General features: G+C 40.5%; 4 protein-coding genes across 8 annotated transcripts; all 4 read left to right on the forward strand.

Annotated features, from left to right (window-relative positions):
• The first annotated feature begins 14,558 nt into the window (after positions 1–14,558).
• LOC122562682 (uncharacterized) lies at positions 14,559–25,140 on the forward strand. The gene is made up of 6 exons (XM_043715754.2): positions 14,559–14,761; positions 16,443–16,494; positions 19,060–19,247; positions 20,258–20,398; positions 23,788–23,898; positions 24,670–25,140. The coding sequence occupies exons 1-6, from the start codon at positions 14,615–14,617 to the stop codon at positions 24,781–24,783; spliced, it is 753 nt and encodes a 250-aa protein (XP_043571689.2). The 5' UTR covers positions 14,559–14,614; the 3' UTR covers positions 24,784–25,140.
• Positions 25,141–29,276: 4,136 nt separating this feature from the next.
• Positions 29,277–45,684, forward strand: psmd9 (proteasome 26S subunit, non-ATPase 9). Its single transcript, XM_043715755.2, has 6 exons — positions 29,277–29,424; positions 34,926–35,028; positions 35,686–35,879; positions 38,310–38,411; positions 39,946–40,034; positions 44,465–45,684. The coding sequence occupies exons 1-6, from the start codon at positions 29,302–29,304 to the stop codon at positions 44,490–44,492; spliced, it is 639 nt and encodes a 212-aa protein (XP_043571690.2). The 5' UTR covers positions 29,277–29,301; the 3' UTR covers positions 44,493–45,684.
• A 6,742-nt stretch (positions 45,685–52,426) lies between these two features.
• cfap251 (cilia and flagella associated protein 251) lies at positions 52,427–132,412 on the forward strand. 3 transcript variants are annotated; one of them, XM_043715307.2, is made up of 22 exons: positions 52,427–52,453; positions 64,643–65,200; positions 70,824–71,048; positions 71,642–71,782; positions 75,682–75,791; positions 77,502–77,610; positions 81,515–81,595; positions 85,087–85,164; positions 88,811–88,855; positions 89,726–89,940; positions 93,531–93,725; positions 97,952–98,202; positions 98,774–98,925; positions 106,364–106,525; positions 107,038–107,222; positions 111,560–111,674; positions 112,471–112,634; positions 118,636–118,726; positions 124,716–124,859; positions 125,631–125,859; positions 129,136–129,237; positions 132,164–132,412. In XM_043715307.2, exons 2-22 carry the CDS (start codon positions 64,652–64,654, stop codon positions 132,295–132,297), a joined length of 3,477 nt encoding a protein of 1,158 aa, XP_043571242.2. In that variant the 5' UTR covers positions 52,427–52,453; positions 64,643–64,651; the 3' UTR covers positions 132,298–132,412. The 3 variants fall into 3 exon arrangements, 2 of the variants coding, with proteins under 2 accessions (XP_043571242.2, XP_087856435.1); XR_015761301.1 differs by lacking the exon at positions 125,631–125,859 and having other exon boundaries at positions 132,164–132,297; XM_088000309.1 differs by lacking the exon at positions 71,642–71,782.
• Positions 132,413–139,211: 6,799 nt separating this feature from the next.
• Positions 139,212–190,334, forward strand: bcl7a (BAF chromatin remodeling complex subunit BCL7A). Of its 3 annotated transcripts, XR_006315388.2 has the most exons (7): positions 139,212–139,366; positions 169,202–169,283; positions 170,826–170,922; positions 180,988–181,155; positions 183,728–183,815; positions 187,771–187,895; positions 188,654–190,334. XR_006315388.2 is itself a non-coding variant. In XM_043715756.2 (6 exons), the coding sequence occupies exons 1-6, from the start codon at positions 139,275–139,277 to the stop codon at positions 188,726–188,728; spliced, it is 639 nt and encodes a 212-aa protein (XP_043571691.1). In that variant the 5' UTR covers positions 139,212–139,274; the 3' UTR covers positions 188,729–190,334. The 3 variants fall into 3 exon arrangements, 2 of the variants coding, with proteins under 2 accessions (XP_043571691.1, XP_043571692.1); XM_043715756.2 differs by lacking the exon at positions 183,728–183,815; XM_043715757.2 differs by lacking the exon at positions 183,728–183,815 and having other exon boundaries at positions 139,224–139,355.
• The last annotated feature ends 15,836 nt before the right edge of the window (positions 190,335–206,170 follow it).

A 206,170-nucleotide genomic window follows, 5' to 3' on the forward strand; every position in this document is an offset into this window, starting at 1 on the left:
TGGCAGACCAAGTGTGTGTCATAGTTGCAGCATCTGGAAAACTCCCTGGATGCCAGTGAGTTTTGAGAAGATTTGTAGCTCAGGTTGAGGTTCTGAATGTAGGTTTGCTCACTGAGCTGGAAGATGATCTTCCAGCTCAGCAAGCAAACCTACATCCAGTTTGGTAGTTTGGTCCACAGCAAACACGCCTGTGGCAAATATTTGAAATTCGAGCAGTTCCGCCTTTTTGACCTGGAGGATGAATTACAAGAAATGGTGACTTATAAGGAAGAGGAACAGTTATCTGGATTCTCTGTTCAAGTGGGCAGTAACATCTCCTTGGGTTGAGTTGCCTGATTTGGTCAGTGTTCAAAGTTCAATGGAGTGTCAGTGTGTGTCTCATTCACAGTGACACAAAATGCTAGAGCCTTAGCCTTTGCAATTGTGTGACAGGATTGAGGTTCTTGCAGTTAACCTGGATGAGAGCGAGGGCTGCAGAATAAATGATCACAGCACTATGATACAGGATGCCATTCAAGACTTGGGAGTAACCTCGTGATCGTAGGAGGCAGTGTGGCGAGGGAAATTGCAAAGAATGTTGTCAGCAAAGTGTGAGAGTTAAGGTGGCTGTGTTACATGTCTGGTGATGGAGGCATCTGCTCAGGGCTGGAAAGGAACTTGCCTTGGGTGTGGGGATATCTAGAAGAAAGTGAAGACTGCAGATGCTGGAAAGTCAGAGTTGAAAAGAGTGGCACTGGAAAATAACAGCAGGTCAGGCATAAGCCCTTCGTCAGGAATGCGGAAGGGGAAGGGGGGATGAAAGATAAGTAGGAGGGTGGGGCTGGGGAGATGAACTGTGAGCACAAAGGAATAAGTAATAACCAGTAGCTTTTTGGTTAGCAAGTTTTGAGAAGATTTTTACCTCTGGTTGAACTACATCCACAATCCAATAGCTATTCCAGGGACATTACCGCAGAAGACATGAATTGGAACTTGGATCTTGAAGGGTACAGGACATTTTGGGAATGACAGGAAAGCGGGAGAAGGTTGAGGGGTATGGTATTATCTCAATATAGTGTGATAACCTAATTTCAGGAAGCCAAATGTGGAAACAGTTCAGGTAAAATGGATGAATGCAAAAATTCTTGCAGCTGTACAGACCTTTACAGAGGAACTGTGATTATCTGAACAACATGGGTGAGGAGTATTTTGTTCAGATGATCGAATATTCGGATAATTGAATATTTAGATAATACAGTTTAGCCAAGCATCTGGACCTTACGATCTTATTCGGATAATCAAAAATTTGGATAATCTATGTTCGGATAGTCGAGGTTCCTCTGTGGTTAGGCAACATTTGGAATACTGGGTACCGTTCTGGTTGTAAAAATGTTTAGCAGGATGGTGCCTGGTTTGAAAGCTATTAGCTATGAGGTGAAATTGGACAAACTCAGTTTGTTTTTCACTTGAATACCAGAGTCTGATGTTGTGATATAAGTTTACAAAATTATGAGGCATGGATAGAATGGATGGTAGGAGTCTTTTTCCCAGGATAGAAAAGTGTCATTAAGTAGGGGTCATAGGCTTTAGATAAAGGGTAGGAGGGAGAGTTTAATGGAAATGTGAGAGGCAAGTTTTATTTTCACATAGAAATGTACAGCACGGAAACAGACCCTTTGGTCCAACTTGTCCATGCCAATCAGATATCCCAACCCAATCTAGCCCCACCTGCCAGCACCCGGCCCATATCCCTCCAAACCCTTCCTATTCATACACCCATCCAAATGCCTCTTAAATGTTGCCCTCCACACTCTACTCCCACACACATATTCGTACTCTTACACAGACCCTCTCTCACGTACAAACTGTCACATGCACACTCACATATACACTCACACTCTCTCAAACACTCACTCTCTCACCCACCCCTCCACACACACACACTAGGACAAATTATTTAATTCAAGACTCTTTTCTGTCAAAAATAAAATCGGACCTCAGCTTTAAACATAGATTCAAAGTGGGACCTCAAGTATCATCTCTTGTATATTTGTCCCTGGATGATTAAAGGTTTTATCAAAGATTTGAAAGGAATCTGGATTTTGCATTTTAATCAGCAGTCTACCTCCTAACCGATTAAAGGATTCAATAAGGGCTACTGGTTTTAAAGTTGTTAACTTTTTGCTTATAAATACTGTGTCTTATACCTCTCTCTCATACCACACCCGAGGAAGGAGCTCAGCTCTGAAGCCTTGCAACTTCAAATAAACCTATTCGATTATAATCTGATGTCATTTGACTTCGAGTCATATAGATGTACAGCACGGAAACAAACTCTGCAGTCCAACTTGTCCATGCCGATCAGACATCCTAACCTAATCTAGTTCCATTTGCCAGCATTTGGCCCATATCCCACCAACCAACCCCACTGCCCCATGGCCCAACATTTCAACTCCCCCACCCATTCTGCCAAGGACATGCAGGTCCTAGGCCTCCTCCACCGCCACTTCCTCACCATCTGACGCCTGGAGGAAGAACGCCTCATAGAACATAGAAGAATACAGCGCAGTACAGGCCCTTCGGCCCTCGATATTGCGTCGATCCAAGCCCACCTAACCTACACTAGCCCACTATCCTCCATATGCCTATCCAATGCCCGCTTAAATGCCCATAATGAGGGAGAGTCCACCACTGCTACTGGCAGGGCATTCCATGAACTCACGACTCGCTGAGTAAAGAACCTACCCCTAACATCTGTCCTATACCTACGCCCCCTTAATTTCGCTTCAGAACACTTCAACCCCAGGGCATCAATATGGACTTTGCCAGTTTCCTCTTCCCCTCCCCCACCTTACCCTAGTTCCAAATTTCTAGCTCAGCACCATCCCCATGACCTGTCCTCCCTGACAATCTCCCTTCCCACCTATCCGCTCCACCCTCCCCTCTGACCTATCACCTCCATCCCCACCCCCATTCACCTATTGTACTCTTTGCTACCTTCTCCCCAGCCCCACCACCCCCCCATTTATCTCTCCACCCTGGAGGCTCCCTGCCTCCATTCCTAATGAAGGGCTTTGCCCGAAATGTCTATATTCCGGCTCCTCAGATGCAACCTGACCTCCTGTGCTTTTCCAGCACTACCCTAATCTAGACTCTGGTTTCCAGCATCTGCAGTCCTTATTTTTGCCACATCCCTCTAAACCTTTCTTACTCATATGCTGTAATTGTACCAGCCTCCTCCACTTCCTCTGGCAGCTCATTCCATACACAGACCACCCTCTATGGAAAAAATTGCTCCTTAGGTTCCTTTTATATCTTTCCTCTCTCATCCTCAACCTAAGCCCTCTAGTTCTGGACTCCCCCACTCCAGGGAAAAGACTTTGTCTATTTATCCTATCCATGCCCCTCATGATTTTATAAACCTCTATAACATCATATCTCAGCCTCCAGTGCTCCAGAGAAAACAGGCCCAGCCTATTCAGCCTCTCCGTATAGCTCAAATCCTCCAACTCTGACAACATCCCTGCAAATCTTTTCTGAACTCTTTCAACTTTCACGACATCCTTTTGATAAGAAGGAGACCAGAATTGCATGCAGTATTCCAAAAATGGCCTAACCAATGTCCTGTACAGCTGCAACATGACCTCCCAAATCCTATACCCAATGTTCTGACCAATGAAAGAAAGCATACCAAACGCCACCTTCACTATCCTATAGAACATAGAACAATACAGCACAGAACAGGCCCTTCGGCCCACGATGTTGTGCCGAACATTTGTCCTAGCTTAAGCACCCATCCATGTACCTATCCAATTGCCACTTAAAGTTCACCAATGATTCTGACTCTGCCACTCCCACAGGCAGTCCATTCCATGCCCCCACCACTCTCTGGGTAAAGAACCTACCCCTGACATCTCCCCTATATCTTCCACCCTTCACCTTAAATTTATGTCCTCTTGTAACACTCTGTTGTACCCGGGGAAAAAGTTTCTGATTGTCTACTCTATCTATTCCCCTGATCATCTTATACACCTCTATCAAGTCACCCCTCATCCTTCTCCGTTCCAATGAGAAAAGGCCTAGCACGCTCAACCTATCCTCGTACGACCTATTCTCCATTCCAGGCAACATCCTGGTAAATCTTCTCTGCACCCTCTCCAAAGCTTCCACATCTTTCCTAAAGTGAGGCGACCAGAACTGCACACAGTACTCCAAATGTGGCCCAACCAAAGTCCTGTACAGCTGTAACATCACTTCATGACTCTTGAATTCAATCCCTCTGCTAATGAACGCTAATACACCATAGGCCTTCTTACAAGCTCTATCCACCTGAGTGGCAACTTTCAAAGATCTATGAACATAGACTCCAAGATCCCTCTGCTCCTCCACCTTACTAAGAACCCTACCGTTAACCCTGTATTCCACATTCCTATTTGTCCTTCCAAAATGGACAACCTCACACTTGGCAGGGTTGAACTCCATCTGCCACTCCTCAGCCCAGCTCTGCAGCCAACAACAGCCTTCCTCACTATCCACAACTCCACCAATCTTCGTATCATCTGCAAATTTACTGACCCACCCTTCGACTCCCTCTTCCAAGTCATTAATAAAAATTACAAACAGCAGAGGACCCAGAACTGATCCCTGCGGAACTCCACTTGTAACTGGACTCGAGGCTGAATATTTACCATCTACCACCACTCTCTGACTTCGACCGGTTAGCCAGTTTTCTATCCAACTGGCCAAATTTCCCTCTATCCCATGCCTCCTGACTTTCCGCATAAGCCTACCATGCGGAACCTTATCAAATGCCTTACTAAAATCCATGTATACTACATCACTGCTCTACCCTCATACACATGCTTGGTCACCTCCTCAAATAATTCAATAAGACTTGTAAGGCAAGACCTACCCTTCACAAATCCGTGTTGGCTGTCCCTAATCAAGCAGTGTCTTTCCAGATACTCATAAATCCTATCCCTCAGTACCCTTTCCATTACTTTGCTTACCACCGAAGTAAGACTAACTGGCCTGTAATTCCCGGGGTTATCCCTATTCCCTTTTTTGAACAGGGGCACAACATTCGCCACTCTCCAGTCCCCTGGTACCACCCCTGTTGACAGTGAAGACGAAAAGATCATTGCCAACGGCTCTGCAATTTCCTCTCTTGCTTCCCACATAATCCTAGGATATATCCCGTCAGGCCCAGGGGACTTGTCTATCCTCAAGTTATTCAAAATGTCCAATACATCTTCCTTCCTTACAAGTATCTCCTCTAGCTTACCAGTCCATTTCACACTCTCCTCTTCAACAATACGGTCCCTCTCGTTTGTAAATACTGAAGAAAAGTACTCATTCAAGACCTCACTTATCTCTTCCGACTCAATACACAGTCTCCCAATACTGTCCATGATCGGACCTACCCTCGTTCTCGTCATTCTCATGTTTCTCACATACGCATAAAAGGCCTTGGGGTTATCCTTGATCCTATCTGCCAAAGATTTTTCATGCCCTCTCTTAGCTCTCCTAATCCTTTTCTTCAGCTCCCTTCTGGCAATCCTGTATTCCTCCAATGCTCTGTCTGAACCTTATTTCTTCAACCTTATGTAAGCCCCCTTCTTCCTCTTTACAAGATATTCAACCTCCCTCGTCAACCAAGGTTCCCTCACACGACCATCTCTTTCCTGCCTGACAGGTACATACATATCAAGGACACGTCATATCTGTTCCTTGAAAAAGTTCCACATTTCCACGATATCCTTCCCTGACAGCCTATGCTCCCAACTTATGCTCCTCAGATCCTGTCTTACAGCATCGTATTTACCTTTCCCCCAATTGTAAAACCTACTCTGTTGCACGCACCTATCTCTCTCCATAACCAAGGTGAAAGTCACAGAATTGTGGTCACCATCACCAAAATGTTCACCCACTAACAAGCCCATCACTTGTCCCGGTTCGTTACCAAGTACCAAATCCAATATGGCCTCCCCTCTGGTTGGGCAATCTACATACTGAGTTAGAAAAGCTTCCTGTACACACTGCACAAACACCGCCCATCCAATCTACTTGATCTAAAGAGCTTCCAATCAATGTTTGGGAAGTTGAAATCACCCATGACTACTACCCTGTGGCTTCTGCACCTTTCCAAAATCTGTTTCCCAATCTGTTTCTCCACATCTCTGCTGCTATTGGGGGGCCTATAGTAAACACCCAACAAGGTGACCGCACCTTTCCTATTTCTGACTTCAGCCCATACTACCTCCAAAGGCAGATTCCCCCTCAAACTGCCTTTCTGCAGCCGTTATACCATTTCTAATTAGCAACGCCACCCCCCTCCTTTTTTACCACCCTCCCTAATCTTACTGAAACATCTGTAACCAGGAACCTCCAACAACCATCCCTGTCCCTCTTCTATCCACGTTTCCGTGATGGCCACAACATCGTAGTCCCAAGTACCGATCCACGCCTTAAGTTCACCCACCTTATTTCTGATACTCCTTGCATTGAAGTATACACACTTGAGCCCATCTCTGTGTCCGCGAGAACTCCCTGTCAGTGCTACCTTCTCCACAGCCTCCCTACATTCTTGGACATCCTGACAAACAGCTAGCCTACTTGCTGGACTACAAGTCTGGATCCCATCCCCCTGCCAAATTAGTTTAAACCCCCCCGAAGAGTGCAAGCAAACCTACCTCCCAGGATATTGGTGGCCTTCTGGTTCAGGTGCAACCCGTCCTGCTTGTACAGGTCCCACCTTCCCCAGAATGCAGTCCAATTGTCCAAATACCTGAAGCCCTCCCTCCTACACCATCCTTGCAGCCACATGTTCAACTGCACTCTCTCCCTATTCCTTGCCTCACTGTCACGTGGCACCGGCAACAACCCAGAGATGCTGACTCTGTCCGTCCTAGCTTTTAGCTTCCAGCCTAACTCCCTGAGCTCCTGAATGACCTCCCCACCTCTCTTCCTACCTATGTCATTGGTGCCAACGTGCAACACGACTTCTAGCTGCACACTCTCCCCCTTAAGGATTCTGAAGACATGGTCCGAGACATCTCGGACCCTGGCACCCGGGAGGCAACAAACCATCCGAGAGTCTCGCCCATGTCCACAGAACCGCCTGTCCGTCCCTCTAACTAAAGAGTCTCCTATAACTAGCGCTCTCCTCCTCTCCCCCTTTCCCTTCTGAGCCTCAGAGCCGGACCTCGTGCCAGAGACGCGGTCACTGCAGCTTACCCCTGCTAGGCCGTCCCCCCAACAGTATCCAAAGTGGGATACTTATTGTTGAGGGGAACGACCACAGGGGATCCCTGCACTGCCTGCTTCCTCCCCTTCCCACCTCTAACTGTTACCCAGCTACCTGTGTTCTCTGGCGTAACTATGTCCCTGTAGCTTCTATCTATCACCCTCTCAGCCTCTCGAATAATCCTCAGTTCATCCAACTCCAGTTCCATTTCCCTAACTCGTTCTGTGAGGAGCAGGATCTGACTGCATTTCCTGCAGATGAAGTCGGCAGGAGTATCGGTGGTCACCCCTACCTCAAACATCCGGCAGGAGGAACATTCCACTGCCTGCGCTGCCATTACTCTACACTTCGTCTCCAAAACAAGAACACTGAGTAGCTTACCTGTGCACTTTAAAGTTAGGTTAGAGGAGGAGGATGGGAGGGAGGCCCTACTATGTAGGGCCTGGGGTCTAGAACACACCCACTCAAATATCAATCACTTACCTTCCCGACTAGCTCTGCGCTCCAACTTCACTTCCGCCCAGCTCACGCCGCTGTCTACCTGTGACTCTACTTTCAAGGTACTATGAACCTGCCCTCCAAGGTCTCTTTGTTCAGTAAAACTCCCCAGGGTCTTACCATTAAGTGGATAAGTCCTGCTCTGATTTGCTTTCCCAAAATTCAGCATCTCGCATTTATCTAAATTAAATTCCATTGGCCACTCCTCAGCCCATTGGCCCATCTGATCAAGATCCCGAGGTAACCCTCTTTGTTGTCCACTACAACTCCAATTTTGGTGACATGTGCAAATTTGCTAACTATATACTCCTATGTTCACATCCAAATTATTTCTATAAATCATGAAAAGCAGTGGGCCCAACACAGAGTTCTAGGGTACACTGGATCAGGTCAAGATATCCAGCACCACATCCTCTGTAATCTGGACATTTTTCAAGATGTCACCATCTATTTCCCCACATTCTATAGCTTCCATGTCCTTCTCTACAGTAAACACTGATGCAAAATACTCATTTAGTATCTCCCCCATCTCCTGCAGATCCACATAGAATGCCTTGCTGATCTTTGAGGGGACCTATTCTCTCCCGAGTTACCCTTTTGACCTTAATGTATTTGTAAAATCCCTTTGGATTCTCCTTAATCATGTTTGCCAAAGCTATCTCATGTCACTTTTTTGCCCCCCTGATTTCCCTCTTAAGTATACTCATACTACCTTTATACTCTAAGGATTCACTCGATCTATCCTGTCTATCTATACCTGACATATGCTTCCTTCTTTTTCTTAACCAAAACCCCAATTTCTTTAGTCATCCAGCATTCCCTATACCTACCAGCCTTTCCTTTCACCCTAACAGGAATATACTTTCTCTGGACTCTCATTATCTCATTTCTGAAGGCTTCCCATTTTCCAGCCATCCCTTTACCTGCAAACATCTGCCCATAATCAGTTGAAAGTTCTTGCCTAATACTGTCAAAATTAGCCTTCCTCCAATTTAGAACTTCAACTTTTAGATCCGGTCTATCCTTTTCAATCACTATTTTAAAACTAATAGAATTATTGTCGCTGGCCCTAAAGTGCTCTCCTACTGACACCTCAGTTGCCTGCCCTGCCTTATTTATAGAGTCATAGAGATGTACAGCATGGAAACAGACCCTTCAGTCGAACCTGTCCCCCCAACCAGATATTCCAACCCAATCTAGTCCCACCTGCCAGCATCCGGCCCATATCCCTCCAAACTCTTCCTATTCATATACCCATCCAAATGCCTCTTAAATGTTGCAATTGTCCCAGCCTCCACTACTTCCTCTGGCAGCTCATTCCACACACGTACCACCCTCTGCGTGAAAAGGTTGCCCCTTAGGTCTCTTTTATATCTTTTCCCTCACCCTAAACCTATGCCCTCTAGTTCTGGACTCCCCCACCCCAGGGAAAAGATTTATCCTAGCCATACCCCTCATAATTTTGTAAACCTCTATAAGTTCACCCCTCAGCCTCCGACGCTCCAAGGAAAACAGCCCCAACCTGTTCAACCTCTCCCTATAGCTCAGATCCTCCAACCCTGGCAACATCCTTGTAAATCATTTCTGAACCCTTTCAAGTTTCACAACATCTTTCCGATAGGAAGGAGACCAGAATTGCACGCAATATTCCAACAGTGGCCTAACCAATGTCCTGTACAGCTGCAACATGACCTCCCAACTCCTGTACTCCATACTCTGACCAGTAAAGGAAAGCATACCAAATGCTACCTTCACTATCCTATCTACCTGCGACTCTACTTTCAAGGAGCTATGAACCTGCACTCCAAGGTCTCTTTGTTCAGCAACACTCCCTTGGACCTTACCATTAAGTGTATAAGTCCTGCTTAGATTTGCTTTCCCAAAATGCAGCACCTCGCATTTATCTGAATTAAACTCCTTCTGCCACTTCTCAGCCCATTGGCCCATCTGGTCCAGATCCTGTTGTAATCTGAGGTAACCCTCTTCGCTGTCCACTACACCTCCAATTTTGGTGTAATCTGCAAACTTACTAACTGTACCTCTTATGCTCGCATCCAAATCATTTATGTAAATGACAAAAAGTAGAGGGTGGCACTCCACTGGTCACAGGCCTCCAGTCTGAAAAACAACACTCCACCACCACCCTCTGTCTTCTACCTTTGAGCCAGTTCAGTATCCAAGTGGCTAGTTCTCCCTGTATTCAGAGACATCTCACCTTGCTAAGCTGTCTCCCATGGGGAACCTTGTCGAACATCTACAACTCTGCCCTCAAATCTTCTTTATTACTTCTTCAAATAACTCAATCAAGTTTGTGAGACATGATTTCCCACGCACAAAGTCATGTTGACTATCCCTAATCAGTCCTTGCATTTCTAAATACATGTACATCCTTTCCCTCAGGATTCCCTCCAACAACTTGCCCACAACCAAGGTCAGGCTATATAAACTAATGTAGTGTACAAAATCCCATGCAAGGACTGCACAAAACACTATATAGGACAAACAGGAAGACAGCTAACGATCCGCATCCATGAATACCAACTAGCCACGAAACGACATGACCACACACGCAGACGACAAGCAACATGAATTCGACTGGGACAACACTACCATTATAGGGCAAGCCAAACAAAGAACAGCCAGGGAATTCCTAGAAGCATAGCACTCATCCACAAACTCCATCAACAAACACATCAACCTGGACCCAATATACCGGCCACTACAGTGGACAGCTGAAACTGACAACTGGAAGCGGCAGGGACAAGCCACTATAAATGCCAGAGGAAACACCACAGAAGCGCTTCACAGGAGGCTCCCAAGCACTGAGGATGTCACCTAGACAGGGGACGAAACGTTTGCAACAAAAACTTCCAGCTCGACGAACAGAACCACAGCAACTAATACAAAATATTCATTTAGTATCTCCCCCATTTTCTGGGGCTCCATACAAAGGCCGCCTTGCTGATCTTTGAGGGGACCTATTCTCCCCCTAGTTACCCTTCTGTCTTTAATATATTTGTAAAAACCCTGTGGATTCTCCTTAATTCTATTTGCCAAAGCTATCTCATGTCCCCGTTTTGCCCTCCTGATTTCCCTCTTAAGTATACTCCTACTTCCTTTATACTCTAAGGATTCACTCAATCTATCCAGTCAATACCTGACATATGCTTCCTTCTTTTTCTTAACCAAACCCTCAATTTCTTTAGTCATCCAGCATTCCCTATACCTACCAGCCTTCCCTTTCACCCTGACAGGAATATACTTTCTTTGGATTCTTGTTATCTCTTTTCTAAAGGCTATCCCTTTACCTGCGAACATCTGCCTTCAATCAGCTTTCGAAAGTTCTTGCCTAACACCGTCAAAATTGGCTTTTCTCCAAGTTAGAACTTCAACTTTTAGATCTGGGCTATCCTTTTCCATCACTATTTTAAAACGAATAGAATTATGGTCGCTGGCCCCAAAGTGCTCCCCCACTGACACCTCAATCACCTGCCCTGCCTTATTTCCCAAGAGTAGGTCAAGTTTTACACCTTCTCTAGTAGGTACATCCACATACTGAATCAGAAAATTGTCTTGTATGCACTTAAGAAATTCCTCTCCATCTAAACCTTTAACACTATGACAGTCCCAGTAAATGTTTGGAAAGTTAAAATCCCCTCCCATAACTACCCTATTATTCTTACAGATAGCTGAGATCTCCTTACATGTTTGTTTCTCAATTTCCCTCTGACTATTAGGGGGTCTATAATACAATCCCAATAAGGTGATCATCCCTTTCTTATTTCTCAGTTCCACCCAAATAACTTTCCTGGATGTATTTCCAGGAATATTTCCCAAGAGTAGGTCAGGTTTTGCACCTTATCTAATAGGTACATCCATATACTGAATCAGAAAATTTTCATACACACTTAACAAATTCCTCTCCATCTAAACCCTGAACATTATGGCAGTTCCAGTCTGTGTTTGGAAAGATAAAATCCCCTATCATAACCACACAATTATTCTTACAGATAACCAAAATCTCCTTACAAATTTGTTTCTCCATTTCCGGCTGACCATTAGAGGATCTATAATACAATCCCAATAAGGTGATCATCCCTTTCTTATTTCTCAGTTCAACCCAAATAACTTCCCTGAATGTATTTCCAGGAATATCCTCCCTCAGCACAGCTGTAACGCTATGCTATCCCTAATCAAAAACGCCACTACCCCTCCTCTCTTGCACCCCCCTTTCTATCCTTCCTCTTGCATTTGTATCCTGGAACATTAAGCTGCCAGTCCTGTCCATCCCTGAGCCACATCTCTGTAATTGCTATGATATCCTAGTCCCATGTCCTGAGTTCATCTGCCTTCCCTGTTAGGCCTCTTGCATTGAAGTAAATGCAGTTTAATTTTTCAATCCTAACTTGTTCTCTGCTTTGTTCCTGCCTGCCCTGTCTGTTTGACTTGCTCCTTTCCCAACTGTACCAGTCTCAGATTGATCTCTTTCCTCACTATTTCCTTGGGTCCCACCACCTTACTAGTTTAAATCCTCCCGAGCAGCTCTAGCAAATCTCCCTGCCAGTATATCAATCCCTTTCCAATTCAGGTGCAATCCATCCTTCTTGTACAGGCAACTTCTAGTCCAGAAGAGATTCCAATGACCCAAAAATGTGTGAACCCTTGTCCCCTCATGCATTCATCTGGTCTATCCTGCTATTCCTACCCTCACTAGCTTGTAGCACTTAGTAATCCAGATGCGACTACCCTCGAGGACCTCCTTTTTAAATTCCTGCCTAACTTTCTATATTCTCTCTTCAGAATCTCATTCTTTTGCCATCCTATGTCATTAGTTCCAATGTGTACAATGTCCTGCTGATCACTCTGCCCTTTGAGAACATTCTGCACCCTCTCTGAGATATCCTTGACCTGGCACCAGGGAGGCAACACACAATTCTGATGTTTTGCTGCTGGCCTCTGTGCCTCTGATTAGACAGTGCCCTATCACAATAGATTGCTTGAAACCTGACATAACCCTCATTACATTAGAGCCAGTCTCAATACCAGAAACTTGGCTGTTCATGCTACATTCCCCAAGAGTCCATCACCCCCTACATTTTCTAAAACAGCATATTGTTTGAAATGCAGATAGCCACAACGACTCCTGCACTACCTGCCTACCCCTCCTACTTTTCCTGGAGTTAACACATCCACCTGACTGTACCTCCGGCTTTTCTCCCTTCCTATAACTGCTGTCCATCACATCCTAACTCCTGTAAATTACTCATTGCCTCTAACTACTGCTCCAACCGATCCATGCGATTTGATAGGATTTGGAACCAAATACACTTCCTGCAGACATTATCATCAGGAACATGGAAACTCTGCCTAATCTCCCACATCCGACAGGAAGAGCACATCACTCTACCAAAGGCCAACTTTGCTCCTTCACAATCTACAAACCCAGAAAGTACCACCATCTTTTTGGTCTAAACATTTTAAACTTATAAATATAATAATTGTACCAGTTTCCACCATTTCCTCTGGCAGCTCATTTCGTACACCTTGGCTATTCACCCTATCCATCCCCCTCATGATTTCATACAAATTCAGTCGTCATACTCCAACAGTCCAAGAAAAATAGCCCCAGCCGATTCAGTCTCTCCCTATAACTCAAACCCTTCTTCACCATCTCGTCTACATGCAACTCCATTTTCAAGGAACTATGAACCTGCACCCCAAGATCTCCTTGTTCGGAAACACTCCGCATTCTTATTAGGTGTATAAGTCATGCCCTACCAAAATGCAGCACCTCACTTTTGTCTAAATTAAATCTGCCACTCTCGGCCTATTTGCCCATCTGATCAAGGTCTTGTACTTTGAGGTAAATTTCCTTGCTATCCACTACGCCACCAATTTTGGTGTTATCTGCAAACTTACATACCATAGCTCCTACATTCACATCCCAATTGTTTATGTAAATAACAAAAAGTAGAACATCCGATCCTTGTGGCATACTGCAGGTCACAGGCTTCCAGTCCAAAAAGCAACCCTCTACCACAATCCACTCTCTCCTACCTTTGAGCCAATTGCTTGTCACTGAGGTAGTCCATAATCATACACACTCACGACCCCTTGGATGTACCACTGTATTGGATACAGAATGGGGGGTAGGGGTCCGTGCTGAGAGCTATCCCATGATCTTGCTACACTTCCCCATGATCTCCAACCTAAGGTGGGTATCATGGGGGGACCCCTGCCACCTTTTAAACCCCCTGCGATTCCGATCCATCTCAGAATATCCCGGCAATGGCTATTTGTTCCAGGAATGGGGAGTGGTAGGAGAGGGCTAGTCTCAAATAGGAAGGGTGCCTTACAGCCAGGATGGGTAGTTAATGATTTTCCTGCTCCTCGGATGCTGCCTGACCTGCTGTGCTTTTCCAGCACCACTCTAATCTAAGCTCTGGATAGTCAATGAGGTGAGTTTGGTAAGATGCAGCAAGAAAGTCTGTTAGAGGCCTAGAAACCTTCAACAAAACTGACAGCAAAACCAAAACTAAACTGTGAGGTTCACCTCAGTGCTGCTACCCTTCAGGGGACAGTGGGGAGAAGTTAATGAATAGCCTTATTCATTAACAAATTGCTTTGGAATAAAAAAATACACTTTTTGGGAGGGGAGGGGGATTCTAAAGGATACTGGACCATGACTTGAGGTGGAGGAAGATGCAAATACAGAGAGAAGAAAAAACGCTGAGGTGTATTCCGAACTGAAGCTCTGCGTGTTTGTAGTTACTGGTGAAGTTCCTCCCCCTTGCTGCTGCTATTATCGTGCGGGCAGTGAGTCACTTGGCTTTGACTGTGTGTGTCTCGCAGCGCTGCCGGGCGGAGAGCGGAGGACCGCGGGCCACAGCAATGCAGAGCTGGGCGCTGAGCTCGGTCCTGGTGACTGGCGCGAACCGTGGCCTCGGCCTGGAGCTAGTCCACCAGCTGGCGAGGGCTGAACGGCCTCCCCGCTACCTGCTGGCCGGCTGCAGGGACCCCCAGAGCACACGAGCACAGGTCAGTACTGGGTCTCGGCTTCCTTCTGACCTTTCCACATTGTCAATCTTTTCTTTTAACCTGTCCGAGAACTGTGATACAAATAATTTTTTTAAAGTTTTGTTTACTCGCTGGAAAGAAAATTACAAATCGACGGAAATGGTCGGGAATCACTGCCGTGTTCAGAGTTGTAATAAATATCCCAACAGATTTTTAAGCGGTATTTCCGGTTATTGTGTTGCCACAAAATACTTCATTCTGTTGGACTTTGCTGTCAGTTTAAGTAATCAGTCAGCCATCGGGCCCCACAACATCCTCCTCGCCCTTTGGGAAAACTGGACGGTGGATCTTGTTGGACGGTTCACAAAATCCCTGCAGTCTGGAAGTGGGCCATTCAAAGAGCATCCCACCCAGACATACCCTGTCCCTGCGTTTCCCGCGTAGCCTGCACACTATGGGCAATTTATAGCATGGACAACCTACCTAATCCGTCCACATGTGAACAATGGGAGAAAACCAGCATAGTTATCAGAAACTCTCGCAGACACAGGGAGAATGTGCAAATACAGGCAGTCACCCAAGGGTGAAATCGAACCCAGGTCCCTGGTGCTGTGAGGCCACCATGACACCCTCTGAACATGATGTCAGTCGGCAAATTGTTTCCTCACCAGAACTTTCGAATGAGTACTAACATCTAGCTCCATGCTGATAAGAGCGTTCCCAGCCAAATCCTTCCTACACACCTGCTAAGGAAGAAACTGAAAGAAATTTCATTTTTTTTTTAAAGATTCATTCCAAGTAGCTGTATGACATAGGAATCATGTGATATGATTTAATCCTAGGAATGCACGCCAATATTAATATCCACTCCAGTTGGAAGACTGCCAATTGGGTGAAATATAGTTTTAGGTATGCTGAAATATATTCGTCTTCCACTGTTAATGATTTGAGTGTCACAGACTGGCACATCTTAAGGTCTGAGATTATATTTAAAGGGATGTACTAAAGCTGGGGCAACTTCTGTCTCAAGTTTTTCGACAATAGGAAACAGAGCGGCTGGAAACTGGTTAAAAACCCTCAGGATATATGGTTAACATGCAATAACACATAACTGATTTATAAAATCATCTGATCAAAAATTTAGTGAGTAACATATTGTCTTGGAACAATTGATTTGGTGTGAACCTTATATTGTGTCAAGTTTGAACAGTCATGCTGTATACTTTTATAAACTTTATGGATAAAGTGTATTTTGGAAAAAAATTGGACAAAATAATTTTTTACATCAAGGTTAGTGCAATATGAAACTTTTTTCCTCAAAACCCATGATGTTGCATTAATTGAAGCTTTTTACCATAAATGTTGATGGATCCTTGTAAGGTAAGGATGCTAAGACACAAGAGCAAGAGTGGATAAACGGAGCTTCGTGTATAAATAAGCCCTGATTTAGTTGATCATTGGATCAGGCTCAAGGACCTGATTGACCTATTAACGCTTGCACACACGTTAACTTGAATTCACCAACAGACTTTGTCTCTTGGCCACAGACTCCATGGGATGGGGGTGGGGTGGTGGTTATTTTACCAAATGCTGGAGCAGGCTCACAAGGCCCAGTAACCACTTCCTGTACCTATTTCTTATATTCATATGTATTTCTTAAGAGGATTTTTGACTTGAATGTCTAAGTCTCTGTTCTCAATAGGATCTCATGAACCTAGCAAAGAGCTTCCCAAACATAAAAGTGCTTAAGTTGGGTGAGTATTATTGATGCTTTAGTGATTTTAATACAAAACGTATTGTAAATTTTCCTACACACTGAATTTTTTAACTGAGGGCTCCATCTTAAACTTAAACATTCATACATGTAAAAATGTTTATTTATATATACATAAATGAATATCATCTTTGTCAGGAAGCAAATTTATACATTGAACTTACTAGTTTAATGTAAGTACATAATGAAATTCATGTCAGAGTCATAGAGTTTTTACAGTACAGAAAGAACCTCCGAAGAGTAACCCACCCATACCTATTTCCTTCTGACTAATGCACCTAACACTATGAGCAATTTAGCACGGCCAATTCACCTGACCTGCACATCTTTGGATTGAGGGAGGAAACTGGAGCACCCGAAGGAAACCCATGCAGACTCAGGGAGAATGTGCAAACTCCACACAGACAGTTGCCCAAGGCTGGAATTGTACCTGGGTCCCTGGCACTGTGACAGCAGTACTGAGCCACCACAAGAGTCAGGTAGCACTCGCTCCATAGCCTTGATGCAATGCCATTTCAAATGTTCATCTAAATATACCTTAACTGTGTTGAAGGTTCACATCTTTTATGCAGTGAGTTCCAGAATTGCACAACCCTCTGGGCGAAAAAAATGTCTCATCTTTTATTCAATAAATACACATACTCATATTAGTGATACTAATGGTATTAATGATTAGCTGAATTTATGACATTGGCTTTTTGGAGACAGGTAAGTTAAATTAATACTTAGCCCTATGATGTTGGGATGAGTATAGAGAATCTTTTTAAAAGAGCACGGGTGAACAATTGCATACTATTGACAAGTACCTTAAAACCTTATCGAACATTGTTCTTTAGTTCATTTCCTATCTCCCTTCAGTCCCTCTCTCATTTCACTTTGTCTTTGAGACCCATCATTGACCTCTTGACACTATTCTCACTAAGCAGTTGACCACAAAACTTAGTTTCCTGGTCCCTGTGCTGGCTAATGTTGTTAGTAGTTCTTTCTCTTTACGTTATTCCTTGTAATTGCATGTTGATTATGGATATTAAGTGGTGATTCGTTTGAACCCATTTTAAATAATGAGACTAAAACTGTGGTTGTTAGGTTAATGGGTGTGTGCTTGCAGTTTTCAACTCTGCAAATAAATGTAAAAGCAGATAAAGATTGGTTCTTATTTTTATGACTAACTTTCGAAAACAGAACATGGTAACAGAATAGTCTGAAATTAAATGTTGGAAGCTAAGGAAAAAAAGACAAAACTATAAACATAATAACCACCGTGGGAATAGTAGAAAGTAAGTGTAAATTGATAGGATATGATTATGCTCAGTTGTCATAAAACTCATTAGCCACGATGTGGAGGTGCTGGTATTGGACTGGATTGGACGAAGTCAGAAGTCACATGACAACAAGTTATAGTCCAACATGTTTATTTCGCCTAAAGAAGGAGCAGCACTCCAAAAGTTGTTGGACTATAACCTAGTGTCATATGACTTCTGATTTTGTCATAAAACTTGGCAAATTGCTAAGACTAATGAAACAGGTTTACATTTGTTTATTTTCCTGCTCACACAAGGATAGCTAGTCTTATCACAGTGAGGTGTAAACCCAACTATGCAGAGTTACAGCCATCTCCAAGCATTATTCAAGATATTACAGTATTCCCAACACACACAAGTTGTACAGTCACAGAAGGAGCCCCATCAGTCCAACTTGTTTGCACTGACCAGGTATCCTAAACTGGTCTAGCCCCACTTGCCAATCATTGGCCCATATCCCTCTAAAACTTTACTATTCATGTACCTATCCAGATGCCTTTTTAAATGCTGTAGTTTGTACCAGTCTCCACCAATTCCTCTGGTAGCTTGTTCCATACACGCACATATTGTTCTCTCACAGTGTACACAGTTATGGTGTGTATTTCACCGAAGGCTGTGTTATCCTGCTGAAAGTGTGGCTCCTAGACTCTTAATCTCCAATTGTACATCACAGACTCTAAAATCCTTACAATGTGGAAGCAGGCCATTTGGCCCATCAAGTTCAAATTACGTTATTTGTTACCATCACTAACTTCATTTAATTAAAATATAAAGCTACTGAACCATACAGAACAGTAAGGCCCCAACATTTGCCAACATGTATCTGTATAAATCTGCATGGATATTCTTAGGGCATAATTAACTGGTCCTATGCTTAGAGATCTCATCTAGATATGCATTCATAAAGACATCAGGGAGTAGGATCAGCTTGGCAATGTCACCTGGAACACTTGTTTAGAGGTGTGTGTGCATCAATAGTGGCTATTTGTTGGGAAACTGTAGTTAACAAGTTCTTCTGCAGTCATAAATAAGCAAGGCAGTAATCCCTTTTAGCATAATTCAACTAAAAATTTACATTTACATGTAAATGCTTACATTCCAAGAATTCAACTTGCAAAGTAACAGGAGTGTTGGAAGTGCCAAGTATCTGTGTCACTTGTACTGCATTGTGATGAGTTGCATTAGAAATGAGAAAATGCAGTATAAACATACAAGTTAACCCTTTATTTTGTGATGTTTCAAAGATGTTGATGATTTTGGCAGCATTCAAGAGTGTGCTTCTCAGGCTGAGAAGATATTGGAAAACAATGGCCTAAATCTGCTCATAAATAATGCTGGCGCCAGCTATAGTGGAGCCCTTAATGAAATTACTCCTGAATCAATGATGAACAGTTACAGAACCAATGTTGTTGGACCAATGATGCTAACCAAGGTAATGCCATGTTTTTTTGTATTTGTTCAAGTTATAAACATATGGTTATTCTTCCTTACAGAAAGTATTTTATAGCTAACCACAACTATGCATAATACAATTGAAATCCTCACCTACTTAATCAAGTCATAATTAGTAATCATTGAAATAGGTTGTTCAGATGGGATGGAAGGGAATATACTCTCAACTAGAGGGGTTGGCTGTGAAGGATAAACAGCATCTTCCAAAGTATGCTGCCTTCTCTCCTGCCCACTCTTTCCCCAAACTATGTTGCTTACTAAGAAGATCAGTTGTCCTTTGTTTATATATGATATGTCATATGATAGGTGTGGACTCAAGTGGGTATAAGGTGATGGGTTGTCCTATCTGATGGCCGTCATTCCTCCCTCCTCTACCACCACCACCCCACGGAAATACATCTCGCACAGACATGTAATACCCAGGCCACTGGCTCTATCCCTTTCTCTCCGTGGATGCTGCCAGAAAAACTGAACTTCCTCAGCATTTTCTATTTTAATTTTAGATTTTCAGCATTCACATTTCTTTGCCTTTTGTCTCCCCCAGATATCAGTAAAGATTGGTTTGGCAAATGCAAGGTATCAATGTCTTTGCACTTAAAGGGTCAAGCTTGGTTGAGAAAAGAAGTGCTGTGTAAAATGTGCAAAGCTTCTATAAATACGCTGCAGAATATTTCAGATGTATTTTTGTCTTGTCTGGTCATATCTCTTTTAAAGTTATTTTTGACTCATGGTAATTGAACGTACTGATGAGAAGAATATAGCAGTGACAGATGAAGTTATCCTTTGTTATCCTCATTCATTGTCATTATTGTTTAGCACTCCACATCTCATTAACATGCTTTATAAAGTTTTTGAGCTTAACCTGAAAGAGGTTCACCTGTGGTAATGCCCCATTATAACTTTTTAAAATTTTCAAATGAAATCATTTTTCAGTAAAGCAACTCCAACTTCTATTTTTCACTAATGCTGTCACTCCTCTTTATTCTGCAGGTTTTGCTCCCATCTTTGCAAAAAGCAGCATGCCTGAATGATGAATTTAAAGCAGCAGTTATCAACATGTCCTCGATAATGGCCTCCTTAGAGCTGTTTAATGACAAAAGTGGGACTGCATACGCCTATCGGGCCAGTAAGGTCAGTATACTCCAACACACAATAAAAATGATGAGTCAGAAATAAAAAGGACTGCCTGTATAAAGGAACTTACAATTTATCAGTTGTACTGGTTATTGTCTATACCTCTTTCAAGACATGAAAAGAACTTCTCTTTTTTGTCTGCATGAGGTGCTAGGTAATAATTGTTCTGCTTGATTGTGCTACTGATGATAAAACTGTTTGTATTTCTTTCATGATATGGAAATACTGGTTTGACGGGGGTGGACAAAGTTAAAAATTACACAACACCAGGTTATAGTCCTTATTTGGAAGTCCAAATAAACCTGTTGGACTATAAACTGGTGGTGTGTATTTCTTTCAGACAACCTCAGCATCCACTGATGCAACGTAGTTAGATATAATGGAATTCATTTACTTTTCTTAACATGTCTGAACCTTGCCCTCAGGCATGGTAGCTTTTTTGGTTTCCAAATTCAATGTTTCCTTTAGTGAAATTGCTACTTAAGAATTGTTATGATTGGATCTCCTGTACCTAGCACCCCAAACACACTTTAGAGACTTCATCTCATTGGTCTGGCATTCAGTTCAGCCCTGGATTCAATCAGTCAGTATCAAAGTGAACCACTTGTCCTTGAAGCTGTTTTCTGAAAATGTTATCACATTACTGTAACAACTGAAAGTGTATGCCGGTAGACAAAATATGTTAAATGTTAAATGCCACAGGCTAAGTCGGATCATGGAGAACAGAAGCAGCAAGTAATGATAAACGTGAACGTTTAAATCAAAGTTTAAGTGCTGTTGATTCTTTTGTAAAGATATCAAAACCTACAAATCGCACACCATCAATTCACCATAATAATACCAGATATTAGAAATTATATAGACTTGACACTAGGACAGGAACTATTGGCAGAAACAGTTGAAAGATTTAAGTCTAGATTAGAGTAGTGCTGGACCTGAAAGATTTAAGTGCAAAGGCAAATAAACAGTTGAAGTGTAGGAGGAATAAGGGTTACGGGAAGATTAAAGGACAGTAGGATTAATCTTGGAATGTTACTGCTATAGGTACAGTGACCAAAATTTTACAGTCAACAGTGAGGCAAGGTTGGTCACTGCTGACTGTGAAGAAAACTGTCCACAAAGATGTAACAACCTTCATGTTGGAAATTTCCATTTCAGTTTGAGTCTTCTGCCAAATCAAGACAATGTCTTTACATTTCTCACCAGTGATGCCAACAAACTGGTATACAACTAATCAAGTTGAAATACTGTGTTCACAGACCGTAAAACAGGAAGTTTAAAAGCCTTCACTTTTTATTAAAGTTTCAGGTAGTTAACTAACTATGATTTGTGTTAAAATGGAAGCTAAAATGAAGAGGAACAAGGTAATTATTGCATTAATATGGTTGATTCTTATATGCTCTCAGAAATGGTCTAGCAAGCCTCTCAATTTATAGGCAGTTAGCGATGGGCAACCCTACCAGTGATTTCTGAGTGCCACTTTTAAATAGAAAAATTACATCTCATTCAACAGGATGCAACTTTGTTGAGGATTGTTACAGTCAGACAAAGCGTTAGAGTGTAAGTTCTTCTTATTTCACGATTGTGTTAGAAATTGCACAGTATGGGAACCAGGTCAGTGCACTAATGGTGAAGTGTAAACACAGTGATATACAGATAGTGCAGAAATCTAGACAGTTATGTCCAGGCCTCTGAAGTTGCTATCAATTCCAGTAAATAAAAATGACAAATACTAACTTTTTTTTTGTTATTATAGCAAAACTGGGCAATTGAGCGACAGGGCCCAAAACCCTGCCGAATCTGGCAGCACTATGTCACAGGAGTTATAGAACATAGAACATTATAATGCAGTACAGGCCCTTTGGCCCTCGATGTTGCGCTGGCCTGTGAAACCAATCTGAAGCCCATCTAAGCTACGCTATTCCATTATCCTCAATATATTTATGCAATGACCATTTTAAATGCCCGTAAAATTGGTGAGTCTACTACTGGTGCAGGCAGGGCATTCCACAGTCCTACTACTCTCCTGAGTAAAGAACCTACCTCTGACATCTATATCTATCACCCCTCAATGTAAAGCTATGTCCCTCGTGCTAGCCATCACCATCCAAGGAAAAAGGCTCTCACTGTCCACCCTATCTAATCCTCTGATCATCTTATATGTCTCTATTAAATAACCTCTTAACCTTCTTCTCTGTAGCGAAAACAGCCTCAAGTCCATCAGCCTTTCCTCATAAGATCTTCCCTCCATATCAGGCAACATTCTGGTAAACCTCCTCTGCACCCTTTCCAATGCTGCCATATCCTTCCTATAATGCAGCGACCAGAACTGAATGCAATACTCCAACTGCGTTTGCACCAGAGTTTTGTATAGCTGCAACACGACCTCATGGCTCTGAAACTCGATCCCTTTGCCAATAAAAGCTAACACACCGTATGCTGCCTTAACAACCCTATCAACCTGGGTGGCAACTTTCAGGAACTAATGCAAATGGACACAGATCTCTCAGCTCATCCACACACCCAAGAATCTTACCATTAGCCCAGTACTCTGTATTCCTCTTACTCCTTTCAAAGTGAATCACGTCACACTTTTTTCTGCATTAAACTCCATTTGCCACCTCTCAGCTCAGCTCTGCAGCTTATCTATGTCCCTCCATAACCTGTAACGTCCTTCTGCACTGTCCACAACTCCACTGACTTTAATATCATCCGCAAATGTACTAATCCATCATTCTATGCTCTCATCTAAGTTATTTATAAAAATGACAAACAGATTTTTGCGGTATACCACTAGTAACTGAACTCCAAGATGAACACTTCCCGTCAACCACCATCTTCTGTCTTTCAGCTAGCAAATTTCTGACCCAAACTGCTAAATCACCCTCAATCCTATCCTGTTTCCAAAGTCAGAATCTACAAAATGTTATATGGATTCTGCTGACTCTCAGTGCCAGGAATCCACATTAAATTCCAGTATTGGGTGACTGTGTAGAGTTTGTACATTCTTCCCGTGTCTGCGTGAGTTTCTGCTAGGTGCTCATGTTTTCTTCCACAGTACAAAGATGTAGAGGTTTGTTGGATTGACCATGCTAAATTACCCTGTAGTGTTCAGGGATATGTAGGCTAGGTGGATTAGCAACAGTAAATGCTGGCTTATGGGGATCGGATGGGGGTTTGGGTCTGAGTGGGATCTCTTTAGAGGGTCAGTGCAGACCTGATAGGCCAAATGGCTTTTATCTGCATTGTAGGGGTTCTGTGATTCTATACTCCTAGTTATCTTCTGTGATGTCTTTGAGGAAATCCATGGCTTAAGATTCACCTGAGATGGCTGTTGTTGATACTGTTATTAATGTTGTTGATTTTTATGATTTTTTTTTAACCAGACTGCATTGAATATGGTTACCAAGTGCTTGGCGAACGAATTAAAACCTCATGGAATCATCAGTGTTTCAATGCACCCTGGCTGGGTCCAAACAGATATGGGTGGTGAAAAGGTAAGGGAAATAAATAACTAAGATCAAGTCTCAAATTATAATCATTATAATGATGATCATATCTAGTGGACTGGGACATTGGGTGTTGCATCCTTTCTGAATATTAGATCCTTTTTTTTTTAAATTGCTATATCTAATTCTTGGATAGTTAATTTGCAGTGTTATTTTTCGGTTAATTTTGTCACACTTTCCTCCTCCTCTCCCTTACCTCAAACTTTATTCTAATACCTGATGCCAAGAATAAACTCTCCAATTTCTTTGTTTCTTTTTAAAAATGCTGCTTTTGTCTCCCCTGATTATGGATTGTATGGTATAGGTTGTGGAATAATCCTGATTCAGGAAAATCCAAAGGCCTATGTTCTGTCCATATGTTCCTTGAAGGTTTTGGGGAAAATATCACCTTGTTACTACATCTTGTGTCATCGTCCTCAGGCTGTTCTAGTGATGCCACGTATCAGAGGAGGGGTAGAAGAGTTACTTAGTTCAGTTTTATCCAAGCTTTCTAGGTTTTGGCAACTTCAAACTGGTTTGAGAGTTGATCCAGCATTACCCACTCTTGGCAAAATAGATTCCACTCCCGAGCTGTGATGTTTTCCTCATTGACAAATATTAACATCCTATCTGGCAGCCAGTCACTTTAAATTTCTCCTTCTTATTTTCACATTCCTCCATCTCTCACCACTCACTATCACTGTAAAAGACTAAGAAATTTATACTTTGTGTTTACTGTAATCCCTAAATTAACCTTTTTTTTAAATGTAATTTCATCAGGCACCACTAACGAAAGAGGAAAGTGTTCGTGGAATTCTCCAAGCAGTGTCGAAGCTTTCAGCCAAAGATAGTGGATCGTTTCTAGACTGGAAAGGCCAGCATTTACCTTGGTGAAGAATAGCTTGCTGTGCAGTGAGATATTAGCTTTGCTGTTAAAATGAATAAAGGCTACAGAAGATGACATTAGTAGTTACTGATGTTCAACAGTACTGAAATGCTTATGAAAATTACACTGTTTTTGATCTATACACAATTTTTAATGATTCACAAAATGATGACTTTATAAATCATGGAATCATACAGCACAAAAGAGGTCCATCAATGTACCACCAAAGCTATACTAAATCTACTCTAATTCCATTTTTCAGCGCTCTGCTTGAATGTTTGACATTTAATGACATGAATTATTTGTGCATATTTGCTTTATAACCCTTCAATTCAATTCAATTAAATCCTGTAGTATTGATCACATCAACGGTGTATATTCCTTGAGTTAACAGGGAGTTGGGTAGTTTGCAAGCACTGCTAGTGACAAGGCCATAACATATGATTCATAACAAGCCCAGCACTTAGGGAATTGGGAGTCCAATGGAAAGAGACAGTATGTAGATTATTGCAACAGAATGTTCCATTTGACATAGGGACATCAACTGAAGTGAGACTTATTAATTTCATGGACTATATTATTTTTGAATAACAATTAAAGAGTAATACATCTCTTCATCTTTAATAGTGAGTCCCAAACAACAACTCTTCTTTCTTTGGAAATAATTGATCATTACTAAACAGTATAGAAATTATATTATACATGCCCATTTGGTTGTGACTTGGTATTATAACAGGCAAGATGTTGGTCAGGATAGACATAGTGAAGATAGGTTTTGTTTTACATGTAGTTGAGTGGAGGGGCAGTTGGGGCAGCTGACTCCTGGAGAAATCACTGAGGGACTATGCTGTTGCGTTTATTGCACTTTGTTATACCATCAGTGAGCCACCAATGTGAAAGACTTTCCCAAATAGTTTGCTCATACTTCAGATAGAAATTTGGGCCATGAGATGCACTGCTCGGTTGGGCCTCAGGTTGACTCTTTGATTTAACAATGATTGCATTGCTTTGTAGTCACACAGAAACATTTTGTTCTGTACTGCAAAAGGGTAGGAGAATGAGGCATTGCCACAAAATAACAGCATTGCGATTGTCACCAGGTGAGGAATCAAACCTGTATAATGCACAGCTAGTAACTGCAGATCAATAGAGTGAAAATTCTTGCTGTCTGAAATTATTGAGACTTTAGAATTGGGGGAAACAGTGAAAATGTGTATGAAACCCAGAACTCTGTCCTCCTTCTGAATATTACTGGGGAAAGCAATTAAACTGCTTCAGCAAACAAAGTCAGTCACCTACTTGTCAGTCAGCACAGATTGATTGCATGAATCAGGTCAGTCTATCAAAGACTTCAGAACTGCATGGACCTTGATTGCAACATGCAGTGAACTCCCTCTTATGGTTGGGTTTAAATCTTGTAGAATGTGACATAACTCTGCAACCTGTCTGGAGAAGCAGAGACTTCTTGTGGGTGGTTCTTTAGAAATGTATGTATGTTTCCCACACACTGAAGGGCAAGAATTTGATGAGCATGTCTCCCGATTTAGTCACCTTCTAGATTTACTTGTGTTTTCTCCTTCGTCATCTAGATGCTCCTCTTACAAGTTTGGAATTGCAGAACAATTGTGTCAATGAAGATTATGATGTAATATACACATTAAGAGCTTTTGAAGGCAGCAGTAACTAGAATCACTTCAAAATCATCCAAGGAGAATACCACAAATTAAAGCAATGAAAGCTTTCTGCAGCTTTATTGAAGAGCATCAGATGATCTCTAAAATGTCAGTGCACATGCTGTCTTCTTAAAGTAAATAGTGACTATCAAATAAATAATTAGGATATGTTTTGTGCACAATAGTAACTAACCAGAAGTTACAGTTTATGTAAGAACAAAGAATACACAAGTCCTATTTCAAGAGTTCAGTCAGAGATTAAGAAATAGGACTGCAACTGATAATCTGTCCAATAAACTATTCAATGCAGAAACAGGTAAATGTGATGAGAAAGTGAAGGAAGGGTTCAGATTCCTGCTGCATTATTATCACTTTTGGAGTAAGTGTTGCAACTGTAGGAAAGGCAATATCTAAACACCTGTGCCCAACAGAGTTTCATAAAAGACCTATTGACCTACCTCTGTTTCCTGTTAGCTAGCCAATCTTCTGTTCATGCTGATATGTTACATACCCTACACTATGAGCTCTTATTTTCCACAAAAACCTTTGATGAAACACCTTATCAAATCTTTTGGCCCCAGTTCTCTTGGAAATCTCAAACAACACATTCATCAGTTCCTTTATCCACAGCATCTCTTATTTATTCAAAGAATGGTAGTAAATTATTTTAACATGATTTCCCTATCACAAAGCCATGTTGACTGCCTGAAAACCTTGAATTTTTCTATGTGGCCTGTCATAATGATTTAATAATTGCTTCTGTCATTTTTCTATGTTCAGTGTTAAGCTGATTGGCCTGTAGTTTCCTACATTCTGGTTCCCTTGTTTTTTTGAATAAACATAGGACCTCAATACCTCCTCACACTGGTATCGTAGGTATCATTGTGTATCACAACTTCTAGCCCATACTCTTTCCCCCTACAGAGACCTAGCTGTGACTAGGTAAAAACAAGGACTGCAGATGCTGGCAACCAGATTCTAGATTAGAGTGGTGCTGGAAAAACACAGCAGTTCAGGCAGCATCCAAGGAGCAGGGAAATCGATGTTTCGGGCAAAAGCCCTTCATCAAGAATAGAGGCAGAGTGCCTGCAGGGTGGAGAGATAAATGAGAGGAGGGTGGGGGTGGGGAGAAAGTAGCATAGAGTACAATAGGTGAATGGGGGTGGGAATGGAGGTGATGGGTCAGAGAGGAGGGTGGAGTGGATATGTGGAAAGATAGGCAGGCAGGACAAGTCATGGGAACAGTGCTGAGCTGGAATTTTGGAACTGGGGTGAGGGGGAAGGGGAAATGAGGAAACTGGTGAAGTCCACATTGATGCCCTGGGGTTGAAGTGTTCTGAGGCGTTCTTCCTCCAGGCGTCGGGTGGTGAGGGAGCGGCTGTGAAGGAGGCCCAGGACCTCCTTTCCTCGGCTGAGTGGGAGGGGGAGTTGAAATGTTGGGCCACAGGGTGGTGTGGTTGTTTGGTGCAGGTGTCCCAGAGATGTTCCCTAAAGCATTCTGCTAGGAGGCATCCAGTCTCCCCAATGTAGAGGAGACCGCATCGGGAGCAACAGATACAATAAATGATATTGGTGTATGTGCAGGTAAAACTTTGATGGATGTGGAAGGCTCCTTTGGGGCCTTGGATGGAGGTGAGGGAGGAGGTGTGGGCGCAAGTTTTGTAATTCCTGCATTGGCAGGGGAAGGTGCCAGGACGGGAGGGTGGGTTGTTGGTTGTTAGAAATACATGACGAATTTTGGAATGGCAGGTTGTAACTGGTAGGATGTCATGGGGTTTCAGTGCTTGAGCCCCATCTGTTCCCAAGTTGTCAATAATTTGGATGTTACTAGACTTGTAGATCTAGATCCGGAGACAGAGTCTCGGAATAAGGGACAGGATTGTTAGGGCTGAGATGATGAGAGTCCTTCACTCTGAGGGTAGTGAATCTTTGAATTCTGTGCTCCTGAGAATCATGTAGACTCAGTCATTAAATATGCTCAAAATAAAGATCAATATATTTCTATGAATTAAAAACATCAAAATGTATGGGTTTGTGGCAGAAAATTATGTCGAAATGGAAGATCAGCCAATATCTATTTGAATGGCTATACCACTCCTATTTCTTATATTCTCTCTGTAATATTTTTACCCTTGTCCCAGGTAGGTAAAACACTAAGCAGAATTCACAATTACAGTTACAGTTCAAATATCCTGTCTGACTCTCTAACTATGGAATCTATCTTCAACAATTTGTATTTATATAGTGTTTTAATAAGATGTCCCAAGGTGCTTCACAGAAGCATTATAAAGAAACGTTAAATAACGAAGCATATGAATGAGATAGATGAACAAAAACGGAGAAGTTTTCAGGAATAGTCTGAAAGCAGGAACGAGAGCCACAAACATTTGGGAAAATTAGGGCCTAGGCAGTTGAAGGCAAGGTGATTAAATGAGGTTGGTTGAGAGTCCAGAATTTGAGAAACATGGATACCTCCCAATGTTATGAGGTTGAAAATATTACACGGAGATGGAGGTCACATGATTGTGGAGGGATTTTAAACCCAGGCTTAATTTTATTAAAATCAAAGACGATGTCAAATCTGAGATCAAATCTCCATTTTCATAGTCCTGGTTGTTCCGGATTACTTATTTCCGGTTTGTTACGTTTAATTCACCTCGTGGAAAATGACCACAATGATAACATCTAAATGCTGTCACTACTTCTCGGGTTTTGCTGAAATAATCACAACCAATGAGGCTGCCAAGATTAAAAGTCCACTCACTGGATGTGTATTTTGAATTATGCGGTTGCGTTTTGAGGAGGGACGGTCTGAGTGCTGCCGAGACCCGTAGTCAGACAGTCAGTGGAACAATGTCGGAGGAGGGCTCGGAAAGTTCTTCACAGGCAGTGACCATGGCTGATGTACAGCAGCTGGTGAAAAAGAAAGATGCCATTGAGGCTCAGATCAAAGCTTACTATGATATTTTGGAGGGGGTGAGTACTAGAAGGCTGTCTTGGGTGTACAATACCATCAGGAATAGAGCAGTTCTCACAGCTGGGGCTGGATGGCTGTTGTCAGGCTGTGGCAGCAGTTGTTGATAATGTCCTTCACACAAACATAGACCCCCTTTAAACCAACCAAACTCGGGGAAAAGAAAACTGTCTTCAAATAGAAACAACTACCTCCAACTGAATAACAACCCTGGCTTAGACAATTGCTTCAATACACTGAAATGAACCAAATATCTTCCTGATCACATTCAGGTTTCAGAATTTTATTAGTTAGTACCATTCTTCTGCACTTTGGGAAGGTACGAGCTTTTCCCATTCATGTCACTGGTGAAGTTTGGAAAACAGGTGATTGAGGGACTACACTTCCTCAGTGACACACTCCCTTTATGTTCTTTGTTATTGCTGCTAGATGGGGATTATCATCCATTTCTGCATCATACTTTTGTGCGAGGGGTCACGATAGAGTCACACACTTCCTGTGGTGGGAGCCGTGTGTTCTGAACGTTCACGTGTGGCTGGGGAGGGGGGATTTTCTCTCATCATCTCATGATAATGCAGCCTTTTTATAGCTGCTTCGCTTAACTTGAACATGTCAAAGAAGGCCTTTCCCAGGCGTAGGGATCATCCAGCACACTAAGTATTATGGGAATTAAGGGGCATGCCTGAATATGAGTTGCTGTGACTGCGGAAGTCTGAGGCACTCATTTTCCCTTGCATTAAATCTGGCCGGCAGCAAAACAAATTATAAATCTGCAAACGTTAGTGATGGGGAGCACGGTGACTAGCACTGTGCCTCACAGCGCCAGAGACTCGGGTTCAATTCCCGCCTCAAACGACACTCTGTTAAGTTTGTACATTCTCCCCGTGTCTGCATAGGTTTCCTCCGGGTGCTCCCGTTTCCTCCCACAGTCCAAAAATGTGCAGGTTAGGTGGATTGGCCATGCTAAATTTCCCATAGTGTTAGGTGAAGGGGTAAATGTAAGGGAATGCGTCTGGGTAGGTTGCGCTTCGGTGGGTCGGTGTGGACTTGTTGGGCCAAAGGGCCTGTTTCCACACTGTAAGTAATCTAATCTAATTACGAGGTGTGTAAATGATTCCAGAATCATTTACTTTCAACATAATAGCACGAGTAGAAGCTGGAAATATGATTGCCAACTCCATATCGAACAGTTAACATAGTATCAATGACATATTTTGACAGTTTTGGGATTTTAAGGTCTTTATTGATCTAATTTTCCACTCTGAAGTAAAGACTAGGTAAGATGTTTCTAGCCCATTACATATCAGCCATGACCAGATAAACTAATGGACATTTAAATTCTAGACACAGGCCAAGAAATGGCACTGGAGAATTTAATGAATCTAATCTCTGTATCTAATGGATTTGAGAAGTGGGTCTGGGTGGATTACTCTTTGGAGAGTCGGTGTGGACTTGTTGGGCCAAATGGCCTGTTTCCACACTGTTGGGAATCTAATCTATTTTAAGAGAGCTGCCAAGATAGTGGATGCATTGATTTTTGATAATCTAGAATTGTTTAGTTTCTAGACAGTTCCCAAATAATTGACATTTGGAAATATAATCAGCTTTGTAAGATAAGAGAGAGTTCCCAGTTTGCTCTCTATCGACCAGTTAGCCTAACAAGTAGAAGACAAAATACCGTATTGTCAAAGATATGGTAACAGGGCTGTTAGGAAATCCTATTGTGATTAAGATGAATTAATCTAGGAAAGGGTTTGACAGATATGTTAAATGTATTTTTGTAACCAGGAAGGTGGATAAGAGAGAACCAGTAAATGTGGTGAATTTGAATCTTTAGAAGCATTTGAAAATGTGTTACACAGGGGTTATTGTGAAAAAATAGAAGTTGTAATTTGGTGTAATATACTAGCATGGACTAAAGATTTATTAATAGATAAAAACAGAATAAAATAGAGTACAGCATGGAAACAGACCCTTCGGTCCAACTCATCCATGCCGACCAGATATCCAAATCCAATCTAGTCCCACCTGCCAAACCCAGCCCATATCCCTCCAAATCCTTCCTATTCAGATACCTATCCAAATGCCTCTTAAATGTTGGAATTGTACCAGGCTCCACCACTTCCTCTGGCAGCTCATTCCACACCTGTACCACCCTCCGTGTGGAAAAGGTTGCCCCTTAGGTCTCTTTTATATCTTTCCAGTCTCACCTTAAACCTATGCCCTCTAGTTCTGGACTCCCTGACCCCAGGGAAAAGGCTTTGCCTATTTACCCTATCCATGCCCCTCATAATTTTGTAAGCCTCTATAAGGTCACTCCTCAGCCTCTGACACTGCAGGGAAAACAGCCCCAGCCTGTTCAGCTTCTCCCTATAGCTCAAATCCTCCAACCCTGGCAACATCCTTTGTAAATCTTTTCTGAACCCTTTCAAGTTTCACAACATCTTTCCGATAGGAAGGAGACCAGAATTGCACGCAATATTCCAACAGTGGCCTAACCAATGCCCTGTACAGCCGCAACATGACCTCCCAACTCCTGTACTCAATACTCTGACCAATAAAGGAAAGCATACCAAATGCCTTCTTCACTATCCTATCTACCTGCGACTCCACTTTCAAGGAGCTATGAACCTGCACTCCAAGGTCTCTTTGTTCAGCAACACTCCCTAGGACCTTACCATTAAGTGTATAAGTCCTGCTAAGATGGCATTGTGTTGGAGTGTTATGACTAATAGGACATGACAAAAAAAATCAGTACTTGGGCCTCAACTATTTGCACACTAGATTTATAATTTAGATGAGGGGAGAGGGTGTAATGTAAGTTTGTGGACTATACGCAACTATAATTTGGGAAGAAAGTGGTGAGAAAGTTACAAGAAGGCTACCGAGGAAGAAAATCACCGGGTGAGTAGAAAGGAGCTTGACAGCCTGAACACAAAGTGGCAAAGTGTAGAGTATTACTTAGGTCAAACAATTTTGAATGGAGCTTAAAAATGTGTTGCTGGAAAAGCGCAGCAGGTCAGGCAGCATCAAAGGAACAGGAGAATCGACATTTCGGGCATAAGCTTCTCCTGTTCCTCTGATGCTGCCTGACCTGCTGCGCTTTTCCAGCAACACATTTTTAAGCTCTGATCTCCAGCATCTACAGTCCTCACTTTCTCCCAGTTTTGAATGGAGAAAAGCTGGGAAATGTTTACATTCAGAGAGACCTAGTGTTGTACATTTAATCACAGAACATTAACATGAAATATACAGCAAGTATTTAGGAAGGGGGTGGTATCTTAACAGGCACAAAATATTTTTCAAGGGCTCTGAGATTAGAGAAACACCTTTTTGGTTTTTGAGGGCTATGTTTTAGATTTCAAAAACATTTTTTTTCATTCTCACTAACTCATTTGCTAGATCATGTAGTCACATTAGTAACAAAATCTGCTGCATTGGTATTGATTGCATGAGATATTTGGATTGTCTCCGAAGCAGAATTAGAAAAATTCATTGATATCCACAAATTATCAACCCTCCAGTGAACATTAAGATGCAACACACGAGGAAATTATTAATTTCCAACACACCACAGCATTTAAATTACAATATAATAGGCAGTAGCAAACAAATTGTTTTCCAAAATAACTGACAATTTTACACATAAAACATCATCACCCGAGTCAGAGCTTCCGTCAATTGATGAGGTCACAGCTTATGCTTATCCATCCGTAAACAAAGCTGGAAGATTTTAACCAGGCATTTAATAGTTTTATAAAACCTTTCACATTAACTACACTTTTACCCAGTATGGTAACTTCTGAGTTTATGTAGCAGAAAACTAAATTCCAAGTTCATTTGCAGGGAATTCATTATCTCAGTAATATCATGCTTTCCTGACTCAGTCAGCTGAGCGTTTCTTTGTTCACAAGTCAAAAACAGTACTTTCTCCTTTGTAGCCTCCCTGCCCCTATCTCTTTACTGCAATCTCACCCTGACCCCTCTTGAAATCTGAACTACTGCCTCACAATTGCCACCTGTTTTCCTAACGGCTCACTTCTCCTTGAACCACAGACTTCTTCTCTCCCATGTTTCTTTTGATAGGTTCATTAATTAATTCAGAATGGTTTTCCCTCTGGTTGCCTATGTGGTTGAATTTTCATGGGTGTTTTGGGATTTTTACTGTTATATCAGGTCTTAAAAGAGGGATGTTAGCTTTTATCACATAGGGATTAGTGTTTAAGAGTTAATAAGCCTTACCATGATTGTACAGGGCATTAGTGAGCCATATTTGGTGGACTGCGCGTAGTTTGGTTACCTTTATCTAAGGAGGGACATCCTTGCCCTAGTGGGAGAGCAATAAGCATTTATTCAATTGGACTACACAAAAATGAGGAGAGATTGAATGATCAAGGTTTGTATATATCCTAATGTTTACAAGAATGGGAGGTGATCTATTAAAATTGAAACTTTTGAAACTATTGAGAGGTTTGATAGGGTATGTAAAGAAAATGTTTCTGCTGTCTGGTGAACCTGGCACACAGGCTCACTGTCTCAGAATAAGGGGCTGCTAATTTGGGACTGAGGTGAGGATAAATATCTTCACTAAAAATCATGGGAATCTTTTGGAATTTTCTATTCCAGAGAGCTGTAGATATTTAGTTTCTCCGTATGTTCAAAATCAGTAGAGTTTGCATGTTAGGAAAAGGTAGAGTTGAAGTAAAAGATCAGCGATGATCTTGCTGAATGGTGGACCAGGCTTAAAAAAACTAAATGATCTACTTCTGTGCAAAACAAAATAAATTAATAAAATAAAAACACAAGATGTATGAAACTTGTCAAACTCGGCACATTGGAGTTCTGTACTGTCATTTGAGTAACGTGATGGTGTAATCAAACACTAGAAAACATAATGCATCCAGTTTCTGACATACCAAACCCAGTAGTTTACTTTGATTATATCAATTCTTGATTCAGACACCTGTTTAAATGCATCAGTTTTCATTGTATTGTGCAGCAGTACATTTTATAGCTCACATCATTGAATAATTTGTTTGTTCAGCAAAATGAAGTGTTTGAGTAAATTTTTAAGCCATGAAAATTTGTTTATGCCTTACATTGGTATGAATTAGAATTAAATCATAAAATCATAGAATGATGCAGCACATAAAGAGACAGTTCAACTAGTTGTACAACAAAAGCCCTTTAAAGCTTTCTCATTAAACCTGCTCCCCTCCTCTTGCTCCAAAGCCCTGTAAATAAAATATTCTATTACTTAACCAATTGATTTTTGAATGGTACTATTTGAATTTGTTTCCATCACACTTTCAGACTGTTACAAAAGTCCCTTTGTCTCTTTGGCTTATTTGCCAATCAGCTTTACGTTTGGTAGTGCATGTTATTTTTGGTCATTAAGGTTGAACACCACAGAAAAGGAATAAAACAAACCTGAAAAAAAAGTTTTCAAGTATTTCCTTTGCATTTTTACACTAATTGAAGCATTTGAACCTGTGACTTTCAGCAAAATAAAGCTGGAATGGATGAGCCTTTAGTTGATGTTGAAGGATATCCTCGAAATGATATTGATGTTTATGAAGTTCGAACAGCTCGACATAATATAATTTGTAAGTAATATTGATACATTTAGAAAATGTTGTAATGTATTAATATGGAAATAATGCTTCAAGCAGCAATGTTCATGTTTCAGTGCAATTCAAAAATGATACTCTAAAGTTGACAATTCTTTTAATAGACTAATTCAAATTAGAATGATAGTGCATTTAGATTTGTCAACCTCATAAGTGACCTTTTCTGGATTTCATTGAGGGAGGGAAGGAATAAATGAGGCAGTGAAAAGAAACAAATTTTGTTATAATTATATTTTGGCACATTTTTGCTTTTGTCAAGTTGAGACATAAGTGTGTAAAAATTGAACAGTTTTGAAACTTTGCCTCAGCAATAAAAGCCCAGATGCACAATCCTTCATTTTATGTGAAAGTTTTCAGTCTGTATTTTTCTTCATCTCCCATTGATGGCTCACCTGAAGTAAGGAAATCCAAGCAAGCCTAAAACTATGGATTAGGGGCTCTTGTGGCCCAGTGGTTATATCCTGAATTATATGCCAGGAGACTCTGGTTCAAGTCCCACCTGCTCCAGAGGTGAGAATTAACATCTCTCAACAGGGATTACAAATCCTCTCCAAATTCTGAAGGTATTACGGTGCCCAGTTACGTCTCTAGCTATATCTAAATATGCTGCAAATTTTTCTTGTTTTTTGTAAGGCCTACAAAATGACCATAAAGCCTTAATGAAACAAATTGAGGAAGCACTCCATCACCTACATGCACGTGACCGGGAGAAGCATAGACTGGATGAGGCAGAGGTGCATCCTGAAGTAATGGAACAGGAGAATAGTTTACCAGCTGCTTTTGCCAAAGTAGACACTGTTAGTCCAGGTTCACCTGCCCATATTTCGGTAAGTACAAATCTAAGTAAGTAAATTTTTGTACCTAAGTTATTGCTAATATGTTGTGGTTCTGTTTGCCGAGCTGGAAGTTTTTGTTGCAAACGTTTCGTCCCCTGGCTAGGCGACATCATCAGTGCTTGGGAGCCTCCTGCGAAGCGCTTCTTTGATGTTTCCTCCGGTGTTTATAGTGGTCTGTCCCTGCCGCTTCCGGTTGTCAGTTTCAGCTGTCCGCTGTAGTGGTTGGTATACTGGGTCCAGGTCGATGTGTTTGTTGATTGATTGAGTTTATGGATGAATGCCATGTCTCTAGGAATTCCCTGGCTGTTCTCCGTCTGGCTTGCCCTATGATAGTAGTGTTGTCCCAGTCGAATTCATGTTGCTTGTTGTCTGCGTGTGCCTGGTCAGCTATATAAAGCAGATAAATTCATTTAATAACTAAGTGCAGCCTTTAAATGATATCCTAACTTTTCAGTTGAGGACAATATGTATTTTGCATGAAAATTATAATGTTTTCTTATTACGATGTTCATAATTTTTCCCAAAACAGAAAAATAGAATATTTATTACCAAGTTGACTTTGGATCCATAAGGAGTTTTGAGGTCATAAGGTCTTTTTTTTTTAAAAAAATCAGATCTTGAAAAACTGGGAGCCAGTATACAGAGACTCCTTCAGGATAGAATATAGACACCTGGAAATAGCACAAATGTGAAGTTCTTTGAGATTAGCCAGGAGAGTATTAGAGCTGAGAAAGCCATTGATGATAAGAATTTCAGCAGTTGATTGGCTGAGGCAGGAATGTGTGGGAAGCACTGCTCGTGGACAGATTTTAGGGATTCAGGAATAACTTGAAACAGAATTTCCGGCTTTTGTAAACTATTTGTTTATAATTGAACTGCTGTTTAATTTCTGATTATTGGTAATTCTAGGATATTAATTGCAGAAGGGGGAATAGGGAGATGCTATCAAAGGGCAGTAGCTTGAATTTCCCTTTGATATGCAATGATAGTGTCGCAGATGGTTGTTGCCTGCCAGTAATCAGCCCAAAGCTGTTAGAAGTGGTACTGATCATTGTGCGATCATCAGTAAACTCAGACCTTTATGTGGATAGGTCATTGATGCAATAGCTGACAATTGTTGTGCGAGGACACTATATTTGAGGAACTCCTGCACTGATATTTTGGGCCTGAGATGATTGAATTCTGTAACCATCTTCCTCCTTTGATGGGTATGACTCCAACCAGTGGAAAGTTTCTCCCCGATTCCCAGTTTTACTAGGATTCCTTGATGTGACATTCAGTCAAATGCTGCCTCAGTGTCAAGGGCAGTCACTCTCTCACCTCACCTCGCCTCACCTCACGAGTTTTGCTCTTTTGCCCATGTTTGGACCGAGGCTACAATGACAGGTCATCAGGGGCTGGATAGTTCTCATGAAACCAAAACTGAACATCATTGAGCAGGTAATTACAAAGTAAATACTGATTGATAATGTCCCCTTGACATCCCTGGATTTCAGCAGCATGTTAGTGGAAACTGACTCCTTGGGCTGAATTTTCCTTTTTATTTTGGCTAAATGTCATTTTTGTGGACATTATTGGGGTGTTTCAGCCGTGGCCTATGGTGACTCTTCTCATGCAGCCTCCTATTACTCACCTCATCAGTTATGCCTTCAGGCTTTATAGCTCCCTTCTAATTCAATCATGTGACAGCAGAGGTGAAGGGGCTTGCCCCAACTAGTTTATCACCTGGACCTGGGAGAGTTATAAGTGACGTGAAATTAGCCAATGATTCCAAGTACTTGGAATTAAGTGGTTGCTGCTTTCTAGTGAGAATTTCATCAAGCTATTGAAGCTTTTTAAGAGGAGAAGAGTACCTTATTTTTCTTAATGTTGAGAATTAGATTTTCTTCGTTCTCCCTGTATTTTCCAAATTTCTCATTATTGTCTGTGCTGTTTTTGAATGATGTTGACAAGGCAGAATATGAAAGGTGTGAAACAGCAGGAATTGAGGAAAAAAAAAATCAGAACCGGAATCTATCCATCTTTCCTTAACATTCAGCATGAGATTCAGTGAAAGTAATGTCCTCCGAACATGCTGGTGGTCCAATTGACCAGAAACTGAACTAAGTCCGCTATCTAAATAGCCAAAAGAGCAGATTAGAGGTTGGGAATGCTGCAATGAGTAACTCACTTCCCAGTTCCCAAATTCTGTTCACTATTGAGAAGGCACAACTCACGAGTGTGTTGAAATACTCTCCCCTTGTCTGAATGAGTGCATCTCCAGAAACTCAACACCAATGGTAACGAATGAGGGTGATAGGCGCCAACAGTTGAACTCCATTTTAAAATATTTTGAGGATACAAATTTTTGCAAAATAAATTACAATATGTTTTGAAAAAGAAGGCAATTTTATTTTGCACACTGTTTCTCTTTTCTTCTAGGGTTTGCAAGTTGGTGATGAAATTATAGAATTTGGTTCAGTAAATACTGAAAACTTTCAAAACTTGCAAAATATTGCCACAGTGGTGCAGCACAGTGAAGGGGTGAGTGACATGCTTGTGGAAAACACTGTTTTTGTTTATTTTTGACCGTATGCTGAAGAAATTTAGTGTTTCAATTTAGTTTTTCTTGAACTTATTGCTGTTTCCTAACCATATTTCAGATTTAATAAGAACCTTTTTAGATTCCAGCATAGTTTTTATAGTGTTGGTATCATCTGCACCTTAGAGTTTTCAAAGATGTATCCTGAAATTTTGTTCCCGTTTTCAACTTTTGTCTGAACCTGCATCATTATCTGGATAAAGGGAAGGGTCAAGCTTGTCTGTGACTAGTTCTCTCTATTCAGCTAGCATTTTGCGTAACCAGTGATTTCAGAATATATCTGGAAATTTTATCTGGAAATCTCTCACCACCTGCTTTACTGCAAATTGCTCACTTTGTCAATTCCTCTTCCCCTTCAGCCTTCAATGCACATACCCGCCAAAAAAATAGGCTGTCAATATTCAAAACTTGTTGAAGAGAGATGTGGCCACAGCTCAAGGTGTTTAAAATTATGAAAACATAAGACAAAGCAAATAGCAACTACCTGTACGTGTGGACATTGAGAAGCCTAGATTCAGGACATGTCGCTATGGTTAAGCACAAGATTTTTGATAGCAAGCAGAATCTTTTTTTTTTGTACAGACCAATGAGACTGTAATTCACTACTGGAGTTCACAACTGAAGCAAACACGGTATCAACGTTTAACAAATGTTGGTGCTGGACGTTAAGATGCAAGAGATGGTCTTTTCCTTCCTAAAGTATTATTGTGACACCTCTGCCGATTAAAGCCTTGGGTTCAAAAATCATCTACAGAGAAAGCAATGCTGATAGACTATCACTCCCTTAGTACTGTACAATTTGCTAGAGTGGAACTTGAACCTATCCTTTCCGATTCAGGAGCAAGAGTGTCAGTTTTAAATGCAAACAGAATAACATGGTTTTCACGGACTAGATGCTAGTGATATAAATGGGACTCTGTTGAATACTATTGACTTTTCAGCAAACCTTAAAAATGTACTTCATTGATGGGATTGCTGATGTTAGGATAAGATAAAGTGCAGTCCTATTTACTGACTCAAGTGTAAGATGTGGCATCCTCATCAACATTCCGCTGTCAACCAATACCAGATGATCTTATGGAGTTTTGCTGGTTTCAAAATGACTGCTGTGTATGCCAATGTAACAGTTAGTACATATTAAAATAATGCATTATATTTAAAGTACTTTGAAATATCCTTGGATAACATAATAAAGGTGAAGTCCTAGAGGACCACACGACTGCTGTCTTACTAGAGAGACAACTGTGGGGAGTCTAACCTGAGGGTCAACACATGTCGGGTGAGGTTGAGAAGACAGGATCTTTCTGGAGACCTCAGTTGGAACAGGAGTTGAACCTGTGCTTGTGGTGATCACTCTCCATTGCTAATTAGACAGCTAGTAACTGAGCTAACCAACCCCCATCAAGTCATCACAGTAAGTGTGGATTTAAACTGGTTTTTTGTTTTGGCTTACTGAAGTAATGTATTTCCTTGCAGAATCCTTTAAACATAACAGTTATTCGAAATGGACAAACTGTACATATGAGTCTCACACCTCAGCGATGGAGTGGAAGAGGATTATTAGGGTAGGTTTCACTGTATTGGAATGACTGAGAAACTTTCAAGAAAACCTCAGTTTCTGCAGAACACCTTGCCATCTTTGATTTTAAAAATAAAATTCCTGTTCTGTATCTGTGGGCAGTATTGGAAAACAACAACTGTTTATAATTTCTATTTTTTTTAAACAAGTGTGTTTTCAGTCTATTTTATTTCTTTGCTATCTGATATTATTGTGAAGCTTTTTGTTGAACTTGATAGCACAGTTTAATAACATTGCTTCGTTCTAAGACATAAATTTGCTTGGGGGGGGTCAAAGTAAAATAATATTCTGAAATTATCTTTCAGTTGATTTGTTTTACAAGATATAATGACTTAAAACTTCAATCTCGACTGGAATCCCCTTCCCCAACAAAGATCAGACAACAATTTGCCCACTTATCTTTTAAAAAGGCTTTCTGGCTCACCACCTGGGCCAGGAACTTTCCTATCTAAAGCAGTTCGGTCTAGTCCAGCAATCTTCACAGCAGGAAAGTGGTTTGGTGCTGAAGCCACCACCTCTGTTTGCAGCAATAGCTGCCATATCCTAAAGCTACTTTTTCAATTGTTGAGAGAAGATGAATTTATATGCAAAATGAAGGGGTAGGGTGACAACTGGTTGGGATGATAGGATCAAGTTTAGGGTGGTGCTGGAAAAGCAAAGCAGGTCAAGCAGCATCCGAGGAGCAGGAAAATCGATGTTTCAGGCAAAAGTCCTTCATCAGGAATGAGATTGGGAGCCTCTGGATGGAGAGATAAATGGGAGGGAATTGGGGCGGGGGAAGGTAGCTGAGAGTGCAATAGGTGGTTGGAGGTGTGGGTAAAGGTGATAGGTCAGAGAGGAAGGTGGAGCGGATACGTGGGAGGGAAGATGGACAGGTGATGAGGACTGTGCTGAGCTGGGAGGTTGTAAGTGGGGTAAGGTGGGGGGAGGGGAGGGGAAATGAGGAAACATTGATGCCCTGGGGTTGAAGGGTATGAGGTGGAAGATGAGGCGTTCTTCCTCCAGGTGTCAGGTGGTGAGGGAGTGGCGATGGAGGAGGCCCAGGACTTGCAGGTCCTTGGCAGAATGGGAGGGGGAGTTGAAATGTTCGGCCACTGAGTGGTGCGGTTGATTAGTGTGGGTGTCCCGGGATGTTCTCTGAAGCGCTGTGCGAGAAGTCGTCCGTAGAGGAGACCGCATCAGGAGCAACAGATACAATAATTGACATTGTGGAAGTGCAGATGAAACTTTGGATGTGGAAGGCTCCTTTTGAGGCCTTGGATTAGGTGATGGGGGAGGTGTGGGTGCAGGTTTTGCGATTCCTGCAGTGGCAGGGGAGGGTGGGTTGTAGGGGGCGCGTGGATCTGACTAGGTAGTTGCAGAGGGAACAGTCTTTGCGGAAAGCGGATAGGGGTGGGGAGGGAAATTATATCCCTGTTGGTGGGGTGCATTTGAAGGTAGTGGAAATGTCAACAGATGATCCTATTTACGTGAAGGTTGGTAGGGTGGAAGGTGTGGACTGGGGGGGGGTTTGAGGGTGGAGGTGCGGGACGTGGATGAGATGCATTGGAGGGCATCTTCAACCACATAGGAGGGGAAATGTCGGTCTTGAAAGAAGGAGCTCATCAGGTGTGTGTTCTATGGTGGAACTGGTCCTGCTGGGAGCAGATGCAGCAGGGTAAGAGGAATTGGGAATACGGCATAGCATTCTTTGCAGTAGGTAGGGTGGGAGGAGATGTAATCCAGGTAGCTTTGGGAGTCGGTAGGTTTGTTTTTAAAAAAAAAAAGTCAGTGTTGAATCTGCCATCATTGATGGAAATGGAAAGGTCCAGGAAGGAGATGGAGGTGTCAGAGATGGTCTAGGTGAAGTTAAGCTCAGGGTGGAATGTGTTGACCAAGTCAGTTTACTGTTCAACCTCCTCATGGGAACACGAGGTGGCCCTGATGCAGTCATCAATGTAGAGGAGGAAGAGGTGGGGAGTGGTGCCGGTGTAACTCCGGAACATAGACTGTTCCACGTAGCCGACAAAGAGACAGGCATAGCTGGGGCCCAAGCGGGTATCCAGGGCTACCCCTTTTGTCTGGAGGAAGTGGGAGTATTGGAAGGAGAAATTGTTGAGGCTGAAGACCAGTTCAGCCAAACGAATGAGAGTATCAGTGGAAGGGTACTGGTGGGGATGTCGGGAGAGGAAGAAACTGAGGGCTTGGAGGCCCTGGTCATGATGGATGGAGGTGTAGAGGGACTGGATGACTGTCGTGAAGATGAGGCATTTGGGGGCCAGGGAAACGGAAGTGTTGGAGGAGGTGGAGAGCATGGGTGGTGTCCCGAATGTATGTGGGGAGTTAAGGGACTGGGGGGACAGGACAGTATCGAGGTAGGTAGAGATGAATTTGGTGGGGCAGGAGCAGGCTGAGACAATGGGTCGGCTGGGGTGGTCAGGCTTGTGGATCTTGGGTAGGAGGTAGAATCAGGCGGTACGGGGTTCTTTTAACTATGAAGTTGGTAGCTGGGGGTGGGAGGTCCCCTGAAGTGATGAGGTTGTGTATGGTCTGGGAGATGCTGGTTTGGTGATGGGGTGAGGGGTCATGGTCGGCAGGGGGTAGGAGGAGGTGTCTTCGAGTTGGCGTCTGGCTTCAGCAGTGTAGGGGTCAGTGCGCCAAACTACCACTGCACCCCCTTTATCCACTGATTTGATGGGGAGGTTGGGGTTGGAGCAGAGGGAGTGGAGGACTGCACGTTGTGAGGGTGAGAGGTGGTAGAATGTCAGGCAGGTGAGGGGAGACTCCACTCAGATGGGGACCTTTCTCGGATGATTCAGGATGTTGTATAATTGCCTGTCAGAAATTTTAACTGCATCAGAAATTCCTCATGGTCCCAGAGTACAACTCCAGTCTCCGCTTCAGCAACAACTATCTTCCTTTTGGAAGTGTTAGGCCAGTATTTTCAAATAAGTATCTGAAATCAATAGCAGTAGAATTTGACCATTCTGAAGTGTATTTTTGATTTACAGATTCATTGACCAAGTTAAAGAAAATTACTTGTCAATTGAAAGAAAAGTTTCAATTTTACAAACTAGAATTGTTTCTTAAATATACTGATGCTAGTAAGTCCTGCCTGAGTATCTTGTGCATAGGGATATGCCTGTACTGTCCAGTACCTAAGTAACTATAGGTATATGGAAATGTGCCTATAATATTTCCTTGTGATCTGAACTAAAAATGTCTCTAGTATGTGTGCTCGTTAAGTCTTGTCAGTAAACCTAAAGAAACCTTTAGTAAGAAAAGGCCTCACGCTAATAGTCAATTGATTTATTTCACATCAAACGAACAAATAGACCAACCATTAGATTCAGTTTGTTTATTATGACACAAATAATACTACTTGAATTAGGTACACTTCTCCACATCAGTGAGTTGTATTTCAGCACTTAAACAAGAGTTGTGCTGCTTTGCTAATTTTGAGCCTAGTGAATGCTTGCCCTAGCAACCTTCTGTTTGAACACAACTGAGAGTCTCTCTTTGCCTACATTTCTTTCATCTGACCTTGTTCATAACCAAACAAGAAGAAAAGCATTTTCAGAGTTTGTGTTTGTTGATTAGCTGAGAAATACTTTATTTCCCCACAGAATGTAAATAATGTCAAAGCTAACCTAGTAGTATTTAAATTGCCTCTTGCCAAAGTACCTTTCTCAACTAATGTGAACACACTAGAATTGCAAAGCCAAAACTTAAAAATAGCTTATTCACCTGAAATTAACCACTGCATGATATTGAGAGTCATTTGTGGATAGGGAGCTGGTTAAAGAATTGGAGAACACATCCCCAACACATCCTTTCTTAATGACTGTGAATATCAGGGCAAACAATAGCAAGATACTCCATTTAATATGAATTAATATTAAATAGGGCACCTTTTATTCCAATTAGAAACCTGATTTCAAACTTATTATTGCTGTGTGCATTTCCCAGATGTCAGGAAATATGGCAAGTAAGGAGAAGTAGGATGTGCTGATTCTGCAAGATATGAGTTCATTTCACTGCTTGGAGGCCAGAAAGAACAGATATGCTCACTAGGACCTTTGCAGAAAGCCTTCAGCCTATCCTCTCACAGTCACTTTCTGTCCATTTGTCTTCCTGCTTTGATTGTGGTTCCTTCTCCGACTCTTTCTCTGCCTGTGTTTCTGTGTGAAGGAAGCAGCATGCCCAGGTGAAGGAAGCAGCAATGACGGTCTCCGGCTACAGCTTCCCTCCTGCCTCCTCGGATAGGTATCATAGTCCATGCTGATACTGTGCCTTTGGCCCTTCAATATGACTCAACATTTGCAAGTTACATATCACCAGGTGGATTGTCATGTATTTTGATGCATTTTCCCTCTGTTATTGAGGGCATTTAATATTTCAATGGAATATAATTTAAATCTATTTCTCTTTCCCCAGGTGTAATATTATTCCTTTGCAGCACTAAAGGTTGTTGATTCAGCATGAGAAAACCTTCACATACTGCAAAATGCTCACACCACAGCAACGTGAAATTGGAGCAAATCTGGACATTGGAACATTACAGCTCCCTATTTCAAGCAAAGTTATTTAAAGCAAAGTATTTATTTAGTTTGATTAGTTTCTATGGAAAGATTTTTTTTCTCCATTTCGTTTTCAGATTAAATTTAAATCCTTTCATAATTTACCATCATGTCATTCATCAACTGAGACTGTCACAGCCTTTGTTGCTATGATATGCAACCGATATATCAATGGGTGAAAGGTTGAATTGATTTTGCTTGCTCTTTATTTCTAAGCTCAGTTGTATTGATTTCAAATTAAAGATATTATGGAAAACATTTGCTGATTTGTAGGGATTGTTGGTATAATACCTGCTTTGGGAATAGGTCAAATGCATAGTTGAGTATACAAGGGTCTTCAATATGCATAACAAATTGCAGATGCTGTGTCTAAGAAAAATAGAAATATGTAGTTAGTGAGCTTTCTTGTGTTAACATCACGAATGTCTGAAGTGACTTTTTTTATACAGGTTCAATTATTTTTCTGAATCTTTACAATTTCAAAATACTGAATATTGATTTGTATTTTATTGAAATATACAAGCAGTTCATGAATAAAATAAATTTATTTTGTGACAAGTATGCTGGTATTTACTATAAAAGTTTTGTTTGAAGTAATATGAGATTCATATGTTTGATAGAATTAAAGATAATGTCACTGTGGTTACATGTTGGTTTTTTTGTTTTTTCCTAGGAAAAAATATTGTTTGCATGTTTATGTAAAAACTGTACTGGGAATGGGATGGACTTTTGTATTGTGCTATTTGGACCAGATTCTAATCCAGGAAAAACCTATACAGGTCGTTCTGCATGTTTTGTAAATGCAAATTCACTATAACACAATCCACAAATTGTGGGCACTGTTTCTAAAGAGCAAACTTTTAAAGCATGTGTTGGTTATAACGTGATTCCAGCCCCCTTAATTTAAATAGTGCTGCTATTATGCGATTTTCTTATAACACAGGGTTGCACGAGAATGGAACTACCATGTTATAGCAAAACCGACTACTTAATTCACCACCCCATCATGATGAACAATGAATATATAATCTGCATGTAACAGAATAAAGCTCTCAAACATATATTGACAAACCAAAACTCTAATTGAGTATCTCTTTGTTACTTGCAAATGGTGTTTGTTATTCAATCCATGGAATCTGTGTTGGCTATCTTTTAGGAGTGATCCAGCTAGTCCTGTTTTCTTCCTCTTTTTTGTTTCTTTTTCCCTGCAATTTTTTTCTCCTTCAAATATTTATCCAGTTTCCCTTTTGCAAGCTACTATTGAATCTCTATCTGCGAATCGGAGATTTTGTGCAAATCTAATTACTCATTGTGTGGATGTTTTCTTCATGTCATCTTAATGTCACAAAATAACTGCAATTTCTGATCACATCTTTCCTCAAATTTCTCCTCATACCTTCTGCCTGTTACTAGATTGTCTTAGAGGTACCAGGAGTTTTGTGGTGCCACCAATCTCAATAAATCCATTTTAAAATATATATTCTATATTTTGCAGTGATTAAATAATGAATTGCTTTATTTGAGTTCATGGGAATATTTACTATTTCAGAAATAAAAAAAAAATCACAAGTGTTTCTATAACTGAATGCGATTAATAATTGCTGTGGTTCTGTTCGCCGAGCTGGAAGTTTTTGTTGCAAACGTTTCGTCCCCTGTCTAGGTGACATCCTCAGTGCTTGGGAGCCTCCTGTGAAGCGCTTCTGTGGTGTTTCCTCCGGCATTTATAGTGGCCTGTCCCTGCCGCTTCCGGTTGTCAGTTTCAGCTGTCCGCTGTAGTGGCCGGTATATTGGGTCCAGGTCGATGTGTTTGTTGATGGAGTTTGTGGATGAGTGCCAAGCTTCTAGGAATTCCCTGGTTGTTCTTTGTTTCGCTTGCCCTATAATGGTAGTGTTGTCCCAGTCAAATTCATGTTGCTTGTCGTCTGCGTGTGTGGCTACTAGGGATAGCTGGTCGTGTCGTTTCGTGACTAGTTGATGTTCGTGGATGCGGATCGTTAGCTGTCTTCCTGTTTGTCCTATATAGTGTTTTGTGCAGTCCTTGCATGGGATTTTGTACACTACATTAGTTTTGCTCATGCTGGGTATCGGGTCCTTCGTTTTGGTGAGTTGCTGTCTGAGAGTGGCTGTTGGTTTGTGTGCTGTTAAATGTCCTAGTGGTCGCAGTAGTCTGACTGTCATTTCAGAGATGTTCTTGATGTATGGTAGTGTGGCTAGTCCTTTGGGTTGCGGCATGTCCTCGTTCTGTTGACAGAGGATGTCACCTAGACAGGGGATGAAATGTTTGCAACAAAAACTTCCAGCTCGGCGAACAGAACCACAGCAACAAACACCCGAGCTACAAATCTTCTCACAAACTTTGCGATTTAATAATATTGAAAAATAAATCTGAAGTGCTTCTAACTAATCGTAGTTCAATTGCTTAATAAATTGCCTGACTAAATCATTAGACTCTTGTAACGGGGACGGTGACTATTTGTATTTGAGCTGATACCAAATCTTGGTGGGGAGAAGCATTGTTCAACTTAGTCCCATGCCTCAGCTCTTTCCAATACCCCTGCAAATGAGTCCTCTTTGAATCTGTTGCCTTTTGAAAGTTTTCATGATGTTTGCTTCCATCCTTTCAAGTAGTGTATTCCGGATCTAAATGTTCCTTGAGGGGGGAGAAAAAGTAATTCTGTTTCCTCTTTTCATTTGCTCCAAGGAGAACAACCCTGTAATGCCTTGCAGTGTACTTGAGAAAATATCTCAGTCATTTTAACTTGACATTTCATCTATGAAATTTCACATTTAACAAAGACAGCATACCAGGGCCAATGGATGTTTCTGTGGAGTCCACAACTGACAGTTGTAAAAATGACCAGTTAGTTTGTTTTGATGGAGTTACTTTATTCATTCCGGCGATATGGACTTCACTGGCTGTGGTCAGCATTTACTGTCCACCTATAATTGCCATGGAGAAGGAGGTGGTGAGCAATCTTGGAAACTTGTGCATCTAATTGATCAGGTAGACAGTCTCAGCTTAACTTTAAAAATGTGTTGCTGGAAAAGCGCAGCAGGTCAGGCAGCATCAAAGGAACAGGAGAATCGATGTTTCGGGCATAAGCCCTTCTTCAGGAATGAGGAGGGTGTGCCAAGCAGGCTAAGATAAAAGGTAGGGAGGAGGGACTTGGGGGAGGGGCATTGCAAATACGATAGGTGGAAGGAGGTTAAGGTGAGGGTGATAGGCCGGAGAGGGGGTGGGGGCGGAGAGCTCAGGAAGAAGATTGCAGGTCAAGAAGGCGGTGCTCAGTCTGAGGGTTGGGACTGAGAAAAGGTGGGGTAGGGTAAATGAGAAAGCTGGAGAAATCTGCATTCATCCCTTTTGGTTGGAGGGTTCCTAGGCAGAAGATGAGGCGCTCTTCCTCCAGGCCATGTCTGACGATGGAGGAGACCAACGACCTGCATGTCCTTGGTGGAGAGGGAGGGGGAGTTAAAGTGTTCAGCCACGGGGCGGTTGGGTTGGTTGGTGCGGGTGTCCCAGAGGTGTTCTCTGAAACATTCCGCAAGTAGGCGGTCTGTCTCCCCAATGTATAGGAGGCCACATCAGGTGCAGCGGATGCAGTAAATGATGTGTGTGGAGGTGCAGGTGAATTTCTGACGGATATGGAAGGATCCCTTGGGGGGAGGTGTGGGCGCACGTTTTGCATTTCTTGCGGTTGCAGGGGAAGGTGCTAGGACTGGAGGTTGGGTTGGTGGGGGATGTGGATCTGACGAGGGAATTGCGGAGGGAGTGGTCTTTCCAGAACGCTGATAGGGGTGGGAAGGGAAATATATCCTTGGGGGTGGGGTCTGCTTGGAGGTGGTGGAAATGATGAAGGATGATACAATGTATCTGGAGGTTGGTGGAATGGTAGGTGAGGACTAGTGGGGTTCTGTCCTGGTGGCGATTGGAGGGGCGGGGTTCAAGGGCGGAGGAGCGGGAAGTGGAGGAGATGCAGTGGAGAGCATCGTCAACCACTTCCGAGGGGAAATTGCGGTCTTTGAAGAAGGAGGCCATCTGGGTTGTTCAGTATTGGAATTGGTCCTCCTGGGAGCAGATGCGGCGGAGGCGAAGGAATTGGGAATATGGGATGGCGTTTTTACAGGGGGCAGAGTGGGAGGAGGTGTAATCTAGGTAGCTGTGGGAGTCAGTCGGTTTACAGTAAACATCCGTGTTGAGTCGGTCGTCCGAGATAGAAATGGAGAGGTCTAGGAAGGGGAGGGAGGAGTCTGAGACGGTCCAGGTAAATTTGAGGTCGGGGTGGAAGGTGTTAGTAAAGTGGATGAACTGTTCAACCTCCTCGTGGGATCACGAGGTAGCGCCAATACAGTCATCGATGAAACGGAGGAAAAGGTGGGGGGTGGTGCTAGTGTAGCTGCGGAAGATGGACTGTTCCACATATCCAACAAAGAGGCAGGCATAGCTGGGGCCCATACGGGTGCCCATGGCTACTCCTTTGGTTTGGAGGAAGTGAGAGGATTGGAAAGAGAAGTTGTTCAGAGTGAGGACCAGTTCAGTCAGTTGAAGGAGGGTGTCAGTGGAAGGGTACTGGTCGGTTTGGCGGGAAAGGAAGAAGTGGAGAGCTTTGAGGCTTTCATGATGGGGAATGGAGGTGTATAGGGACTGGATGTCCATGGTGAAGATAAGGCGTTGGGGACCGGGGAAGTGAAAATCATGGAGGAGGTGGAGGGCGTGGGTGGTGTCCCGATGTGGCCTCCTATAAATTGGGGAGACAGGCCGCCTCCTTGTGGAACTTTTCAGAGAACACCTCTGGGACACCCGCATCAACCAACCCACGCCCCGTGGCTGAACACTTTAACTCCCCCTCCCACTCCGCCAAGGACATGCAGGTCTTTGGCCACCTCCATCGCCAGACCATGGCAACACAACGCCTGGAGGAAGAGCGCCTCATCTTCCGCCTAGGAACCCTCCAACCACAAGGGATGAATGCAGATTTCTCCAGCTTTCTCATTTCCCCTCCCCCCACCTTTTCTCAGTCCCAACCCTCAGACTCAGCACTGCCTTCTTGACCTTCAATCTTCTTCCTGACCTCTCTGCCCCCACCCCCTCTCCGGCCTATCACCCTCACCTTAACCTCCTTCCACCTATCGTATTCCCAACGCCCCTCCCCCAAATGCCTCCGCCCTACCTTTTATCTTAGCCTGCTTGGCACACCCTCCTCATTCCTGAAGAAGGGCTTATGCCCGAAACGTAGATTCTCCTGTTCCTTTGATGCTGCCTGACCTGCTGCGCTTTTCCAGCAACACATTTTTAAGCTCTGATCTCCAGCATCTGCAGTCCTCACTTTCTCCTAGGTCTCAGTTTAACTCCTGTTCTAAAAGATGCATATCAGAAAATGCATTACTCAGAGTGTGACATTGATGCGTTAGTCAAGATAATGCCCTATATCCCCCTGGGGCAGCATGATGGCTCAGTGGTTAGCACTGCTGCCTCATAGCACCAGGTTCAATTCCACTCTCCAGCCCTTCTCCAAATGGAGTTTGCACTTTCCCCCCATATCTGTGTGGATTTTCACCATGTGCAAGCTAGGTTGATTGGCCATGTTAACTTACCCATTGTATTCAGGGATGTTAGCCATGGGGATGAGTGGATGTGGGTGGGATGCCCTTTGGCAAGTCAGTGTGGACTTCTGGGGCCGAATGGCCTATTTCTACACTGTATGGATTCTAAATTTTGCTATCGGCAGTGAAGTGATGACAACTGCTGAGAAAAGCTGAACTGGAAACAGGACCCAAAACCATTCATAGCAGTTACAGTGTACAGTCAAAAATAATCGTTGTGTGAAGATCTGAGTATTAAACACTATGATAAGGTGACATATAAAGTTTATTAATTTGACCTAAGTCAAGTATTCTCATTTTAGTTTTATCTAAACTTGGTTACTTCTCATGAGTGTTTTCTTTAACTTACTATGTGAAAACGTTAAGATGCAAAATTCGCATCTTATCTTTCAAAAATGTCAGTACTTAACTCAAAACCTTTATAGCTAAAAATAAGTAAGCAATATTGAAACAGAGCCCCACAAAATATATTTGTATCTGCTGCATCCTATATCTGATTAACTTCAGCATGATCTATGCTTCCATTCTTTGTATTTGACAATTAATATTGGAAATTGGTTTATTATGCTACTTGGTTATATTTCTGAACTAATTTTATAATGTCTTTTCTGTGCCAATGTAGTGCATTCAATGGGCATCCTTTGCATCTAGTGTCAAAATAGTCAGTTTCCTAGCTTGTACTTGTTTGAAAGCCAACCTCCTGTAAATTTAAAGACAAGCAATTAAAATTATATGCCAAAGTCAAAACATATTTTGACAATTAGCTTGACCATAAACCATTGAAGCATCTTTGAATCTAATGTCGAAATGACAAAATAATTTTAGCATCTTTTGATTCTCCTTGATCTCCAAACAAGAAGCACATTCTAATTAAATCAGTATTTTAACACCGTGGACTCTAATGTCTTATTGAAGTTTGCTCCAGTTTGGATAAGTGGGATGTACTGATGTTGCCAGGGTTGGAGGGTTTAAGCTATGGGGAGAGACTGATTGGACGGTTTTCACTGGACTGAGGGGTAACCTTAGAGGAGAAAGTGAGGTCTGCAGATGCTGGAGATCAGAGCTGAAAATGTGTTGCTGGAAAAGCGCAGCAGGTCAGGCAGCATCCAGGGAACAGGAGAATCGACGTTTCGGGCATAAGCCCTTCTTCAGGAATGAGGAAAGTTTGTCCAGCAGGCTAAGATAAAAGGTAGGGAGGAGGGACTTGGGGGAGGGGCGTCGGAAATGTGATAGGTGGAAAGAGGTCAAGGTGAGGGTGATAGGTCAGACTGGGGTGGGGGCGGAGAGGTCGGGAAGAAGATTGCAGATTAGGAAGGCGGTGAATTCGATGGATTAGACTGAGACAAGGTGGGGGGAGGGGAAATGAGGAAACTGGTGAAATCCGAGTTCATCCCTTGTGGTTGGAGGGGTAACCTTACAAAGGCTTATAAAATCATGAGCGGTGTGGATAGGATAAATGGATAAGGTCTTTTCCCTGGGTTGGGGGAGTTCACAACTAGAGGGCATAGGTTTAGAATCAACGAGGTATAAACAATGACTGCAGATGCTGGAAACCAGATTCTGGATTAGTCGTGCTGGAAGGGCACAGCAGTTCAGGCAGAATCCAAGGAGCATAGGTTTAGGATGAGAGGGGAAAGTGTTAAAAGGGACCGAAGAGGCAACTTTTTCATGCGTGTATGGAATGAGCTGCCAGAGGAAGTGCTGGAGGCTGGTACAGTTACAACGTTTAAAAGGCATCTGGATGGGTACATGAAGATGAAAGGTTTAGAGGAATACGGGCCAAATGCTGGAAAATTGGACTTAATTTAGGATATCTGTTCGGCATAGACAAGTCAGACCAAAGAGTCTGTTTCCGTGCTGTATATTTCTGTGACTCTAAATACAGAACATCTTACTATAATCAATCATTCTTTTACTTGTTTGATAATACGTCAATATCCAACGAAAGTTTTTAAAAAAGGCTGAAGGGAATTGAATATGTATAAAGTAGATATGGTTGGTCAAATAACGTAAACAGCACGAGGTGACAGATTGCCATGAATCTTGATCTTGGGATGAAATCCGATCAATTGATCTCTATATATAAATGAACCAATCAGCAACGAAGAAATCATGAGATTGCCATCTGACCTGCAGCCATGGCAACTAGTTTATTGTTACCTGTATCCTAGCAACAGCAGTGAAGAGTCAAGCTGCCAGGCCTTGTCAAGACAGACTGGTGATTTTTAAATCCAAAGCTCAACGGGTAAGTGATAAATATTTGAAAGCAAGAGAGTATGGCACTTTTATTCTGTAATGGAATCATTTCCCATATTGCTCACTGAACTTGGTAGGCTTCAGTAGAGTGGCCCTTTCAATGCCTCACATTGGGGAATTAAAAATAACAGATATGTGTGCTGTTTCCTGTTTGGGTAATATTTTATTTTTCTTATCTTTTCTAAATTAAACCCATAAGGTGCCCCTTTTGAGAGAGAGTATAACTAATAAGAAATTGAGCCATAAAACAAAATAGGTATAACTGTAAATAATATTAATCTCCTAAAATGTCAATTATTGGCAGTTTGAAGTCTGGATCACAGGTATGGTTTTTGCTTAGTTTCATTCCAAGCTGGGGAATATGTGACTTTTAATGTGGGGAGATTGTTGTGCTGTAGTTCCCACGTGGTTCTGGTTGGTCAGGAAACTCACTTGCTACCTTCCATAGGCCTATTGGAAGATTTTCTGATTGAAATGAAGCCTGTTTACCCACATTACAGTGTACCTTCCATGACTAGCAAGTCCTGAGGTGGGACTTGAATCTGAAGCTTCTAACACATTGCTAGTAAACCTCCTAAACTAGGAAATAACCACTAATGAAATTCAGGAAGTGACATTTTATACACTTGAGTAAAATGTATCACAATGAAACAAGCCATATCTCAATTTATGCTCCACATGAGCCTTCTCCAGAATTCAATTAGTTCCTATCAGCATAATCCTCTATATCTTTCACTCAAACACATTTTTTCTAGCTTCCCCTCAAATGTGGATCTACTGATAAGACCCAAAAAATGTAAAACAATGCAACATTTCCCCACTTGGGTTTGATGTGAATGAAAATACTCCACTGGAACTGGGTGCAGCAAATGCTGCCTCTGTTTATCATTAAGCAGAGTGCACGTCTCTAGAGATCCATTTTTATCTTTGCCTTTATTATCTCTAAACCTAATTAGTCCAATGCTCTCCTAATCTGCCTCTCAATTTACACCCTCTGTTAACTTGAACTTACCCAAAGCTCCACAGTCTCGTCAGCTACCAAGACTCTAGAATGCTCTCCACGATTTCTCTGCCATTTGTTATCTTCTTCCTCCTTAAAACTTATCTCTTTGACCAAACTTTTATTTGCAATTGCCCTAATATCTCCTTATGTGGTTTGGTATCGAAGTTTGTTTGATAACTCTCATATGAAATACATTAGAATGTTTTGCTATGAAATGGTGCTACATAAATGCACATTATCATTCTTTGCTGCATGCATCCTAACTTACAGCACGCCCTGTGCTTGCTCAGCTAAATTGCCTCATCTTCCAACAATTCCTCGACCTTAAAGTTCACCACCACATGTTGAAATCCCTTGATCCCTCACCCCTTCCTATACTAACTTGCAAGTATGAGCACTGCATGTTCTTTAAAGACAGTTGTATGAGGACAGCATGTTCTTTGAACTCAGCAATGAGAGCCCCTGTGTCAGGACTATGGGCTTTAAGCCTGTTTGACAAAATCTAGATCAAATTACTCATTACAAAAGTGTTAGGTATGTATCAAGTCCCCTGTCCAAAACGTTGATTTTCCTGCTCCTCGGATTCTGCCTGATCTGCTGTGCATTTCCAGCACCACTCTAATCTAGACTCTAATCTCCAGCATCTGCAGTCCTCACTTTCGCTTATGTATCTAGTCCAGCCTATTTGAGGCATAAACAAAGTCTGTTGATGGTTAGTGATGTAACAGTCTATGGCAGAACTTCTGAGGGGAATTTTAATGTTGAAGAATGTGGGGATTTAGGTGTGAGTAAAGGTTACATTCAGAAAAAAAATTACAGGGTGTGTGAAAGCCAGCCCTAACGCACCAACCTCTGCATTTAACTAGGGCCTGTTTGGCTGGATATGTATGTGATATTGAGGTATTAACTTTCATTGCCTGTGAAGACTTCCTACTTTGGGTCTGTGGTTTATAGGAAATGCAGCATCAGTGTTGTCACTGAATTTGCCCAAAGGAAATCATACTATCAAATATCGAAGCAGAAAACCTTCAGCAGCAGATGAGTATTGCTTTATATGAGCCGTTGACATCTCTTCTAGTGGCAAAGTTACTAACTCAACTGGAAATGGGGAGTGTATGAAACTGTGAATATGGCAAAGGATATAATAAGATGAGGTGGGACCGGGGTAAGTAGGGTGGTCAACAGGACTTTAAACTAGAGAATGGGGAGGGAAGGGTAAAACTCCAAGTATAATGGACAATGAGAAACAAAGCAGCAGGTTAACATCTGTGGGGGTGGATTCAGCAGCATGGCAAAGTATGAAAAAAATGAGAAGAAAGGAGAACTGAGGAGAGATTATTAAAGTCTCAGGCACATAAAATAGGGCAGAGTGTTTGGAAAAGGTTAGGAGTCTAACATCAAGCGCATTAGATAAAGGGATGACCATGAGAAGAGGGATGGTAAATACAGGACTGAAGATGTTGTATCTGAATGCAGGCAATATATAAAATAATGTAAATGAGCTTTGGGTGCAGATTGAAATTGCCCGGTATGATGTAGTGGGCATCATGGAGACATGGCTGCAAAGGGATCAGGACTGGGAGCTAAATATCTGAGGATTTGCAACTTGTCAAAACGTCAGGCAGATGGGCAGAGGTTGCCTTATGAGGAGGAAATTAAATTAAATTGATAGCAACAAACAATGTAGAGTCAGATGATATTGAATCTGTGTGGGTAGAATTGAGGAACTGCAAGGGTTTTTAAAAAAAACACGACAATGGGAGTTATGTACAGGCCTCCAAATAGTAGTCAGTATGTGGGGGCATAAGATATATCAGGAGATAGAAAAGGTGTGTAAGAAAGGCAAAGTTACAGTGATTATGGGGATTTCAATATGCAGGCAGACTGGGCAGGTTGGTAGTTAATCGCAAGAAGAAGCATTTGTGGAATGTCTAAAAATGGCTTTTTGGAGCAGCTTGGGGGATCCCACTAGTGAACAGGCAATTCTGGATTAGTGATGTGCAATGAGACAGGCTTCATGAGGGAGCTTAAGGTGAATGAATCCTTAGGTGGCAGTGACCATGATATAGAATTTCCTCTGTAATTTGAGAGGGAGAAGCTGGAATCAGATGTAACTTAATTATGGTTGAGTAAAGGCAATTATAGAGGCATGAAAGAGGAGCTGACCAGAATTGACTGAGACAGGAACCTAGTGGAACAGCAATGGCAGGAGTTTCTGAGAGTAATTTGGGAGACACAGCAAAAATTCATCCTGAGGAAAAAGAAGCATACTAAAGGGAGGATGAGGCAATCATGACTGACGAGGGAAGTTGGGGACAGCATAAAAGCAAAAGAGAAAGCATGTACAGAGGAACCTTGATTATCCGAACACCAAATATCCAAAAATTGGATTATCCGAAGGAGATCTGGAGGTCCTGATAGAAACATTACATCAAAGATGTGTTTCCAACAGTGATCGCGTCTTTTGTTTACAATGATTAAACAGGCACCCTCTCCAAATGACTGACCTCCCGCCCTCTCTCTCTTTCCCCACACTTTTCCTGGGCTTCTACAGGGGGTGTATCCTAAATCCCCCCTTCCCCAGATAATCTCTCCAACATTGTCCTGTACAGGGCAAATGTGGAACCTGTGAAAAAGTTGCAGTAAAAAGGTGTGTGTGTGTGCGTGTGTATACAGTCCGCCTGCCCCGGAGACAGGTGGGGGTTGGGGGGGCAGGGGCGGGGGCGGGGTTGGACGGGGTTCTGGGGGTGGGCGGTGGGCAGTGTTGGGGTTGGGGTCACACGTGCGGTGTGCTGTTGCTCCTAGTCTCCTGAACAGGGAGCAGACTTTAAAAACTCCAAGCCCCAGAGGAAAGGCATCTAATCGATTAACGAATAATCAATTATCCAAACGAAATAGTGCCAGCCCATGCATTAGTCAGGGGAAATGGGTCTGGGTGGGTTATTCTAAGAAGGTTCGGTGTGACTAATTGGGCCGATGGGCCTGTTTCCACACTATAGGGAATCTAAACTAATCTAATCTCGTTCGGATAATTGTGGTTCCCCTGTAATGCGGTGAAGGACAGTGGGAAGCCAGGAGGTTGGAAAGCCTACAAAGATCGACAGAGGACAATTTAAAAAGAAATAAGGGAGAAGATTTAAGTATGAGGGTAAGCTAGCCAGTAATATAAAAGAAGATTGCAAGAATTTCTTGCAATATATATGCAGATATATAAATGTCAAAAGTGGATATTGGACAGCTGAAAAATGATGCTGGGGAAATAGTAATGGGGAACAGAGAAATGGTGGAGGAATTGAACAGGTACTTTGAGTCAGTCTTCACAGTGAAAGATACAAGTAACAACCCAAAAATTCAAAAGCATTGGGATGGGACAGAGGTGAGTATGGTGGACATCACCTAATGAGAAGGTGCTGGAAAAATGGAAAGGTCTGAAGATTAATAAATTACCTGCATCGGATGGACTACACCCCAAAGTGCTGAAGGAGATGGCTGAAGGAGATGGCGGAGGTAGTAGTGATGATCTTTCAGGAATCACTGGAGTCAGGGGGGGTCTCAGAGGACTGGAAAATCGCTAATGTAACTCCCCTGTTTAAGAAAGGAGTAAGGCAAAAGATGGGAAATTGCAGGCCGATTAACCTGACCTCGGCTGTTGGTAAGTTTTTGGAATCCATTGTGAAAGATGAGATTTCTGAATATATGCAAGTGCACAGGAAAATAGAGCATGGTTTCATCAAGGGGAGTCATGCCTGACAAATCTGTTCAAATTCTTTTAAGAGGTAACTAGCAGGTCAGCCCAAGGAGAGCCAATGGATGTTATCTACCTGGACTTTAGAAGGTGCCGCATAGGAGGCTGCTGAATAAGATGAGGGCCCATGGTGTTCGAGGCAAGGTGCGAGCATGGATAGAAGATTGGCTCTCTGGCAGAAAGCAGTGAATGGGGATAAAAAGAAGGGTCTTTCTCAGGGTGGCAGTCAGTGACTAGTAGTGTTCCACACGGGTCATTGTTGGGACCACAACTTTTCACTTTTTATGCATTAATGATCTGGATGAAAGAACTGAGGACTTCTGGCAAAGTTTGCAGGTGATACAAAGATAGGTGGAGGGACAGCTAGTATTGAGGCAACGGGAGGCTGCAAAAAAGATTTGGTCAGGTAAAAGAGTAGGCAAAGAAGTGACAGATTGGGAAAGTGTGAAGTTCATGCACTTCGGTAAGAAGAATACAGACATGGAATATTTTCTAAATGGGAAGAAAATTCAGAAATCTGGAGTACTAAGGGACTTGGGAGTCCTAGTCCAGGTTTCTCTGCAGGTTAAATTCCAGGTTGAATTGGTGGTTAGGAAGGCAAATACGATGTTCTCATTCATCTCGAGAGGACTAGAATGTAAAAGCAGGGATGTACTTCTGAGACTTTAATCTCTGGAGAGGCAGACTGCAAATTGAAAATAAAAATAAGTATATTCCAATGATATTTTAATTGATATTCAAATTTAACAGCTAGTTTCTTATCTTCTATGGTTAGGATTTGTTGAGTGCAATTGTGGGAGAAGTTGTTGTGAATATGGAAAATGTTAGAAACACTTAATCCAAGCAGCTGGAAACTCAACCTGTGGTTGTAAATATTTTCTCATCAACCTGTTCAGAGATGTTATTACACACCGCTGGAGTGGGGTGGGGGTTGGGGGGGGGAGCTTAAACCTGGTCCTCCAGTGCCAGAAGTAGGGACACTACCATTGCCCCACAAAAGGACCCTGTGACTGCCGTTAATGAGGATGAGGGCATTAAGTGGGCCTTAATAGGCTCACTTAAGGCCTCAATTGGTAACAGGGTGAGATGGCTGTCCTCTAGAAGACAATATAGATGGGGTGAAGAGTGACAAATGGAATTTAATCCTGAAAATAATGAGATGATGCGTTTCAGGATTAACAAGGAACTGAGAAGTAAATTGGTTCACAGGGACCCATGTGTGCTTGTGCATGTTCAAGGCAGCAGGGTAGGTAGATAAGGTGCTTAAGAAGCATGTGTCTTTATTTGTCAAAGCATTTAATACAAGAGCAAGGAGGTTGTGTTGAAATTATACCGAACGTTAGATCACTGCTGGAGTACAGTATGCAGTTCTGGTTGCCAAACTATAGGAAGGAATGTGATTGCAGGAGAGAAGGAAGAGATTCACCAGGATAGAACATATAACATAGAACAATACAGCACAGAACAGGCCCTTCAGCCCACGATGTTGTGCCGAACATTTGTCCTAGCTTGAGCACCTATCCATGTACCTATCCAATTGCTGCTTAAAGGTCACCAATGATTCTGACTTTGCCACTCCCACAGGCAGCGCATTCCATGCCCCCACCACTCTCTGGGTAAAGAACCTACCCCTGACATCCCCCCATACCTTCCACCCTTCTCCTTAAATGTATGTCCCCTTGTAACACTCTGTTGTACCCGGGGAAAAAGTCTCTGACTGTCTACTGTATCTATTCCCCTGATCATCTTATAAACCTCTATCAAGTCACCCCTCATCCTTCGCCGTTCCAATGAGAAAAGGCCTAGCACTCTTAACCTATCCTCATACGACTTATTCTCCATTCCAGGCAACATCCTGGTAAATCTCCTCTGCACCCTCTCCAAAGCTTCCACATCTTTCCTAAAATGAGGCGACCTGAACTGCACACAGTACTCCAAATGTGGCCTTACCAAGGTCCTGTTCAGCTGCAACATCACCTCACGACTCTTGAATTCAATCCCTCTGCTAATGAACGCTAATACACCATAGGCCTTCTTACAAGCTCTATCCACCTGAGTGGCAACTTTCAAAGATCTATGAACATAGACCCCAAGATCCCTCTGCTCCTCCACCTTACTAAGAACCCTACCGTTAACCCTGTATTCCGCATTCTTATATGTCCTTCCAAAATGGACAACCTCACACTTGACAGGGTTGAACTCCATTTGCCACTCTTCAGCCCAGCTCTGCATCATATCGAAGTCCTTTTGCAGCTGACAACAGCCCTCCTCACTATCCACAACTCCACCAATCTTCGTATCGTCTGCAAATTTACTGACCCACCCATCGACTCCCTCTTCCAAGTTATTAATAAACATTATAAACAGCAGAGGACCCAGAACTGATCCCTGCGGAACTCCACTTGTAACTGGGCTCCAGGTTGAATATCTACCATCTACCGCCACTCTCTGACTTCGACCGGTTAGCCAGTTCTCTATCCAACTGGCCAAACTTCCCACTATCCCATGCCTACTGACTTTCCGCATAAGCCGACCATGGGGAACCTTATCAAATGCCTTACTAAAATCCATGTATACTACATCCACTGCTCTATCCTTATCCACATGCTTGGTCACCTCCTCAAAGAATTCAATAAGACTTGTAAGGCAAGACCTACCCCTCACAAATCCGTGCTGGCTGTCCCTAATCAAGCAGCGTCTTTCCAGATACTCATAAATCCTATGTTGTCTGGGCTGGAGCAATTCAGCTATGCAGAGAGAATTGATAGCGGTTATTTTCCTTAGAACAGAGAAGACTGAGGGGGAACTAATTAAGGAAGGCCGTAGGCAGAGGAGATAGGGATAAACCTTTACCCTTAGTAGAGGGGTCACTAACAGGGGGCACAGTTTTAGTGTAAGGCACAGAAGTTTTTGAGGGAATTCAAGAAACATCATTTTCACCCAGAAGGTTGTGCGTGTCTGAAAATCACTGCCTAAAAGAGACAGGAGGTCTCAGGACATTTAAGATGTGTTTAAACTAGCACTTGAAACACCAGAGCATACAGATCAAGTGCTAGAAATGGCATTATCATAGATCCTGGACGACCAGGGTTTTAAAGTATCCTTGCCATTATTCAGAGTGGATGGATGACAAACTGAAGACAAAAAAAACCAAAAGAACTGCGGATGCTGGAAATCTGAAACAAAAACAAAACCAAAAATTGCTGAAAAATCTCAGCATGTCTGGCAGCACCTTGGGAGAGAGATCAGAGTTAACATTTCAGCTCCAGTGACCCTTCTTTAGAACTAACTCGTGGGCGGCACGGTGGCACAGTGGTTAGCACTGCTGCCTCACAGCGCCTGAGACCCGGGTTCAATTCCCGCCTCAGGCGACTGACTGTGTGGAGTTTGCACGTTCTCCCCGTGTCTGCGTGGGTTTCCTCCAGGTGCTCCGGTTTCCTCCCACAGTCCAAAAAAGATGTACAGGTCAGGTGAATTGGCCATACTAAATTGCCCGTAGTGTTAGGTAAGGGGCAAATGTAGGGGTATGGGTGGGTTTCGCTTCGGCGGGTCGGTGTGGACTTGTTGGGCCGAAGGGCCTGTTTCGACACTGTAATGTAATCTAATCTAATCTAATTCTTCTTCTTGAACATTACGTTAAACCATTAGTTTGTAAAAGCATAGAAAGTAGGAGCCGAAGTGTGTTATTCGGCCCATTGCGTCAGTTCTACTATTCAATGAGATCATAGCAGATCTGATAATCCTCAAATGCACTTTCCTGCCTTGACCTTTGATTAAAATTAAAATTAATTAAAAATCTGTCCATCTCAGTCTCTACTATACATAACAACCCAGCTTCTATAGCCCTTTGTGGTAAAGACTTCCAGAGATTCACTGCCTTTTGAGAGAAGAAATTCCTCCCCATCTTTGTTTTAACTGAGTCACCCCATATTTTGAGATTATGCTCTGTGGTTCTGTACCCTCCCACAAGGGGAAACAACCTCTCAGGCTCAATGCTGTCAAACCTCTTAAGAATCATATTGGTGAAATCTTACCAGGCTCCGAATGAACTGGATTGTGCTGAGATGAATGGTGGAATTGGGCAAGATTTTTGATGAGTCTCATCTTGATGTTGAGATCACTTCACTGCATCTTGAATGCTTTTCTCAAGTGGTTTTGGATGTTTCTTGCCAGGCAGCAGTGAGTTCCAACTGACATTCATTATTGTTAGTCAAATGCCTTGTTAACAGTCCAACTTACCCCAGGTTGCGATATTACCAAAGTTGCTATAAAAACTAGCCATAGGGAAAATTCAACACAGAATCCAGAGCAAGTTCTTGGCATATTCATCTCACCACTTGCTTCAAAGAACCTTCATTTTGGATACTGGACACCAACATCAGGCATTCTCACAGGCAGGAGTTACATGTACCTCACACCCACCCCAGACCTAGGCATTCGACATGTGCTAGCCTTTAAACCCACATGGCACATGTCTGATCCGTTTACAGGATAATTCTGCATTACCATGATACACCTCAGGTTGCACTAGTAACTATCGCTGGAATGCTGCAGTAAGACACTGTCTGCTCAGGGACATGGACTCAGCTCATGAACGGGATTAGGGTGTCAAGGCTTTCCATTTGCTGTCATTGTGCTCACACTCTCTGAACCTCCCTGAACATTATCAACCCCAGGTAAAAATAATGACTGCAGATGCTGGAAACCAGATTCTGGATTAGTGGTGCTGGAAGAGCACAGCAGTTCAGGCAGCATCCGAGGAGCAGTAAAATCGACGTTTCGGGCAAAAGCCCTTCATCAGGAATATCAACCCCAGCCTTGCCTTGCCCTTTTGCGCATTGCCCCCTTATTCAGAGATACCAGGCACATATTACAACTCTGTTGTATAATTTAGTGCAGACACAAAGCCAAGAAGCTGTCTGAGGTTGTCAGCGGGCCTCAGTCCAGGCAAGGGAGAATAGCCCTCATTTTTCCACTTTAGTTTGCCAAGTTCTTGACCACTCATTTAACCTGCCTATATCCCTCTGTAAACTCTTTTAAATATCCTCTTGCCTTCCCACCTTTTTTTGTGTTATCCACAAACTTGGCTACAGTACATTCACTTCCATCATCCAAGTTATTAATAAATATTATAACTAATTGTGGCCCCTGCTCTGATTCCTCTACTTACAAGTTGCCATCCCATTTGTTAGCCAGTATTCTATCCATGCTAATATACTGCACACAACATCCTGGGCTCTTACCTTATTAAGTTGCCAAAAGTGCAGTACATTATCGAACACCTAGAAATTCAAATATATTCCAATGACTGGTTCCCCTTTCTCTATCCTACCTGGTGCCTCCTCAAAGAATTTTAATAGATTTGTCAGACATTATGTCCCTTTCATGAAACCATGCTGAATCTACTTGAGTATTTTATCTATTTCTAAATGCTCTGCTATGACATCCTTTCTAGTCAACTCTTAAGATTTTCCCAGGTGGCTGTGCAGCCAATTGGTGTTCAGTAATGTCTCTTTCCCTTCTTGACATTGACAATTTTATAATCTTCTGGAACTTTTCCAGCATCTAATGATCCTCGGGAAACTACTACCAGTGCACCCACTATCTCTATAGCAACTTCCTTTATTATCTTCACATGCAACCCATCAGACCCCAAAACTTAATTATACCATTATGAATGATTAGCTGAAACCCTAACTGACTTAGTGTCGCCATTTCTGGACACCATACTTTCAGAAGGCTGTCAAAATCTTAGAGAGGGTTCAGAGGAGATGCACAAATAGTAGCACAGATGGAAAGCCTTAACTATGGATCAAAACTGAAGAAACTAGTGTTTTAGAGCAATGAAGCTGAAGAGGAGATTTGGCAGAGTTGATCTGTAATAACTCAGGAAGCCTGACTGAAAAGGAATGTTATTTATTGTTGAACACCAAAGTAGAGCCTTTACTTGTGGCCTACTAGTGCACTAGTCGTAGTGCAGGACAAGCGGTCCTGTAGACTTATCCCTGAGTCTGCTTTATTTTTAAATTTGACCTATTTTTCTTAATCAACCTGTTCAGAGATTTTATTGCACACCTTTGGAGCAGGTGGGGCTTGAACCCAGCTCTTGCAGTCTAGGGGTAGGGACTCTACTACTTCACCACAAGGCAGCCTGTGGGTCTACTTTATTTTTTAAAAAGTTTTTTTATTTCATCAATTTTTCTCATCAAGCTGTTCATAGAGTCAGAAATTGAAAACAAAAGTTGAGACAACATCAGAACAAAATAATTTATGGAGCAACACATTATGATCTGGACTGTACTCTTTACAAAAGATACAATGAACATCTTTAAAAGGGAATTGGATAAATAGTTAAAGAGGAGAAATTTGTAGGGCAGTGAGGAAAAGATAGCGAAATGATACAAATTCTAAAAGTCCTCATCTCTGCTACGTCATTTCAGAATTCATAAAACCTGTTCAGGTTCATTGGTTCCTTGAAAGTGGAGTTGCAGGTAGACAGGGTGGTGAAGAAGGCATTTGGTATGCTTGCCTTTATTGGTCAGTGCATTGAGTATAGGAGTTGGGAGGTCATGCTGCGGTTGTACACAACATTGGTTAGGCTACTTTTGGAATAAGGCGTGCAATTCTGGTCTCCCTTCTATTGGAAGAATGTTGTGGAACTTGAAAGGGAGAAAAGATTTCCAAGGATGTTGCCAGAGTTGGAGGGTTTTAGCTATTGGGAGAAGTTGAATAGGCTGGGGCTATTTTCCCCGGAAGTCAAAGGCTAAGGAATGATGTTATAGAGGTCTATAAGATTATGAGGTGCATGGATAGGGTGAATAGTTAATGTCTTTTCCCTGGGGGGGGGGGGGGTCGGTGTCCAAAACTAGAGGGCAAAGGTTTAAGACGAGAGGGGAAAAATTTAAAAGGGACCTAAGAAGCAACATTTTCACTCAGAGGGTGATGAGTGCATGGAATGAGCTGCCAGAGGAAGTGGTGGAGACTGGTACAATTACAACATTTAAAAGGCATGTGGATGGATATATGAATAGGAAGGGTTTGGAGGGATATGGGCTGGGTGCTAGCAAATGGGACCAGATTAATTTAGGATATCTGGTCGGCCTGGACAAGTCAGACTGAAGTGTCTGTTTCCATGCTGTACAGTTCTATGACTTTATGACTCTATGTTCTTAGATGCCTTGACCTCCTAATGGTGCCGGCCTGTAGCACCCCCTTCCCAATAACTCTATGTCTCTCTCCCTCTATAATTCTTCTTAATTGTCTATTTCTCATTGATGATATTTTCATTGATGCATCTCCACACCTGGGCTGCAGTTTTCGTCTTTTTCTCACCCTCTTGAGTTTCATTGTCTTTGATGACAGAGTTAAGATAGAGGGCTTATTATTTAGGAATTGTGGACTATTTAATGAAGCTTTTTTTGCAAATTTAGTGCTTGAACATGACTGAAAGTGAACAAGATCTGACTGAAGATGTATCAGGTGGAGATGCAGAGAAACATTCTGAAGCTCCACAAGGATTACTGGAGAATGTTGGAGAACAGTTTGATCAGAATGAAGGAAATAGATCATTGAGTTCAAGTTCACGTAAAATTATTTTTTTTTCTGAAACTGAAAATGCTGAAGAGAAAGACAGTACTTCAACTCCTGAAGACACAGGACAAGCAGCTACAAATGAGGTGACCATAGGTGAAAGTCCGGTAAACCAAGCCAGTCAGAGTACTGACCTGCAGGATGAAGTGGTTTCTGAAGGTCGAGAAACAGTCAGTGCAGCAGGTCAGTCATTATTTCCATCAGCCGACAGTGAAACCCATCCAGCTGAAGAGAAGAAACATGACAGTGATATCGAAGAACAAATGAAAGTTGAAAAACAAATGGATCAGGTGGATGTAAGACCTTCAGTTGCAAGCTCAACCAGTGCTCAGAGACCATCTACTCCTGGAAGCCATTCAAAAATGGACAGTACCTCAACTTCTCAAGATATTGAACAGGTAGATACTCTTAATTTATTTCAAGTTTGCATAGTTTTCTTTAAGTTTTAAAACTGTTTAGAGCTTCTACCCCACAAACAGAAAGATATGCATGTCAATAATTCATGGTTTGTTCTCCTGTGCATTTCTGGAGTTGTGATTTTGCCAATTTGTGTAACTTCAAAGTGTGCAATCATTTAGATAGTTTTCTGAAATTTGGAATTAATACTTTTAGCCTGTTTTATTGGAGGTTTCAGATTCAAAGTCATGCTAAATTATTCATATTTACAGCATTGAAGTACTTTGATCCTTTGCATCAATGCCATCTCTTTGCCCTATACTCTCCCTATACTGTTATTTGCTGATTTGTTTGAAATCATAATTAAGCATTTTTCAGCAGAAAGAAGTTGCATTAGTATGCATGAATTTGTGACAATCAGGAAAATGTTGCAGTATAGTTACAGTAACTAGACAAAGCACTGCTATACTCTATGTACTTCTGTTCCCATGGATGCACATAAATGTATTGCCATAACCACTCGTTTATGTTCAGATCTATTGTTGTATTAATGCAAAAACAAAGATAGCTATTTAAGTTGCAATGAAAACACAAGATGTTTTTCTGCAATATAGCTGTTGGATGGTTCTGTTTTATATTTTCCATTAGATGCACGAAATGTGGAAAATCAAGCAAGCATCTCATTCTGTATCAGTATAGTATTTAACCTAACTTGTGATAACCTATTTGTACAATAGAATAGAAATTTCCAGGTTAATCGTAAATTAAATGTGTTTAATTTAATTGACTGAGTAAATTTATATTGAAATCACTAGAAGCATTATATATTTCTCATTTTCAATTAGTTTAACAATTCACCATAGCATGCTGATTTCTCAGCATAGGACTGGGGCTAGTATAAGGTAACAGGTTCTGCAGATTAGAGCTTGAACAACAGGGCAAATGTATTTTCCAGATGGATTTCTGGACAGGATGGAAGATGTAGTTTGCACATGGTAGTGACACATACACACTCCAATACAAACCAAGCATGCATATAATTAACATCAATGTGATGGTACAATTTCAAAGTGATTCATGCATCATTTATAAATAACACTATTCAGCAATGTCGGTTTTTACCGACTGTCACATGAGGATACTCTCCATGAATGAAGAGTGCAGGAGAGCATGTGAAATGCAGCACCACACAGCTCTTAAAAAGAGATGTCAGCTTAGTGAAGTTGTCATTCAGACTGTTCGCACACTAAAGATTGTAAGCAGCATGCAATAGACAGAACTAAGCAATTCCACAGCCACTGGATCAGGTCCTGCTACATCCAGTTGTGAGGTGATGGACAATTGGTTATCTCACTGGAGGGGGAGGCTTCCTTTTTAGTAGTAGGGGATCCCAGGACACCAGTGCTTAACATGAAGCAGAGGCAGTTGTTCAGCCAGAGTGTTGAGTGGATGATTTATCTCGGCCTCCTCCAGAGGTCCATGCCGTCACTGATGCCAGTCTTCAGCCATTTCGATACACTCCACAAGATGTCGAGAAGTGGCTGAAGGCACAGGATACTGCAAAGGCTCTGGGCCCTGACAACATTCTGGCAAAGCAACAGAAAATTTGTTCTGCAGACTGGACATGCTCCTAGCCAAGCTGTTCCAGAGCACTTACAACAATTAGATCTATCTGGCAATATGAAAATTACGCAGGTTTGTCCTGTCCACAAAAAGCGGGATACATCCAACCAACAAATCTAACTGAGTTGGGCTGACTTCCTGAATTCCTGATGAAGGGCTTTTGCCCAAATAGTCAATTTTCCTGCTCCTCGGATGCTGCCTGACGTGCTATACTTTTCTAGCACCACTCTAATCTAGACCCTGACTTATAGATTCTGTGGCTTTAACATTATCTCCTCCATCCCCATTTGTAATAGTGCGTACCATTGACTATTCAGGTTGCACTACAGCAACACACCACAGTTCCTTAGATAGCACCTTCCAAATCTGTGACCTCTACCACCAGAAGGACAAAGCATCAGATGCATGGGAATGCCACAATCTGCAGGTTCCCCTCCACACACCTGACTTGGAATTATTCTGCCATACTTTCACTGTTAGAACATAGAACAATACAGCACAGAACAGACCCTTCAGCCCTCAATGTTGTGCCGACCTGTGAACTATTCTCAGCTCATCCCCCTACACTATCCCATTATCATCCATGTACTTATCCAACGATTGTTTGAATCTCCCTAATGTGGCTGAGTTGACTACATTGGCAGGTAGGACATTCCACGCTCTTACCACTCTCTGAGTAAAAAACCTGCCTCTGACATCTGTATAAATCTATCACCCCTCAATTTGTAGTTATGCCCCCTCGTACAAGCTAACGTCATCATTCTAGAAAAAAGACTTCCACTGTCTATCCTATCTAATCCTCTGATCATCTTGTATGTCTTTGTCAAATCCCCTCTTAGCCTTCTTCTTTCCAATGAGAACAGACCTAAGATCTCAGTCTTTCCTCTTAAGATCTTCCCTCCAGATCAGGCAACGACCTGGTAAATCTCCTCTGCACCTTTTCCGATGCTTCCACATCCTTCCTGAAATATGGCGACCAGAACTGTACACAAAATTTCCAAGTGTGGCTGCACTAGCATTTTGTATAATTGCAGCATGATATTGTGGCTCTGGAACTCAATCCCTCTACCAATGAAACCTAAGACACCGTATGCCTTCTTAAAAGCACTATCAATGTGGGTGGCAACTTTCAGGGATCTATGTACATGGACCCCAAGATCCCTCTGTACATCCACACTACCAGAAATCTTTCCATTGACCCAGTGCTGCCTTCCTGTTATTCTTCCCAAAGTGCATCACCTCACATTTAGCTGCATTAAACTCCATTTGACATCTCTCAGCCCAATTCTACAGTTTATCCAAGTCCCCCTGTAACATTCTTCCAAACTGTTCACTACTCCACTGACTTTAATGTCATCTCCAAATTTACTAATCCATCCACCTATGCCTTCGTCTAAGTCATTTATAAAAATGGCAAACAGCAGTGTTCCCAAAACAAATCCTTGTGGCACACCATTAGTAAGTGGACTCCAGGCTGAATATTTTCCATCAACCACCACTTCTTTCCGAAAGCCAGTTTCTAATCCAAACTGCTAAATCACCCTCAATCCCATGCCTCTGCATTTTCCCCAACAGCCTACCATGTGGAACCTTATCAAAAGCTTTACTGAAGTCCATGTATACCCTATCAACTGTCCTACCTTCATCCACATGCTTGGTCACCTTCTCAAAAAACTCAGTGAGGTTTGTGAGACACGACCTGCCCTTGACGAAACCATGTTGACTATCTGAAATCAAATTGTTGCTTGCTAGATGATTATAAATCTTATCTCTTATAATCCTTTCCAAAACCTTTCCTACAACAGAAGTAAGGCTCACTGGTGTATAATTACCTGGGTCATCTCTACTGCCCTTCTTGAACAAGGGCACAACATTTGCAATCCTGGTACTAAACCTGTAAACAATGACAACTCAAATATCAAAGCCAAAGGCTCTGCTATCTCCTCCCTAGCTTCCCAGAGAATCCTCAGATAAATCCCATCCAGCCCAGGGGACTTGTCTACTTTCACTCCTCCTAGAATTGATAACACCTGTTCGTAACTAACCTCAATCCTTTCTAGTCTAATTTCTCGTACCTCATTCTTCTCCTCTACAATATTCTCCTTTTCCTGAGTGAAAACCAATGAGAAATGTTCGTTTAGCACCTTTCTGATCTCTTCAAGGTCTACACTCAACTTCCCACTTCTGTCTTTGACTGCCCCTATTCCTTCCGTAGTTATCCTTTTATTCCTTACATACCTATAAGGTTTAGGGTTCTCCTTTATTCTATTTGCTAAAGACTGCTCGTGTCCTCTCTTTGCTCTTCTTAACTCTCTCTTTAAATCCTTCCTAGCTGATCTGTAACTCTCCATCGCCTCATTTGAACCATCTTGCCTCATCAACACATAAGCATTATTTTTCTGCTTAATAAGAGATGCAATTTCTGTAGTAAACCACAGTTCCCTTACCTTATCATTTCCTCCCTGCCTGACAGGGACATACCTATCAAGGATATGCAATAGCTGTTCCTTAAACCAGCTCCACATTTCCATTGTCTGCATCCCCTGCATTTTGCTACCCCATTCTATGCATCCTAATGCTTGCCTAATCGCATTATAATTGCCCTTGCCCCATCGATAACTCTTGACCTGTGGCATGTACCTATCCCTTTCCATTGCTAAACTAAACATAACTGAATTATGGTCACTCTCTCCAAAGTGCTCCCCTACAACTAAATCAAACACTTGGCCTGGTTCATTACTAAGCACCAGATTCAATGTGGCCTCCCCTCTTGTTGGCCCTTTGACATACTGTGTCAGGAAGCCCTCTTGTACACATTGGGCAAAAACTGATCCAACGGTTGCTGGATCAAAATCCTTATACAGTCTTTTGAACAGCATCTGCACACACTATCACTTTTTCAAAAGTAACTATGGATGGGCAATGAATGAAGGCTTAGCCAACAATGCCTATGCCCCTCAATCATTTTAAGCAAGAAGCAGACTTGATCCAAGAGTGGGTCTGAATATTAAATTTCATCTGTAAAAACTAGAGGGAGAGTGGCTAAAACTGAAACCATAAGTGGAAGTGGCAGCAAGTTCAAATTAGGAGAAAAGGTGAGTTGCATGTAAAAAGGGATAAAATAAGTGTGTATAAGGTCAGGGAGATTGGTGTTTGTAAAAGAAAGGGTTGAATCAGATTAGTATAAGCAGAGGCAGATTGGGATGTATGAGAGAAGATTTACTCCAAGGCCAGTCAGAGGAGCAGTGCAACGTGACAGGTGACACTGGGAGAGAATGGAAACTGTGTGAAGAAAGGAGACAATTTGGAATGTGTGAAATTAGAAGTATAATGTGACTTATTAGAGGAGAGGTGGATTAATACCTGTGAGGTTTGGACAGTGGAACGAACCAGCAAGTGGAGAACAATCTTTCCTCTAAGGGCCATGCAGCCACCTGGAAAATAGTATGAAAGTAAAATATTAAAATGAACAGAACTTGCAGAACTTTGTGTCGCTTCAGTGACATTAAAATATAAGCTACCTGTGGTAAATTGTAATGTTCAGAGGAGTTTTTAACAGGCCCAGAACAATGAAAATTCAGAGGAAACATTGTTCAGGGATGGATTTTGTGTAGTTGCATTGTTCTGGGAACAGTATCTCATCCAGATACTAGGCAAGTTTGATCACTATTTTGAACAGGCATTTGGATTAATTCAGAGCAACAATTAATGTTGTCAGTAGGCAACATTGAATATTTAATCTAATCATAATATGGAATGTTTTATTCGATGGTTTGTTTACAATGATAAATTAATTTGAGTTATGATTTAATATTGTGATCTGGTCAATAATAATCTCCGATTTTGTTTTGACTAATATTGATGATATCAGGAGGTAGAGTCTGGCTTGTAATTATTTTCAAACATTTATTACCAGCTATATAAAGGTGTTTAACAGATGGTCACCTGTTTAGAATACCAGGACTTGGATGTTTAATTTTGTCTTGTCCTGTCCTAATGAAGGATGGCCAAGGAACTGTTCGTCATGAAGCAGCAGAGGAAACCCGAACTTTCTCAGCTCCGTCGAGGTTACGCCCTGACCTGGCATTTTGTGTACCTAATGTAGTGACAAGTGATTTATGCAGCTGTGTAGCGGATGATTCCAGAGAAACAGATGCATCGTTGGTTGAGACTGCTGTCTGTGACACTGTGTTTGAAGAAAAATCCTACATTAAACAAAATTCTTTGGTAAGAAATGATTTTGTTATTGTCATGCTCTGAAATTAATACATTCTAATAGCAAGAAATATTGCCTATTTTCTCTTTGACAAATTGAATGCCTTTCTCTTTTACATTTTCCCTTCATGCCATGCACTAAGACAACTGACAATTCTTTCCAAAACGTTGTCAGTACTGTTCTTTAAGAAGCTATTGGGAGGCATGTGAACTTGTTTTTGGATATTGCCCATCAGAGTTGATGACCTTATCTGATGAGAGATGCTGGCTGTAATCTCATGCTAGCATTCCAATGCACTGTGCCAACCACAATCTCAGTTTCCTAACATCTGTACCTCATTACTTTGGCATTGATAAACAAATTAATTAGATTGAAAAATAGTTCAAATTCACTTACTTTGGTATGCATTTTTACTTGAGGTAATTTTGAAATGGTGCAACTGAGAATAAATGTTTGCGTTGAATATTTAGATATCTGAATTTCTAATAGATATTTACATATTGTGATTTCAACATTATATTTACTGCCGTGACTACACAATTGTTTAATTCTTAACAGCATACATCATTCACACACATAGAAGAGATTTGTATTCTTTTCCCAGAACTTAGTGTGGTCTTTTGGAATAAATCGAGACACTCCAGTGCATGCTCTACATATTGATAACCGGAGGTTGATCCTTTATGCTTCTTCACACACTGCAGTCATAAATAACTTTTCAATTACTCGTCAGCACCTCTTACAGGTATGTAATATTTGATGTAGGTTTTTTTTTTGGTCAAGTGTTTTGATGGGGTTAGACGAAGGTGGGAAGAGGCTCATGGAGAATATAAAACCAGTATAGCTCTCTCAGGTCTACTGGATTATTATTGAGCTGTAAATGTGTGTTTCAATGTAATTCTCCAAAAGCTTTTAAAATTTGGCAAAAGTGATTCAGCTGTAACAAATTCTGCTAACTGGCCTTGTTTAATGTTACAATACTATGGCTTTAAGAGGTGTATTTTTTTAATGAATAAAGGTTAAGACAGAATAGCAGTAAACAGCTTGTGAGGCATTGGGTGTTTTTTAAAAAGTTGGGACAATAGAAGCATCCTGAATGGGTGGCGACAAGTTCCCATAGAACTTGTTTTAGCTTTCTGCAGTAGCGGGGGTTTTGAAGTTGGATGAGGAAGCTCTTATTCCTCCCTCCGTTCCAGCTAAATGCTGTGGGTTTCTTCCTGCTGCTAGAATTGTATGTGAGACAATCTATTTTACTGTCTTTGCCTTTGCCAAGGGTGTGTTTATGGAATGTTTCTATATTTGACCAGTTACTTAGTAGTAGTTACCATATATATTAGTTTGTTAAGCATTTTGATTGAGTTACAGTTAAGCCAATTCTTTTATTTTTATTTTCTCTATATTTTAACTGTAGTGTAAAAAATAAAGTGTGTTTTGCTTGAAGTTAACTAGCTTGATCAGTCGAATTGCATCTGGAATGCAACACTTTACACTTACCTTTAAAATGTGAAAGAGTTAGGGTCTAGGTTATCTGCTTAATATATTTTGAAGGGGTTTGCTCTGGTCCATAACACTAAGCTATACTTGTCCAAATGTTCATTCTTCATTCTAACATTTTGTTTCCAACTGCTTCTGGATTTAGTACGACCATTGTGGTGCTCACTGGGATGGGCCCAGGGTGGCAAGCTAATAAAGGTGCATGAATGAATGGAAAAAAAGATCATTGGAAGCAGTGCAGTGAAGGTTCCATAGGCTGATCCTGGGTGTGGAGGGACTGTCTTATGAGGAGAGGTTGAGTAGCTTGAGGCTGTAATCACCTGAGTTTAGAAGAATGAGAGACAACCTTATTGAAATATGGCATTTAACAGGGTTGATGTGGAAAGGTCATTTCTCCTGGTGGGAAAGTCCAGGACCAGAGGGCATTATTTCAGAATCAGGATTGTCCTTTTAAAATAGAAATGAGGAGGAATTTCTTCTCTTGGAGCTGCAAAGGCTGGGCTGTTAAATATATTCAAGGCTGAGATAGACAGGTTTTATTCAGTAAAGGAATCAAGGGTAGGGGGATAAGGCAGGAAATTGGAGTTGAGGGTTATCAGATAAGCCATGATGTCATTGAATGACAGAACGGGCATAATGGGTTGAATGAGTCGAGAATGTGGCGCTGGAAAAGCACAGCAGGTCAGGCAGCATCCGAGGAACAGGAGAATCAACGTTTCTGGCCTCAGCCCTTCATCAGAAACGTCGATTCTCTTGCTTCTCGGATGCTGCCTGATCTGCTGTGATTTTCCAGCTCCACACTCTCGACTCTAATCTCCAGCATCTGCAGTCCTCACTTTCTCCTCCCTGATGGGGTGAATGGCCTAATTCTGTTCCTCTGTCTTATGGTTTTATGGCCTCATGTAAAAGAATAGCATCCCTGTGTTACAGTTGGCAATTATGTTGGATACTTTTTAAAAAAGCTCTGCAATTTAAAATACTATTATCCGAATAAACATTGCTGCAGTACAAATAGATATTCCAAAGTCCAGAGAGAAGACTCCTCTGCCATTGCATAAGTTCATTTGGTGGCATCAATGGGTTCAGTTGAGGTTTGAGATGTTGCAGTCCAGTCATCATATCCCCGTCAATGCTCGAGAATGAAGAAAGGTGAATGTTTGCCATGCTGCCACTACCTCCCCATTTCCTTTTCAGGCAGCTTCTTAAATGTCATTACCTGAAGGACTTTAGTCTACTGAAGTCGTTCTAAGTGCGGCCTCTCTGGACCTCAGTTTTCCAGAGAAAATATCCTCTCTGGATGCATCACAGTTCACTATGGCAACTGCTCTGCCCAAGAAATTGCAAGAAAGTTGTGATCACATCACAGTCCATCACAGAAACCAGCCTCCCTTCCATTGACTCCATATACATTTTCCACTGCCTCAGGAAAGCAGCCACCATTATCAAAGACCCCTCCCACCCCAGTTATGCTCTTTTCCGTCAAGCACAAGATAAAGAAGTTTTACAACATGTATCAACAGATTTACAAACAGCTTCTTCCCCACTGTTACCAGACTTATGAATGGACCTCTCATATCTTAGAATTGATCTTTCTCTGCACCTTCTCTTTAGCTGTAACACTATATTCTACATTCTGTTCTGTTACCCTGATGTGCTTATTTAAGGTATAACTTATCTGGTCAACATCCAAAACAATACTTTTCACTATCTCTTGGTACCTGTGACAATAATAAATCAAATCAAATCAAGTCAAATCATTGGAAGTTTGAACTTTGAACCCACTACTGCTGGGTTCTGAATTTCCTGCTGGAGGCTTCATCCCATTAGAGGATCAGCTGAACAAGATATTACGCTGAGAAATTTCCAAAATCAATCAAGGGCCCTGCGAAATCATCTTGTTTAAATCCAAAGTAAGCACACAGTAAGCCACATATAAGACACCAGCTTTCACTGGACAGGTTACAAAGGCATGGAACAAACTGGGGAAGTCAAGCTAAATTGTTTTGAATTAAATGTAAAATGATGTGCAAGTGGGCAATAAAGCATACCAATTATCTCCTTGCAGTTTACAGTCAAGTTTTCCATTTTGTTACCTTCTTGTCACTGACAGAATTGCTTACAGTCTTCAGGAGTCTAACCCACGGGCTCTGTACAAATTTTTGTGTCCCCCCTCCCCCGTGCGAGCTCCGTAATATCTGGCATTGTTTAGACATGTTGGTCTGTAGTAACCCAGTTTGACCTTCTTTTCCTTCTTCTACAAATTTATAATTTAGAATATTTGCCAACATTGCAGGATTATTTACCATGTTTAAAGGATTTAAATAAAATGCAGCCTGAAGCTCTGCTGTGACTTCCTTACCTTCTTTCAATAGTCTGGGCTAATTTCTAATTTCATACACTGATTTAACCAACATCAATTTTGCGAAAATGTTCAAAAGGTCCTCTGCTGTAGCTAGATGTTTCTTCTCCAGTGCACTCAATTTTCATTAAGCTGTAATGTTTTTAAAAATCCACAGTAATATTTGTTTATTATCTCTCCCTTGACTTTGTGTCTCACAACTAAACATTTTTAATTTACCCTCTCAACTTCATATCATAAAAATATCTTTAAAATAATTGATGTGGCAATAGTTTAGATAAATAGTTTAATGCTTAGATACATATTGATAATGGGGCCACATTTTGATATGTATTACTAGACATTAATAATAATTGATACAATAGTTATGTTAATGGGCTATGAATTCAGATACCTGGATTAATGATCTGGAGACAAGTTCAAAACGCACTATGACAGCCAAGGGATTTCAATTTCAATTATTAAGTAATTCTGGAATGAAAATGATTGTCATAAAACCCCTTTGTTTGCTAATGGCCTGTAATGGGTAGAAAATCTACCATCTTTACTCACTGTATGCAATTCCCGGCCGATGGAAATGTGATTGACTCCTAACTGCCCACTGAAATTGGTGAGCAAGCCTCTCAGATGGTTAGGGATGGATTATCGAATCTGGCCCTGCTGGAGACACCCGCATCTCATAAAGGAACGAAAAAGATCAGATGTCCGAGTAGCTTAGAAACTAAAGCTTTTTTTTATATATGCATGTTCTTTTTTATTTCTTGTATAACAAAATGAAATTTGCTCTTTAGGGTCATTGTAGTCCACTTTCATGTATAGCTGTGAGTGGGAATAGGAGATGGGTGGCAACAGCAGACCAAGGTCCAGAGAGTCTAGTTATTGTTTGGGACACTTTCTCAGGGTAAGTTTGAATGAATGATGATCAGTATTCTTGAATTGATTCTATCTGTCCCTGTGATATGGAAACTTCTTTGTTGTTTAAAATGACTCATTTAAAATATTTTATTTGTTCCCTTTTCATTACTTTAAGTGTACAGGAAACATATGTTCAAGCCTCTGATAATTCTGTACTTAATCAGATTGTTAAAAGATGTCTGAGAATATTTCAGGATGATTCTCTTTCCACATTTCCTTCCTGCTTTTGGGAAGTTGATGATCCTCAACAGGTAGTGCAATGGGATTACTGGCATTACATTAAAGTGTATTTAACCACTTTGTAGTACCATGGATGACTCTGGGAATACAGAAGTTTGTTTCAAGGCAATATTTAAAAAAAATATTGTGCTGCAAACATTAGGTTTTTGTTAGTTACAGAAATGATCATGAGTAGAAAAGTGAACTGCTAATAATAGATAGCAGTACCACGCAACTTCTGTCAATATGTATCATTTTGTGATCCATTGTAACTTCCAAAAGCTGCTTGTCAGTTTAGCAGAAAATTTATCACTGTCATTGATAGCACGATGAATGACTTGATTGTTTTGTACTACACATATCCAAAGCCTGGCTCTCCTCAATCCACATAAAAATATGGTAGTTTATCAGTCAAAATGCTTAATTAGTGTTGAAAATAAATTTTGTGTTGGGGCAGGCATTACAAAGTCGTGATCAGAATTAAAGTCTGGCACAGACAACTATTCTCTTTCTCCTGGGTTACCATAAGGACCTATGAGAAATTAATTTAGATAATGGCAGTTTAGTTTCTTGTCAGCACGTTTCTATAGCCCAGGACTAATTAGATTGAAAATAGTACTCCTCAGACCTTCGCAGTTTCAGTCAGGCCACAAATAGCTGATGTAACAAGTGGAAAAATATCTCATGGAGGCATGTCTCTTTTGCGTTTGGAAGAATGTTGTGAAACTTGAAAGGGTTCAGAAAAGATTTACAAGGATGTTGCCAGGGTTGGGGGGGGGGGGGGTTTGAAATATAGGGAGAAGCTGAATAGGCTGGGGCTGTCTTCCCTGGAGCATTGGAGACTGAAGGGTCACCTTATAAAAGCTTATAAAATCTTGAGGGGCACGGATAAGGTAAATAAACAAGATATTTCTTTTCCCTAGGATTGGGGAATCCAGAACTAGATGACATAGGTTTAGGGTGAGAAGGGAAAGATTTAAAAGGGGCATAAGGGGCAATTTTTTCACCCAGAGGGTGGTGTGTTAATGGAATGAGCTGCCAAAGAAAGTGGTGGAGGCTGATACAATTACGACATTTAAAAGTCAGGTGGATGGGTATATGAATAGGAAGGGTTGAGAGGGATGTGGAGCAAGAGCTGGCAAATGGGACTAGATTAGGTTAGGATATCTAGTCAGCATGGACGAGTCAGACCGAAGGGTCTGTTTCCATGCTGTACGTCTCTATGATTCGAAGTGCCTTTGAAAGCTACAAAGCGAAAGCCTTGTATCTAATTATGGGACGGAGGGCTGCCTGATAATAATGCTGAGTACACCAAAGGTATTAATGTACTTCATGTTACTGAGCTAATATTTGTTTCTAAAAATATGTTTTTTGCATAATCATAAAGGGAGACGATGTGTTGCATACAATTATGTAAATTGTAATGTTGAACATACCTATTTTGTAATCACTATCTATTTGCTGTTTTGCATTCCAGTATACCTGTGCAAACACTGTTTGATTGTCACCCGGAGGGTGGAGTTGGTGCCATGGCTATGACTCAGGATGCGAAGTACCTAGCAACAGTTGGCAGGGGAACAGTACAGGTGCACAAAGGATTATGGTTTTCCATTTACCTCTTTGAATATCTTTTTATAATTAGCTCTATGATAACGTATGCATAAGTATTTTATCCCAGAAAATAAGAATATTGTTTATTGGCAAATAATTATGCATTACATGAGAACACAAGCCATTGGCCCATCAAGTTCACATTGACCCTGTAAAGAATATCCCACCCAATCTATAGATTTCCAATGGTTAATCCATCTAACCTGCACATCTTTTGACTGTGGGAGAAAACCCACGCAGACGCAAGTAAAATGTACAAACTCCACACCACATAGATAAACATCCATTGGTGGAATTGAACCCAGGTCCCTGGTGCTGTGAGGCAGCAGTGCTATCCACTGAGCTACCATCTGAAAACAGATGAATAGTTGATATTGCAGTTTTGAGGCAGCTGATGGAGAATGGAGAGATCTGCAAATTGAAATGAGTGGATAGCAGCAGTCTCCTATTGTTTTACAAAGAAAGCGGCAAGTTCTAAGAAACTGATGGATATTCTGGTAAAAGAAAGCTCTGAGCTGTAATCTGCAAAGAAAGATTTGGGAACATAATCTGTCATTGTTTTATTTGCTTTTTTTTAACTATAGATTGATTTATCTGAAAAGTAAAAGGGGAATCTGTTATCATCTAATATGACCTGAAGGAATGCTGAGACCTAAAGAAATATGAAAATTATGGATATATTAATTAAGAGTAAATTAGATTTAAATTGATTTTATAAGTATATGGGGAGTCAGTGAACAGTGGAATTTAATAGATTAAAAATATTAAGTTATATGTAAGATCAGTTCTGAGAAAAAAAAGGTGAATAGTGGGGTATGGGTTTTATGGAGTTTGACTAAATGAAATAAAACTCTCCCACAAAATTGTGGACTCCAACTGAATGTTTCTTAATGAGGAACTTTACCGATTATCTCTGGAAAGCCATACAAATAACAATAATTGACATTCTTTTTGTTGCCTCTTCAAAACAATTGATCAAGTTTTTAGGCATGGCTTCCCCGAGCTTTCCCTGATCAGCTGACTGTTTTCAAGATATTCAATCATTCTGTCCTTTGTTATATATTTACAACAGCCATTAGTCTAACTGATCTATAATCCCTTGGCTTCCCTATTTCACTTTCTTTAAACTGCAAAACAATGTATGCAATTAATTTGAAAGATTGGTTCCTGAAACAAGAGAAATTTACAAGGACATAGTTTGGCCATCTGCAGTGATCTCACCACCTTTCTTCCTGAAGTTTGTCACTCTTCACTGCCTGTAGGTGAATCCTGCTCTTGTGAATATGGAGGTGGGAAGAACATTTAATTAGGTGGGCTAGTATTATACCTGAACCCTGCCGCTCACCCACCTCCAACACAATTAAGTCACAGGGAAGATGGGAGCAGTCCATTGTCCAATGCAACCCATTGTTCCTCCAGGCCACCATAGTAGAGACAACAGGTCTCCTGAAGATGAGATTCTGATGCTTGAGTTGGTCTGGAAGTGCCTTGGGTTATAGTCCAGACAAAGTGTGCGGTAAATTCTAGCAGGCTGAGCTTTGCACAATTGGAGCAGACAGAAAGGGGATGTAATGGACTCTGGAGAGCTGGGAGAGTGGCAGCAGTCTTTGAGGAGGCAGGGGAGGATATTGAGCAGGAGGCTCATTACCTTCAGCATGGTCAAGCAGTGCAGCATCAAACACAACAAGCCAGACAGGACTCAATTGACTCCCAATGCCTGTAGATGTGAGCTGGGCGTAATCATTCATTGTCTTTTTGCAAAACAAATGCAGCTTTTTCTTTGTATGTTTCCTCTTTGCTTTTGCTGTTGAATGAAAGTGAACATTTTCAACCATTTCCACTTGGTGATGCTTTCACATTGAACAATGTTATGCTGGGTATTAGGAAAATTGTAGTACTCCCTTAAGTACAATTCTAAGAGAGCATTGCTAAGGATGAGTAATCTGTGTAGCTTTGACTCCTGGAAATGACATTCAATTAGACAGGTGATAATGAAAATATGAGGCTGCATTTGTAATGGAGTATTACCTGTGCTACACATGTGCCCTCAGAAACTTCTCTTTATTTCGTAGCCCTTCAACTCCGGGTGCTCCGGTTTCCTCCCACAGTCCAAAAATGTGCAGGTTAGGTGAATTGGCTGTGCTAAATTGCCCATAGTGTTAGGTAAAGGGGTAAATGTAGGGGAATGGGTCTGGGTGGGTTGCGCTTTGGCAGGTCAGTGTGGACTTGTTGAGCCAAAGGGCCTGTTTCCACGCTGTAAGTAATCTAAAACTGCGAAGGGCAGCTCCAGGTTGGTAGCTCATAACCTGGTGTACAGCTGGGTTTTAAATATGGTACTGGCGCTGGGAGTCCATGCAGAGGCAGATACTTCTGCCATTGCTAAATACACCATAGCACAAGTGGGGCATCATAGAGCTGTGCTACATAAATAATGAGGAAAGGCATGAAGAATTGCATGAGAGGACCCACTGGAACAAATAGAGTGAAACCCTCGATGATAATCCTAAAATTGACACTTGTCCAATTTTTGGTAAAATGTTTAGTAGAATAGCAGGAGAGGTTTCTGTGATGACAATTTGATGGAAAATGAAATATTAGGGGTTTAGCAGAAATGCATCGGAATCATTGCATCCACCAGTGTCTGAGGCATGGATTAAATTTTCAGTGGCAAGTGGGCTGACGTAAGCATGGAGGTGGGTGATGTTACATGGGGCAAAGTAACCAATATTTGTGATGGATGAGTAATGAGTTGGAAAGTCAGCTCAAGGTTAAGAAGGATGTCAGAACCTGAATCACTGGTTGGTGAAGAGAATGGGAGCTGTTCCTGGGATATTGAATTAATAACAGTGGGTTTGGTCTCTCAATGATTCATTGAAGGAAATTATAACTCATCTAAGGTGCTGGTGAGCATTCTCATAATCCAGATATTGAGGGAAGAGAAGTAATGGCTTATTTTGGAAATTAACTCCAGCGGCTTGATTTTTAACTTGGGCAACCAGTTAAATTCTGTGTCCCAACCATTCAATTCTTCTGAATTCCTCAGGTAATTTCCTCTTCAAAGCCTAAATTGGGCTGGAGGCATGTTCAGCAACCAATTAGAGCACAAAGGACAACAGCAGATGGCAGCCATGATGGGCCTGCTGCTGCCTTGTGGAAGAAGTGTCCAAGATGACCAAATGGTCAATGAAACAACTGGAACTTGATTTCCCAGTTTTCAAAGTTCTCTGTGTAGAAACATTTTTTTTCCGAAGTAAACCCAACAGCTGTCCACCAATGTGCACCACACAGTCAGGTTTGATTGTTTAGAAATTGAAAATTACCTCCTTTCCCCCCTGAGTTTGTTAGCAAGATCCTCAAGGTAGGATGTTAATTTAGGTGAGAAGGTTCTTGACTCTCCCTCTTCACTCTCAATTTGAATATTCTAGCATGTTCTGGACGGGTTGGGGGATTCATAATCTTTCTGGGTGAATTTGTTTAAAAGTACCTCTGCTCCTGTTCCAGTCCCAATCCCAGCCCATGGTTCAAAATGAAGTTGAAAGAGCATGAGTATAATAAAGAGGAGGAGGCAGAAATAAATTCTTGTGAGACAATAGAGTGCAGGGTGGGAATAGTGACTATGATAGGATTGTTATGAACGCAAACAAGGGAGGACTATCCCTCTGAGCTGGATAATGAGGGTGAGGTGAAATGATCCATCACGAACACATTGAATTCAATCTGGGATCTTGGTTAGATTCATTTCAATGCTTTGGGAGAATGCATGTTTGATTGGAGAGATTCAAGCAAAGATATAAAATTTTATTGCTGCAAAGGAAATTGAATTTTGTCCTTCATTAATTATTCACTGCCTGAAATTGTACATTTTGAACTTTTTTTTAGTGCGTGTCCATCTGGGACTGGACTTCAGAAACAAAAGGACCACTTTGTTCTGTGGACCTCAGTCCAGCCTTTAGCTTTCAGGTACGTTTTGAAAACGTCATCATAAATTACAATTTTTGTGTCAGTTAAGGTACATTAAAATTAAGTCAAAGACCATACTCATTGTAGATGAAATTCTCATGTTGTGTACGGCTGTCATTTCAAAGTCTTACATTGTTTCTCAAATGGTGGAGCAGAATAAAGGGGCCATATGGCTCAACTCTGTTCCTTATCTTACAATAGTATGGAACATTTCTTGGAGGCTTGTTTTCCTACACAGAGAATCTCTGGCTCTGAGGTAACAGAGCAGAAGTTCAGCCATATGCTGTCAATATTCTTGCCTCCATTTACATACAGTGAAACAGGGAGCATATATTAGTTGTTGTTTTGTGTGATGTTGGCCAAATCTGGTGGGAACTCCCTGTAGTTCCTCAAAATACTGCCATAGATCTTTCACATCCTACAAGGCAGAATGAATCTTGGTTTAACATCTGATCGGAAAGATTGCACCTCTGACATAACATACAGCTCAACTGAAGTATTGCATGGAGGTGTCAGTCTGGACTTTTTTAAGTAGAAGAATCTGAAGTGGTGCCTTGAAATTTTCTGACAAGGTGAGCGTGTTACGAACTCAACCACAGCCGATAACTTAAACATGTTTGCTTTAAGTTTAAGTCACTGAACTATTTCAAAGCAATTCATATTGCAATGAGTAGCTTTGAGGTGCAGTGACCTTTTTCTGATGTTGATAAACATGGCTGCCATTCTGCATACAGTGAGACCTAACAACAATGAAAATGAATGATCACTTAATGTTTAGCAGTATTGTTTAGAGGGAGAAATGTTAACTATGGCAGCAGGAGAACTTCCTATCTTTCTTCAGTTTGTGACATGAAATTGTTACTTTGCACTTAAGCAGGTGGAAGATGGTTTGAGTATTCATCTGAAAGGCACCAAAGCTGATAATACACCATTTCCTCAGTAGTGTACTGTCATCTTAGATTACATGCTTACAAACCTATAACCTTCAGACACAACAATGAAGAAACAACTGATTCCGGTCTGGAATTTAGTGCAACTGTAGGTGACTTCAGGGGTAATTAGCTCCCCCACCCCCAGCCAGGCAAACATTTACTGGATCAAACACCAATGTGTGCTTCAACAACTGACCCAGTCAGCTTCTCATCCAGTCAGAAGCCTCACTACCGAAACTCCCTCTTCCCACTGCTAGAAGCTGTTCTCTAATCAGAAGCCAGCAGCTTCATGGTCCTATACATCATCAGTATTGAGCGATAAGTGGTTGAAATGGTGCAAATGTCAATCTTCTTCTCAAACAGAGGGGCTCAGGGAGGTTGGAGGCAAGGGTAGTAGATGGTTTTCAATGGCTATCCCCTTTACCCCAAACTTTGCTCCTTATTTTCCTTACACTCAGGTAAATGGAGGCCTCTTCACCAAACTCAGATGGCAGCTCGACCTGGTTCCCTATTAAGACACCAGTTACTTTTCTCACATGCCAGGAAGGCAGGTAATCATACCAGTGGTGAGTTGGGCCTCTTAACTTGACCACTTAAGGGCCTTAATTGGTGCAAGTTGAGCAGGTTACTCATGGATCTTCCTGCTTAGCACTTCATGGGTGCGAAAGGAGCAAGTATCTCTCCAGGTAGTGCAGAGGAAACCTGGAACTGAATTTGGCGTCCCACAGTTGGGCATATTTTCAGCAGCAGGGGTATTTTGAATGCAAGGCCACAATCCTTTCAGCCAGCCCCCGAATTGTCATTCATAACACACAAGATGAGTTGGCACTGAAATCATCAGGGCTCCCACTACATTTAAATAAATAATTGAAGGTCAGCTTCTGAGGCCAATTTGAAAAAGGAATGAGGTGGAGGGAAACACAAGTTTCCTTGTGTGCATCAGAGCCACCTGTCACCAAGATGCCATCTTCTCTTGATTCCTCATTGCCTGTCTTTCAAAATACAATCTCCCCTACATTTCTCTTCCCTCTCCATGGGTTCCCACATTCCTCCCCATCCTAAAGCTCTATCACATTCCAGTGGCCATTGATCTTCTTCCTGCTCCTGCTTGCAATCCCGGCAGCACTCACTACTGAGGCCCACCCCTGCTGCTGAGCTGCAATGTTGCTGGGCTGCACCCCCCCACTGCTGCGCTGCACTGCTGCTGGTCTACATTGCTGATGGGCTATACTACATTTGAATGCACCACTGCTGGGCTGCACCCCCTGCTGTTGGGATGCACCAGTAATGGGTTGCACCCCCTGATGCTGAGCTGCACTGATGCTGAGTTGCACCACAGCTGGGCTGCACTGCTGCTGAGCTGCACCACTGCTGGGTTGCACCGCTTTCCTTCCAAAATTCAGCCCTGAATGTCTGGGTTTTCCACATATTCTGTGACATCGACAGCATCCATAATTGTTTTTGCTTGGAAATCAGCCTTATTAACAGACATGCCTTCTCGTCGGGCCAGAGCAAGCCTGAAGGTCAGCTAGGGTGAAAGATACAATGTATTGTCCTCCATCCTGAGAAGAGGCTTTTCTTTATGAGGGTGATCTGATGAAAGATCAATTTAAAACAGGCTTAGGAGAATTGACTGGTTAAACCTGTGAAATGGATTGTAGTTGAGATTTGTAACTGTTTTATTAATGCAACCAAAATATCTCCACAACCACACCCAATTGCACCCATGTACTCATGTTAAAACTCTTGTATTTGGTGAACAGCAAATGTTGCTGGCACACAAAGTGAATTAAGGTGGCTTGGAATAATTGGAACAGTTGTGCAAATATGGCTCAGTTCTGACTTTGCTCCATATATTCTACATTGTCTTTATAATGTTCTGTGCCCACATTTATAGCAGAACAGTGTACTGAAGATATATTTGTCACGATTTAATTAGGTTTCCCCTGCTGTGCTTTATTTAGGAGCAGTTGTAATTACTGTATTGCATGTTTAGATAAGCTGTTTCCATTATAAATGTGGAATTTATAATGGAAAAGTGCTAACAGGAAGCTAATGCAGAAATAATATTTTTAACATATGATAAATATGTGTTGATCATAATTTTATATCTGGCTTCATTTGACTCTTACAAAGGCAAATTAATAGGTTTCTCTACATAAGCATATTTGTCTTATAATCAAATATTTGAAAGGTTTAGTTCAATTCAGTTGTTTTCATATTTATCTTACATCAAAACTCATTTTAATATGTTGCTATTATGCACTTAATTTGTTTTGAGAATGTGACCAGTTCATCATAAATTTACCAAATTTACCTTCTAATGTCAATACTTTATGGTTTCTAAAACTAATTATTGTGCTGCAGTATTAGCATTGGATCTGCCATTTGTGTAATTTAGTTTGGCTTCACTATAATTTGCAGTAATCAGAAATTAATCTAATTGATTGGATTGGAAATGATTTTTGATTTTTATTTATTTTGATCTAAGGTAATTTTTCACATAATTATTTGGAGTTGACTTATAAGCATAAGTTTCCCTGTTGCATTTTTTTCCAGACATTTGTACTTTTTAATCCTGAAGATAATACTGAACTGCTCAGCAACAGTAAAACTGAAGTCGTGTTCTATACTTGGGTGAGTTTAATTGCATATTAACAGAATGTGACCCAGTTATTTACTTCAAGCAACCTGTTTTTATTTTGTTTGGCATATATTAGAAGATGGGTACAAATAAGAGCTGACATTTACAGAAAGGCTTCTGATCAAGGCTTGTAGTTTACAGTTCTGTCTAAAAGTCAAAACTTGGATAACTGTATAATTTACTATAAATATTTAACATACATCACTGTCACTTAATTTTTATTTTTAAAAGGGACTTTCATTTATAAAGGATTTATCAAGGTTTTGAAATATGTATAACTAACTTGGTGATCATCCCTGGGCTATTTCCTTATTATTTTATACATCCAAATTGATCTTATGCGGTTTGCAGGAAATCTGATGTATCAAGCAACTGGGATGTTTAGCTGCAAGTATTGCCAGTCTCTTCAAGACCATTCTCAAGCGCCTCTTGTGGATGGCACTAGCTAGGAAATTCAAATAATTGTAGCTACTTATTAATTCCTAAGATCAGTTAAGGATATTCATAACATTTTGTCTGTTCCAGCTCAACTGCAGAAAATGTTGAATAAAATTAATGAATTTTTTTGTTTTAGTGCATTATTTGATGTCCATTACATATGAAGAGTTAACATCAATTGTGATCTTCAGTTGAAGCACAATGAGACAACAGCAAATAATTGGGACAGACCCTGAGGGTGCTTTAGCACTCTTTGAATGTCATGTATTCTTTCCTGAATATTAAGGTTCCAGTATATAAATTCCTCTGCAATCATTTAAAATGGAAGCTACCTATGCCAGCTTGTCATATTATAGTAATAACTCATCATTAGGAATGGAAAGTATATAAGGAGAAGTTGTTACTGAATAATCTGTCTTGCTTGTTGACCAATGTTTCTGACTACAGTTCTCCACTGATATTCCTTATAACTAGCAATCAGAAACATTAATTGGCATTTAATTTTAAGAAACATTTTGAGAGATTGCATATAAAAGGAACATAAAAACAGGAATATGCCATTCAGCCCACCAGCCATGAGATTGTGGCTGATTTATAGCCTAACTCCACTGGCTGATCAGACCATGTTGGAGAAATTAGCCCAATAAAGCAGAGATCACAAAACACAGATTGAAGTGAAATTAACAAACAGTTTATTAACACAGCGATATCGTGGAAGAGAAATTGACCAAGCTGAAACAGCACAGACAGCCTGTCCAGGTAGCCGGAACTCTCTTCCCTGACCTGAAAGTCAAGCCAGGTTTTATAGGAATCTTGTACAAAGATGCTCATTAAAAATAGGGAAAATACAATGTATTTGATAATTAAGTAAAAGTAATCCAGTTACAATGGTGATAATCGCAAAGCAGTTGTCAGAAGAATGTCCTGATTGTAGATATAATGTTGCATCATGGCAGCATCAATCAGTTTTTAATGGGATCAGGAGATTTCAGCTCTTTTCGAGGGTAGGTGAGAATGTCCCTTTTAAAGCAATAAGGTGTTTCCATTGTTGCTGTCCTGTGAGCGAGGTATTCTGGTGTCTCTCCGTCTGATCTGTCCTTTGTGCGTCTTTGGTATCACTGGGGTACGAGATTGCCCTAACGGTTTTGGGACAGCTGTGTTGATCGGGTCCAGGAAGCTTATTGTTAGTTTATCTTGGGAAGTGTATTCCCTGGTCTGCGAGTGACTATGGTCATGTCTGGTTTCCCTTGTCAGCTTGTTTGGTCAATGCTGAGGCATTCTGGGTGTTTCTTGTATGGTTTGGACAGGCTTGATTTTCTGTGGCCTTGCTGTGGGTAGGCAAGATGGCAGATCTTTTCCCACAAGGCAAGTTCAAACAGTCCGCAGGTACCTTGGATGAGTATACCAGCACCATTTATCAGCAAGTGTGTGGAGGACTACATACCGAGGAAGTCATCTGGTGTTCCCCAACAGGAAACCCTGGATGAATCATGACATACACAACCTGCTAAAACAGGCGTGAGGCCTTCAGATCAGGAGACACACTCAAATATAAGGAATCCAAGTATGACCTTTGCAGAGCCATTAAGACAGCCAAAGACCAATACTGATCCAAACTAGAGACCCAGACAGACACCCGGCGACTATGGCAAGGAGTGAATGACATCACAGATTCTACAAAGAGATAGTGCAAGATAGCAGATGATGACACATCCCTTCCAGGTTATCTCAACGCCTTCTATGCTCGCTTTGAGCAGAATTTCGGTGGAGAGGTAACACATATTCCGACAAGTCCTGACGAACCTATCCCAACAGTCACTGCATCAGAGGTCAGATCAGTTTTCCTTCGTGTGAATCCAAGGAAAGTGATGGGACCAGATGGAGTACCAGGCCATACACTCAGGGCATGCACAAATCAACTGGCAGAGGTCTTCTCGAATATCTCCAACCTCTCCCTGCAGCAGGCCACTGTCCCTGCCTGTTTCAAGAGGCCAACATCATCCCTGTGCCTAAGAAAGCTCAGCAGCATGTCTCAATGACTACAGCCCAGTGGTCATGAAATACTTTGAAAGGCTGAACATGGTATTAATTAACTCCAGCCTCCCCACTATTCTTGACCCCTCCAATTTGCCTATTGAATCAACAGATCCACATCAGATGCCATATCAATTGCCCTTCACTCCTCCCAAGAACATCTTGACACCAAGAACAGCTACGTAAGAATCCTACTCATTGACTACAGTTCAGCCTTTAACACTATTATCCCCTTGAGACTGATTACTAAACTTAGTAATGAGATTAGATTAGATTAGATTCCCTACAATGCGGAAACAAGCTCTTAAGCCCAACAAGTCTGCACCGACCCTCCAAAGAGTAACCCACCCAGACCCATTCCCCTACTAATGCGATCTCAGACTAAGCCCCACTCTCTACAATTTGATCCTCAGTTTCACTATCCACAGGCCACAATCAGTGAAGATTGGGGACAATATTTCATCCTCATTAACATTCAACACTGGAGCCCCCCCAGGTTGCGTACACAGCCCACTACTGTACAGGACTTTGTCGCCAAATACCAGACTAATGCCATTTACAAGTTCACTGATGACGCCACCATAGTTGGTCAAATCTCAGATGGCGATGAAAACAGACCTGGAAAGGTGGAAGACCTGGAAAAATGATGCACTGAGAACAACCTAGCTCTCAATGCTGGCAAAACCAAGGAACTCATCATTGACTTTCAGCAGGATATTACTCATGCCCCCCCTAAACATTAACAGCAGGGTGGTGGAACAAGTAGACAGTGTAAAGATCCTGGGAGTGGTCATCCACAACAAGCTTTCTTGGACTCTTCATGTAGATGCACTGGTTACAAAAGCCCAGCAACATCTCTTCTTTGTCAGGCAGCTGAGGAAATTTGGCATGACAGTGAATATCCTTGCCAAGGTTTATAGTTGCGCAATCAAGAGCATTCTATCTGGATGTATCACTACCTGATATGGCAAATGTACCATTCAAGATTGGAGACGGTTACAGAGAGTGGTGAACTCGGCCTGGACAATCACAAAGGCCAACCTCCCAGCTATAGAATCCATCTACCAGGCCCACTGTTAAGGAAAGGTTGCCAGTATTCTCAAAGAAATTATGTACAGTACTGTTGATAGAAACCTCTGCATTAATAAAATCTGTTTTGCATTATAGAAAGACAATCAGTTGGAATTTGCATCACCAATCCTTACGGATGAAGTAAGTATTAATATTTAATTATTCAATTTCTATATGATAACTGATTCAAGCTATATGTATATTATAAGTGAAAGGCAAAATTAATTTGAGTTTCTGCAGACAAGCTATTCTGTATTTTTCACAATCCATGCAGTGTTTTGAAAATTATTCACAATTTTAAATTAACAAGCCTGCATTGAAACTAGAGATTAGGCATTTTCTCTTTCCTATAGAGTAGTCAGTATGTGGAACAGAATCAAAGCAAAATCATTCAATTAATTGCCACGTAATAACTTTTTCCACAAAAGAGCTATAAACACCTTAAAAATACTGTTCATGTCTATCTTTGTGTGGTTTCTGATTCAGGTGTACCACAAAAAGCTCTGAGCTTTTCTGACAGTGGGAAGAAAACTCAGGGAAGAGCTACTGGTGGGCAATCTCTAATAGAAACTTAGAAAATAGGAGTTGGAGTTGGCCACTCAAGTCTGCTCTGCCGTTCATTTTGATCATGTCTGATCATTCAACTTAGTAACCTGTTCATTTTCCCCCCAAGAATCAGAATTATTTTCCAATCTGCTCAGAAATGTTATTATACACTTGTGAAGCATGTGAAACTTAAATCCAGCTCACCAAGAAAGCCCTCTGCATGCTGCTATGAGCTGAGAGGCTAATACTTTAGAACAGGCATTCGGCTTAAAGATTGAAGAGGTTTAAAGACAAAGAAATAAATCATATAGATCATGTACTGTAAATAACTTTTCAACAGTGGTTCTCAATATTTTTAACGAGCTACTCACTGATAATGAATGTTGTTGGAAGATTGGCATTTATCTATTTATGGTCAGCTGGTTTACTGCTTAAATTTTACCACCAATATCTTTTCTTCCACAGACATTTAACAAGATTGTCGGACTCTACAGTCAATCAGTTTTTCATCTGACTCCTTCACAAGTACTTACTGCTACTTCCGCAGGGAATTTGGTTATCTGGGACACAGTGAGCGCACCACAAATTCAACTTGATGCAGTAAAATCATACAAAAAAAAAGCTCTAAAACTGATGAATCTACAAAGTGATAGCATTACAGTGGTCACTGTGTCTGACAGGTGAGGGAAAGGCAGGCTATCAGCAGTGAATTCTTTGCAGAATTCAGATGTGTAATCATTCAAAATTGTTCTTCAGCATGAGAAAATGCATATTTTTATTTAATTTCTGGTCCCTTAACAAAACTGGTTTCTTGTATAGTACATATTTCAAAGATGCACATTCCAAAAATAAAAATGTGTGTATTGTTAATGCTGAAAAAAATTCTCATTATTTGCTGGAGGAATTTATTTGCTACTGGACTCCAAAAATACTGTTTCAGGGGGACCTTGTGATTCAATTAATAATTTTCAAAGATTAACTCTTAACATAAGAATGCTTATACATCATTTCACTGGTGGAATTATAAACACAGGGAAGGAGTATGTTTATAAACTTTGTTCCAAGTAGTGATAAGGAACTGGGAGAGGATGGCCACCCACTCATTCATGTCGTGGGTCCAACACTGGCAGTTGACATAGTTCTGTTACAGAGCCCCAGAGCATACTCAGTCTGTGGTGACATTGTGCCTCACTCATCTGGAGGAAACGGCATTGAGGATGATAGACTCTGGCCTCATGTACTGTGAATCCTGAGGGGATGTTCAACTGAGACATCTTTATGCTGAGACTGTTTGGTGCCTCCTGGAGGTTGGCGCTGGTTCTCGGCTTCTTGGCACATCTGATACTCCTCTAACTCCCTGTACCTCTACATCACAATAACAGTGACAATAACCCTGTCTGTGGCTAGATCCATTGGTCATGCTTCCAATGAACCTGTATGGGAATATAACAAGACAGGTCCTTAGTAATGTGGGCAGTCATTCGTATCACACAGTTTAATAATCTTTGCTTTACCAAGCAGGTTCATAAAATGTGTTCACGTGGACCTTTTACAGTGGATTTTATTCCAATGAATGCAGTAGAGTAGAAACCATAGAATCCTGAGAGTGTGGAAATAGGCCGTTCAGCCCATTGAATCCACATTGACCCACTGAAGAGCATCCCACCAGACCTACCTCTCCCTGTAAGCCTGCATTCCCCATGGCTATTCTACCTAGCCACTCAACCATCATGACATCCGAAGTACAAGCCATATCACACAAATACAGTAGGAGGTTGTGAGTGCTGTTTGATCATTGCTACTTTTCCTGCCACCTCACTGGACCCAAGAAAGGGCAAATAGTATACGAGAGCATAATAACAATAGGGGAGAGGAAGTCAGTTCTGTGCCATTGTGCAGCCTATGAGATCTTAGAATGTCTTTATGAATTGTTGCCCACAGATTCCACTCTTCAGGTCACCCGTGATTACTTTGGCTTCACAGAGGTGATAGAGATGTCTTCCCACCCGCCTCATATGTTCAGCTCTGGTTTTCAACTCAGACTCACTTCCCCAAATTCCCTGTCATTTCAGTGCCCCCTGATAACCCACTTGATTTTCACTGAGATGACTCCAGGACTGACGTGGCCCACACCTCTGACACCCAACTGGATGGACAGCCCCAACTGATACTGACCAATCTCTGACAGACCTCTGTCCAGCTCCCTCACTCACTTTAGTGAGACTGTCCAAATAGTTGCCCTGGATCTGCATCAGTGACCATAGCCACTCCCTGGACTGTAGTGATACAGCTCCCTTAATCATGACTGTTCCAAGCAGCTGACTGACCATGTCCAATCCCCTAGACTGATAACCGATGCTGCCCTTTAGTTACTGTGGTGGGATCCTCTGACTGAAGGCCTTTCCCTTCGCTTGTGTGAAGAGTATACCACTTAGACTTTGAGACATGACCAATTGGTTGAAATACATTCTGTGTGTTTGCCATGTAAGTTGCTGGCATGTAGCGTAGGTGTGAGATTGATATAGCCCAGTGTTGTACAGCAACATATCCGCTAACATGACTCATCACTCTGACAACCATGACAAGCTGCTTTTATCATGATTTTCCTTTCAGCACAGACACAGAGTACTATGAGCCTTTAAACTTTGATGGAGTTTGCAAAATGGAAAAAGGTCAAGTAAGGCAGAGATACAAGTAGATGCAGAGTGAGTGTGCATTAAGAAGTAAAGAAGGAATTCTGAGATGCATCCTTGTTAAATCCATGAAATGGCAGTAATGTAGCATTAGTGCGCTCCAAAGCTCAGCATTATTGTGCAGAACCAAATTGTGAGTGCTTTGGAGATATGCCAAGGTGTAGAGAGGTTGATATGGGTCCAAAGCCAATCACTGTGAATGGGGGCAATGGGTGGTTATGTGGAGAGTACCACAAGATTCTGGGGATTGCTGTCCAAGATGGAGGCCTGGAAAAGCAAGTGGATTTGCTGGCTAAGTTTCCCCTAATTTTTCTTTTGTGGCTGTGACTTCCAGAATTAGATATCACTACATCAGCATGGCATTCAGAGTGCGTGCTGTACGCTTGGAACTTCAGAGCAGTTGCACAGCCATGCAGCTTACAGGGGATACTTGTCACCAGTCGAGAGTGTGGTGCTGGAAAAGCACAGCAGGTCAGGCAGCATTCCAGGAGCAGGAGAATCAACTTTTTGGGCAAAAGCCCTTCATCAGGAATACTTGTCACCAGGTCTGAGTTTCATATTGGGAATTATCACCATTTAGTTTCCCTCTGGCTCACGACACAAACTGCATATCAATGAGATGAGATTAGGTAATAATGACAAGCTAAAGTGTGCAAATAGTGCAGTCAACTACTCACTGCTCCCTAGGGAGACTTCTGTCTTATTATTCAAAGTCTGTTTGAAGAATCAGACCTTCTTCTCTGGACATCAAGAATCTCATTTCTCCGATATCACCCTATTTTCCTAACTGGTTCATGAATTCCCATGCCATTCAGAGTGCGTTCTGTGCGTTTGGAACTTCAGAACAGTTGCACAGCCATGCAGCTTACAGGGCTGTGAAGATTCTGTCTGATGTTCTTCTATGGTGTTGAAAGAACACACTTCTCGATATTTCTATAAGTTGGTCATTTATGGTGATCTCTGCTCTGATCTCAAGTGCTAGGAGTACCTCTACATCTTGACTCTGATAAGGAAGTAGTGTCATTGGCATCTTCCACCAATGTCTTTTTAAAAGTGCTGCAGCTGATAGAAGGAGCTGAGTGGTGGCTTTAATAACTAGGAAGGTATTTGTTATTTTCATTTTAGAATGGGAAATTAAAGACATGAAGTTTGCATCTACATATCCATCTTATTATTTTTGTGATAGCAATGATGCTTAAATGAGGCTCAGTGGCAGCATCTTTGTCTCTGAGACAAGAAACTCAGGATTCAAGCCACACTTCATGAAGACCATTTATGATTTGGCCTCATCGATTGATTACCAACCTGCAAATGGGTGTTGAGAACAGCTGGAAAGATTCCTAGTCAATTAAACACTTGCACCTCAAGCTGTAGGACATGGCTTCAGGCTAACAACCTGTTCTAGGTTAGGGCAATTAATTGTATACAGACGTAAGCATGTGCTTTGTCTGTATGATGTTGGGGAAATTATTTTAATCTAATAGTGTTGAAATATTATTTAAGTCAAATCTATCAGCAAAAGCATTAAATTGTTTATATTTGTATGATGCTGACTGCATTTTTGCTGTTCATTACAGGTATATAGTGACTTGTGATGTCAAAGGTTGCATCAAGTTCTATGATGAGCAGCTTTGCTTACTTAATTGGTATAGTAACTTCAACCTGGGAGCCATCAGTTCCATTTCCTTCTCCAGCCAACCAGCTACCAAAGCCAATGAGAAAACCTCTTACCCATCACAGTCGACCATCAGTGCTGAGCAATTTATTGTCAGGTTAATGATGTTCTTATTTTATCTAAATGTTGCTATTCATTTCATATGGTCAAGCAGTATTACTTGAAATATCCTGGTTGTGTTAAAAATGTAGCAAATCCTTAAGTATATGCACTATCTCTTTTGTACAAAACATTAATTCAACGTGAGGCTTTATAGATATTTGGGATGAACCTTTCACATTTTCTTGCCTTTGGAGAGCTCAATGTTTTTCGCTTTTTTTTCCAGCAGTATCACCCCTAACCTCCTCTCTTGAAGGTGGTTTCACTTTTATCAGATGTAGTCACTTTCTGGTATCTTATCCAAATGACAATTCTTATTTTTCATCTCTGAGCTCAGACAGTGGCTCCTTTATCACTGTTTCTGTCAGTGATGGTCTTAAAAAAGAACAGGTAAGGCATACTGGCAATAAACCATGTGTTACAAATGTACATACATAGATTTTGAATCAACCTGTTCAGAGATGTTGCAGGTGGGACCTGAACCCAGGTCTCCTGGCTCAGAAGGAGGGACAGTACCACTGTACCTCAGGAGCCTTAATAGGCCTGAATCTGCCCATGCTTCCAAGATTAGATGTGATTATATGTTTTCAAATAGTATTGATATGGACATGCCCGGGATGGATTAGGTCGGAAGTTACACGACACCAAGTTATAATACCAGGTTTATTTGAAGTCACAAGCTTTCAGACTGTTGCCCCCTCACATGTTGGACTACAACTTTGTGTCATGTGACTTCTGACCCTCTTTGGGTAGTATGGCCACAAGATGGAGAAAGTGAGAACTGCAGATGCTGGAGATCAGAGTCGAAGAGGGTGGTGCTGGAAAAGCACAGCAGGTCAGGCAGCATCCGAGGAGCAGGAAAGTTGATGTTTCGAACATAAGCTCTTCAATCAGGCCAGTGAACCTAATAGGTCATACCTGTGCTAATGCTGCCCAGGCATCTGCCACCCTGCTTCAGCTAGCGTTATCTTTCATCCCGCTACCTCTTAAATGTAGCAACGCTATTTGCCTCAACTAATCTTAATCATAGAATCACAGCATTATTACAGCACAGAAGGAGGCCATTTGATTTGTCATCTCTGTGATGATACTCTGCAAGAGCTTATAGAGTCATAGTCATAGAGATGTACAGCATGGAAACAGACCCTTTGGTCCAACCCGTCCATGCCGACCAGATCTCCCAACCCAATCTAGTCCCACCTGCCAGCACCCGGCCCACATTCCTCCAAACCCTTCTTATTCATATACCCATCCAAATACCTCTTAAATGTTGCAATTGTACCAGCCTCCACCACTTCCTCTGGCAGCTCATTCCATACCAATACCACCCTCTGTGTGAAACAGTTGCCCCTTAGGTCTCTTTTATATCTTGCCCCTCTCACCCTAAACCCCTCTAGTTCTGGACTCCCTGACCCCAGGGAAAAGACTTTGTCTCTTTACCCTATCCATGCCCCTCATAATTTTGTAAACCTCTATAAGGTCACCCCTCAGCCTCCGAAGCTCCAGGTAAAACAGCCTGTTCAGGCTATAGCTATAGCTCCCGATAGCTCAAATCCTCCAATCCTGGCAACATCCTTGTAAATCTTTTCTGAACCCTTTCAAGTTTCACAACATTTTTCCGATAGGAAGGAGACCAGAATTGCACGCAATATTCCAACAGTGGCCTAACCAATGTCCTGTACAGCCACAACATGACCTCCCAATTCCTGTACTCAATACTCTGACCAATAAAGGAAAGCATGCCAAACGCCTTCTTCACTATTCTATCTATCTGCGACTCCACTTTCAAGGAGCTATGAATCTGCACTTCAAGGTCTCTTTGTTCAGCAACTCCCTAGGACCTTACCATTAAGTGTATAAGTCCTGCTAAAATTTGCTTTCCCAAAATGCAGCACCTCGCTTTAACTGAATTATACTCCACCTGCCACTTCTCAGCCCATTGGCTCATCTGATCAAGATCCTGTTGTAATCTGAGGTAACCTTCTTCACTGTCCACTACAACTCCAATTTTGGTGTCATCTGCAAACTTACTAACTATACCTCTTATGCTCGCATCCAAATCATTTATATTTCTGCATTCTAATCAATTACTGGCTAGAGAAGTTTCTTCTGAATTTCCTACTGGATTTATGAGGCTTATTTATTGTTTATCAATAGCTTGAGCTGCGATATTACTTGAAAATAGAAATATCAGGCCAGATTTTAATAGAGGAACTCACAACTGTACGGAAGCAACATGGCATACTGATTTTTGTGAGACTTTCCCTGACTCAGGAACTACACAGAGCTATCCAACTACTCTAATCATTTTACTGAGCCTCAGTTACACTATCATTTATGCATCTGCTGACTCCTCGAACTTCTTCCTGCTTTCTGACTGCATTTGACAATTAGCTGAGCCATCTCACCTTAGCCATTTTCCTTCTGCATAGAGTGTGCCTCTGTCTCTATCTATCTTCTAACTCCACTGACTGACTCTGGAACAATTTTCCAATGACTCTGGAACTGTTTTGAGTGACATATTGAAACCTTGCAACAAGCCCTACCCTATTGGTTAGCTCATTTGGCTGGATGGCTAGTTTGTGATGCACCAACAATCACTGAGGTTAGAGTTAAATTACTGAGGTTATCATTGAAGGACTGTCCTTCTCAACCTCTCCCCTAACCTGAGGTCTGGTGATCCTTAGGTTAAACCACTGCTGGTCATCTCTATCTAATGAGAGAGAGCAACTATATGGTCCAGTCGGACTATGACAACTTTACTAATGTCATGCCTGTCATATCAGTCTCCCTAACAAATACTAATAATTGTGGAAATAATTCAAACCAAAGGCCTTACACATACTTGGTCTATCTTACATTTGTTCCTTTGATATATTTCAGAAATCATTTTTATAAAACAAAATAATTGTTTCATTAAGGAAACGAAATTGTATGGGCAGAGTACAGGAAACCAGGATTAGATTAGTTAGGATTAGATACAAAGGTAAACTTTTGCAGCATCTTTGATAGAGGGACTGTCTTTCAGATAAGATATTAAACCAATGCCTTATCTACCCTCTTAGGTGGACATCAGAAATGCTTTGGCACACTTTGAAAAAATGCCTGGCATCCCAACCAAAAAGCTATTCCGTAAAGAAATTCACAAAAATAGTGATGATTATTTCACTGTTATTTGTGGGCACTTGCACTATTCAAATTGACTGCTGCCTTTAAAACAGTCACTAGATTTCAAAAGTGCCTAATTGGCTGTTAACTCTTTTGGAATGTTTGTGAAAAGCAGTGTAAATGTGGGTCTTTTCTTCTGTAAATCAGTGATAGTTGCAAGATGTTCTCAAGCTATAATAGTTTATTATAAATTGATTATTTTTCTTTATTTTCATACAGAAATAAACATCATTTTAATACAAATTATATTTATAGCATGTGCTGAGGATAGATGAAGAATTATTTTTAAATGTATTATAAAAAACCTAATAAAAAACCTAATATGAAACTTACAAGGGTAGGGAAACTGCTTGAAGATGTAATAATGTGTTGTTTAAATATAATAATATGATTTAATTTAATCAAGTTAACACAAATAGTTGAATTACACATCTTTTAAAGTAGGACTTTTACTGTTTTACTTATAACATTAAACCACAATGTATGAATTAATATTAAAAATGAGCAGAAAGGAAGCTGTTCAATTTTTAATGCCTTACCTCATTCTGTCTAGCTTCTTGCTGAAAATAAAAGATAGCTAATAAGCATAAGAAAAGGACTTTGAATGTTGCAACATTTTGGGAATAGATATGTAGAAAGAGGAATGAGATCCTGAAGGCAGATTCTGGGAAGCTAGGCAGGAGACTACTTCATGTGCTAGGTGAGTATAGGAACAGAATAGAGAAGATGATTGTGTGGCTGAAGAAAATATATATTGCTCCATCTTTAACCCAACAACTTAATTTGAAATGATATATTTGGCAGCTCCACTGTTGCTACTACTTTATCCTCATGATGTAGGATTAGTCACATAAAATATGTGATATATATTGTTTCTGACTATTACAAATATTTCGAAACATGTCCTTATTAAAATTTACTGGTTTCCAACCTATTTGTCTCTTTTCAAGGTATCACAACTAATTAGCATTTGAAAAGCAGAATTGAACTTATTGCCAAAGTTATAAAAATGTTTTCTTAATCTTATCTGCTTTTTGTGTGTTTATTTCAATGTAGAAACTTTGTTGTAGCGACAGTTGATGCAACAGTGGCTCACGTAACTGGAGATGGGTGCAAGCTTGAAATGTTATTGCAGGAGCATGGTGCAGCAGTACACGCTATAGCATGTAATCCTGCTCAACCGTTCATCTGCATGGGAAGCTATTGTGGACTCCTAAAGGTGTGGAACTACGAGAAGAAGGAACCTATCTGCAGCAGGCGTTTTGGAACAGGAAATTATATTCAATGTGTGACTTATAACAAAGCAGGTATTGCATTAACAATTTTAAAATGTGTAAATTTTTTTAATGCATATTAAAACATGTAATGTTTTTGATGATGATTTATGTACTCTCCATTTCAGACACCCATAGGCATCAGTGCTGTGAGCTTAAGTATCAGGTGGAAGGGTAAAGCTGCCTCCACTTTGCTCCATCAACAAGCCTCAGAACTGTAACTCTGAATGGTGTGATATTTTTCTATTTTACACACCAACTATCTGCTTGCCTCTCTTTGAGGCTTAGTGATGACTTGACTGCAGTTTGATGTTGAGTTTCATGTTCATTCAGAACTGCCATTTTTTTCAGGTTGCCATCTTTTTAATGGGGTTATCATCAGTATTAATAAGATACCACTTAGAGAATCTTGATTTGAAATTCATCCACATTAGGAATGTGACAAGGACTTGTAGTGAATTAACATCCTGTTTTAAACTGCACCCCATTTGTTTTTATGTATGCCTTGGAACTACATCAAGATTTGATGAACAAAAGTAATTTTGTTCATTATTTTCATTATTGACTTTTTCATTGGCAAAGTCCCACTTTCTTATTTCTGTAGGTTCACTGCTGGGAGTTGGATTTACTGATGGATGTGTACACATCCTTGATGCACTTTCTCTGACTGATGAGTTGCCAGAACCATTCCAATATGCCAGAGATGCTATTACTCAGATTACATTCTCACATGATTCCAGATTCTTAGCAACAGTAGTAAGTTTTTCAAATATTTATTAATTGTTTAGACTAATCGATAGAAGAACTTGATACAAACATATGTATACTTGTATTTTGCTATCAGCAACCAACAGTTTTTGGCGTTCATTTTTTAGGAACTTGAAGGTATAGATCTCCAGTCTCCATTGGTAGTTTGAATTTGACACTCTCTGCAGGGCATCTGAGAGCAGGGAACATGTAAGCAACCTGTTCAGCCAATTAGATTACAGAATCTTCACAGATGACAAAGAAGGAAGTAAAGGATAAGAAATATAATTTATATTTAAATAATTGTACTGGAAAATGAGGTAAAGATGGATCATACTCATTAGGTAAAAGACATAAAAGTACAAAAGACAAAAATGAACAAAGATGTTAATTTTTAAAAACAAATCTGCAAGACCTTTCTTTTTTCTAAACACATTCCTCTTCAAACTTATTAAAATAACTTTTCATGGATGGAGAAGGTGTTCAAAAGAAATTATGACTTACTAGACCATTAGAGTATTACAAAAGTTGTCAGAGCAGAGCATTTAGAAATACATTATCAGAGTCAGCATTGTTTCATGTCAGTGACATAAAGACAGATACATTTAATAGGCCATTTTGAGGATGTAACAAGCAAGATAGATAAAAAGGAAGGAACAGATATATTTGAATTTCCGATGGGTGTTCATTAAGGTACCGCACAAGAGGCAGTTTAGTAAGATAAGAGCCCAGCATTTTTTTAGAATTAGAATAACTACAGTGTGGAAATAGACCCTTTGGCCCAACAAGTTGACATCAAACCTCCAAAGAGTAACCCACCCAAACCCATTACCCTTCATTTTCCTTTTACCTAACCTACACATCCCTGAACACTATTTAGCATGGCCAATTCACCTAAGCTACACAACTTTAGACTGTAGGAGGAAACCCACATAGACACTGGAAGAATGTGCGAATTCCACACAGACAGTCACCCGAGGCTGGAACTAAATCCAAGTCCCTGGCACTGTGAGGCAGTAGTGCTAACCAACAAGCCACTGTTCCACTGGGTTCTGGAAGTAGTATTTAACATGAATAAAGAGTTGTCTAATTGATAGAAGACAGAATGTTGAGATAAAGATGGCATTTTCAGGATGGAAAACTGTATCTAGTGGGGTGCCACAGGGATCAGTCATAGGCCACAATTGCTTACAATGTACATTAATGACAGAAGTGAACATGCCATTGGCAAATTCACATATGACACAGAAATAGGTGCGAAGGCAGGTAGTGTGAAATGACATAGGGAGTCTATAGAGGAATAGAGACAGATTAAGTGAGTGGGCAAAAACTTAACAGTTGGAATGTAGTATGGAGAAATGTGAGGTTATGCATTTTGGCAGGAAGAATAGAAAAGCTGAGAGACAGATTACAGGAAACTACAGGGATTTATCCTTGTCCACAAATTATAAAAAAGTTAGCATCCATGTTCAACAGGTAATTGGGAAGGCAAATGGAATGCTGGCCTTTCTTTCAGAGGGAATGGATTATAAAAATAGAGAAGTTTTGCTAAAACTATATAAGGAATTAGTCAGACCACAGCTGGAATACGCTGAATAGTTTTGGTTTGCTTATCTATGGAAAGATACCCTTGCATTGCAGACAGTCCAAAGAAGGTTCACACAGCTATTTGCAGGTATGGAGGGACTGTTTTATGAGGAGAGGTTAACTAGATTGGGCCTGTAATAATTGGAATATAGAAGAATGAGAAGTGACCTTATTGAAATATACAAGAATTTTAGAGAAACTTCACAGGGTAGAGGTGAAAATATTGTTTCCCCCAGTGGGAGAGTTCCAGGACCAGACAGCATAAACTCAGAGTAAGGGAGTTGCTTATTTAAGACAGAGATGAGAATGAATTTCTTCTCTCAGATAGTTGTGAATGTGTGGAATTCTTTCCCACGTAGGGCTGTTGGGGTGGGGTCATTATATACAATCATGACTGGGTATAGACAGATTTTTAACCCCTAAGGGAATCAAGGGTTATGGGGGAAAAGGCATAAAAATGGAGTTGAGGATTATCAGGTCAGCCATGACTTCATTAAATGGCAGAGCAGACTTAATGAGCCCACTTCTGCTTCTGTGTATTATGGCCAATAACAGGTACGTGCCCATTGGTGCATTTGAGTTTTTTGAAAGGTAGAGGATCCTAATTGGAAGAGGTGAATTGGGAAGGCGAAGTTACTTCTGGTGAGTAACGTAATTAATGAGATGCATTTTTGAAAGACAAATCAGGGCAGGACTTGTACACTTAGTGGTAAGGTCCTGTAGAATGCTGCTGAACAAGGAGACTTTGGAGTACAGGTTCATAGTTCCTTGAAAGTGGAGTCGCAGGTAGATAGGATAGTGAAGAAGGCGTTTGGTGTGTGTAGGAGCGTTTTCCCCTGACAGGGAATGAAAACTCAGGAAGCAGGCAGAACTCAGGCAAGTGGAAGTTTATTCGTGCTGAAACTGGTTAAAGCAGGGGGAGGGCTAAAGGATCTTCCCTGAATCTGACCTCGATGTACAAGCTCAATTATTCACTTCATCTTTGGCTCAGATCAGAAAATGGATCAATGACACACTCTAACTTGTACAGTAAAAAGCAGTATTTTTTATACATTTCTGTATTATAATGATCACATACAACATGGTTACAGCCCATCCCTCCTCATCCATCCAGCCAATCCAGTCAAACACCTAAACAATTATGAGCATTCCTATGTCCAGCCTCACATTCTCATGATCTCATGGTGTTTAATAGAAGCTATAATCGTTAGGCCTTGGGATCTTTCTATGCATCATGTTCATTCACATTTCAAAGTTTATTGCTATACTCCTTTGGGCCTCTCAGGCTGCTTTTATCTGTAGAGATAGTTTGAATTCTATTATTTATTGTATCTCATGTGGTATCTTTATCAAATTCAGCTATTAGTCTTATATTACCCACTGTGGAGAGTGTGGTGATGGAAAAGCACAGCAGGTCAGGCAGCATCTGAGGAGCAAGAGAATCGCGCTTCCTGATGAAGGGCTTATGCCCGAAATGTCGATTCTCATGCTGCTCGGATGCTGCCTGACCTGCTGTGCTTTTCCAGCACCACACCACACTCTCGACTCTGATCTCCAGAATCTGCAGTCCTCACTTTCTCCTTATAGTCCTAATTATGCATGCAAAAATATAAAGGACAGTTAGTTTTAACTAATTGCTATAAGATTTGTAATATTGATTTTTGTTAGGAAGTTAGTTATAAAGTGTAAGGTTAAAATACAGCTTTTCCTACTCTTAGTAGTTTGTGATTAAAGGCTGTAAGTAACCTATTTTGTTCAAGGTGCATAATGGTATTTCCTGAAGATAATAATTTTAAGCATTGGTTTTATATATATATATATATATATATATATAATATGCTAAAAACTATCCTTACGATTCCCTCGAGAATTTCTAACTAAAACCTATTGCAGAGTAATTCAGTTCAAACAAATACAAAATAACTTTATCTGTTGTTCTGGTAACGACTTAAGGAGGTGACTGGGCTTATCCTGTGTCTGGTGTTCATTCATTCACTGGGGCAATTATTTTTCTATCAATGAGGGCTAAGCTTAGTTGCTTGTCTACTTTAGAGACATGCCCTTATCAGTACTAGGAGGAAGTGAGGACTGCAGATGCTGGAGATCAGAGTCGAGAGTGTAGTGCTGGAAAAACACAGCAGTTCAGGCAGCATCTGAGGAGCAGGAGAATCGACGTTTCGGGTTCCTGATGAAGGGCTTATGCCAAAAACATTTACTCTGCTCCTCGGATGCTGCCTGAATTGCTGTGCTTTTCCAGCGCTACACTGTCTACCCTTATCAGTACTGTCTGGAATGGGGTTCTTATAGCCTTGGTGTGACTTTGTTCAAAGATGTTGTCATTTTCTTCAATTAAAGGCTGGAACAGACTGTTTGTCTTATTTATCTCCTGTCAGCCATCTTGTGTCTTAATTCTAAGGCAGACTGCCTCATTCTGTAGGTTGGCCATTTTGTGTGAGCAGACATGGACCATTTTGTTATAAACATATACAGTACACCCCTACAGTATGCTTTCCTTTATTGGTCAGTGTTGAGTACAGGAGTTGGGATATCATGTTGTGGCTGTACAGGACGTTGGTTAGGCCACATTTGGAATATTGTGTGCAATTCTGATCTCCCTCCTATAAGAAGGATGTTGTGAAACTTGAAAGGATTCAGAAAAGATTTACAAGGATGTTGCCAAGGTTGGACAAAGTTAAACATCACACAACACCAGGTTTTAGTCCAAAAGGTTTAATTGGAAGCACACTAGCTTTTGGAGCACCGTTCTTCATCAGGTGGTAGAGGGCTCAATCCTAACATAGAATTTATAGCAAAAATTACAGTGTGATGTAATTATACATTGAAAAATTGATTGTCTGTTAAGTCTTTCATCTGTTTGAATACCATGATAGTTTCTCTTCTTTCATGTGTAAATCACAAAATCTTTTTTTAAAAAGTTACGTTCTCAGGTTAGTTGTTAACAATGGTGATAGCTAGGTTGGGGGTCGTGAGTGTGAGAAAGTCTATGTGTGTGTGTGTAGTGAGTGTAGAGTGTCTTAAGTCTGTGAGGGAGTGCATGTGTGAGTGTAGGAGTGTGTGTGTCTGTAAGGGTGTGTGTGTATGTCTGTGTGTGCGTCTGTGTGTATGTATGTCCGTGTGTATGTGTGTACAGGAGTGCCTGTGTATGTGTGGGAGTGTGTGTGTGTAGGAGTATCTGTGTGTGTGTGTATAGTGCAATGGTGGTCACCTGTAATGTGACATGAACCCGGTTGAGGCCCTCCCTATGGGTACCGAACTTAGCTATCAGCCTCTGCTCGGCCACTTTTCGCTGCTGCCTGTCCCGAAGTCCGCCTTGGAGGATGGTCACCTGAAGGTCCAAGGCTGAATGTCCTGGACCACTGAAATGTTCCCCAGCTGGGAGGGAACCCTTCTGTCTGTTGATTGTTGTGCGGTGCCCATTCATCCGTTGTTGTAGTCTTTGCTCGGTTTCCCCAATGTACCATGCCTCAGGGCATCCTTGCCTGCAACGTATTAGATAGACAATGAGTCACATGAGTACCTGCCATGTACAAGGTGGGAGGTGTTCCCATGCATAATAGTGGTATCTATGTCCACACTCTAGCGCCTACTGTGACAGGGTTGCATGGAGTTGTCCTGACAGCCGGGCAGCTTGCTACGAACAATGATCTGTTTGAGGTTTGAGGTTTAAAGTGGAGGTGCGGGGAAGGTCTTGGTGAGGTGTTCATCCCCATTGATAATGTGTTGCAGGTCATGAAGAACATGGTGTAGTTTTTCAGCACCTGGAAAATACTGAACAACGAGGGGTTGCAGCACGTGTCTGTCTCCTGAGGAGGTCATTATGGTTCCTTGCTGTGGCACGTCGGAACTGGCAGTTGATGAGTTGGGTATCGTACCCCGTTCTTGCGAGGGCACCCCTGAGTACTTCCAGGTGTCCGTCACATTCCTTCTCATCTGAGCAGATCCGGTGTACGCGTAGGGCTTGTCCATAAGGGATGGCTGTTTTAATATGTTTTAGGTGGAAGCTGGAGAAGTGTAGCATTGTGAGGTTGTCTGTGGGTTTGCGGTAGAGTGTGATGCTGAGGTGTCTATCCTTGATGGAGATGCATGTGTCCAAGAATGAGACAGATAGTCAAGAGTAGTCCATGGTGAGGTTGATGGTGGGATGAAACTTGTTGATGTCACTGTGTAGTTTTATCAGTGACTCCTCGCCATGGGTCCAGAGGAAGAAAATGTCATCAATGTACCTGGTATATAGTGTTGGTTGGAGATCCTGCATAAAGAAGAAGTCTTGTTCGAAGCTGTGCATAAAAATGTTGGCATATTGGGGTGCAAATTTGGTCCCCATGGCTGTTCTGTGTGTCTGGATAAAAAACTAGTTGTCAAAGGTGAAGACGCTGTAATCAAGGATAAAGTGGATGAGTTGTAGGATGGTGTTTGGAGATTGGCAGTTGTTGGTGTTGAGTACTGAGGCTGTTGCCGCGATGCCATCATTGTGGGGGATGCTGGTGTAGAGTGCGGAAACATCCATTGTGACGAGGAATGTTCCCGGTTCGACTGGTCCTTGGGTGCTGAGTATCTGTAAGAAATCCGTAGTGTCGCGACAGAAGCTGGGGATCCCCTGTACAATAGGTTTCAAGATGCCTTCCACATAGCCGAAGAGATTCTCACATAGGGTCCCATTAACAGACACACACACACACACACACACACACACACAAATTTTGTGGGGTGAATTTGTACTTGCAGGTTTCCATTATACTTTGCTCAAAAACTGCATGCATTCATGTAGAACTCTGAGCTCAAAAACTGCATGAATTCATGTAAAACTCCGATGTCTAACTTTTTACATTAGAATCAATCTAAACATCATGGCATAGACGGAGAACACAGGGGACCAACACCTTCAACATATTGTCTAGCTATCACCATTGTTAACAGCTAACCTGAGAATGCAACCTTTTAAAAAAAGGTTTCATAATTTACACATGAAAGAAGTGAAACTATCATGATGAAAGACTTAACAGACAATCAATTTTTCAATGTATAATTTCAGTTACGTCACACTGTAAATTTTTGCTATAAATTCTGTGTGTTAGGATTGAGCCCTCCACTATCACCCGATGAAGGAGCGATGCTCTGAAAGCTAGTGCTTCCAATTAAACCTGTTGGATTATAACCTGGTGTTGTGTGATTTTTAACTTTGTACACCCCAGTCCAACATCGGCATCTCCAAATCATGGCCAAGGTTGGAGGGTTTGAGCTATAAGGAGAGACTGAATAGGCTGGGGCTGTTTTCCCTGGAGTGTCTGAGGCTGAGGAGTGACCTTATAGAGATTTATTAAATCTTAAAGGGCATGGATTGGGTAAATAGATAAGGTCTTCTCCCTGGGGTGGGCAAGTCCAGAATTAGAGTGCATAGGTTTAAGGTGAAAGGAGAAAGATTTAAAAGGGACCTAAGGAGCAATGTTTTCATGCAGAGGGTGGTGCATGTATAGAATGAGCTGCCAGAGGAAGTGGGGGAAGGTTTAAAGGAATATAGGCTAAGTGCTGGCAATGGGACTAGATTAATTTAGGATATCTGGTTAGCATGAACAAGTTGGACAGAAGGGTCTGTTTCCATGCTGTACATCTCTATGACTTATATAGAGGCTTCTCACAAACAAATGGTGAGAAATTAATCTTGCCACCTCAAGAGGAATTATTTAATTGTGACAGTTGAACTCAACGGTGAGAATCTTATTTTTGTTTCATGCCTGTATACTCAACATCTCCGGGAAAGTTAACCTCTGCCCTGTGTCCCATCTGGAATCTATATGTCTTGCTTTGTATAATAGTTCTTGTAATGATTCTTTTGTTGCAGGACAGTAAAACCACAGTAACGGTGTTCATGTTAAAGGATAAATCTTGGCAATATTTAGGAAGGCAAAATGCACACTTTAAACAGATTCGAAGTCTCACATTTGGGACATATTTGGATAGTAATCAACCAAGGTTATTGTCTTTTGGAGAGGACAGAGTTCTGGTAAGTTACTGTGTTTAGTTTTAGCTTGAACAGACTCAATTAATGCATTAAAATCTATTCCTTTGATGTAATTCATAATTCAAAATAATCCAAACCTTAAATTCATTCAAATCCCTGAGTTAGCTGAAAATAATCACCTATTGATTAGCAAGAGGTAAAGCAAACAAGCAATATAGCAATCGCACTGGCAGGTCCAAAGCATGAAGAACAACATCATTCATGACAAAAGGAAGCAATGTACATTGAAACTCTGTAGCTCTTACTTCAAGTGATTAGTTATTTTCTTCTGATACTAATAGCTTTGTGTAATGTATTGATTATTCTTCACTGTACAATTTAGTCTTTCCATGATTTTTTGCTGGGCTCTTGTAATTGTGCTTTACTTATTTAATTTTCTTGGCTTTATGTTTGTTACCACGGACCTTACAAAATATTTTCTTATTTCAAAAAAATTAAAAAGTGGTCACCATTATCTAAATTGAATTTAATAAAATCCCATTTTTATTCCTGAGGTGGAGTACAACCTGGCTTCTAGTACTTTGGATGATCTGCGGATATTAAGTAGCGAAAGAATAGAACAAAGCGCTATCCCCACATGCATGACCTGGTACCCACCAATCAGTAAAGAGAGCTTCATTGTCACCGCCAACAATCAGTATAAGTTAAAGCTTTACAATGCCACTACCAAAATGTGCAGGTATGTGCAATCCATTTATTCAGAAAAGGTATACATTTTCCTTCAAAACACTAATCTTTTAAATGTATTTAATAAAAGAATAACTACATCATTGTGTTCAGGTTTGTTTTGTAGTATAGCTTGAACATTTTGAATTTTTCTAGATCCTTTCAGCTATTTTTCAATGCACTTTCAGCTGTCCTATTCTAAATCTTTTTGATAACCATAAACTATAACGTTATTAAAAAATTGCAGCTTAAGATTTTGTTGAACACCAGCGTATAACAATTAAAAAAACACATGGACACAGTATCATAAATGTATGTTTACAAAATTTTATTAATCTGTAAATTGACTTGTTTGGCAGAATTGAATTCTAGCTATTCCAAACAAAAATGTTGTAACAGAAATGTGGTTCCCTGCTGCATCCCTGGGAAATTTGAAACATATATAATTGATTGGGAGAAGTGCAAGTCAGCATCGATGTGAACTGGACTGACAGGAGTGTGTAGCACATCAGCATTGCTGTGAAGCAGGCTGAGAGGAGTGTGCAGCGAGTCAACATCACCGTGAGGCAAGCTGAAAAGGAGAAAGGAGAAGCCTGTGTTTCTGAAATAGTGCAAGAGAGTGGAGGGCCAGCAGCTTTCTAAAGACTGTATGACAGTGGGTTTCATAAAGAGCAGCAAAGAGAACAGAATCAATCGTTTCTCAAACAACATGAGACAGCGGGTCAGCAACTTCACAAAGAGAACAGCAGACCTGCATGAGAAGGGTGGTGATGGCAGGAGATTAAAAAGCTGGAGATTGAGCTACAAACACTGACACATCAGCAAAGGGAAGAGGTACCCGGACATGGTGCTTCGGGGCTATCACGCCCTTTTGATTAATTATGTCAAATTTGGTCCATGATGAGGAGTAGGGGTTTGTAACTGTGAGTGAGGTAGGTACGGAAATGCAGAATTTAACTTTGGAGAAGACTCAGCCATTGCTCTTGTCTAACAGGTATGAACTTCTTCCTCCAGGTGCAGACAAAGGCAGGGAGGATGAGTGAACAGACAATATGGTGGAGAAAAGAGAAATATGATCATATTACAAGAAAGCATAATTAAGGGAATAGACCTTGTAATCCGCAACAAATGCAGAAAGTCCTGAAGGTTGTATTACCTACCTGGTGCCAAAGTTTCTGGGTTGGAGAGCAACTTGGTGTAGGAGGGGAAGAATCCAACTGTTGCGGTCCGCATAGGTAGGGCACATATAGGATTAGGAATGATGTTCTCCTGAGGGATTACAAGCAACTCAGACCTAAATTAAAAAGCAGAACCACAATAGGGATAAACTCTGGATTACAACTTGAACCACGTACAAATTGGCATACGGTAAATAAAACTAAAGAGGTCATTGCATGTGGGAGAAATAGGTTCTAATTCATGAGGCTCTGCTCTAGTACTGGGAAAAGAGAGTTTTATTTGAATTATTCAAGGATCAGTGACCTGGTGAATTGTTTAAATAGAGTTGTAGGTAAGCTTTAAATGACTTAGTGGGGTCAGGGTTCAATTGAAGGCAAGTTTTAAAAAAAATCAAAGAAATGAGAGAGCAAAGGTACAAGGTAGTGAAGAGGTGAACCAATAATCAAAGTGTGACCGAAAGGGTAGAAAATGTACAAAGAGGAGTTCAATAGAAATTAGAAGCAGAGAGGGTAATAATAATAAAAGGCCAAAGCTTAAGGGTCTTTATCTGAGTGTCTGCAGCTTTTTTAACAGGAGTGATGAGTTGACAGCATAAATAGAAATAAATTAATGTGACATAATAACTGCTGTGGAGATGTGGTTACAGGATGACCAACACTGGGACTAAATGTTCAAGGATACTTAAAATTGTAGAAGTATAGACAAAAAAAGGAGATGGGCTAGCTTTGCTAATAAAGGATAATCAGTGTAGTGATGAGTAGTGATATAGGTGCAGAAGATCAATGATGTGGAATTAGTTTGTGTGAAAATAAGGAATGGCAAAAGAAAGACGTTACAAGTGACAGTGGTCTATTGGCCTCATCAAGTTGTCTTACTGTAGGACAAGGTATAAATCATCAAATGATGGAGGTGTGTAAGAAGGGTTCTACAAATATAATGGGTGATTTAAATCCGCCAATTGACTGGGCAAATCAGATGAGCAAGGTTGACATAAAGACTAATTTCTAGAATGCATCAGGGATTGCCTCTTCGTACAGTATGTTGCACAACCTGGAAACCGTTTATTCAGTAATGTGTAATGAGGTGGGATTAATAGATTTCATAGTTAAGGATCCTTTGTGCATAGTGATCACAATGTAAGAGAACTTCAAATTCAGTCTGAAGGACAGCAATTAAAATGGCATAGCACAATGATGTTAGACTGTGTTATCAATCATAAAATGTCTTTTCTGTATTTCAATGACATGCAAAGCAATTGCAACATTTTTAGTGATTCAATGGATGACAATGCCTTTCAATCCATCTTTATTCAATCCACAAAGACCCTAAATCCTCTCATGTGGAGCCAATTGTTTCTTAAATAAGGTCAGAAGTAGGGACATTGGCTGACTTTAAGTAGTGTTCAGTATCATTATGATTTCTCAGGTACTGAAGCAGTCCATGCCTGCATGTGGACTTAGACAACATTGAGACATTGACTGATGACATTCGTGGCACTCAAGTAGCTGGTGATGACCATATGCAACATGGGGAATAACAAAATCTCCCCATGACACTTCCAACATTTTTATGAGTTATTATTGATCAGAAACTGAACTGGGCCAATTACGTAAATACTGTCACTATGTGACCAGGCCAGAGGCTTGAAAATTCTTTGCCAGAATTAATTAGATTCCTTACAGTGTGGAAACAGGCCCTTCGGCCCAACAAGTCCACACCGACCCGCCAAAGCGCAACCCACCCAGACTCATTCCCCGACACCTTACACTACGGGCAATTAGCATGGCCAATTCACCTAACCTGCACATTTTTGGACTGTGGGAGGAAACCCAAGCAGACACAGGGAGAATGTGTAAACTCCACACAGTCACCTGAGGTGGGAATTGAACCCAGGTCTCTGGCACTGTGAGGCAGCAGTGCTAACCACTGTGCTACCGTGCCATGTCTTGTCAAAGCCTGTCCATCATCTACAATGCACAAGTCAGGAACATGGTGGAATGCTGTCCGTTGTTTGTATGAATGTAGCTTCAACAATATTCAAGAATGTTGACAGCATCCAGGAAAGAGCAAGTCACCCAATCAGCACACCATTCACAACCATTAATTTCCATCATCACCATAACCACACAAAGTGGAAGCAGTGTGTGGTTTCTACAAAATGCTCTACATTAACTTGCCAGTGTCTTTCAAAAGCAACTTTCAAACCCACAACTATTAATACCCAGAGGTGCAAGGGCCTCAAATGCATGGGAATCACCATCCTGACTTGGAACTATATTCATCGTTCCTTCACTGTCACTAGATCAAACTCCCTTCCCAACCTCACTGTGAATGTATTTACACTTCATGGCATGCAGTGACTTGAGAAGGCAGCTCACTAAATCCTCTTCAAAAGCAACAAGAAATGGAAACAAATACTGGATAAAAGCTTTGACAAAGGGTCAGTTAGACTCGAAACATCAGCTCTTTTCTCTCCTTACAGATGCTACCAGACTTGCTGAGATTTTCTAACATTTTCTCTTTTTTGGAAACAAATACTGTATTGACTTGCCACACATGCTCATATGCCATCAAAGAATTAATAAAATAGGTTTTGATGTCTTTGCAGATATTGGTCCTATATTTTCCTTAATTATTTTTAACCTTTATTCTTCCTCAAATTTTCTAAATTGATTTTCTGACTTTCCTTTTCCAATACGATTTAAAATCTTATACACGTTCATACGATAAATTTTAAATAGCTTCTTTCTACATTACAAAATCCTAGTATCTCTAAAACAAGGCATTAGCTTTTTGACTTTTCTTTGCTTGAGGTATTATTTTTCAATGCTTTCTTTTAAATCTATGTCTGTGTTTTTATTTTTAGCTCTCTTTATTCTTTGATAACCGTTTGAAAAAATGTTTATGCATATTCTTATATTAATCCTATTGAGCTAATTCCTTTGCCCTTTCAGAATCTGAAGAGGTCAACTTTTCTCTTCATTTCAAATCATTCTTGTTTAGTATGACAGACTGACAGAATCCAGGGGCGAACCTGGAGTGAGAGCAATAGGAGCCGGTGTCAAGTAGTGTCTGGGGAGTACTTAAAAAAAGCTTTGAGCACATTTGAACTCCTGTTTTGATTATATCCTGCAATTCCTTTTATTGTCACATTATTACCTTTCTCTCTAGGAAGACAGTCTTAAGTCCAATGTATGGATCTCCTGTTAGAAAGATGGAAGTTCTCCCTTTCTCAAATGGGAAGGAAAATAAAATTGGTTATTTAGCCTACATCACGGATGATAAGGTACACACTCATCAACAAAACGTCTGTGCCAAAAAGTAATACAATGTGGTGATGTGCTTCACAGTTTTCACTGATTTGTGAGAGAAACTATTTGTAATGTTTCTTTACTTTTAACTGTCTGCTTCCAAATTAATTCTGCAAAGACTTTATGATGTGGAAGTGTGCTCTTTGGAAATGTGGTATGTGTAATGTGGAATGTGGAATGTATGAGGAATTCCTTGCACGTGAGGAAGGTCCCATTCAGAGGTTTACACCTTTCTTTGTGCCGAGTCAGCCAGACTATTGAACTTAGTGTCTCTGCAGTTCACAAATAATTTCCTAAGATTCAACTCCTGGCTCTTGTACAGTTACTCCAATTGAAATTGTGTGCATGTGAATGTGAAGTGGTAGTAATGTTGTGTGTATTGGTGAAGGCTGTTTTGGTTGATTCATTTGCTAATCTCGTATGAAGCATTATCTTTCTGCAAGGTGTTCTTGTCCACTGAGATCTACATTGCCAACATTCCCAGAGAAGGAGTTTTGAGGTGGGGCATGAAGAAGGAGTGGCTAAAATGCCTATTTACATGATTTTGTAGGGATTTCCACTGATTTGCAACTAAAGTTAAGACATGAGAATTTTTGGACACCATGAATGTTCACAGGCCAATATTACTAAGTGAATAAATTACTCTGTATTTATATTTGAAATGTGGATTGGGCTCTATTGAGGATTGTTGCACAAGTGTAATGCTCTGCTGATTGATGTAATGACCATATGTAATTATAAATTCTAAAAATCTTTCTCACTATTACCTAGGTGGGTTTACAAACTCTGCCACTGGATGGAAACCCCCACAAGTCCTGCGCAGTCATATGCCATGGAACAATGGTGTCCAATATTGCCTGTTCAAATGATGGTTCTTATATATTCACTGCAGGAGGAGATGATTGTACTGTGCATATGTGGAAAGTTGATCTTGCGTAAGTACACTACTGGTTTTCTTTCAAGGAGCATTATTCTCAAGTAGTACTAAAATGACTTGCACTGGTAATGCATGTTGTTGCAGAGAAATCTAGTTGCTGTTTCTGGAACTTTAAAAAAGAATTCCTCTGCAGAATGTGGACTTTGCTGACAAGGACAGAATTTGTTGCCCTTAAGTTGATTGGTTCTGTAGGCCAGTTCAGAGGGCAGTTAGATTCAGTCAGGCTGTGGGTCATGAATCACATGTAGGCCAGACCAGATAGGGATAGCAGATTTCCTTCCCTAAAGGACATTTGCGAATGACAGTCGACAATGGTTGCATGGTCACCATTAAACTAGCTTTTAATTCCAGGTTCATTGAATTCAGATTTCATCACTTGCCAGTGTAGGATTTGAGCCCAGGTCCCCAGAACATTAACCTGGGTCTCTGGATTGCTAGTCCAGTGACATTGCTACCACCACCTCCCTGATGTTGCTACTTGAACATCTATGTGAAGCATATACATCCAGGAAAACTATTAAAACGTTATCAATAGCTCTCAAAATTATATAGCTATTTACATAACTGCCAGACTCCTCAAAATATTTTATAGCCAATGAAGCACTTTCTTCTTTGAAGTGTAGCTACTGTTGTAATGTAGGAAACAATGCAGCCAATATTAGAAAATTCTCATGATCACTATTGTGATGATGGCCAGATGATTTTGTAAAAATCTTTTTTGAGTGATAAATATTGGCCAAGCCAATGGGTAATACCTCCCCTGTTCTTTGAAATAGTGCCATGTGATCTTTTACACCCACTTAAGCAAGCGCTTGAGGCCTTTTATAAATCCCTCATTTGAAAGACAGCACCTTTGACAGAGCAGCTGTCCCTCGGTACTGCAATGGTGGGACAGCTTGATATTATATTCAAACCCTGAGCTCTGGCTTGAACCTTGTGACTCAGAGGTAAAAGTAGTATTATCTGAACAACTCTAAATTCAATCCCAAATCTCTGCTGCAATAGCTGACATTGTCATGAATGCAAAGTTTATGCTATTGTTGATTGAGATAATCTCTTTGAGATATAATGGAAGAATGAAGGAATGATCATTTCAGCTGCTCTGAATTCTGCCCAACAACAAGCCTGGTGGCTTTGCTGCTGTGGGGCCAATCCGAAGGAGACCTACTGGAAAGGTGCAAGGTGCCCACACATCTAGAGAATTGCAAGACTTTACAAATAGTTACACTTTAACTGTTTATTTAATAGTATGATGGAATCAAGTTGGGAATTATAGATATCTTATCAGCATTACTTTCTGAACTCAAAGCACATGTAATACATATTGTCTTGCAGTTAGTTGAGTTTGGGATGTAGACATCAGTAGAAAGCAAGAGCAGAAGCAAGCAGCTTGGGGCAGCTGTGGGAGCAGGAACAGGCTGCAAGGCAGTGAGAACAGGCAGCACGGGAATGGCAGTGGGAGGAGGAACAGGCTGCAAGGCAGTGAGAACAGGCAGCATGGGGGATGGCAGTGGGAGGAAGAACAGGCTGCAAGGCAGTGAGAACAGGCAGCATGGGGGATGGCAGTGGGAGGAAGAACAGGTTGCAAGGTAGTGAGAACAGGCAGCACAAGGGGTGGCAGTGGGAATGGGAACAGGCAGCACAGGGTGTGGAAGTGGGAGCAGGTACAGACTGAAAGGCAGTGAGAACAGGCAGCACGGGGGATGACAGTGGGAGAAGGAACAGGCTGCAAGGCAGTGAGAACAGGCAGCCCAGGGATGGCAGTGGGAGCAGGAACAGGCTGCAAGGCAGTGAGAACAGGCAGCACAGGGGATGGCAGTGGAAGCACGAACAGGTTGCAAGGCAGTGAGAACAGGCAGCAGGGGGGGTGGCAGTGGAAGCAGGAACAGGCTGCAAGACAGTGAGAACAGGCAGCACGGGGGATGGCAGTGGGAACAGGAACAGGCTGCAAGGCAGTGAGAACAGGCAGCACAGGGGGTGGCAGTGGGAATGGGAACAGGCAGCACGGGGTGTGGAAGTGGGAGCAGGTACAGACTGCAAGGTAGTGAGAACACGCAGCACAGGGGGGTGGCAGTGGGAGCAGGAACAGGCTGCAAGGCAGTAAGAACAGGCTGCATGGGGGTGGCAGTGGGAGCAGGAATTGGCTGCAAGGCAGTGAGAACAGGCAGCACAGGGGGGGTGGCAGTGGAAGCAGGAACAGGCTGCAAGACAGTGAGAACAGGCAGCACGGGGGATGGCAGTGGGAACAGGAACAGGCTGCAAGGCAGTGAGAACAGGCAGCACAGGGGGTGGCAGTGGGAATGGGAACAGGCAGCACGGGGTGTGGAAGTGGGAGCAGGTACAGACTGCAAGGTAGTGAGAACACGCAGCACAGGGGGGTGGCAGTGGGAGCAGGAACAGGCTGCAAGGCAGTAAGAACAGGCTGCATGGGGGTGGCAGTGGGAGCAGGAATTGGCTGCAAGGCAGTGAGAACAGGCAGCAGGGGGGGTGGCAGTGGAAGCAGGAACAGGCTGCAAGACAGTGAGAACAGGCAGCACGGGGGATGGCAGTGGGAACAGGAACAGGCTGCAAGGCAGTGAGAACAGGCAGCACAGGGGGTGGCAGTGGGAATGGGAACAGGCAGCACGGGGTGTGGAAGTGGGAGCAGGTACAGACTGCAAGGTAGTGAGAACACGCAGCACAGGGGGGTGGCAGTGGGAGCAGGAACAGGCTGCAAGGCAGTAAGAACAGGCTGCATGGGGGTGGCAGTGGGAGCAGGAATTGGCTGCAAGGCAGTGAGAACAGGCAGCACAGGGGGATGGCAGTGGGAGCAGGAACAGACTGCAAGGCAATGAGAACAGACAGCACGAGATGGTGATGGAAGTAGGAATAGGCTGCAAGGTGACGAGAGCAAGCAGTTTAGGGCAGTGATGGGGCTGAGGTTGAGGCTGGAGCAGGGGAGGTTGAACCCTTGTGAGGAGTGTCATCCTCAGGAGCAGGAAAATTGACATTTCGGGCAGGAGCCCTTCATCAGGAATGAGGCCAGGAGCTTCCGGGGTGGAGAAATAAATGGGAGGGGGGTTGGGCTGGGGTGAAGGTAGCTAAGAGTGCACTAGGTGAATGGAGGTGGTGGTGAAGGTGCTAGGTCGGAGAGGAGGGTGGAGCAGATAGGTGGGAAGGAAGATTAGCAGGTTGCTCAGGTCATGAGGATGGTGCTGACTGGCAGATTGGAACTGGGGTAAGGGTGCGGGGAGGGGAAATGAGGAAACTGATGAAGTCTACGTTGATGCCCTGGGGTTGAAGTGTGCTGAGGTGGAAGATGAGGTGTTCTTCCTCCAGGCGTTGGGTAGTGAGGGAGTGGCATTGGAGGAGACCCAGGACCTGCATGCCCACGGCAGAGTGGGAGGGGGAGGTGAAATGTTTGGCCATGGGGTGGTGGAGTTGCTTGCCGCGGGTGTCACAGAGGTATTCCCTGAAGCGCTCTGCGAGAAGGCGTCAAGTCTCCCCAATGAAAGGAGAATGCATTGGGAGCAACGGATGCAACAAATGACATTTGTGGAAGTGCAGGTGAAACTTTGATGGATGTGGAAGGCTCCTTTGGGGCCTTGGATGGTGGTGAGGGGGAGGTGTGGGCGCAGGTTTTGCAATTCCTGCGGTGGCAGGGGAAGGTGCCAGGAGGGGAGGGTGCGTTGTTGGGGGATGCGGACCTGGCCAGCTAGTCACGGAGGGAAGTGGTCTTTGTGGAAAATGGTAGGGGTGGGGAGGGAAATATATCCTGGTGGTGGGGTCCATTTGCAGATGGTGGAAATGTTGGCGGATGATGCGGTTTATGCGAAGGTTGGTGGGATGGAAGGTGAGGACCCAGGGTGGTTCTGTCCTTGTTGCATTTGGAGGAGTGGCGTTTGAGGGCGGGGGTACGGGAAGTGGATGAGATGCGTTGGAGGGCATCTTCAACCATGTGGGAGGGGAAATTACGGTCTCTAAAGAAGGAAGCCATCTGGTATGTTTTGTGGTGGAACTGGTCCTCCAGGGAGCAGATATGGTGGAGGGGGAGGAATTGGGAATAGGGAATAGCATTTTTGCAAGAGATAGGGTGGGAAGAGGTGTAATCCAGGAAGCTGTGGGAGTCGGTGGGTTTGTACTAAATATCAGTGTTGAGTCAGTCACTGTTGATAGACATAGAAAGGTCCAGGAAGGGGAGGGAGATGTCAGAGATGGTCCAGGTGAATTTAAGGTCCGGGTGGAATGTGTTGGTGAAGTTGATGAACTGTTCAACTTCCTTGTGGGAGCATGAGGTGGGACCGATTCAGTCATCCCCTCCTAGCACCTTCCCCTGCCACCGCAGGAATTGCAAAATCTGCGCCCACACCTCCTCCTTCACCTCCATCCAAGGACCCAATGGAGCCTTCCACATCCATCACCTGCACTTCCACCAATGTCATTTATTGTATCCGTTGCTCCCAATATGGTCTCCTTTACACTGGGGAGACTGGATGCCTTCTTTAGGGAACATCTCCAGGACACCCGCACCAATCAACCTCACTGCTCCGTGGCTGAACATTTCAACTCCCCCTCCTACTCTGCTGAGGATATGCAGGTCCTGGGCCTTCTCTGATGCCTCTTCCTCACCACCCGATGCCTGGAGAAAGAATGCCTCATCTTCCGCCTCAGAACAATTCAACCCCAGGGCAGCAATGTGGACTTCCCCAGTTTCCTCATTTCCTCTCCCCTCACCTTACCCCGGTTCCAACCTTAAAGTTCAGCACCATCCTCATGACCTGTCCTACCTGCTAATCTTCCTTCCCACCTATCCTCTCCACCCTCACCTTTATCCCCGCCTCCATCTACCTATTGCAATCTTAGCTACCTTCTCCCCCGCCCCACCCCTCTCCAATTTATCTCTCCACCCATGAGGCTCCCAGCCTCATTCCTGATGAAGGGCTCCTGCCCGAAACGTTGATTTTCTTGCTTCTCGGATGCTGCCTGACCTACTGTGCTTCTTCAGCACCATTCTAATCTTGACTCTGATCTCCAGCATCTGCAGTAGCCAATTTTCCCTCGGAGTCACCCAACATGGCCAGGCACCTACAGACTGTACTATTGAATTGTTAACTGTGTTTGCTTTGCTTTTAGTTTTTAGTAAGTTTTTAGTAAGAAGGACTGTAATGTTTCGCATTTTAACTTTGTTTTCTTTATTTTTCTGCTTTGTACCAAGACCCTGTATCTAGGTATCTTTGTACCTAAGATTGTGCCTTAATTGGCGACTTGTAAACTTTTCACTGTACTCATGTGAATACATAGAACAATAAACAAATCCAATTCAATTCAATTCAGTTGTGGTATCAAGTTGCCGGGTAAGATATCCTTGAGGTTCATAGATACAAATCAGTCAGCAGTCATCTGAGAGACAGAAAGTAGGAGATAGAGCTAGCCAGAAGTAGAGAAAATACTGACCTTATTGTTAACCACTCAGAATGAGGATGAGAACTTGTGCTTAGATTGAAGAGACGAGTTTGCTCCCTCGTTTTGGTGTTTAGAATGATGTTGCTTTTAGTTTGTGTATTACAGTAAATGTCTTAAAGCTTGAAATCATACTGTCCTTTCAGTCAGTTTCTGAAGCTCAGATTTTTTTAAAGTCACCAGCCTAGGTGGAGACCATTGGTAACATTATTTGGTGTAATCATGAGAGTACTACCACTGACTTTAATTTTCACTCACAATTTCCATTCTATATTATTTGAAAGTGCACAAAAATTGGGGAACAATTGCAAGTTTATTAATCTTCTTTGATGAGATTGCTAAACTCCACAAAACTTGGAATCCTTCCTGGTCTACATGACTGAGCAAAGTATCATAAAGTTCTTTAATGGAGCAAGAACTAACAAAAGTTTTGATTTTGGGGCCATTAACTATCTTTGCAATGATTGATTATTCAATGCTCTTGTTTCATTATACACTGTGTCATTAGAATGTTAAATGTAGAGGTGAGAAAATAAATGATCTATTTTCTGATATTGAAGAGCCCATGAAGCAGTAACTGCACTAGGAGGAGAGGAATTGATTCCATTCTATGGCTTATTGGAAGGTGGAAGAGATGGAGAACTATTTACGGTAATGATATTTCTGGATTTCTCTTAATTTGTAAAAAAAATCAGATTATAAAAAAACCAAATAATATTCTTGTTAAGGCATGGCATTTCAAGCATGTATAGCTTTATAGTGTCTGGGCAATTATTAGAAGTAAGAATGGCAACCCCAGAGGTAGTGACGAGGTTGCCATGTGTGGAGATGAGGTAAAAACAATGACTGCAGATGCTGGAAACCAGATTCTGGATTAGTGGTGCTGGAAAAACACAGCAGTTCAGGCAGCATCCGAGGAGCAGTAAAATCGACGTTTCGGGCAAAGGCCCTTCATCAGGAATACAGGCAGAGTGCCTGAAGGGTGGAGAGATAAATGAGAGGAGGGTGGGGGTGGGGAGAAAGTAGCATAGAGTACAATAAGTGAGTGGGGGTGGGGATGAAGGTGATAGGTCAGGGGGACGGTGGGGGAAGGTAGCAAAGAGTACATTGGGTGGATGGGGATGGGATGAAGGTGAGGACATGAGGTACAATGGATGAGTTGGGGGAGTTCCAAACTTCCAGCTCAGCACTGTCTCCATGACTTGTCCTACTTGTCCACCTATCCACTCCACCCTCCTCCCTGACCTATCACCTTCATCCCACCCCCACCCCCAATGACACTTATTTTTCTGTTGGAGAAAAATAACTCCTTTCGCCAACCCTCCTAAAAACCAAACAGATTTTTTTTGACCCTGTCATACCTCTCCACCAAATAACCGAGAAGCAACGACCTGAGATTTGGTTTAACACAACATTAAACATGAATTTTAAAACAAATTAAGGTATGAAGAAAATGTAACAACTTGCTGAACAAACAAAAATTAATGGTAAAGCAATAATTTAATCATTTTAAACACAAGGAATTCATAAAAATGATCATTTAAAAATGCCAAATGGCGTAGCTAATATAATAACATTTTTGCCTTTTCACTTAAGAAGCTAATCTAGAGAGAGAGAGAGAGAGAGACAAACTACAGGTACTGTCCACCAGGAAGGGAGACCGAGACCAAGCAAAGGAGTTGGGTTAAAATTGTGTTCATCTATGATAGCACACATTCCAAGGTGGCCTATGAAATACATACAAAAGTGGGAGTTGGAAATGAGGTGTTCCCTCTTTTCTCTTTTGGGGAGAAGGGAGGAGGAGGAGGATTTGTCTTCGATCAGCATATGTGCATGTCTGTGTGTTTATTTGTCTGGACTGAACCAAGCAGCTTCTGATCAATCTGGTATGACCTCCTTGACCAATGATTGCCATTTTTCTGAACAACAGCAATTCTTGACCAATGTGGATTGATATATACCTGGGATAGAGTACTTTGCAGACTCACAATCCTGACTGACAGTCTAAACAGCCAATCAGCCTGAGCCTCCTTAGCCTCCTAGAGGTAATGATTCGCTCCATCTGTGGTTTTCTGATGGACTAACTTTAAAAAGCAGTTTTCATTCAAGATCCCAAGAAATGATTTAAGCGTGGGGGGCTGATGTGGAAGATCCATTGTCGACTGTCAAGTAAGGTCTTTAATAGGAAGTTGAGAACTACTTAGGAACATTATCCTATTACTGCTGGGATTAATTCTGCAGACAGCTTTCCCCCTCAGAGTACCGGGTAGCAGGGATCCTTCAATCAGTGCCTGATTGAGAGACTGGAATAGGGTAGGTTATCCTTACAGGGGCCTATCCTTCTGAACCTCTTCCAACTCAAGAAACTATGTCCCCCTCCCCCGACCTCTACCTGCGATCCTGAGATTCCAGAGGGGAGCTTTTCTGGCAGCAAACAAGTCTTGCTCTGTGGATCTGTTGAGCATAAGAGCTGATGCTATGTGGGGCTTCTAGCCTTGGGAACATGATTATAGGGAAAGGCTCAGAAGTAGACTCAGTTACAGATTCCACCCCCAATTTGGCATTGCTGATCCTAAAATGCGTAGGCACCATTATCAACCTGGATCTACTGTTGATATGTTTTTGGATTCGTTTGACAGTTACTTCCATAAATGGATCCTGCATTCATCATGACATGAAAAGTAGTGACAATAGTGTGACCCAGGATCATAAAGTACCAACATTGTGTTATCTTATATATGCAACAGTGAGTGCACTAGCAATGTGGAACTGATTAGCACTCTTGGTTAGAAAAAAATCAATATTAAAACTAGGGTGGTTCATTTTGCCTTAACAGAACAGTAAATCAAGCAAAAAAGCCAAAAAAACTGCATTGCTGGAAATCTAAAATAAAAACAGAAATTTCTGGAAAATCTTAGCAAGTCTGGCAGCATCTGTGGAGAGAAATCAAAATTAATGTTTCCGGTCCAGTGAGTCTTTTTCAGAACTACTTCCATTCTGAAGAAGAGTCACTGGACCTGAAACCTTAATTCTGATTTCTCTCCAGTAAGTCAGGCAAGGTTTTTTTTTGCTGAATCTGATCAGCTTTATCTTTATAAATAGGAGCAGGGATGGCACATTCAAGCCCTCTATCCTGCTCCTCATGCAACTAAATCATGGTTGATTTTCCTACTGCAATGCTATTTCTTATGTTTTTCTGACATCCTTGATTTCATCAATATCTAGAAGTCTATTGATCACCATCTTGATGATGTTCAGTGACAGTGCAATGACTTATTAAGAGCTTATTTGACTCCTACCTGTTATTCTTTATAGGCTTCCATGGCTGAATATATGTTCCTCTACTTTTCTGGGCAAGAAATTGGGAGACTGAGCTCTGAGTCCCTGCCTACCTCAGGGTTGACCACTAGTATTGCCAGTAAAATCAACTCATGTCAATTTAGGATTGAATTTCTCTAAGAGAAGATCTGCTGTGCTTGCAGATAGTTAGCTTAACATATCAGTTATCCCAGCATGATGAAATCATCTGTTTGTGTTTGCCTCAATCTTATCAGCATAATGGTTTTGATGACTGAACTATTTGAATCAAGGGAACCTATTGAGATAGTTAGTTCCCCATTGTCAAAATGACAGCAGTCTTTCCCTCTGTACAAAAAAAAGTGCTAATACTTTGTGAGTTAATCCTTACACACCACAATCTGACTGCATATCATAAACGTAGTTTAAATAAAAAATCTCTCTTGCCTAAAGAGAAAGATCTTGCGTTTATATCAAAAAATTAACTTCTTCAGTTGATCACAAAATATTTCATAGTCATTGAACTATTATTAAACTATAAAGTCGAATTTTATAGGGATCTGAGCAACATGGCTATGGTGAGATCTGTGGCAAAATCAGATAAAGAGTTTGCCAGTGCCATCAAAACAAAAGAAGGATCTTGTTCTGTTTTTTATGCTTTTCACAAGCAGCATGGTAACTTTCCCACAAGGCAGCAGCAACTTGCCAGTTAAAGGAGATGATTGTTTGGTAAATGTCTTGCTGACAGCCCAACTCAGCTCTTTAATACCCAGTTGTCTATCTTTCCCAAATTCACTGAGTGAATTAGAGTTTGCCAGGAACCACGGAAACATGAATTGTGGCAAATTCAACTCACTGCTTGCTCCAAACAATCTCCAAATTGGACAATGGGACACATTGCATGGGCACCAGACACTGCACTCCACATCCGTGGACATTGACACCTGATATGTGCTACTTTCTAAGAATCTTCAAGACACATCACTGATCCTACTTGTGGTAGGCTTCTCCACTCACTTTGAATTTATCTCTGATGCTCACAACAGTCCTACCTTGCATTGCATTGCATTACCTTGCCTTTTTTGATGTTTACCCCTCCGCTGGAAGTGATGAGGCTTATCATACTTTTGGGTTGCTTTGTCCTTTAGTACAGACACAGGGAAGGAAGCTTGTTATGGTTGTCAGCGGTTTTCAATCAAACCTTTGCTCAGGGGTCTCAGTATAGTAAGTCAACGGCAGCCTACGATACCAGTCCAGGGATTTGGAAATGGTCAGTCAACCACTCAGGATGGTCAGATGAAGGATACTTTCCACATAAGGAGTGAGGAGCTGAGTGTTGGGTAGTCCATCACTTGTCTTGAGATGTTTTGACCCATTGAAGCCTGCTTTCCTCATAGAATGAGAATGAAGCACAAATTATAGGAAATGTAAGTGGGTAGCACAACTGTTACTTTTGGTGCAAGTGAGGAGGTGTTTCAAATGAGTAATGAGACAGCACAGAGGACTGGTTAGTGGTGTCGGAGGTTTGGTGGGTGACAGCTGTTATGAACCAGGCCAAACCCCCTCAAAACATTTCAAGAAAGTAGCCCCCAGACCCTAACTTTGCTAGTTATTTTAAGCAGGTTTCACAGTGTCAGGTTTGAAGGGTTTTAGGGCCAATTTGATTATAGCTAACAGATACTGCCTCAGACAAAAGGCTTTCAAGTTTCAAAAAAAAAAACTTCCAGGATATTCCAGGAGTGATGCAGCTGGCCAACCACTTAGTTTTAAACAAAACAGAATTTATTTGCAAAATTACTGAATGAACATAAACAAAAAGAGAACATAATATAGAATAATTAGCCTATCCAAAAACCCAACAGATTATCCCAATTTAATGATGCTGTTCCAAATACTTGTAACAATCCCCAAAAACACCCCTTGGCAAAAAAAGAAAAAATCCAACACAGGTTCTTACAGGAGAGACAGCAGAGAAATTCAGCTTGGAATACCTTCTTCCGTGTAGCTGTTTCTTTGACCAGCAGCCTCAAAGCTGACTGCTTGCTAAAACCAAACCAAACCAGAGAAAAGCTGAGCTGGGAGAACTAGCCACTTCCCTTTCATTGTGCAAGTTCTTTTTGAAACATGAAAGCCTTTTTCCCGAGGCAGTATCTGTTAGGTATAATCAAATTGGCCCTAAAACCCTTCAAACCTAGACACCGTGAAGTCTGTGTCTTTACAACAGTGCTGTAAAGAATTAAGGACAACATAACCTTGTTAAGGGAGCAGCATCTTCACAGAGCTTGTGAGGGAGGACATTGCAGTCATTAGTGAATGCAGTAGAAAAGCTTAATAAAAGAATTGTGTATGCTGTAAATCAGAAACAAAACTAAAATTGCTGGAAAAGCTCAGCCTGTCTGCCAGCATCTGTGGAGAGAAATCAGAGTTAATGTTTTGGATTGAGTAATCCTACCTCAGAAAATGAGCTTTGGTGATAAATACAGTAGCTGAGAAGGAGTGAGCATGAGCCATTGTAGAGAAGATGAAGGCATTTACACGGGTAGAGTGGAGAAAGTAAACATAGGAGCAATTACAATTATTGATTCCATCGTCAGTGTTGCAAAAGACTGTCTTTCACTGGTCAAGTTGATTCCATTTTCTCAACCATAGTATTGTATTTCCATCATTTTAGGGATAATGCTTCTATCATCAGGATAAGAGAATCACTTTTAGAAATGAAATGTGAAGTGTTGGTAAAAGGCTCAGGTTTCCCCTGATTGAAATTATAGAAGTTGCTTAAATGTAAAAGTTGCTTAAAATCCAACGTGAGTTCTAGAATAGCCACATATTCCAATTCAGTCCCTCAACTCTTCAATAAGCCCATGCCCACCCAGAGTAAAAGGGATATAATTAGTTAACTGCTTATCTTTAATTTAACAGGGTTTGGTGTTGGAGACAACCTCAGCTTACTGACCACCAAGCAAAATAAATGGCCCTGGGGAGTGGGGAACAATGATCAATTTCCTTGGTTCCTAGATTAATAAAGCAAGTAGCACAGCAGAATTATGACACCTTCTGTTGACAAACGAATAGAAAGTGCCATAGATTAATGCTTATCTATTTTTGTCATGATATTACCATTATAATTTCCATCTCTGCCACGTCATCATGGTATTCTTCATAATCTCATTTAAGCAAGAAATACAGAAAATTCTTATTCAGCATTAGTGCCATCTGGAATTAGTGGACATGCAGAACAAAAAAAAATGAAGAAAATGTATTTGCATATATATGTTTTATAGTTCAGTCAGTTTTTCATTTGGTTCCAATTAATTAATATTTTGTTTTTTGATGTGCTCTGAAGGAGATGGAGAACTATTTCTACTATTCACAGCTGCGTTATCAGCATGTCAGTACAATGCAGCCCAGAGAAATAACAACACATATTCCACTGCAGGAAGTACCATTTATGATGAGAGCACTGGGATTCTACCCTACAGAGAAAGAGGTACGTTGTATATGTTTACATCCACAAAAATAACTTGCATGCCTTCTACTATGTGCTGTTGTACAATTTCTTAATAAACATGACAATGAAAGTGCACATATGGCAACCTTTCATTGCATGAAATGATAGTTTGCACCATGGTGGTAAACCGTTAAGCATTGTTACTATGGCTAAGCAGACCCACTAAGGCATAAACACTGTATACACTAGTCTTTCTTTCATAATGATGTAAAACTAAATGAAATCCTCCATTCAATCAGGGTCTGAAAGGGTGGAATATAAGTGATTGTGGCTTCAGGCTAAGGAAAGGAAGCAGATTGATACAAAACAGGAGATTAGAATGACATTAGAGGCAATGTGATAAAAAAAGCAAAAAAATTGTTAAGATGTAAAGGGAAAGGAAGAGAATAATTAGAAGTTCAGAATGCAGGAACAGTTAAAGCAAGATGTGTTGGGTGTAGAAGTTAGGGCAGACATAGAGATCAGGATGAAGAAGTGATAAAGAACCTCAACCTATCTTGATAATATAAAATACTGATAAGCTTATGCCTCACCTTGGGTACTTAAGTAATGCAACATAGTATCTTTGAAACCAAAGATTTAACTTCACTAATGACTGGAACAGATTCTGCCCACCACAATGGCACCTGCAGGTAAAATCAGGAAATGAAACAAGAGAGCTGTAAGATTCTGTTAGATGTGAGCATTCCTGCCAAGACTTGCATTTATGGTCTATCCCTAATTTGCTAATTTTGATGGCTTTCATTACAGATTGAGGACATGTTGAATGAGGTGAAGTTCAGTAAATATGTGGACACAGGAACATATGTGACAGACATTGATTTAGGCGAATTCATTAAACTGTATATAAACCATCGACCTGTTTTTGGCATAACTGCTTCTGAGTTGCATCGTGCATTTGATGTTCTTGGCTACAACAATGAGAATGGAGAAAAAGTAATTAAGTTAGGAGAATTATTGCAATTATTGCAAAGTGGAGGTGAGTCAAATGGCAACAATTACATTGTAAAGCAGATTTTCTAATTATTACAACAGTACTATTTGTGGGAGGCTCACTACACTTTGACTGTTTACTACATTACAACATTGATTCCATTTCGAAAGTACTTAATAGTAACTATAAAGTCCTTCAGATGTCCTATGGTACTGAAAGACTACATATAAATGCAACTTTTCCTTAAAAATGAACATGTTAATATAAATACAGACAATCACTGAGAGAATAACATAGCAATAAATCTGTTTACCATGTATACTGAATGCTTAGTACCACGTAAAACTGTACAGTACTGACATTTTCTTCAGTGTTTCTCTTACTAATCTATTCCTTGATTCTCTTAAAGATGACTTCTTAAGGTGAAATGCAGTTGCATAGTTGTATGATCCATATGACAACTCACTCAAATAGACATTGTTTACATATAAATCTAATACATGACTACAGTTTGGTTATCAAGGTTTTATGATTCACTCCTTCTTGGGGTGTGAGCATCCCTGCCAAGACTTGCATTTATGGTCTATCCCTAATTTGCTTAATTGTCCTTCAGAAAATGATGGTGAGCTGCCTTTTTGAACCACTGCAGTCCAAATGAAGTAGATACAACCACAGTGTTGTTCAGGATAGGATCTTCAGGATTTTGAAGATCTATTTCCAAGTCAAAATGGTGTGTGAAATTTCCTGTAGATGTTGTGAAGTAATTATGAACACCAGCTTTGAGTCTTGTCCTATCCACAAAGCATGTCAGAAGTCAAATGGCAAATCTAGTTATTTTCTTACCAGATGTATCTTGGGCAATCGCATAAGCATTGCTAGATAATGAACAGAAGCAGGCCTTAACGATGTTCCCATTTCCCCTCATCCAAATACTGGGCCATTTGTGGCAATATATCTGCATGAACCTCAGTGTACACTTCAAATAAATGAATTGCATGTGAAGCAGTTTGAGACTTTTCTGAGTGAATTGAAAAGGTGCTTTCTAAATATCAATCTACCTTTCTCCCTTAATTGTATAACTGATTATTAAACTGGACTGAGCACTTGCCAACACAACCATCAGAGGAACTTTCAACTCTGTTTTAATTCTACATCGTATTTTTGCGCATAATCAGTGAAAACAACTGAGCACAATATGACTTTTTGTTCAAATAATTTCAAGAGATGTGGGTGCTTCTGGCAAGGCCAACATTTGTTACCTATTGCTAATTGCCTTTGAGTTGAATAATTGAATAACTTTAGAGGGCAGTTAATAGTCAATGACATTGATGTGGATCTGAATCAAATATAACTAGACCAGGTAAGGATTGCAGATTTCCTTCACTAAAGAGCACCAGCAAATCAAGTGCAGTTTTTAAAACAATCAATGATAGTTATATGGTCACCATTACTGTGACTAGCTTTACTGTCCATATTTATTAAGTGAATCTAAGTTCCACCCGATGCCATGGTGGGATTTGAATTAATGTCCCCGAGAATAAACCTGGATCTCATTAACTTGTGATGTCACTAGTGCCATGCCTCTCTCATCAGGCCACAAAAGAGGCTTTAAGTGACTTGTTCATCAATTTTTGTTCACTGTGGAGAAGTATTTAGATTTGTCTGTTCAGAATCTACCCAGACCTCTGCATAATATGACAAAAATATGAATCAAGGATATGAATTTGCATATAATTCTGTTTTGGACTTTTGTAAACACTTTGAAATGAACATTGTTTATATGTAGGAGTATCCACATGGTAGTACAAAAAATGGAGTAGTAGAAGAAGCCGATATTTCCTGAAGATATTCCTGGTATTGCAGATGGTTTGATATTGAAGTATTAAATGATTCCAGTATGTTTTTTTCATGTTTTTGCACACGGTGACTCAGTGGTTAGCACTGCTGTCTCACAGCTCCAGAGACCTGGGTTCAATTCCAATCTCGGGCGACTGTCTATGTGGAGTTTGCACATTCTCCCTGTGTCTACATGGGTTTCCTCCAGGTGCTCCAGTTCCTCCCACAATCCAAAGATGTGCAGGTCAGGTGAATTTGCCTTGCTAAATTGCCCATAGTGTCAGGTGCATTAGGCAGGGGTAAATGTAAGGGGATGGGTCTGGGTGGGCTACTCTGCGGACGGTCAGTGTGGACTTGTTGGGCCTAAGGGCATGTTTCTACATTGTAAGGAATCTAATCTAAATTTAGTTTGATATGTTAATGATGATCCATATGAAATTTATATAGTAAGCCATTAGATGGAGCTGTGAGTACACAGACTCTTTAGGTTGAAAATGCAGCCAAGTATCTGCTTCTGTTTTTGTTGTGGAAGAAGGATGAGTTTAGACACAGCTGAAACTTTTGGTTTTATGCAAGAGAATTAAAAGCTAAAAATAGACACACAAAACACAGAGACAACAAAGAAAAAAACTTTCCATTAATTGGGCTCCTCTAAGGTCATCCAGAAACAGCAAAAGTATAAACTCATAATGTGCCCATTGTATAAACTAAGACAATAGATACAAATGTTTACATAAACATATATGTTTGAATGACACATGTATCATGTAAAGGATAGCTCTTGCTTAAAGCTAACAATATAAGTAAAGCTCAGCACAGCTCCAAAATCAGACATATGGCAGATTTAGGTAGATTACCAGGTTCAGCATGAAATGGTGTAAGAATTCATGACATGTTTCTCTTTCTCAATCTTACAATTTCTTTTTTTCCACTCTAATGTCTTCCTTGATTTACAAATTGCTGCAGAGCTTTTAAAAGGTGTCTAGAACAAAGAGTAAGGATGTCATGTAGCAATTCAGTCCAAAATTAGTGAAACTCAGTTGTTACTCATTGTAATAATTCCTGACCTTTTCCAGGTAGCAAAGTCAGCCAGTCATGGTCAAAGAAATATAAATATCATACTGAACATCGAATGGTTATTACTTTTTTCTTAGGGATATAATGTATCCATTTTTTAAAAAGTTATGCTAGTGCATCCAACTCAGTTATTACTGCTTACCTCTTATTATGAAAGCAATTGGTAGGAGTGGTTTTAGCCATATGACATTGGTCAGTTATTTTGATTATTAAAAACATTGACCTAATTATAAAATGTGTTGAAAATACAGAGATGAAAGTTCCCAGAATAATTACATGGAATTATGGTTGAAGAATTAATATGTTAAGTATATGTTGTTCTCACCATGCTTGTGACACAAAATATATGCATTTTGAAATGTAGATACACTATAAAATCCTTCTCTTGCTTTTTGTTTTGCTTTCTAGGTGAATGTATGGCTGAGGAAGAGGTAGCAGAATGCCTTTCCACACTACTGGGCTTGAATCCAGAGGGAGGAAGTTCTGAATTGATCTCTTTTGATGCAAAAAGTAAATATGCATTGAAATAATTTACATTACTATTTGTTCTTAAATTAATTTAAGTTATTCCATTCAAAGATTTTTTTTTACTTTCGGTGTCTCATACTATTTGATAGATATTCTATTCTGACCTAATGTTGACAATGATCTTTTGAAACTATACGGTGGAATCTAATGCTGCTCTTGAGAGCGTGAAATGAGGCAGTTGGAGGCAACAAATTTTGTGGGAATGAAATGTCAGCTTTCGAACAGTGGGATGAAAGTTGGGAATTAAGTACACAATGAATTAAAGGCAGATCAGCAAGTGGCAAGAGCCTATTAATAATCCAGTCCTATCAATATCTGGAATTTACATAAATGTATTCCAGAACAGTTTTGTGATGCCCAAAGCAAACCTGAAGTGTTATTTTAGTTTATTCTAATCTCATCACGAAGTGCAAAATACACAAGAATGCCCATTCTTTCAGATGTTATATTTAGTTCTGCAGAAAGTTCAGGTTCTTGGGTAAGAGCTGCACTTAAATGACAAAGCCTTTCAGAACAAAGGAACAGGGGTATGCCATTAAGCTTATTGATCTGCCAAGTGCTGAGGATGACACAAACAGTCTGAAAAGATTAAAAATCACACAACACCAGATTATAGTCCAATAGGTTTATTTGATAGTACTAGCTTTCAGAGAGCTGCTCCTTTGTCAGGTAGCTTGTGAAGCAGGATCATAAGACAGAATTTATAGCACAAGATCATAGTGTCATGCAACTGATACAATATATTGAACAAACCTAGATTGCTGTTAAGTCTTCCATCTTTTAGAATGGGGTGCATGTTTAGATTCATTAGTATGTAAGTTCCAGAACTACTTTCAAATCACATTCCCGAGAATGTGACCATGCCCACATTCCGTGGGCGGCACGGTGGCATAGTGGTTAGCACTGCTGCCTCGCAGCACCAGAGACCCGGGTTCAATTCCCGCCTCAGGCGACTCTCTATGTGGAGTTTGCACATTCTCCCCGTGTGCTCCGGTTTCCTCCCACAATCCAAAAATGTGCAAGTTAGGTGAATTGGCCATGCTAAATTGCCCATAGTGGGTAAATGTAGGGGAATGGGTCTGGGTGGGTTGCGCGTCGGTGGGTCGGTGTGGACTTGTTGGGCTGAAGAGCCTATTTCCACACTGTAAGTAATCTAATCTAATCATAACTTAAGGTTTTATAAAAAAAAAGTGACATCTCAGCTCAGACAATGCATTAAAGGTGTGAGGTGAGAGTCTGTATTCCAGTCTTGAGTCAGACTGGTTCTATTTCCAAAGTAGGAATCTATAAAATGTCACATGGATTGACTGCCTGCATTGACTGCCCACAGATTGTGTGTTTTTTAAGCAAAATAGAATGTATCTGCAATTACAATTCTGCAAATGCAAATTCACCCCATAGACTTATATTTGTATTTAGCAAACTGTCTCTTCAATTTCTACAAAGGGTATTCTATTCATCCTTCATCCTTACAACAATTTCAACCTTTATTAGAATTTCAGACAATGTTATTGACTTTCAACACTGACTACATTTTTTTTACATTGAGTATTCATTGAATTTTTTTATTCCTGGTTGGGATGTTGGGCAATGGTGGCAAGGGTAATATTTATTGCCCTTCCCTAATTGCACTTGTGAAACACTTTATTACATCCTAAGAACATGGAAGATCCTGTCATCATGCAAGCTAACTTCTTTTCCTTGTTATTATGTCCATTGTCAAAAATATGAATACGTCACATTTAAAGTAACTTTAGCACCTAGTGTGATAGTACCATTTATCTCAGTCATAGAACATAGAAAGGTACAGCACAGAACAGGTCCTGCGGCCCACAATGTTGTGCTGAGGATTAATCCTAATGTAAGATAAAATAACTTAACCTATGTACCCCTCAATTCACTGCTATCCATGTGCATGTACAGCAGTCACTTAAATGTCGCCCAATTAATGGGCGAACCTAAATTTAATCTATAATGATTATCATCTTCACATTTTTGATAATGCTATCCTGAATATTATAATCATAATTGGCATATTTGAATTGTTTGAATGGTGTACAATTTACAAACTCATAATTTATGAAAAGAGTCATTATTAAATTTATGTATTTCAATTGGTCCAAAGCAACAAAAATCTGAATTTATAAAGTATCTTCATGTAGTAAAATGTTCCCAAGGTGCTTTGTCAAGCAAAACTACTTTGCGCCAAATTGGGACATATTAGGGCATGTGATCAAACATTTGGTCGTGAAGATAGATTTTAAGGAACTTCAAAAAGGAAGGAAGAGAGGTAGAGAGTTATTTAAGTTTAGGAAGGAAATTCCAAAGTTAAGGGTCATTGGAGTTGAAGACATGGCTGCCAATGGTGTAGGAAATTAAAACTGGGATCTCAGAAGGCCAGAATTCGATGAATACTAATATATCAGAGGGTTGTAAGGCTGGAGGAAATTTTAAGGTTCGAGAGGAATAAAGTCAAGGCAGGTTTTGCAACCTCGCTAAAGCTTCCACATATTTCCTATAATGAGGTGACCAGAACTGAACACAATATTCCAGGTGTGGTCTAACCAGGGTTTTATAGAGCTGTTTATGTTTGAAACCATCCTGGGAATAGATGGTTTACTGGGGATATAGTGAATGTTCATTATTAGTTTTGCATTTTTTTTATTGATTCTGTTACTTGGAAGGAGAGATGCAAGGATTTTAGAAGTTTTTAGCTTATTTATATTTTATGATGTTACATTTTTATATGATATTGTATGCTTATTACTGCCATTTGTAACTGAATCTTTTTAATCAGAAAATCCAGAAAGTTAAACTAAAAGCTTAAAGAAAGAGAAGGTATTTTGAAAAAAAATTACCTGTTTAATTATAAAATTCATTTTATTTTTGTCTTATTTTGATTTGACAGGTGCTTCAGCATTGCTTGAAGAGCAACTTCCCCAAGAGATTACAAGTGAACTGTTCTTGAATGAAATATTAGGGTTTCCTCAGATTTCAACTTGTGGTGAAGAGGCAGCTGTTCCCACAACTGCACCAACATAAACGCAAGCTAAAATGTACTTTGCCGAACAAATAATTTGTATTCCCTGAATTATTATAGTTTTCATAATCTCATTGTTAAATGACCAGTGTTTACTGTTTGATACTTACTTTTAAATTAGACATATGAATAATTATTCTATTTGTGACGGCTATTCTTAAAAATAGGGGGATGTTTGCTGATGATTGCACAATGTTCACCACAATTTGCGACTCCTCGGGTACTCAAGCATTCCATATCCAAATGTAGCAAGACCTAGATGATATCCAAGTTTGGGGTTGACAAGTGACAAGTAATGTTCATGTCACACACCAGCTTCAGGAAGAGAGAATCTAACCATATTGGCATTCAATGTATTACTATTACTGTGTCTCCCCTGAACAATATCCCAAATGATATTACCGTTGACTAGAAACTGAACTGAACTAGCCATATAAATACTATGTCTACAAGAGCAGGTCAGAGTTTCGGAATTTTGGAAAGAATAACTCACCATGTGATTCCCAAAGCCACCCATTAACAAGGTATAAGACAGGCGTGTGATGAAATACTCCCACTTGTCTGGATGATTGCAGCATCAAAACCACTCAAGAAGCTTGACAACATCTAAAACAGAGCAAATCATTTGATTTGGCACCATATTCACAAGTATTCAGTCCCTCCACCACAAGCACTCCGTAGTAGTATTTACCATTTGCAAGATACACTGCAGAAACACATCAAAGCTTCCTTATGTTGCAACTTTCTAACCCATGATCACTACCATATAGAAGAACAAGATACATGGCAACAATCACTCCTATCGATTTAAAGTCCACAATAACTGAACTGTCGTGATGTAGATAATATTACGGCTGTACTTAGGGAGGATATTCCTGGGAATACATCCAAGGGAAGTTATTTGGGTGTAACAGAGATATAAGAAAGGGATGATTACCTTATTGGGATTGTGCGATAGACTGAGTTGAAAAGTATGGCACTGGAAAAGCACAGCAGGTCAGGTAGTATCTGAGGGGCAGGAGAGTCAACTGTTCGGGCATAAGCCCTTCTTTAGGAAGGGTTGATGACGAGTTTATGCCTGAAACGTTGACTCTCCTGCTCTTCAGATGCTGCCTGACCTGCCATGCTTTTCCAGTGCCACATTTTTCGACACTGATCTCCAGCATCTGCAAGTTTTCATTTTCTCCTTGCACTATAGACTCTCCATTAGTCAGCAGGAAATTGAGAAACAAATTTGTAAGGAGATGTCTGTTATCTGCAAGAATAATCAGGTGATTATGGCAGGGGATTTTAACTTTCCAAACAGAGATTGGGACTGCCATAGTGTTCGGTGTTTAGGTGGTGAAGAATTTGTTAGGTCTGTACAAGAAGATTTTCTGATTCAGTATGTTGATGTACCTACTAGAAAAGGTGCTAAACTTGACATACTCTTGGGAAATAAGGTAGCACAAGTTATAGAATGTGGGGAAATAGATGGTGACATTTTGAAAAATGTCCATATTACAGAGAAGGAGGTGTGGGAAGCTGTAAAACTCATGAAGTTGGATAATACCCCAGGACCTGATCAGGTGCACCCTAGAACTCTTTGGGAAACTAAGCAGATGATTGCTGGGCCTCTTGCTGAGATATTTGTATCATCGATAGTCACAGGTAAGATGCCGGAAGACTGGAGGTTGGCTAATGTGGTGTCACTATTTAATAAAGGTGGTTAAAAAAAAGCCAGGGAACTATAGACTGGTGAGGTGGACAATGGTGGAGGCCAAGTTGTTGGAGGAAATCCTGAGGGACAGGCTGTTCATGTATTTGGAAAGGCAAGGACGGATTAGAGATAGTCAACATGGCTTTGTGCCTGAGAAATCACGTCTCACAAACTTGATTCAGGTTTTTTGAAGAAATAACAAAGAGGATTCATGAATTCAGAGTGGACATGATCTGTATGAACTTCAGTAAGGCAGTCGACAAAGCCTCATGGTAGATTGGTTAGCAAGGTTAGATCTCATGGAATACAGGGAGAACTAGCCATAGAGTCTAGAGTCATTGAGATGTACAGCACGGAAACAGACCCTCCAGTCCAACCCGTCCATGCCAACCAGATATCCCAACCCAATCTAGTCCCATCTGCCAGCACCGGCCCATATCCCTCCAAACCCTTCCTATTCATGTACCCATCCAAATGCTTCTTAAATGTTGCAGTTGTATGAGCCTTTACCACTTCCTCTGGCAGCTCATTCCATATACATACCACCCTCTGCGTGAAAAAAGTTGCCCCTTAGGTCTCTTTTATATCTTTCCCCTCTCACCCTAAACCTATGCCCTCTAGTTCCGGACTCCCCCACCTCAAGGAAAAGACTTTGTCTATTTACCCTATCCATGTCTCTCATAATTTTGTAAACCTCTATAAAGTGACCCCCTCAGCCTCCGATGCTTCAGGGAAAACAGCCCCAGCCTATTCAGCCTTTCCCTATAACTCCAATCCTCCAACCCTGGCAACATTCTTGTAAATCTTTTCTGAACCCTTTCAAGTTTCACAAAATTTTTTCGATAGGAAGGAGATCAGAATTGCATGCAATATTCCAACAGTGGCCTAACCAATGTCCTGTACAGCCACAACATGACCTCCCAACTCCTGTACTCAATACTCTGACCAATAAAAGAAAGCATACCAAACGCATTCTTCACTCTCCTATCTACCTGCGACTCCACTTTCAAGGAGCAATGAACCTGCACTCCAAAGTCTCTTTGTTTAGCAACACTCCCTAGGACCTTACCATTAAGTGTATAAGTCCTGCTAAGATTTGTTTTCCCAAAATGCAGCACCTCGCATTTACCTGAATTAAACTCCATCTGCCACTTCTCAGCCCATTGGCCCATCTGGTCCAGATCCTGTTGTAATCTGAGGTAATCCTCTTCGCTGTCCACTACACCTCCAATTTTGGTGTCATCTGCGAACTTACTAAATATACCTCTTATGCTCGCATCCAAATCATTTATGTAAATGACGAAAAGTAGAGGAGCCAGCACCGATCCTTGTGGCACTCCAGTGGTCACAGGCCTCCAGTCTGAAAAACAATGCTCCACCACCACCACCACTAACGTGGTGCCACTATTTAAGAAGGGTGGTAAGGACAAGCCAGGGAACTATAGACCAGTGAGCCTGATGTCGGTGGTGAGCAAGTTGTTGGAGGGAATCCTGAGGGACAGGATGTACATGTATTTGAAAAGGCAAGGACTGATTCGGGATAGTTAACATGGCTTTGTGCATGGGAAATCATGTCTCATAAACTTGATTGGGTTTTTTGAAGAAGTAACAAAGAGGAATGATGACGACAGAGCAGTAGATGTGATCTATATGGACTTCAGTAAAGCGTTCGACAAGGTTCCCCATGGGAGACTGATGAGCAAGGTTAGATCTCACGGAATATAGAGAGAACTAGCTATTTGGATACAGAACTGGCTCAAAGGTAGAAGACAGAGGGTGGTATGGTGGTGGGTTGCCTTTCAGACTGGAGACCTGTGATCAGTGGTGTGCCACAAGGATCGGTGCTGAGTCCATTGCTTTTTGTCATTTATATAAATGATTTGGGTGTGAACATAGGAGATATAATTAGTAAGTTTGTAGATGGCACCAAAATTGGAGGCGTAATGGACAGCAAAAAAGTTTACCTCAGGTTATAATGAGATCTTGATCTGATGGGCCAATGAGCTGAGGAGTGGCAGATGGTGTCTAATTTAGATAAATGTGAGGTGCTGAATTTTGGAAAGGCAAATCGGGCAGGACTTAATGGTAATGGTAAGATCCTAGGGAGTGTTGCTGAACAAAGAAACCTTGGAGTGTAGGTTTATAGTTCCTTGAATGTGGAGTTGCAGGTAGCTAGGATAGTGAAGAAGGTGTTTGGTATGGTTTCCTTTATTGGTCAGAGTACGGAGTACAGGAGTTGGGAGGTCATTTTGCGGCTGTACAGGACATTGTTTAGGCCACTTTTAGTTTATTATGTGCAATTCTGGTCTCAGTCCTACAGGGAAGATGCTGTGAAACTTGAAAGGGTTCAGAAAAGATTTACAAGGATGTTGCCAGGGTTTGAGGGCTGAGCATTAGGGAAAGGCTGAATAGGCTAAGGCTGTTTTCCCTCAGTATCTGAGGCTGAGGGGTGACCTTATAGAAGTTTATAAAATCATGGGAGGCATGGAAAGGGTAAATAGACAAGGTGTTTTCCCTGTGATGGGGCAGTTCCCTGGGCTTTAGGGTGAGAGGGGAAAAATTTACAAGCAGCCTAAGGGGCAACATTTTCATGCAGCGGGTGGTATGTAATGAGCTGCCAGAGAAAGTGCTGGAGACTGGTACAATTACGACATTTAAAAGACATCTGGATGGGTATATGAAAGGAAAGGTTTAGAGGGATATACACCAAGCGCTGGTAACTGGAACTAGATTAGTTTAAGAAATCTGGTCGGCATGGACGCGTTGGACTGAAGAGTATGTTTCGGTACTGTACATCTCTGTGACTGTTGAATTTTTACCTTTATCAGCGACAGCACAAACTCATACTTTTATGTCTCACATGTTCCACCCAGTGACAGTGGAGATGATGAATGCACCAGCTTGAGATTACAATGTTACATGACTCCTGTGTTCCCTCCACCAGTCCAGAAATACACACCTTAGTGGTGTTAAATTAGAGATAGTTAGGATATTATGAGATGTGGAGCACATCAAGTGTGAGGAGAAGCTTATGCTGAAGCTAGGTCAGCACTGGCAAGTTACAAAGGATGATAAAGGACACTCCAAGCACTGCCTGGCTTGGTCTAAATGCTGAACCTCAGGGTCATTCTCAAAAAAGGGAATTTTTGAACTGAAATAGAAATGTTTTTGCCTCTATCAGCAGTTCCCTTTTGAGATTAATGTACTTTACTTCTGGCCTCAAGCTTGTGGGGCTGGATTTTCCCATTTGTAGTTAAAGTGGGGTGGCAATTGAGTCCAGTCCATCATGATGTTGGACAAATTTTCACATGTGATCTTCTGCTTTTCACCTCATTACGCAAATTAGAACATTGGTATGTTTCTTGGGAATTTTTGACAGTGTTGAAGTTTCCTATCTTCCATACCTCTCATGCCATATTTAAGGCTCAGCTGCTCAGAGGCTGCAAACCAGGATTGACCTGACCATGTTGCTCAACCCCAATCACACAGAGGTCGCTCAACAGAAAGGCAAGTTTGCATTGCACTCCATGAACAGAGGCCCAGAGGTGTTGATGCCTGGGTTGATGGAGAGGCGAGCTGCTCTTTTCTTTGCTGTCTACCCCAGTAGGCAACATGACTAAGACAGCATGGACCCAAACAGCAGCAGCAGAGATTAATGCAGGATCCTGAACGAGTGGGATGCCCAGCAGTGCTGTAAGAAGGTCAATGATTTTCTGCACTCCCTTTAACTCATTGCAGGAAAAACTAAAAACACCCCTGGACTGATGTCTCAATAGCATCCCTAATGACATACTTGCCATCCCTAAACTACTTGAATGTCAGGACTCGCTTTGGCCAACCCTGGAAGTGGAATCGGATCACTGTGGCAGTAAACCCCAAACAACCGTAATCTCTCTTTGCCCTACTAAGCACGCTTCCCATCGAATTTCACACTGCCATTTGTTCAAAGCACATGCAATATATTTGTCCCATAAGCTTCTGATGTGTGTTGGTCTGACATTGGATGGTACCATCATTATATGTCCACTTCTTATTTACTGTCCATTGACTGTTTAGTGACCCTCAAGATGAAAAGCTGCTGGCCTCTCCTTCTGGCAGCCTATAACTCAGCAGTCAAGACCTTGCACTGTAAGAAAGCAATTCAATCTGAAGCGGCAGGATGCCACTAGGTAAGTGCAAAAAACAATAAACACTAGTAAAGCAAGCTAAGAGCCATAAGGTGCTTGTGTCCATGTCAGCATAAAAGCATCCATGTAAATACATGCAAAGCAACCTATCAGAAGCATATCAGTCCTTTTAATCCAAAGTAGAATGTTGAAGGCATGAACTGGCTACTGAATTGATCTGAGATATGGGCCAAATAATGTGCTAAGGCTAGTGGTTTTCCAATGTCAATTTGCATGGAAATAACATCAAAAATGAAATTAGCTGTGGAGCATATAGGGACATCACGCAAAAGGAGCAATGGCAAGTGTCCAGGCCAGACATTGGACAAGGCACAGCCTCCAGAGTGGGAGAAAGTGAAGACTGCAGATGCTGGAGATCAGAATCAAGAGTGTGGTATTGGAAAAGCACAGCAGGTCAGGCACCACTCGAGGAGAAGGAGAATCAACATTTCGGGCATAAGCCCTTCATCAGGAATTTCATTCAGGATGCTGCCTGACCTGCTATGCTTTTCCAACACCACACTCCCTACGCAGTCTCCAGACATCTGTTTTGTTTAGTCAAGATTTTGCACCATCTGGTTTCTCACTAGAGACCAACAGAATTGGGAGTGTGATGTAAAGTGCGGGTACTATTCACTTATTACTGGTGCGAACACGCATGGGAATAAGCTGGCTGCTATTCAAGGCTGAGGATCTGAAATCGCCATTTAAGACTTGAGTGAAAAAAAACGCCAATTTTTCTCGGTGTAAAGGATCTGATCTTTGTTTTCATTCTTGCCTCATTTATTCAACGTGCTGGCCATGACATTTGCCATCATGCTGGGAGAAACAATTGCTGAGGGCAGTTCTGCAGTCATGTGGCAGGTGGCACATGGTTGATGGGAGGGGGCGGGAAAAGTGGGAATGAGATCTCGCGATAGGTGCTGCCTTTGTTCACGCGGCTCTCCTTCCAATGCGCGCGCGGGGATCGTTTGCGCAGGCGCAGTTAGCCCGGCTCGAGCAGCAGCGGTAGCGGCGGCTCTGCCTGGGATTTTTTGGGGGGGGCGGGGAGATAGAGAGAGAGGTTGTTTCGCTCGCTTTGTGCTGGCGGCGCTCGGCCTTTCCACAATTCACCATGTCCGGCAGGTCGGTGCGGGCCGAGACCAGGAGCAGGGCCAAGGATGACATCAAACGGGTTATGGCAGCTATCGAAAAAGTACGGAAATGGTAAGGGGTTATTTTTAAAAAGCAAAACCAACAAGATAGCTGGATAAATTTTAAAAGGTCGTTGTTTCCCTCTCAGTCGCTGAAGAGAGAGAAGGTGGTGGTTGGGGGGGGGGGAAAAGGAGGTGACTTGGGTCGGAGCGGCATCCAGGTTTGGTAGGAGGTGAATTCTGTCGCCGGTGAGCAGGCAGCCGGTTAGGGGTTGCATTTTCAGGTTTATTTTAAATATTTTCTAAAAACAAAATCACTTCAAAGCCGACCCACATCGATAGGAATGAGGGCTGAACCCAGAATCCATTTCGCTGCAGTCACATGAAGCTTGTGCCATTGCTTTGTGTCGGTGCCGGCTGCAGGCTGTGGGAAGACCGCGTCCTTTGTCGGGGCTGCCAGGGATCTGTTCGACGCGGCGCTTTCTTGTGCGCTCCACAGCCCTCTTTCATTTTTATTGTTGATGAGGGTTTTTAAATTTAGCGCTTTGGATCGCACTTTAGTACAGGGCGAGGTCAGGAAGGGAAGAGGAAGCAGTCAACCTCAACGGGGTCACTATCAAACGAATGTAAAATTAAATATCTAAAAAGTGCACGTATTTTCTCAATAATACATTTATCAAGTATTTTCAGACGGCATATTTTCTATTGCATGATCGGGGCAGTGCGTATGTTTGCGCTAATTGGAAAATATATATTTTTAGCCACGAATAAAATGTTTTTCGTGAATGACTTTTTCTCGTCTTGCTATTCTTTTCTACTTCACTTTGAGTGAAGTTAAATTTTGGCAGAGGTAACCAGTTTGTTGTATCCACTTCGCAATCAGCTGTTGATTACACACAATAACACCGTGTCCTGTTGTTTTCAGTTACTTGTAAACATTGTAACCAGAATCCACGTGTTCTATTCATATTGCTGTTATCTTGGTGTCCTAACGTGACCTCTTACCCAGATTTAATTTGCGCTGCTGCTTAGAATCACAATTTGTAAATCCGCCTTTTGACGTCTTGATATTACGTAGAATGCGTTGTGGATGATAAGGATTCTGTTAACTTTTTTAATTGCAAGTGTGTTTGGCATTCCTTGAGAAAAGGAACAGTAAAGGAAGACCTTTAAATTTATATTACAACTTTAACAAACTTGGGCTGTTTCAACATAATTTGAGGCAAAGATGTGGTTTTAAGTATAGTCATTGTTGTACACCAAAACCTGCCTCTGAGAGGATAGGTGGTCTTTTCATGGGTAACAATGTAGATTCTGCTATGTAACTCACCAATATAAGGTGAAAGATTGTGATCAGATGAGTCAGTGATTTTTTTTGTTAAAAAAGACACTGAGGCCAACCTTGCAAGTATGTGGATCTGTGGGTAGAGAGTCAGTGGCTAATGAGGTTTGGTTAATGTAAGCTGGTAGCAAATTGGATAGAAAGCATCTACAATATAATGTTTTAAGAACATTTGAGGCATAAACTTTACCCATTACTCCCTGGATAATTCTGTTTTTCAGAATGCAGGCTGGATTGTTGAGTTTAAGGTGGAGTTGGATAGATTTTTTGTTTTGGTAGGAGCCACGGGAAAGTATAGTTGAGATCATAATTGTCTTACTGAATGCCGGAGCAGGCTTTAAAAAAAGCCAAAGTCCTATGCTCTGGTGAAAGTGTTCTGAAAATAGATGTCAATTTGGTATAACTTGAAATAACACTTCTAAAATGGGGTGCACTTTCAGTGCTGCACAAGAAATTAATGTCTAATTTCTACACCTAAGTCTTTGGGAGTGGATTTTTAACCTTCTGACAGATAGGAGTACTATCACTTGAGCCAAGTTCTATGATGGCTTTAAAGAAGCAAAATTTTTTATTTATATAAAGGATCTTAGTTATAATAAAAAATCCACAGTTGCTTCAAAAGGATATTATAGAATACAATTTTACTGAAACCATTGAAGGACATTTTGACATAATTGGAGAGCGATTTGGGAGATTGCCATAATGTAATTTATTAATTTGTCATTAATTTAAACTGAATTCTGTTTCTTTCCAGATTTCTTCCCCTCAAGATTTTAGTTAAGTTACTCAGCATTAATTTGTAATTATTCTTGTGAAACAAAAGTGTGTTAATAGGCTGATTGATTGTAGATGAAAGGAGTCATTGCCAAGCTTGATCCTATTCCGCATAACATCTTTGCATCCTGTTTTCAACATTGCTGATTGTTATTTAGCGATCCAATGGGAACTTTTTTCCTCCTGTCTGAGTTGGGGCAGGGGAACCAGGAATGTGCTTTCTGCTGTCGTGATTTGTGGAATCGATGTTGATCAGTGTTTTAAATGTTACATTGATTCACTAAGTGAGGATCAATGCAAGATTAAAGAATGCAAAAATATTGTATTTTAGGTTTGGTGATTACATTTTAATGTCACAAAAGAGTCATGCTCTTATGTAGAATGACTGACTGACTGAAGTAAGCCTTTTCATAAATTGTGATGTCTCTAGTTCAATAGTTATGTTGTTTAGTAAACTTTAAGGTAATGATGAAATTTGACTTGGAGAATAACGAGGCAAATATGTTTAGAAAGTCAGTTGAACTGCTATTTTCCCTTAACTGCTGTTTCTTATGTTAGGCAATATTAATGGCATTAAATAATAACAACCAGCAGAATGGTATCATGATTGTGTAGACACTTTTCTGTTCCTATTTAAATTTCAAAAACAAAATGCTGGAGAAGGAGTTAACATTTTGAGTCCAGTGACATTTTCTTCTGACAAAGTCACTGGACTTGGTGTTAATGAGCTTGCAGTAAACAGATATGCAATCATGGAGAAATGAATGGGAATCACTTAGTGCTGCAGTGAAATTTCTGCCTGATAAAGGAACTTGTAAGTTCATTTCGAAAACATGAGTATCATGGTTATGATTTCTTAATTGAAATTCCTTTCAAGAATTGTCTCTGAAAAGAAACTAGAATAATTTATAAAATGTAGGCTTATTAAACAAAAAGTTGGTAACTGCCTTGGTATGGGCAATTCATGTCAAGGTGCACTCTGAGCAGTTAGGGGCTATAGTTGCAATCATTAGTCAGGTTGAAGTTCTAAATTGCTTCCTGTACTGTGATATTCTGCTTGCTTTTGAAGACAAGCTTTTTTGTGTACTTGAATGCTTTAAAGTCAACGAGAGGAAAGTGAGAACTGCAAATGCTGAAGAGTCAGTTGAAGGGTGGCACTGGAAAAGGACAGTAGGTCAGGCAGCATCCAAGGCGCAAGAAAGTCAACATTTTGAGCACAAGCTGTACAGTCTTGATGAAGGGCTTATGCCAGAACTGGATGCTGCCTGACCTGTGCTTTTCCAGCACTGTACTTTTCAAATCTATTTTAGTGGCATATGGTTTTTAAAGCTGTGGTGTCAAACGTTGGGGACAAAATGAGCTCATCCAAGACAATTAGGAGATTTGGTGTATAATGGACAGTAGAGTATGGAAAGATGTTAATAAGTGGTCTGGTATTAAATGTAGCCAACAGTTAAAATTTGTTCCTTATTAGTTGGGACTAATTATAAAGTATTAAAAGGAAGGCATTGTGATTCTGTGGTGAAGATCCTGAGGAACAGAATACTGTAGGAATTAGCTGTTAATCAAATGTAAATGATGATGGCACACAGCTATCGCATTCCACAGAGCATTTGCTGAGTGTGGGTGAATAGTTGACACAGGTTCTAATGAATAAAGGGTAAGTTCAAATATTAATTGAAGGTTCAGCACAGTTATCAAGAACCATGGTTATCCATGGACTGGCAGAATGGGATGCAAAAATGGATAGCAAATGCAGTTGCTGGTGTCCAGAAGTGAGCTGTGTCAGCAAACACATACTGTATTGATGAAAGAACCTTCATATCTGATCTTGCAGTAGTTTTTTGAAAGGATATATTATAATTGGAGACTGTTGCTTGAATAAATTTCAGTGAAATAAAGCCATGGATCCATGTTAGAGTGAGGTAGGATACTCACCACTTACTTGGATAAGTATAACTGCAACAATACTCAAGACTATCAACACCATTCAGGATAAACTAGTCTACTTGATCAGCATTCCATCTGCCTTAAACATTCATTCCCTTTGCTATCGAGACCCAGTGGCTATAGTATGCACAATCTACAAAATGCAGTGCAGTAAATCCATTTTGCCAACATCCCACATATGAATGGAAAACAAGAATCTTATTCAAAGTATCAAAGTTTCATTTTTAATCTTATTAAATTTCAATATGTGACAAATCAAAGTGTGAGCTTTTAATGCTGATGCAGTTAAATATAACTCTGTCCTGAAATTGATTGTGGAATAGAAAACAGGGTGGATTTAAATTGGTCTACTAACTGACACATGCTAGTAGTATGTTAACTGTGAGCTGAGCTGGCTTATGTAATCATAAATTTGAATTCTCAAATGTAGGTTATTTGAAATTGAATTAAAATTAATGCAGATTTTATGCAGGTGATTATAGCATATCTTTTGACCTTAAGATTTGCAGGGGAAAATGTCATTGAATGCAGTGAATGGTAAGACCCCTTTTGAAAACAGGTTGGAATTGAATCAAACAAAAATAAAAGTTGCTGGAAAAGCTCAGCAGGTCTGGCAGCATCTGAAGAGAAATCAAGGTTGACGTTCTGGTTCCAGTGACCCTTTACTTTAACTTTGATTTCTCTTCATAGATGCTGTGAGACCTGAGCTTTTCAGGCAACTTTTGTTTTTGCTTCTGATTTACAGCATCTGCAGTTCTTATGATTCAATTCCAAATAAAAATCAAATCTATTTGAAGATTAAATCAATCTTGGCTGTTGGAAATAGTGGGAAAAGTCTGACACAAGTGGACATCAGTGGCGACACTGGCTTAATGGAGATGAATGCAGAATCATTGAAAGTAAAATAGAGGGGCTAGAATATTTTCACCATGGAAGGGGAAAATGGCATTTCAAAAGTTGAGTTGGAAATTAGAGCAAATACAAAAGAGATGGCAAAGCAGAGAAAACTGGAAACTTGAGAGCCAGTAGTGTCTGCAGCATTATCCTTAAATAATATGACTGTGAATCTGCTTATTCAAATGTGATGTAGAAAAGTCTGATAAAGGAATGTTATGTGCAATGTATTGAAAACTGCATTATACACATTTCCACCTATACTTTTATTCCTGTAGAGGGGGAATAAAGCTATCCATGTTTTAACAGCATGTAGAGCTTTAATTCTGAATGCTGTTTCCAGTATTATACTGTGACGGCGGGGGCAAGGCTGTGGAAATTTTGGAAGTTTGTGTACTTCCTCCAAACAGCATAATATCTCAAGTTAGGAATGTAAGAACTAAGTTAGGCCATTCAACCTGTCAAAGCTGCTCTGCCGTTTAATAAGATTGGGCAGTTGAACATTCAATAACTTTTATCCACATTATCCCTTGCGCTAATGATAATTTAAAAATGTTAACAACCCCTAAACATATTCCAAGACTGAACTTCTGCAGCCACTTTGGGATCCTTCGGAATTGGAATCTTTTCACAAATTTGAATAAACAAAATTCTCATCTTTGTTCTAAAAGGCACACACTCATTTTTAAATTGTGCCCCCAGTTCTGAACACTCCAAACAGGAGCAGCATTTTGCTTGTATCTACCCTGTTTATCCCTTTTTAGGCGTTTGTAGATTTCAATGAAATCATCTCTTGTTCTTTGAAACTTGATATAGTGTGAATCACTATAGTGTGAAAGCAAGTCATTTGGCCCATCAAGTTCACACCAACACTGCAAAGAGCATCCCACCCAGATCCACCACATCCCTGTAACTCTACTTGCATCAGAAAATGAAAAGATCTTGCAACTTTACAATGGAAGGGAAGAGTTGAATGATATTTTTGAGTCTTGTGGCACCTGTATAATTTATTTTGTAACCCCCGAAAAAAACTGCCATCTTTTGACACACTGAGAAGAAAATGACATAACTGGTCAATATTGTACATGAATGAAGCAACTAACAATTAGATTAGATTCCCTACAGTGTGGAAACAGGCCCTTCGGCCCAACCAGTCCACACCGACCCTCCGAAGAGTAACCCGCCCAGACCCATTTCCCTCTGACTGATGCACCTAACACTGTGGGCAATTTAGCATGGCCAATTCACCCGACATCACATCTTTTGGTCTGTGGGAGGAAATCGGAGCACCCGGAGGAAACCCACGCAGACACGGAGAATGTGCAAACTCCATGCAGACAGTCGCCCGAGGCTGGAATCGAATCTGGAACCCTGGTGCTGTGAGGCAGCAGTGCTAACCACTGAGCCACCATGCTGCCCACTGTGACTTCAATCAAATGGAATATGTTGAATGAGGAATCAAAACACAATTGAAGATGTTCTAAAGTGGAATACATAACATATTTGAGAAAGACAAAGCTGTAAGAGTTTGTGAAGGTAACCAGATCACCATCCTGGAGTTTAGGAGTTATTAAAGTTGACACTGTCCTCAATAACCAGCTTAAATTCAACTCCTGTGGATACTTAGACTCTCCTAATGGAGGGTGTCAATGAAATGTTCTCAGACAGATGTTACTTAGAGATTTCTGTTGCTCTCTACTATTGGATTTGTCTTTCTGTGAAGATTATGTCTACTATCTATTTTAATAGATTGTGTTGTGATCTGTCAAGGAGTTCTTCGGCTGCTGGGAGAAGAACTGAGGAGGAATTTTGTAATGACCTTATTCCTATGCAAACAGCAGAGATGTTGCTGAGGTCACCATGTTTGGTCTTATCTCATTTCTTGAAGGTAGCATCAATTAAAGTGTCTTGGAGATCCCCTGTCATGCTCTCCTCCATCCACATGGTATCGAGCATTGGCACAAGTATGTAACTCTGACATTTTTAGTATTCATGTTGAGATTCTGATTTTTGTTGGTTTTCAGCTGTTGGATGGCATTTTCAACCTCATTTTGGGCTGGGTTATGATGAGCATACAGTGGGGATGAGGTCAATATTTTGGTCAGGTTGACCCTTGAACTACTCCTTCCAATGAGCATTCACTGTTTCTTTGTCCTTGATAAATGCCACTTTATCAATAGCACATTTGGGGAAGTTGCTTGGGTGCTTGGTCCACAGAAGAATTTAACAGTACTGGAGGAGTAATGCACATAATGACCGTCAGTGAGTTCCTGGATTTCCTGTGCTTTTTCTACCCATCATCTATTCTCTAGGGCATGTGGTTTTTTGGATCTCGACCTTGAATTTCTGTAGACCTGCTTTCTTTACTTTGAGCTTTGATTCCATTGCCCTTGTATTTCTTGAATCTCTTCTTTCTAGCCAAACCAGTTTTGATCTCTTATGTTAGAGGAACCTAAAGTCCTCGCAAGTGCTGTTTAATAGATTTAATGGTCGACCAGGCACTATGGGTATTCTGTGGTTCCTAGTCATTTGAAGTATCCTTGACTTGGCTGAAAGTCACTGACTGAGTAGGACTTTCTTTGCAGAGTCCTTTGTCACTGAATGTTCTACAGCAGTACCTCTACCACTGCTGTTTTTGTGCCAGTTGATAGAATGACTAATTAATATTACATAATCCAGTAATTGTTAGCCTGTCATCGTGTAGATGATGTGAACATCCTTGTGTTCATTTGTTCAGGCGATGACCTTATCAAGCAGCTGCCAGTGTCTAGAGTGAGGATTTATATTTGTTTCTTAGACACCATAATGTTTACGACCAGACAATATTCTAGGTATTTTGTTATGAGGAGCCATTACTGTTTACTTCCCTTTATAACTCTTTACCAGTTACTCCTTTTCTGGAAGTTTGTGCACTTCAGCTCTTTAAAAACAAATTCACCAAGGCAAATCTGTTCATTTCCCTTAAGGTACAGAACAGTAATCAAGGTTGGAATGAAATTCCTCCTCCATTGATTTTAGGGTTGGGGTGTGTACATGTTTTGTTTAGGCTGAACTGAAAGGTCATGATGTGATCATTTGTTCCATAAGGAGAACTTACTGAGATGGTCAGTTGGAAAATTTTACAACTGATTATTTGTCGCAGTCTCAGAACTTTTGAATATCATCGAAAGCTTGGAATAAATGGCAGAATGTGTGACGCACATCTGTTACTCCACAATGATATTAACTTAAACAAAACCAAATAGTGGGAGAACCAAAACGCGCACAAATGGGCTGCACACCTGATTGATTAGCATGTTGTGGATGCAGATTTGGTCCGCTTTGGTATGGTTCTTGTACAGAAAGACAGCATTGGTAACCCATCAATTGTTGAGGTATCAAGCGGGTCACTAAGGTTACGGTATAAAGGGTTGTACTTGCAGTCACACAAATTATCTTTTCATCTCTCGAAGGGCTCTTAGGAGTAGTGTCCTTACCTCTAATCCAGAAGGTCTGGATTCAAGTCCCCCTGCTTTAGAGATGTGTAACAACATATCTAAATCAGGTTGATTAGAAAATATTTATAATTCCATCTCTACTTCAAACTTCCTTTTTTTTTAAAAAAAGGAATAATTATGAATAAGCTTGTTCAATAATCCACACAAACCACCAATTCAGCTAGAGCCTCAGAATACTCAAACTGAGTTTTTCTTTGCCTACCAGGGAATCCAGCCCAGTAGACTTTCTTTCGTACTATCTGTTGCTGACTGACCTATTAACTTGAAGAAGTTGCTGAACAAAATCATAACTTACTTTCAGCCTAAATTCAGTGGTAAAGTCACTAAAATTATCCAACATCAAAGTGGCAACAAAACAAAGTTAAGGTTTGGCAAAATTAGGAAGATACTTGAAAGCATCAGCTACTGAAACCATTCACACTTCACAGGTCTTCACTATATTCAAGATGAGCTAGCTGTCACAATCGCACTTCTCTCATTATGCAGCAACTGTTATCGTTCTGCTTGAGAGTGTGGTGCTGGAAAAGCACTGCAAATCAGGCAGCATCCGAACAGCAGGAGAATCGATGTTTCGGGCAAAAGCCCTTCGTCGTTATCATTCAGGTACCTTATTGATTATAGCTCCTCAAAGTCATCAGGGAATTGTCAAAACCAGCCAAATACCTAGGAAAAATGTATGATTCCTAGGAATTGACTGGATGGCAGCATATGAAGTTAAGGCTTGCATGTCAAGCTACCTCAACATCAAATTCTCATAATCCTGTCAAATTGTCTGAGCTATCTACAGGTTAATGGATAAAGGTTATGTTGATTTTGGATTTGCATGCTAAAAAGAATCTTTTTGGCCTCTGAATGAAGCAAATTACTAGTCATAGAAATAGTTGCATCTTCATCGTGTGAAAGTAGAGTGGTGCTGGAAAAGCACAGCCAATCAGGCAGCATCTGAGGAGTCCAGATGAAGGGCTTTGCCTGAAACATCGATTTTCCTGCTCCTCGGATGCTGCCTGACTAGCTGTGCTTTTCCAGCACCACTCTAATCTAGACTGATTTCCAGCATCTGCAGTCCTCATTTTTGCCTATCGTGACAGTAGTCATTCCAAAGCTTCTCAATGTTTTTGAAGACCTTCAAACTAGGGGACTGTAACAATGAGCATCTATTCAATCGTGATGATTAGCCCATTGAAAGGTCGTACGCTGTTGGCCGAGGATTAATGGAGAAGTTGAGCTTTATGTATTATCTAGAAAAAGGTGCCATGTATCCTACAGCTAAGAGCAAATCTTGGAAGCAAGAGTTATATATCTTTCACTGCAATTATCATAGAATTCTATAGTATGGAAACAGGCCATTTGGCCCAACAAAACCACTCTGACCCTCGAAGGATTCATCCACTACGTTTACCCCTGATTAATGCACCTAACTTGCACATCCCTGAACACTACAGGCAATTTAGCATAGCCAATTCACCTAACAGTAATTCAGTAATTTGCTTTTCTAAATGATTGCATATAACTGAAATTTAAAATACTAAACAATGACTCATTTGATTTTCTTGCCAGGCTCTATCTCATTGTTCCTTTTTCAAATTACTGACTTCAACTCAATTAACCTGATGTTTGCATTGTTGAGTTGTATTGATTTATGTGGAGAATGCTTTGATCGTAATAGTAAAATAGAAAATACTGGAAGTGCTGTGTTTCTTGATAGATGCTACCTGCTCGATCAGCATGTGTTCTTCAGGCAGAACTGGGAAATGTAAGGGATCTACCAGGTTTTAAGAGTACAGCGACAGAGGAAAGGAAGAAAGAACAATCAAAATTAAGGTGAAGGCAAAGTTGGGAAAGATTTTGACAGAAAGCTGTCATTACGACAGAAATGATGTGTTAAGTGTGAAGACTAGTGGGATAAAATCTTACAACAAAGGGAACTCTTGTTAGTGGAGGGGGAGGAAAGAACTGTGAAAAGTTCAATGGACACTGACAAGCCCTCCCAGCCATGATAGGCGGCTGTTCATGGATAAGGAAGTGTACAGACCTTTCTAAACAAAGATGGCACTGTCATAACAAATGACTAAAACTAGGAAAATCCTTTTTACATGCGATGGTATGGGGAAGAGCAGTCAAGGTAGTTTAGAATTGATGAGCTTGAATTGATTGCTTGAATCAGTGATTATTCATTTTTGATCCATTGGTGAAAAATCTTTTGGTGCAATGTCCCAGCAGAAAGTTGATGAAAATGATCTCTAAAGCAGGTACATCTATCTATTTTTAGTTGGTGTTGATGTGATGTCATATCTACAGAGTGGGCCCGAATCTAAAGAAAGGGGCAAGTTTCATACTTGCCAATGCTGACTTGTTTTGAAATCTGGTTGGTTTGTGTAGTTACATGATTACCAATGAGGGTGACAATGACCTAGTGGTATTATTGCTGGACTGTTAACCCAGAGATGCAGATAATGTTCTGGGAATCGACGTTCAAATCCTGCTATGGCAAATGGTGGAATTTCAATTCAATAAAAATCTGGAATTAAGAGACTAATGATTACCATGAATCCATAGTCGATTGTGGAGGAAAAACCCATCTGATTCACTAACATCTTTTAGGGAAGGAAACTGCCATCCTTACCTGGTCTGGTCTGCATGTGACATCAGACCCACAGCAATGTGGTTGACTCTTTACTGTCATCTCAGCATTTAGAGATGGGCAATAAATGCTGCCTGGCCAGCGATGCCTTCATTACGTGAATGAATAAGAAAAATTGATGTGCAGCAATCATCTTTGCGATAATCCTAAAGAAGTAACTGAAGTATCTTTGCTCTGGTAATAATGAACAAGTTCAATGTTGCCAATTCCTAGTTTAACTTGAATTTCTTAAGATGAAAATAGAATGGGTTTGTTTATTGTAAAGCAAGAAAGAAATTTTGTTTGGAAGCTTGAGCTCTAAAGTAGAGGTAAATGTGTTTCTTGGCTTTTGACTGTGGAGTCAATTTGAGGTCTTTTCAAATCTATTAATGTGAACTTTTGCAGAAATGAGAGCCTGGATTTTCTCTGTTCTAATAACCTGCAGATTCCTAATTTTAAACTTTCTTGATTTGGAAGTTTTGAAAAGTAGACTTTTCTGCTGGAATAACTAGTTCCTGAACTGCCCTAAACTTTTAAGGACAAAATCGACAGTTTGTTCTAAACCCAACATTGGTATATTCTGAATACAACTGAAAAACTTGCTCCTGAAGTTAATTTTTAAAAAAAACCTTGCTCAGTGTAGACTCTTCTGAACTGAAAATAAAGCTAACACCCTTGTTTACTCCATCTGTCATAAGGTCATGGAATATAAGGCGTAGGAGCAAAAGTTGGCGATTTGGCTCATTGATTGCTCTGTCATTCAGTGAGATCATAGTTGATCTGGTAATCTCCATTCCACTTACCTGCCATTTTCCCCCATAACCTTTTTTGTGTAAATATATTTATTAGCAAATTTTTTTTAACTTTACAAACATATATAAAATTATTGAAAAATACAATCATTAACAAATACCTCTATAATAAAAAGAAAAAACACAAATTACAATACTGTCTCCTAACTATTAACCTATCCTCTAATACAAAAAAACCCGAACACTGCAAAGCAATACCCAAAAAAGAAAGTAAAGCAAAAAAAAACAAAAAAAACCCCACCAAATACAGAACAGCTATGCTCAGCGCAAAGCTCCCAAATAAAGGAACATGAGCATTGTGTGTATATATATCTGTATTAACTCAGGAGACTACCTCCAGGGCCCAGGGCTTGACAAATCTAACCATCCTGGTTAAACAAGCGTTCTAGTTAAGACAACTGACAAATCTGTTTCCAAATAACTCAAGTAGGGCTGCCATGTCTTATAAAAATGGTCTGTTGTGTAGTGCACCATGTTTGTAAAAAAAAAGTCCAAGGGAATGTGCTCCATAATTAATTTCTACCATCCCAGCAAGCCTGGTGGGTTCTCAGACACCCAATTCATCAGGATAGTCTTCCGTGCACAGTATGCAAGAATATTATTAAATAGTTTCTTCCCATGCCTGTCTAAAGATCCCCCATAACTTTTGAATACATTGTTGATTTAAAGATCTGTTTCTCAGCGTTAAATATGGTTAATGACTCAACATCTAAAGCTCTTTGCTGTAAGGAATTCAGATTTATTCCCCTCAGAAGAACTTTCTCATCCTTTTTACCCAAAATGCGTGACACCTTACTATGAAATTATAGTTTGGCCCAGGGCATACACTCAAGAGAACCTCTTAGCATCCAACCAAAATCCTTCTCTGCTACAGGTTTCTGCACTTTCTTGAATTTAAATAATATTAAACTCTTCTTCCTGTCAAAGTGCATATCCTCCCATTTTCCCACATTACATTCCATCTGCCACATTGTTGCTGTATCACTTAGACGTTATTTTTACCACTTGTCTTCCTGCATATTTTTGTTTTATCCACAAACTTATGGTGCATTTACTTCCATCTTTTAAGTCGTTAATATATATTGTAAATGATTTGATTGTAGCCCGGGTACTGATTCCTGTGGCACTCACTAGTTACAGGTTTCCATCCTGAAAAAGAATCCCTTTATAACTGTTTTCTATTAATAAGCCATTTCCCTAACCATGCAAATATAATACTCCCTACACTGTGGGCAGTTATCTTAAGTAGCCTTCAATTATTATTGTCTTTTGGAAATCTAAATTTATTACATTTGCTCGATTTCCCCTTTATCCTGCTTGATATCTCTTCAACGACTTCTGGTAAACTTATCAGGCATGATTTCCCTTCATGAGGCCATACTGAATCTGCTTAAATACATTAGGGATTGCTAAATGCGCTGCTATTGCATTCTTCACGATAGACTACTAACATTTGTTTTTGGCAATATTTTCACCAGTTGGCTTGTTATAACTTTTTTTTGTCTTTTCCTCTTTTTGAATAAATGTGTTTTCCAATCCTTTGACACTTTTCTAGAATCTAAGGAATCTTGGATGATTACTACCAGTGCATCCGCTATCTCTGCAGCTCCATCCTCTATCTCTGCAGCTCCATCCTCTAATATCCTAGGGTATAGTGCTTAAGGTCCAAGGGACTTATCAGCTATTAGCCCATTTTCCTCTCCTGATGATAGTATTTATTTCCTCTCTCCTTTCTCGGCACTTGATTAATTCAGTGGGCGGCACGGTGGCACAGTGGTTAGCACTGCTGCCTCACAGCGCCAGAGACCCGGGTTCAATTCCCGTCTCAGGCGACTGACTGTGTGGAGTTTGCACATTCTCCCCGTGTCTGCATGGGTTTCCTCCGGGTGCTCTGGTTTCCTCCCACAGTCCAAAGATGTGCAGGTCAGGTGAATTGGCCATGCTAAATTCTCCGTAGTGTTAGGTAAGGGGTAAATGTAGGGGTATGGGTGGGTTGCGCTTCGGCGGGTCGGTGTGGACTTGTTGGGCCGCAGGGCCTGTTTCCACACTAAGTAATCTAATTCATATTTTTGGAATGCTATAAAAGTATGCTACTATGAAAAGTATTTATTCAACATCCCTGCCATTTTCTGGTTTCCCATTATTGCCTTCCTGGCCTCATTGTTTAAGGGGCCTATCTATACTTTGGCCTTTTCCCCCTTTTATACATTTAAACAAGCTAAAGAAGTGCCTAATGTCTGCTTTGATAGTATTTCTTAGTTTAGCCCAAAAGATTTTTTTGCCCCTTCAGTTACTTTTTGGTAGTTTAGTTTTCAGGACTTTCGATAATATCATAAACCACTGTCTGGACATCTACCCAATAACACCACAAGTGTCTGCATTCACCTGCTCACTGACAAACGGTTATATTTTAATCTCAGTTCTGGAAGGTGTATTCTTGAATATAGCTTTACATTTTCTTTTTTGTCATAAACTTACATTCTTCCTTTAAAAGTACATTCGCAGTCTTGAGTGAATATGTTCAGTGACTCTGTTTGTCAGTCTCCAGTCTTTTCCCATAGTCTTGTAATTTTTACCTTTCTGCATAATTATACAATTAAATTTTGAAGGCCTCACTTGAATATACAGTTAGTGCTTTTATAACGTGATGGTTGTGTTCTTGTGCAACCCCATATTATAGAAAAATCGTGCTTTAGAAACAGTGCTTAATGTGTTGGTGTTGTAATCACATTACAGCTGACACAGTTTTAAATGTTCGTGCTTTAGAAACAGTGTCCCCAATTTGTCAATCGTATGACAGCAAATTAGTGTTAATAAAACACTGATAATAGCAGAACAAGTTTCTCCTTGTTTACTTTGTCCAGATCCATTGTCCTTTTAATTATGTCAAATCTCCCCTTTAATTTTTTATTTTCCAAATACATCTTATCCCATCTATTCATTACTGTGAATCCTTTCTGCACTTTATCTTAAGACATTAAAGTCTCCAAATGCCCATTAGAATCTGGCCAACAAGTGGTGGGTGGTGGTTGACCAGTTGAACATAATGACCCCTTTTGAGAGAGTCAGAGTGTGGTGCTGGAAAAAAACACAGCCAGTCGGGCAGCATCCGAGGAGCAGGAGAGTCAACGCTTCGAATGTAAGGCCTTCATCAGGAATGAAGGTGTGGCCCAAGGACTGAGTTAAATGGGAGGGGTGTGGGACTGGGGGAAAGGTAGCTGGGAATGTGATAGGTAGATCAAGGTGGGGATGAAGATGATAGGGTGGAGCAGATAGGTGGGAAGGAAGGAAGGCGGACAAGTAGAACAGTTCAAGAGGGCAGTGCTGAGTTGGAAGGTTGGATCTGGACTAAGGTGTGGGGAGGAGAAATGAGAAAATTAGTGAAATCGACGTTGATCCCGTGTGATTGGAGGGTCCCAAGGTGGAAGATGAGGTGTTCTTCCTGAAGGTGTCTGGTGGCTAGAGTTTGGTGGTGATCGTGGAGGCCCAGAACTTGCATGTCCTTGGAGTAGGAGGGGGGGAGTTGAAGTGGTTGGCTACAGGGCAGTGGAGTTGCTTAATGCATATGTCCTGACTATTTTCTCTGAAACATTCCGCAAGTTGGCATCCTATCTCCCCAATGTAGGGGAGACCACATCAAGAGCAATTGTCACAGCAGATGATGCATGTAGGAGTACAGGTAAATCTCTGTGGAAGGATCCTTTTGAGGCCTTGGCGGTGAGGGGGTGGGGAGTTGTGGGCGCAGGTTCTGTGCTTTTTGTGGTAGAGGAAGATGCTGGGAGTGGAAGGTGCTGGTGTAGCTGCAGACGATGGACTGTTTCATGTAGCCAACAAAGAGGTAGGCATAGCTGGTGCTCATAGTTACCCCTTTGATCTGGAGGAAGTGGGAGGATTAAAAAGAGAAATTAATGGTGAGGACCAGTTCAGCTAATCAAATGTGTCAGTGGAACGGTACTGGTTGGGTCAGCAGGAGAGGAACAAACCGAGGGCTTGGAGGCCTTCGTGATGGTGGATGGATGTGTACTGAGACTGGATGTCAATGGTGAAGATGAGATGTTGGGGGCCAGGGAAGCAAAAATCTTCGAAGAGGTGGAGGGTGTGTATAGTATCCAGAACATATTTGGTGAGATCTTGGACCAAGGAGGACAGGATGCAGAGAGAAGTTGGGTATGGCAGGAGTAGGCTGAGACGATGGGTCGACTGGGGTAGTCAGGTTTGTGAATTTTAGGTAGAGGTAGAATTGGGCAGTGCGGAGCTCCCACACTGAGGTTGGAGGCTGGTGGGCGATCCCCTGAGTTGATGGGCTGTGGATGGTCTGAGAGATAATGGTTTGGTCATGGGAGGAGAGGTCATGTTTGAGGGGGCAGTACTATTCTTAATGCTGTAGTGATAGTATTTTTGAGTGTAGTTGTGAGAGAATAGTGATGCTATTCTTGATCCAGTCCTACCATGTCCTAATTAATCTCTTTAGATAAGTTGAGAACCAGTTTCACAGGTCTCATTTGTTGAAAGGACTCAGTATACATGTATTGCATTTGCTATGTTAGTGCATACAGTATCAGTCCAGAGTGTCCTTCAGCAACTGAAATATGTTTGGGGTTCATTACCAGGAAGGGTATCCTATCTTGATTCTGAAAATGCTGTATTGTTCGTGTTAAACTCAGCTCTCAACTTCAGTTTTACTGCAGATCCTTTGCAGCCACAGTTTGGCAAATAGTGTTGCTAGTAATGGCAATCCCACCCTCAAACCTTTTAAGCATTTAAGCTCTAGTCTGCAGCTTACTGAAACCCATACTGAGCATCTGTGAGTGGGTTATTGCTGAGTAAATGCAGCTTGATAATGCTATTAGCTCCATGTTTTTTGGTTTAAGAATGGGCTGGAGCTATAGTCAACTCGATTGAATTTGCCTTGCTTTTGGTGGCTGGGCACTTTTTTCTTTTCTCTGTCAGGTAGATGTCAGGTTATAGCTAGATTTAGCTAGGAGCACAGCTATTTCTGGGGCCCCAGTCATACTTATTACAGATGGGATGTAATCAGGGCGCAACCTTTCCTTTTTCCACTGTCTACTATTTCTTTTCCTGGATTGAATCGATTGCGCTGCAGACTTGCCCCTCTGGAATTGGGGACTTTGGGAGGAGGCCTAGAAGAGTCTCCATTTTATGCTTCTGGCTGAAAATAGCTTTGAATACAGTGTCATTTGCATTTGACATTTTGGAATTAATGATCCAGGTTCCTGAATAATTGAGAGTCTGAGCTTTCTCCTTGTTCTGCTACTTGCTTTAATTATCCTTTATCATGACTGGGTGTGGCAGAACTACAGAACTCTTATCTGATCATTGGTGTACGTGTAACTTGTGAACAGGTTTTTGGTTCTGTGTTATAGTTTCACTAGGTTTGTACCTCGTCTTTGTGGAGGTGCCAGTATTAGACTGGGGTGGACAAACTTAACAATCACACAACACCAGGTTATAGTCCAACAGGTTTATAAAGTCATAGAAATGTACAGCACAGAAGCTGACCCTTTGGTCTAACTCGCCCATGCTGACCAGATCTCCCAACCCAATCTAGTCCCATGTGCCAGCACCTGGCCCATATCCCTGCAAACCCTCCCTATTCATATATCCGTTCAAATGCCTTTTAAATGTTGCAATTGTACTAACCTCCACCACTTCCTCTAGTAGCTCATCCCATACCTGTATCACCCTCTGTGAAAACGTTGCCCCTTGAGTGTCTCTTATATCTTTCCCCTCTCACCCTAAACCTATGCCCATTTAGTTATGGACTCTCCCACCTCAGGCAAAATACATTGTCTATTTATCCTATCCATGCCTCTCGTGATTTTGCAAACCTCTATAAGATCATCCCTCAACCTCTGACGCTTCAGGGAAAACAGCCCCAGCCTGTTCAACCTCTCCCTATAGCTCAATCCTCCAACCCTGGCAATATCCTCGTAAATCTTTTCCAAACGCTTTTAAGTTTCACGATCTCTTTCTGATAGGAAGGAGACTAAAATTACGTGTAATATTCCAAATGTAGCACATGGTGGCTCAGTGGTTAGCACTGCTGCCTCACAGCACCAGGGTCCCAGGTTCGATTCCAGTCTCTGGCGATTGTCTGTGTGGAGTTTGCATACTCTCCCCTTGCCTGCATGGGTTTCCTCCCACAGTTCAAAGATGTGTAAGTCAGGTGTATTGGCTATGGTAAATTGCGCATGGTGTTAGGTGTATTACTCAGAGGGAAATGGGTCTGGGTGGGTTCTCTTCAGAGGGTCAGTGTGGTCTGGTTGCTGCAGGGTCTGATTCCCCACTGTAGAGAATCTAATCTAATCAATGTCCTGTACAGCCGCAACATGACCTCTCAACACCTCAACTCAATACTCTGACCAATAAAGGAAAGCATACCAAATGCCGCCTTCACTATCCTATCTACCTGTGACTCCACTTTCAAAATGCTATGAGCCTGCAATCCGAGGTCTTTGTTCAGCAACACTCCCGAAGACCTTACCATTGAGTGTATGAGTCCTGCGAAGATTTGCTTTCCCAAAATACAGCACCTCACATTTATCTGTTAAACTCCACCTACGCTCTTCAGCCTATTGGCCCATCTGATCAAGATCCCGTTGTATTCGGAGGTAACCTTTTTTGCTGTCCGCTATACTTCCAATTTTGTTGTCATCTGCAAACTTACTAACTATACCTCATGTTTACATCCAAACCTTTTGTATAAATGATGAAAAGTAGCAGTCCCAACACTGATCCTTGTAGCACTCCACTGCTCACAGGCCTTTAGTCTGAAAAACAACCCTTGACCACCACTCTCTGTCTTTATCAAAATGGCGAGGTCTCCCTGTATTCTGAGATCTAACCTTGCTAACCAGTTTCTCATGGGGAACCTTGTCAAATGCCTTACTGAAGTCTACATAGATCACATCCACTGCTCTGCCCTCATCAATCATCTTTGTTACTACTTCAAAAACTTAATCAAGTTTGTGAGACATGATTTCCCACGCACAAAGCCACATTGATTATCACTAATCAGTCCTTGCCTTTCCAAATACATGAACGTCCTGTCCCTCAGGATTCCCTCCAACAACTTGCCCACCACCCATGTCAGGCTCACTGGTCTATAGTTCCCTGGTTTGTCCTTACCACCTTTCTTAAACAGTGGCACCACCGTAGCCAACCTCCACTCTTCCAGCACCTCACCTGTGCCTATCGATGATACAGATATCTTAGCAAGAGGCCCAGCATTCACTTCCCTAGCTTCCCACAGGGTTCTAGGGTACACTTGATCAGGTCCTGGGGATTTATCCACTTTTATGCTTTGAGACATCCAGCACTTCCTCCTCTATAGTATGGACATTTTTGAAGATGTCACTATCAATTTCATACATTCTATATCTTCCACACCCTTTTCCACAATAAACACTGATGCAAAATACTCATTTAGTATTCCCCCCCCCCAATCTCCTGCTTCACCATACAAAGGGCACCTTGCTGATCTTTGAGGCCCCCTATTTTCTCCCTTTTGTCCTTGATGTATTAGTAAAAACCCTTTGGATTCTCCTTAGCTTTGGCAAATACAGTTATGTCATGTCCCCTTTTTGCCCTCCTGATTTCTCTCACGGTGGCTCAGTGGTTAGCACTGCTGCCTAACAGCACCAGGGTCCCAGGCTCGATTCCAGACTCGGGCGACTGTGTGTGTGTGTGGAGTTTGCACATTCTCCCTGTGTCTGCATGGGTTTCCTCCGGGTGCTCTGGTTTCCTCCCACAGTCCAAAGATGTGCCATGGTGAATTGGCCATGCTAAATTGTCCCATAGTGTTAGGTCAATTAATCAGAGGGAGGTGGGTCTGGGTGGGTTACTCTTCGGAGGGTCGGTGTGGACTGGTTGGGCCGAAGGGCCTGTTTCCACACTGTAGGGAATCTAATCTAATACTCCTACTGCTCTTATGCTCTTCTAAGGATTCACTCTATCTATCTATCTATCTATCTTGTCTATACTTGAGATATGCTTCCTTTTGTTTCCTTATCTGAAAACTCAATTCCTCTAATCATCCAGCATTCCCTATACCTACCAGCCTTTTCTTTCGCCCTAAAAGGAATATACTATCTCTGGACTCTCATCTCATTTCTGAAGGCTTCCTATTTTATAGCCATCCCTTTTACCTGTAAGCATCAAGACCCAATCAGCTTTTTAATACTGTCAAAATTTGCCTTCCTCTTATTTAGAAATTCAACTTTAAATCTGGTCTATTCTTTCCATTACTGTTTTAAAACTAATAGAATAATGGTCGCTGGCCCCAAAATGCTCCCCCACTGACACCTCAGTCACCTGCCCTGCCTTATTTCCCAAGAGTAGGTCATGTTTTGCACCTTCTCCAGTAGGTACATCCACATACTGAAATCAGCAAGTTTTCTTGTACACACTTAACAAATTCCTCTCCATCTAAGCCCTTAACACTATGGCAGTCCCAGTCTATATTTGGAAAGTTAAAATCCCCTACCATAACCACCCAATTATTCTTACAGATAACTGAAATCTCCTTACAAATTTGTTTCTTGATTTCCAGCTGACTATTAGGGGATCTGTAATACAGTCCCAATAATGTGATCATCCCTTTCTTGTTTATCAGTTCAACCCAAATAACTTCCCTGGATGTATTTCCGGGAATATCCTCCCTCATTCCAGCTATAATGCTATCCCTTATCAAAACCACCACTCCCCCTCCTCTCTCTCGCCTCCCGTTCTGTTTTTCGTTTGGTATTTGTATCCTGGAACATTAAGCTATCTGTCTTGTCCATCCCTGAGCCGCATTTATGTAATTGCTATGATATCCCAGTCTCCTGTTCGTAACCGTGCCCTGAGTTCATCTGACTTCCCTGTTAGCCGCCTTGCATTGAAATAAATGCAGCTTAATTTATTAGTCCTACCATGTTCCCTGCTTTGTCCCTGCCTGCCCTGACTGTTTGACTTGCTTCTTTTCTCAACAGTACCAGTCTCAGATTGATCTCTTCACTATCTCCCTGCCCCCGCCCCTCCAATATATTAGTCCTCCCTGCCAGTGTATTAGTCCTCTTCCAGTTCAGGTGCAATCCGTCCTTCTTGTCCAGGTCACTTCTACCCCAGAAGAGATTCCAATGATCCAAAAATGAATCCTTCTCCCATACACCAGCTCCTCAGCCATGCATTCATCTGATCTATCCTCCTATTCCTACCCTCACTTACTCGCAGCACTGGGAGTAATCCAGACATTACTACTCTCGAGGATCTCCTTTTCAAATTCCTGCCTAACTTTCTCTCTCTCTCTCCTCCCTTTAGATCTCATCCTTTTCCCTTCCAATGTCATTGGTTCCAATTTGTACATTGACCTCCTGCTGGGCCCTCTACATTTTCCAAAACAGATGACTCCTGCACTACCTGCCTACCTCTCTACCTTTCCTGGAGTTAACCCATCTATGTGACTGTATCTGCAACTTTTCTCCCTTCCTTGAAACGCATAAAAGTGGATAAGTCCCCAGGACCTGATCAGGGGTACCTGAGAACTCTGGGGGAAGCTAGAGAAGTGATTGCAGGGCCTCTTACTGAGATATTTGTATCAACAATAGTCACAGGTGAGGTGCCGGAAGACTGGAGGTTGGCTAATGTACTGCCACTGTTTAAGAAGGGTGGTAAGGACAAGCCATGGAACTATAGACCAGTGAGCCTGAGGTCGGTGGTGGGCAAGTTGTTGGAGGGAATCCTGAGGGACAGGATGTACATGTATTTGGAAAGGCAAGGACTGATTAGGGATAGTTAACATGGCTTTGTGCATGGGAAATCATGTCTCACAAACTTGATTGAGTTTTTTGAAGAAGTAACAAAGAGGAATGATGACGACAGAGCAGTGGATGTGATCTATATGGACTTCAGTAAAGTGTTTGACAAGGTTCCCCATGGGAGACTGGCGTGCAAGGTTAGATCTCATGGAATACAGGGAGAACTAGCCATTTGGATACAGAACTGGCTGAAAAGTAGAAGACAGCGGGTGGTGGTGGAGGGTTGTTTTTCAGAGAAGAGGCCTGTAACCAGTGGTGTGCCACAAGGATCGGTGCTGGATCCTCTACTTTTTTATCACTTGCATAAATGATTAGTATGTGAGCATAAGAGGTACAGTTAGTGAGTTTGCAGGTGACACCAAAATTGGAGGTGTAGTGGACAGCGAAGGGGGTTACTTCAAGTTACAATGGGATCTTGACCAGATGGGCCAATGGGCCGAGAATTATCAGATGGAGTTTAATTCAGATAAATGCGAGGTGCTGCATTTTGAGAAAACAAATCTTAGCAGGACTTATACACTTAATGGTAAGGTCCTAGGGAGTGTTGCTGAACAAAGAGACCTTGGAGTGCAGGTTCATAGCTCCTTGAAAGTGGAGTTGCAGGTAGATAGGATAGTGAGGAAGACGTTTGATATGCTTTCCTTTATTGGTCAGAGTATTGAGTACAGGAGTTGGGAGGTCATGTTGCGGCTGTACAGGACATTGGTTAGGCCACTGTTGGAATATTGCGTGCAACTCTGGTCTCCTTCCTATCGGAAAGATGTTGTGAAACTTGAAAGGGTTCAGAAAAGATTTACAAGGATGTTGTCAGGGTTGGAGGATTTGAGCTATAGGGAGAGGCTGAACAGGCTGGGGCTGTTTTCCCTGGAGCGTCAGAGACTGAGGGGTGACCTTATAGAGGTTTACAAAATTGAGGGGCATGGATAGGGTAAATAGGCAAAGTTTTTTCCCTGAAGTCGGGGAGTCCAGAACTAGACTGGTGAGGGGGAAAGATATAAAAGAGACTTAAGGGGCAACGTTTTCATACAGAGGGTGGTATGTGTATGGAATGAGCTGCCAGAGTAAGTGGTGGAGGCTGGTACAATTGCAACATTAAAGAGGCATTTGTATAAGTATTTGAATAGGAAGGGTTTGAAGGGACACAGACCGGGTGCTGGAAGGTGGGACTAGATTGGGTTGGGATATCTGGTTGGCATGGACGGGTTGGACCAAAGGGTCTGTTTCCATGCTGTACATTTCTAGACTCTGACTGCCATCCATCGTTTGGAAGTACTAGCTTTCAGAGCACTACTCCATCAGGTAATTAGTGGGGCAGGATCATAAGCCAGGAATTTATAGCAAAACGTCTGTGCCATGCAATTAAAACTATATATTGAACAACTATAAATTGTTGTTAAGTCCTTTCATCTTTTAGAATGGGTTGCAGGTTTTGGTACACTAATATGCAAATCCCAGAACTACTTTTAAGTCACAAATTAGTTCTGGGATTTATGTATTAATGAACCAAAACCTACAACCTATTCTAAAGATGAAAGACTTAACTGCTATCTAGTTTGTTCAATATATTGTTTTAATTGCATGATACTGTGAATATTTGCTATAAATTCTGTCTTATGATCCTGCCCCACTAGTTACCTGATGAAGGAGCAGTGCTCTCAAAGCTAGTACTTCCAAATAAACCTGTTGGACTATAACCTTGTGTTGTGATTTTTAATTTTTTTGGGGGGCAGCTTAATGGTGTTCTAAGCACGCTATTCCACGTTTTTTTGAATCCGGATTGTAGCCTTAGGTTAATGGTAAAGTGAAAGATATGCTTGGCATTAGGTTACCGGTTGTTGACTGTGATACTACATGTGACTCTCAGTGCCATGGTGCTTAGTTATAAGATGTTTTGAATCTGCTCCATTAACTTGAGCGAACACAATGTGTCTTCATTGGAAAGACACAAATCAGGCTTGACAATGACTGTTTAGTGGCCACTGCAGCCTCTGACAAGGAGAATGGTTAGATAAGTAGCTATTTTCCTTGTATTGGTTCTGTTACCACCAACCATAAGCCAATCTGGCAGAAATGTCCTTCAGAGCTTGGTCAGCAGTGGTGCTACTGAATCCTCATTACACAGTGAGTAATGAAGTCCCCATCCAGAGTACATTCAATGACCATGGTAACCTCAGTGAGTGCCTCTTCCAAGTGGTGTCCAATATGCAGACAAATGCATCAGGCATGGGAATGATAGATCCTAATCAGGGCATTTACTTGCATAAAGTTTGAGATTACAAAATTGAATATAAAAATGGACTGAGAATTTGCCTTGGCAAGGTCAAGGTTTCTTTAGTTGTGAGGGCAGGCTATAAAAGTGTTTTAAAAACTTGTCCTGAATCTGACACTGTGACAAATAGCTAATTTTCTTTTAAAAATGTATAATTTTGGTATTACATATTGCTGGGAGCATAGAAGTGGCATAATTAGGAGGTGGACTAGTTGTGATGTGAGAAGTTTGATATTCTGATCTCTTGGGTTATCTAGGGACATATGTACATAATGTGTAAAGAGATTGTGTTGTTTGAGCAGAGCTCTGACTTTGAGGGTGAGCTTGCCATACTCTTTATCAGGTGCACAGAAGAATAATTTCTAACCATAGGAGATAAAAACAATTTTAAAGGCCAGATCTTTGTAATGGAGATGGTTTTGTAACTGATGGTATGAGCAAATGAAGAAACAGACTCTTGATGTATAAAAAGTTGGTTGTAGAAAATTTGTAAATTAGAGAGATGAGCATATTTTAAACCATCATAGATGTCCTGACTTGTATTGCCTTCCTACTATCAGGATAAAGAACTTGACAGGATGGCCGTGATGTAGGATGGATGTACTGCAGAAGGAATGAGTGAGACTTGGCACCAAGACAGGCAGACTGCATTACCTGGAAGAACAGGCAAGAAAAGGACCATGAAAGACAACTAGATTTATTGGAGCTGATTTAAATAATTACTTTTTGCTTTCTCAACTTTAGTTTAAAGTAAATTTTTTGAAAGTAGGCTTAAAGAGTAGGTCAGCTTGGCTGCATGGGGTGGGGATGTTGTGGCTAAGACAATTGTGTTTAGGAAAAGTCTCCAGCTGAAAAATATTAATTTCCACATTTTGGAAATTGAGTTGTAAAGTGGTTGTCTCTACCTCTGGACCCAGAGACTTGTGAAAGGCATAGTAGTAATGTTCTTGTTTTTGGACAAGGAGACTTGAGTTCAAATCCCACCTGTTTCCACATAGGTCGTAATATCTGAACGGGTTGATCAGAAAATATCTGGAATTAGAGTTACAGCTAGTATCTTGGTGCATTCACAAAGTTAAGAACTAGCACATTTAATGAAGTATTCACAATGTAGATCAAGTCCAGGCAAGTGGAGAAGGTGTGGGTGATTTGCAGTGCAATCTGGAAAGGCGGGGAGATTGGGCAGAGTGCCTTGAGTGTCTCATACACTAATTGGTTTTGCATTTTGGATTCTGTTGAGGGCAATAGTTTTTCAGAAGAAAGCGATAGTTGACCTTTATGGCAACGGAAGTGACTCAACGGAAGTGACTCAGCAGAAGTTTGTTTTTGGGCAGGGTGGAATAGGGTTGTGGTGATGGGGAAAGGATGTTAGAAGGGCAATAGTGGTAGACTATTTGTAATGGAAACGGGCATTTCTGACATAGGCGTTAATCCAGGATGGTACGTTGCCTCTCCAGTACCAGCTTAAGGATGTTACAGTAAAGTTGAAGGACCATATTTTGGGAAGGATTGAAGAGCCAGAGATTATGATCCACGTTGGCACCAATGACATTGGTAGAATGAAATCCTGAAAGTAGAGTTTAGGGTGCTAGGCAAGTGACTGAAAAGCAGGACCTGTACAGCAGTAATTTCTGAGTTACAAATCAGTATGGAAAAGAGATTGATGTAATTAATGTGTCTGAAAATAATGGTGTCAAAGGAGAGGGATTTGGATTAACATTGACTATGTAAGAATCTCAAGAAAAATAATTCAATGTAACTGCAATACGCCAATGTCTGTAAACAGCCAAAATTTATTAAGCTGTGGAGGAACCATTAACACTCTTCACAATGCTTGTGAAACCATTGTCAAGGGATCTCTGAACAAAGGGACATTCTTCCTTTGTATGAGTTTTACATTACAGTCAGTAACACCCACAAGACAACCCCCTGCCATTTCCCCACAGTCACATGTCACTCAAGACACAATGTAGTGGTCACATCATTTCCAGAAACAATGTATTGTAAATCATCCCTTAATGGCCAGATCTGTTGTGAATCGTTTTATTAACTGCAAGGAGTAGTCAGAATTTTAATTGTAATGTTCTTACTGATTTCTGAATACAGGATGATAGTTCTTTTACTTCAAATAACTAGGAAATGGCCATGCAAATGGCTCTGAATGGTAAGGGATGGGAATGTAAATTCCTTACATTCTACCTGTAAGATCGAGACATACCACCCTACGACAGGGGCATACCACTCTAGCCTTGGGACATCCAGTTTCCTGCAGGTCGCCTGAAGATGAATGTTTTAGGATTTGGCAAAGGAGGACTAGGCAATTGAGAGATTGTAATGTTAATGTAAAGTGACAAGAAATAGAAAAACAGCTTCTATAGCTTTAAAGCTTCTATTGGTATTCCAAAGAGACTAGCAAAGAGCAAATAAGAGTCCATTATAGGCAGGGCAAGGTTTTGTTTTCATAGAAAATGGAGAAGTGGCAATGAAGCAAAAAAGCTGTTTCCTCAGAGAAAGACACAAATCTTCTGAAATAATTAAGATTAAAGAGTTTAATGAGCATGTGGAATTGAAAGAAAGTAATACTTGTAAAATAGTTTTATTGGAGAAATTAAAGGGACCAAAATTTAGGGAAATCTTGGATCTGATGACCTTAACCTTAATGCTGAAAGAGATAGCCACAAACATATAGTGGATATATTGGTGAAAATCTAAAGAAATTCTATCAATTTTGCAATGGTGCCTGCAGATTGGAAGTCTGAAAATCTTAACTCCATTGTTTAAGAAAGGGGAGAGGAGAATATGGGAAAACTACAGACCTGTTAGCTCGACATCAGTAATATTTACTTATGTTTCAAGAAAGACCTGGAGGCCAAAGTGTTTAACAGCAGAAGCTTTGTAAAGAATTGTTTTGCAGACAAGCCCTCCTTTTCAGTCTCTTGCCTTGCACCTAAATTCTACTTTCAGGACCTCATTCTGCCAAAGATATTGATGCCAATATCGACAACAACCTCTAGCTTTTCAGCCTTTCATCTCCAGAATGACTGATGACATGATTGGAGTTTTAAAGTGACAGTCTGCCATATTTAGCAAATACGCAACATCCCTCACTCTACTCCAGAGGTTCCTGCAATTAAAACATTTTACAATATTTGCAATCGTACATGCAATAGTCAGTAAGAAAGATGTTCTGGGGTATGTGGCTGTCATTGCAGCTTGGGTGTCAGTTTATTTTTCTTATTTGCTTTAACCTCTTGTGTTTTTAGGTGCAATGGTGCTAACGGAGGTAGGTTGTGAAACTTGTGCAAGTACGTCTTCTCAATTTCAGAGTTGAGCCCTGGCCACCCCAAAAATAGCGTATGGCTATCTTGTTCATTCTGGCAATGTCACAGTGCCCGTCATGTAGTTGATTAACAAAGGGTTCCTTTGATGTGGTGTCATGAAGACCCTCATTCTCCATAGAAGACATCCTGCTTGTACAGTTATTGCTAGCTTCCATGTGACAAATGACTTCAGTTCTGGTGTTCTTTCTGTGATCTTGACACAAAAGTACCACATCCATCACTTTTGATAGTAGTGGATCATTTCTAGTGTGCTGCTTGATCTGTCGTAACTGGAGTGTTGTCTGCTGCTTCAAAGTGGAAAATGTCTACATAAGGATTGTTTCTGGTCAACTCATTTGGCAAAAGTTATCTAGAGAGTCCATCAGCATTCCCATGTAAGTTGGATTGCTGATACTTATTGCATAAGTATGAGTTGATAGTAACAACGTCCATTTCTGCATATGGTTCACTAAAAGAGAAGGTGACTTAAAAATTGAGATTGGTGCTCTTAGTATTGTAAATTCCTGCCATGTACATGTATTGGTTAAATAGTGTAATGCCAAAAAATGATTGAGAGCTTCTTTCTCTATCTGTGCAGGGTTCATTTTTACTTTAATGATTTTGATGCCAAGACTATTGGCTACTCTTCAGTACTGGGTAAAATGTGAGAAATGACACCTCCTACTTCATTTGGTGATGCTTGATGTTTGCTTCAACAGTAGCTAGGTCAAAATGGGTCAGGACCTCTGACCCAAGCCTCTTTGACTTGTGTAAAATTTCTTTCATGTTGATCTTCTCACTTTTTAAATTCTTTTCAGAATAATAAATTGTGCTACGGCTTGAGAATGGTTACAAGATTTGTGACAAACCTATCATATTGATTTAGCAAGCCCAAAATAATTCTTTTAGGTGCTGATACCTCAGGTATGGCTTTTGCTTTTGAAGGTGATTATTGTAGTCCCTTAGTATCAGTGGCATGACCTAAATATTCAGAGTTTTAAAAATAATTTATCTCTCTTCCCTCTCTGGCCATAATCTTCATGCCTCTGCAGAGTAACTCTAAATTGTGGAAATGCTCCTCATTTCTCCCCATGACCTCCAATATCTTTTAGCTAATACTAGACTCCTTTGAATCCGCTTAAAAGTTGGTCAGTGGCAAGTTGGAAAGACTGGTGCAGACATGATTCCAAATGGAGGTGTCTTGTATATGAATAGCCCTTTTATGTTACAATTAGGAAGTATTTTGTGACTCAGTCAAGCCTATTTCCAGATGAATGTAGATCCTAACGTCAATTTTACTGAAAAGCTGACCTCCACCTTATCCAGCAAAAAGGTCAAAGAGCACTGCTCACCACATAGATTAATAGTAACCTGAAAATTTCAGTAGATACATACTGATCCATCTTTTTTCATCCCTGATAAGAGTGCGGCCTGTCTTGACCAACCTCGCTAATTCTGTCTTGACTTTTAGTCTGATTTGAATAAAGCACTGATTAGCCTTGCAGTATTTAATTTTAATATGTCATGCTTAAAATCAATGTGACTAAGATATTTTCCATGTATCCCAGATCCCCATTGAAAACAGTGACATGTTTCTTTAGAATTTGAGAGAGATCAATCTCAGAATCTGACAAGCAATTTGCTTCAGCTCAATTGTTTGATTTTCTCCAACCATGTTCTTCTGAATAAAGTTGGAACATTTCATTTTGGTTAAGTGTAAAAGCAAATCTTCAGACTGACCATATAACTCAACTCAGCATTCATATTAATACAATGCTTGTGTATGTTCTGTTAATACAGTTTTGAGTGTTGCAGTACTGTCTCTCTGCAGCTTCTGATACCTGCTTTCAGGTAACAATAAAACTGTTGCCTGGTGTCTGTCTCCATTCTCACCCAGGATAACCTCGTATCAGTTGGTGTTGCCAGCAATAGCCAATGTGTTTAATAACAGTTCCTCTTCAAACTGAAAGTCTGGCTTTTCTTCTATTTCTGCACCATGTAGATTTTCTTCCTCTGAGTGAGCCAAGTTTGATTTTTCCCAATTGCAGGCAAGGCAGTGATTGCAAATCAATGTGAGAAGCCTATGATATTTTAATGCATATCCTTAATAGGAGCAAAGGAACAAAAACTATTTTTATAAAGCACCTTGCACGTTTCTGAGCACTTCAGAGTTAATACACTTTTTGTTGCTGGAGAGATGTGAAAGCCACATTGTAGACAACATAGTTCCACATACAGCACTTAGATAACTAACATTACCAGAAACAGAAACAGATTTGATCATGTTGAAAATTGTTGAACTGGGCATTAGATGCTCCCTGATGCTGCTTTCATAGTTATTTTTAACATTTACTTCCACCTGACAAGAAATTAGAGTCTTGGTTTAATAACTTATCCAAAGGACTTTGTATATTTGTCTTCTGAATTTCTTTGAACTCCATTTCATGTTCTTTGTCAGCACTTGTATACAATATCTCCAAAATGCTATCTTAGATTTTAATTAATAGCAAGAAAAATGGTAAATTGTAATCACTTTTACATGAGCATGAAAATATAAAAACACTGAAGTACCCTTATTTGAGTTTTAAATCTGTTTCTTTCCTGAAACACAGGGAGAAGAAATGGGTAACTGTTGGTGATACATCACTAAGAATCTACAAGTGGGTGCCTGTAACAGAACCTAAAGTTGATGATGTAAGTTGTTCTGTAGTCAAGTGCATTGAAATGTAAGGGGAGCATAAATTAGCTACTACTGAAGTGAATTGCCCAGGGAGTATTGGATGTTTATTTTCAAATTTACAGCCTATGTGTGGATCTAATAGTAGAATAGTTTTGGTAAAGGTAAGTTGCTCATTCAGGTTTGGAGAAACGATGGATGACTAAGAGCCAGCCATTCTGTATTGATCTTGTTCCTGCTCTCCACTCACTTGGAAGAAGCTGATGCTTTGAAGTATAAACTTTCAACAAAGACATTAAAAAAATAATAAAGTTCAAGGTAATTGCATTACTGTCAAATATATTTTTAATTTTGTTTAGACATGAGATTTTTGACATGAGATTTTAAGTATTGAAGGAGAAGAGACCTGAGGGGCAACTTTTTCATGCAGAGGGTGGGTATGTGTATGGAATGAGCTGCCAGAGGAAGTGGTGGAGGCTGGTACAATTGCAACATTTAAGAGGTATTTGGATGGGTATATGAATAGGAAGGGTTTGGAGGGATGGAATGGAATGGGACTAGATTGGGTTGGGGGGGATATCTGGTCAGGTTGGACTGAAGAGTCTGCTTCCATGCTGTACATCTCTATGACTCTGTCATAAGTGAGGTAAGAATAATTCAGCATATGTTTTGAGCAATTTGTGGGAATGCAACAAATGTAGTATGCCATTAGCCATGATGAAAGGTTACGTGGAGGAAAAGCTACTAAGGAGTAGGAGAAATAGAAGTAACTTTTTTTAGTTAGGGTGGTGGCTGTTTGGGTTAGTGGTTACTCTGAGGAATTCGAGACCAGCCACTGGACTAGTGTCAGCAGACAGGAAAGGCAGTGTGCGAATTTGGGTCTCGAGTGGGTAGATGTGGAAAACATGATTTGTCGTCTGGAACTGGGGTCACTGTTCATTTAAGCTGGAGATAAGATCAGTTTTTTTGAGAGTTGTCTCTTTTTGGAACGACTTTCCTCCAAAAGTAGTGGAAGCAGAGTCCTTCAATATATTGATGTAGATACATTTTTGTTGAGCAAGGAAGTGAAAAGTTATTGGGCATAAGTGCAAATGTGCAGTAGTTTGTTCAGCCCTGATACTATTGACTGGCAGAGCAAGCTTAATTGGTGGTGGCCTCCTTCCTATTTTCTTTATTCATATATTTGTGTGTTTAGTTGGTTCTGGTAGGTGAGACCTGCAAATGACAGGTCCTCTTTTGAATAAATGTAACAATGTTTTAATCCATAAATGTTTTAAAACTGAATTATCTGGATAATGTGCTCCATGATATCTTCAGTGAAGTGAGGTCTCCAGTTATAGCATGTCAAACAAGTAAAGTTTGTGTATTAAATTAATGCCATATCTTTCTTGGCTTTTTAACATTATAAATATTTATGGATGGAATTGTAATCATAAATGTTGATGTATTACACACAGAAGTGTATTAAGATCAGAAGTGTACACTATAAAACCAGATTTAACTTACAGAAGTTATATGAATTGTAGATCAAATCTCAACGTTTGTTTTGTTTTGTACAGAAGAACAAGAATAAAAAAAAGGGGAAAGATGATAAATGTGGCTCTGAAGTGACAACTCCAGAAAACAGTTCCTCGCCAGGCATGATGGATATTCAAGGTATATGTATTGTGTTTTTGGTGGATTGTGGATCTTTTAATCATGCCTTAATAGCCAAATTTTACAAGAATTTTATTCAGCTGGTCTTATTGCTAATGTGTACTATCTAGCTATTGTGACCCATTGGGGTATTAAATATAGAACTGAATTACTCAAGTAAAGTTTGGTGATTGTATAGTTAAAATAATCTCTTCCCTTTTAAATTTCAAGCTAAATAATATAGTGCTCACTACTCTTTTTAAAAATAAAACTAAAAAAAATTTCTAGCTTTATATTTAAGAAAACATTTGCTTCCCAGTTTGACACTGGCTAAAACTTTTTTTATTATAAATAATGCAGTATAAGTGGTTTGCTATGAAAAAGTTGAACTTTTTAAAGATCCAAAGGAAAAGCTTCATGTAAAAACAGAGAACCTGGTGCAGGATTAATGAGTATTTTTGTGCATCTGCCTTCGTAAAATAAATAATGTGAAGGTTAAATTGAAAAAGGAAAGATTTATGTACAGGATAAAAGGTAGTAATATAAGACTTTCTGGTAAATCCATCAATAGCTAGAGGTCATGCATTCAAAATTATTGGCCAAAGATCTAGAGGGGAGTTGAAGCTAATTTTTATTGAAGTTGTTGGCAGTTGGAACACTTTATTTGAAATGGTAGCAGTGCATCAAAAATTTTAATATGATATAGCATTGGTACCGGAGAATGAGAATGCACATTGTTTTGTTATAACGCATTGTTCATCAATGCGAATTTGCTGTAGCATGATTGATGAATTGGGGACGCGTGAATTTTAAAACTTGTTGGCTGTAACACGATTATAACACCTTTAAGTGTTGTTTCTAAAGTGTGATATTTTTTTTACTGTAACACGGTTGCTTTAGAATGTAACCATTGCATTCTAGAAGAACTGACTGTATGACAAAAAAATGTGAATGTGTTCTGTTCCTTCAGAGAGCCAGCATAAACTTGAGTGATTTAAACATCCTCTTTTTAATGTTGTATGTTTCTGTAATTTCATGGGTGGCATCTAGCACATCTTGTCCCTGCTGATAGACTCTACCTTGCTGGGCAAAAAAGTGCGATAAGTAAATTTGAAATCCCAAAAATTTACAATTATATTTAGTGAGAGAACTTATCATCTATAAGAATTTAAACATGTCACAAAAAAATCTATTTTTCGTTTAGAATCATAGAATCCCCTACAGTGTGGAAACAGGCCATTTTGGCCCAACAAGTCCACACTGAGTATCCCTCCCAAACCTATTACTCTACATTTACCCCTGACTAACACACTTAACCCACATGTCCCTGAACGCTATGGACAATTTAGCATGGCCAATTCACTTAACTTGAACATATTTGGATTATGGGAGGAAACTGGACCACCTAGAGGAATCCCACGCAGACACGGGGAGAATGTGCAAACTCTACACAGACAGTTGCCTGAGGCTGGAAGCAAACCCATATCCCTGGTGCTGTGAGGCAGCAGTGCTAACCACTGAGCCACTGTGCTGCCAAACCATATGATTGCTTGGCAGAGATGGATATGTTTTATTTCTCTTGCATATGCTCCTGGACATTTTCACTCGTAATTATTCTCTTGCTTATTGTTTCTTGTCACTCACCCCTACAGCGCTCATGCTATGCATCAGCCTGTCTTCTACTCTCACTTTGCCTTGTTTTCCTCTATTCTGTTGCCTTAATCCAAAAGTAGCAAGATACAGTTATTTAAATGGGGAATTTTGAGTGTAGGCCTTAGATGACTGAGGGTGTGGTGCTGGAAAAGCACAGCAGGTCAGGCAGCATCCGAGGTGCAGGAAAATTCATGTTTCGGGCATAAAGTCTTTATCGGTAAAGTGTTCTCTGATATCCAGCATCTGCAGTCTTCATTTTCTCTTAGATGGCTGAGACTCTGGTATAGAAGATGGTGCAGGGAAGGACATAATTTTAACATGGGTGATGTTCAGAGTTTTTAAAACAAAGTTTGAGAATTTTTAAATTCAGTGGTTTGGGGAAAGGGAAGCAGTTGACAAGAAAAATGATGCTGGGGAAGCATAACTTGATACTTAAGGTTGAGAGATTTATGGAAGGTTAATCTCTGGAGAAGTGAATTTACTAATTGTGGTATTTTGGGCTTTGAAACTGCAAGGTGAGGCATTATTGTAAAAGGTAATGTTATGGACCGGATCAGACCCCTTCAAAATACATTAAGAGGATAGCTATTATGCTGCCTTATTTTAAAGGCAAGTGCCCAGCATTTCACTCCGGATACAATTAGATTGTTCAAACTATTGCATTTAAAGCAAAACACACTTTATTCATACACAATAGTTAGAAGGCAACAACCGAAAGAAGTTGTTGGAGTAACTTTATTGGAAAACCTAACAGAATAATAGATTATTTAACTACTGAACAGTATAGTTAAATACTGTTCCAATATAGTAGCATCCCATAAACACACCATTGGCAAAATCAATAAAATAGATTGTCTCACGTGCAATTCTAGGAGCCCGGGAGGAAACACATTAAGAGAACTCCAGAGGATGTAGCAGGGAGAGATGCACGGTGGCTTCTAAACCTGCTGAGACTCCAGCAACTGCTAGTAAAAAAAACTTTTGGGTCTGTGGGAGCTGGCCCTATCTATTCAGGCTACTTCTATTGTTCCAACTTTTTAAAACAAAACCCCAAGGCCTTACAATATGTTTACTTTGAGTTTTCAGTAGACAGCTCAATGCCTCTCTTTATCTAAAACACAAGCAGGACTAAATACACCTCTTAAAGCCATAGTTTCATTATAGTACAAATATCTGACCTGAGTTATAGGAGCAGCATTGTGCTGAAGTTTCAGGATCAAACAAGTTATGTGAGATTGGCTCAGCTGAAGAAATTTCTCAAAAGTTGACCTTGCATGTGGATATACCCATTTAGATAACTTGGCTCATAAGGAGTATCTGAATTTGAGAGTTCAGATTAAAATTCAAATTATCAAGTATGTGCTGGGTTCTAGCTTGGCAATTAAATGTTGCAACTGTTTCAGATCCCTGAATGACTGTCAGCAATGTTGATGGAGATTGTCTGTTAAAGTTTATCAAGTCTTGCATATAGAGCTTTTTGTCATATATTAAGCATGAGAAGAAAAGTGTTTTTTCCATTGGTTAAAGGTTTTCAAGAACCACTCAATTTATTTTATCCATTGAATCAATTGAGAATATTTCTCAAACTTCTACCATATTCTCTAGCTTCGTACTGAGGAAAGATATAGTAAATGTACATGACAGAAATATTTAAATGTAACAACTTCTTATTTCCGTTCTGATTTTTGCCCATTTTGTTGCCACAATCAAAAACTTCCTGTTTTCGATCCAAGTACAGGTAGTTCTGGGGTAATGTGCATTTTGGCAGCCTGATTTGGCTATAATTCTGGATCAGTGGTGCTGGAAGAGCACAGCAATTCAGGCAGTATCCGAGGACTCTGAATTGCTGTGCTCTTCCAGCACCACTGATCCAGAATCTGGTTTCCAGCATCTGCAGTCATTGTTTTTACCTCGTGATTTGGCTATAATGTCACTGAAAAATTAGGGAATGGTATTTTTAAAAATGCTTACCTGTTTGGAGTAGTGCGATTCTAGCAGGGATCGGTTCGTGCATTTTGTTCTGTGCATGCGCTGATGTCTATGTTAAAACGCTTGTCAGTCTGCACATACAAGCTAGTGAGGGCATGAATAGGAGGATAGAGCAGATGACTGCATGGCTGAGGAGCTGGTGTTTGGGAGAAGGATTCACATTTTTGGATCATTGGAATCTTTCTTGGGGTAGAAGTGAGCTGTACAAGAAAGACAGATTGCACCTAAATTGGAAGGGGACTAATATACTGGCAGGGAAATTTGCTAGAACTGTTTGGGAGGATTTAAACTAGTAATGTGGGGGGGTGGGACCCAGGGAGATAGTGAGGAAAGAGATCGATCTGAGACGGGTACAGCTGAGAACAGAAGTGAGTCAAACAGTCAGGGCAGGCAGGGGCAAGGTAGGACTAATAAATTAAACTGCATTTATTTCAATGCAAGGAGTTTAACAAGGAAGGCAGATGAACTCAGGGCATGGTTAGGAACATGGGACTGGGATATCATAGCAATTACAGAAACATGGCTCAGGGAAGGGCAGAACTGGCAGCTTAATGTTCCAGGATACAAATGCTACAGGAAGGATAGAAAGGGAGGCAAGAGAGGAGGGTGTGTAGCATTTTTGATAAGGGATAGCATTACAGCTGTGCTGAGGGAGGGATAGCATTACAGCTGTGCTGAAATACATCCAGGGAAGTTATTTGGGTGGAACTGAGAAATAAGAAAGGTATGATCACCTTATTGGGATTGTATTATAGATCCCCCAATAGTCAGAGGGAAATTGAGAAACAAACTTTGTAAGGAGATCTCTGCTAACTGTAAGAATAATAGGGTAGTTATGGTAGGGGATTTTAACTTTCCAAACATTGACTGGGACTGCCATAGTGTTAAAGGTTTCGATAGTGCGGAATTTAAGTGTGTACAAGACAATTTTCTGATTCAGTATGTGGATGTACCTACTCAAGAAGGTGCAAAACTTGACCTACCCTTGGGAAATAAGGCAGGGCAGGTGACTGAGGTGTCAGTGGGGGAGTACCTTGGGGCCAGCGACCATAATTCTATTTGTTTTAAAATAGTGATAGACCAGATCTAAAAGTTGAAGTTCTAAATTGGAGAAAGGCCAATTTTGACTGTATTAGGCAAGAATTTTCAAAAGCTGATTGGCGGCAGTTGTTAGCAAGTAAATGAACGGCTGGTAAATGAACAGCTGTTAAAGGAACGGCTGGAAAGTGGGAAGCCTTCAGAAATGAGATAACAAGAATCCAGAGAAAGTATATTCCTGTCAGGGTGAAAGGGAAGGCTGGTAGATTTGGGAATGCTGGATGACTAAAGAAATTGAAGGTTTAGTTAAGAAAAAGAAGGAAGCATATGTCAGGTACAGACAGGATAGATCGAGTGAATCCTTAGAGTATAAAGGAAGTAGGAGTATACTTAAGAGGGAAATCAGGAGGGCAAAACGGGGACATAGCTTTGGCAAATAGAATTAAGGAGAATCCAAAGGGTTTTTACAAATATTAAAGACAAAAGGGTAACTAGGGAGAGAATAGGGCCCCTCAAAGATCAGCAAAGTGGCCTTTGTGTGGAGCCACAGAAAATGGGGGAGATACTAAATGAATATTTTGCATTAGTATTTACTGTGGAAAAGGATATGGAAGATATAGACTGTAGGGAAATAGATGGTGACATCTTGCAAATGTCCAGATTACAGAGGAGGAAGTGCTGGATGTCTTGAAACGCATAAAAGTGAATAAATCCCCAGGACCTGATCAGGTGTACCCGAGAACTCTTTTTGGGAAGCTAGAGAAGTGATTGCTGTGCCTCTTGGTGAGATATTTGTATCATCGATAGTCACAGGTGAGGTGCCGGAAGACTGGAGGTTGGCAAACATGGTACCACTGTTTAACAAGGGCGGTAAAGACAAACCAGGGAACTATAGACCGGTGAGCCTGACCTCGGTGGGCAAGTTGTTGGAGGGAATCCTGAGGAAACACAAGGACTGATTAGGGATAGTCAACATGGCTTTGTGCGTGGGAAATCATGTCTCACAAATTTGATTGAATTTTTTAAGAAGTAACAAAGAAGATTGATGAGGGCAGAGTAGTAGATGTGATCTATATGGACTTGAGGAGAAAGTGAGAACTGCAGATGCTGGAGATCAGAGCTTAAAAATGTGTTGCTGAAAAAGTGCAGCAGGTCAGGCAGCATCAAAGGAACAGGAGAATCGATGTTTTGGGCATAAGCCCTTCAGGATTGAGGAAGGTGTGCCAAGCAGGCTAAGATAAAAGGCTGCCTTTTTTATTTTTAACACATTTTTAAGCTCTATATGGACTTCAGTAAGGCATTCGACAAGGTTCCCCATGGGAGACTGATTAGCAAGGTTAGATCTCATGGAATACAGGGTGAACTAGCCATTTGGATACAGAACTGGCTCAAAGGTAGAAGACAGAGGCTTGTAGTGGAGGGTTGTTTTTCAGACTGGAGGCCTGTGACCAGTGGAGTGCCACAAGGATCGGTGCTGGGCCCTCTACGTTTTGTCATTTACATAAATGATTTGGAGGTACAGTTAGTAAGTTTGCAGATGACCCCAAAATTGGAAGTGTAAGTGGACAACGAAGAAGGTTACCTCAGAGTACAACATGAACTGGACCAGATGGGCCAATGGGCTGAGAATTGGCAGATGGAGTTTAATTCCGATAAATGCGAGTTGCTGCGTTTTGGGAAAGTAAATCTTAGCAGGACTTATACACTTAATGGTAAGGTCCTAGGGAGTGTTGCTGAACAAAGACCTTGGAGTGCAGGTTCATAGCTCCTTTAAAGTGGAGTCACAGGTAGATGGGATAGTGAAGGCGGCGTTTGGTATGCTTTCCCTTATTGGTCAGAGTATTGAGTACAGGAGTTGGGAGGTCATGTTGTGGCTGTACATGACATTGGTTAGACCACTGTTGAAATATTGCGTGCAATTCTGGTCTCCTTCTTATCGGAAAAATGTTGTGAAACTTGAAAGGGTTCAGAAAAGATTTACAAGGATGTTGCCAGGGTTGGAGGATCTGAGCTACAGGGAAAGGCTGAACAGGCTGGGGCTGTTTTCCCTGGAGCGTCGTAGGCTGAGGGGTGACCTTTTAGAGGTTTACAAAATTGAGGGGCATGGATAAGATAAATAGGCAAAGGGGTGGGGGAGTACGGAACTAGAGGGCATAGGTTTAGGGTGCGGGGGGAAAGATATAAAGGAGACCTAAGGGGCATCTCTTTCAAGCAGAGGGTGGTAAGTGTCAGGAATGAGCTGCCAGAGGATGTGGTGGAGGCTGGTACAATTGCAACATTAAAGAGGCATTTGGATGGGTATATGAATAGGAAGGGTTTGGCGGGATATGGGCTGGGTGCTGGCAGGTGTGACTAGATTGGATTTGGATATCTGGTCGGCATGGACGGGTTGGACCGAAGGATCTGTCTCCATGCTGTACATCTCTGTGACTCTATGCACCAATGTCCGTACTGTTCTGCATGTGCTGGTGTCTGTGCCATGTAAGGCATCAATTCTGATCTTCGTACCATTCTGCTCACTCACTGATGTTTGTGCCTGAAGTCTCCCTACAGTTCTGTATGTGCACGATATCAGCGCTGGTCTTCGTGGTGTTCTATGCATGAATGGATCTCAGCTGCAGACAGAGCAGCTTTCTTTGAGAGGTACATTCTGAAACTTTGGACCAAATAGAAGCTTCATGTGCTAACTATTCTGAAATTCTGTGCAGCTAAGATTCTGGAATGAGTTTCATATCTTACCAGGATATGTACAGAAAGCAGCTTTCTTACATTTTTAAATGTATTGTTAAATTTACTTTTTTTATTTCATTAATAAATATGATTTCAACCTTCATTCCGCTGTGCTCTACCTTTTTGGGGTGATTTTTGAGTGATTGTGAGCAATTTTTTTTTTTGCTGGTCTGCCCTGAGCCCCATTTTTTCCCGTAATCCTTTTATTTATATCAAGCAATTTTCTATTGAGCGAGGTTTTGCTGGAACACAGTAGTGTTATAGGAGAACTATCTATAGGTATTTTATTCAACTTTTTTCATCCTGTCTGTATTTTTAAATTTAATGTTGGGAATCATATTCCTTTACACATTCTTTTCTTGCTCAAATATAACTGTCTTTTTATTTAATCCTTTTTTAAAAGCAATTCTTTTTTGGTTAGTGAGCGTGGTTCTTCATGACCTTCAGTTTTTTTTTGAGAAGCAATTGTTGAAAGAGGATGCTTATCAGCAAAAAATCTGGTAGATTCCATGAATGGAATTCCTATGCTTAAAATGTAAGTGAAATTATTGACAAATCTGTTTGAGTATTGAACTGTAATGATGAAAGGATAATTTTTAAACTAGAGGAAAATTTGTAGTGGACTACCCCAGAACCTTTGTTTTATTACACCCCTGTTTCTCTTGATTTACAATTATGATTCAGATCTTGATGTGCAGGGGCTAATTTAAAAGTTTAGGTACGATATAAAAGTTGGAAGCTTTGTAAACCATGAGGATGACTGAAGAACTTCAAAAGAACACTACAAGTTGGACAAGTGGGCAGATTGGTAACAGATGAAGTTCAGTATGGAAAAGTGAAGTGATGCATTTTAGAACATGGGGAGATGTTATAAAATAAAGGGTACTATTGAAGGATGTGAGGTGCGGAGACCTGGGTATATGTGTGCGTAAAGCATTAAAGGTGGAAGGACAGGTGGATAGAGCATTTAATAAAGCATATAGTATTCTAGGTATTATTAATAGGGGCATAAATTATAAGTGGGAGGTTACAGTTCTCCTGTATAAGACACTAGGTTAGACCTCAGCTGGGATGTTCTGAGTGCGTTACTACAGGAAGGATATGAACACATTGGAGATGATGTTTTCAATAATGATTCTATTGATGAGAAGCCTCAATTATGGAGGTAAATTGGAGAAGCTGGGGCTGTTTATTTTGGATAAGAGAAGGCTAAGAGGAGATTTGATAGAGGTTTGCAAATGTCTTGACGTGAAAAAAGTAGACGATTAGGTGTTCTCGATCATGATTTTGGACCAAATAGATGTTTCATGTGCTAATGATTCTGAAATGAGTTTTGTACCTTACCAGGATATATTTCATGTATCTTTTTTAAACCAACTATTGGAAATGCATTCTGAATATGATACTGCATGGTTCCTTATTTGCTCCTCAACTTGTTGCTACTGTGTATAATTTCTTTAATGGCATTGGGGAAAATAGCTATTGTATCACAATAATATAGTGCTAATATTGAGCTAACAATATGCACACAGATAAAAATTGGTAAAGGATTATTGAACTTTGAAACAGACAATATAATTGAAGAATGTTTAATGACAAAGGAACCCCAGGTATGGTGGAAGAAAATAATTGAGACAATCATCTTATTCATTTTGTTACAACCTACATCATTGCTTCAAATATACTAACCTGGAGCCTTACACCAGGTTGCCAATTGTGGGAGAGCTTTTAATGAATGAATTTATAGTGGGATGAATTTGTTTGCACTATTAGGTTAAATGCTTGGCTTGGCCAAAGAAACTGTAAATTGGAATACTAAGCAATGTTTACTACTGTCACAGTAATGGGCCAAAATTTTAAGTCCATTGCGACACCACCCTAGTTTTCCTGAGGGAGGCCCCTGTGCAAATTATGGTACTGAAAAATGTGAAGTTCCTAATTCTTGCATTTTAAAAAAAAGCAATATCAGCATTATGTTCATTTCATTGATCATTTGACCTCCGTTCAGTCTGTTGATGAGCCTGGTTTATGACACAAAATTGGGCATGTAGGTCGGCATTCTTGCAAGAACCTATTCACTTCATCAAGTCTATACCAGCTCTTTGGAAAATAGATATCGATCTCCCACCTTTTTCCTCCTCCACATTCATTTTCAGATGATTTAATAATTCCCTTTTGAGTGCTTTGAATGAACTTGCCTCACTGTGACAGTTCAGCATCTTATTTTTGCGCAGTCTTCAAAACTAACTTAAGAGGAGAGATGCTATGTCCTTGGAAGACTGACTTAAAGCTGACTTTCTGCAAAGTGGGAAATATGAAACTATAGATGTGGGAGCACATGAAGATTTTTGATGTTGACCTTGCACTACAAAACTCAATGTAAAACTTCCAATGCGTTCAAACGTAGCTGTATTAATATAAGATGATATTGGGAATAAATCCTGTCAGTGTATTCAAAAATTGTATACTTGAACTTGAAGAATTCAGATTCCAACGGCGTTCTGAAAAGCTAGGTTCCTTTGTGGAGGTGAAGAAGAACAAAATCCAAAGTTGTGCTTGTCTGCAAGTGTTCCTTTCTCTGTGCTTTCACCTTTCACTTTCCATTTTATTCCCACAGCATTTTGTCAAATGTGTAAAATTTTATCTAATTCAATTTTTTTGATGTTTGTAAATTAGATGAGAACAGTAATCAGAGTTCCATAGCAGATGCTTCTCCAATGAAGCAGGAGAACAGCAGCAATCCAAGTCCTGCACCAGAGCAGAATTTAATAATCCAACCAGAGGGTGCTGAAACTGGGACTGAGGAGGTTCAGCCCCCTATCAAAGAACGGCCCAGCTCTGACGGTAAGGGTTAAAACAGATTGAGGAATAGAAATCAGGACTTTGCAGGAGTCCTCAGGTCAAAATCCAATTCCTGGTAGTATTTTCTGAGTGGAGAAACTCTCACCCAACTTTGAATACATTTATTGATCCTTGAATGAAAATCAAAACCTTATTCGTGAAAATGTAAACATTGGGTGTGATTGTTTCTTAAAATGTAAATAAAGAATGAATTGCATTATAATTGAGATTTTGAAAATTTTATCATAATGGAAGGATGACAGTACGTTTAACAGAAAGTTGGTCTATTTGGGAGGTTATGACAAATTAAGATAAAGGAGTACTTTTGGGTAAATAAACAATTTGGATAATCCTCAGAGCAAATATTCAAATGTAAACAATGTCTGTGTATGAATACAGGAGGTAAATAAGAAATTGTGAAACAAATGCTCAATGGAGTATCTATTAGAATTTTAGGTGCTTTTTACCAGAATTGGGGACATCTCTGATAGTTACTTTGGTTTTACTTTCAGTTTTGTTGTTTTGGGATCCATGAAAGATGGTTAACAGTATTCAATCTTCCAAATGCAGAATTTTAGTAAAGATGCCCATGCTGAACAATTTTAAGATCATATTTCAAAAATCATACATCCAGAGTATTCAAGTCATTAATTGTTTGACTCAGTGTGATGCTATTATTTAATGATACCTATAACATACAATGCTCATACATAAATACAGTATTTTAAAGTTTGATTTGAAAAAAACATTAGAACTATAATTTTTTAAGCTTGTGCTCTTGCGGTTCTGACTGTTTCCTTTCTTCACTGAAAACGCTGACAGTTATTTCTGTAGCTCATGATTATAACAGAAAACAGGTACTGAAGAGTTCCTGATAAGTGATTATTGGGGAAATCTGGGTCGTGAACAAAATATAGATGTTACCACCAGGTAAACCTTTAGATGCCTGCATTTGCAAGCAGGAGTCACTACATAGGAAGAGGAGATAACCTGCCTGATATTTCTTTTTACATTTTCTTGCTCCCTATGACATGGAGTCTGTAGCCAGTGGTTTGTTGTTACCCAGGCTGAGATTAGTTAACTTAGAATGAATGGGGCATTGAATTCTTGTAGTCTGATTTATTAGAAAATATACAATATGTGACACCCATGACCAAGTGAATAAAAGATGATTTGAAAGAACTTCTGTCTTGATTTCAAATTGTCAAAAGTGTATAGAGAATATTGGATTTCTGAGGAATTGCCAGTTAATTGTTTCATCTGATATACAGATCTGAGATCTGTAAGATTGCTGGATATTGATTATTTTCTGTAATGTTCTAATAGAATTCAAAGATGTATTTTTTTTTAAGCACAGGTAGTGTTAGGGCATGTGCTTGTTGCTGATGTGTGGTTTCCGTATTGGAAGATTGATGATTTTGAAGCAAGTTCTTCAAGTCACAATTCAGCATCTTACAGGGAACTTAACTAGCAATAAGTAAAATGCAGAAACTGTTGAGATCAAAGGCCTTGGTAAAGAAAACCTTTCCTCTGTTTATCCTCTTCAGAAGCTTTTATTATTGTTGCTGCTGGAGATCTTTTTATGTCCCTTATGTACAGTTCATTTCCTGTCTTGTCAGTGGAGTGATCTCTAGGAGACGATCAGGATGGATTTTGAATTGATAATGCACAAAGGAATCCATGTGTCCTGTTCTCTGGGGAGGTCAACAGTCTACTCTCTAATTGGCAGTACATGGAGTTTGCAAAGTGACCTCTCTGGAAAGGTCCAAACCTCACTCTCAGAATATCACGTGGCCTTGCAGGTGATCATTCTTCTTTTCAACTATTCAACCTTGCATTAGACTTTTATACTGCTCTCTGATATAGTAGTTGGAGTCCCACTGTTTAATTGTAAAAATAAGTAAAATGGGGCCCTTTATGCCCTTTCATGACTGCTCATTGGCTACCACAGAATTTGGCATTTTGATATCTAACACTTGAGCTACACTGCTACCTGGTCACGTGGAAGGGAATAAAAGGGTCATGATTCCATTTATACCTTTTTATGCAATCGTAAGCTATGTACTACAAAATACTTTGGGCTTAAATTCGGCAATTTCTGTCTAATCCAGAATATGCTTCGCTTAATTTTCTGTCTTGATGAATTTAGAATACCTCTTGGAAGTATGGAAGTGAGACCAGAAGATGAAAATTTTGCTTGCCAAATGAAATTTGTGCTATCTGAGCTTGTTTACTTAAAATCAGTAGAAACACTGAAGTAGACTTGGCCAGTTACTGCAATTTTTTTTTGAAAAGCAGTTGGAAGGTCCCTCCGGTCATGGGTCATGAACAGTTTGACTACTTTTGCCTCTTCATTGGCATAATAATTGTGACGTGAGGGAGGAGGTGGTGAAAGCTGCATAGCTTTTTAAAAGATTTCTGTTTTCATTTTTCTAAATGAAATTTTGAATTGAATTTTTCAAGCCAAGTAACCGAAAAACACGTATTAATTTAAACTAGATAGCTAGACAAATAACTTTTTTCCTGTAATTGTTTTAATTTGAAATCTCCTTTTCTATGCCTTCCTGCCTCCAAGCTGTCCTTCATCTGGGAGGACGGGACCGTCTGGGTAGCAGACTTCTTCAGAGGCACCATGGAAGCTCCTCCATGTCTACCAATAAGAGGTGTGCTTTGTGGGACGGGATAGGTTTCTGTGTGTGTGTATACATGTATGTGTACTTGTGTTTTTTTTCTTTACCACAAGGCTATTAAACTGCTCAGCTGAGAATTGGAAAAACTCAATTTTAGCAGTGACAAATAATTAATTTGAATTTGATTTTAAACTTGCTCCCTTTCAACGTGAGTCCCACATTAAAGCTACAAGCCTCCTTATTATAAGGTTAGCATAAAAAGCTTAAAGATTGATAGAGTTTCAAGAGTTATTTATGGGAATAATCACTATATTTTGTTTATCTTTCCAACAATTTTGTGATGTGTTTAATTTCAATCTACCCTTAAATGTTTATTTCTTAATAAATGTCAAAATTCACTCATCTAAGATCAGGTGATATTAATTTGATTTCTTTTTCACGTTCTTTTGAATGTTCCAACACTTAAGATTTATTTTTCAATGGCAGTTTTATTCCTTTCATGCCTCAAGGCATTGTCTTTCACGTAAGACAGTTAGTGATAAAATTCACTTTGCTATCTCATTCAAGTGTTCATTATTCATATATGAATATGGTCAATAAGTGTCTGTAGGCTATGTGTCTTTGCAGCTTCAGTCCATCCTGTTCTTATCCGTTGTTGGCATGATTATTTTTAACCATGGCTAAGCGGTAAAGTGGAAAATAAGAGTGAATGTACCTCTTTACCTCTGGATGAGGCAGTGATTGTGTGATTTGGGTGGGTGGGGGGAGTTTGGTGGAACTCAACTGCAGCTCTTTCGAAGCTTGCTAACACAGTATCAGACCATGCCCATCCATCCATCTGGTTCAACTACTTGCTCAGTAAATTAATTGACTTTCAAGGAACAGCTTAGGTTTAAATAACTTTTCCCAACAAATGCCTCGTTAGCCCATCTGATTTTCCTAAATTGATGTATTAACTATTTGGGCCATTCATGTTGTAATTCACATTTTATACTTGGATCAATACTCATTTTTGGGTTTGACTTTTACATAAGTTTGGCTTTTCTTTGTGTTTAGTGTCTGGGATATTATAAAACAGATCCGTGAATCAAATAGCACACCATTTTATAAGTATTCTAAAGCATCTTCCCATTTTGTCTAGACTATTTTCACTTCACCCTGTACATTACCTGTTGCGCTTTTTTAACTGTGTCATGTTGGCTAAATTTATTCATGCAGTTTTCCCCTCCCAACAAATGCTCTGTGGTGGCAACTGTGGCAAGAATTCTATTTCTAATTAAACATTTATATAAAAGTCCCATTCAATTGCTGCAAAAATGAGACTGACCAACTCTGTAGCCTTCTAAAATCTAATAAACTCAAGTAGTACCAACTTTTATTATGCAATAAAATTTATTTTCCAATATTAAGTATTAATTGCATTAGGAACCAAGTAGGGAAATAGCAATTTGAGCAAACCCTTATACATCTTTAAACATTGTATACTTGAAGCATATCCACATGATCCTTCGTAATGCTGGTTATTCAGAATGCAGTAATCCTACTAGTGGTACTTATTTCTAAAGTATTAAATGCATTGTTGACTGACTTAGAATGTAGAAAAGCAGCCATGTTTACTTAACAGCAATACAATAACACATTCTTAATTAATTGGACTTTAACATTTGAAATGACTCTTTGAACTATATTTAATTTTGATTCATAGTTAATAATGGATCTTAAAATTTAATTTTCTCTGAATTTAAAAGGGTATGGCTAGGTCTCGTGATTTCACATTTCCGTTTCTCTAGCAGCGCTTATGTTGTGGGTTTGAGAGAAATGTTCAGTGAATTTGTGTACAGATGAATTTTAGGTTTAAAACACTTTTTGGTTATTTTTGGGGTGGTATGGCCAATTCTCTACTTACTCCTCCCCAGTTGCATATTTTTGTCAAATGCTTTGCTAATTAATAATGAAGCATCTGAAAAATGCTTCACTTTTTGAAATGTTTTAACTTTGGTGGGCAAACTCTCTTCTGAGATATTTGGCTGACTAACGCATTTGTTTTGCAGCCTTTTAATCAATAATGACATTACCTATAAAAACTGCTTGAAGCTTTCTAGTTTATGCAGAAAGTCTTGACCATACATTTATAGCTTCCTCTAAAGAATTACATTTCTATTCATGATTTTTAATTTAAACTATGGTGCCTAAGGTTATTATTTAATATTTATCACAAAATAATAGTGCACATGGGCCATTTGACCCACAGCCCCTGTGCCAACACTTTTTTAGTATGATCCAACTTGTCATAGTTGATATTTGAAATGCTGTTTCATTAATGATTAATACTATACCTGTGACATAGATATATTTCAAAGGTACTGAACTACTAGGTGCTCAAAGTGTCAGAAGATGTTTGTTTATAAAGTGACTTTAAAATATTTCCCTCATGTTAACTTGTGGATTTATGTTTTAGCATAGTCAATCTGGAATATTAATTTGTGACTGGCTTAATTTTAGTGTTATCACACACTTGGACTTAGGTTCCTTTTAGCATCATATAGGTTTGGGGTCATTTTTTTTTTAAGAGGGAAAAAAAAATTACTGGCTTAACTCTAAAACTTTAAGTTGCGCAGTCACAATATTTCCTGATGTATTAAACTTACTTTTCAATACTATCAAAATGATATCAGTATTATATATCTATTTAATATAGTCCCTCTAATTGTCAGGCCATTGAAACAGTTGTGCTGCAAAAGCAAAATGTAAATTTTTGTGCATTCGTTCATATATTCCACTTTTCTATTGGATGTGATGGTGGAGAAAGAAAGAGCATACTTAGATATCGGAAGCACAATTATTGAATTTCTATACTGAATTTTTAAAAATATATGCTTTAAAGGTATTCACTTTGTTCTCTGTTATGCCTCAGATTTTCTTTCTCTGCCTTCCCTAGGGGAAAAGTGACTTTTTTTTATCAAATTTGATTCTGAATTATATTGAAAATTACCATGATAGAAACCATTATTGTATTCAGAAATGCTGTCTTTTTGGAAATAAGTAGGAGGAATGGTTTGATCGTTTTTGATGAGGTGTTCCTGTTACAACTTCTATTATATACGAATAGATTCATGTTGAATTGGAACGCTTTTTAAATTGAATGGTGTTAGCTTCTTTTGATGGGAGAGAATGTGCATCCATTTCTCAGTATTATTCAGTATGAAAATTTGGGAATTTTGATTTTTACTCTGCATTTAAGAATGAGTCTGCAATAGTTTTCCATGTTGAAACAGCTTTGCAAAAATATTCCACACGTGTAGAGAATTTTTTCAGCTTTTGTAAACCTCATTTTCCTTTTTAGGTCATCTATTTACCACTTAACTTCTGAGGGACACTCAGTCAACTTGTTAGCTCCCCTCTTTCTTGCTAGTATTGCTTTGTAACTCCTTGCTAAACAGTGCACGAATGAGGCCTTCATAATATGCATTGATTTGCTTTAAATGGCTAGGAATGAAAACTTCAGTGAAATCCTGGATATGACCATGTGACCTTCAAACACAGTCAGTGCACTGATTTTGGAGGTCATGTGTGGCAATAATCTGTTTGCAGAATGATAGAATTAAAATTTGGAATGTATTTTGAAAAGCTCTTTTAAACCGTTTCTACATAAATTTATCAACCTGAAAATCTCCAACATTTGTGCCCATTATTGTAATCCATGCTGCATAATCCAGGATAGTTTTTGTATTGTTGAAAGTTTGGCTGAAGGACAAAGATTCCTTGGTCATAGAGGTTTTTTTCAATGGAGCATTCTTTTCTGTCACATTTCTCGCAAACTTAAGATCTAGCAGCTTGCCTTTTGTCAGATTGGTTACCACTTTTTTCAGAATATCTGTCTTTAACTAGTTTGTCTTAATTAAAGACACCAATCTTTGTGAAACTGTGATAAGTTTAAAAATGTGAAAAATGAAATCTAATATATATACATTTGCTGTTTTTGTTATAGACACATCACCACCAGCAGAGCCAAATTCCCAAACTCCCCCAGAATTATCTCCAACTGATTTAGAGAAATCAGATATGCAGCCATTGGGAGTAAAAGAGAACACAGAGACTACCAAAGATACTCAGGTATAAGTGACAGAGTTTTTACAATCCTGCAAATGCTAGTCATATTTGGAGCAATAAATTATCTGAAACATTGAACGATAAGAGCGTAGGTTTTAAAAGTATACATTTAACCTATCATTTGGATATGAGTTTAAGAATACTCTTCTAATGTAGTGGACGAATCAAAAAAATCAACAGCATTGCCAAACAATTGACTAATTCACATGCACATTAATTCTCATGTTCTTTGAAGTAAACTGATTTTGATACATAAAATAAAGCACATTTGTGTTCAAGGGCAAGCAATCTTATTAAAATGACAAGTATATGTCCAATGAAGTCTGTTCTGGTTAGAATCATTAAATAATGCTTGCCCAGAATCATTTCATACTTAGGCTAAAGTTTATTATCAGTGACCATGTTGTAAATATGGTTTAATGTTCTTTGTATTCTCTCTCTCTGGTCAAATTAAACACAGAATAGCATTGGCTGGAATATGTGCTGCTTTGCCTGAACTTCACTGCACATCTGCATTTTCTTTTACAGTTGAAGCATTGGATAGATAAATCATTCCATTTAAACTCACATGCACAAAAACAGTGTTGTATTACTACTACTTTAGAATAAAAAGGTGTCTTTGTCTATTGGGCAAAATTGTTTGGTTTGTTTGTGAATGAACTTTGTACAATTTTTGCCAAAACTTTATTGTGATCTTTTAAAAGTAACATCTGAGGGAGATTAATGCTGGTTTGGTAGTCAAACTTGATCTTTTTTCCTAGGAATCTGAAGATGGGGAACCACTTCCAAAAAAGATCAGAACAGAAACCTCTCAGCAGAGTGCTGAGGAGAGTTAGGCTGTCCAGAAACTCTGGGGTCACTTTCCATGAAAAGGTACATCAACAGGCCTCAATTCAGACCGACCTTCTAGAAACTTTCACACATTATTGAACATGGAGGAACCACTGACCACAAATGATTGTTGGGTCATAATCCAAGAAAATTTGGGAAGACTGGACAGACATGATGCTGACTAATTTCTCCTGTGAATACACATTCTAGTGATTTATATATTTAAATTACTTTCACTGTTAAAGTTGGGTGGGGTGGGTAGAAGAAATGGACTCAGGAGGGTTTACGCACTGGTAGTTTATAAAACTTGTCAAGATCACATGTTTTTTGCTGCTGTATTTCATTTCTTTTATTTATGTTGTAAAATATTTAATGATGGTACAGGTCAGAATTTGTATACATGTGAAATCCATTATTCATGCCATTTTAATTCCATTTTTTGTGCCTGTTTTTTTTTAAAAAAAAACAATGACCACTATCTTACAGAAAGTGCCCTTTGTTTGTCTAGAAAGTAGTAAGATTCTGTTGTGATCATGTTTAATTAGTGTAATGAAGTCTGAGCTATTGGTCCTTTTCGTGTTTAGCTTTGTAACTAAAACACTCGACAAGTATCTAAAATAGAATCTGTTTCCTTGAATACAGCCATGTACAATAGGTTATTCCATTCATTTACTAATGGGAGAAAATATGGATTTCTGGATATGTTAGACTTGTTTAGTTGAAAATAAGTTTCTACACAAATGGTATCTATAGTGGATGTGTGATTGTATTCAACTTATAGGCTAACCAGGAATCTGGATGTAAAATGAAACTTTCAAATAGTGAATAGGATACAGCCAGGATACTGTTCAGAATTTAAAAATAATTGATGAGCTGTCCTAATGCTTTGGTGAACTAATCTGATGAGTTGTTTCCTGGAGGTCCAAGATTATATGTCTCTTCCAAAAGTGTCCAACTGAATCTGTGCTGCTGTGAAGGACAATTGAGATTGTCCTTAGTCTACAGCAGATTTTAGTGGTGCTTATGCAAGCCTGAGAGTAAGTGTGTCTTTGGATGATGCATGTTGTGGGATGTAAAGAAAGTATTAATACTGTACCTTAGTTTGCATCTTCTGGAAAAAAAAGTATTTAAATTCTTCTGTAGGCCATGCTTTGTTTGATCAGCTAATGCAAACAAACCTACTGAGTTTCTTCAGTAGTGAAGAAAACTTGAATGAAGGTGATGAGGGTATTAAATTTATTTTGGCGATTGTTACATTTTGAAGTAAAAAAATAATTTGCAAGTGGGTCAGTTTCTCATATCACTTTGTGTCGTAAAATGCAAATGAAACCCCAAAGTTTAATTTGATTAAATCCTTGAAATATCTAAAAGCTGAGGTACTAAAGATGTGGAGGCAGGTATGAACTTTGGGAACTCTATCTGAGATTGCTTACAAAATTCAGCAAGCTCAATGTTTTAAATTCCCAATCTGAAAAGTTGATAGACTTCATACTACATTCATTCTCATTTGAATGATACGAGTACTATTAGTAATTTAAAATGTTGATGATTGCATTTCCCTGTGGCAAGATATGTGTTACATCTTTGCATTAAATACTGTAACTGCTAAAACTGCTTAAAGCCATTAGTGTTTGTATTTATTTGAGGCTTTATTGATTTGATTTTTTTTGAAACGCAGGGTTCCAACATTAATATATGGAACTGAGCTCAAAATTATGGTTGTATTCAAGGAAATAAAATTAATGTGTAAACCTCCACTGCATTGCAGTTACCTTTTGCATAGTTATTAGGTGCTTATGTGCTGAGAATGAGAATACATATATGGTTTTAACAAATTGATTTGCTCAAGATTATCACTCACTCGCACTGACATGCCTGAGTTTTTCCATCTAAAATATTTCAAATAAAATTTTTGTTTAAAGTGATTTGAATACTTGGTAACTTGGTAATAAAATTGAACTCTGACAATATATATTCCCATTATAAGAGTTTGAAGTTCTGTAACCCAGGCCACTTAGAAAATTCAAATTCTGGACCTGAAGTAATTTAGTTGGATAGGTTCAATTCATAGTAAACTGTTTTTAATGTCAATTTGAAAATCTCAATTTTGCATCATTTTCTGCGATGCCAGAGCAGCCCTTAGTGTCAACATTTGGTTCAGGCAGTGCAGCTACCCATATGGGCTTTGGGTTTAAATTTGCAAATCCAAGTTCAGTGCTGGTTGAGGCCCCAAGTGTAGAATTAAAATATAAATGGGTAGAGACTGTAAACTGCATGATCTGCCCAGTTGTATTAGTTTTGAGCAGCGTATCTTTAAGGGGACAGTTAAGATTGCACTGAAGAATGACCCAAGAAGTAGATTTTTTTTTATTGGAAAAGCAAGAATGGCCCTCGTTGCTCTGAAAACTACAGCTTTCTGGCACATTTCAGGACCTATTTTCCTTCCCCACCCTTCCAGGCTCAATCTATGAGCAGGGAAGCTCTAATTTCCTAAACTTCCCAAAGAGATAAACCACAGAGTACCCATTTGCTGCTTTGAGCTCATGGCAGCATTTAAACAAAGCCTGAAGCTGAATTTAGTTTAGGTTTTGGATCAGGACAGTGTAGCATTGCTCGACTGACTTTGCTGCAATTTTGGGTGCACACTTAATTGCTTCATTTTTGTTCTTTACCAGTTGGTTAGCAGATGTCTGGTGTTCTGATTTGTATTTTTAATTTCTGTATTTTGGTTGGGGAATGGGTGAAAGTTGGTGTTGAATTTATTACTTTGTTGTTTTCATGTTACAGAAACTGTGGAGGTGAAATGTCAGCATTGTTGCACATGAATAGTATTTCTCATGGTTGTGGGACTACTTTGTGCATTACACTAGATTGGAGTGACTCAGGAACTGATTAGTACGTCTGATTGTTTCATTTATGATCTCGTGCTCAAATTCAAATGAATAAAAGTTGAAAATGGTGCTTGCAAAAATGTACCTAGTGAGTCTAGAGACCCAATTCACTGTATAAAGTGGCCCCAAAACCTGCCCAAATGTATAATTTGCATTTTTCATCAACGTTTTAGGTAAAATGCACAATGTGCCAATACTTGGCCATATTTTTAACTTGCATAGTTTTCTTAAGATTATAATACTTTATGATGGGGACCTACTAAAGCTGAGTTGTCTCCTCAATTGAACCTGTTCTACTTTTGCATATAGAAATAAAGCTGTAATTTGGAAACTGGCTGAGTAGAATTGGATCAATTTGCTGTTGTCCAACTGAACCAAATATCAAATGATATACAAATTCCTAAACAGAATTATATTGAATAGTGATGGGAGAAACAGAATGGTTCTTAGTATTGAAGGTGTATACTGTCTGAAAATTTCTATTTAATACTTTGTCACATGTCTGCATTAATTCAGTGCTTTTTGGACCTTTTGACAGTACTACTTTATATGGTAGGTCCATGGGGAAGGTTTCATTTATTTGAAAATGCAAAGAAACATTTTTAAATGTACTCTTGCAGGACTTTCAAAAGTAATTCAAAATAGAATGTTAATATCCCATTTTCCTTCAGGTAACTAGTTTAAAGAATTCTGGTTTAGTTATGATTTACTTTGGAACCTTGTTATAAACTACTGGGGACCGGCAACACTTTTAACTAGGTTTCAAAGTACTGGTACTGTTTAACTTGTTTTACATGTTTTAGTTCTGTTTGCTATGAATGCATAAACCAAAAGCAGCTCAAGTTTTAGTGGCAAGTTTACGAAAAGTGGTGAGGTGTGTAGCAATCCCCAATGTTGAGAGTGATCTTTATGTAGGTATTTCTTAGTTTCAAGACAGCTGCAGTGAAAGTTAGTTGTATACCTCGCGTCATGAAGGGGCTCAACAGTGTAATTTTTTTAAGCTACGAGCAACACTAATGAACTTTGTACGTGTGGTATGAATTTTTATACAATTGTGTAGTCTTGCCTTCCATAACTAAGTTTGGATTTTGCTAATAGAATTTCTGTACAGTGTAGATTGGGTATTGTCTTATTCTGTTTGAAACTAGTGCAGTTTAATGTTCAAGAAAGCTTCTGACTGTGTTTAAAAAAAGATAAAATAGTTTTCATTCATTAAAAATGAAATGCAGTGCCACAGTTAAAGCAGGAGAAGTTTTACTTTTATTGAAAACAAAAACTTGGGGGTAGTGCGAGTTTTTCTCTTTAAAAAAAAAGTTGGAGCTTCTGTTACATTTTAGTTACCCCTGCAGCTTCTTCCATCTGAGGAATACTTTAAAATAAATCCCATCTTGTATCTGTGAAGTTGTTGTCTTGCAAGACTGTGATATTGCCAGGGCCAGAATGAGTATTTTAACTTTATCTAGAATTTTGATTTTCAATTTTTGCCTTTCAAGCTTGTATGTTAATAGAAATTGAAGCACCACATTCCAAATGTTTGTAGAAGTGCAGGCACTTACTAATATAACAAAATAGCAGCAAACACTCTTGTGATTTTAGGTCTTGAAATCCATGCCACTACTACATTCTAACAACAGCAAACTATATGAATACTGTCCGATTGTCAACATAAATTTGTGATCAGATTGCCCATCTTTTAACAACATGATTTTTAAAGACTGAAGCTATCATGAAAATACTTAACAATTTCCAACTGAAATGCAATGTGTTGTACAGCAGTATGTTTTCTTTATTTATTCTTGAGTATGGTTTGTACCATGTACAATGGCTTTGTTTTCATGAATAAAAAAAATTGTATAACACATTGTGTTTTTATTCAGTTATGTATTGTATTTTTATTTCCTATGAATGACAAAAGGTTACAGATGATATGGAACCTGACCAAAATTAAACTCTTTACAGGAACATATTGTGCTCGTTGAAATTTTTTAATGATTACTAATGGGTTTTGAAGTAATAAAATCCTATGTATTTTTATCTGCCAACATTTTTCTTCCAGTGCATCTGAAGTTAGTTCAGAAGTAGTTGCAAATTTTCAGTCTGATCCTACTGTCAGAAGTGACACTTGATTGTCAAAAAACATCTTAAAATTTGGAGAGAAGTTAATATTGTGAAGCAAGTTAGATTACGAGAGCCTTAATTAAGACAAAGTGCACTTTAATGCTGCTGCATCTCTTGACTTTGCTTCTAGGTTTTCTTTTTCATGGTTTTGATGAGGGAGGAGAGTGGTGGTGATGTTGGATATTGCTGGGGTAAGCATTGTGTTCGGAACTTATTACCAATTTGATTTTTTTTATTCTTGAATATTCATGATAGTTTTCAGCATTCATATGCAGAGTAATAAAAATTGGAAGAAAATGAAGGCTGGTTTAGTTTTTGCCTTTTGGAAGTACTAGCCTTCATCAAGTAGGTGTTTTCGTTTACATAGAATTTATTGCTATTATCTTGTATTTTTTCCTCCAACCCATTATAGTTTGATTTTTAACATTTTTTATATTTAATATATTTTAATTGTTTGTATACTTTTCTGTTTTGAGTGAAACTTGCCATTTAAGTATCAGTCAACTGTAGACTTAAAGGTGCGTGATGTTTTCATATAACTCTTTGGAAATATTTCATGTACTTAGGAGATGCCAACCTATTTTAGTCCCAATGTATATATTTTCATTTGAGAAGCTTGAACCTTATTTTTTTCTGAATGATTGATTGTTTTGTTGAATTTTCCTTTGATTTCCTTAAAATGTACTAGACCCAGTTGAGACATCAGGTAGGATTTCTATTCACCTTGTATCAATGTACTTTAATTGCATGTTTTGTTAGGATAATCTCAATGTAACAGTATTCAATCTATTTCTAAAATTTCAGTGCAAGCTGAAGAGGCTGGTATGATTTCCCACTTCTGTTCCAACTTTGTTCTATTGTTAAATGAAGTAGGTGTATACTTCTAATTATTTAATCCATGGAGAGCAAAGTAGTGAGCCAGTAGTACATAAACCCATTTCCAGCAAGGTTTACTTAATGCAAAACAGCAAACTGTGGATAATCGGCTTGCTCACATTGGTATCAGGTAACTTTGCATAGTCCAGTAATCGAGCCTAGAACCAAAATTTGTATAGCTTGGATCTGATCTTGGTACTGTGTATTTACAAATTGAGCAAAGAGTGGGGAGGCAGGAAACTCAAAACCTCATGGCCTCTGCTTGATGAAGGACATAGCATTGGATTAAGCCATTTAGTTCTTTGTGTCTATTCTGCCATGAGTTAAAGGTTTTTGGCTTATCTGGACCCTAATTATATTTAACTCCTTTTTCCCATTTCCCTTGCTTCCTTTGGGTAATGATCAATCTCAGATTTAAATTTAACAATTGATCTAGAATCAATTGCTCTTCACAGAAGACCATTTTAATTTTCTGTTGAATTTATTGTAGAAGTACTTCTGTGTGTTGCACTTCTGAAGCGCTTGGCTGTAACTGTTAAACATGCCCCTTGTTACAGTTCCTCTCATGCTCACACAGCAGAAAGTTTCACTCACTATAGCTAGTTTGTTCCCTGATCTTACACTATCAAATATTTCATTAATTTCCAATTCCAACAGATGCAAACTTAGAGTATTTGTTCTTTAACCTTTGAACTCCAGTTATAATTCTGGTACATCTGCATTGCAATCCTTCAAGGGCAATACATCCATCCTAAGGTGTGTTCTGCAAAATGGTTCTTGGTACCTAGGTGTGGTTGAACCAGAGCTTTCTTCAATTGAGTATTCTAGTCTTTTAAAGCACAGCAGCCCATTTGCTGTTCTGATTATTTTCCAATTACCATAATCTGAACCTGGACCAATATTCCGTCTTAAGCTACACGGCCTTGAAACCCATCGGAAGAACCATGCAGTGGCTGGAGAAATGAGAGAGAACGCAGACCTGGACCCATATCTTGCACATCTTTGCCCCCTACTGTTTCACAATTTAGCAAGTACCCCAGGCTCAAATTGGATCATCTCCCAATTGCCTGTTTTGCAATCTAGGATGAATATGTACAATGCAATATAAAAATGTGCTAACCAGTTTGTGGATGAAGCAGGATGAAATTGGGCAGACTGTTTTGATCATATCCCACATTCTCATCTCTACCTCAGAGTCACAGATGTTACAGCATGGAGATAGACCCTTCGGTCCAACGGGATATCCCAACCCAATCTAGTCCCACCTGCCAGCACCCGGCCCATATCCCTCCAACCCTTCCTATTCATATACCCATCCAGATGCCTTTTATATGTTGCAATTGTACTAGCCTCCACCACTTGTTCTGGCAGCTCATTCCATACACGTACCACCCTCTGTGTGAAAACTTTGCCCCTTAAGTCCCTTTTATATCTTGCCCCTCTCACCCTAAACCTATGCCCTCTAGTTCTGGACTCCCCCACCCCAGGGAAAAAACTTTGCCTATTTATCCTATCCATGCCCCTCATGATTTTATAAACCTCTATAAGATCATCCCTCAGCCTCCGATGCTCCAGGGAAAACAGCCCCAGCCTGTTCAACCTCTCCCTATAGCTCAAACCCTCCAATCCTGGCAATTTTCCTTGTAAATTGTTTTTGAATCCTTTCAAGTCTCACCTTTTGATTGGAAGGAGACCAGAATTGCACACAATATTCCAAAAGTAGCCTGACCAATGTGCTGTACGGCTGCACCATGACTTCCCAACTCCTGACCAATAAAGGAAAGCATACCAAACGCTGCCTTCACTATTCTATCTATCTGCGACTCTACTTTCAAGGAGCTGTGATTCTGCACTCCCAGGTGTCTCTGTTCAGCAACACTCCCTAGGACCTTACCATTAAGTGTATAAGTCCTGCTAAGATTTGTTTTCCCAAAATGTAGCACCTCTCATTTATCTAAATTAAATGCCATCTGCCACTCAGCCCGTTGGCCCATCTGATCAAGATCCCATTGTAATCTGAGGTAACCACCTTTGTTGTCCGCTATACCTCCAACTTTGGTGTCATCTGCAAACTTAATAACTATACCACTTGTGCTCACATCCAAATTATTAATGTAAACGACAAAGTAGTGAACCCTGCACTGATCCTTGTGGCACTCCACTGATCACAGGCCTCCAGTCTGAAAAGCAACCCTCTAACACCACCCTCTGTCTTCTACCTTCGAGCTAGTTCTGTATCCAAATGGCTAGTTCTCCCTGTGTTCCATGAGATCTAACCTTGCTAACCAGTCTCCCATGGGGAATCTTGTTTGAATGCCTTACTAAAGTCCATATAGATCACCCTGGAGGCTCCCTGCCTCCATTCCTGATGAAGGGCTTTTGCCCGAAACGTCGATTTTCCTGCTCCTCGGATGCTGCCTGACCTGCTGTGCTTTTCCAGCACCACTCTAATCTAAACTCCATATAGATGATGTCTACTGCTCTGCCCTCATCAATCCTCTTTGTTACTTCAAAAAAACTCAATCAAGTTTGTGAGACATGACTTCCTACGCACAAAGCCATGTTGACTATCCCTAATCAGTCCTTGCCTTTCCATATACATCCTGTCCCTCAGGATTCCCTCCAACAACTTGCCCATCACTGATATCAGGATCACCGGTCTATAGTTCCCTGGCTTGTCCTTAACACCTTTCTTAAATACGTTTGCCAACCTCCAATCTTCTGGCACCTCAACTGTGACTATTAATGAAACAAATATCTCAGTAAGAGGCCCAGAAATCACTTCCCTAGCTTCCCACAGAATTGTAGGGTACACCTGATCAGGTCCTGGGGATTATTTCCACTTTTATGCTTTTCAAGACATCCAGCACTTCCTTCTCTGTAATGTGGACATTTTCAAGATGTCACCATCTATTTCCCCACATTCTATATCTTTCCATGTCCTTTTCCACAGGAAACAGATGCAAAATACTCAGTAGTATCTCCTCCATTTCCTGTGGCACCACACAAATGCTGCCTTGCTGATCTTTTGAGGGACCCTATTCTTTCCCTAGTTATCCTTTTGTCCTTAATGTATTTGTAAACATCCTTTGGATTCTCCTTGACTGTATTTGCTAAAGCTATCTCTTGTCCCCTTTTTGCCCTCCAGATTTTCTGCTAAGTATACTCCTACTGCCTTTAAACTCGATCTGTCCTGTCTATACCTGACATATGTTTTCTTCTTTCTCTTAAGCAAACCCTCAATTTATGTAGTCATCCAGCATTCCCTACACCTCCCAGCCTTTCCTTTCACCATAACAGGAATATAGTGTCTCTGGACTCTCATCTCATTTCTGAAGGCTTCCCATTTTCTAGCTGTCCCTTTACCTGCGAATATCTGCTCCCAATCAGCTTTTGAAAGTTCTTACCTAATAACCTCAAAATTAGCCTTTCTCTAATTTAGAACTTCAATTTTTAGATCTGATCTATCCTTTTCCATCACCTATTTTAAATTTATGGATGTTTTCCATTACAAGACACTGAATTTGTAGATACATTTTTGTATTTACAGGCAGTATTTTCTTAAAAATATCTGTCACCTGTATTCAAACATTTAAAGAATGTTCATATCTATTGCAAAATATAGGTGGATGGAACTTGTTAAAACTGGAATTCTTATTAAAACTCATCAGGAGGGTGCTGCTCCTCAGGTATATTGCATATTCATTATAATACTGGGGCTGAAGGAGTTAAATTGGGGACCAATGTATAATTCTTCCTAGGATTAAAAAGATTAAGGAGTGATACAGTTGAGGTGTTTATGAAGATTAAAGGATTTGATGGGATAAGTGGTAGTTTTCTTTAGGTGGAAGTACCAGAAACCATACTTGTCGTCATTTAAATTGGATGTTTGTCACAAAAAACAATGGTTGTTTGCTTAGAAATCTGTTGTGGTTAGGTCAGCAATGAAATTCAAAACTTTAGTTGATTTTTTTTTTGTTAGCAAAGAATGTTGACGATTCTGTCTACCTGACTTCATTCAGAGAGCCAAGCTATAGCTTAAACATGTTCTAATTGGACAGCAGAATTGACCAGTTGTTTCTGTAGTTTGCGATTCAAGGTAGACAGTAGTGAAGAATTAGGAGAAAGTGAGAACTGCAGACGCTGGAGATCAGAGTCAAAATGTGTGATGCTGAAAAAGTACAGCTGGTCAGGCAGCATCCGAGGAGCAGGAGAATCGACGTTTCACTTTTCCCCCCTCCCCATATTAGCCCAGATCCAACCTTTCAACTCAGCACCACCCTCTTGAGCGGTCCTACCTGTTCATCTTCCTTTATACCTATCTGCTCCATCCTCCTCTATCACCTTCACCCCCGACCTTCATCTACCTATTGTATTCCCAGCTATCTTCCCCCAACCCCACCCCCATTTAGCTCTCAGGTCCCTTGGGCCCCACCCCCTCCTCATTCCTGATGAAGAGCTCATGCTTGAAACATGACTCTCCTGCTTGGATGCTGCCTGCCTGGCTGGCTGTACTTTTCCAGCACCAATGTTTTGACCCTGAATAGTGAAGAATTGCATCTGTTCATAAGCACTTTGTGCACTTTTTGGATATACATATTGCATAATTTCTGTTCCAATCTAAGCTGTGCAGTCCTGCCACATTCAGTTGAGTGGTGATGGGCAATAACCAATCATATTTAGAGGAGGAAGCTGCACAAACCTTCCCATCCTAAGTGATGGGGGAACCTAGCATTTTGGTGGAAGAGAGATTTTTGAAGCATTTTCAATAATCTTCAGCCTGAAGTGTCGAGAGGATGATCACCTTGGTCATCTCCTGAGAGCCCCAACATCACAGATGCTAGTCTTCAGCCACTTCAATTCATTTCAACTGATATCAAGATACCACTGAAGATGCAGAATACCTCAGAAGACATGGGCTTTACCTATATTTTGGCAATTGTGTGAAGACATACTATAGATCTTTTGAACCCTTAGCCAACTAGCGTAACTGTAAAATTGGTATCTACCTAGCAGTGAGGAAAATTGCTCCAGTATATCCACTCAAAAAGCTGTTCAAATCTAACGCAGCCAATTACCACTCCATCAGTCTACTCTTAATCAAAGAAAGTGATTGAAGATGTCATCAACAGTGATATCAGGCAGCACTTATCAATAACATTTGGGTCTCTTGGCTTGGTGTTTACTGCCTTGGTTCAAGCATGGTCAACGTGTTCAGCCATTTTATGAAACACTTCAGGCATAAGTGAGATTTGATCGCATGCTTTCTAGACCAGAGGCGAGGACTCTCCCACTGACCCACGAGCACTTTTTTTTTTCTTTTTAATCAACCTGTTGGACGTGTTATGACCCATCTAGGACAGTTGTGACTTGAACCATGTCTTCTGGTTTAGAGGTATGGACACTAGCATTGCAACAGAAGAATTCCCAAAATGTTTTCAGCGAATTCCTCAGGAGATTCTTTCTAATCAACTTGTTCAGAGATGTTGTTATACACCCCTGGAGAAGGCGTGACTTGGACCAAGACCTCGTTCAGAAGTAGGGAGACTATACTGAGTCAAAACCATACCAAAATAATCGCACATTACAGAAGAAATCCTTTGGTTTATCTAAGTCTCCACAAAGAGCTACTCTAAATCCAATTGACCTTCATTGTAAAGTCGAAAGTGGGGATGTTCACTGTACAATGCTCGATGCTGTTTACAACTCAGACACTGATACAATCCATGTCTGAATACAGTGATCTATGGATAATATCCCAGCTTGGGCTAACGAATAGCAAGTAACATTTGTGCCACACAAATGTCAGGCAGTAACAATAGACAATAGGTGCAGGAGTAGGCCATTCAGCCCTTCGAGCCTGCACCGCCATTCAATATAATCATGGCTGATCATTCCTAATCAGTATCCTGTTCCTGCCTTATCTCCATAACCCTTGATTCCACTATCTTTGAGAGCTCTATCCAACTCCTTCTTAAATGAATCCAGAGAGTGGGCCTCCACTGACCCCTGTGGCAGAGCATTCCACACAGCCACCACTCTCTGGGTAAAGAAGTTTCTCCTGAGCTCTGTCCTAAATGGTCTACCTCGTATTTTTAAGCTGTGTCCTCTGGTCCGGCACTCACCCATCAGCGGAAATATGTTTCCTACTGCCAGAGTGTCCAATCCTTTCACAATCTTATACGTCTCGATCAGATCCCCTCTCAATCTTCGAAACTCAAGGGTATACAAGCCCAGTTGCTTCAGTCTTTCAGTGTATAGTAATCCTGCCATTCCAGGAATTGACCTCATGAACCTACGCTGCACTCCCTCAATAGCCAGAATGTCTTTTCTCAAATTTGGAGACCAGAACTGCACACAGTACTCCAGGTGTGGTCTCACCAGGGCCCTGTACAGCTGCAGAAGCACCTCTTTGCTTCTGTACTGAATTCCTCTTGTTATGAAGGCCAGCATGCTATTGGCCGCCTTCACTACCTGCTGTACCTGCATGCTTGCCTTCATTGACTGGTGTACAAGAACACCCAGATCTCTCTGTACTGCCCCTTTACATAAATTGATACCATTGAGGTAGTAGTCTGCCTTCCTGTTCTTGCTACCAAAGTGGATAACCATACATTTATCCACATTAAACTGCATCTGCCATGCATCTGCCCACTCACCTAACTTGTCCAGGTCACCCTGTAATCTCCTAACATCCTCATCACTTTTCACCCTGCCACCCAGCTTTGTATCATCAGCAAATTTGCTAATGTTATTGCTGATACCATCTTCTATATCATAAAGATATTTTGTAAAAAGCTGTGGTCCCAGCACAGATCCCTGCGGTACCCCACTGGTCACTGCCTGCCATTCCGAAATGGAGCCGTTTATCACTACCCTTTGTTTCCTATTAGCCAACCAATTTTCAATTCTGGTTGTGTAACGAACCAGAATTGGTCAGAGACCTCGAAGTGAAGGAGCCATTGGGAAGTAGTGACTATAATATAATAAGCTTCAATCTGCAATTTGAGAGGGAGAGGGTACAGTCGGAAGTGACAGTACTTCTGTTGAATAAAGGGAATTATGGAGCTATGAGGGAGGAGCTGGCCAAAGTTCAATGGTGCAATACCTTAGCAGGGATGACCGTGGAGGAACAATGTCGGATATTTCTGTGTATAATGCAGAAGTTGCAGAATCAGTTCATTCCTAAAAGGAAGAAAGATCCCAGGAGGAGGCATGGGCGGCCGTGGCTGACGAGGGAAGTTAAGAAACATATAAAGTTAAAAGAGAAAAAGTATAACATAGCAAAGATAAGTGGGAAAACTGAGGACTGGGAAGCTTTTAAAGAGCAACAGAGGATTACTAAGAAGGAAATACGCAGAGGAAAAATGAGGTACGAAGGTAAACTGGCCAAGAATATTAAGGAGGATAGTAAAAACTTTTTTAGGTATGTGCAAGGCAAAAAAATGGTTAGGACAAAATTTGGGCCCTTGAAGACAGAAACAGGGGAATATATTACGGGGAACAAAGAAATGGCAGAGGAATTAAATGGGTACTTCAGATCTGTGTTCACTTGGGAAGACACAAGCAATCTCCCTGAGATAACAGTGGCTGAAGGACCTGAACTTAAGGGAATTTATATTTGCCAGGATTTGGTGTTGGAGAAGCTGTTAGGTCTGAAGATTGATAAGTCTCCGGGGCCTGATGGTCTGCATCCTAGGGTACTGAAGGAGGTGGCCTGGGAAATCGTGGATGCGTTGGTGATTATTTTCCAGAGTTCAATAGATTCGGGGTCGGTTCCTGAGGATTGGAGGGTGGCTAATGTTATACCACTTTTTTAAGAAAGGTGGGCGAGAGAAAGCAGGTAATTATAGACCAGTTAGTCTGACCTCAGTGGTGGGAAAGATGCTGGAGTCTATTATAAAGGATGAAATTACTGCACATCTGGATAGTAGTAACAGGATAGTACAGAGTCAGCATGGTTTTATGAAGGGGAAATCATGCTTGACTAATCTTGAATTTTTTGAGGATATAACTATGAAGTTGGACGAGGGAAATCCAGTAGATGTAGTGTACCTGGACTTTCAGAAAGCTTTTGATAAAGACCCACACAGGAGGTTAGTGAGTAAAATTAGGGTGCATGGTATTGGGGGCATCTCCAATAAGAGTTCATCTAACCACTGCTCCTTGATATTCAATAGTGTTATCATCAGTAAATCCCCCACTATCAATATCCTGAAAGTTACCATTGACCAGAACCTCAATTGGACACAACATGCAACTGCAGTGGGTCTAAGAGCAGGTCAGAGTTTAGGAATACTATGTTGAGTAACTCTTCCCCAGACTCTCCAAAGCCTGTCCATCATCTATAAGGTATAATTTGGGAGTGTGGTAGAATACACTCCACTTGCCTGGTCTGTTCTGAATGTTCCAACAACATTCAAGAAGCTTGATGCCATCCAGAACAAAGCAGCCCACTTGAATGGTATTGAAACACCCTCCAAACATTCAATCCCTCCATGACCAGCGGCACCAACGAACTGCACTGTGGCAATTCATCAATGCTCCTTGCCACAACTACCAACTAGAAGGATAGCAGCTCCATAGGCACACCATGACATGCAGACAGTACACAAAGCTAGTCCCTATTCTGACTTGAAAATAGCTATGTATTCTTCAGTATTGCTGGAACCCTGAACAAAGTATTTTGGATGTCTATACACTAGATGGATTGCAGTGGTGCAAGAAAGCAACTCACTTCCATTTGCTCAAGAACAATATATGATGGCCCAACTAGTAAGGCCACATCCACGAATGAATGGAATAAAAATGATAGTTAATGACATAACTTGCAATAAAAGCGGACTTTCACCTGGTGAGCCTTTACAGTGATACTCTGTGCAATTTGTGATGTACTTATAATGTCAATCACTATCTGTTTCAACACTACCACCATAGAACAGTTAACATTTTAAATGTAACAGTTTTTAAGACAATTTTACAATCTAGCTAGTTACTTGCTTGATGACGTGTTATAATTGCTGGGACATTCTTGTTGTAATCTAAAGGTATAAAGGGATTTATGGACGTTAGAAAGAAAAGCAAAGTATTGCAGCTTTCAGAAATATGACGTAAAAATAGTGCGGGAAATAAAGGTCCGTCAGCATCTATGGAAAGAGAAATCCAGTTAAAGTTTCCGGTTATAGTTTTTAAATAGTGGTATCCGGTATTCATACTCCCATTAGTCATCACATCAATGATTTAAAGGATTAAATGTTGTCCTTTCACTCCATTTGTACATTTTAAATAAATTTATAGTATGAATACTTTTACACTAAATCGCTTTATCAACTAGTTGGGTTAGTAACTTGTGGAGAAGGCATACATTTATGCATATATTGTTTGAACTTCACATCAGTGACATCAATATAAGTGAATTATTATTACCCAAGTACTGTGAGTAGTAACGACTGGTACAGATGTACAGTTTGACATGTTTTTGCATGCTGTTGAAAAGTAAATCTGGACGTCCTGCTATATAAACTAAAGATCAAGCTTCAAACCAACAAAGCCTAGCTGATTAATAGACTGTTTAAGTAAGTGCTAATGTTAATTCCTTATGATCTGATAAGTCGACACAAATATTTTTAATTCCCAGTTTAAAAAAACTATCCCTTTTAATCTTGTTCATTGAGGATTATCTAAAGATGTTGCATTTACAATATCTTTGCTCTCTGGTTTTATTTGCTGTCGTCTTAAGAACGTTGGGAGACAGCATGATTTACCATCAGAATCACTGGAGAAACTCAGCAGGTCTGGCAGCATCCACAGAGAGAAAGCAGAATAAGCCTTTCAAGTCCAGTCACTCCAGTTTAGTACTGATAATAGTAGATAGGAAAAAATTATTTAGCTTGATGATGGGGAAGGTGTGGTGAAGAAGTGAGTGGATAGGTGGAGATGCAGCCAAGAGAGGAGGAAAGAAAGCTAGGTAGACAAATGTAAGCTGGTGACAAGCTAATAATGGATAAAGTGTACAGGTGAAATAGGTTGGGCTGATTTCAGCACAGTCATGTCATGATACAACTGGGGTGTAGGGTTGTGTAAAGGACATGGAAAGAGGTGCACGGGTTCTTTACCTCCTCCCACACCCACACCCTGAGATGACATTGGCTGCTTTCAACATAGCCAACCCATTTTCAGTTGCTACTAGTCCTTGTTACCATCTTTTGTTTTTCCATGATTTTGAGATGCTGGTGTTGGTCTGGGCTGAACAGAGTTAAAATTCACACAACACCAGGTTATAGTCAAACCGGTTTAATTGGAAGCACTAACTTTCGGAGCGCTGCTCCTTCATCAGGTGGTTGTCCTTCATCAAAAAATTTATTTTGTGAGATAGTCATGGGGACCATAGAAATGGCGGAGGAGCTGAACAGGCATTTTGTATCAGTCTTTACGGTGGAAGATAGTTTGAACAGCCCATTAATAGTAAAGAATAAGAGTGGTGGAATTAAGTACCATCATGAGCTGTATTAGAAAAACTAATGAGGCTAAAGGAAGACTGGTCCGTTAGCCCTGATTCCTTGCATCCTACGATCCTAAGAGGTAGTTATAGAGTGGATGCAATGTTTGTAATTTTCTAAAAATTTTTGGATAGAATAGAAAATGGGAAAAGTGGGCTGTGCCACCAATGCTTCATCCAGAGGCTCCCTGATGTTTTGTTAAAAACAAGGAATGCAGGTACTGGAAACCAGAGTCTAGATTAGAGTGGTGCTGGAAAAGCACAGCAGGTCAGGCAGAATAGCTCTCTTCCTGATGAAGGGCTTTTGCCCGTAACGTCGATTTTTCCTGCTCCTCGGATGCTGCCTGACCTGCTGTGCATTTCCAGCGCCACTCTAATCTAGTCACTGATGTTACCTAGTATGGTGACGAAATGTCTGAAAATGAACCTTCTAGTTCAGTGAGCAAACCTACATCCGGCATTCTTGGATTCTGGAGTAGTACTGAAAGATTGGCAGTTTTCTAATGTGACGTCCCTGTTCAAAAAAAGAGGCAGGCAAAAAGTAGGTAACTGTAGGCCAATTAACCTAATCTATTATTGGAAAATTGTTGGAATCAAGTATTAAGTAAAAATAGCACATTTGGAAAACTGTAATCTAATCATGCAGAGTCAGCATGGCTTCATGAAAGAGAAATTGTGTCTAACTAATTAAGAGATTTTCAAGGAAGTCTTAACCAGAGTGGAGAGAGGGTGTGTTGTATTTGGACTTAGAGAAGGCGTTTGACAAGATACTTCTGAGAAGGTTAAGTTACAAGATAAGACCCTGTGGTGTTGGAGGTAGGTTAGCATGGATAGAGAATTGGCTAATGGGCAGGAAACCGCAAGTCAGGATAAGGGGTTACTTTTTAAGTTGGCAACCTGTAACTGGATGAGGTTTGACAGTGATCAGTGCTGGGACCATAACTATTCAATATACATTAATGATCTGGAGGAAGGAAACAAATTTATTGTAGCCAAATTTGCAGATGACTCAAAAATAGGTGGAAAGGCAAGTTGTAAAAGGGATACAAACTGTTCAGAGATAC

The sequence above is a fragment of the Chiloscyllium plagiosum genome, unplaced genomic scaffold (assembly GCF_037043375.1).
Source record: "Chiloscyllium plagiosum isolate Xiang-an unplaced genomic scaffold, Cpla_swu_hap1 HiC_scaffold_24, whole genome shotgun sequence".
NCBI lineage: Eukaryota > Metazoa > Chordata > Chondrichthyes > Orectolobiformes > Hemiscylliidae > Chiloscyllium > Chiloscyllium plagiosum.

Coding starts and splice junctions, on each gene's coding strand:
- LOC122562682 (XM_043715754.2), top strand. CDS start 14,615: ATGCAGAGCTGGGCGCTGAGCTCGGTCCTGGTGACTGGCGCGAACCGT. Junction 20,399..23,787: donor ACGCCTATCGGGCCAGTAAG/GTCAGTATACTC, acceptor TTTTTTAACCAG/ACTGCATTGAATATGGTTAC. Junction 23,899..24,669: donor CAGATATGGGTGGTGAAAAG/GTAAGGGAAATA, acceptor TAATTTCATCAG/GCACCACTAACGAAAGAGGA.
- psmd9 (XM_043715755.2), top strand. CDS start 29,302: ATGTCGGAGGAGGGCTCGGAAAGTTCTTCACAGGCAGTGACCATGGCT. Junction 29,425..34,925: donor ACTATGATATTTTGGAGGGG/GTGAGTACTAGA, acceptor TGTGACTTTCAG/CAAAATAAAGCTGGAATGGA. Junction 38,412..39,945: donor TGGTGCAGCACAGTGAAGGG/GTGAGTGACATG, acceptor ATTTCCTTGCAG/AATCCTTTAAACATAACAGT.
- cfap251 (XM_043715307.2), top strand. CDS start 64,652: ATGACTGAAAGTGAACAAGATCTGACTGAAGATGTATCAGGTGGAGAT. Junction 89,941..93,530: donor GTGGTCACTGTGTCTGACAG/GTGAGGGAAAGG, acceptor TGTTCATTACAG/GTATATAGTGACTTGTGATG. Junction 118,727..124,715: donor GAGATGGAGAACTATTTACG/GTAATGATATTT, acceptor TGTGCTCTGAAG/GAGATGGAGAACTATTTCTA.
- bcl7a (XM_043715756.2), top strand. CDS start 139,275: ATGTCCGGCAGGTCGGTGCGGGCCGAGACCAGGAGCAGGGCCAAGGAT. Junction 170,923..180,987: donor AGGCATGATGGATATTCAAG/GTATATGTATTG, acceptor TTTGTAAATTAG/ATGAGAACAGTAATCAGAGT. Junction 187,896..188,653: donor AGACTACCAAAGATACTCAG/GTATAAGTGACA, acceptor CTTTTTTCCTAG/GAATCTGAAGATGGGGAACC.